The sequence below is a fragment of the Semicossyphus pulcher genome, unplaced genomic scaffold, assembly GCF_022749685.1.
Source record: "Semicossyphus pulcher isolate SPU_LCO1_2020_fin unplaced genomic scaffold, fSemPul1.0.p SCAF_10, whole genome shotgun sequence".
NCBI classification, from domain to species: domain Eukaryota; kingdom Metazoa; phylum Chordata; class Actinopteri; order Labriformes; family Labridae; genus Semicossyphus; species Semicossyphus pulcher.
The window spans coordinates 10,659,983-10,926,852 of NW_027211604.1; the positions used below are offsets into that span (position 1 = coordinate 10,659,983).

The window sequence follows — 266,870 nt, forward strand, 5'->3', positions numbered from 1 at the left end:
TCTGATTCTTCTCCGAGCAGAAGTTAGAACAATATCAGTCCATAACTTACTGTTTGTATTTTCTGCTGCCTCATATTTACTGCACATTTTCAGCTGACATGAGTTTCAAAATGACTTACGGCTTACTTAAAGATATAATCTCAAAGATCTCAGTTTCGTTCTCTTTGGCGGCACCTGTGGCGATAAACGGTAATTGCAGGAGCACACTTCGCAGATATCAGACAGTGTTGCATGTATGACGTCCACAATTGGCTATGGTTGTAACGGTTGTATCTTGATTTTCCTCGCTGACGGTCGTTTTCCTTTTTAGACTGTTTGCCTTCATCTGAGAGGATTTTCACTTATTTTTTAAGCTGTATCTGTAGTCCGGTGTTTCCGCTACACACATTTTGCAGTGGCGGCCCACTGCTGCAAGATTACAGCTGCCGCTGCTTCAGATTTCTATAACGTGTCCTGAAGTTGCAGTGAAACGACGGAGATGTCCGATTTGGTAACTATCGATCGATCGTTTTGATCGCTACGTCATTAATTACGTCCCTCGTGCACACACAGCTCACGTGCTGTTTTGAATTGCTAGACAAAATATTAAGCTTTTGTGACTTAATTAAACAGACTGCTGAGGAATCAGTCAACAAAGCAGACAGAGGGACAGACAGAAAGAGGGGGGCGGGGCCAGCAGCTGTGCAGAGGGCAGAGGTGCAGGTGTGTTGGGGGCAAAGTGATCAGATTACAGTAGTTTGTGAATTAAAACTTAATAAAGTGAAGAAAAGAGTACAATTAGAGTGTGGAAATCTGTGCTTCTCACAGAAATCATTGATATATGCGAGTAATTGCGATCAATTAATTAACACGCCCCGCGGCTGAAAAATATCCTAGCGGAAACACTGTAGCCATCCATCTTTTCTTTGTTTGTTCAGCCATAGCAGATTACTGTTTACTCGCAACACTTGCAGAGACCGGAAAAGCCGCCGCTTAGTTCCGCCTACCCTCTCTGGCAGACCAACCACTGCTGGGTGATGGAAAACGCGTCACTACCTGGGTGCCGATTGTGATTTTTCTCGTGAAAGTCGCCCAGTCCATACTTCTGCAAATGCAAAGGCTTTCATCAGCGGGCCATAGACTCAATCACCATTGTGTTACCTCATCCAGCGAGAGATAGTGACTTAAAGTCGAGGTGAAATGAAAAATGTCATTTTAATCCTTTTAGATCACATCCCCGGTAATATTGTGCATCTGTTTGACAATATAGGCCAAAAAAAATACAGAAAATCAATTTCTTCGATTCTTATATCAAAATCTGATCATTTTTTCTTCTGTTAAAACAAAATTTCACGCGTGTTTACGTAAGTTAGCACCAAACAATTTCAACCAATCAATCTGCAACATTTAGCCGCAGAGCACCAAGAACGCTCGGTCAGTTGGCTAGCTACTGCGCTGTGGAGAACGTCTGTCTACGCCCACTTCTCAACGATCAAATCAAATCCCTCTAATGATATGTCCCTCGTGCACGTCCTGTTTCATTCGGAAATACGTCACGATACGGAAGCTAGATACTCTCCAAATGCCGTTTCAGCTCGACTTGAACAGACATTTATTTAAATGAAAATCTTCGAGATTATGACTTTAAAGTTGATTTGGGCGAGCAGGCCAAACTTTCCCAACCAAGTATTGCCATCTTTTAAAGCCAGAGTGACTGTGAACCAACATGTTGCTGGGATTCCTTTAACGAAACCAAAACATACATTCATTAATTTCATGCAACCCTTTTTCCACGAGGCGTGGTGGAAACCTTTGTCCAGGTAATAGGTGGTAATCAGCTGTCGGACGTTCCGCCCTGGATGTTTGTAGGTTATTGTTCATGTCAACACGCACTGCAAGTCTGGGCATCTGCTTACATGTATTCAATCAAATTTTGTGCATCTTTGTTTCCTTTTTACATTGCCTGTATAATTTATTTCCCGTGTTTTTCCATCCATTAACTCACATGCTGGTACATGGGTACTGGAGGTCGATCAGGTGTTCACAGTCAAAACAGTCTTGCGTGCCAGAACATCCCCAGAAAAGGTGTGCGGTTTGCTTCACTTCTTGGTAAGTGTACTCCCTTAAAAGCTGAGATGAGTCACATCTGTGTGCAAAGTTGAGCAGAACTGTGTCTCCTGTTTTCTGTTTGTATGCAGTGTATCTATGATCTCAAATGTCTCCACACTGATGCCTTATTCTTACTTTACCTGCAGATCCTACTGTATGTCACCTTGCTGTTTTCATTGTTTGACTGTATGTGACCGAACAGGAAGTAATCAAGGCCGTCTGTGTTTGAGCAGAAGCATCATTGTGGTCGATGTCATGATAACTCCTTTTGATCTCAAAGCGATAGTCACAAGCCAATATGTACAATGTGGCTGTAATTATTCCTCTTGTTCATACTGGCTTTGAGGACTTCCAACAATGCAAGTTGATCCAAAGCTGATAAGAGGCTTCAGCAGTCGAAGCCAGACAAGTCCACTGGGTGACTCGTAAATTTACAGAGAGTTTAGTGTGAAATGTCCTCGCTGTGTTTCCAATGATTAACAGTGATTCTTTGTTGAACTTTGGCAGAGAGAAGTAACAGGGAATTAAAAGACTGTAACTTTGGAAGATCCCCACTTGATTTTGTTTAACTCAGACTGCAGACGACTAATGTTAGCCTTAGGAATCAAAGCGTGATCTCTGTCGGGCCACTATGGACAAGGGGAGTTATTATAATAACTGTCAGCTTATATGTGGGCATGTGAGATTTTTTTTGACATTGACTTGTGTCATCACCTGTGAACATTTGTTTTACATCACTACTACAGTTATTTATTAAGTAGTTATTCTGTGGTACGGATCCAACTTATAAAAGGCGTTTTTTGTTCGGTGTTTTATGAGGCCTGGGTGCAAGTTTTGAGTGTTTCTGATGAGGAACAATGAACATTATGTTTGAAGGTGATACTCCCTTTACGGCACACCTGCAACGATACTTTACAACCATTTAAAAAAATGCATTGTTTCTGCAGATTCTGTCTGTCTGTGCTTAATCCCCTGGAATTATTTCCCACAACAACATCTGCTTTGGGTCCATTGTCAATTCATCACTTGTCATCTCATCCAAAGAAAACAGTTAACAGCGAGTCATGTCTAAATACTACACTGCCAAGAAACGTGTGTAAATAAGCTTTCTTTTGTATTTTAAAAACAAGTCAAATGCATGCAAGAATACTGAACGGCTGAGGCTGAACCTCTGTACATATCATCTGTATATATACTCCAGGGATTTCTTAAAAAAACATGGACAATATAAAATAAAGTCAAATTCTTTGCATCTGAGTTTGTCTTGTTTCTACATGCACCCCAGGTCGTTACAGTACAGGGATCTGAAGCAGGAATACACCAGCTCCTTATATGCAAAACAGTGATAAGTGAGTATCCCAGACTTCTCTTCCTGAGAAGTCTTTTTAAATCATTGGGCAAGATGAAACAAAGTGTTGGAATGTACTAACTCTAGTTTATACTCCATACAGTCAGACAGAATGGACAAGAATAATAACCTGATTGCAAAACACGGTCAAAAAGTCAAAAGCACAGACATCATAAATTAGGTGATGGCATGGATTTATGTTCTTTTGAAAAGCACTGCATGTCATTTAACACCTGAAACACTCCCAGGCAGAGCCCCTTCCTGTACTGGTTCTCTGCTTCTTAAGCCTGAACTTCTCTTTGTTCTTCTGTCAAGCTTGACATTGTCCCCATGTCTGTGTTCATGTTCCTTCTCCTCGAGCCTGAGCCTGTCATGTCCCTCTCTCTAAATCTGCTGCCTATCTTTTTTGTAGTTTGTTAAGAAGATGAATGTTTACTGTGGTCGACTAATCGTGTTAAAAAAAAAATCAGTTTCTCAACAACTCAAGACTGCAGATAATCATGAAGCTCTGTAGGCCTACAGTCGATTTGGGATGTTATACTTTCAAAGCAGAGATTATTCTGTTGAGATGTTTAGACGAGTACATGATGCTGACTTGTCATTTGCACTGCGTTTGAGGCATTTGTTTTTTGACATTTTGTCATAAGGTTAGGACTATCTTATGCAGGACAGTCCCAATTCACATGGCGGCCATTTTTCTTGGATGTCACGCTTAAGGCAGGAAGCTCGAAAGCTCTTATCACAACTGAAAAGACAAAAGATAGTGAACATTTGAAGTGATACAAACCATATTTAAAAGGTAAAATAACATATTTGACCTTTTAGCTATCCTAACAGAACGGCTAATGTTAGCATGTAACCACTTCCTAGCTAACATTATCATTTAACAGTGCTAAACAATGATATTCGAAATGCGTGTTCCAGTGATCATAGTGTCACTGACCGCTAACGGTAGCTGTTGTTATTGGTAGCCACTAGCCTTATCAGATGCAGATCAATTGTAAAATATTGATCAGCCGTTCAGTTGTCATATTGGCTTCTCTAGGTTTATGTTTTCTGGAACATAGCAGTCAAACATCCTTCTGTTAACAGCTTTTGAGTTCCTCACTGTCAAGGTATTGGGTTGTACAAACAGATTGACATACCATGTGACCAATCAGAGAGATAACTAGACAGCTAGGCTGTGATGTACTGTACGTGAACAGGAAATGTTGTTGAAGACTCTCCGTGTATAGCACATGTTCCGAGGTTTTAAAAGGAATGAACAGCTCGTTTCTGAGTACATATAAGTTGTATCGGCCAGCAGTCTTATCTGACAGGGTGTCAGAAGTGTCCTGAGAGAGAGACCTGACGCAATGGTGAAGTTTAGCCCGCTGGAAAACTTCAACTTCGAGCGGCCTGGAGAAGTTGTGAAATGAAAACGGCGAGGTCCAGGTTAGCACCCTAATCTAGAAGGGGAGAAAGAGGATGATTATGAAACTGTGCTAGCTTAATGGATATTTCATCACAAAGAAAAATAACGATACACGAGAGAGCATGCTTTCACCAGCGAGTGCAAAAGCCAGAAGAGAAAGCTGAATCATTCATCAGAGCTCTCTTTGAACTGAGTGAGAACTGGGACTTCAGGGAACATAAAGGCGAGCACATAAGAGACAGAGTAGTAGTCGGATTCCGCAATAAGGAGCTATCGAGGCGGCTACAGCCGACCTCACCTTGGAAACGGCGGTGCAGACGTTAAGACAAGCCGAAGATGTCGCGCAGCAGAAAAGTCAGCAGTAGCAGAAGATGGTGCTCAACATGCAGGAGGTGACACATCGGCGACCATGGAAGAGAGGTGGGAGACAGCCTGTTGAAGAGAGAAACTGGAGACTCCAGGTGCAGCCTATGCGGGAAAGAGAAGCACAAGGCCCAAGCATTAGAGTCTGAATACGGAAAATGTGGGAAGAAGGGACATTGGGTGAGGAAACGTTTCTCTAAGTCAGAGAGGGAAGTCACAAACAGTAAGGACATCGAGGGAAGCTTTTATTTAGGAGCAAAAAATAAAGGAAACCAGGCCAGTGTAGAGCATTGGACAGAACAAATACATGTAGGATCCTCTCCAGTTAGCTTTAGAATAGATGCAGGAGCTGATGTCACTGTAATGAACCTAAAGACATTTAAAGCACTAAGACCTAAGAGAAAGCTAGTTAGATCTAACAAACCCCTAGACAGCCCGGGAGGATCACTGAGCATTGTGGGACAGTTCACTACACTTCAAGAAGTACATCTTCACCATATATGTAGCAAGAGGTCCTACAGTTAGCAACCTGTTAAGCAGAGAGACAGCGGTAGAGAGGGGGCTAGTAAAGAGGGGAGAGCAGGGTCAGGAAATCAATCTACCACTTCTTCTGAAAGTCCAGGCCGAGCTGCAGCGGATGGAAGAGCAGGGTGTGATAGAGAAGGTCACGCAACCCACAGATTGGTGCGCACCGATGGTACCCGGCATGAAGCCTCCCGGTGCAGTGAGAATATGCGTAGGACTACAAAAGCTTAATGAAAACATTAAAAGAGAGAGATATCAACTGCCAGCGACAGAGGATACGCTCACCAAGCTGTCAGCTTCCACAGTCTTCACGTCTCTGGATGCAGCATCCGGTTTTTGGCAGATTCCTCTACATGAAGACAGCAGCCTACTTACCACCGTCATCACACCTTTTGGGAGGTATTGTTTCAAACGCCTGCCCTTTGGGATAAATATTGCGCCTGAGATATTCCAGCACAAATTGAACGAACTGTTAGATGGACTAGAGGACGGACACCTGGAAAGCACATTAAAGAGAATGGAACAGGCCGGTCTCAAACTTAACAAGGAAAAGTGCGTGTTCAAACAGCCAGAGCTCTGGTTCTTAGGCCACATAGTGGATGCTAGTGGAGTGAGAGCAGATCCAGGCAAAGTGAATGCCATCAGCGAATTACAGGAGCCAGCAAATGTTCAGGACCAAAAGAGAGCACTGGGCATGATCAATTACATGAGTAAATATATACCAGGTAACCACATGGAAGTGGTCAACCTCAGCGAAAAGCCTTTCAGCGACTCAAAGAGGCCCTTATCACCTCACCAGTCTCGGCTCACTACGACCCACAAAGACAGACAGCTGTATCAGCAGATGCGAGCAGCTATGGGATAGGGGGCGTTCCTCTACAGCTGCACGATGAAAGCTGGAAGCCAGTCGCATATTGTCCCAGGAGACTGTCAGACGCGGAGACCAGGTATGCACAAATCGAAAAAGGAATTATTAGCAGGAGCGTGGAGCTGTGAGAGGTTCCAAAAGTACATGGTAGGCATGGACAAGGACAAAACTGGACATGATAAGGTCTGCTACACAGAGAGATGAGCAGCTACCGAGTGTAAGGAAGCTGATCAAAGAAGGATGGCCTAAACGAGTAAGTAGCATCACAAACAGTACAAAGGACTTACACAGTAAAAGCTTGGTTGTCAACATGTGAGGGTCTCATCACACTAGGCTGTCGCATTGTAATTCCACAGTCTATGAGACAGGAAATACTAGAGAGAATACATGAGGGACATCAAAGCCTGTCAAAGGAGACTGGTGTGGTGGCCGAAAAATAACAGCTGATATTAAACACTGTGTGGAAACGTGCCACTTCTGTCAGAGGAACAGACGGACACATCGAAAAGAGCCACTACAACCAACACCTCTGCCTGAACGACCGTGGAAAAAGATAGCCACAGACTTGTGTGAGTACAGCTTGATTTGCCAGAAGCGACAAAAGGAAACACAGAGACTATTACAGTGAGCTCAGAGCCAAATGGAACTGAAACACAACATCAGAGCTCTTGTTTGGGACAAAGTAAAAGTAACAGACTTATTAAAAGTCAGATTGTGACAAGGTTTGGAACAGTGTGTAACCCTGTATTAAGACTGGTGAGTGAGTTTGATGTAATGTTCTGTACAGTGTCTGAATAGAACAGAGTTAAAATACACAGTGTTATTGTTCATCCAGTAAAGAGAGAAAGCTGTTGGTAAGAAGACAGTTAAGTTATTGTTAATACGTTGGTGTTATGTTAAATGTGTTACAGTAAGTGCTGAGCTAACATTATTGTCCAGCATGTCACAAGTTAAACGAAAACAGTTATTATTTGTGAACATCCCTGTAATAATTTGAGGGGGCGATGTCAAGGTATTGGGTTATAGCATGTGACCAATCAGAGAGATAACTAGACAGCTAGGCTGTGACGTATTGTACACGAACAGGAAATGTTTTTGAAGACTCTCCGTGTATAGCATGTTTGTTTTAAAAGAAATAAACAGCTCGTTTCTGAGTACAAATAAGCTGCATCGGCCAGCAGTCTTGTCACGGTTTCAGTTAAACCAAAAGGTGAGGACCCAGAAGCAGACTTATATGGATTTAATTAAATAAAAGGCAAAAATGCACAAACAAAATCTAAACTCCAACAAAAGAAAAAAAAGGAAAATAAAAAGACAGAGCAAAAAACTTACAAACAAAACCGGGAAAAAGGTAATACAAGGGAACACGAGGAGCAACGAGGAAATCAGGGGAGGCACGAAGATAATCCAGAGTCAGGTCAGGGACATAGACTCACACACGATGGACGACAATGAACACGCAACGAGACAGGGGAGCACAAAGACTAAGTATACTTAGGCAGATAGGCTAATCAGACACAGCTGAGACAATCAAGGGGTGAAAACAATCAGGGCAGGGCACATAATCAAACACAAAGGCAGGAAGTGGACCAACACGAGAGACAAGGTGACAAAGTAAAACAGGAAATGATCTAATCAAAAAGAAACAAGTGAAATACTTCACTAAACAAGACTAAATACTGATAAGAACACAGAATAAGCTAAATACAAAACTAAACGATGAAAACTCATGACAAGGGACAAAGTGACAAGGTAAAACAGGAAATAATAACTGAACACCGAAATACAAGACAAAACCGGAACTAAACTAGACACTCATGACACGTCTCATTTGACACTCACACTCAACTAGACGTCAGAGAAAAATGGCTGCATCATTGTTTCTGTTTGTGACTGGCTGTAAGGATGAGTAAGGAAGTCTGGGTGGTGACGCATTATACCTTTCAGCGTAGTGACTATTATAACAGTCAACATCTGACGTAGGTACCCACGCCTCAAACTTTTAACATGCAATGTTCCCATGACAACAGAGAATATTATGAAAGACAAGGACCACAATGAACCGGAAGTAAACTGGAAAGACTTCTTTGGTTTGTTTGTTTTGTCTGTTTTTACTTTATTTGTATCACAGTATATACAAAGACAATACTCATATATATAGAAACAACTCTAAAGAAACAACAAAGATCACACCTCCTGTGAAAAAAAGCTTAAGCATTTAGTATTCAGATACTGATAAAAAATGTGAGCTTCTGTTATTTTTCACAGATTCACAATTTCAAGAAGCAGAAAAAAACCAAAACAAATAGGGGAGACCGGGGATGATAGTAACACTTTTTGTTTGAGCATCTGTAACTCAGCTGTTGTTTGTGCTAGATCTCTCAAACATTGATACACTGGTTCCAGTTTGTCTTCAACAAATAAAACTCACTCTACTACACAATCACAGATTATGTGAGTCAATGTCAAATACAAAGAGGTCCATTGTTACAACCCACCCCACTACTTGTGTGAGCTGTAACACTAGCTGGGGAAAGATGTAAGATAAGATAAGATCCAGACTATCCAATTTATGCAAGAACTTGCAGCCATTACAGAGCTAACTGTTTTAGCATATGGGTTTGAAGTTAGCATGAATGCTATGCATAAAATTAAACTAGAGACACTGCTACTTCAGGTTATGTAATTCATCCTATCGTATCTATAATACAATGAATGCTAGGCAAAAAATAACCTTTATAAAAAAATGTACTTTCTTGCCTGAAAATCAGTTTTTGGGTCGTAAAACCCACAAAGTTGCTCACATGCCACTCCTCCTGTTAGCTCAAAAAGGAAATGGGAATGTATGATATTGATGTCATCATTGCAGCTCTTTTTTGATTGCTCAAACTGAAGACAACTGACCCAGTGTTACAACACTCCCCGGTCTCCCCTAATTGACAAGTAAAAGAACCAATTAAACTGCATGTAAGAATCAATCGGTAAAAGTTGTATCATTAAATCAAAAACTAGAAGCTTGATATTTTGAGATATATTGTACTATATATTTATATTTATATCTTTACTATTTGTGGATTTAGGTGGGTCCATATTAACTTTAACATTAGTATACTATCCCCGTTTGACAAACCCATTATTTTAGCGAGTGCTATTTACATATGATATCATTTTAGTTAAGGTAGCCTCATCTTCGTTTATATGTTTCCAAATTGGATTTTATGCGGTATGTGGCCCAGAGTAATTTAAATTCGGCAAAGGCAAACATGACTGCCAAGTGTAAATAGCCTAGAGTTCAAAAATAAAAGATTGGCTACATCGTCTCTGCCCTCCTTATCGCCCCGTTCCTCAGCACACCGTGTGAACACTCGCATCACAACCTCTGCGGAAACGGGTTCATTAGCCTGCTCAGGTTCCAGCATACAAATGTCCCGGTCCTCCCACGCTGCGTCAGTCTCATAAACTCTGCTTGAACCTGCTGAACAACACGTCGCTCTGCCACAGTCTCGTAAGTACATGACAGCTTTACTTGGTATAATGATATATCATTTCATATTATGTCTGTGGTTTTTTACCATGGGAAAAGTCAGTCCGATAGTATTTTGCAGATGTTAGGATTGTAGGTTTAATTTTATACTTGTATTATTATCAAAATCATCATAATTTAACAGTAGAACTTTAATCGATCTTTAATGATACGTCTTAATTCTCCTCTGGCGTTTAACTTGTTTAAACTTGATTTGTGTTTTTTTCAGTCTCGGATTTTAGCGGGATGGCGACTAAATCCTGGTTGTCTTATCAAGCCACACTTCTGCTGCTGTTTATAACCTGGAGGGAGAACGTGCATTGTAATGCACTAACGGGTCAGTGCACTTTTGTTTAATGCGTTTGTTCACTTATTAGGTGTACGTGTATGCATATGCAGATGGTTATGAGGATGCCAGAGGATTTGGGCTTGTTTTCTATTTATTTATTTAATTTTAATTTAATTGTATTATTATTATTTTTTAATTATTATTTTTTTTTTTTTAATTGATTGTGAGTGCTGCTATCACCATATCTATAACATTTGTATTCGTATTTTTGTACAAAATTAATATGTTAAAATAATTAATTAACTTAAATGAGGCGGAAAAAAATAATATCAGTTGCACACCATTCTTCACAGTTTTATCCTTTAATTCTTTTAACGTTACTGCTTAATGTTACGTTTAACCACATTACATGAAATATCATACATTTAATGTAGCCCACAATGAGTAAACAGTTCAGCACAGATGGGGACTGGTTGCAAGTAAAGACATCTCCATGTGTAAGTGTTTTTTTAAATAGATACACACAGCAAACAGTTAACAAATACCCTGTCCTCTTGCAGTGGACCCTCCTGAGGAGATCGTGATAGTAGACCCAGGTCATCTTGGACATCTCGAGATTACATGGAGTCTGCCAGCCAACTTGATTAATCTGACAGAGTGTCCAAAGCTGTATCAGCTGGAGCATTTCAACACCTACAAGGGCAGCTGGAGTGTAAGTGCTTACTTTCTATTATTAAATGTTAAATGAAGGGAGTGAACTTGCCAAACCGACTGCTAAGAATCATTATTATGTCAAGTCAGATCATGTCAAGCGTATTTCAATCACAAATTCTCTGCTGCTTTACAGTCTGTACAGTTTAGCACACCCTCCTTCCTAGGCCATGCCTGGATCTCTCACATGCACGGTTTGAGGTCCAGGTTTAAAACCATTTTGTATCTTGACTGCACCTCTAAACTGTTTTTTTTTTGTGTTGCTACAAAAGCAAACAATATGTATAAAAATCAATTACAATGTTAAGGTTGGTCGCATTTACAGGATTGTATGTTGACCCCTGGAGTAATGACCCTTTTGTGCTCATATGAGTTGTCAAAAATGTCATTTAAAGGATCATTCAGTGCAGCAGGTTGGTTCAGCTGGATGGATTTATGATCTTTTCATGCTATCATTATTACCAGAAAATATGCTCATCGTTGTGAAGCCAAGACATGTGTGGCAAAGTATGAAAATCATCCACTGATTAAGTTTTATTTAGGTTCTGTAGAAACTGTACTAAATCTATTAATGGAAAAATCAATATATCATGATCGGTGGCTGCAGAATATTACATTATAAATACAGGTAATATAAACTTCAACCTGATTTGGTTCAGTAGCCATAACTTCATTCAGTCTAGGGAGCTATTAGTTCAAATATCATAGTAATACATCATGTGTTAATCTGAAGAGAACAATTCACACGGCTCCGATTTCAAGCAGCCTGAGGGCCTGTAGTTCCTTTGGAATATTCCAGAAAAATCCACACCTTACAAAAACTTTGGCACATTTTGGATTAGAGAGAAATATGCTCAAAATGTCTCCTTCACAGTCTCATAGACTTCTGCCATTTTTAATTATAGATGTTTAAAGTATGAAACAAGGCAGCTATCAAAGCCAGACCTTGACTTACTGAAAGTTAGTATCCCCAGTCGCTCTGCATATGTTGGCAGGATATGGACAGTGTCAGTTTCTCACTGTACCTGAACGCCTCAGGACATGATATTTCTGGGTTTACAGCTGAACCACACGTTTTGTATTAAACAAAACTGCCAAAACTAACTAAAACTAAGCTAAAGGAAACCTGTTGGACGGATCTAAATGATATGTTTGTGTTGTCTGGATTTGCAGGCTGTCAGGACACCTAGGAGGAAGTACAAGGCCCAGTTCGACCTGATGAAAGATGTAAGAGTGAGAGTGTACACCTTGCTGAATGGACCCTGCACCAATGGCACCCTGGTCAAGAGCACCAACTACACTGAACTGGTCCAGAAGCCTCCTGGCACAGGTTAGTCCTGCAGTGTTTTGCTGATGGTAGTAAGAACATCAAATAACAGTAGAATTGTCATCAACTGGTTTTATCTACCTTTCTACCTCTAGGTGTTGTGGGTACCGAAGTCCAACACTTTGGCTGTGTGTATCATAACATGAACTACGTGCAGTGCACGTGGGAAAGGAGCCCAAAGACGCCGGCCAACTCACAGCAACGTCTGTATTTCTGGTGAGTCAATCAAAGACCGTTTTTAGCCACACAAGCTGAAGTCAGCTAGTCCAAAGATGTAGTCCAGAGAAAGTATCTATTATATGGGTTCTCTTTGAAGTTTTATACAGACATTTCTGGTCCTTGGAAGACAGCAGGAGCTTAGTTTTGAAAGAGGTGCTTCAACAACTTCGGATTGATTGCCTGATAACTTTAGCGATTTCTTGACTCCCTGGGCGTCATAATTGACGACCAGCTAACCTTTAAGGTTCACATGGCCTCGATTGCTCAGTCGTGTCGATTTGCCCTGTACAACATCAGGAAGATCCGACCCTACCTATCAGAGCATGCAACACAACTGCTGGAACAGGCTCTCGTAATATCACGCATTGACTACTGCAGCTCCCGACTGGCAGGCCTTCATGCATGCACATTCAAACCTCTGCAGATGATCTAGAACGCAGCAGCGCGACCGGTCTTCAATCAACATAAAACGGCACACGTCACTCCACTGTTCATATCCCTCCACTGGCTCCCGCATTAAATTCAAAACCCTGTTGCTCGCTTACAAAACAGCGACAAAAACGGCTCCTGCCTACCTGAGCGCCCTCATCCAGGTCTACGCTCCCTCCCGCCCACTACGCTCCGCCAATGAAAGGCGCGTGATACTCCCATCACAACAGGGCCCTAAGTCACTAACTACACTCTTCTCCTCAGTAGTCCCCCGGTGGTGGAACGAGCTACCAGCTTAATGATATTGAAGCTATTGATGATGATGACATTGAGGAGGTTGTTGATGTTGATTAGGATATTCATGATGATGACTGTATTGACTTTGTTGAAAACAATTCCCCGTGCATGATATTGTAACTTTGTAACTTTGCAACTACCACCACGAGCAGGTCTCTCAGCCAAAATGCATCATTAGCTTGTTGCTTGAGGCAGAGTACCTCCCTAAACTTCAAAGTGACTCCCGATAAATCTCTAAGCTTACGTGTTATGGACTGCTCTGAAACACTTGGTTTCTTAGGATCACCTGCTGTAGCTGATGTCTGTATGTGCACAGAGATAAACCAACATGATTGAATGACACTAAGACATATGGGGTTGGACATATATCTCAGTGATGGGTGGTATCGGTTGCAATTATGCAAATCAGACGACCAGACAAGCTGTCTGGATGAATAGAAAACATCCATTTAAGCAGTGTGTAATCTCGTCTCCCTCCTCCCCAGGTACAAGGAACTTGAGCAGGCGGAGGAATGCCCAAAATATATAGTTTCCAGCGGATTCAGGATCGGCTGCAACTTCACAGGGACGTCTCTCCCTGATTTCACTGACATCACCTTCTGTGTAAACGGCTCCTCTCCTGAAGGGCCCCTAAAACCAACATATATCTCCCTGCAAATCCAAAACCACGGTATGTGCATGCTCGCTCAAACTAATAGAGGGTAAAGGTGTTGTTTTTGTGTTTTCTCAGTGAAAGCGTGCTGTTTGTTTTTCCTCTAACCTTCTGGTTACAGTCTATTATCCATTGTTTTCATGTACGTAGTGAAGCCTGAAACCACAGAGAAGATGCATCTGAAAACAGGTCCAGACACGCAGCTGGAGCTGCACTGGGACCGTCCTGTGGGCCGGATTCCTGAAAACTGCCTCGAATGGGAGGTGGAACACAATCAAGAGGGACCTGATGGAAAAATTGCAACGGTATGGATGACCCTATGTATAGCTTACCACTGCTTTTTTTTGTGCTTTGTAGATGCACGAGCCACCTGTAGAGAAAATAGCATTAGGGCCCGATCAGACAGAACGCGTTTTAGCAGCTGGGGGTGGCTTTTATGTAGTTGTTTTCAAAGAGAGGGAAGCTCTTCGCACGCTGCTTTTGTGTTGCTCTGTGCGCCTCGTGTTTTTGAGGAAACGCTCTGAGCGCCTCAAGTTGAAAAAACTTCAACTCAAAGCAGAAAAGGGCTTGACGTCATTGCCGTGGAGAGGCGGGCCTTCTATCAGTTTACAAAATAATGGTTTGTTTCATCTTATAATCTCCCATCTTATCGGTGGTTGCCTAAACAACAGTAAAAAAAAAAAAGCTCCAACAGAAAAGGCAGTGCGATGCGCCTTGCGTTTCACAGCCTGCAAACGCTGTCTGATCGGGGCCTTAGGCTGCTATGAGATTTACAAACAACAATACCTTCTTCTTAAAGATAATAATAATAATGTTTCTGTAGGAATGACTCTCCTTACCTAACCTGCTCATTATGCGTTATTTCCGTTATTCCCTCTGACGGGCTTTATCATGACTCCACCCGTCAAGGTACTGAGTGCAATTACAGTATTAGCCTTATTGTATGTCAACACCAAAATTATGCCTGTCAATTTGGTCAAAGAGACAAAACACTGCTGACATTTTAAACATCTTAAAGAGTGATACTGGAACTTGAAAAGGATCTCACACCTTCATCTTTAATAGGGGATAATTACATTAATTATACTTTAGAAAGCAACAAGTCATATTCAGGAGATGATTTGTCACGCAAACACCACATCACGTGCATACCAGAGCCGGCGTGTTAAATACCTTTAATATCACCCTCATTAAAGAAGTGATCATGTGGAAGAAAACTGAAAAAGAAGCATTTTCAGCCCTTTTTTACACATTTGCAACTTTGTGTGCAACATGGTGCTCGGCAGGTAGTGTAGACTTAACAGAACTGAAACATAAACTGGGTGGGGTAATGTATGCACGCTCATGCAACAAGAAGTAATATGTCGATTACTGCAGCTTTAAGCCTGTTCAGGCAGTGGCTAAAGAGTGCTAGGTCTCTATCTCTTACATTTATAATATACTAAATATTTCTGTTTGTTTTTATACAACAGGAGCAGATTTCTACCAAACAGATGAGTCTAACTCTGCCCTCCATCCGCATCAATGAGAGAAACTGCTTCAGGGTCCGGTCCAAGTTGCATAAATACTGTACAGACAACGGCTTTTGGAGTGAGTGGAGCCGTCGGACATGCTACCCAGGTAATGATGTTACAATGCATTTTAAAAAATAATAAAAATTAACAGCATGAGTCACAAGTCTGAGACACAAACTTAGAAGATTTTGTGAATGCGAATCAATCATGAGTACTCTCTCAGACATTGTCTTTGTTTGGATGTCATCATGAGATTTACCCTCATTCACCAAACCTGGTTTAATGTTGTGACGTGTCACAGACATAAAAACATTACAAGTTAGAGGTTTAACGATTCCATGGTTTAAATTCCTGCATCTTTGAAGGATCTATTAAATTTTTATTTCCAGTGCTTAAATTATTTACTTTTGACTAAGCTGTAAAGCGTTTCTTTGTTTAAAGGCACGTCAACTAGTCCTTAAAAGAAACGTTAACTTTGTGGATTAACAGCTGGAAGAGCCTAATGTTCTCATCAAATAGTAAGTTCATATTATTTTTATGTTTATTTTTATGTTTCCTCTGTATGACATCATTGTTATGTTAAATGCTCCATCTTCATGTCTAATGACACATTTGAGTTGTTTTTGCTTTGTATTATTTTTAAAGCGGATTTGTTAAATAAAGTAATAATAAATAAAGATTTGTTAAATACTGAGAGCCATAGAAAATATTGATATCCTAACATTGACATTTTATTAAAATCTAATTTGAATGTTTTATATATTTTAATATTTCATTTATGTCAATGTAGCCAAATGTGTCAGAATCACAAAATGACATCATGATCCTTCTTTAAATCCTAAAATTTTTGTTCTAATTGTTTCCTCTTGGTTCACAGCCTCAGATGACGCCATGGCCTGCCTCTGTTCAGAAAAGGATTATCTTTTATCCACACTTAAGTGGATGTTGGCAACATCCTAGACGAAGTGAAGATATGAAGATAATTGTCATTCGCTGGAAACTGATCAACCAAAAAAGTATTATTAGACTGATTAATTGGTCCATTATTAGTCTGATTATTATTATTATTATTATTCTGATCAACCAAAAAAGTATTATTAGACTGATTAATTGGTCCATTATTAACCCGCTTATCAGGGTCTCGGGGGGCTGGGGCCTGTCCCAGCTGTCAATGAACCCCTGGAGTGATCGCCAGTCGATCACAGGGCTGACACATAGAGACAGACAACCTTTCACACTCACACTCACACCCACACCTACAGGCAATTTAGAGTCATCTAACGAGCATGTCTTTGGACTGTGGGAGGAAGCCAGAGCACCTGGAGGGAGCCCACACAGGCACGGGGAGAACATGCAAGCTTTGCACAGACAGGCATCGAACCAGGAACCTTCTAAATGTGAGGCAACAGCGCTAACCACTGCACCACTGTGCCGCCCCTGAGTCCAAACAAATGAATGTATATAAAGACTATGGCTGACACCATCAAGTTGGGAAGCTGGCCACAGGGATTCTTCCTCTTCATTCTCACTGATTTGTGTGTGAAAAACGGGAAAATTGTGTGATTTCCTTTTCAGTTGTAACACTTTTTGTAAATTTATGTTATTTAAGGTATGTAGCTACTTTTCAATGTACTCACTTGTCAATTACGGCGTAGCTTTGTCTGGTCATGTAGGAGTGTGGGTTAAATTGCAGGGCTCTGAGCAAAATATGATGTTTGCACTGTACTTGATGGGTACTTGAACGCAACACAGCTATGAACATTTGCACAGAAACACGAAATGCACCGTTAACCTCATTCACCTCGTGTTGAAATCAGCTTCCACTTAAATCAACTTCTGTTTGCATGTCGATGCATTCTTTGTATCTTAAATGTGTTTAAGTGTTGAGTTATTAAGTATTGCCAAATCTCTTGCCAAATGTAACTTTTCAAACTACTTGTTATAATATATTATAGTGACCTAAAATATCGGTAGCTACGGGTTGTTATGTGATGCTCATTTGCATTAATGCATCAAAATGTTTCCAGTGAATAAACATTTTGATCAAACTCTTTGCTGGTTTGAGTCTCCTTCACTGCAAGATCAACCTTTATGCTGACGATACAACCTTGTATTTATCGGCTCTACAGAAAAGCAGGCCTTTGTTTAAGTTACAGTCTGCTTTGTCAGACCTTTAGACTTCTTTAAGCAATTAAAAACATGTTCTCCTTTAAAAATAAAGAAAGAATTTCACTCGAGCACAGGCTTTGATGGCCCTACTCAGTGGAAATCTAAAGGTATAATACAGCATTATATTAGGAACTTGGAAAACAAACCCCTACAAAACCCTGTGTTCAAATCTCGCTCGAACACGAGATTTTTTCTCTTTACAAAACAGAAAAAAAACATGCTATCCATTTTACTGTCTATACTAAATAATGCAAATATCACCCTTAAACCATCTTTAAACCACTGAATGCAATTACCCAGTTTCTTTCAATTCATTATATGTAAGACAGCGTTTCCCCCTTTTCATGTTATGTGAACAAATGAAATGGGAATGTGAAGAATATCTCAGTGATTGAGATATTTATCATACCTGTCTTTTAACTGAAAACCATTACGTTGGACCCTGTGATAGGTACTTTAAAGACTTTAATGTTCTTCCTGCTGGTATTTTAATGATGTTTCTGACTGTTTTATGAGTGTTTTTGTATTTGTGTGTGATTACTGCCTTCTTGTCTGAGAGTCACCTTCAGCTCAGCTATTAAATGACGTGTTACCACAATACAGCTTTAATAAACAAAGTATCACGCAAAGCCTTATGTGTAGCCAAAACATGTAGCTTTCTATGCCCATAGTCCCCTTAATGCAAGAGAACAATCACAGTCAGTAAAATGCTGAAACACTCTCATATGTCCAAATGTGGATGTTCTGCATTGTTTGAACTTTGTACTCACACTTGTTGAACTGTCTTTGTACAGTTCATCAATATGTTTTTTTTTTTGATTTATAAGTGATATGAAAATAATCTGTATTTAAACCTAACCTTGCGTGTGCACGTGTGTCTTATGTTTCAGAAAGGAAAGAGGTGACCCCTGAGCCAGAATTGGTTGCGCTACCCGTCTATGTGTGCATCGCTGTCGCCATCATTGCCGCACTGGTGCTGTCGCTGTGTGTGGGGGCAGCGCTCAAAGTGTGAGTAGATACATACTAACACACTAAGATTTTATTTATAAAGAAATAAGAAGGTAAACTTTCTCCAAACGGTCTGTTCACTGCAGGAGGAGGTCAAGAAAAGAGAAGAGGCCCGACTCTCTGCTCGCCGACCTATTTGCCAGAAATCCAGTCTTTTAGCGGCAGAAGAAAACCTGCATCGCTCTCATGGAGCAGCCCTGGCAGGTGTTTTATTGTAGCGCTCCACCTCCCTCACAGTTCAGGGTCTGTGACTGAAAATCACACAATGAAGCCCCCAAATTTACCACCTGATATTGTAACCAGTGCTGTACATTACTGAAGAAATTCCACACTAGGCTGAAGGTTACAGCAACTACAATGTTATATCATCCCAACATATCATACTACCTTTACCTTTTTTAATACATGTTTATACCAATGCTTGAATTTCTATGAACATTACATGAGATGAGATTTTAACTGGAAGTGTTTGAGAATTATCTTCTTTATGATTGTTCTTTGGTTGTTTAGCATTTGCTACAACAAACGCTAAATACATCTCTTGCCAGCAGACTCAGCTAGCATAGTCCATTTGATTTGGGAGACAATGTTACACTTTTGACTGTATTCTTTTTTGTATGTTTTACTTGTTTAATCGTTTACATTATTTGCCTCAACTCTTGCCGGTCAGCTCAGACAACAATGCTCTTATGATAACCTCTTAAACCATAAAGCATAAAGGGACAAAACATCTGTCTAGATTTTGTTTTACGTCTTCTCCACCTACAGAATTTATAACACTGAAATGAATGGAATTTTTTAATGATTTTTAATGGTTTTTAATGATAAGACACCTTGCCATGGAGGAGACAGAAAAACAAAGTTTGCCTTAATGCCTTTATGACATGAATTATTAAACCAAATGTAACCAAACCTCCCTTTGGCTTTTGTGCATTTAATTGTGTTAAATTGTAAACAGATGCTATCATTATTTTGTCGAGCTCTGAGCATGAGATAAAATATCTTTATTTAAATGAAAAATGTTCTGTGTCTCCCCGTGCATGCGTGGGCTCCCTCCGGGTACTCCGGCTTGCTCCCACAGTCCAAAGACATGCTCGCTAGGTTCATTGGTGACTCTAAAATTGCCTGTGAGTATGAGCGTGAAAGGTCATCTGTCTCTATGTGTCAGCCCTGTGATTGACAGGCGATCAGTCCAGGGTGTACCCCGCCTCTCGCCCAATGGTAATGGAATAACAATAATTGTTTTTAATCATCCTCACAAACATGAATTCACCTTACCTCACAGGTTAAACTTTTTCTCCATAAGAGATTAGGGGGTTTGATCCACTACACAGCTAACATTATCTATCACACATTGGCCTGAATGAGCCGTGCTTCATTTTAATATTTGAATAATGTGTTCAAATACTTTCCAGTTTATGTACTGATGTGCAGGCCGGGATGTTTTTCAGTGTAGAGGGGGACACTGCAGGGAAGTGAACTGAATGTGCTGAAGTCCTCGTCTGGTTGAAAGCCGTCTTTTCTCAGTGGTGCAAAAGCAAAAACATTGCTGACTTTTCATGGGAGCTTTCATCAGTTCAACAGACGAAAACATTTCTGGGTAATTTGCTTTTTGTAGACACTGAGGGTTCAGTAAACATATTTCATTCAACATGTGAACAACAACATCGAAACTGAAAAAGCCAGGGAAATAATAATGTGTCCTATTTCATATTCCATGTCATGGAACAAAGATAACATTCTGCTTTATTTCGCAATTAATGTTCCCATTGTCGTCTTATCAGATTTCTTGGAACATTAATCTCCTCAGAGTTTTCAAAGAATCCTCCTTTTTTCATTGAATCAGGAGCGAGTCAGAGGTGAACGCTCTGCTCAGCATTTAGGAAGAAACCAAAACCAAATGCAACATAATTCCTTTTTTCTGATATGACATCCTAGTAGCAGCACGAAATAGAAACAAATGTAGAAATAAGTGAGTGGAGAGTCAGGATGTTCTCTGAAGGGTCATGGGAACCTTAACTTTCTACCCCTGATTCACATAATCCCACCGTTTGTATTCCTAAACGTCCCTGTTTTATTTAATGCCTGGTACATGGCTCATTAACCGGGATGAATGATACAACATCCTGCTTCAGGTCCATAGTATTTTTGTGAGAGCTTATGGTGCCCTCTAGTGTCCAGACAATATAAAGCACACAGCGCATTGAAAAGAACACGTTGAATTTTCAGTGGATTCTTTCGGACGTACAGATTACATTTCAGTGTGAAATACATTTAAATTCAGCCACACTTTTTCATATTAATGCTAATTATTTAATGTTTGATCGGGATTTTCGTCCATTCACACCACATACTTGTCTGAGAAGGACCAAAGCTGAAGCCAATAAACTCTGAAGATTTAGTTCGCAGGTACACTATTGCGTCAACGCTTCAAATGCATCTCATCAAAACTGAGCAAATAAAGACTTTCCACTGCATTACATTTTCTTTCATGTTGGGAAAGTGACCATCTGGCTCCGGGCTGAGCGTGTTTTGGACTGTTTGATCCAACATTCATTTACATCCACAAGGTCAGCCCGGCAGCTGCATGCTTCCCACACCAGGTCGCCTTGCTCATACCGGACGCTCCACGTGCATCTGTGTGTCTCTTTTTAGACTTAATTTCACTTATTTGTAGCAAAACAAGGTAATAATTAGATAATCAATCAGTACAGAATGAATGAAAGACATGGCGTGCACACTTTTTGTTGCTTTTAGCTTCACTTTTGAATGTTTTTAGAGTTTGTTTATCTGTTTTTTAATGCCTTGTGTTTAACAATTTATCAGTGCTTCAGTGATGTGCATTAGGGGATCTTTTGTAGAGCTTTTTGCACGACAGTCTACTTCTGTTATGGAGTCATTCAAGTAGTTTGGCTTTCAAGCACAGTATCCAGTACAGTAACAGTATGTGGGTTATTGGAGAAGAAGTGGGTAACTTTTCCAGGTTAATATGTAATTTTGGTGGAGCCAGGCTGCACAGAGGATTGGTTGGAAGGTAATGTACAGCCCAGGTGTTACTGTTCACTCCATTTATCCGTCTGACTTGTCTGCAGAGGACTTCCACTGCTGAGCATCACAGGAGGAGATCAACAGGTTTGCATTCATAGTTTTCTTCCATTTTCAATACACCTGTGGCTAATCCTATGACTTCTTCTCCCACCAGGTAGTCAGAGCTCTTATTTGTCTCTGTCCCCCGGGTTCAGTAACTGGAATCTGTCCCTGCAGAGTGAAAGAGCGCAGGGCCTAGCTGGTTACTGCACCCAGGGGTCAGGCTACTCTGCAGAGGCAACGCTATGTTCACGACAAACTTTAATACACTGGTTGAGATTTAAAATCAAACGGGACTAAATGTGTGATGTGTCCTAACAGCTGCCGGGGTGTAAGATTTGTCCAGCTTTGGCTTTGTTTCCGCTACTGTAACACAACATTGAGCTGTGATCCTCTGCTGCTGTGTGTCATGTCCAAAGTATTCAGCGATGAGAGCATGTAGCAGCAGCTGCAGAGGCTTTAGTCACTATTATTCTGTTTTAAAATGTGTTTAATCAACATTTATTAATATTCAGTTCTTATGTTGCTGTTTCAGCTCAGTCTCATTGAAGTTCAGGAACTTTCTGCATCAGAATGATCTCATTCCCAGCCCTGCTTACAGGCACGTGTAGGTCTCTTAACCTAAAAGCAGATATTCAAATGTTTTTTTAGTGTCTGTGTTCCACCTCTTTATTTTCATGGCGTATAGAGGAAGAATCAAGATAAGTATTCTTATATAAATATGCCACTGCATGACTCACCCTTCAGCCGAGAGAAGACCCACATCTTCAGCTTCGGCTCCCGCAGCCTCTCAACACCTGATTACATCAACCAACCCTTTTATGACCAACCATTGGAGAAGACGTTAGAGGGGACAGTGCTGGTTTGGTCACATGCAAGAGTTGAATGCAGAGGCAAGAAAAACAGAATCGGATCAAAGAGATAGGTGTAACTGTTTTGCCATACAACATAAGCAAAGCCTTTGGTGAGACATTATAAGTGTGGGTGGAGTGCAAAAAATAAATACCTACTAGATTTGACCTTTGACCTTAGCATAACAAGAGCGTTCTTAATTTAAAATCCATTTCTGCCAAATAGTATCAAAGAAAACTTCCTCTGTGCAAAAGGTGCGATAAATTTGACTGGCCAGCCCACTAAGACCACCAACTATGATTGGCTTTCTGACAGGTCAGAGGCGGGACTTATGTTGGGACTGTTTTACAGCAAGCTACTCAAGGCTTTGTGACATTAAAAACCAGCACACTTACTTTTGTTGGTACTTTATTTGGTGAATTTTGGAGACACGTCTTTTTGAGTCATTAAAGAATTAAGCCTGAAAGATTTATGTGTTATTTTTTAATTAAAGCTTCTGTGAGGAACTTTTGGTTTGTGTTGATTTTGGTGCCCCCTGTGGACAAAGCCGTACCTCTAATCTCTTTGCTGATTTTGTCCTATACATGCTGAAGTGGTGGTTTTAAACGAACAATCTCATCCTGCTTTCTTTAACAGTCATATGTATCACTCACTTTAAATGTTTGCCCGGGAAAATGTAAACAAAGCCAGCGTGCAGTTAATCGCTTCGACTGACACCTACCCACCGCCAGCAGTTTCAGGCATTTAAAATAACTATAAAGAATAATCAATCTTGTCGCTGATGGTCTGATTTGCTTTTGTAGGTCTTATAGAGTCATCAGAATTAATTTCAGTTTGTTTCATAACCTGTGAAAAACTCCTCACAGGGGCTTTAAAATATCTATACATAGAATTGTTTCAACTGTGTGACACCTTAATGTGAGTGGTTGAAGAAGATCTGATTATTGGAGATAGGAATGGTAAAAAAAAAATGTGTGTGTGTGTGTGTGTGCACTACTTCATTCCACCCCTGCATAGGTCAGTGTCCCAGTTTGGCCTCCATTCATTACAGTCTGGCCACGCCCCTGTGGGTAAATACATTTGCATATTATGTGGGTTAGTGTACCTATATTACAAAATATTCTACTACAGCACGATTTTAAAGTCAATGTTCCACTTGTTCAAAGTGTAGAGTTTCCCTTCTGTTCCACCACTGATTAACTAAAGACAACATGCTCTACATGCATGAGTAAATAAAGTATAACATGAACATCTGCGCCGTGCTTCAGACACTGTGTGAAGTTTGTGCCCTCTCCTCCAGCCCGCCGTGTAACCACGTCACCTTTAACACGTATGTCACATTTCAAAGATTCCCCGGAGGTCACTGCTATTATAAGACAGCCACTTCACAAACACACTGCATTACAGCATTCACAGGAAGGAGCGAGGTATCAGGTTCTCATGACGCCACAGTATTTTGGGTCTCTTTCCCCCTTGGAGCTGTTGATTCGGGTGTGAACACTGTCCGCAGCTGGGGAGTTTTCACACTGCTGCAGCTGCTTCATTTGCAGACGTTCCCTTTGCAGAGCTTCTTTAACCAGCTGTTACATTTTAAACTCTGGAGTAAAGAAAGGGAGTCCAGGGGGCTTCCCAGCAGGCTGCTCAGGTGTGGAAGTGCCTTCTGTTTTACACCAAACAACAAGGGAAATAACAGAAGTCTTTTTCATCTTGCCTCTTATTAGCACACTTGGACAAACACATGAAGAAACTACCTTCTGTGACTTTATGTTCTGCATGTAATGCTCTTGTTTCATGTAAATGGTAGCTTTATGGATGCAGCCTGTGAGCACAAAGTAAAATGATCTTATATAATTTACAAATGATCTCACAGGAAGTCGCAGAACTTGTGATTCAAATTAAAGGTTCTCCTGTTGCTCTGACCAGTGACTCCTGTGTTCGCATGGAAACTAGCTCTAAGTTAGAAACCCTGTGATGTCTCTTTAAATATCCTGTGGTGGCTTCCTGTGAGGAGCCTGTGCACTGGATAATAAAAGTGTTTTACATTTTTGTAATTGCTGTTCGGTGCATAAAAAGAAGGGGGCACTGCTGATCTGCACGTCTTAAAGGGGACGTATTTTAGCTATGTATTCAATTTTCTATTATTCTAATGTGTTTTTGATTCACATTAGTAAAGTTTGTTTTGTTTAAAAAACTTGTATACATATTTCAATTAAATTATTTTTTGGAGTCTCTCCTTCATCCTGAGACGAACAAGCCGTTTTGCCATTCAAAGGTCAGACCTCAGCCATGATTGGCTGACAGCATTTAGAGTGACTGCGTAGCCCCGGCCACACTGCACTGTCACTCCAAAGTTGTAGAAAACATGGCTGCTGGGGCGCTGTTTAGCTCAGTCGGTAGAGCAGGCGCCCCATGTAAAGAGGCTACAGTCCTCATCGCACTGATCGCAGGCTCGACTCCCTGTCTGCCGATCATTTGGTGCATGTCATCCCCAACTCTCTACTCCCAGCATCTCCTGTCTAACTTCAGCTGTCCTATAAATAAAGCCAAAGGCCAAAAAAATAATCTTAAAAAAATAAAACATGGCCGCTCTAGGATCGGTTATTCGGCCTAATATTGAAGTCTTGATTGTTGAAATCTTGACAACAACTTGACTACGAGCTAGTGCAAGAAGGCAGCCTGAGGTGAACGATGGTGAATCACGATTGGTCGATTTCAGCGAAAGCAAGGTTCTACGTAGAAACCTGCAGCTGTTCAGAACGTCCCGTTTCAGAAGCGACCTTTTTAAAAATGTAAGTCTGGAAAAACAGAATTATGCAGTTTTCACTTTTTCACCATGAACAATAAACACCTAAACAAAAAAACAAATATGAGAATATGCATTTAAAAGCCCTTTTAAAATCATGTCAGAGGTCAGTTTGTTAAGCTCTGGAGTCATCAATAATCCACACTCCTTATACTCTCAAAACTACAATTGTTTATTTTGTATTTTCCTTCATGTAGAAATTCTTTTTACACATTTACATTTTTCATCTGAAAGAAACAGTTCGCAAACAAGCTATAAACACTCGAGAGCTCTAGCACTTATAGAAGCTGTCTAAGTGACGCTCCTACTGTCCTCCTAAGAGTTAGCTTTACTAGATATGTTCCAGCTAGAACGGAAAAGAGAGAGAAGTTCAGCTTTTAAATATAAAATGATGCCATAAATACATTAACAACAAGCTTTTCTTTGTGATATGCTACAAAAAGAATAAAAAAAGGAGATCCCTTTAAATGTTCAGTCACTGCACATTCAGGTCTGTGCTGGTAATCTACCGTCCTGTTTCTCTAACAATAGAGATCCACATCAACATGCAGTGGAAACGTCCAGCATGGGCGGCTCGTGTCCGTCCAGAAAGCTCTCTGCGCTTCAGCTTTGCCACCTCACCCCTGATACCGGCAGGGCTGAGGGACCCACTGGCTGCACGGGAAGGGGGATGCTGAGGGGCCCTGGCCTAAATTAGGCCTTCACAACCTGTCTAAAAATAACAGAGAGAGCAAGACAGCAAGAGAAAGAGAGAGAGACAGGGTCTGTGCGCACATACACATGGTCTGTGTGCAGGGAGGAGAAAAGTAGCACACCTCCTGTACGGGGATTCGTCTGCGTGTGTGCATGTGTATGTGTGTATTTTCCGTGGGCGGGGGCGGAGCAGCTCAGTACATTGCATCCTCGTACATGTCCGTCCGCAGGCAGAAGAGGATCCCTCCGCCCAGCATGAAGATGGTGGCGCCCCAGCCGAGCCCGTAGCCCCAGTTGAACTCGTGATAAGTCTGGAGAACCGTTCCGTCGATAAACTTGATCGGGTAGAGGACCAGAGCGCAGGCCTGCAGGACCACTACAACCAAAACAAGAAGAAACAAAACACAAATTAATTATGAAAAAAAATATAGCCTTTTAACTTGTTTTGCAGAAAATTGCAACATTAATAATCAATTCATTCTGTGATTTATTTTTGGGGCAAATTTGCTCAACATCCCCAGATTCCAGCTTTTAGTTGTAAAGATGTGCTGCTTTGTTTTTGTCGTCTTACATGACGGTAGACTAAATATTTAGGATTGGTTCTTGGACTTAAACAATGTGCAGACATCTTGTGATTTAGGAACTTGTGGTGGGCATGTTTCACAACTTTAATAACAATAATTTAAGAAAATAATCCGTAGATTCCATAAAAAAAAATGATCATGAGCTGCAGCCATACTTACCACTGCTACAACAATATTAACACTGATACAACTTCTAAAACCACCATAACTACAACATTTACAACTACCACCACCCTACTTACTAGACTACACCTGCTGTCACCACATCATATTAACGTTTAATGTACCATTCGGTCTGTAAGGTCTGCAGTCGTACTGCAGGTTCTACTTTTAAATATACGTTTTTTTGTTTATCTGAAGTATGTATTGTGTGTCGTCTAAACCTCTCACTAATATTTTGAGTAAATCTTTATTTTTTCGAATTAAAAAAGTATTTTCTTCTCTCCACCTTCTTTATTTCCTTTGACTGAAGTAATGCTTCTTTGTATCTAATCTTAATATCTAAAGCCTGTGACGTCAGAGTGTTTGCTCATGTAAAAACACTGGTAGCTAACACACCGCAGTAAGGGCAGAATTTGTCTGTGGCTGGTTATGAAAAGAGGCTGAGGGATAGGTAGGAAGGAGTTTCTCAGTGTCTGCACAGAGCACTGTGAGTCACTGAAGGTAACCAGACAAGGATTATATAAAGTGATCATATATACACGTTTTGCTCGACAAAGATCGTTCATGACAGGAATAACAATGACGTGTTATAAGGAGCAGGTGGATAAAAGTATGACAGGCGTACGTCATTTCCATCCTCTTCCATTGAGCCTCTCACTATTTACATTAAGCAGATAAAAGTAAATAGATAAATTAAGAACAAGATATTTTTCAGAATAATGTGTTTTGTATTTCTCCTCCAGAGTGAGCCCTCCCTATAAAGACTGAAACCATCTTTGTGTGACACACCTAGCTGTGGGTTTCTTGCTCAGTGGAAAGTGAGAACTCCTTTAAAGTTGCCTGTTTTTTCCTCTGACAGTGAAGTAAAACGCACATTTCAGCACCTGAATGGAAACATCATGCAGCTCCTTTTTTTAGCAAAAGGTGGAAAACTCTTCTAACAATCAGCATTATTCTTTTGACCATGACTTCTTTGTGATTCATATTTCCCTTTAAATCATTCAGCACCATGAAGTTCCCTCGGTAGTGGTGTTGGCACCACTGCGATCTTGTGCATGTGTGCGATCAAAGGCGTACTGTGGTCGACTCTCACACCAGCTACTTTACTTCCTTTCCATGCATGCGAGGTGACTCTTGGGGAAGGGACTCTGTATGACTCCGCCTTTCCTTCCTACAGGACGGAGCGGTGGGCGTGCAGGAGGATCGACGGCAGCCCAAGAATGTGGCCGCGTTGATGGAGCCCAGACCGAGCTCGCAACCCGCTGAGGTCATATTTCCGGACAGAAAATAAATACCACGCAGCCGCGGTGCTGCCAAGGGGCATTTAACAGTCGGGGCCCTGTGCTGCTGCTCTGCGAGCCTGAGAGGAGACCTTATTCTTGCAGGGCCCTTCAAGCAATTACACACAGGAAAGGATAACACTGCATTCCCACGCTTTTCTCTAAATGGTTAACAGTCAGAGGCAGAGCCACAGAGTCGGCTGAGCACACTGGTGCTTTGTGACAGATGTTTTCAGAGAGAGAAGCGGACAGAAATCCCTCACGTTCAAAGTTAGCTTAACATTTTTCTTCTGTTCTCTCCATCGGCTTGTTTAGTTGAATCTATGGAAAACATCTGAAGGAAAATATTAAACAGATTGTCTATTGTCTTACGCAGATGTTTACAGTAATATATGCTCTTTGGCATTTTTGGTATCAACAGAAACTTTTTTACGATAAACTTCATAATGTCTTTCCACACACCACGGGCTGAAAACAATGGACACACCAAAGGGAGTCTCAGATGCCTAATAAATAGTTTTGCATCATGGGTAAAAAACGTACTCCCTTTTTTTGCCTAAGAATGAGATGAGAAATTTGATACCATGTCTGTTAGCTAGAAGCCGATTAGCTTAGATTAGCTTAGAGACTGGAAACAGCTAGCCTAGCTCTGTCCAAATGTTTGTTTAATGAGTGTAAGTGTAAAGATGTCGAGCAGTGGTTTAACAGGAGGTGATGTGCCAGACATTTTCTTGGCACAGAGAAATAACTCGGGTTTTGTTTTGCAGTTGGACAAAGCTAGGCTAGCTATTTCCGACTGTGTCCAGTCTTCATGCTAAGCTATGCTAACTAGCTGCTGGCTGTGGCTTCATAATCAGACAAATAACCTCCATCCATCATCTTCAAATTATCCAGGGGCGGGTCTCAGTGGCAGCAGGCTAAGCAAGGTGACCCAGGCATCCCTCTCCCCAGCAACATGTTCCAGCTCCTCCTGGTGGATTCCGAGGCGTTCCCAGGCCAGACGGGATATATAATCCCTCCAGTGTGCTCCGGGTCTGCCCCGGGGTCTCCCCCCTGTCGGACATACCTGGAAAACCTCCAAAGGGAGGCGCCTAGGAGGCATCCTAATCAGATGCCCGAACCATCCACCTGATTCCTTTTGATGCGAAGGAGAAGCGGCTCTACTCCGAGCTCCCTCCGGATGTATGAGCTCCTTACCCTATCTCTAAGGCTGAGCCCGGGCACCCTGTGGAGGAAACTCATTTCAGCTGCTTGTATCTCATTCTTTTTTTCACTACCCTGACTATAGGTGAGGTTTGGAACGTAGATGGACTAGTAAATCGAAAGTAATCCCCCGTTTTCCAGCAGCGAACCATGGCCTCAGACTTGGAGCTGCTGACTCTCATCCCAACCACTTCACACTTGGACGCAAACCACCCCAGTGACTGCTGGAGGTCCCAGTTTGATGAAGCCATCAGTACCACAGATAAAGTCACACATGAAAATGTCTAACTTCATCCTCTAAGCTCAGTGTAAAGCTGCTTGTGGAGGAACTATATTTTTGATTCATGACAGGAAGTCCGTTTCTTACATAATACTATTTATTTTGGAAACTGGCTAAATGTGAACTGGGCACGAGTTAAGTAGTGGTAAGTGGTTACTGTTTCATCACAGTTGTGAAGGAAAGTATGAGTCAGTTAATGCAATGCCTGTCCAGTGTTTTGAACAATGTGCTTTTAATCATGTGTTTTACAGATAGATCCTCCCTCACCCGTGTCAAAATCCAGCTTCACCCAAAGGCCCTTCTCACAGAGCGTGCCAGAGACGTGCAGTCCAAGTATGAGGCAGTGCTGCTGGGTGAGGACCCTGTGGTTGCTTATTTTCCCTCAGTGACTTCACTTTGTTGGTAAGTCTGCAAATTCTGCGGCTGCTTTTTCTTGGCTCTCGACTCGGCAGCTCCTCAAACTCCACACCACAGAAAGAATGAGCTCAACCAGCGAGCCTCATGGAGCTGCTACTTTCATTCTGCACCCTTCTATTTAACATGAGCTCTGCAACAATAAAAACCCTGTCTATATGGAAATGGTTGTGGTTGCTGTAAAAGTATGCGTACTTTCTGTTTGTCTGCACGATGTGCTGGAACATTGTACAGGCAGAAAAGTACAAATGCTTTAAGAAGCAGTTGTAGAAGAATAGAAAACAGGGGGACAGACGTACCTGCAGTGAAGAGGAGCACAGCCACAGTGTGGTAATGCTGTCTGTGCGTCCTCCTGCACAGGGAGATCAGGGCCACCAGGAAGGCCACAAGAGTCGCCACAGCTCCGGACACCAGCAGCACCAGGGTGGCAATCTGCCAGTCTGCGGGACGACACACACACACGCAGGTTAGAGAGGAGCGTCCCGACAAAAGCTCGATTCACAGGACGGCTCTGTTGAATTGAAGCGCTGTGTTGACAAACACAAAACAAGAGCTAATCCCACAGAGAGAGGCAGAGCGGACGGCCTGCACCAGAGGACAGGCTCCGTCGGGAGTACATGAACCTGATCAGAGACTCGTCTGTCACAGAAATCAGATTGAATATGCAAAATGTGCCACAATTAAAAACTATTACATTAAGTGCATAGATCGAGAGTTGAGTTTGTATTTTAAACTTGAAAAACAGAAATTCACTTAACAGCTGATGACATGTAAATGACGAGGACAGCTGCATCCTTTAAAACGTTGTCAGATTTAATGGAGCTTATTTTGAAGGCGGAGTAAATCTTATTTGCAGCGCTTCAGTAAAAACTGCATTTATTCTCTCACAATCTCAAGCATATCTCATACTTCCTGTTTCCTGCTTTTATGTAGTTCTTGTGAATTCCAGCAGTAATTGGCTGTACGCTTTCAAATGCTTGTCTATCTGCAGAAAGTTCAATTTAATCGTGAGTTTCTTTTTGGTCTATTTTGGTGAAATTCTTGGAGCTAATTAATCCTTGCTGTGGGTTTTTTTGAGGTGCAAATATAACGTCTAAGTCAGCATGTTTCTAAAGTTTCTCCTCGTTGCTGCACACCCTTCCCCACGTGGGTTTAGCCACGGTGGTTTTTGAACAGAACATTTACTGTTTATTCTAAACAAACTCCAGTCGCTGCTGGTGGAAAAGTAGAAACCCATCACTTCGTCTGCGTCAGAGACCGACACAACACTAGCCTTTCTTGACTCTCTATTCAGTCAAGTATTTATGCAGAGCCTGAAACCACAAATGTATTCAGAAAGAACATTTTTCCTCTCCTTCCTGCATTGTGTTTTACCTCTTTGATGTCAGCGTCAGGAGAAAGCGTAAACTTAAAAGACTCGACTTAAAAAGGAGATTCTGCATGCGACGAAGCTAAAGAACCTTTCCTCTCTCTCTCTTTCTTTGAGCTATATATTCTTTTTACTTCAGCACGATAAAAAGGAATATTTCTTCCCAAAGACACATCTGAACTCGATTTCATTCAGCCTTCAGGAAATATTTCATTTCAAACATCTTTAGTCCATTATGTGGTCAGAATTCCAGCCTCATATAGATTCGCCCGACCGATCGCCGTGCAATTTACCCTGTCCTAAAATCGTCTTTTGCGAGATTACGTCACACTGAAAACTGATTAAAATTCAAGAATCAAATGAGAATATGTGCATAATAAATCTGCTTTGCCTTTGGGTGAACTGGCCCTTTAACCTCAACACGCCCCTCCTCTGTTGCTTTAATGAGCCCTGCAGACACTCAAAGCAACAAACCCGCCTCCCATTCACCCAACACATTCCTCAACATCAGAGAGCGGTCGGTAACACCACAGCAGCGTGGCCCTCTTCGCTTCTGTGCGTGTTTGTGTCTGTGATGGAGGCGCCAAAAGTCTCTATGGCCTGTTAGAATAAAAAAAACTAATCGAAATAGAAAATATTTCTCAGTTTTTATGGTTTATTATAAGCCTTTAACTGTTTCCCCCCCTTACTATTTTAACTGTCAATGACTGTATGATTAATTAAGACAATGTAAGCTAACCTACTGTAGCATCCACCTGTCAACTGCTCCTAAATCTGCTACATTAAAGGCCAATCTCCTCCCCCCTGGGTGTAAAAGGGGGTTGGAGGCGTACACACTCCTCTCATGTGGCTTCTCTGCCTGACTGAAGACAACCTGGTGGGTCCAGGCCTGCTGAGGTGGATGATGGGGAAGATGCTTAATGTGTCTCTTCAAACCCACTCAAAGCCTTCCGCTGGTTGGAGAGGGTTAACTCATTGTGTGCCAAAGGGATTATACCTCTCAGTGCAGCACGTGTTCAGTTTTTCCTGTTGTTTCTTATCCTATTGACTGAGAAATAATGCGTGCTGAAAGATGTCATAAATCGATATCAATATCCTGTCAAACCCTGCTGACTAAGCCGAGCATCATCACAATGGGACTCCACGTCACGGTTCTGGTATGAAGAGAGGAAATTTACCAGCAGCACAAGAGTCCCTGAATGCCTCAGCTGCTGCGCGAAGAGCAACAACAAGCCAAGTAAAACAAACTCTGCCTGGAGGATGATGGCTGTATGTCAGACTTCTAAGACCTGATGTTATTATATGAACATCCGTTATGTTTTATTTATGTTTTTATTAGATTTGTATTAGTTTCCTGTTGAAATACCTGCAATTATTGCAAATATTTTAAGTCAATATACAACAGGTATTTCTGTTCATTTACTTTCCCTTTCCTTTCAGTAGCCATCTAGGAACTGAAATAAAGTCTATTTTTATGAAAATAGGACCATTGACTCATTTTGTTCTTTGTTTCTTTTTCCTAGCTCTAAAAATGTACTAGTATTTATATATCAATTTTGGATGAGTGTAAATGAAATATACACAGTATTTGGAGATTAAAATAAATTAAACAATAAAAAAAGAAAGATGATGACCAAAGCTGCCAGCCCGTTCCTACTGTTCAACACACATTCCTCTTTGTTTATATCCAACATGATGAGCAGACTTTGTGCAGCACTAAAAATAAGAGGCAAAACATGTCCTGCTGACATTAGAGTTACAATGTATTATCACCTGTTTTCCCTTAAAAAGTACTTTATTCTCTAAACGGTGGAGCATATTTTTTCATTATCCACATTTCTTTACTGATTCTGGGGACACAAAGTTAAAAACAACAAAGAAAGCTGTGGAGAAAAAAAGCCAAAAGGTGAAAAACAAACAGTGATTCGTACCAGATGTGAGGGTGGAGAAGCAGCTCCACACAGCCTCCTCCTCTGCCGAGTGCCGAGCCGCGGACAGGGAGCAGGACTCCCACAGAGACAGGGAGAAATGCTCGGCGGTGACCCAGGCTGGACTGAGCAGAGCCACCACGTCCAAGCAGAGCGCGAGGAAGACGCAGAGCAGAGCGACGAGCTTGAAGGGCTGGAACACGTACACCTCGTTCACAGACATCTTTTCAGAACAAGATACACCGCGGCAGGTCAGAAACAGGCTGATAGAGAGCTAACTGAAGGTCCGTGCGCGTCCTCGCCCACCATAGCCTTCAATGCTCCCTGTGTGCCCACTCAGCTGGGAAAGTTTAACGGGACACATCCGGTTCGAGTGGCTTTTCAAAATAAGTGCATTTTTGTTGGGATAAGTGACAATGAATTCTGAAATTAGCTGGGGTATACGTTTGTCATTATTGCCTTTCTCCTCCGTAATACTATTTTCCAGTATCAGTGTTTTTTTAAACTTTTTTTTTGTATTTTAGAAGCCAAATTAATTCGATATTATTTTATTTCTGCTATGCTATCTTTGTTATTATGGTGATAATCTCAAAATGACACCATACTATTCTCAGACTATTATTTTTCATTGATTATATCGGTTAAAATTTAAGCATATATTTTTGTTTGAATGCCAAAAACAAGAACCAAAAGTACAGAGTTTAAATTAATGGGTATGAAAGTCGTTTAATTCTGTTGCAATCATAATTTTTGGGGGAAATATGTATAGGTTACTGCAAATATTCACATCAGAAATAGCAAGGATTTTTTTTAACTCAACCTCAATTTTATTTGTTAGCCATGATTTCAGTTTCACTAAAAAAGGATATGACTGAATTTCTAACTGTTAAAAGACAAGAAAACAACTGGAAATAAACAGATTCAACTAAAAACTATTTCCATATATGTAATTTAATATAATTGTTCTCTTATAAACAATAACTGGCTCAGTGGATAGAGGCACCCCTACTCAGCAAGTCCTCCACCTCTTTGCTTTTATTTTGAAAGCCAAGTTAGGAAACCTTGTTGTTTACGCTCTTTGGAGGCAGCAGCATCTTTTCAGAGGGTCAGCAAGTTAAACTTTGTAAAAAAAAGATCAAATTTCAATTCAACAAAGTTGTCCAAACACACACAGGTAAGCTAAAAGTCAGAACATGGAGATGCAGACAGGAGTAGTAAACAACAAGTAGAAGAAGGACCCTGTAATTATTCACAGAAATTAGTTTATATAAATGCACGTGTTTTTTCCCCTCCTGTATCTGACTCAAACGTGTCCAGAACATTTCTGCTGTGTTTTTGCAATAACTGGCACTTTAATGTGAGGACATTTTAAGAGAGGACTGATGCTCATTTAAGAAACAGACACATCCACATTTATATCTTTAAAAGACAAAAGAATAAGTAAAAAAAAACAATAACAACATACTCTGTGATGGAGATTAAGTCGTCCCATATTGTGTCAGAAAAAATCTGAACTATCCCTTTAGTGTGAGAAAAAAAAAAAGGGCTGGGTTTAATTTTGTAATGTGTTGATGGTCCAGCAGATGGCAGACATGTGACATTATCAATGCTAAAGTCCACAAAGCAGCACCACTACTCATCCTTTTTAGGCCTTCTTACCACGAACACACCATGGCTTGTGTGATTATTAGTGCTAGATGACATTTTATATGCAGCAGCAGTTACAGTGAGCGCATTTAAATGGACGTATCGACCACAAAAGACGTGAAAAATCCAGCTCCAGCTGAAAATTGCTTTGACACGATAAGAATAGAGCTGTTTATGAGCTTGTTGGTCTTTTCACTTAATCCTGCTTTGGCTTCTTCACACAGCCGGTGTGTAGGCCGAGCTCGCTGATATATTTACTCCTTTTGGGAAATAACGCTTTCATGCTGCGCACACATACTGTGAGTTTAATATCTCCGCAAAACAGACGCAGCATTTTAGAAACACCTTATAAGTCCTTATTAAAATGAAACGACATGTATACAGTCAGACTAGATTAGTTGTCTCAGCTTTATCAGGTCCATTTGTCTGGTGAAATATGTCCATCTTCTGGTGAACTTAATAACTGCAGGTCCAGCTAGTAAATTATAATATTAGTACAATTAGTAAGACTAGCAAAGTTCATGAAATTCGGGTAATCAGGGGGAAGTGAGATGATACAAATCTTCATCCTGTAACCATCTAAGTTCAGCCTTTATGTCTTTAATGATGCTTATAAAGTGGTTCTGTGACTTTTTCAACCAGTTGATGTTAAGTCCGTCTCATTTTTACTCCTGCAGTAACAAAAGAATAAAGACCGTTGATTCCACAGAAGGAAACAGGAGAAGATAACCTGTCTTTAGTATCAGGCTGAGCTAATAATGCCTCGATGCTTTTAATTACTCTCCCACTCCTTGATACCACAAAGATGACACATTTTATTCACAATGAATACATTTCCTCCAACGAGTGGAGATGATAAAATGTACAAAATCCAGTAACAAGATGTAAAAAGCATCTATAGGTAGAGATAAAGCAGTATTGTATTAAAGACGTGCCGGTCTGACCTGCTTCTTCACACTTGTTTGGTTGAGTGATTTATTGACCGACTGTCATGCAGCAGTCTCATTATAATAATGATGAGAGGCGACCAGTTCACTGCATGTGATCACTTTAAAGATGGCTGCCTTCTTCCTCCGTGCAAGTTGCATTTACTTACTATTACTCTAGTCTGGAGTGGCCTGCGTTTAATCTGTGTCTGACAGTGAAGCTTATGTTCCTGCAGTAACTTGTCTTCCTCTATCTTTTCAGTGTTTGGACATAAATACTACATATAAGTATAACAGTTAAACCCCTTAATTTCAGGCCACAAGATGCACTTTTCTCTTTCTTTATAGAAATCAAAATAGTAGGTAGTAACAGAAACTGGATTATTTGAAAATATAATAAATTATGACTAGAGAAAAGTGAATATTCTGAGCACACTAGCTGCTTGCCAAATAAAGTTTGCCCATAAACTGATTGGAGCACTTTGAATCCCTCCTCCGCTGCCTTCTTGCCCACTTGGGTTTAATTCCCCTCCTATCATTTGGAGCCTAGATTAGAGGTTTTCAGTGTATCTGACATAATGAGAGTTTCAGACTAATGCCACCCTTCTCAGTCCTAATGGAGCTGCCAAGCTGCCAGCAGGGCATCTGAGTGTGTGTGTGTGTGGGGGGGGGCTCTAGTATTAGGCGTATCCATGGACAGAGCCTTGCTCATTTCCTTTAAACGCCCCTCCTCCCCCGACAGAGCAGGCCGAGCGCTCTGTCATCCTCCTCCAAAAGCCCCTCATTAGAAAATCTGCCGCGCAGACAAAGCTACTTGAGACACACACACAATAGTGACTCCCCACATGGTGATTTTAAAGAGCATGAAGGGAATCCAGGTCATGTTTGACTTTTTTTGGATCCTCTTTCCCCAATTTTTTCACTTATCTGTTGAGCCGCCCACCTGCAAACCGTCTGTTAGCTTCATCCACCATGTTTTAATATTCAGGTACTATTCCGACAAGGAATAAGGATAACAGGAAGTAACAAAAAGGTAAAGAGAGTGAGTTCATGGTGGAAAGTATTAGAGGGTTACGGTATTTAATAAGTAAACACACATGAAGATGAGTCACTTCTGTGATTCAGCCTCATTTATAATCATGATGATGGTTATATTGTGTCTGAGGAAGAAAAAAAGCTTCTCTGGAAACTACTCATCACATGACGTCACCCTCTGTTGCTCGTGCTCGTCGTCCTGCAGTGTCTGCAGCTGATGAGGCTCAGAATAAGCCTCTCAGGCTTTTTCCGGCGGTGAATAGGCTTCCATGGAAACCGATGAGGCCTTGTTTAACGATGCTGTCATTACTACAGAGGTCAGTCCTGCTCGTCTCACTCTTTACCGTAACAACATGACACCAGCACGAGTCACGCTGTGGTCAGACTGTGTGAGCAGACTGACCTAATTTTAAAACACTACCTTTAAAAATCCTCCTGCACCAGGAATATTAACCCTCTCACACTCATTTATTCACCTGACTGATATGTAGAATTTTATTTGCCTAAAATACATCAGCCTGATTACAATGCTGCTGTTTAGCAGGTGTTATGTTTACCTTGTTTACCATCTTAGTGCACCATGCTGACGTGGCTTCATCCAACAGCCCAAAGACATGCTCGTTCGGTTCATTGGTGACTCTAAAACTGTCCGTAGGTGTGAGTGTGAGTGTGAAAGGTTGTCTGTTTCTATGTGTCAGCCCTGTGATTGACAGGCAATCAGTCCAGGGTTAACCCCGCCTCTTTTGCCTGATGAAAGCCTGCATATGCTCCAGCCCCCCCACGACCCTGCACAGGACAAGCGGTATAGATAATGGATGGATAATAGGAAAAGATGATATAAGACTTTACTGAGCCCTATCTTTACCAGCTGACAGTAAAATGATGTTTATATAATGCATTATCTATAATAACATGATGTAACATTATTCTGAAAGAGAATTTTTTTTTTTTTTTTTACATAAGTAAAAGATGAGAAAAAAGCTTCCTTCAATGAAAAAAGTGAAGTGAAAGGAACAACATCATCATAATTGATCCCAAGTGGGATGTTATTGTGTGTGTCAAAAAAAAACTAGAGGAAAAGTCAGGGTATCACCGAAATCATTCTGATTCATCCTCTGGGAGCCATGAATATCTGTTACAAATCTGTGCATTATCTATATTACCATTTTACCATACCACGATTACCATTATCCTGTTCAGGTTCGCGGGGGGCTGGAGCCTATCCCAGCTGTCATTGGGCGAAGGGCGGTGTACACCCTGGACTGGTCGCCAGTCAATCACAGGGCCGACACATAGAGACAGACAACTGTGGACTGTGGGAGGAAGTCGGAGACCCTGGAGGGAACCCACGCATGCACGAGGAGAACATGCAAACTCTGCACAGAAGGGCCCACCTTGCCCAAACTGGGGTATGAACCGGTGACCTTCTAGCTGTGAGGCAACAGCGCTAACCACTGCACCACCGTGCAGCCCCCATCCAATCAATACTTTGATATTTCAGTCTTAACCCTATAGTGATAATAAGACTGTTGGTCACTCGGTCCACTTCGGCCATGCTAGCTACATACAGTGATGGCCTTGCTACTGACGTCCTAGGACGTTGTTTGAAATCACCTGTTATTGTGATCTTTGACACACTGCAGAGTGAAACATTGATTTATGAATCAATTATTCATTCTTTCACTAACTTACACATGCCAGTTTAACCATCCACCCCATTAAGAAACAAGACAAAATGCTGTTATGATGTTCATCGTCTCTGGCCTGTGTATCACATTCAGCTCTTTACTGACCCTCCTTGTTTAACCCTACTAAGACATCACTAACGACACGTGGCAGCATATGTATCATCGTCCACTGAACATCACAGTTATCAGAGCACACAGGGATTTTCTCAAAGTCACCTTGAAACCTCCACCTGTCCACATGTTGTCATAACAGTCTCACTTTCTACTCTTCAGTGAGTCCTTCGACGTGTCCAGCACACAAGTGTGTCTCGGAGCAGCTGGGTCTGAAGAGTCTCCCTCAAGGTCATGTTGACAGTTAGTGCTGAGGGAGGTGACAGCACATCTCCTTCGTTTCCTGTGCTTTGATTCAGCAGCTTGCCAGGGGATTTAAAACGGATGCCTTTCCAGTTTAAAGTCTTTTCTCAAGACTTGTGCTGCTGCGGTGACTCTGCAAAATGCTGATGTGGGTTATAAGAAGGATGCTGATGGATTAATGTGGACTGCAGAGACGAAGGCTTTCTCGCTGCATCATCGTCACTGTCTCATTATGTCACGATTTCAGCTCGGAAACAACTCTTAGAGACAGTCGGAGTGCAGAAGATGATGAAGGTGTCGCATTTGACCTCTTGTATTGTGGGAGCAGATGTGTGTCTGTAAAAACGAACAAAGACTTTTAATTTGAAGGCACTTTGCTGCCATTCAGCACACTGGGACACTGAATAGTAAAATAAGGGTCTCATTTGGGCTCAATCATTTAATAATAGAATAACAGATGTATTTATGAGAGACCCAGTGTTTGCTTTATACGCTGCTTGGTTTCACAGTCTCTCTGCAGTCCCACTGTGTTCCTGGATGTCCACCTGTCTCCCAGCAGCTCGGCCACTCAGGGCCTGTCTGCCAGCTTGTGGACATCTGTTTACTTCCTTCTCCATCAGTCGTCATGGCTACACTACCCCCACACTACGGCCACCAAACCCCTCCCCTCTCCTCCCTTTGCTGGCAGGACTTCCCCACCCCTCTCTGGTGTTTCCCCCAGACACCAGCTGTGAACCACTTATGCTTATCCTGCAGTCCACCCCGTTCAGTCCTGTCAAACGGACGGCCAGCGCAGCACTCTCTCTGAATCTGTCACTGTACTTTGCTGTGTGGACAAACAACTTATTCAAATGTGCACTCTGGAAGTGACTGTGTTCATACAGCTTGATACAGATAAATTCAATAAGGGGAACTGCAGAAAATTCAGTTTTGAATACATGCATTTTATCTGTATATCATACTTTCACTTCTCATTTTTTGCTGTTTGTTATTGCCTATTTCTACGTTTGATTTGACATCAGTATATTAGGAAACTGAAAAAAGCTGTAGTAACATTCAGTTTGACCTGATACAAACTGTGGCTATAAAACTGTTGTTAAATTCAACCAAGGGTTTGGCATTAAAGCTTGTCATTTTCTGGAAGGCCTTATGACTAAGCTGCTTCACATGGACACATCAAGTCCCCACATTTGAGAAGCAGCTTTTCAATAACATCAAACTGTCTGTCTTTTTGGTGCTCTTAATTTGACAGGAATGACATACGAAAGCACATTGACCTCATTTCAATTTTATCATTCAGAGTAGGGGTGGGAATCGCAGGGTAATTCAGGATATGATCCGATACAATTCCATATCCTATACACGATACACAAAATAGGATACATGATACATGATACGATACACGAAACACGAAACACGAAACACGATACACAATACACGATACACGATACACGATACGCGAAATATGATCATGATACACGATACGATACGCGAAATATGATACATGATACACGATACACGAAATATGATACACGATACACGGTACACGAAATATGATACATGATACAAGATACGATACACGATACACGATACACGATACAATGCACGATATAATACACGAAACACAATACATGAAATATGCTACAGTACATGAAACGATACACAATGCACAATTCGTGATATGATACACAATACATGGCCCACGATAACGATAATATCACGATACAGCGATTCTGTAGTAATTTAAATATTGCAAGACAATCATATAATGATACATCACGATATCTGATTAACTTCTTTTTCGGGCAATTAATTTCTGTGTCATAAGTGCCACCTCGAGGAGTCATGAAGCAAAATGGTATGGAATCTGTTTAAAGCGTTATATTTGTAAATTCAAATATCGATTTTTGGTGCCAGCCTATCAATAATTGTATTGCCACAAGTCAGGACGATGATATATTACCATATCGATATTTTGTTCCACCTCTTATTCAGAGAATTAGAAGTGAAATCCTGTACTCCTTTAAAATAATGTCATAATAAAAGAAGTCCTAAACACCCTGAAAGGCATAAAATTACGTACATACAGTGTGTGTTCTATGAAACTGGAAATAGTTTGTAATTAAATGGGTGTATACTGTATCATATTTACTGCGAGGTTTCCATTTCCATTTCCCTCCAGGAAATAAAATATGAGAAGGCAATAAAATGGGGTTATCAGATGAACTGGGATGTCACATTTACTCTTGTTAGTGAGGGACATTAAACTCTGCAAGGCCGAACAGTGCACATTATTTTATCTCTAAAATAAAGTCAGACTGTTATAGAGAAAGGCCTCCAACTCTAACAAAGCGTTTCATGGCGATTTCATGGCCAAAAAAGGACTTATGTGACCAGATTTGGAAAGTCTCTGAGTACATGTTCAGTTTTGGCAAGAAACATCATGTGACACAGCACCCGACTGAGAGCCAAATATCCAAATCTGCTCCCCTCCCCATCTGCCCCCAGACTGATGAAGTACCTCCTGCATCGACGCTCTCTTCCCCGTCCCCTCTGACAGACTGCAGGCAGTGGGCAGCAGCTCCTCGGGGAGCTCGCTGAGGGAGGTGCGGAGCAGCCAGTGATCAGAGTGAATTAGAGTTATGCGTGACATGCAAAGGAGAGGCTCCAGAATGTGACAACAGCTGAGTTTTAAAGTGAAGCTTTTCCGCCTGAGGGGAGAGGAATAGATGACAAAGGGAGTGCAGCCTGCTGTGAATAGAGTCAACTCCTTTTGTTGCCTCTTATAAAACAGAGACCTGTTATCTGTTGGTCTTCTTATTTAAAGCAGTGGTCTACTTAGAAACGTCTCTGGCATCAAAACAGAACAACTGATTCATGAACATGTTTGCCACAACCCAGCCATTGTTAATACCCTCACACCTTCAACAGCTGAAATCCCTGCAACTAAAATAGGATAATAAACTGTCGAAGCTACAGTAGCCACAGTGGCGTCACTCACTGATTTGTGGACTTTTGTTTTGAAGCCTGGAGTTTGGCATTTCTGCCGTCTGTTGAGCCAGAAGTGATGGTGGAGCAGGCAAGGAGGGAGGGAGATGCTAGCGCTAACTTGGCTAATAAGATGCGGATTTAGCTGTGTCTCAAATCTGGGGCTGCCTCCTTCGAAGGACGTGTCTAAGGAGGATATTTATAGCCTGTGTAGACCGCTAGGGCCGAAATGAAAAGAGACAGTCTGGTCTACAGACGATTTCCTGTTTGCATAACCAGCTGCCTAGCAACAGGTAGCTAGTGGGCTAACTAGCTATCATAACTAGCGTCACGTAACATTAATGATAATTTGTTTCAAGGCCCCTTTTGTTTCTTTAACATTTGTATTGCTAGCTATTCGATTGAGCTGAAACCGCTTGAGAGTCCACCATCTCGTTTGAATTGCCGCACAATGAAACCCGGGATATGTTGGGATGTGGAGGATGCACCCGATGGATCCTTCGTGGCCCGTAAAAGGAGGACAAATTTGTCGGCTGCATCTGAAGGAGCTTTTGAAATGGGACAGCTATTGACGGGCTGCTGTGACGCAATCAGCCTTCAAATACGTCCTTTGAAGGGTGCAGCCCCTGAATAGGGACACAGCTTGTGATTCATGGGCCTATGTCTTAGCATACTAGTTTAAGCTAGCAAAAAGCAGGCTTAAAATCTAATTTACTAACCAAAGAAATGAACAGCCAAATCTTTAGATTGCCTTCATTGAGCTAAGCTAGAAATGTTTACGTTGCTGTGGTAGCTACTTGTCAATCAAAAGGTAGCCACGCCCTACAGCATATCTTGCTTATCATGTATTTAACTCTCTGGGACCATTATTTACCAAATGACCATCATGCTGTATTGGAGAAGACCTGAAACTAGCGACTGAGATCATAACATTTTTAAGAAAATGTTCCTTGAGGTCATAAATCAAGGAAGAAGTAGGCTCTTTCTCATCTGCTTCCATACAATCGTAGCTACTTCTTTCTGCAACCAGTGGAGTCGCCCCCTGCTGGCCATTCGAGAGAATGCAGGTTAAAGGCACTTCTGCATTGGTTTCACTTTCCTGACCTGGAGGCCCCCTCCTCTTTGGTTCGGGCACAGTGTTAACAAACATATCAGAGTTCAAAAGATGGATTGTTACGGGTTAAAAACACATCTTCAGCTTCTATTTGCCTTGAAGTCAGTGCTGTTCAAGCTCTGCACCAAGGATGAACTCTACAGAACCTTATACATTTGTGTGTGGCCTACTTTTGAGGCCCAGAAGTCATCACTGTTCGAGAATTTCACAACAATGGAGTTCATTTGTTTGCTGATGTTACATTTGTATTTCTTCTTGCCACAACTGCGCCTGTTGGGAGTATCATGTGACACCTCTGAAGCTGTACATCTCACCTTTCCCCTGATGTCGGACGCTGCCTGTGGACTCTCCACCAGCCTGACAGAGCTGTAGGTGAAATCGATACCGCACTACAGTAACTAACACAAGGCCTTTTTATTACAATCAGTCCCATAGCCACGAGGTTGAGCGTAGTTTACATCCCCAAGCTTGTAATTTAGGATGAAATAATGACCAGTGTGGGCTTTGTAGTGCTGGGTGTTTTGGTTTCTTCAGTATGAAAGTTTCCCCCTGTGTGAGAATGAGCCTGACAGACTCATCCACATGCAGTTATAGCACTTTGCTGCATGTCTCATATTAACTACACAAATGTTCATGCAAATAAAACACAAACATTAGTTCCCTTGGCCCTTGGGGATCGGTTGTCATTTCCATCACAGTATATCGTATGTTGCTATCCCTGTTATCATGACAGACAAACATGTAACATTATCTCTTGAAACATACACACGATACTTTGATGTACTATTACTTTGAAGCAGTGCGAGATATTGTCACAATACAGTGCAGGTGTTCTGTCGAAAGCAAAAGTAACAAAGTAGGCATCACAATCTCGACTTGAAGTCTTTGTTGACTTGCTATATAGACTTCTAGGACTGAAACACTTCATATGGTTCCATGTATATGACATACTCCTTTAAGAGGAGCAGAAAGGGAGGTCAGACACAAACACTGTGGCATTGAAGCTTTTATCTTCTGCCAACAAAGAGCTCCACCAGACCAAAGCACCAAACTGTGGTTTTTCTCAAAGAGAGTCACTTGATTGAACAGGACACACACGGAAAGGCACAATCTTTCAGTGTGATAAGACCAGGAGAGGAAATCTGAGGGAATCAAGGGAAGGAAATGTACTTTAACCTCTTGACCTTAGACTATACAGTTTAACTAATAGACGTAGCCACCATGAGCCTCCATTGGTTTGTAAACTGCTTTTTTAAAGCTGGATCAAAAGTAAACATAAGTGGACAAGAAGCTAATACAGAGTTATCAAAGCTAAACAGTTTATACTCAGGTAAAATTAGTTGGCTAGCTAGCTTAACCGTTGTTTTTCCCACTAAATGTGTATCGTTTTGTGATGGTTGTGACCATATGTCTTTATTAATCACAACAAGAGGAGAAGAGCTTCGCTTGACAATGTTTTTGTTAAGGCTGAACGACACGTTTCGGGGAACTTAAAATCAATTGGTCTCCTCTATGCTATTGCCGGTCATCTTGTCTGCAGGGAAAAGCCAACAACAATCCTGACTTCTATTCAGTGGGTCGGCTGTGGCTCAGCGGTAGAGTCGGTCGTCCTTCAAACGATTCAAACGTTCAAACGAACGGAGGTTCGATCCCCAGCTCCCTCAGGCTATATGTCGAAGTATCATTGGGCAAGACATTGAACATAAATGAATGTGGGCACTTTACATAGCAGCCTCTGCCATCAGTGTGTGAATGGGTGAATGTGACATGTAGTGTAAAAGCAGCTTTGAGTGGTCGCAAAGATTAGAAAAGCGCTATATAAGTACATTACCATTTACCATTCAGTGTCTGACACAAATGAATGAATGTAGCTGAGCTAACAAAACAGGTACAACAAGCACATCATACCTGCTAATTGCTGCTCAAATATCAATAAAATAATACAAGAATTTCAAAACAGCACAAAATTATTTGTTCGATATTGGCCTAAAAAAATCACCAAAAGGAAACATCACAAATTTTAGCTAATTTTAGTGACTGAAGTAGCTGTGTTAATGTTTAGCAGACAGCTAGCCACCTGTCAAGCAACCACGCCCCGAATCATACCTAACTTAAAGGCTAAATGTAACATAAATGTGTAAATTCTATAAAATTTGACCCCTTTACAGTTGTAATAAATAGAGAAGGCAGCTGTAGAGACCAAAACTGATTTCAGGAACAGGCTGTAAACATGTTTAAGTTAAGGGCATTTTAATATGCGGTCTAATGGGGATTGACTCGATTTTGGAGCTAGCCCCGAGTGGTCATTTGAGGAACTGCAGTTTTTGGCACTCAGGCTTTGGCTTAATCTCTGATTTCTCTGATAGACTCTTTAATCTTTTACCCATTACTGTTAATAATATCCTCCTTTGAGCTTTTACTCTCCATGTACACCTTTTGGTGGGGCTGATGTCAGCTCCACCCCAGCCCCACACTCACTGCTGGTACCCTCAGAATTTCCACATGCAGTGGGCGGGTCCGGTGCTCGTTGGCTTTAGGACCCAGTGGCTCCTCCAGCGAGGGAAGGCAGCGGCTCGGCTCTCAGACTGAAGCAGACAAAGGCGAGGGGAGAGACGGCGTGCCGCTATCCTGCAGCATCGACTCACACATTCACATACACTCCCCCTCACACACACTCCCTTCACTCCGCAAGCAGCGACGCAGGTGAGTCCGCTTCTGAGTGGGATTATCCACACACTTTACTGATTATAGGAGGAATTAAATTAGCGTGGATTTAATCTGGAGTTGCCAAGTAGAGATGACATTGTAGTTTTGATTGTGTGGAGGAAATAATTAGAGGTTTTCAGATTTGAGCAGGTGGATGGTGAGTAGGTGTGCGCACACCCAACACCCTTTTTCTTCCTAGAGAGAAACTTGCATTTTCTGCCGCTGCTCTCTGCCATGTGCTTACACTCATCCATCATAAATGAGGAGAGTGATCATGAAACTTTTCTCTCTTTTTGTGACTGTGATTTAAAATATATCCCTGCGTGGCATGGCTGATTTCTAGATGTAGATGAGCTTTGATGAAGATGACTGGTGGTGATAATGTGTTGCTGGTTTGTGTGTAGTCACCGGGCTGTTGTGTGGGTGGCTCAGGCAGGAGCACAGAACCAGCCAGAAATATCAATGATACTGAATAATGTTACTGCAGTGCTGCCTCATGCTCAGAGCAGGCTTTTATTTTGGAGAATTGAATGCATTTATCTGCGGTGGGGCTTTTATTCAGGCAGTGGTAAAAGTCTGCAGTGTATCAATGAACCGTAAAGAGGTGTAATCATGATGTGAAGCTGGATGTCATATTGTGTAACCATGAAAGGCTTTGATATTGTCCTGGCTTAGAGAAAAATCTTTGAGGGGATCTACTTTCTGGGGCCGGCTGCTCCTCCAGCAAGCCGCAGGAGCAGTGATGGTGATGTCACTCTGAAGGCAGGCCCCCTGTTTGAGACAATGGACTGTCCTAGTTGAAGCTCCACTGGGGAAGGGTCACTGTTAGCTCTGCCCATTAGTGCGGCAGATGGGCTTGAAACCTGGCCTTTGTCAGCTGAGGAGCACCCATCCCACTCAAGTCCCACCCCTATCAGTGTGTGTGTGCCTGTCATAAAACCCCAGTCAGCAGCACAGCTAGAGGTTAGCAGGGGATTGGAGGGCCTCGCCACATGGATGGGTGGCGGCAGCATGTTTCTTTCTATCTATTTAAATGGCATCTGTTTGTCAATGTGTTCCTCTTTACAGGAGTGTGTATGTGCAGCATGCAGAGCATTAAAGCAAGGGGGACAATAGCGGATTGCAAACTGTTAAAGACTCTGTGAGCAAATGAGCTTTATTAGTGTTTCATTCATTGGATTAACACGGATGCAGTAAGAAGGGGAAAGAGATTTCTTTTTGTTTAATGACCATTTGAAGTAGAGCTTTATGATATGTTCGAGATCAGTCTCACAATATGATAATCGTCGTATGTTCAAAGCTGGGGTTTCTTCTAACAGTTATTTGCAGTATATTCCTTATTAATCTTACAGTCCAAAATCTAAAGATAATCAAGTCTGCATTGATAAAAAACAGAAAAAAAGCAACAAATCATCCCATTGGAGGAGCTAGAAGAAGAAAAAGCTTCACATTTGTGCTGGAAATTTACTGGAAAGACCAAAACAGTCGCACATTAGTCTTCTGTCTATCAACTAATTGATTGATCCACTGATCGTTTCTGTTCTTTTGTTGTTTGAACCTCCAACAAAACTCTTCAGACACGGGAAACGAGAAGCCAATCACCTTAGTTTTGCTTCCAGAATTTTGCAAAATACTCGCACAATCCTGTAAACCTAATGACACAAGTAGATACATAATGGCATATAAGATAACTAGAAGCCCTTTCTCACTGAGTTTTTGAATTGCTAAAAAATGGTCCAATATTGACAATGTTTAAAAGACAGACAGAAGATGCCAACCATTGGGGTCAGGTCTTAAATGTCTTTTTAAATTGGAAAAGGTGACTTAAGCATCTTTAAAGACATTCAGAGATGAGATGCGTTCAAAGACCAGTGATCTCATACTGTCTGGTGCTGTAAGCTTATAACGACTTGTAAGAGTAACAAGTGACATGCATAACATCTTGAGTTCATTGACAGATAAAGATGCATTAAAAATAATAATGTTATTTTCTATAAGATAATGACGTGCAGCATGGTGTTAAACAGGACACAGATAGCTGTCTCTAATGTAGGTGTTTTCAGGGTGTGTATCAGTGTTCAGTTTGAAGGTAAGGTTCAATGAGTTTTTGTGGCGTCTGAGGGCTGATTGTGGTCATGAGGTGGGAGGTTAAGAGGAAGAGACCACTCTGGGGACGGAAATGCTGCTTTGGCCAGTATGTCCTCGTAGCATAAGTGCTTTATTGTTTTATTGGCCGGACAGATGCATCGTTTGCATAATTTCTAAGAAGCAGGAAGGACTGGATCTCCTGTAACATTCAAATCACGGCTATTTTGGAAGAAGAAACACGGAGAACCGGGGGTTAACGTTTTGCAATTTTAATCATGTTCCTATCACCCAACACTAGTCTGGTTTGTTCTGCTTCCTGAATCTGTCATGCAACAATGACATGAGTAAAGAAATAGACAAATTCTTCCTGTAATTGGATTAAAAACGCATCCTGACGTGAGTAATAAGAGCAGATCAGCCTGTCAGTGTCAACTCACTGACGCAGCATTGTTCCCAGTGTGTTATGGGAGGACTTGGGCATCACTTGATTATTTATATGTCCAAACCAACAGTCGACCTCTTACCGATAGTTGCATCAAAGGATCATTTCTGATCTGTTTCTTTAAAACTTTATGAGTGGGCCTTACGCCAGTCACTGATTCATCCGGGCAAGTGAGACTCACAGGTGTATGTAGGCGGAATACAGAGGACGAGTCAGAGACGTAGCACATGTGCACCATGCTAAATGCAGCCAAAGCAGATGAGACATCGAATTAAGATGTTACTCTAAGCAGAAATATCACTTTAATCTATGAATAGTTTGCTCATAAGCAGTAAAAGCCCAATGTGTGTTGGCTTAAAGGGTTGTAGGCAACAATAAATCCTTTGATGGAGCAGTTTCATAAATAACGGCCTTACAGTGTTATACATCGAATCATCACCACATTTAGTCAGTTCCTCCCTTTTGTATAATCCCTATGTTGCATGCGTAATTTAAATAATTTAATCCCTGCTTTATTTATCTTATTTGACATCAGAACTCTTTAGGAATTTTCCACCGCCTGGTGCTCCAACATGTCTTATCTGCAGAAGGTTGTAGGTCCAGTGGATAATCTATAAGGATGATTTTTAAAGTGTTGGCTTTAAGATATTTTATTTGATTGAGGCATCATGATAATAGTAGTACAGGTTTCCCAAGCTAAATCACGAACCCACATGTAAGCACACAGGCTGTTCTTTGAAGTGGTCAAGATGTGTTTGAGGAAGGACAACGAAAACCAGTTCTTTAGTCTCTCTAAAAATGATTAGTGGTTTCATTCATTGTTCTCTTCTATGCAGACGATACCATTACATCATTGTGGATTTACACAAGAAGGTTCCCATGTCCAAATCACAGGCGTTAGATGTCTCCTCTGCTTTTAAAATGACATTTAAGAGGGCCCAAGTACCCAAGCCCCAAGTCTGCATGCTTGTAACTAGCGGTGGAACAAAATATCGATACGGCAATATATCGTCGCCTCGACTCATGCAATACAATGATCAATAAAATTCTGTGTTCAACCCAATTTAAATGTTTCTTATGGAGACTTTGGAGTCGGGTTTAGATCACTGTGTTGCTGTTAAAGTCATACAGGAAGAAGAAGTGTGATTTCATTGGTGACTCAGCTAAAATGATCCTAACATACTCCAGATGAATCTGGGTCATCAGTCCAGATATACATTTGTTAATCTTTCCCTTTATTCACGGCTTTAAACAGATTGTAAAATGAAATGTTGTGCGACCATGATTGCAGCGTTTCATGTTGTGATAAATGACACGTTGTTTTCCCTCTGTTCCTAGACTCTCCGGAGCTGGTCACCACCACCACACATCTGTCACAACCATCACAGCTGTCCGTCATCATGGAGCTAGACTTTGGACATTTTGACGAGCGAGACAAGGCATCCCGTACCCCGCGGGGCGGGCGCATGAATGGACTTCCCAGCCCAACCCACAGCGCCCACTGCAGCTTCTACCGCACGCGCACTCTGCAGGCCCTCACCAACGAGAAGAAGGCCAAAAAGGTGCGCTTCTACCGCAACGGAGACCGCTACTTCAAGGGCATCGTGTACGCCGTGGCCAACGACCGGTTTCGCACCTTTGACTCGCTCCTGGCTGACCTCACACGCTCGCTGTCTGACCACATCAACCTGCCACAGGGTGTCCGCTTCATCTTCACCATCGATGGGGCACGCAAAATCTGCACTCTGGAGGAGCTGGAGGAAGGTAAGCCGATTTTAGAAGCAGGACGCACCAAGAACTTTTCTTTGTTCTCCTGTAGAGCTGCAGTAGAGACGTCAAGTGGGACATTAGAGGCAAAAATGTTACAGTGAAGTTTCTGTGATAGTTTCAGGTCAGTTTCTGTGCTGAGGAGATTTAAGGTTCAACATTTCCTCTTCTGAGATTACATGTCTTATCTTTCCGGTCTAGACTCTTGTAATCTCTTCATATGATGTCTCGACATCTAATCTGAAGGGTTACTTTGGGCAGGGTCCTCTTCTACCTCCTACCTCTCGACTACCTGCAGACTGTAAACATTAAATGTTACAGTTTTCTTATTTTACTTGACTTAAAGTTGTGTTTTCTCTCCAAGGCACAGATTCTTTGAACCCTCTTTGGGCTGGAGCAGGACTTCCATCTTGGTCTTAATGAGACTTGTCGGGGGTTTTAAGCTTTACACTCCCTCAAGGGTTCATACTGAGTTGTGTAGTCATCTTGCTGCAGCTCAGCAGGATATATAGTTCTTTAAGAGACAACATTTCGTCTAATTCTTTAAAGAGACGTACAGCCAGGATTTAGGATCTCGATCTGCATGGGTTGTACCAATGGGTGCCAATACCAATTAAAATGTTTTAATAAAATGATTCAACAGTTAAGTTTTTTTTTTCGTTGCTTCATATTTCACGCTGTATCTGATCAATTAGTCTCTCTGTCTGAGAGATGGAGTGGTAAAGCTGACGGGCAGCTCCGCGAGCAGCTGCCGTCAGGCCTGTTGTGTCTGCAGCCGTCCACATTTGGCATCAGAAGGTTGATCAGAAGTGATTTATGTGCTTACATATTCATGTTGAAGAAGTCGCCAAAGATGATTTGGAATCTTTTTTTGGTAAATGACTGAAATCTTTGCTTGGCACCAGACAGGAGGAGCCATATGTTGGCCTTCCTGAGGAAACTCTTATTCCAGTGAAACTTTTGCCAAGACGCAGCATTATAAAGAGTTTGCTCAAGAAGTGGACAGAAAGCAAGACGGTAAAAGTTTTGTAGCACTGAGGCTGACCTTGCTTCAGACCCAGTTAAAGTCCTGGTCCACTTTCTGTCAGATTTTGTGAGATTTCTCTGAAGAAGTGCGCCGAGTTGAAGAGGTTGAACTTTGGGGTGAAGCCGGAAGATAAACGGCAGCTTAGTTTTTTCCCAAAATGAGATCATCATCTTTGCTTCTTGAGCTGCTTAGGGAAGATAGGAGCGTGTGTGTGTGCGCCTCTTTATGCCGTCCCACACGTGTGTGTGTGTGTGTGTGTGTGTGTGTGTGTGTGTGCTGTAAAGATGGGGCAGCACAGTCAGCACTGTGGGTGGTGGGGGGCACTTCATTGTGCTTCCTCTTGCGGGATGTAATTAATTGCTCCATCTCCTCTGCACTGTGTAATCCTGTTGTGTGCCTTTGTCTTTGCAGTAATTTCTCCACATTTGGCCTAATTGTTGCCTTCTGGATTCCCCCCTTTTGTCAGAATTTCACTTTCCCTCCTTCCTCTCCCTCCTGCTGCATTTTGCCTTTAAATTATCTCCCTGCCTGAGCCCGAGCAGCACAATCTGCTGTAAAGAATGGAGGTCGATTATGACGATGAAAATGGAAGATTAATTTGAGAAATGGGAGGAAGATGAGCCAATTTAGGAAAAGTACATTTGTGACGAGGCTGTAGAATATTTTAATGCTGACGGATTTAAAAAATGGTTAAAGATGGTCCCTGTACGCTACGCTAAAGACTTCCATTAATGTCTAACACGGAAGACTGTCTGGCTCCATCTGGGAGGATGGTCGTTATAATGTACCGGTTAGTCAAACCAAGCTGAGGGATACAAGCTCTAAAATCCAAACACAATAAATCTTTAATAGGTGAAGATGTGCCTCGAGTGTATTTCACTTATTCTTAGTGTTTGCTGTAAAGCAGCAAATCTTGGACTGATCTGTCCTAATGGGAGAACCTTGATGTTTAAACTCTGTAGTGTATATTATTCAGTGCAGTGGGAGTGGATGCCTTTTGGTTTATGGAGATTCAAAACATCCAAAAGTGCATTTTCAAAGACTTAAAAGAAACGATCTGGTCACTCAAAGCTTTTTATTCTCAAAGCATCCACAAACAAACCGGACACCCTCGGCAGTGTGTGCTCTTTACTTAGTAAAATGGTTTGAGTTGTGACATTAGATCGATGTCAGAGGAAATCCAATATGAAGCGAGTTTGAGTTTCTGCAGGTTCAAATGTTTCTGAGTAAAAGCCTCTGGGACTCTCAGGTGTCAAAGCTGAGTGTTCTCTGACACACTAACCTAATTCCTCTTTGCCCTCACAGGGGAAAGCTACGTCTGTGCATCGGAGAACTTCTACAAGAAGGTCGACTACACAAAGAACGTCAACCCCAACTGGTCAGTGAACGTGAAGGCCTCAGCGAGCCAGAAGAACATGCAGTCCTTCGCAGCCAAGGCCGCCGGCGAGTCCAGGGAGACCAAGGACTTTGTTCGACCCAAGCTAGTGACGGTGATGCGCAGCGGCGTGAAGCCGCGCAAGGCCGTGCGCGTCCTGCTCAATAAGAAGACAGCACACTCCTTCGAGCAGGTGCTCACCGACATCACAGAGGCCATTAAACTGGAGAGTGGCGTGGTCAAGAGGATCTACACACTGGACGGCAAGCAGGTATGTTTGAGTTTAGACATTATTTAAATCTATAAAGTACTTAGCTGCTTTTAATGTCTTCATTTGTTTAATGGACGCGGCCGTCTGTTGTAGGACTGGAACTGGAATACAGGCAGACATTACAGTTTGTAAGCAGAGCGACACAATAGGGAAATTTGTGGTTAGGATTGAAGACAGTTAGTCATTCATCCTTCAACCCACATCCAGGCAGGTATCCGGATCAAAGCAAAGCAGGAAACTGAATTATTTGCTTAGAAATGCAAAAAAAACACGTGTCATTGTCCACCTGCAGCCTCAGTCACGATGACAGGTCCATGAGAACCTCCAGCATCCATGAGAACAACCTGCGTACACAATGACCTCCATTGTGTACCGTCTTTATCCGACGTTCAGACTCTCCTGTCTTGTGGTTCAGGTCATCAGTGTCCCGTCCAGCAGCCTTTGTTAGGAGGTTAGTTTTTAGGCCAGTGGCATGTCTGAGTTCATCTGTCAGTGAAAAGCTTGAAAGTCCTGGGATGGTCTGTCTTTATGGTTGAGGACAAAGGACCCAGCCCTGCATTGTTGTGTTTGATCATTTTGTCCCCATTGTTGCTCTATTTGGGCTGGTGCACACTGTTGGTGTGTTTAATGAATCCCTGAAAAGCCCTTTACATTAACGTGTGATTTTAATTAATATCAACTAGACTCTGAAGCACTGAACATCAGCACCAAGTCATCAGTTATTCTATCCATCAAGGCACTGGCACATCTGGATGAAATCCCATTTTGAGATGATATTTTTGTCACATTTTAAGGATGAAAATTCAGACATACAAGATACAGAATACTGAGCCGAGTGTCTTTAGTAACCTTGACTGTTCTCTGGGGTTCGGCGGAGAGAGCCTCTGGCTGTTGTAGCCAAACCGAATTCAGGGCACTGCGATCCCCACGAGAAGGAGAAACGTTCGGTTTCTACTGGTGGGCTGTGGGCAGTGGTACTTGCATTGACATCACACCTGTATTTTATATAGGTGGTTTGAAAAGGAGAGGTTATACAGCGTGTGCTGAATCAAAAATACAAAGTAAGTCTCCAGCAGCAAACTGTCGGTTGACATTAACGACAGACTGGCTATCACACTTATATCACATAATATTGAAACACACCTCTTTATAATGAGTTGGTTTACAGTGTGGCTAACTGAGACCATCATACTTAGCTTGTTAGTGGTGCAAACTAATGTTAAATTCAATCTGTAGAATATATATCATTCTCTCTCTCTGGCTTCTGTCAATTCTCTCCATCAGTATCAAAATACTCGATCTATCTCTTTCTCAAAATACTCGATCTAAATCCCGAGTCCAGCTGCAGCTAAAAGCTTTACATTGAAAAAGGCCCCAAAAAACACAAGCTCACATGTTTTACTTTTGAGTCTGTAAAGTTCAGATTATAAGATGATCCATTCGAATAACCAATTCCAATCTAATGTCATTAAAGAACGTTAATATTTTAAATATGTCAGTACCTCTAGTAAATGTTCACCATGGGGATTTATGAACTGTATAGTAATATGAGAAATAATATACTGCCAGAAATAATATCCTGTAAATAATATGTTGAATGTAATTAGGTCATATCTGTAAATTCAGCCAATACAAAAGTACATAATTTGGAGAGCGTTTCAAATTCTCCATATAAGGCACACATCATGTTTGAACTTAAAAGTCGCTCCCTGGGGAAGACGTTTGTTTTCTCAACACCCTGGTTGAGCTAAAAGGACGGATGTTTTATTCATGTTCATGCTTTATTGGAGACAGATTGAGGAATAACTACGGCAACCTTGCAGGGACAATCTCCTGGAAGGCTGCGGACAATCTGCGATATCCTTTCATAGTTACAGTTTGGATATGGACGAGGTGCCTTATCATAAATATCTTTCTGTGACCTTTGACTACAAAAACCATGATCAAATCTATCTTATCTACCTTTTGATCATGTCAGACTCTCACGCCTGTTCCTGCGTGCGTGGTTTAAATACCTTAGCTGCCCTCGCTGTTGTGCATCACAGTTTAATTAACGTAGGCGTGTACGTGGAGCGGGTGTGGAAGCATGTGTGGATACGAACATGGACATCTGTTCCTCAGTCCTCTCTTTGATATGCTTAAATGTTGGCTAATTCTCCTGTGGGGACTTTTTTCCCTGTATTATTCATTAAGGATGGACTGGGGGATCGCGGCCTGCCGAGCTCCTTTAGGTGTTGAGGTGTTTTATTTCCTCTGTATTAATAAGGGCTGAATCACGTGTGTTGGAGGAGGGGAGGAGCGCTGAGATGATGGATGGGGGAATTTGATTTTAATGCCGTCTCCCAGGGGTGCAGTCTGGCCGCCCCGGGTCTTAGACTGGCTCTTCTGCAGAAACACATGCTTGGATATTGTGATCTACTTATGGCTGTATCCTTTCATTTTATCCTTGTGGTTCGGTTTGCTTCCTTTTCTTTCCCCTTTTTCTGCTGAGAATCTTTTGCATTTTTAATGTCGCCTTCCCACAAAATGAATCTAATCCACCATATGGTCGCCTTCCCAATCACAGCATATTGATTACTTATTGTCATCACTGCAGATATAAATCAATTGTTCCATCATTAGTGTCTCTGGACGTGTGCCAGGGCCGTCCAGTTGCATTACGTACAGTGAGAAAAGGCTGCACACATGATTGCGGTGTCTTTGTGTGCAGAGGCTCGCTGCAGCTGCTCCGTGGTGGAGGTGATATGGTAGAAGCAATATTGATGCAGTGCCCGCCCCTCCCTGACTCTGCGCCGATCCTCCTCTTCCCATTTTCATTGCGATAGCTGCTGGGACTGGTTGCTATGGAGACCACATCCCAGGCACAAAGAGAGCCCAGCTGGTGTGGACCGGTCTGTCAGATACCACATCCTGTATGTAGTGGCTGTGAGAGTTTACTATCAATGCACGCCTTTGGGTTTAAAATCACATCATGTTTCATATTAATATATTGCATGTGTGCTTTTAAAGCCTCGGTTTTCAGATAAAAGCTGATTCAGGTTGTTGTTTTTCACACTGCTGCTGATCACTCCTGATTTTTCTTCTTTCTCCCGAGCTGTGCAGGCTCTAAAGACAGCCTGCCCTCCTCTCTTTGTCAGTGTTGTGAACAAAATCACTCCCATTTTCCCCTCAAATGCTGCTGCTTTTCACTTCAATCGGGAAGGGTGGGGCCAGCGGATTCAGGAGTCATTTTCCTTTCTAAGAGCAAATTAGGATCATTTTGTTTCCAGCCGATGGGTATTAATTATTCCCTGTGTGTTTAAAATAAAAAAAAATCTTGATTTGCTCCGACTGCTTGTAAAGACTACATTAAATCAAGAGTTTATTTAATTGCTGGCAGCCATTTTGTATTCATTCCTTTTTGTTCGAGGGTGTCTGCGCAGGAGAATGGTCCTGATTTGCATGAAAGATCTGCTGCTTGTTTGTCTGATTTGCACTTTTGGAAGGTTTTCCGTCTAATAGATGCCAAATCCAAATGTCATGTGTGAAATCTGCTGAAGGTGAGGTGCGATTTGTCCCTTTGACGAGTCTGCAGGATGTCTGCAGCCTCTTTAATGGATCTGAGCGCCTGTTACTCTGACCCGGGTTGGATTAGAGGTCGCCATTTTTTTTATCATTTGCCTACGAAGAGAGAGAAAATAAAGGAGCTGGATGCTTGAGGCACAAGGTCACAGTGTATTTGTCGGAGAACAAAAGACTCCAGTTTGCTTTAATAACTCGCTGAATAGGATATGGATACAGGCATAGGTTCAGGGCGTCTTAACGACTGAAATACGTCCATAATGGGGAAGAAAATCCTGCTTTTTGCTCGGTTATCAGCGCTCCTGCAGTCCGCCTGCTCTTTGCCACGCTGCAGAAGCAGTTGTCATGGCAATAAGCTCTGCCGTGATGGATTCAGTCTGTGACAATGGCTGTAATACGCTGAGTGTGCTCTTTACATCGGGTCTTACCTGCTTGCTCTCTGCTCCTCAGCCTTCAACACAGCTCACTGCAGACACACACACGCACACCCTCTCCGCTCACACACACACACTGTTAAACGGAGGCAGACAATCGGGCTGACAGAGGGGCGTGGTCCTCATGATGAAGCATCTCGAGGAAGCATGGATGTCTGGGCTTAAATCCCCTCACACACACACACATCCCCCCCCCCTCTGATTCTGCACCACATCAACAAGTGAGCATGACCTGCGGAGGAGGAAGAGGAGGAGGAAGCGCGATTTAATAAAGCAGGGCCACATCAGTCAGCCAAATGGAAAGCCTGCTTCCTCGGGGTCGGGGAGGGGCGGGGTTAAAACAACATCAGACACCAGCTGCTCCCCATGACTGTGCAGATATATCGCTGCCTAACTGGCTCATCTGTGCTGCAAATGCATCCGGAGCTCGGACAGTAGCACACAGAGACCAGAGCGGCGAGGTCAGAGAGAGGTCAGGGAGGCAACCTGTAACAGCAGTCATCATTATGACGTCTTTTTCCGTACAGTTTGATCCCTAATTTCATCGACTGAGAGATTCATCGACGCAGACATCCTGACACCCTCTCTGAGCTGTGACTGTTTTTCCTGCCTTTGTACTGTCTGTGAAAGCCTCAGTTAAAACGGACAAAATGGAGACTCTGTGTTTTCTGGAGGAATATTCCACTCGGTGCAGAGGCGCTGATATCGATCAGGTCTGTGTGCCTACAGTGAAGGAGACGGTGTAGGAGTTTCCCCATGGGCTGTGAAGCGAGGTCTTACACCGGCTCTTTTTCAGCCTTTTTATCTGTTTTATGCTTCACTTTTCCATCACTCAGCTCAGTCACTCTTAAGACGAGACAATCTAATAATAAATGAAAACTAATCTCCGATTTTTAATTGTCTTTTTTCCCTTAAGTTACATTACGTCATCCCTAGAATCCCCCGCTTACATTGACATAAACAGTTAAAGGAAATTGCTGCAGAGTGCACCCTTTGTCTTCGTTAGTCTGCAAGCAGTAATCAACCCTCATAAAGTGTCTGAGATAATCTCACAGCAGATTACTGTAATTGGTTATATTTGATTCCACTGACCGGCCGGTTGCTGACTCATTAGCGCCGACGGTAACCCTTTACAGAGACTCAAAACCGCAACTTCATCGACGAGCTTTACTCCTGCTCGGAGATCAATTAACATGGCTGCGCCGAGTCAGAGATGAGGCGGATAGTGCAGAATCATCAGTCGCTCATTCATTCATTCTAACTCTGACTGAGGAGCTGAAAGGACGAGCTGAAGACAAGCAGCTGCTTGCAGGAGACAAAGGATGCAGAGCTTTGCACGGAGACGTTTCCTGCTGCTTCACACAGAAGCTGTGGCAACCAACTGAATGATCAACCACTATTGATCTGAGATATTGATCTTATCTTTGAAGCATTAGCTTTAGTTATTTTAAACAGTTGCACCTCAAATGATGGATAGATTCATGTCTGACTGATTGATGTGTTACAGTAATGCTGAACGTTTGGTGCCTCAAATAACTTCTTACTTTGTGTTTCGATGAATAATTTCCATGAAATTTGAACTAATACATCTGAGTTATTTCCCAGACGTGTCCTTTTTTTGTCGAGTAAAGACTGAAATGAAACCAGTTCCATGAGAGAAACGTTATATTACATTAACTTGCACTCCCACTCTCCTCTCAGCAGGAAGTCCAGAATTACTTAACGCTCAATTTTCTATATTTACAACTCCGCTACCATGACCTAATGAAACGTCTGCAGCCCGTGGACAATTGGCCGGAGTCTGGCTGAAGTAACTCTGAATAATTCAGTTGTTGTAGTTGGTGGAGGCCTGCGTAGCTGCTGCTGGTGGTGTTGGTGGGTTTTTAGGGGGGTCATGTGGTCCTGACAGCTGGTGAGGCAGAGATTAGGGATGGGCTTGTTGGGACAGAGAGTGGTGGGCACCTGGAGTCTGGAAGGAGCCAGTTTTTCAGAAGGCCCCTCCCGGCTTTCTCAATTAAACACACATATAGGAAGCGTGACAGGGTTTTTTGGTCATCTGGAAGTTGAGTGTCTTGTTGCCAGGCAGATCTGGGTGACGCAGATGACTGCCCTTTGAAAGTGAGAGAGGATGCTTCTTAACCTATAACCAAATGTTCACAAGCCGGCTCACTGCGGCCTGTTTTCAAAGGGACTCTGACATTTTACATGTGGCGCCATCATATTCACAGCAGAGCGGTTTTCCTTACATGGGTCACAGCAACTTTCTTATCAAATTGAATCCTCCCTACGAGAGGAGAACAAATACCTGATGGTAAATAAGTAGATTAGACGGTTGCAGCTGCAGGTTTTTGGAGTGTCTGCAGGACATTTGACTCACAAACTACATGAATTATTTGTAGGCTTAATGCTGCAAAGAGGACTGGTGGAAGATCTGTACTGTGACTTTACAGATAATGTGGATCTTAAGTGACCCCTGTAGGGAATTGGATTAGTAAGGCTGCTTAAAAGGATTCAATGTTTTGGCTAAGAACTCCTAAGGAGGATGGGTGCTTTCTGAAACGGTCAAACCTCTTAGCCAAATAGAAGTAGTCGTTTTTTTTGGCTATAAAAGATGTACAGTTGGATACCTAACCTGCAATGCCATTCACTGTGTGAGGTACATTAATATTGCATCCCCTCTTAGGTAGATGAGTGGCAGACTGTCCGTCAAGACATAAACCAGCTCTGCCTTTCGGGAGCCTGCAGAGAGGACAGAGTCTTCCTTTCCAGTGGAGGCTGTGTTAGGCGAGATTAAAGTAGCAGTCTGTTGGATAAACACTTTATCCCTTTAATCAGCTCTGTTCGTAAAGCTATTAAAACATGGACTAGCCTTCACCCTCCCGCCCCATTCCAGTCCATTTTCCACCTCCTCTCCTTCACCCGCCGGCCTTATGGGAACCAGACCACTCCTAATGCCTCCATCTTATGATTAACTGTCAGGTGCCCTTGTTGCACACAACAGTTTAACCTAATGAAAGTAACATGTATCTAATCTCTCGATAATGGACACAGAAGAAAAAACTGAATTTGCAGCCTGTGAATTAGCCCCGGCTGAAAAACCAATTAGATTCTGCTCCCTGGAGTCCGAGCACCATCTCTCTGCCCGACCTGTATCCAGGGAATCTTGGGGGACGCAGAGAGGGTACAGCTGTTGGATGCCTCGCCAGCGAGTCACCACCACACACTTTTAGCTTGTCTAGCAGCACGGAGAACCAACATGGCAGCTGCTGGGGTGCGGTGGTCCCAAATTATCTGCAGCTCATAGTTTGGATGTGTATCACAAAGGAAACCATGATGCATCTTAGCTATCCTGGCTAGAGTCCCAACACAGAGTAATCTTTCAAGCCATGGACCTTTTGGAGAGCTTCTGAGGCAGTCAGGGTCTTCTGGTTTTCGCCCTGTGAATGAAGTCTAGACCTGAAGTGTCCTGAGATAGCTTCTGGCTCTATAGAAACAAAATCAACTCGTCTTTCTTGTGTCATTTGTTCTGTAGTTTAATCTGTTTATTGACTGGATCCAATAATTCAAGTGAGAAAGAAGAGATTTCAATTGGCGCTGACAGACAAACTGGAAATGAGGTTTAGATGCTATGTCACAAAACATCTCATCTGCACCAGGAAATTAGAAAAAACAACAAGGGGAAGCAGTGCTTTTAGTGTGAAAGGCTTTAATAGGCGTGCCTGAGCTGGTAACAAGGCCTGTATAATGGAGAGCAGAGGAGAAGGTGTGGCCCACAGACATCTGTCCACTGAAGCCATATTGTGTCAACAGCTGCTATAGAGTGAAAAGACCCTGGGGAAGGAAGTTGATTCACTTAAACATGTCAGTAAAGGTGTAACTTTATACTCTCTGTTTGGGCTTTTTGTGCCTTCTTGTGTGTTTGTTTTGTTGCATTCACCGACTGTAGCTAAAGGCATGTTAACATGACAAGTAAAACACAAAGGCGGCCATGAGCACCTCAAGCTGACTAAATCCTTTGGCTGGCTGACAAAAAAAATACCTTATTTTCTCTCAGTGAATTTTTCCAAATAAGCCCGTATGTTTAGAGAGGTAACTCCTTTTTAAAGATGAAATGTAATCATCAAATCTGTGCGCTTCCTTTGCACAGCTATTAGCACGCTTCATCATGCTCGTTTGCCTGATTACATTTATTAATTAGTCCTGAATCGGCATTTAAATTTTCCTTTACCAGAACATGAATATCAACGTCATAAATATCTCTAGGCAGTTGCATAGATGTGGGTTCTGTAAGTGCATTAAATGCACTGAAAAGTGATGTTGTAGCCATGCTAGCAGCTAGCTAAGGATGATAATCTAGATATGTCCGTCAATCCTTAACTTTGGTCCTGACTGAAGTATCTAAAAAGCTATAAGATGCATTACAGGGACATTTGTACAGTCATTCATGGTACCCACATGATGAATCATAACTTTAGTTTTCCCCTGACTTTTCCTGTAGCACCACTTTGAGCTCTGTCTTTGGGATTTTCAGTGAAATGTGTCGGCACGTTTTAGATGGATTACCATGAAATTTGGTGCACACATTCATCTTTGGGGATTTGCTGTAGACTAAATAGCCTAATCCTTTTACTATGTTTATTGTTAATTAGCAAATGTTACCATGCCAACACGCAAAACAAAAATGCAACTTTCGGACATTAAGCCTGTAAGCTAACTGATGTTAGCATCTAGCTCAAAGCACTGCTAACCCATACAGCCTAACAGAGCTGCTAGCTTATCTGGAGAGCAACGTGTTTCTGTGATACCCGTTGATAATTGATGATAGATTATTAAGGGCTCTATTTTTCTGTCCTCTTGTTCTCAGGTGACCTGCCTTCAAGATTTCTTTGGTGATGACGACGTCTTCATCGCTTGTGGACCGGAGAAATTCCGCTACGCCCAGGACGACTTCTCTCTGGATGATAACGGTGAGCCAGACACCATCAGTACAATTACACCCAACTAAATGTACATTTACTTTACTTACAGAGTATTATTTTGTCACACACGATGGTGAACACTTTATCAGCTATTTGAAATGTGTAATTGTACTGTACATTGTTAACACAGTTTAAGCTTTAATAATTAATGCAGCAGCCTAAAGACAGTAGAGCATAATGGCTGTGAAAGATGCATATAAAAGAAAACTATGCCCACAAATTTGCCAATATACATTAAGACATAGTTGACAGGGCTGTTGCACTTGTTATGTCTGCATTGTGTTTTTAAAAGGTCTAGTAAATTGTAGAAATGACAGCAGTTAGTGAAAGTATGCAAAATGTATGTTTTGCACTTCATTTAGTGAGAATTTGGCTTATGTACCTCTTGTGTATGCATATACCATGAGATTTAAATTAGGGCTGACGGTCAGTTATCCCAATATTCTCACTGCATTATAAAGACTTTCTTACTGTGAAATCCCTTCTGTTTATTAAACATATAAAGAGATATAAGAACAGGGATTTGAGCAAATTAATTTAAAAGTAAACATTTAACAAAATCATTTACATTCAGTTTAAGTTGACAGCCTTCTGCATACTGTCCCTTCTCTCCATCATTACAGTTGAGCACCTAAAATGTATCATGTGATGTCTGTACATACAATGAAAGAGCGAAAAACGATATACGTGAGAGGAAGGCCAAGAAAGAAAGAGTGGAAGAGAGGAGTCTGTTATCTTTAGCCGGCAGCAGGGATAGAAAAAGGTAGAGCAGAAGAAGGGCCATTAATCTGTCGGGTGACGGGTTTAGGCCAGCTGATCTGTTGGTGCTGATACTGCTGAGAAGTGGAGGAGAGAAAACGTGAAACCAGTCCTCTCGCAGAGCCTCTCTGCTCCCCACAGACCTGAGAACCCTATTTTTAACAACCCACTTCCACCTAATGCCCCCGCCTCCAATCTTTCTGTCTTTTAATGTGAGTGCGGCGCTGATACAGGCCTGATCTGTCATTATGTCCCCTTCATGCCTTCTCCAGTTTCATGTCAGATCTTCGGATGGAGATGCCCGTTCTTTTATAATGATCTGGGTTCTTTCTTTTCAACGTGCTCCCCCCGTGGAACCCAAAGTAAATTGTTTGATTCAGTCTGTAATAAGCTCGGGGCAATAAAAGTAAAATGGCATCCAGACATCAGGCCTCAGTGGAGCAGAGGAAGAGAGAGCCCTGTCTGCGATACATCGCTTTGACATTACAATATGATAATAGATTGTACACTCAGGATGATTTATAGCCAAATCGTCACCTTTTTTAAAGGCCTTTCCCCTACAAAGATGACTAGCTATCTTTGCTGTGTTTTTAAGGAGAACACAAGTCATATAATGTGTTTTGTCCGAACAGGAAATTAACTTTAAGTGTATTTGTCTCACTCGGTTACTTCTTTCAAGCTTGGTTTGGCAGAAATACTAAAATAGATTTAAATCCCTCGTGGTTATTTTCCACACTCCTTATGTTAAACACAAGACTCTGCAGACGGACGTGCAGACGCAGAGACGCGCACGCACGTACCTGCAGCTCTTGTTTATGCAGCGGCACTTCAGTGGAAGCGGAGAGGGAATCTGTGTGCAGAGACACTCAGGGCTATTCAGAGACCACTGAGTAGACTCGACAAGCTGCCAGTCTGCAGCTCTGTCAAAGGCACGGTGGCACACCTTGCAAACAATAGCGCGCGAATGTACGTCTGTATCCACCAGCGTGTGAAGGTTAAGAGAGAGAAGACAGACATGGTGCGATCCCAGGAGACGGAGGGAGGACAGATAGTATAATTAGCATCAAAAGTGGAAGAGAGGAGGGAGGGAGGGGGGAGGAGAGAGAGAGTCTGACAGTACAAACAGAGGGGAAGATGCAGAGGGAGGAGTAGCGATGTCTGGAGTCTGTCTACCCTGATTAATACAGTGACCCAGAATATAATGCAAACATTCCTATTATAAATATAACTGCACAGTGCTGTGCATTTACATGACTTCACAAACAACACGTATAACTCTGCAAAATAGACGATAAACCCAGGACTGTAAAAATGCAATTCAGCCTATTTACATTAAATGTAAAATTAAACATATATTTAATTTCTGAACTGATATCAACATACATTTAAAACCTTTGTTGAACATGTTTCAATGCAAACCCACTTTTTTCACAAGCAAATTTTCTCAAATATATATAATAATAATATATATATATAATATTTTTGTCTGAACACAAGCAGGGAAGGAAAGCCGGTTGAATTTAAAGAGAGGTAACATCTAATAAGTTACCCAGAAATCACTCTGATCAGACATTCAATGCCACATACCAGTACATGACAACGTTTTGTTGCCCACACCCATGAACATATTTCTTTGTTGTATTAACAATAATAATCACACATTAAAGTGAAGTCTGGCGCCCCACTAACCAGCTGTTGTCTTTCTGTAACAGGTTTAATATTGATCCGATTAACAAATCAAACTCCATCCATAAAATCCATAAGATGACACATCTGTGTACGGTTGGCAGTCATTGATCATCATGAGAACCTGTGTGCTCTCACAGTCTGGTGTGGTTATCTTGACATTAGAGACACAAGAGCGATCTTCTGCAGAGAGCAATCCGGCATCCATGTTGCATTTCATGCTCTGCTACTGTCGTCCAGCTTATTGCTGTTTTCTCATCATGCTCGTGCTGCTGGGTGTTTCCACACGTGGTTTGTTGTTAGAAACATAAAATATGAGGGCAAAGGGAGGAAACATAATGTCGTAAGTCAGTGTAAGCCGTTTACCATATCAGAAATGAGAAGTGAAGACAATGATTTGGCTCAAATCAGAGATGTTAATATAAGAAATGAACAGAAATTGGTTGTTTTCCATGATCAGAGCAGCAGATAGCAGAGTCAGGATCAATATTTAAAAGATTTTAATCCAAATTACTACAAAACAGAAACACACTTTATCACTTACCCCTGGTATTATCAACCCCTGTGAAATCTAAGTAGAGCTTTGCCTACTTCTATTGTATTACATTCATATCAACTTCACACTCATATTTTGGACTGAACATGAACGCACGCAGGTTGGAAAGTTCTGGAAGGTGCTGATGATTTGCTTGTGTTTCTCTCCACAGAGTGCAGGGTGATGAAGGGACCCAAACCTCAGCGTGGTATAAAGAGTCCCGGCCCCATCAGGCGCAGCAAGTCTCCTGCTGAATCGAGTGAGCCCACGTTTACCTCGCCTACACCGTGAAACACTTCCTGTTTAAAGTGCTGCAGGATCTGACCTCACCAACACAAACAGGCCATTTCTGTCACTGGAAAAAAATGTATTTAAATACAGCAAAAGATATGAGAGCAGGGCGGTGTCGTGACCTGCTTCTGATTCCAAAAAGATGTAGTGGGGCTGGTCTGTTGCTGACCTCGACCTTTGACCTTTACTGTGAAGGGATTGGTTAGCATAGACATTGATTTCTCCTCTAGGATCAATACTATAATAGAAGATGGCTTAAAATAAATACATATTATAACAAGCACTTTGTTTGACAAAAGAAAGGAGTTAAAATCAGTCCTAAAACTCACCATGACATCCTATAAAAACCCTCCAATACTTGTGTTTGTTTCGCTGCTTTGTTTTTCATACCAAATCGGTATAAAGTTGCAGATTCTTAAAAAAATCATGAATAAAACATGAAAAGTAAACAAAGCGAGCGTAAACAGCTCTGAGCTGTTTGTTTGACGATCAGGCTTTTTAACATTTAATAATATCCAGGAGGCTGCAGAGCATTATGGAGACACCGCTGCCTGCTTGTGATTAAATCTTTTATTTTAACAACAGAGTTTAACACTGGAAAACAGAACTGAACCTGATTCACACAATGCTGTCTGAGTTTATACGGCTGCAACAGAGCAGTTGGTGCCATGAAATCTGATCGGGTGTACGCGACAAAAACAAACTTCTTTCTTTCACGTAAACATGAGGGGAAAATGCTTAGAAATTATGTTTTAGATAATAGGTACGAATAAAAATCTGTCTGTTATTTCTCCCTCTAGTTATTGCTTTAAAACATGTTGCCATGTCTTTATACTGTAGTTTTCTTAAAGCCTGTTACAGCACGAGCAGGTGACAAAGTCTTCAAATCCCCCGTAGAATAGATGCAGACAGGTGAAGCTCTCAGAGGAAGCAGCAGGTAGTCCACACGTTATTTTCCACGCCGTAGGTGGTGACGGCGTCAGGGTCCCCAGCCCCGCAGGTTCCCTCTGTCCTTCAGTGGTCCTGAATATTTTATCGATCAGTAATGGGGGACGCCTGGCCTTTAACACAGCAGATGGTTGGCCAACACGCTGTGAAGGCAGTAAACTGTTGAGCATAAGGTGCGCCTGTCATACCTGAAACTCTGAGAGGTCAATGGGGTCATGACAGAGGGTTTGTATGTGACTTGGTTAAATTAACTGGGATTATTACATATAAATAATGCTGATGAGAGCTTTCAATCATGAATGTTTACCACAGTGTTTAGTAGTAGACGAGAAGATCTCTTTTTCTTTATTTGGTGGCAGCACGGGCGGAGGATTTTAGTATGTATGCTGCACTGCTTATTCTTAAAACCTATTGATATAAGTCTGTGCAAGGATGAAATAAATCTTTTGAGATGGACTTCACATAAATTAAAAACAGGGAAAATGACCATAGAAAGCACAAAATGTGAATCCATATTGGGCTTTTTTCAGTTTAAATCTTTCATGAAATTGTAGGTTCACCCGCAGAAAAGCTGCAGGATAGGAGAAAAAATGGGATTATTAGAGTTTACAGATTAAAGATTCAAGTTTATTTATAAAGCACATTTCAACAACGAGACAATTCAAAGTGCTTTACACAAGACGACAAAGGCAAAGAAACACATTATAAAAAACAAGACATTAAAAAGCAAAGTGAAGATAAAATATAAACAGCGAAACAGAAAAAAAAATATACAGCATATATTTTAAGATATAATACAACAGTACGTGCTTACTTCATCTGCGGGTTCCAAACATGAAAAGGTGTCCCCAGATCTCCCTTTTCTCCTGTCAGGGCTCCAAACCCTCGGAGGTGTTACAGTCACACAATTTCTGAGAGCTGTTTATTTGACCTTTTGGTTTTAATTCTATACCTTTTTTTTTTTTTAATCCAAATCGCTGAATGCAAAAGTCTTTCTCTCTAATTATAACTCGTCAGTTATCATTTTTCCTTAAGTATTTAGAATTCCCAGAATCCTCTTGGGTCCCAGACCCTGGAGTCTCAGACTCAGGGGAATAATAATTTGCTAGAGAACATGTTTACTTTTTAGTTAATGAAATAGTAGATGGCTAAAACACTCAATGATAATTATCTACCATTAACAACCATAAAGAACTACATGTTGCCATCTGTCTCTGAATGCTCCTCCTGTCTATGATTGGTTAACAGCTGGAGTGGAGGCCTCTTATTGGCCGACAGCTCGACAATAGATGAGCATATACCTTTAACCACAGACGTTCTCCAGCTTTTCTAAAATGTATGTTTTGCTGAGTCAGCTCACCAACACGTCCTGCAGCCTCTGGCCTCTAAAGAAACCACAACTCCTCTCAGGGTTCACTGGGTTTAATGAGTTGAATTCACAAAAATATTTGGCATGGTCTTTGGACAAAAACAACTCTGATCTTTAATTCAAAAGTCACCTTAGGAATGCCGATATTATACAGCGAGGATGAATAATCTCTCTGGTGTGGATAAAGAACCTGAGCAGTGTGTGAGAGAGTGAAAGAGTTCCTCTGCCTCTGCTGCAGCTGAATGTTTGCTCTCTAAATAAACCAGCTGCACTCTCTGTTCAGTATGTGTGGGGGGGGAGCTGCTCGTGTTTAGATCTACACATTTTTCGGATCCAGGATTGTGATTTGGGGTCTTTTTAAAGTGTTCAAACAGCTTGTTAAGTCTGTTTATCTGGCTGAGTGTTTAAATGAAGCCAGCGGCATAAAGCTGGTTAACAACGGCTCTTTATCCACGTCGTGTTTTCATCACTCATTGGCTCAAATTTACACTCACCATCTGGCTCATAGTCTTAAGATTTCTTTTCATCTCTTATAGACAAAAACTCTTTTAAAGCACTTTACGCACACAACTACATCACTTTGCTCTGCTCTTAGATATAAACACAATGTCCCACACACTGAGGGAAACCTAGCAACACGGCAGGACGCAGAGAGAGTGAATAAAATGTCAGCTAACAAACAGAAACCATCGGCGTCGCTCCGCTCTGCGGCCAAATGAGGCCACAGTTCAGGATGACTTTTCTGCAGAGCCAAAGAGACGCTCAGGCTTCTCTTACACACTTTCTAATCCACACTACTGTTTACCTCTTTTTCTCCTCTTACCCTCCTCCTCCATTATCCTTCCCTCTCTCCTCTCTCCTCTTAGCCAACGGGACGGGCTCCAGCAGCCAGCTCTCCACCCCGATTTCCAAGCATTCCCCCACCTCCACTCCCAACAGTCCAGGCCTCAACAACAAGCAGAAGGTACCCGGACCTCTCCCCCTCTCCTGACCTGTCATCTTTCAATCAATCGTTTAGTTATATAGCGTCAAATCACAACAAAAGTTATCTCATGACACTTATAGATCAGGTATTTAGAGCAGGTCTAGACCTCTACTCTTTGTTTTGTTATACACAAAGAACCAACATTTACCCTCCAATGAAGAAGCACTTGGCGACAGTAGCAAGTAAGAACTTCCTTTTAAGATGGGAAGATAAAGTTAGTTACATGCATCAATAGGACATCAATGAATACAGATTACATGAATATAGCCTATAGCAGCATAACAAGGGGCTGGCCCAAGCCAAGCCTGAGGCCGCCCTAACTATAAGCTTTATCACAAAGGAAAGTTTTAAGCAGGAGAGGGGCCTGATAATTGAAGGCTCTACCTCCCACACTGCCCTTAGAGACTTTAGGTACCACAAGCAGGCCTGCATCCTGGTAGCGCAGTGTTTCAAAGGGGTAATGGGCACTATGAGCTCTTTAAAGGGGGGGTATTATGCTACTTTCAAGCTTCATATTTCACTCTGTGATACCTGTGGAGTAGCTTAGCATAATTTACAGTAAATAAAAAAACTCTCTCACTGGTGCTCTGTGCAGGCCTTCACACAGCCTCTGCCTATAACTACTCAAATCAGCTCTGTCCCTTTAAGAAGCTCCGCCCCTACAAGCCCGCTGTCTTCTGATTGGCCAGCTCTCTGAAGCTCGCTGAGGCTGCACTTTGTGACGTCACAAAGTGCAGCATGTAGAAAAAAACTGTGTGAAACCTGGCGTTCACAGCAGCCTGCAGACTGAGCTGAGAAGCCTGGGGATTACTCCAACATACTTTGACCTACAGATTTTGATACTGAAAATATGATGGTGCCTATCTATCTATTGAGATCTATTGAGAAGGATTTTAAATTCTATTCTAGATTTTACAGGAAGCCAGTGCAGAGAGGCTAATACAGGACACATATGATCTCTTTTCCCAGTTCTTGTCAGCACACGTGCTGCAGCACCATCTGAGGAGTCTTTGGAGACTTTTAGAGCAGCCTGTTAATAGAGAATTGCAATAATCCAATCTCGAAGTAACAAATGATTGAACTAGTTTTCCTGCACGGTTTTGGGACAGGATGTGCTTGATTTCTGCAATGTGACATAGGTAGGAAAAAGGTTAATTTGGTGGCGCCGGTTTAGCGCCATGTACGAGGCAAAGTACTTGATGCATTGTCCACGGGTTCGAGTTCGACTCGTGATCCTTTGGTGCATGTCTACCCCGCTCTCTCTTCCCCATATTTCCATTCACTCTTCACTGTCCTATCTGATAAAGGTTAATTCTGCCCCTCTTGTCTACAAATCCATCATGTTTTGCTCCTAAATCTAACATCACATATGTGATTTTTGCCGCTCTGTGTCTGCAGGAACTCTACTTGCCCTTATCTCTGGATGACGATGATTCGATTGGGGAATCCATGTAGACCCTCCTTCTGCAGCCCGCCTCCCATTTGGCCTGAAACACAGAAGTTTTTATACGTCTGCTGCTTTCCACCTCCACTCACAGTGCCACCCGTCGTCGAGGAGAACCGCTCTTTGTCTCTTTTTTAAGGCCTTAGCCAGCAGGGCTATGACACCATTTGCTGCTTGAGAATAACACAAACCACTTTTTTAAAATCAGTTTCGACCACATCGCAACAGTCAGCTCACTAATGTTCAGACACATGTTTCTCAAAAGGGCACACAGCAGATCTCACGGTGCAAAAATCTCACCTCGGTCTCAAACATTTTTTTAAAGGATGCACGCCGACGTTAACGTTTCAGTCACAGAATTCCAAGCAGCAAATGGACATTTTTAGGGGTGTTAGTCAGATCTGACTCAACTTTTGTATCACTTGTATTCGTGGTGTTTCTCCATGTCCTTCGTCCTCCTGCCCCTTTGGTTAAAGGTGTGAAAGCTAATGGTTCCTTTTCAAAAGGAAATCTGCCGAGCCAGATAAAGTCCTTCTAACCCGCTGTAAATACTGTGTATAGCTATCCATCATAGCATCTCAGCCCGACGTCCATTAATGTGCTTCCATACCGTCCATACGATGTCTGTCTAACATTTGCTCTACATGAAACAGGGTTTGGTCAAAGTAGAGGAAGAACCAAAATGAAGTCCCATCACAGAGGGGGAGGATGAGTGGGATGCAGCTGAAGAGGATGATTGGTCAGAAGCAAAACGCCTCCGCAGTGAGAATTCACGATCCCAACTGAATATATACAGCTTATATATAAGAGATTATAAAACCAGCTATCAAAGGAAACTTTTAAAATAACTCTGGGGGCCTTGAAATCCTAATGTTGGCAATAATTGGAAACAAATCCTGTCCAATCAGGGACGAGGAAACAACTGTAAGAAAAAGCATCCCACATGCACCCTCAGTGAACCACTCATGTTGGTGCTTCCTCTATTTGGACCCTCTACATACAGTAGACAGTAGGCTACACATGGTGTACACCCTCTGTGTTTTAGATTATCACAAACTGCAGTGCATGATATTATGATGATGAAACTTTGGGCGTGTAAAAAGCTGATTGAAGGACCTAACGGTGCATAAGAACAAGTAAGTTAGTCGTAACTTACTTACTTGCATAAAAACAACCAAAGGATAAAAAAAACTATCAGGCCCGTTTTTTAAAAAGTGAATATACAGTTTTTATTGACCAAGTCTCAATAACTCCCCTTTAGGCCGTGTTTTATAGTGTGAAAATTAAAGATGAATAAATAAAGGTCTCAAAGCCAAAGTATGATTTTAGACCGAGAATAATAGAAAGGGATAAAAAAAGGTGTAATTTATTAGTTCTTAAAGTCTTAGGAGCACACCTGGAGATTTATGCATGTTACGTTCAACACATCAAACAACTTCAAAATGAAATCATGCTCATCTGAGGCCATTAGAGTTTATCAGGGCGGTAAACAGTAGTGGGATTTCTCCTCTATTTTGCATGGCTCAGCGTAGTTCTCAGATACAGGGGAGATGAAAACGCAATGGTTGTCTAAATCTATGTGTGGGTTTGAAATTTTTATAAAGTCTATTAATTTATATCAAGGGTACTCGTCTAGGATTTTTCTTCTAGTTTTAACTCGCTCACGTGAGCTCTGAACACTTTTCTCAAGCCTCTGTGTGCAACTCTCTACAGCCACATTTCTTTTTCTATCGTCACGAGTCGTGTAGTGTGTCCAAGAAATCTACTGCAAAAAAGGTTTTCTCAGATTTGTGCGGGAAATAAAGCCTGAGAATCACTAAATCGGACGTCAGTGAAGCACAAAGCAGGGAGCTACTTATTCACTTTACTCTCTGCTTGACCACTTTAATTTACTAATTTCTTTAACGAAAATGCTGCACGTGTAGCAACCTGTAGATGAAAATCTATGCATTCGAGTCTAAGATTAGTCTGTTTTCTGTAGGAACGGCCTTTATTTACCTAATTAGCAGAATGATAAATGAACTAAAACTGGAGTTAATCTGTTGTGGTGATAGTCTGAAAGTTGTGTGTCTTAGGAGTGATCTGGATAGGCCGTTTTCATGCTCAAGACAATAAAACCACCAAACTACCCGGTGCTGTAAACTCCACCTTTCTCCTGCAGGGAGTGCTGTAACACCAGCACAAACACAGCTAATAATATCAGCCAATCCAACAGCAGGGACACCTCTCTTTACCCTCCATTTTGTACAAAACCCCCATTTGTTGTCTCTCGGTTCCGTATAACCTCTCATGCTAATAATCTACTTGTTTCCTTGATTTTTCTACAGCTTCTTACAGCGTACGAATCATTAACAGAAACTGTTGGTTGTCTTGTGTTAACCGGCCCGCCGCCATGTAAGATGGATGGTGTGAATTCATCACCTACAGTGGTGCCTTTTTTTAAGATTACTGTCTTTTGATAAAAAAGAAACGGGGAATGGAAGGCTTGTTCTTTGTTAACAGCTGTTTGTAAAACATTTTTAACGTCTTGAATGAGGAGGCCTCCGACACGCTTTGTTTTGTAGAGTTACAGGACACTTAATCACGGTGTAAATACGCTCCCTCCTGTTCTCTCTCATATGTTTGCCTTTCTGATCGAATGAATGACTTTTTTTTTTTCTTTCTTGGGAATTTACAATGTCCTTTTTAGTGGTATTTTGCAATGTCACAGTGGCTTGTTTCAGTGCTTCATTCAATGTATTAACCGGTATCCTTTTGCAATTAAAACAGTTGTATTACACCTCTCTGGTCTGGAGTTTGTTCATCATTTTAGAGACATTATAGAGTCTACTTGTTTGTTTCAAATCTGGGTAAAAGAGGTTAAAAAAAGTGCACATTATAGATGTTTAACGGTCGATGCTTCTGTTGTGTTAAACATTTTTCGAGATATAAAAATACATACACAATTTGTCAGTTAAAAATAGTATTGTGTTCATTCAGAGACCACTACATAACAACCTTCAACACCATGGAAACAGGAAATCTGTCTCTCACATTTTCAGCAATGATCAAAATAAAAAAAGGTTGAGGTGGAAATATACCGTGCCATGCTCTTACATCTCAAAATTTAACAATAAGCTGATTCACATCATGTTTATCCATTTTAAGATGCTCCAACAGCCCAAATACTTACATGGAATATGGTATTTAATATGTCTTGAATGTTTTATTGGATCAGTGAAGCTTTATGTATACTAACAACTTCTTCAGTCAATGGTGGCATTAATGATTTGCAGTACTTGACTGCATCACATCCTACTTTTAGCAACATGTTGCCCACATGGTGCTAAAATTATTGTCAACATCACAAAAGCTGAGGACGGCTTGTTTGTTATTACTCCTACAGCCGCACAGTGATGCCCTGATATATGTAACATGTGGAATACTGTGGTCTACGGAAGCCCTAAGCGGACATGCATCCACACAAATTAAATGCCGGTTGGTTTTCTCAAGATCTTGACTTATTTATCTCATTATCTTAGGATAACAAAGTTGGTTTTCCTGTTATAACAGATTCATTTATCTTATTATCTTGAGATCTAGTGATAGCTGGACTAATTTTCCGGCGATGTAGAAAACAAAACAAAAGGTCAGTCACTGATATTACTGTCATGCTGCCATTGCCCACACTAATGAGGTAAGATAAGCCTATTTCTCTGTTTGTCTTGTGCTTTTGCAACTCTCGGGATACAAGTTGTGATCATCGAACGTTTCTGTGGAGCAGCATTGTTATTTTGAGACAAGATTAATAAGTCGAGATTTGAGAAAACAACCAGAAATGACTCGTTATCACAGGATAACAGAGAGAATAAACTGCATGGGTGCATGTCCACTTAGGGCTTCCATAGAGGCCACCAATAATGATTGCATGTATAAGGTGGTAATAAGGTCTTACTTCAGAACAAAATGTATGTCTTTGTTATTTACATGTAGTTCATTTCTTTAGTAATACAGTATCTCTGCTTTAGAGGTAGACCTCAGCAGTTATGCAACGTGTTAATGTAGATGTATAACAGCACTTAACATAACCATGACTGCACATATTCAATTAGTTCCTGTTTCTTCTCTCCAACTGCTTTAACACACAGGATCTGGCCTGCTGAAGTCCAGAGACTGAGTGTCATTCTCTGGCGGCCTCTGCTGCAGGGCTCAAGTATGGACACACATGCATGTCCTTTTAAAACCACACACACAAAGACAAAAATGTACCTTAATGAATGTCCTGCCATCTGCTGGCTATCATGTGTCCATACTATAATGTGACATTTCTCCCAGTGTCAACAAATGTGACGTATATACTTTCCCTGTGTGGCAGGTTGAGTGCTGCTCCACCTCCACTCAATCAATACCACCTGTGCCTGATTGCGCAGCGGTGCCACCTGTTATTAGTCGCGCTTTCGCGACTAAAGGGAATATTATTCCTGGTCCCTGCTCACAGCTGAGTTTTTGGTGTTAAGTTTCTTTTTGTTCATTATTATCGTGTTACTTTGTTTTCTTATAGATTCGTATTTGGTCTCTATCATTTAATTAGTTATTAGGTTTATTTATTTGTCTGTTGGGTGTGTGTGTGGTGTAGTATCATTCTGTTTTAGCTGTACAATCCATCTGCCTGAGTGTCCGTGCGGCGTAGCGTGCGGCAGACTCCCCCCGGTGGTGGTTCCCCTCTCACTTCCCTGAATTTGGTGTGGCACGTGGTGGTTAGTAGTGGGTCTATTTTGTTGGTTGCTTTGCTTTAGTCTGTCCGCCAAGCTAAGCCTTAGCCCTGTTCCTGCCATTTGTTTATGCTTTTGCCACAATTTACAGTGCTTTATTATTTTGACACTCAGGCCATGCATTTGTGACACCTATTCAATTATTTTAATTAATAAAACGTATTGTATGTGGAAGTCCGTCTCTCGTCCTCTTTAAACATATTGGTGTAACGAACCTGTGCTCTTCTAAAGTAAGAGTGGTTATTGTATTTCCTGGGGTGCAATTCCCCAGGTGGCGTTGCCTGGCTATTCTCGACTCTTCTCACTCCCTCCCTTCGGCCACACCTGCAATGAGTTGATTATATTCAAAGCGAGACAGTGAGCTAACAGTTGTAAGTCCTTAAGGAGTAGCTTTTCTCTATTAAAGAATTTCACACTTGTAAAACTGCAACAAAGCACAAATTGTATACTTAATTCATAAATAACAACCACAAACAATAAGGCACAATGTAAGGACCCAAATCTATGTAACTGAAAGTGCTGAGTCACACTGCTAGCTTACGGCTCTGCTAGCTACCAAATGGCTACTTGCAAATTTTTTTAAATTAACACAATTCAAGGAATCATATGCCTTTACCTCTAACATCAAAGTAGTTAAAACATGGTTCTTACGGACAAATAGTGTCCAAGTAAACAACGTCATAAGGTAATGCAGCAGGAGAAGCAGAAGCAGTCTGTCCTTTACCGCAGCCTGTCCTTTACCACACTTAATTAGCTCTGAGGGAAATTCACTCTTTAAATGCTAATGCTAATTTATAACCAGGAGGGGGCAGTATCAAAAAACTTAACAGTTTAAAATATACTTTACAAAGGACTCAACGGGGAAAGAGTTTCATCTTCACTAAGATAAACATTTGTATTCTAATAAAGTTGAGTTCTTGACTTTAACACTGAAAGAAAGACAAACATGAACATATCAGCCACTATCTCGCACTGTGCATGTACCGTAAAAGACTGTCAATGTTTAACAGGCACTCTGAGCACTGAATGTCTTTCTTTGTTCTGGGTCATGTGAGGTCATGAGCCTGTTTCTAACAACTTATGATCCTAAAATTACCAACAGTCATACCCAAAAGTCATTTCTCGGTAACACATTTTCAAAGCTTCCACAGAAGTGAGGATGCAGGATGTCACATGGTTTGGCTTTTGTTAGATCAGACTAAACAAGAAATTCTCCATCTTAAGCAGCTCATTTGTTTTTTCCCTCTGGTTTCAAATGCAGAAGCAGTCATTTAAGCTAGAATTAAACAATAAATCTCACTTAAAACATGGGACATTTGGTCTTGAAATGGTAGCTATGATGTAAAACTGTTAAATTCAGGCCCTTTTTAAATAATTGCTCACGTAAACAAGCAAGTGTTTAATCTAGGAATTCATTTTTGTCATTCTTGATGTCTGATACAGTGAAGCACAATCAATATTCCTGGACAATAGCTGACACTGTGCACTCTTTTTTTCTTCCTGTTATTTGTCGTGTGCCCGAGAATGTACCCTCAGTCCAAATATTCTTTCCTTTAACGGCTAATCCACATCTGCACGTCTGGACCACTTTCAGATCTCACATCTTGACGACGGTAACGTTTAAATTTCACGGCCCTCTGACTTTGAGAGAAAAATGTGAGATATTTATCTTTGGCCAGTCCTGCTGTAATCAAATCCAAACACAGTATCCATATATGTCATGCAAGTGTGTCTCTGGGGCGATGAGTGTTTTTACCAATATAACATGAGAGTAGTGTAATTATGATGCATAACAGCGTGGGACAGATCTCTATTGGGGCACAGGCAGAAAAGTATCAGCCAACAGCAAAATGAAAGGTCTAAATCTCTGCTAATAGACCCAAGAGACTTTAAAGGTCTGTACTTCCCACAAGAGTAAAGCATGGGACACAGTGTAGAACATAGTGAGACAAATAAAAGTGCAGTTTGTGGAAGGTGACACTACAGGGTTTGTCCTCAGGGGGGCACTAGAGGATGAGTTTGTATGGAGTTACAATCGCCGTGTTTCAGTATTCTTATGAAAGATAGTGTGTGTCATTATTTTATTTCTCTTGATGAAACCTTATTTAGACTCCAAAGGTAAATATATATTCATCCCCAAAGGAGCATCAGTGTAGTGTCAGAGAAATCTGCTCACCACATTTGGACATTTCTTGGGTCCAAGTAGATTTTTTTTTTATGTTGGTGATATGAAATGAAAGGTCAAAAGGTCACCACGAGGATTTATGCTCTGGGATCTTTTCATAGGAATTCCAAAAAATGTGGGCAGTAGATGATTTGTCTCTGAAACAACATCAGCTACTTTTAATACAATGTCCAAATATGAGTGTTCAGTATTAAGACAAAATAATGATAAAAATTAACCTTATCAACAAATTGTGAAAAACCGGTTATGTGCCAGCAGATAAATTATAAGAACTGGCAACACTTTATATTAAAGTTCACATATTCACTATTAATTAGTTGCTTATTAGCATGCATATTAATAGATATTGATTCTTAATTAGTCATTATAAAGCACTTAACACCTTTTTCTGCACGACCATATTCTACAACTACAAGGCCATTAACTAAGGGTTTTCCCTCAATAACCCCCTAATTACTGCTTATTAATAGCAAGTAAGGAAGTTGTTGTACATTAATTACCATCTTAACATGCTTTGCTCAGAAAGGGCCCTATAAGGTGGTAGTAACACAAGAATAGTCATTCTCCATTAAAACACTTGATAAATATCGTCTATTCTTGTGTAACAAAACACACAATTACAAGTGTTAATAGAGTCCAAATAACTCTAAATTAAGTCTTTCTACATTAGAATATGTTACCCATTCCAAAGTGAGATCTTGCTCATAACTAATTCACTAGTAGTTTGACACTTACTCACCCACACAGGTTCCCTATTCTAAAGTTGCCTCCCCCTCAAACTTAAATTTTTTTGTTATAGCACACGACTACTGTAACCAACAGACGTGATTGGTTACACCTTGAAAAATCATAGAGGTCTATTGAGATACACAGGTTCCGATCCCATTCAGTGGAAGAAGCACAAAGAAAATATCTATTAAAATATTTGTTCAAGGTTCTTCGAAGAAGAACAAATATTCCGCCTAAACTTGCTGTATACTTTACTGCTGTATATATATACCATATATCTATGTATTTATGTAGGAGATATTTCTACTTGTGCTGACTTTGTTCTTCTTCCTTACTTGCTGTTAATAAGCATTAATTAGGAGGTTATTAATACCCTTAGTTAATGGCCTAGTAGTTGTAGAATATGTTCATGCAGAATAAGTTGTTAATAAGTGTTTTATAATGACTAATTAAGGGTCAATATGCTAATAATATGCATGCTAATAAGCAACTTATTAATAGTGAATATGTGTACCTTAATATAAAGTGTTACCAAAGAATCTATGAAGACCTTTTAATTGAAACACAATTAATAATTCTTGATTTAATTTTGGATTAAAAGTCGATTCCAAATTAAAGAGCTGCTGGATCCCCCGTTCCTGTAATCTACATGTAAAGTACCCCTGGGCAAGATACTGAACTCCTAGCTGCTCCCGAGGCCTTCATCAGGATATAAATGTGACTCTATAAAATGATGATGGGCCTTGAAGATTAGAAAGGCGCAATATAAATGCGGTCCACCCACCATTTAACTAGAAGGAATCTTCTGAGAACATACATGTATCCTCTCACATGAAGCAGACTTTTTTTTTTTTTACTTTAGTGACCCCTGACCCTCTCGCTATAGTGCCTCCATCAGACCTACAAATACAGTCATTTATCAAGATCAGTTTTTACTGTGAACGTGACATCTTTAGGCCTTAAAGTGCTGCTTCTTTTTTCGATATTATTCTCTGTGTGACTTGATATTCATTTTCTCATGAACTTGTGACCACATCTGCAGCCCTGCATTGGTCCTCTCTAAAATCACTGCTAATCCAAATGATTTACTTTCAGATCAGGATTTTCTTCAGTTTCTTCTGCAGCCTGTCGTCTTAGCTCCTGTATGGATTTACTTATTCCTGTTGGCTCCCTAAAACATTCTTCATCAGCTTCCTCTTTTGCCCTCAGTTTTAAACCTGGAATTATCCAGACAAGAAGCGTCTGTGTGGGAGCAGTCACAGTGCTCCTTCAAAATAAAGCTCGGACCACTGAGAGGCTGCCAGATTGTCTTATTAGCACAGTTCACTTACAGCACACGGCTTAGTGGTTGTGTTTGTTCAATTTAACTGACCTCTGGCTAACTTTGACATGTTTCTTTTTTATTAGTGTGGAAAAACAAATCAACACAATTTAACAAACAATTTAATTAAACAATTTAACACAGATGGATGTCATAAAACCTCCAGCGCTTACATTGAGACAAATGTCACGTTTAATGGGAGTTTTCAGTCGTTATTTTGGACTAACAGACTCTGAATGGGACAAGTTTTTGCTTGTTGCACCTCTGAGTAGCTGAGTGGTGTTCTGTTTCAGTCTCCTCTCTCCTCCCAGCCTCTTTAATCCTCATATCAGCCTTTGCATAACACCTCCTGCTGCAGAGAGGAGCTCGTCAGACCAGTTTTACTCACTGTCTGTGTGCACGTGAACGCATCCTGGGAGCCCTCGCAGACAGGAGATCAAAACCAAGAAACAGGGTTTGGTTCTGACAGACGGCTGTATATATAACTGAACATGTGGGATTGATATGAGCAGGAGCCAAAGAGGACATTGAATGCATCGCCTTATCACAAGTGAGTGTTGCTTTTACCTTCTTTTACTTAAAGCTCACACTTAGTTTTTTTCAACATAACATTTATAGCCTTTTATTTGATGAATTAATATCAATAGCTTTTCAAAATAAGATGAAACTGATAAGATAGATTTTATTCAAACTAACTTGTTACAACAGCTTAAATAGTCAGAGAAAACAAGGGTTATAAAGTGATAAATACAAAATGCAAACACCAATACTAAGATAGTAATAACAACCATTATAATGTTACTATTACTAATAATACTGATAAACTATATACACTATATTATCTTGTATTTATAAGACATATTCAGTTTCATTCTTGGGAATCTTTAAACAGGTTTTGTCCTGCTAAAAAAACATGTGCTGGCTTGTGTTCTATAAATCAGGTCATTGAATGCATCACGCAGAGGTTTTCTCAGGTAGAAGTCTTTAACATGTGAATATTGAATCAGGGCAGCCTCCCAAAGGGAAATCTGCCATCTTATCTGATCGTATGTACATGGTCTTACTGTAAACAGCACTGAAACCACCATTGTGTACGGCGGAAATGTCTGCAATGTGAACTGAGCTCACCTTAACATATGCTAGAAAGATTAAAAGAACTATTACAGTAAATTAACTTGCTCCTTCTAAGAAACAAACAGATGTTACAGATGTTTATATAGTTGTGGTCCTCTAAAGAAGATGAAATAACCAACCAAAAATAACCTGCTGAGCACAGGAGCCAGGAACTCTCAGACAGATAACACACAAACACACACACACATGCGACCTTGTTTACTCCCAAGCCCCGGTCTCATAATGATTCATATTCCCAGAATGTGTTAGCTGTACATATTTCACTCCTTCTTGCGAACTTCAAATTCAAGAGTTAAACAATAGGTGGAGGTAATAAAATCCAGAACAAACGCAGGCCGGGCGTGGCACCTGCAGTGCACAAGCATAAGTAGGCTGCTTGTGTGTGTGTGTGTGTGTGTGGGAGGGGCGAGACAGACAGGTAACACACCTGAAACTTCCTTATTGTGGCGCAGGAAGGAGTGAGTGTCTGTCTGAGAGGTACGCTGTTTCTTCTTCTTTGCATTTCTTTCTCTTTTTAGTGTTTAAATGTAGTTGTTTTTCAAATGACTAAGCTACTTTTGAGCTGCTTTGTTTCCTCGCATATTATTTCTATCTGCCTGCCAGATCTGGTAAACAAGCTCCTCTCTCTCTCAACACTATACGTGTATCTGTAACTTAAGTTTACTTTCACTTGTTTACCACTACATTTTTACTAGATACTTGTGTTTTTTTTGGGCTTCTTGTGAGTGTAACCAACTTCCTCTCAAGTTAAGGCGTGTTGCTTCCAGTAAATTAAATTTGACTTGCTCTAGCCTTATTCTGGGCAAGAATCAAATATCAAGATTCATCCACAATAGTTATTTTGGCTCATTTTGTCCAAACGCGGTGCTGAGAGGTCGGAGGGCACCAAAGGATCGAGGGTTAGAATATCCTCATTCCCCCAGAGGATACAGCTGCATCACTTATTGAGCCATAAATACGTAATAACTTTATTAGAGGGAAAATCTGACCTTGAAAAATTAATTTATAGCAAATGTTAGCTGTTGAAAATTCCTTAAGAAATGTAACCTTCCAAATGTGGACTTAATATTAATCAAATAATACAGTATTCACAGCCTAATATTAGTCCAAATGAATATTTAAGCCTTTATAATGCTGTAAATGTTATCTTACCATAGAAGCATAGTCTAGAGGGACTCTGAGTCACAGACCAGTCATCTATGATCTGGGAATACTCGATTAACAGCATGTAGGCTTCCTCCAAAGAACCGCTCAGGGTCTGAGGTCAGAGGGAGATCCTGCCCACATAAAGCTCTAAGCACTATTTAAAGTCAGAAATCCTCTGCTGTCTGTCATCACTCTGCAGCTGTGAGAGTTCAGCGTCCGCACCATGTTCTCCTCCACCGTCCCGTACAAAAACCAGCACTACTCGGAGCTGAGGAGTGACTGTATCAGAGACAAGAAGCTGTTTGAGGACCCAGAGTTCCCGGCCACAAACGCATCGTTGTACTTCAGCAAACCGATCACTGGATATGTGGAGTGGAAACGGCCCGGGGTGAGTGGCACAGAGTCCAGCAGGGAAAGCAATTAGTGCTGCATGTGGACTTAGTTACATTTTACTGTGTAGAGCCACTTTAGTTTGTTTAAATAACTGCTTGATACATTCGTTCAAGAGTAGAAGACTGAATTGTAGTTGAAGCAAAATACTGTAAAGATCTATTTTAAATTCTTATGAAAAATGACACAAAGATAAAGGGAAGAAAAAAATGACTTACTATGGTGCAGATTTACTTAAAGACAAACTCAACTTTGATTGAGTTTTCTTAAATCATTTCTGTTGCAGGAGATAAGCAATGACCCCCATCTGTTTGTGGAGGGCATCAGCGCCCACGATCTGAACCAGGGACGTGTGGGAAACTGCTGGTTTGTTGCGGCCTGCTCCTGTCTGGCTCTGAAGCCAAACCTGTGGAAGAAGGTGAGCTGAAAGAGTGGGCCAAAAGGGGCTGACATATTTGATGGTCGTTAATAAAATAGCATTAAAATACATGTAATGTAGCTCTGACGAGTACAGAGGGTTAATACATGTAACCAGCTAAGGACAGAGTTGTAGTCAGGCAAAGAGGAATTTTCACCTGAGGGGTTCACTCATGATTAACAAGAGGACCAAATTCCTGTGGCAAAGTGACTTCAAAATGTGTTACTTCTGTAGTCAGATTGTCTTAGTATTTTCTACGCTACATTGTTGTGCTATTTCCATAAATGTACCATACTTTTTAGCCACAGCTCAAGGTGCTGTGAAAACTGAAATTAAAACAAGCAATTCAGGAAACTCTATCTCATTTCACAGAAGCTTAGGTTTCTAAATAGACCACATCAACTAATATTTTGTTGCAGGCTCATATGAATACTTAAAACAACCCCAAACACTGTAAAAGAGGAAACATTGACAATAATGGAAGAGGAATTAAAAATGTCAGCCACAAACCTCATGTTCAGCTTTGTGAGAAAATCTCAGTGCGTTTCCGTGTTCAGAGAAGGGGCTATAAAAGTGAGCCAGCGTAAGCGTTTGGAAGCAGTCCACTGTCACATATTTGGTCTTATCTTTTAAGAAGTTCCCTCTAAAAGTTCACAAAGTGCCTCATTAACACAGAAAAAAGTAGTGATAAAATATGATGAGCCTGGATAACATCAGGATTGCATCGACATTATTTACAGTACATTGGTTCCTACTACAAAACTCACTACTTCAACATAATAACTTATTACAGTCACACTGATATCTGCTGTTTGTGTGTGTTTCCAGGTCATTCCTGACCATAAGGATCAGGAGTGGGATCCCAAACACCCGGAGAGCTATGCTGGGATCTTCCACTTCCAGTTCTGGGTTTTTGGGGAGTGGATCGACGTGGTGGTGGACGACCGGCTGCCTACAATCAACGGAGAACTGATATACTGTCACTCGAAGGACAACAACGAGTACTGGAGCGCTCTGCTGGAGAAGGCCTACGCCAAGTATGTTAACAGGAACATAAATATAGTGCAAAAACCTTTATTTGCAATAAGCTAATAATGACAAAATACAGAAATAGCTAGTTAGCTATCTTGCGCATAAACTTTTAAGACTCTTTCCAACATGCACGCAATAGGCATGCTATAATATGGTCTAGCCTCGGTTCTCAGGTATACTATCCTTTCAGCACGGCATTGAATTTAGTGAATTTATCGAATTTATTTAAAAGTATTCACCTTAACAATTTATGATGTTGTTTATGGTATCATTGTATTTCTTAATCTTGTAACATCGGCTTTTATCTGAAGACGATCTTCATTTGAATAACTGTATGTCATTTATAGTCTTTTATTTGATGAATTAACATCAATAGCTTTTCAAAATAAGATGAGACAGATAAGATAGATTTTATTCAAACTAACTTGTTACAGCAGCTTAAAAAGTCAGAGAAAACAAGGGTTATAAAGTGATAAATACAAAATGCAAACACCAATATTAAGATAGTAATAACAACCACTATAATATTACTATTGCTAATAATACTGATAAACTATATACACTATATTATCTTGTATTTATAAGACATGTACACATTCTTTCTTGGGAATCTTTAAACAGGTTTTGTCCTGCTAAAAAACATGTGCTGACTTGTGTTCTATAAATCAGGTCATTGAAAGCATCACGCTGAGGTTTCTCAGGTAGAAGTCTTTAACGTGTGAATATTGAATCAGGGCAGCCTCTCAAAGGGAAATCTGCCATCTTATCTGATCATATGTAAATGGTCTAACCGTAAACAACGGAAATGTCTGCAATGTGAACTGAGCTCACCTTAATATATGCCAGGAAGATTAGAAGAAAGGTAACATTTTACTGTGTAGGGCCACTTTAGTTTGCTTGATACATTTGTTTGAGAGTAGAAGAGTGATTTGTAGTTGAAGTAAAACAATGTAAATATCTATTTTAAATTCTTATGAAAAATGACAAGAACTGAGATAAAGGGAAGAAACGGACAACTTTTCAGAGCTTTCGGGTGTAGCTAACGGTTAGCGATGAAGGGCTTTCGGCCAAGACATTATTTTTCGTGTGCTGCATTGTTTAGAGTCCGACTCGCAACTTGAGTGCGACAATGGAGTTGGATTTGAAATGTGTCGTCTAAGAACGGACTGCTAGCTGAACTTGCATGCAGATGTTTGTTTATAGAGATAAATAAGAAGCTAAATCGTTTTCAGATCACTGCCGGTGGGAGCTGCACGGACTGTTTTTACTGTATGCGACCAAAGCCTCCTTATATGTGATTGGTCAAGACTTCTTGGACTACACACGCACTAAAAACAGAAACCAGAATATAATACAATACCAAAATCTGGTCCTTCAGGTTTTACATTTTTATGAATCCTTAACCATTAAAGACAGGGACAGCCACCACCTTTTCTGTGTTATCATGATTAGTTCAGGAGATATGATGCACAGTTCATAATTTGGTTATTGCAGAAAGTATTCATCAAAGCCGCAACAAGGCGTTTGTGTGTTTACTCCATTTCTAAAAATATTCCGGGCTTCGCTTTCCCAGTGTAGCAAGTTTCGAACGTATGACCGGAAATGTGGCACATAACCACTGGACTGATTCATCTTCCTCTCTGACTGTGCATCTTCTAACTACGCCGTCTGTGTGCAGGCTTGCTGGCTGCTACCAGTCCCTGGAGGGGGGAAACACCGGAGATGCTGTTGTGGATTTCAGTGGAGCCGTGACTGAGTCCATCAGCCTGGAGAAGGATGCTTATTATAAGGAGCAGGAAAAACAAGACCATCTGTTTGAGGATCTACTAAAGGTCTACGAACGCGGAGGAATCATCAGCTGCTCCATTAAGGTCTGTGCTGCTCATAAGTGATTGTCTCTTTGTCCCTTTGTACTTCAGAGATGCTGGACATAACAGAATAACTTCTTCATGGTTTCTTCAGGCACAGCCTCATGAAATCGAATCAAGAATGGCCAACGGGCTGGTGAAAGGCCACGCGTACTCGGTGACCGCAGTGAAGAAGGTGCGTCTGGGTCACGGGCTGATCGCATACTTCAAGAACGAGACGATTCCTCTGATCCGCATGAGGAACCCCTGGGGCAAGACGGAGTGGAAAGGAGCCTGGAGCGATAGGTGAGAAGAGGTCAAAGGTCAAATCTTTTAAAGGTGAAGGTAAAGGTTTAAAGGTGATACTTCATGCATATTCTTTCAAAATAAAATACTCACTGTCTGTACATTTAGGATCAACTATAAAACGTTCATAGTTTGCAATAGGTTGCAATGGAATCCATTAAAGTAAAGGATACTGTATAGTGAGGTTATCGTCAGTGCTTATTACACAGCTTTTTACTTATGAAATCAATTATTTGACACTATTTATTGATTTGGAAATCATTTTATCAATTCAAAAATTATTATCTTTCCATTTCCCGTAAAAAAAATAGTCTGTTTCACTCACAGTGAGAGCTGCATCCATGGCAACAGTTAACTCTGTAGCCTTCTTAAAATGAGCAAACCGTGCTGTTATTACTCGCGTTAAAAGAAGTTTAATGTTTACTTCATGTTCACCTTCTTTAATTTTCATTTTCGTGTTTAGTTCATGTACCATCTTCAGTTTTGTAGATCTCTCTGTCTTAGCCTTCAGTTTTTGTGCCTTTATGTCTTTCTCTCAGCTGTTTTGTCTCTTTTCTTTTTCCCCTCTGTAAACAGTTTGATGTCAAATTAACCGGACTTCTTTCGGTGAATTGATATGATTACAATTAGTCCTCCGGATTGTGTGATTAGAGCCGCATCCCTAGCAGGGATGTTCTTCATAGCAACGGTCTGTTATTGAGAAATAGCAGACCTTGGTATGCCGTAACCATCAACCAGTCAGAATCAAGTATTTAGGGGCGCTGGTTTAGCTCAGTTGGTAGAGCAGGTGTCCCATATACGGAGGCTACAGTCCTCGATGCACTGATTGCAGGTTCGCCTCCCAGTCTGCCGATCATTTAGTGCATGTCTTCCCCCACTCTCTACTCCCCACATTACCTGTCTCACCTCAGCTGTCCTATCAAATACAGGCAAAAGCCCAAATATATAATCTTTAAAAAAAAGAATGAAGTATTTAACACAGCCGTGTAATAAGGCAAAATAACAACTTTTCAAACAAATAGCGTTATACACTTCCACCTACTGTCAGTCTGTATACCAAACTACTTTAATGGGTGCAAACCAGCATTCTTCTATTCACAAGCTCACAGGGTCCTGCATAATAGTAGAGATGGAGGTAATTTGTCATCTTTCTGGAGGAAAAATGACTACAAAAAGTTTCTTAAAAGTTTAAGCCCGTTTTGAAATCTAATGTAACTGCTGTAAATCTATTCTGACGATGAGCAAAATATTACACTTATCTAGGCTCTTTTTATTTAGTTAAAATGTGGAATTTGTTTCATTGTAACTTAAAAGGCGTTATTTGCATCTAATAGCTTTTCATATATGCATTAAATCTTCATTTGCTTTGCTTGCTGTGTGTCAGCTCTGAAGAATGGTCAAAGGTGGGTGACATGGAGAGAGGAAACCTCGGCATCACAGTCGAGGATGACGGAGAGTTCTGGTGAGAGACTAAGCTCCTCTACTTACAACAATTACAACACTATCTCCTCTATCAGAGTGTAAAAGTGCTGTTTCTCTTCACACCCGCCCGCAGGATGGCCTTCACAGACTGGTGCAAGTTCTTCACAGACACAGATGTTTGCCGTCTCATCAACACTTCGCTGATCAGCATCCATAAGACGTGGCACGAGGTCGTCCACTTTGGGAGCTGGACCAAAAACGCTGAGCCTCTGCTGAACCGCTGCGGAGGCTGTGCCAACCACAAGCCGACATTCCTGCAGAACCCACAGGTACTACAGCCTGAATGGACCCTCCTTCGACCCCCTAAATGTAAACACATACTCACTGTTTTCTTCTTCTCTTACAGTTCCTGTTTGATGTGACAAAGGAGGAGGATGAGGTTCTCATCTCCCTGCAGCAGAGAGACTTGAAGATCCACAGAATAGTCGGTCAAGGAGAAAATCTGAGCATCGGCTTCTGTGTCTTCAGGGTAAGACACAATGAAAGACGTCACCTCCTCTATCGAGCTAATCTACTGATTTACAACTGTGTGTTGCTCCAAACAGACTCATAAACCAGACCAGGGGTGAAAGACTTGTATTTTAAGTGTTTGTGAACCACTGCTGAAAGATTGTGGTGAGACTTCCAAGAGGAAATGGTTTTCGTCTGGGACTTAGTGGTCGGTCAAAGGTCAGTTTATTTTGAGGGAGAACAGGGTCAGTTCATCATATCCTGGCTCTCACTTTGGTCAAAGATTTTGGCTTCGTTTGACTCCTCATTTGTCGGGTGACTGGTTGTTGGGTGTTTGTGATGACAGGCCGATACGACTTGATAAGTTTATCAGAACCCAAACAGACCGTTTCAACAGAAGGCTAAATCATTAGTGATTGAACAAAAAAATAAAGCTCATACTTTAGTTGATTGTTTCAAGATGAAAACTGAGCAGAGTCCAACACGTTTAAACTTCCAGTAAGAGTCGGTTTCCTGTGTTCTGGTACAGATTTTCTGCAGCCGCTATAGAAATCTCACGGATTCTGGGCGAATTTGGTGGTTCCTGGATTTTGAACATGTTGTGCCATTACATTCCTTCCGAGTTACAACACACTGTTGAACCACAGTCTCTTTAAAATGCCTGTAGAGTTTCACATCAGAGATAATTACACCCTGCAATGCAAACCTTATTAAAGGAAATCAAAACGATGTGTTTTAGTCGAGTTCCTCGCTGATTGTTGAACTGTAAAGTCCTTTAAGCTGCTGTAAAACTCGACAAACCAGATCTTATCCGCTTCACTGGGAGTCGATTGTCACGTTATAAAGAGGCCTTGTAGCCTCTGTGGCAAAAGTGACATCACATTTCCCGTCAGAGGGCTGGCTAAGTTCAAACGCACACTACACGCTCTTATCATGCCGACACGAGTGCTGCCAAAGAGGTAATAAACGCTGCTGCCGTGAGGAGCACGGGATTAAAAAAAGCAGCTGTGAGCCTGAACCTGGATTTAACCCTCGTCATGTATGGTCATCATCCTGCTCGTCCATGTGACGGACTGCAGACACTGTGTCACCATTCTGTTTCTTTTTTATGTTGTTGCGCTCTAAGTTTTTCTGTCTGAGAAGCGGCTCAGAAGTAGAACGTGGAAATTCAGCCAAACAGTAAAGATAGTTTGCTCAAATTGCTGAATACGATCCCTTAAATCAACCAAAATACATTTAGAATATGTAGGCCTGAAGGTGGACATCTGAGGGCATCCCAGACACCCAGTGAAAACCTGGAGTTTTAGGAAATACAGTATGATGGCTTTCTTATTAAACTAGTAAAAAGTTTATTATGGTGCAAATTTTAGTGGTGTTTGTTTGTGACTGAGACACTGCTCATCTCACCTGTGCAAGACTAATAATAGTAATAAAAAGCCCCCTAAGTTAAGTTATATTCACTTCTCTGCCACCGGGAGGCAGAAGAATCTGTGGAAGAAGAAATTCTTAATCCTCTAGATACTGTTTCCATCCATCCTGTTCAGGGTCGCAGGAGGCTGGAGCCGATCCCAGCTGTCTTTTGGGGCGAGAGGCGGGGTACACCCTGGACTGATCCCCAGTCAATCACAGGGCTGACACACAGACACAGACAACCTTTCGTGCTCAAGTTCACACCTACGGGCAATTTAGGGTCACCAGTGAACCTAACGAGCATGACAGAGTAACCACGCATGCACGGGGAGAACATGCAAGCTCCACACAGAGAGGCCCCCCTTTGTCCGAACCGGGATTCGAAGTAGGAACCTTCTAGCTGTGAGGCGACAGCGCTAACCGCTGCGTGGTGGTGCAGCCCTAGATACTGTTTCAAACCTGAAAATGTAGTTTGAAATCTGCATATAACATCTGTATTTTATGTATAATAAGCAAATGCATTTTTTATTATGCACACATTACGATGACCTACATTTGGGGAGTGTTTATTTCAGACACCACGAGGCCTATAAAAGTGGCCTTTGTGTTAAATCATGAGATAAATCATCCTGGTTTGAGTCTTTATTTCGTGGTTATTCATCTTTCTGTTTAGATCTTACAGTATCAGACAGCTGCAGCTCATCTGCTGTGTCCTGATTTCTCACCACTGAATCCACCAACGTCTGTATCAACAAAGAGTGTTAAGAAACCTGGATGAAGGGTTTACTTGCTACAGTATCCTGGTTTATAATGGAGTGATGCTGGGATGACTTGTGCAAACACATTACCAGGATACTGCAAAACCCAATCCTGAACCTAATTTAAAGCCACTTACATTACATTACATAGATTTGTTCAGTGGTTATTAAATAAATACAGAGTAAAGTCTAAACGTTTTCCTTTTTCCAGGTGGAACTGAACAGGAAGTACCGCATGCACGACATCCTGACCCAGCAGAACGTGGCGACGTCCACTTACATCAACGCTCGCACAGTGTTCATGAGGTGCATGCTCCCGCAGGGCCGCTACGTCATCATCCCCACCACCTTCGCGCCTCAGACGCTGGGGGACTACATGATCCGAGTTTTCACCGACGTGGACTCAGGCTGCAGGTATGAAGGAAGGTGTGGTGTCAAACAGATGACAGTGTGCAGCAGACAGAGTGGCTGTGTTTCAGGTCCCAGACAGAAATTCACAAATGTTACAGTTACGAGGTCTTAAGAGACGCTGCAGTGAGAACACAGCTGTCTTTGACTGTTTGTTTCTAAAGGATGGACGATGTCCAAAGAAAGCACTCGAATGAGTCTTAAATTATGTTCATATTAAATTATAAAGTAACAATTCTCTCACTCTGCTTTTCTTGGACAAATAAATGTTTTGTGTCTGACTTTCTTTTTGGCTGACCGTAACATAGAACCAAATCATGTCTGCTCGCATAAAGGTCATCCAGGCCGGCTGGTCCATCAAGTGCTGTCTCTGTAAAGCTGAGACATGATGTCACTTCCTTAGGTTCCACTTAGCTGATAGGAAAATCTCTCCTCTGCTCTCATAGGGAGCTGACGGAGGATAAGCCGAGGGTGAGATGTTGGAGTTCATTCCTCGGATATCCACAAGTTGTGTCTCACATCTACGTCCACGGAGCCGAGGGGCTGCAGAACCAGGAGAGCCCGGGAGGTGAGAGGACGTGACACAACCCAGACAGCACACCAAATCTATTTTCAGAGTGATCAATCTGCAGTGCATACGACGTGTTTCCTGAGATCTTTACATGTTTTCATGCAGGCGCAGACCCGTATGTGATCATATCCTGTGAGGGCCGCTCCGTACAGTCCACCATCAAGAAGGACACCTTGGAGCCGGAGTTTGCAACCAGCGCTGTTTTCTACAGGAAGAAGCCCAGAAAGCCCATAACTGTGGAGGTAAGACGGCCTCTTGCTGACTGTTTTTAACCTGATACTCTGGTAGTTTAAAGTCCTGGGTAAACCATGCAGTGTTTTAAGGTGTGCAAAAACAGCCTCACTTTAACCTCAAAGACATTAGAGGGCGTAAGAGGAAGGATGTATGTCACACCCTAGTTAGTAACATAATTCAGAGATACTTTTTATATCTCCTAAGTAACTAGTTAATCTAACCTGACATTATTACATCAAATAAATTAGCCTCTGTGCTTTGACACATGTACCTCAAACTGCCGTGTCTTCCTCAGTTGTGGAACAGCAACGCAGTGAAGGATGAGTTCATGGGTCAGGTGGTGTTGGCGGGGTCGGTGAAGGACACCATCAACCCCCAGATGCTCCAGCTGAGGAAGAGAGGACGGCAGATGGCCGACGAGATGCCCGGGAACATCAGCCTGAGGATCGTCACCGCGACTCAGCTGACCGCCGTGTGACCTCATCAGTGACCTCATCAGGGTGGGAGGAGTCTTTTCAGAGCTGAACTATGAATGTGGTGGACAACAAACCTGACATCATCCAAGGACCAAAACCAGCTGGATGTTCATACTTTTTTACACTATTATTGCACATTGGTGAATTTCTTTGCATTATTTGTTGAGAGGGGAGCAGGGCACAAACGGACAGACTGAACGTCAGTTCTTTTTTAATCCTTTGAATCATTCGTATCACTTTTTTAATCATGTTTTGTATAACTTATAAAGTATTTTATGTCGACGTTTTACAAGTTGCTCATAAAGGTATCATTCCTTTTTAAAGATGCTACACTTGATACTGTGAGAGATATGGCAGAAATGTGTCATTCGAGTCTTAACATACACATCATTTTGTTTAGTCAGAGAGAGTTAGCGCTTCACATCATCACGTTTTATTCTCATGATTTTTAAAGAAATGCACAAAGAATAAAAAGACATTCAACCCATGAACGGCATCACCACACCTCCGGTTTTCTTCCTCTTTTTATTTCAGTCCAGTTCCCAAACTGCAATATTTTGTTTTTTTACACTCAAGACACAGCCATGCACAATTCAAAGTTCAAAAAGTCTATTGCTTCAACCACAATTAAAAATAGTTTATCCAAAACCTCATTTCCCCGCCGCTCGTTTGTCCTTTTTCAAAGATGGGGAAAGGCCTGCTGAGGTATGCCCGATGGATCAGCAGTTTTTTTTACAAAGCTAGACAATAATAAGAGTAATAATAATAATAATAATGATGATAATAATTTAAAAAGCAACATTTTTTGTCTTTGTTCCATTCTCTTGATACACATTAATAGAGGAATTTCACACCACGTGTACAGGTTTACACATTCAGAAGAGAGGAATGTACAGGAGCAACCACAGAAACAGGGGCACAGCAGCGGTGTGTCTCTTGTCCCGAAATTCACCTTTGTGCTCATAGTTCAGACCTGTACATGGGGCCAAAACGTCCTGGAGCTTCCTGACAGGCCACGCGCACCTACCTACACGCACACGTTCACACGCACACACACACACACACACATGTACTAACACTCAGAGTGCTGCATTCATCGGCTCTCTGTCCACATGAAGGAGTGTCCGAGAAAAGAGATCCAGGAGTGCGGAGACGGCGTGTGTGTGTTCTCTTTTTATCCAGGGTGCAAAACATTTATCGATACATACCATAAAGCAACCTGAATATTGTCATTTTAAGTTACATAATTCTGAAAAAAGGGTGTTTTCCCGTCATATTTACATACATACATACATATCCTAACAATCTTAACCTACTCTGAAGATGAGATACAGTGTATAGTTTGTTTTACATGCATGAATTCTGCTGCATCCTCTCGCTAACATCGCTCCTTCATCGTCTGTACATCTGCTGTACACGTGGAGGTACAGCAGGACTAAAGCAGCTACCCTGCACCTCAGAGTCAAGGTGGACAACACGAGTGAGGCATCTTCTAGTGCAGGTTGAGGTAGCCCCCTAACACACAAACGCACACGCACGCACACACAGAGGGATGCTACACGGGAAATGCCTGACGAAGCTACCAAATACAGACACAAAGAAGAGAACCTCTGTACAGAGCTGAAACGCTAACCAGGTATGAAAGGAATGCTAGCAAACAATATGAGCCTCTCCTACAGTTTTAGATCATCAGGTACAATCATAAAATGGCACTCAGTACTCGCTCGGATAACATTCCCCCTCTTGAATCTGCCACACGTTGAAGAATTCACTACAAAACGTAGAGATCACATGAAAAAGAGTCACGTAAGACACCAGAAAGAGACGGAAGGACACTGAAGCATGAGTGAGCAGCGTGGAGGAGAAGACAGGGAGGACGGACCACCACCTCATCAGACATTAAGGTGTTGTGTAGTCAGGTTATTGTGGGTCAATCCAAGCAGGTTACAGTCATGTGAGGCTTCAATACAAGATGATTCCAAAGTATCAATTTAGCATTTGATGCGTTTCAATTTGTCAAGGGGGGATGTTTTCTGTTTAAGGTGAAAGGTCACAGTGATGCACGGGGCCTCGTGACAATATGTGGCACCAGATCTCAAACCCACTGCAGGTAAAAAACAACAACTTGACCTTCTGTTCTCAACCTTTGGAAGAAAAAAGTTAATTTAAAGGTCTGAAATATTGATCCGCTGTGTGCCAGCACCTTAAAGAGGACAATCCATCAGCAGGAACAGATCATAAAATGGAACACTTCCAATTATGTAAAGTCGTACTCTGCGTTCGGATGTAATAAAAAGAAACATAACTTAGCTGTTAAATTGTTCCCAACATTCGGATTAATTTACAGTGACATTAAGTTTCATGAGAAAGCTGCACACATTGAGTATCTTTGGATAATCCTATTTGAGGGTCTTGTACACAATTAATGTGATAATCTATGAAAGCGAGCAGTTACGAAGGATCTGACGGGTTTGCAGATATGAGAGTGAAGCTGACACTATTATTGAGTCATTGTAATCATTCCTGCCACATGGAGGTGACTGTTCAGTTCAAAACGTTGATGTAAAGACTTTCCTCCTGACTAAGCATGGTTCATTATATATTTAAGATTAAAGAGGGGGTATTATGCTGTTGACATTTTAAGACATATATATAATGTTACAATGTTAGATGTCCAGACTAAACGTGTCAAATCTGTAGGTCAAAGTATGTTGGAGTAATCCCCAGGCTTCTCAGCTCAGTCTGCTGTGAACGCCAGGTTTCACACAGTTTTTTCTACACACTGCACTTTGTGATGTCAACAGGCTTCTGAGAGCTGGCCAATCAGAAGAAAGTGGGCTTGTAGGGGCGGGGTTTCTTAAAGGGACGGAGCTGACTGAGTCGTTTCAGGCAGAGGCCTGCACGGAGCACCAGTGTGAGGAAAATGAGTTTTTCTAACTGTAAAATATGCTAAGCTACTCCACAGGTATCACAGAGTGAAATATGAAGCTTGAAATTAGCATAATACCCCCTCTTTAAATATCTTCATGCATGATCTACAGTTGAGTCACATAATAGATACGGCATTACACTTCTGGTGACGTGTTTTAAGCAGGCAAACTGTGCAGCAACAGTGTTTCGGTATCTGAAAATCGCTAAATCATCTGCAGCTCACCTGAACTCCACTGACTCTGAAACAGAGCCTGTCTGACGGGATGAAATAGGAGCCCCGTATCTCTTCACTGATATGAAGCAGATTAATGAAAGATGTTTAAAGCTGGTATAGGTCATGTGAAATTACACCTGACTGTTTCCCCTGTAGCTGCACCCCTTCACACATTCACACACGCACGCACACACACCAAAATATGCCACCTTGAGACGTGACAATCTGCAGAGGAGTAGCGCAGTTTCTCCACAGAGCCAAAGTCATGCAGGCAAGAGTCCCTCTCTTACATCAGTGGGTGCAAGTGTGGCCTGATTGTGCTCCATGGAGGGACCAGAGGAAAGATAACCCACCCTGAAACCGGGCAGGGAAGGGAAGGAATCACAGCACAGGCTCTTCTTTGCTTCCTCCTCTTCGCTCCTGAAGCTCCTTCTTGAAAACGAGCACATTTTCTTCTGATTTCTCACCTTATTTTCGTGGTTTTCGGAGGGATTGCTGCCAAACTAGACACATGACGCAAAGAGATGTGCACCGTTTTGCACGCACGCACACACGCTTGCACACACACACACTTGTGATGGACTGCTCTACATGTACAGAGTGCTGGAGAAGTAAACAAGGAGGCAAAGTCTGTTCAGCAGCATGGGGCCCGAGAGGCTGCAAGGCCAGATGTCCGTCCTACATGTGAGGCCTGGGGGTCTTTTGTCCTTGTGCTGTCACTGTATGTCACACAAACATCCCCCGCCCTCCTTGTGCTGTCACTGTCGCGTCACCCACCGCGCATTCAACCAAGCCCCTGCCCCCACGAACGCACACATCCCAGGCAGGGCTCCAGCCTCAGGTGGGGACAGAGGGCACACCCTAGCGACTGCTGTTCTTTATGGCTTCCTTTGCAGCTACAATCAGAGGTGTCAGGCTGGAGAGAGGCTTGGCCAGCTTCAGGAAGGAATGCTGCAGAAGGAAAAAAAGAACAGTAAATGTAGATACAGAGCTCATACAAGGGTGTCTGCATATTTACTATTGGAAATAGGCCATTCGTTTTCCTAAGGGGACCTTGTCAAAGCTATTGACGTCTCATATAGACGCACAAGTTACCATTAATTTCTGCATCCCTGTCAATTTTAGATGCCCAGAGAAACTGTGTGTAGCAGTGTAGCAGAAAGACTGAGAAAGGGCTGCCATTGAAGGGGAAACAAATTGGCTAAACAACCCAGGATCCTTACTCAGGACACTGAGGTTAGGATGCATTCAGACCTGACAACATTGGTCCAGACTTTTGGACTCTACTCCGAAAGTCCGGTTCCTTTGGACAGCTGAGAACATGCATTCCAACTCTGCTGTGGAACAAACCACCAGACAATGGTCCGCCAGAACAAACGAATCACGGTCCGGTTTGATTCAAGTGAGAACATAATCGACTTAAAGTAGGACCTGATTAAGAAGTAAACCAAGCACTGAGCATTGTGGGTTGTTAACGGATGTTGACACTTGCAGAGACAGCCACGCAGCCAGGCAGCAAGATGATAAGACGACAGACGTCGGGGCACGACGAGGTGAGAGCTCTAATAGAAACATGGGCTGGCCAAACAATTTCACAAATGCTTGTGGAAACACACAAGAACACGGACGTATTCAAACTGTTCAGTGAAAAACTGAAGGAGAATGGAACTGATCGAGCTGTGGAACAATGTCGGTTAAGTAAAAAAAAATGCGACAACAAAAAATGAGTTTTCCCACGTGGAAATTTTGACCAATCAGAATGCAGTTTAACTTTTGCTCTGTTGGTAAAAGCTACCGTGTGAACACAAACCAAACTCGAGGCAAACACTGTCACAATTTGGTCTTTGATTCAGATCAAACTAACGGTCTTTAGGTGTCAAAGCACCCTTAGAGTAGTAGAGAGAGTAAAGTGAATCTAAAAGTAAACGTACCATTATAGGTGGAACTTTTATTTGCCTAAACCAAACTACACTTATTGTTTGACATTAACCACGTGTCTTACAATGGCATCTTTTTGAGACGCCATAGGGCTGTGACAAAGCCTCAGTATTTGACAACTCAGGATAAAAAGGTATTAGTTATCTCACTGTCTGGACGGTACATCACCCACATATCTGTAACCTATTTCTACATTTAAATGCACAAAATATTACACGTTGTCATCGTGTGATTTTACCTGGAGCAGCTCCTTGGCAGAGCCTCTGCGATCCACATCCATCTCCAGACAGCGGTTGAGGAAGTCTCTGAACACGGACGACAGCCTCTCTGGGTTCTGCAGCTCTGGAGTCCCATTTGTAGCTATCAGATACAGCGCCTGGGAACACAGACAGAGTCAAGTATCTGTTAAACCTTATTTAAGCCTCCAAGTATAATTTTCAATGCACACAATTTGAAGCATCAGACAGTTGGTAGAGCAGGTTTAGTCCTGAGGTCAAACAAGGATTAAACAGTCTGATAAAGTCTTGAGTCATGTGTTGCTGCACTTTGTGTCTTACCCTGAGGGGATTCTCGTTCAGGTAGGGCGGCTCTCCCTCCACCATCTCTATCGCCATGATTCCCAGAGACCAGATATCCACCTTTGGGCCGTAAGCCTTCCGAGTCACCACCTCCGGTGCCATCCAGTAGGGCGTTCCCACCATCGTGCTGCGCTTGTTCTGCTCTGGAGTGATCTGGGCACAGAAGCCGAAGTCGGCTGGAGAGGGAGACAGAGAGAGAGAGAGGTTCAGCTGTGTTATAGTCCATTTTTAATGCTTCTTTATCACATAAGACAAACTGTTTTTACTTTGCTTTACCTATATCTAATTTAGGTGTTCTTGTATTTAATGCAGCCTGAATTTTAACACTCAAAACACTCTTGAATTCTAGCACAACAAAGCCAAATTTAAATATTACTTACTGAGCTTGACGGATCCGTCCATACCCAAGAGGATGTTGTCACTTTTTATATCTCTGTGGATCACCTGGTTGGAGTGCAGGAAGTCCAGGGCTTGGAGACACTGAAGAGAGAGTAAAAAGGCTTTAAAACATATCTAATAGACTCCCACTCATACAAAGAAAAGCCTGAACTAAACACACATATATCTCTTGGCTGGGGAATGTGTAAAAATGATTGTTCAATAGTTTGCATGTATCAACCTGACAAAAGGGTCAGGTCCTCTCAGCAGAAGCAGTGGGCGGTGCTGCTGATGTCTAAACTTGGCTTCTTACCTCTCTGCAGACTGCAGCGATCTGGCCCTCGTCCATGCAGGTCTCAGTTACTACATCTGTCAACGAACCACCGGCCAAGTACTCCATCACCACCCAGAGCTCGTCTCCTACCAGGTAACTGAAAAATGGAGCAGAAAACTGGTTTACAATTTCTAAATGGAAAAACACAGAGACACGCATTTACAGTTTATGATGTATTGCGTCCTCGAGACACAGAGTCAGTTACAGCACACAGTCGGTGCTCAAGCATGGGACCGGCAGCTGTGAACAACAGCAGAGAGATCAAAGTAATTAAATCAGAGCCGAGTGGAGCAGATGCTAAACATTTGAAACTGAATAGTGTTGTAAAATTCTGCTGCACGTTTTTAACAATAGGGGGCAGTAATGTTCCTTTAGAGGACCGCTGCCTGCAGTTAAAAGGCCAAAGAAGGAAGAAGAAGGAGACGAGGAGGAAGAAAAAGGATCTGCAGCAGGCTCAGAGGATCCCTCAATGTCACTATGGTAACAGCATGAAGTGACCTTGAACTCTGAGTTGTGTCCACAAATCAGCTGCTGCAGGCAAATTAGCATCAGATACCTTCACTACGCTGCATCAGTGCACATGTGCTGGAACCTTTAACCATGTTAGAAGAACAAAGGATGGAAAAAGTGTTTTAAAAAAAATACAAAAGCTGTAATAAGTGTGTCTCTTCATGTCTTTTTAGGGTGGTGAGACTTTGTATAAATCTTGTATTTCTCAGATCATGCAAATGTCTGTACGAGTATATTAGATTATATGTAAAACATGACTCAAACTTTTACATTTATCAGTCTTCTTTTGCTCGTTCCAACCTCTCAACTGAGAGGACTCTGCTGCTTTAACTCTACTGCAAAACAGGAAATTTAATATCTTTGGGTTTTGGACAAAATAAGAAATGTTACCAGGAAATTGAAATGGCCTTAAAATTCATAAAAAAATAGGCCTTGACCTTTTTTTCCATTCAAATGTGACCCTTCTCTTATTCACTGACCTGTCCAGGTAGTTCACTATGTTGGAGTTCTTGTTTTCCCTCATCACCAGGATCTCATTGATGATCAGCTCTTTCTTGGGCTGCTGCTGCAGGTTCATCTGCTTGATGGCCACCTGAGAAAACAGAGCAGGAATGTGTTGTTGAGAGCACGAGCGAGCCCGCCGGCTCAGCAGGGGAGAAGGAAAAACATACAGCGTGTGAGTGTTGAACAATCAACGATAGGATCTGACTTACCTCTTGGCCGGTTGCTATGTCGATGGCAGTGTACACGGTGCCGGACGCTCTGGAGAAACACGAGATGAAATCACATTAAAGATACACACTTAAATTTATAATTCAATGCCTGTGTGGTGTTAAAACAGCATCAGTAATTTATTGAAATGTTTCCAGAGACTTATAGCGTACACCTCAGCAGAATCATTATTAAACCTTTATAAATTTGCCTCCTCGCTACAGGGAGCTGCTTATTATTTCTCAGACTTAAAGGGAAAACAGTATGATACACTTATTTCACTATAAGCCTGCTGAAGACCAATTTTAAGATGTCAGATGTTCTAGATAACATTCAAACCAAAGACACGTTGCCTTTTCATCGCTTGACTCAACCTAAGAAGAAAAACAAACTCTGTAGGAAGACACTCGACTCAAACCCTTTGCTCCGCTGGAAAGCAGAGACCATGGTCACATGTTCTCCACCTTATTTGGTGCTGGGATTTACGGATGTTTTAAAACGTTCATTTAAAATAACTTAAGTTGAATAAAGTCATAAAATAATAAAGTAAAACGGTTATATTAAGATGTGCTAATTTAACAACAGAAACTTGAAGCACAAGAAATTTATGGATTCCAATATCAGGTCAAAGGAATGGTATGCAGCCAATCCCTCCTTATTTGGAAGTGTAACTCCTGATACTAAAAACCTTCAGCTGTGAGTTTAAGCCTGCGGTTTTCCCTCTTTCTCTAGCTGTCAGCTTCACCTGTGTCCTGTCAGAGGCACAGAAGAATGGAGCACAGTTCCTGCTCCTAATAAGCAGACAGTTATCTCCTGTTTCTGATAGCAGCTTCCTGATCAAATATAGAAACAGTGAGCATGAACAGATAAGAACCCAACAGTTTTTATCTGTGTGGATGTGGAGTGAACGGGGAGAGTGAGAAAGGCAGCAGCCTTGAAAAAGTGAAAGACAAGAAGAGAGAGAGAGAGAGAGAGGGCCGAGCTAATCTGGCCCATGGCCATTTCAGGATACACTTCTCATTTCCTCTCTTCTTACTTTCTCCCAGTCATCCACCCTCACCCTCCCTGGTCACTCCAGCTTCCATCTCTCCTGCAGAGACTGACTGCTCCTGAAATCGCTCCATTTCAACAACAGTGACGACTGGTTCCTTATCACGGACGGACTTACCCTTGTCCTATTTTCTCGAAGCGCGTGTACTTCTTTTTGGGATCCCCCACGCTCACAATGCTCCCTGAGTCAGAGAGAAAACAGACAAATATATTAGAGATGATGGAGCTCGTGTAGGCGTGCACAGCCATGAAGGCCTCCACATAGACACACAGGGAAACATCACTGCAGAACCTTTTCTGCCTTTCTAGCTCAGAAGTGCCGGTTAGTGCCGCTACTCTAAGTGCATCTCTACTTGGCTGTGCAGGCGGGTCCTCTGAAGGCCACGATCAATAAAAAGAGCACTTCTTTGTCCAAGTTTGATTACATTAGCGCTCCCAGTTCTTCTGGAGGATTTTTCCAAATACACAGAATGATGAATTGGTAGAAAAATGTACAAAAACAGCCACTGGAAATATCCATCTTGTTTTCTGGAGCCGAGTGCAGCAGCTGGGTGTAACGTTATGTCCGGCCTAGAGCTCAAAGTTACAACAGACTTTAAATTAAGCCCTGTGCACCGGTTAGAGTTAAGCCCTGTTTGTGCTGCACCCGGGTGCATCTTTAACGCCTAGGATGGAGCAGGCGTAAGTTTAGAAAGTCAGACTTACATTCACGGTAAAGCAAGCCGTTAAAGTAACGGTCACAAGACGACAAAAAGAGAAAAAACACAATTGCAGCGCGTCTTGTTATATTACAAGATGATTAATAAAAGGGCATTAAAAACGAGAGAGTCATCCGCGATCGGGCCAAGCCACTGGAAAGTGAGCTGATCGAAATGTTTCATTTTGGCAGACAAGTCCGGTTTGAATTAGTTGAAGCGCTCTCCCCTCAGCTGCGGCAGAAACGCGGCGCTGTCCCCGCCCTGCTGGTGCTGACTGAGCTCAGATTTTATGCCAACGGAGACTTTCAAAACACCGTGGGGGACATGATAAATGTACATCGCCATGCTTATCACTATTGATTACAGCGGTGATCAATGTCCTTGTCGCTTGCTTTTGTTTTCTGTGTGTATGTTGTCCAGTTTTTCTGTTTTTGCATACAACTCTATGAGTTTCCTTCGTTCACAATTTTTCTTTACTTTTGTGTTGTTCATATCTTCTGAAGAGAATTTGAGGGGTTACAGAGTGGAGACGTGTGTTGCATTCACTGCTTTGCGAGTGTTCACGTGGACGCGCATCATAAGACCGGGCGCAGCTCCGACCGGTGTCGGTCAGAGTTGGTGCACTCGGTGTAAATTCGAATCAAGATGTCGGTTGTAGCTAAGTCGGACGTAAGAGATAAGATCTATTTTGTTACGCCCAGCTGGTGCACTCGGCTCCTGAAGCAACATATAGGGAATTATTCAACAGTTTCCATGTCCTTAGTTCTGCTTTAAGAAACGTGTGGATTTTAACCATATGAGGACTTAATACTTTTTGGATAAATAATATTATCTTAGTCTCCATATCCTCCAATTTGACAATTTTTAGGCAAATGAAGGCATAAGAAAAACTTCAGCAATAATTTAAGGAGATACAATTCACAGGAAATATAACTGAGCAGCCTAATACATAGTTAAACTACAAAAGAAATGGGGGCACTGAAAACGTAGCTCGTAATTCACATACTGAGTCTCTCCAGAATCTCCTCATCCGTCATTTTGGACTTCTTCCTCTGCCGGTCAGTGTTTCGATACATCGTGTTGGACGTGTTCTCCGGCTGGACCTGCGACTCTGGAGGGGTCAGGACTTCTTTCACAGGGGTGGGGGGCTTTGGTGGGTCCATGACGGAGCGTGTGTAGATCTGCCAGGAGAAACAGAGTCACAGACGTGCAGAAATGATTGCATTGGAAGCAGAATGATGTCACAAGGAGTGCGCGGTGTAAAACTCACAGATTTGGTGTGCTCGGGCCGAGGTGCAATGACAGGGGGCAGCTCGTCGTCATCATCCTCTTCTTCCTCCTCCTCCTCCTCTTCCTCTTCTTCCTCGTCCTCTTCTTCGGACACAGGCGGAGCGATCGGTGGCTCTGTCGATGACGTTTTGGCTCCCTGGAGGGTAGAAACGCACGTGAGCCTGGGTGCCTGCAGCAGCACGGAATGAAAAGAGTGTGCGGATGCTGATGTTTTTCTCAAATTAAAGGAAATCATTGTTATTTCTTTGTTAGCCCTGTAAACATCCTGCAAACCCAGAACCAGACATTTACAGGGTTGGAGTTCTGTTTTAAGTTTAAGCTTAAAAACTGAATAAATATACAAATTATGTCAGCCACAAAACAGATTTATGTTATTCAAACGCGGTGACACAAAATCGAGCTTGTTGGATCTACATACAGTTGATCTGTTGCGATACTGTACCCTGTACAACAGTACAACAAAAACAGGAATGAATGGGGTTAAAGTATCTGGAGCATTTCTGTTAACAGTGGAGGGAAGTGTTATGAGTCCAGCGAGAGCTAAAGAGACAAGCATTAAGAGAGAGAGGTGCCATTCAGTGCAGAATATCTGAGGGTTATAGCTAACAGACTGCTACACATTTAGCTGTGCTACAGGAGAGAACATGCGGCCTCATTGCAGTAATGTGCAATATGCTGAAGGACTTCCTCTGCATGTGGAAGATACCTCTCAACAAGTCTTATTAAAAAGCCTGAAGCATATTTATTATGCCTGATGCTCAGCCTTTATTCCCCCCATCCAAAACGCAGCTAGCCTTGGATCGTCTTCCTCTTTTGGAATGGAAACACTTCATCCATTTCCAGTCTCGTCATGCATAAATGAAGCAGTGCAGCTTAGTTCTAGTGATTAAAGGGAAAGGCTCTGGCTGAAGGAAAGTCCCGGTCCTTCGTTCAGACATACTGGGCCTCTGACCTGCTCCAAGAAAAGGGGGCTGGGCCAAGACTGCAGTGCAGAAATGAGGGTCTAACTACAAGCAGTGCCATGTGTTTTTAATCGCAGAGCCATGCGGTAATGTCTGCGATGGTGATGTGGATTGTATAGTAAGGAATATGAGCTCATACATGCAGTTAGACAATCATCAAAACCCTCAGTGGCATGCGCCCCTGCCCTGCCAGTTCAGAGAAAAAGATAAGAGGTGCTCTTTAGGAAGATACAAAATACATCTGGAAAATCAGAAATGATCCAATCATACCCCCCATGAGATTACTATACAGAGAGTGATGGCTCTTATTTTTGAAACTAGAAGATCAAATTTATCTTTAAAGCCAATGCAGAGAAACATCATGTGGAAAGTAATATGGAGGAGTTACCTTTTCAAATAATGCGCTGCAGGTTCTAAGGCTGACAGGAGGCCCAGATGACAGCAGCCGGTTCTGAATGTGAAGGTTGAAAATGGGAGGATTTACTCAGAAGAAACCCACACAGTGTTTAAGATTAATCGGAGTCGAGAGGAGAGGGGAGGGAGGGCAGGGGTACGCTACCGAGGGATGGACAACGGGTCCGTAAATGTCCTCCTAACGGCCAGCATGAGGAGAGGTCGGGACAGAGACAGATAGTGCCACATGAGGCAGGAACATCTGCACTTTGAGATCTCTCTACAGATTTGTTGTGTAAAACAATAACTTCCTCTTCTGTAAGGTTCTTAGCTTCATTTCAAACATATTAATGATGCAACCCATCAGACAACCAGAATTATGAGATTACACCTTAATTATTGTTCAGCATTGTCAGAGTACAACAGAAGCAAAGTTACATTCAGACAGACTCGTTTTCATGTTTGACTCTCTGTCTGAATTTGTAAGTTATTTTTGGTGAACTTGACAACACTAAGTTAAAGAATGACAGTTTTCAATGTCACCTTTCTTTAACTGGCAGGAAAAAAAATGTTATGAAACCAATAATGTGGTAAAGTCTGTTTTTGATACTTAAATATTATGAGTCCTCAGGTAGTAAAAATGGTGTCATTATTGGTAAAAGAGAACGGTCACACTGGCTCCATAACGTGAAAACAAAGTGGATTAATGGTATTTTTTCCTATAACTTTAAGCAATAATGACAATTAAAGACATAAATAAAGATTACAGCTTTCTTTACCACCTTTCTTGCAATTCCTGTTTGCAATTTCTATGAAAGCTGGGTGATGGGAAATAAACAGTTTCATTGTGGAAGCTTTAAGACTGTAAACCACTGACGGACTAAATGCATTACAGCTAATAATCAGTCAGTTAGTTCTAATAGCCCCATGGCTCCAACAAAAAATGATCTGACAAATGATCCTTTACTGCTACAGAACATAAACATCTAATGTCAACAACATAAATGTAATGACACTTTAAGTGCAGCATGATGTGAAGCTCTCGCTCTCTGATAAACAAATTGTGGATGCTGTGAGAGTAGTTTTATGAGGAGTGATCCATCCATCTGCACAGGTAGAACAGGAGAGTGAATTATCCAGGACTTCCTGTTTTGTAGTTCGAGTGTTTGTTTCCTGCCAGAAACATTAGTTTGGTTTATCTGCTGTCTGGTGGAGGTAATATATGTGACACTGAGGTCAATATTTAGCCTGTTAGTGCGGATATCAGGGACAGAAGGTAAGGTAAGATTTTCTTATCAAGTCCGAGAATCTAAACTCAATAATTACATTTTGCTCAGGCCAAGGCTGCATTAGGATGCGGCACAGTTCCCTAGCTCCATTATCGGCAGTTATACGGTTAAGGTGAGGAGCTTTATCGACCTGAGACACACACATGACCGGCTGCATGGGATGTTCACAGAGGGCAAGACCAGTGGAGTGTTATCTCTTTTCTGCCTGATAAAAATGGCTTCAAATATTTCTACTTCATCCTGATTGACAAGACAACAAAAACAAGTTGCAAAACAAGCACATCGCTAAAGTAAACAACACTGCAGGTGTGTCGGAGATTTCATTCATGTGGCAGAGCGCATCAGGTAGCTCAGGATGGGCTCTAAAAGTGTGCCTCTGCGGACGCACTAATGGCACTTTTCCGGTAGTTCTGCTCCTCTGAGACGGTCTGATATTACAGCTCAATGCTAGGATAAGTGTGAGGCATCGTAGCCAATAGCTGAGTCACCTCTGCAGGCTGTGGACCGCTGTGACAGTCCACGGCTGAGATGCTCTTTAATACCCTCACTGGGCCTGCACAACCTTTTAGACACACCGCCACAGCCGCCTGCCCTTCAGTGGCAAAGAGCTCTTTCAGGCAATAGCCCTGCATTAAGTGGGCCCGTTGTAGTTTGCCCGCGGGCAGCGAATCCCACTGAACAGACTTGGACTCCACTCCTTCAGCCCACTGAGCGTGTTCAGGCCGAGGCATTCAAAGCATAGATTACTCTGGTCAAAGCCAGGAATGAGGTCAGCACAGCGGGAGCCCTTCGAGATGCCGCTGAGCCTCCAGTGGAGCTCGTCTATGGCTGTTTCAAAATCTGGTTAAGTAGTGCAGATTGGAAAAATAAACAATGAGCAGCAGTGGCTCGCAGCAAGTCACCGTTTCTGTGCACGCTGATCGGCATGTATGGAAAATTCAGGACACATGTTTTGCCCATTAGAGGCAGAAGTCTGTGAGAAGTGAATCTACAGAGTCTGTCCCAGAATTTACCACAAAGAGTTAGACAGATTTACTGTGGTGTCGACGGAGAGGCAAAATGTCTCTGAGGTTTAAGACGATCAAATAAATCCACAGAATGTTGCAACTTACCTGTGATATCATTAGCTGTTAGATGGATATGAATTACATTTCCCTCCATATATATTACTAAGCTTTATGAGATGTTCCAAAGCAGTGAAATATGGCAGAGACAGTGTGCGGCTAAGAAGAAGAGACCGGGTGGATTTTTAGCGATAATAACCAGACAGTTAATAGATGTCAGGATGTCATTAAATGCATCATGTAAGTAGGTTTGATATGAAAGAACTCACCAGAGTGTTTGCTGCGATGTACCCATGTGCCGACTTGTCTGTAACAGAAACAAACATCATTATAGAGGGGGCAGATAGAAAATGAAGTGTTACATTGATGGAGTGTTTCTTACCTCCCGAGGTGAAGCTCATGTATTTCTGGTTGTTCACAGTCTCTTTGGAGTCGTAGAACTTTAAGACGTCCAGCACGGCCTGCGGGTTCTTCTTCTGCTCCAGCTTGGTGATGTTCGAGGTCTGAAGGAGCCGTGCCCACTGCTCCGGGATGCCCTGCGCCAACATATCGAGGTTAAATGTTAGAAGAGAGTAAAATGTGACATTTAAGCTACAATATTTAAGGTTTGTCTTGAGGACAGAGAGTGGGTTTTTAATAGGTTGTAAAATGTGCAATGTACGTTCACTGTGTGTGACGCTTAGCGTGAAGCCTCGACAGCAAGTCTAACCATCACTTATTCTTACATTTCATTCTCTGTGTATGGTAAAAACTAGAGATAGACCGATATGGTTTTTTCAGGGCCGATACCGATAGCGATTATTAGTAGTCAAGGAGGCCGATAACCGATATTTGAAGCCGATATTCATTTGCAGTAAAAGTGAAAATATTGGCGTAAAAATTTTGAATAATACAAACTCCAACAACTTAAATTTGTTTAAATGCCTTTAAGCATATGCATCAGAGCCAAAATAACCCGGTTTTAAATTGATCTCTTATCGGCCGTCGGGTTAAAAAAAATAAATAAAAGGCCGATGCCGAAATGTGTCAAAATGCCGAATATCGGCGCCGATAATCGACCCGGCCGATAATCGGTCTATCCCTAGTAAAAACCAATAACATATCATGAGTGAAGGAGCTTTAGAAATTCAGTAGACGGATTGTTTATAACCATGAGACAAACATCAAATAGCTGCTTCCCAGTTTCCAGTTCTAATGCTAAGCTAAGCTAAATGACTGCTGGCTGATGGTTCATTTAACAGACATAAATGAGAGCGGTACTGAGACTCCCATCTAACTCTCAGCAAGAAATGTATCTTCCAAGAAGTCTTACTATTTCTTTACATGGTTTGTATCGATTGATAAACATGAAACCTTCTAAGGCCCTGAATGTAATCCAACAGTGGGTTTCCTTCAGCTATCTTTGGAAGCGTGTGGACATTTTTACACTCAAAGCAGCGGTCTGTGTAAAAGATAATCCACTGTGTCCTGTGTGAAGGCCTCAGAGAAGAGACGATACTTGGAGGGAGATCAAGGTCCAAATCAACAGTAATTCACTGTATCCTCCCAGAGAAGCATGAAAGAAGGGAAATCAAAGCGGTTTGCTTTAAAACAGACTTAATGGCGCACTGCGTGTCACAGTCAGGCACACAGCTTATTAAACAGACAAGGAACTATTTGTTGCTGATGTCATGGGCTGAGGGATAATCATTTGGAAGTCAAATAGAGCAGAGCACATGCAGTATTTATTCCTGTAAGTGTAAAGCTGGTTTTAAAGGGGAATGATGTCTGCTAAGCTCTTATTTTAGGTCATAAAAAGTTCCCTCGCAGGCCCAAACAAACATAACAACACTTAATGTTATACACTGTTTTACAGTTTTATGCTATTCATGTTTTTATATACCAGATGGAATTAGCAGCATATTAACATCCCTTTATGTTGATGGATTCTTTATGGCATGATGTCTAAGCTTTGTCGTTAGCAGAGGACCACTTCAAAGAGAGATAATTACCACTAACAAGGTGTGAAAAGTATCAGTAACACTGTAACAATATAATGTAATGAATACAGTAACTACCCCTGCAAGTATATGGGGATAACATAACGTATTGGTCCATTGCATCTTTCTATATAACGTAATACAATCTAATGAATAATTAATCAATTATAAAAAGATGACGTTTAACACTTCATGAGCTTTTATTTTGAAAGGATCAATAGATCAGCTCAGTGTTAAAATGGTTGTATGTCTTCATAATATTCTACAGTACCCTTTATTAAGTACCTTATTATTGATGTTGGGAATGAAGAAAAAAAACAAGAAAAGAGCAGTTTGGGAACTTCTCTATAAACATTAAAAAAATTGGAGCGTATCCAGTTTTTAGAAGATCAAACAGAGAAAATAAAAGAAGAACTGTGCTGTGTGTAAGAATAAAAATAACCTGCAAACTGAAACTGCAGCTAAGAAACAACTAAAGGATTCTAGCGCAGGTTTCACCTCAGCGATTGTCATTCAAGTCGCTTGTGTTGCCAACTTTATGTGGAGGAAAAATGCATCATTAGTTGAGTCTGTCACCTCAGGGATTAGTGATTTTAGAAACGCCTGCCTATGTGGAGGATTTTAGAAGCACATCAGTCCCAGTTTATTGTCAGGGAAAGAGATACTCACTGTGAACTCTCCTGTTACAGCATCAAAGCCAACATGAATGGTGTGTTCAAAGTCTGAGGGCAGGGATATCTCAGGACGCTCCTTCTCCTTCTTCTTGTTTGCTACAGGAGACAAACAAAATCTAATTACGCTTCTGGTTTGTAGTATTTTTATACAAGGGAAACGAGTAAATGATGTCCTTCTGAGTGCGAGGGAAACATGTGGAGGAGGGTACTCACTCTTGTCTCCCCCGGGGAAGATGGAGCGCAGGCGGACTTTCTTGTTCTTCTCTTCGGGAGCCATTGGAAGCGGTTTAGAGGCGTGATTCAGTGATGAAGAGTCTCGGGAACTACTGTTCATTCTCAAGGGAGGGGCTGGTGGTTTCTCTTCAATATCGACACTATCAGACATCTTTAGTAGCACTCACAATGTCCTACGAGAGACAGGAAGAGAGGGATGGAAGAGGTCAGTGTTAAAAGGATTGTGTATGGATCAGTGAGGCCTCTCATGAAGGCTATACAAACTCTGTGGAGACAGAGAACAGAAAATCCTTGAATATGAGAGTTAGTCAGCTCCAATACGTGTGAAAAATATAACAAAGTCAGAGGCCAAACTGAGAGTTTGTTGTTTGGTGCTGGTTTAGCTCAGTGGTTAAATCAGCGCCCTAGATACAGAGGCTACAGGCCTTCACCGCGTCCTCCCCCCCATTTCTCTTCCCCTGTTTCCGACACTATCGACCGACTTGTCTCTCAAAAAAGGCGCCCAAAAAATAATCTTAAAAAAAGGTTTTAGTTAACATCAAGGTAAGCTGCGAGCAATAATAGTAGACCTTGTTGAGACAGATTGCTGGCAGCCGCCTGGCAACAGAAAACAGACATTATACAACAGCCTCTCTTTGATGACATGCAGATAAAATGCCACAGAATAGTGATAAATCAGAAGTTATCAGACGTGGATGTTGTAATTTCAGATCACTTATTTTCACAGTCCAAACCCATGTACATTAAACCAACAATGATATAATACAGAGAGAAGCAGCTTACATTCATATCTGAAAAGCAGGGACTGGTAATAAACAGCGGCCTCAGGATTGATTATTTAAATGTAGTTTTTGTTGATCGTCTAATCAATTAATTCTTTCAGGATTACAGCTGTGCCAAGAAAATGTATTCAATAAAAGTCTGCTAAGACTGCCATTAATTAGTTTGGTACCCAGAATGCTGATAACGTCGGTCTATAATTAGAGCGCCGATATGCAGAAGGAGGATTTCTTGTCTCTGTTGCAGCAGAACTGGAGTACTATGAATGTGACGAAGCTGTATCAAAACCTGACAGATCTAACGCTAACAGAAGACTCCTCGTTACTGTGTTAAAGTATTGTGTTTTCAGAGCGTCGGTCTGTTTTATCCTTGTGACATGAGGAGTCTTGTTACAGCTGCAGGTGAAGCAGATTCTCATTAAACTGTGAACATCTCTGCAAACACAAGCACTGCTGATTCAAAAATAAGCAACATCTGCAAGAAGGCGAGCGTGTGTGTGCGAACGGGGGCTTTGGTGAAGCGAGGTGCAGTCTGATGTCCAGTGGGTCTGCTCAGCTGTGAAAACGGTAACCAGGAGTTGATTCTAAGAGAAACTGGCAAGAGTAAACGCTCCCATCACTCACCCTCTCATCTCCCATCTACCCATTTCCATCTTACGCTCCTTCACTGCCTCGCCCCGAGGCCAAGCCCATCATGTGATGTGCTGCTCCACCGTCCCAGAAAAGCGGGCCATCCAGGCTTAGTGGCCCCCTTAGTGGAGACCTACATTAGCAAACAAAGACCACTCGCTCGCTGCCTCTGACAAATTACACATGTGCCTTCAGTGTGGCCTTTACCACTTTATGTAACCATCTCCTTCACGAGATAAAATCTGTCTGGTAACACCCTGCTCTTTGTTAACTTTCTAAAAGAACTGATTGTGAATGAAGAACTTAGATTAGTGAAAAAAATGTATTATATTTTTAGATGAAAAGGAGGCATGATTCAATCAGATATATCTGTTACAGAAGACCTCGTTTGCTGCTTCGAATTACATTAATAGATGTGAGAAAAGATGTAGCTTGAGTGTTATGCAGATTTTTGTCTGACAAAGGCACCACAATACATTACTACTACATTACTACATTAGGGTTATTTAATTAGAGTCCCCTCCCTTGAAGCAAGTTTAATATACACCTGATAAAGTCCTTCCTACCTCTGGATAAGCACAGGTTCATGTACACACTGAACACTTCTAATCCAGCATGTCTCCTTAAAAGCACAACTGTTTCTCATACTGTTTTTCTCCCCTTGGATAACATTAACCAATATGCACCGATGTGAAATAAGGCTGACTAAAATTTGTCGGTTGATAAAAACTGCTAAATATTTGCCAATACTTTTATGTACAAAATTCTTGTGGATCATTGATCTAAGATGAAAGACTACCAGCAGAGTCTTGATGTTTTCTAATAAGCCGGACAGTTTTTTCTGTCCTCTCAGCTGGTGATGTGATGAGAATTAGACATTTTGGTTTCACTTGGCAAACGAATGTAACGGAGAAACTGCACTGTGATCCTTTCAATTAGACAAATAATCACTGCAGGGAATTATTTGGCAGATAGCTGCCCATACTCTGCTGGCCTTCATATCAGAGCTCGTTATAGATGAATATTCATGTCTTATCCGAGCGGAGACGCAACAAATGGTGAAGAGAGATTATGAGCAAGAGGGCGGCATCAACGGTGAATGCTGGAACATGATAAAAATAAAGATAGGTCGAGATTACATCAGTTGTATCCATGTAGAAGCACTGAGCAGCTCTTTCCTGAAACAGGTCCCTCCTGACAGAGTGGTTAACTAAACAAATAACATTTACATGCTGATCCAGTTTGGCTTCAGGGCATTCGTTGTTTGTGAATAACCAGGACACTACAGAGAAACACTTCCTCATCTTCATGTACCAGCACATTTCTAAGATTAAATTCCTGGTGTATTTCTAGAATCTTGTAAGATATAGTAGTGGTGGGGTTAACTCTAGTCTGCTGGCAGTTTGTGTGCAGGGTGAGTCCAGGCTGCAGCAGCAAACAGGTTCTCTTAGGTTGGAGGTTAGGCGTGTCACTATCAACAAAACCCGGTAAAACTCTGTTTACTCTGCTGTTTACAATAGAATGTCACAATGTTGACATGCTACAGCAGCAGCAGCAGCAGCAGCGAGTTACTGACAGCATGGCTCATCCTAACACCTGAGAGGAAAACGCTACCAGGGTAGCTAACATGTGCTGGACTGCTACTCAGTGACAGACTATGTGAGCTTCTCAACATTTTAACAAGAGACTGACAAACACTACATGAGGAAGTACACTACATGAGGAAATGCTTATCAGTAAAGCAAACATATTTTAATACCAGATATGTACACAATTAAACTTTTTTAACCTTTATTAGCTTTGCCACTGAGACAAGCTAGCTAACAGATAGCTACCATAGAATACCATGTGAACAAACACTACTGAAATGGAAGCTTTACATTTGTGCCACTTCACACACTGATATAATTAAAGGGTGGTCAGGACTATTAGCAACACGGCTAAATATTTTAGCATCAGTGCTCAGTGAGTAAAAATAATGCCTAAAGAGATATAATTTGAAATGCCAGATATGGATCCTAAATGATACCATAGGTAGGCCGACACAGTGAAACCGTTTGAACATTTTTGAGCTTTAATTGCCACTTAGACAAGCTAGCTAACATCTGCTGTGTTGCCACTGCGCAGCGTATGATAGAAAACAATGTGAACTTCACAACATCGTCAACAACACTAACAAACACAACTGAAACAGAAGCTTTACATCTGTGCCACTTTCACACAATGAGCCTGAATTTAGCTTAAGGGTTGTCAGGTATGTTAGCAACATGGCTAAAAAGGGTTAGCATCAGAGCTACCAAACCAAAAATGACATTTTATACATGCTGGAAAAGAATAAATGCTTTTAAAGATTTAATTTAAAATGCTAGACATGGCTCTATGATATGTACACGATGAAATTATTTGGACCTTTATTAGCTTTGCCACTAAGACAAGCTAGCTAACATCTGCTGGACTGGTACTCAACAGTATATGATAATTAAAAAAAACAATGTGAATGTTGCAACATTTTCAACAAGAAACACTAAACGAAAACTTTTGAAACGGTAAATTTTGTGCCACTTCACACACTGAACCTGTATATATATTTATATAAATATTTTAGCAACATGGCTACGTGAGGAATTACTGCACACAACAGATTAAGAAAGACTTGAGATTTCCCTTTTGAACATGCAGATGGATGCAAATTTTTTTACACAATTGAAATAATTTGAAGCTTCATTAGCTTTGCCGCTAAGACAAGCTAGCTAACAACTGTTGGACTGGTACTCCACAGCATCTTTAAGAAAACGACGTGAACATCATTTTCAACAAAAAAAACAGTAAAAAGAACTTATTTATTTAGTGATAAATACATTTGTTGAACCCAATTAAGCTTTTCAATCAAATCTTACAATATTGTGCATAATCTCTTACAAACTGTATATCCACCTTAGAGTGTTTTCTATAACAGTCACAAAGAGGCTGCTCTGCCTGCTGAGATTAATGCAGCTGTGACTGATGCCTCTGTTAATCCATTAACATAATCTTATGAACATGTTTTGCTAGCGACAGTATGTTACAGATTTTATGCAGAGAGTAGATTCACTAACATGCGCTCATGGCACAAAGCAAGACCCGACAACAGCAACTGGGATGTAATCAATCAGGTCACTATCTGGTCTGCAGACACGGAGGAAAAAATCAATGGCTGCAACATTGAATAATAAAGAGGTGATGGGAGGTTTTGAACCCTTAAGCATAAAATAGATATTTTCTGTTTAAAGGGTTATCTTCATCGATACTCATGTCCTTCCTGGGAGCACGCAAAACAGGATGCACTTACATAAAACAGTGAAGGTATGGCGCATGCTCATAAATATGGTAATTTCAGTACACAAGTGCCACTGGAGAGCACTGTGGATGAATTATGTAGCTGAAAAACTCCTCAGCGTCTGACTGTTGTCATTTCTATATCAGGCAGAGAGTCTGTGCCACCAGCTGAGGTATAAAAGGGGAAACTACAAGATACCAAATGATTATTTTATCACAAATCTCTAACTCTCTGATCCTCCCTGCTGCGCGGCTATTTGGCTGATCACCTGACTGCTGCAGCAGCTCTGCTCGAGCGGTCAGACGGCTAAGGATGGCAGATTCATGGAGGCCCAGACATTACTGAGTCTTCACTCGCATAAAACACTGACCTATTTACTGTGCAGACTGACAGGGAGGCAAGCAGTCAGGGAGCTCTCTGTCCCTGAAACAAGCAGCTCCTATTTCTGAAACACACATAGGCCGGTCTCTAAACATAATAAATCACCACTCTTGCCTTTCGCCTGATACTGAATATATCCTTTTATGAGGCTAAGATACACCAGCAGACGAGGAGAAAGAGATTTTTAACAGAGCAATTTCTGTCAAAATGTTAGCAGCTAAATATACAGCTGTACCACGGATCCACAATTTACTAATTTGTCAAAATGACAACAACCGAACTTCATTCTGCTTGGCTGGCTTTGGTAGGATGTGACAATTTGACAGTGATATATGAAACTCACAGAAGCACCACACACACCAGCCCAGATACTCAGATATTACAGGGGACGTTTTCACATTTCTCTCCCATAAAATATTAATCTGGCCATGAAGAGCAGGCGTTTTCCCTGCTCTTTCAAACATTAATGCTGAATTTGAATGGCTAACACAGGAAGAGGCTCTAATCTTGAGCCCATGGCGGCCCAGTAATGGCCGCAGTGTGGGGGAGGGCTCCATAAGCCCGGCTCTTCGTGCCCCTGATTAGGACACGCTCTCTGTTTGAGTTGGCTTTAGCTTTGGCTGCGCTTCTTTGAAGGATGCTGATTACTTGGATGGGATGGACAGCTAGAGGACGTTCAAAGGATAAGGAGGAAGGAGGGGACGCTTCAGAGCCGCAGTTTACCATTGTTATCTCCTTTATCTTAGTGCTATCAATACTGTACTTCCACCGGCAGCTGGAGAGTCTTATAGACCCTCAGCAAGAAAAGTTGGACTATTCTAATATTAGTAAAGAAAAGAAGGACAGGGCCAGCTCACCTGACAGCCTTTATGTAACGCACACACACACCAACACAGAGAAAACATAAAGACAGACAGACATTAAAGCACAGGAGGCCGACGACACACAGATGTGAACATTTTGCTGCTTGTCTCTCACATGGTTGGCCTCTCAAGGTCAGAATAAAACACACAGAGCAGAAGCCGGGCCTGCCCCCTTTTACTCCCAAATGATGGTTGGGGGAGCATGAGGAGGAGTGCAGAGGGACACGAGGAGAATTTATGCTCCTAAGATCAAAACCTCATGTGGTCAAAACATCTTCAAGGAGGACGTTTGATTTATTTAGTTTTAGTTTTGAACAACAAGATGTAATGTGAGAAAGGTTTGACAGCTGACGGCTATTATGTTGTTATATAGACAGTTTGTAGCATTTTCCTGAAGACTTCATGAGATTTAGAGTCTGGGGTCACTGAGAATGGGTTCACATATGTTCCAGAGATCACTTCCAGTTTCAGACCTGGAATAGCCTCTGTCTTCACCTAACCTAAACCGAACTGTAGCTGTAATGTGCAGATTTTCAGACAGGAAGAATTTTTCAAATGTTGCCATTGGATCACAAAAAAAAAATGGAATTGAATCCAGATTTTCACAGAAACTTCCAATTTCCACACTGTTGTCTGGCAACACGGTTTTGGCTATGATTTTTAAAGGAGCACTTTGACTTTTCATGAAATCAATGATTCGCTTTCTTGTACAGTGATACATCTGTCATATCAGTAAGGTAAATATAAATGTGCATGAGGACTGGAAATAGCTTATTCACTGCAGAACATGTTATTTTCATGAAGCCCATGTGACTTAATCTGTGAGCAATAACCAGGAAATAAGTGAAGCCGACACAGAAAACATACATCGAACCTGCATTTTCTAAATCATCAAAGCTGCACACATCAATTCTCGTGCTATAAAAATTTATAGCTTTTTTTTCTTTTCTCTGACAAGTCTACACTTCTCTGGTTTGGTCCCTCTCCTGCAAAACTCAGTGGCTCTGCTTTGCATACAGCTGCCAGCGTTTGGTTTGACTCAGCTACCTCTTTCGTATTATTATAACAGGTGACAGGTGAGACAGGAGTGTGTAAGGTAATTCTCAACTGCAGGAGCTAAAGTTAAATCTTGTTGAGTTCACTGTGAGTACAAATGTTCCTGTTTCATATGGTGCTTAAACAGGATCTTGTTAATGGCTGCACTACATCTTCATTTATATTGATTAAGATGTGACATTTCAGAAACTGCAAAATTGTATTGTAATAGTGTTTGCAATTAAATATGTCAAGATCAAACCACTTCCTCCATCATCTTCAGTATTTTCAGCTGACACACTCACGCCTCGGGAGAACGCCAGGAAAATGGTGTGTTGGTATAAAAGGTTTAGACCCGTTCATAACATGCTAACTAGAGCATGATTACACAATATCAAAGGCAGAGCACTCTGCATGTGCTGTCACACTGACCTATTACATCCCTCTGTGATTCACATACAGGATCCTGTCAATATCATTTTGGCTAAGACGGAAAATGACAACAAACACTTGGATTTCTTAAAGCAAAAAAAAGGCGTTATGATGTTTTATTTTACACATTAAAGTGCATAAACATCTCTAATCAGTAACCAGTGATCTATTAATAGCCACCAGCCAGATGTCTGCGTCTGACTGTGGCACTTTTTAAATAGATTACCTAGAAGACTCATCTTTTGTTCCTATGACGTATTCATATATCTAACCTTACATGCTTATTATTTATGACTGTTTTATGTGACTGACGCAGAAAGAGCATTAAAAAGACACCACATGACAGCACCTACATGAAATGCAAACATCATAAACACATCCTAAACGCATCATCTGGGGGAACTAAAAAGGATTTGGAGAGCGAATTTGAAGAAAGTGCCAAAATTCCATGTAGATTACACAAAAATGACACGGCAAAGAAAGTGGGTCATCCAGCAGTTACAAAACTGGATTTTTCTGCTGTGGATGGAAAGATGAAAGAAGAACTGAGGCCCGAAACCTGAACTAAATCCAACACATATCTCAGGCTGAGCGGTTTGAGTTGACGTGTTTTCACCAGCCAAGATTAGACATTATTTTCTGATTCAATCCTCATTTAATCCAAATACGATTACTGCACTAAGTCTTACCTTTTGTTTGGCTGTTAAAACTCTCCATTAATCTTGTGTGATGCTAATCAGACACAACGCTAATGAGATTTAAAAGCATAATGATAAAAAAAAAACTCAAAATATTCTGTGGTTCTACCCCATAAAACCTCCCTGGTTGACTTTCTGAACAGGTTGTGGGATAACGCTCGTCGTATTTAACACAAAGCAGACCCATTTACTCACCACAGCCTCCAACCCAGCACGACTCTCACTTTAACCAGGCATGATCCTCTCCCGACTCCCCTGCTGGGGCAGCTTGAGCGCTCGCTCCGTCATTTAATATTTAGTTTGGGTGAACTCCCTACCCCCAGCGCGGACACACGCACACATACTTCAACATCACCCATCTGAAGGCTGTCATGTGACTTTTCTCATCTTCTACAGACTTTTGTCTCAAGATCTCGATAGTTTCTTAGGGTATCTTTTTCATTTGATGTTTTTAATAATAACATGCTAGCTGCAACATGTAATTGAAAGCATGAAATAAACCTATTGAACAGTCCCACCTGACACAACCTCAGTGCTCCGTGTGCTGACAGTTTGAGCTGCTCTCTCTGGATGAGTAACCGGTAGAATAAAAGTGCTTTAAAAAGAAGCAGTTTATTCTGCCGGGTAGAAAAAATGGATTACCAGTTGTATAAACGTGCTTAAAAATATGGTACCTGAGTCTGTCAAGTGCTATTAAAATCTTGCTAAAATTATCTACCTCGTATATCTGAGCTCATTTCCACTGCTGGTTGTCTGTTTGGAGAGATTATTCCGTCCTGACAGAACGCACTTCATTTATTCAAAGCACATTTATTTTGATAGGCATTTCCTGCCTGACAGAGACGACTCCTCGTACTCGTACACTATGATAGCTTTTCTAATCGACCTGACAGAATAAGATGTCTTATTTTCAATTACGTTTGATAGTCCATCTTGAAAAGTGTTTTTGCATTCATGTTCTATTCTTCTATCTTGTGTTATTTCAGCTATTGTAATACTGAATTGGCTCACATTCATGTCACAAATAAAGACCCTAGATGGATGCGCAGGTTTGTTGTTGGCTTGGTCAAGAGGTTTATGACACCAAGTGAACAGCTTAAAAACACTATTCATGGTCTTATTTTGAAAGGAGGTGTTGGAAACAGCGGGAGAATCAGAGAGAAGATCTTGCAGTTGTACGTTATTCTCCTTGAACCACCAAGCTACAGGGATCCAAAAAACCTTGAATACTTATATTCCAAGTAAACCTCAGAGTTACACCCATGTTAAGGGCTTCAATCCATGAATAAAATACATAAAAATAAAAGACAATAAATCAGTTTTCAGACTGACAACTAAGAGATACAGCTGGTTCCCTGTAGGCGACCTGAGTGCCCTTCACCCTGACACATCCTCTGCCGACCCTCTCTGGAAGCATGTCTTAGTTTGAAATATTACACTGTGGAATTTTAATTTCGCATTTTACCTTGAACTTAAAAAGCTGCATGAGGACATGTCAGCAATGAGACAGGCTTACCATGTTTGGTTTTATGTGATCAAACGCAAAAGGCGTCATACTGAGAATTACTATGAACTACATTTTACTTTGACCTGTCAACATCCATCAAATCAGAGTTTAGATTTATAGAGACCACAGACTTAGTTACCAAAAGGTTTGGCCCACATTAAATTATGTAAAAGTTATGTGGTGGTTTTTATAGTTGTGACATTGAGCGTGGCCTTGTTGATGCTACTCAAAGACTGACTGAAGAAGAGAGCCTCTTTCCTTCATGTCTGAGCTGATGTCATGTAGGTCGTGTTTAAACGCCTTACTGTATGAGCACATTTTAACAAACCAAAGCATGTTCATTCTAAAATGAGTCTTCTTAGGTGCCTTTTTGCCTGACACTTCTTCTGCTGTAAGATCATTTCTTTGGATGTGCCAAAGATGCATTGAAAAGCATTTTTAAGGGGGTTAAATCGAGCTATACTTTGGCTTCCTGTTTCAAAAGAGAGGTTTTGACTAACATTACGTTTGTTCATACGTAAGGCTGCTCATCTCCTACTGGTGGTGGTGTTTTTTGCATTAGTGTGGCATGGGTGGGCATGCTAGAGTGCCAGCTGGAGGCAGAGAGTGGAGTGGAGTCCCTCCTGCAATGCCAGCTGGTGCACCTGCTCTGAGTCAAGCTGAAAGGGTTAAAAATGCACATATTGTAAGTAAACATGGGTAGAGTGAAAACAGTTTGTATGCAGGTTCTGCTTTAGTTGTACATTGAGTTAAAGTCCTTCATGTATGGGAAAATTAAGTGTCTCTAACATATATCTGCCCTCGTCAAGCTTTGCGTCTTCGCTACACTCAGCCATGCATTATATTTAGATAACCTCTCCCTTGCCAAAAACTTCTGCTGCATAAAGAAAAACTACCATGAGAGTAATATTTGTGTCAGCAAGTGAAAGTAAAAGAGGCAGTGTGCCACACGCAGCAGTCGCACCTTCGCGCGGCTGAGAAAAGAAAGTGAATTCCTCGTGTTTTACGAGGAGGCAGAGAAACAGTGTGACAACTCTGCTCTGCTGATCCTCACTTCAAGGGTGTTGTTTGTCACAGATGAATACTTCTTTTCTACCTGGAGTTAAAAAATCTTGTGGCATTACTTAAGCTCCAAAACTGTGGCTGATTTTTATTCAGTAATTTAACTGTATTACTGTTTATGTGTAGGCCTCTTACTCTCTTCTTACTAACAGAAGACACAGTCACTTTTTGAACCACATCTCAGGTTATCTACACTCTTCTCACTCTCTAAAACTCTTCCCACTTGATGGCCTCCAACTCTCCCCCCTTCATCTTCAAGTTCAGACGCCCCTCTCCTCTCTCTGCAACCCCCTGACCCGGTGAAACTCGTTAATCTCTTAAACCACCCGAACCTCCTTTCTCCTCCTCTGCAACATTTCATCCCTTTATTCTCCACAGCCTCTCTCCATCTGGGACGTCTCCTCCCATTGCATCATCTAACTGTAATCTTCGGTCCTCCCAAGACATCTCTCTGACTATCTCAGAGCCACATTTGCAATTTGTTTGATGCATCAGAAACAGTATAAGTCACAGAGGGACAATGTGTGTCACAGAGAGACACATGAACACACGCGCAGACATGCAACCCTATTCTAAGTAGCAACAGACATCAAGTAGGGAGATTACGGAGGGAGCTGTGTCAATGTGTCAGTGTGTGAGTGTTTCCTCTGTCTCTCTCTCCCTGTCTCCCTCCATCCATCTCTCTCACTTACTCCCCCCTCCCCTTTCTGAGACAAAATGGCCAGATGGCTTCCAATCCTACATGCTAATCCACAACACACAGACTGTAGCTCTCACACACCTTCCTCCAAGACTATACTGCTCTGCTTTACACCACTATGCCCTTAAAAACACACACACCCCTCATGAGGCCTCTGCACATGTATAAACTGTCACCCACAGAGAGTCCTGAATGATAAATACACTGAACAATAGCAGCATAACTCATCCAGACTAAGTCCTCAACAGATGGAGGCCTGCTTGTATGTGCTGTGTGTCCCACTATCAGATTTCAGGCAGTCCAGTTAGCAGGCTGCGCGCCAACATGAGGTTCAGTGTCTCCTGCTTTTGTGAGCCGAGGTGAGGTAAGAGAAGCTGTGTGTGTTGGGTTACACAGGCCAGTGGAAAACATGGGGAAGCCCAGAACCGCACAATGTGAGCCACGGAGACAAAAAGGCAGACATGCTGAAACAATAAAGATTTCACTTTGTGTCAGAGCGCTAAGAAAGTTCTTAGATTAAAACGATTATTATCTCAAATACAGCATACAAGCAGTAGTAAATGCTTGTATGGGGCTGCTTCGTTTTGCTCATGCACGTCTTTACAGATGCTTTTATTACAATACAATAAAATAGAATGCCTTTATTGCCATTGCACGTTGTATAACAACTTTGCCACTACCTTATTTATTACTTAACAAACATACATAAAAGAACAAGAAACTTAGTATTTTGAATGGCACCAATTGGCTAACAGATAAAGTGGTCCTAGAAAGCTCCCAAAAAGCACCTTTTTCAGTGTTGAGCTAAATATTTGCCTGACAAATAAAGCAAGAACAAAATAAATTCGTATTTTAGCAAAATGTCACATTTCTGTCACATGAAGCAGAACCCTCATTTATCAAAATAGAATACTTCAAAGACTCTAAAGACGTTTTTAACCTGGTAAACATCTCCATGTGGTGTTTTTCATGTGCTACAAGACATATCAGGGACAACATGAGCAGTCATCTCCATGGCTGGGCCTTAAACTGCAGTGTACCAAGGACAGGCTGAACAACACCTTTTCAGATTGGCAGGTTTGAGACGTCACAAACCTAAGGAGCCAATCCTGTTAATGGACGGGATGATATCATTATGTGCAACCTACGGCAACCACTTCTGCGAGGCGCGAGCCAGCTCTAACCGCCATCATAATTTTAGCAAACTCACTACTGATTACTAACGTTAACGTTACTACTGCTAACTACTACATTTCAAGCTAGCTAAGTTTCAACAAGTTGCCACTAAACGATGGCAGAGACGTGTTTTCGGCTGTAATTTTACGAAAGGAGAAATATCGGACATGGTGGGCGGGCCCATGTAGATTGTGGAATTTTTAATGAGGGAGAAGGAGGAGATGTCTTGGGAGGATTTTTACAAGGTAATTAATCATATTTTTGCAAAAAAACACAATTTATCATTTCAAGCAGAGCATTTTATATGTCTTAAAACATGAGACTGGAGCTGCTAAAAATACTGTTAATAACAGTCTCAATTTTGCATCTCTTTTCTGGTTGTCTTTAATTTAATACCTCAAAGTAATTTATTTTATAATTTATATGCAATTTTTTGGATTTTTAAGAAGATAAAATTGTTGATACTGACCCCCCAAAAATACTATTACTACTGATGATTTAGGGCCTGTGTTCACTAACAGCGTTTTTTTCTCAATTTCAGAGTGCTTCTGACTGGCGCGAACTGTTGCTAGGTTACAAAAGTTGTCTGGCCGCACTTCCGCTTCCCTTGGTAGTGACGTTAAGTCTGTTTTAAATTGCTCTGTATGCTGAAAATTTGCTTAGAAAACATAAAAATGATTTGTTCCATGTTCCAGAAAAGCATCGTTAAGGGCCTGTGTCCACTAACAGCATTTTTTGCTCTGGCAGCGCCTTCCACCTCAATTTCTGAGCGCCTCTCACCAGTGCTTACTGTTGCTAGGATACGAAAGTTGTCTCCCGCCAATTCCGCTTCCCTTGGTAAGCCTGTTTTAAATTGCTCTGTTTGCTTAATATGTGCTTTTATTACAGGAATTTTAACAAAGTAAACATGAATACAATGCAAAGGAATCGTGTCCTAGCAGCTCTACACCTGGAAATTGTACCCTCGAAAAAACGAAAGGATTAGCTTCTCCTCGTTTAACTGCAACATTCTGAAAATATTTTCAGCTCACTGCAACATTCTGAGGATCTTTTCAGGATGTTCGTACGGCCTCAACTATCAGAACGTGATTTATAAAACGTTCCTGAAATGTGATTTGAATATTCTCACAGCAACTTTCGTAACACCTTTTTCAGAGAACGTTCTCCTACTATTAAAAGGAACATTCTGGGAACCAAATAAAAACCTGCGCAAAACATTACCAGAACATCGCACGTAATATTCTCAGAACAAAACATTCAAGCTGGGTCTTGAGTTTGATTAGTCAGTGAGGGAGAAGTGACATTGGCAAGCGTGCTGTGTTCCAAAAGTTGAACTATTTTCAACTGAAAACGCTGAACCTCATTGGTTTTTTATAGAGAACAGGTGCTGCCAGCGCAAAAGAAACGCCGTTAGTGGACACAGGCCTTAAGTGTATTATTTTTTCTAGATGCTCAATGTAAATCTATCTGGTTCTCGGCGTTCACAGAAAAAGTAATGACAGTTTTGTTCTGCTAGTTGATGACAAGGGTCAGTTGTGAAAAGCGGAGCCTCAATAAGCTTCAGTTTTGCCTGCACATTTCATGTTTACACTATAAACTGTAAACTTAAGGGCGCAGCTTCACTTTATTTTTAGTAATACAGATCACATGTGTGCAGTATATCAGACCAGTCTCTGAGCTTTCTTCTTTGCACATATAAAATTTTCATGAGGTGCATGTAACCTTCAGAGACAAAGGCCTGCATGAATACTTGTATCTGATAGTGAGCAGCTCCATTCAGACACGCAGTAAACATATAGAGCTATTAATTGTCCATTTGCCTGTAACAGACGTGTGGAGATAAAGGTGTGGTAAATATATAATGCTAAGATGCAGAGCGGAAAGGCCAATTATCCAGCGATGGTTTCACGGCTCAGTGGAACAGCAGGATGTATAAACACTTCTGCTGTAATGGTGTATCACAGCATCTCTGTCTGGTTGTGTCTCTGCCTATTTGATTGTGACATTAGATTACTTTTATAGGCTTGTTGTCGTTCCTGCAAAGTCCATTGGTGTGTAATGTCACAAAGATAACTACTTACAAAAAGAATAATAGTTCCAGCTAAAAAAATACAACATAGCAATTGACACAGTACAAGGTGGAAGGAAGAAAGCAGTGCGGTCATGCTGATAGATGTCTGAACAGATGAACAGAGGGCATGTATCACGTCTATATCAATAAAACAGGCCAATGTTTGAAGGGAGTATCACCTTCAGTATCCCATCCCCCAATTCCCCTCTACGATCATCTCACCCTCCCTCCATCACTGACATGACTCCCTAACATCCCTCTCTCTCACACGACAGCCAGACAACAGGTCTCCCATCAGGCCTTGCTCCTCGCAGACCTGAGGATGACTGCGCTTCCTGGGAGAGGGATTATTTCTCCCTCCTCTACATCAGCCCCTGACACCACAATCTAAAAGCAGCAGAGGTGATGGAGAGTCAGCGGATCCTTCCATCTTCCTCCTCCAGCAGCAGCAGCAGCAGCGATGGCTGTGGGAGAATCCGAGGCAGAATAGCTCGGCTTTCACAGCACCGGCCCCCACCCCCACTCCCGATCCCAAATGAAGTCAGGTGACCAGATGTTGTATATCTCCCTGTCACTACAGCCGCCATGAAGCTGCTACACACATCCATGTTAAAGCCGGGAGACTTAGGCACGTCTCGGCTCTGCTCTGCTTTGCGTTTGAAGTCAGAAAAGGAAATAAAAGCCATTTCCTTGTCAAATCCTCCCTAGAAAGACACTAAGAGAGGCAGTGCAGAGATAACAAAAGAGCATCCATCAGCATATTAAGCATCCATCACCCCCACCATCCATCCACAGCATATACAGCTCTGATATACCCGGCAGCCTCGGGTCTACAGACCCAAAATAGCTTTGCTTCTTTTTTGTTCCACTGCAGCTGCTGCATTTCTCCAGCGCGCGCATACACACACACACACACACACACACACACACATACACACTCAAGGCCCCGCACAAACGCCACCATTGATTCTAACACCTCCCCATCAATAAAGATGCTATTTGTGAGGCACAGGGGAGCGCACACAGAGATGATGTGATGCAGAGGGGGGGTGTATGATCATACAATACGTGATGCAGGCATCCATTTCCATCTCGCCCTCACGGACAGAGTGCTGATGAAACAGCTGCCTCCTTAGCAGGGCAGAATGCAGAGTGGAGGAGGAAGAAGAAGGAAAAAGAAGGCTACAAAGCAAACCCCTACATACACAGCCTCCCCCTCCTCCTCTTCTCCTCTCCTCCCTCCGATGCCTCCCCCCCCTCTCCACATCCCATATTGCACACACAGACAGAGGGAATTACCTGAAATATGTCTTCACATTCTCTTGCTGAGTGTTTCTCCTTTGAGCCCCGTGCTCGGGTGGATTCATCGTCAGCCGTACAGTCCTAATGACAGTTTAAAGGCAGGATTGCCATTCTCTTGTCAGACCAGTTCCTGACCCTAAAAGCAAGCTTGTTCGGCAGGCTGGATGCTTCACTGGCTGCTCACTGTTCCCTAGCCCATGATGTCATCCGCCCTGCTCCGCTCATTGGCTGAGAGGCTGAATATTAATGCAGGCAGCAGGTCTGGGGGAGGAGGCAGCCGACGGGCAGACGCTGTTGGTTTTCTGTTTGACAGACCAAACCTGCTCAGTGGGAAGACAAGGAGGGAGGGATTATGTGTCCAGCTCCAGAGGCTTTAATGTTGCTTTCATATAATGCAGGTGGTCTATGTTGTTAACCCCTGAAGGCTACTAGGAGGCTGTTAAAACCAGACACAAACATTTAAGAGGGACTGGCTTTTATGTGCAACATTTGTTCTAGAAAAACAGAGTTTGATGCACTAAAATAGTTATAGTTACACAGTGTAAAGAAAGAATACAGCACGCAACCAACTAAAGGAGAACTATAATAATAATTTGACACAACTAATCACATACTATATCAAAAACTGTATCTCTCACTCTTTATCACACATACACCCTTATTTTTGATATCTATTAGTGATAAATGGACAAACACACCCTTGTTATGTGTAGGAGGGAGAATTCTTTGACTTTTAATGATCATATTTTGAAATACCAAACCTTTGTTAAAGCTCTTATCTCTTTGCAGATTTTGTCCTGTACATGCGTAAGTGGTGTTTTTTAACAAAAAATCATATGTACGACTCATTTTAAATGTTTGTCCTGGAAAATGTAAATAAAGGCAGCGTGCAGTTAATCACTGTCTGACACCTACTCACAACCAGCAGTTTCAGGCATTAAAAATAACTATATAGAAATAATCAGTCTTGTCGCTGATGGTCTGATTTGCTATTGTAGGTCATATAGAGTCATCAGAATTAATTTCACATTACTCCTCACAGTGGCTTTAATTGACTCTAGGTGTAAAGTTTCCTTTTTAACCATTAAAACAACAAACAGAGATGTGACTAGTTTAAGACGTGTAGACAGGCTTCAAATTCAGGATAAATAATAATAATACATTTTTCATTATAAAGTTGTACTGGCTCTGATTACTGAAATATTGATATGAAAGTAGATTCACTGTTACTATAAGGTTATCTATTACATCATGGATCAGGATCATGGTTTTAGTAACTATATAAATATATATAAAGCATGCTTAATCTTTACAACTCTGTTTTTGGTCATAGTGTAAATTCAGTACGTTAATTGGCAAACAGATTAGAAAGGACACCTACGCTTTCATAGGAGTGCTTCTTTTTTTATTTTGTATTAGCGCTGAACAATTCAACGAAATTTTAGCGAAATTACAACAATATGGTCTGCGATTCAAATTGTAAAAGGGGCAATATTTGTCAAAGTTACAATTTAGTCAAAATACCCTTTTAATTTAAATACTGTGCTGCAGAGATGTTCTGGCTTACACATCATACACAGACGTATCAAATGTCTTCGGTTGGTACAGATCCCCGACAGCAGTGTGACCATAATCATTTTAATGTTTTTCAATGAAAATGAGAATAAGGATGGAAAAATGATCATTCACTGTAATATCGCAAATCATATCCAAACAGCAATATAAGTTAAAATATTTTCAAAATCATTCAGCCCTAATTTCTATCAGTGCAGGTTTGCACATGTGAAATGACACCAGTATGTAAAAATAAAGCTTTTCCTGGCTGCTAAGATTTCTCTGCCAAACTCCTCCAGATTTCCTTTTTCTCCGGGTTCATGAGCAGGCGGAGACGACAACCAAAATCTCCACTGCATTTGCCCTAATTTGCCTATGATGTCATCTTTTTCCTCTATCTCACCTGCGATTGGCTGACTGGCACAGCATCTGCTCAGTCTCATGGCTAGTGCTTCTCGCTCAAGGTGGAGGCCTATCTGAGCTCTGTGAATCATGGCTGGTTGTCCTGACAACCCCTCTTCTGCCGATTCCTCGTCGGGGAGCAATATGGCCGTTCAGTGACAGCGTTCACTCAAATGGAGAAGCTGATGATTACAGGGAGACAGTGGGCATTATGGGACTTTAGTCACATCAGGAGGTGCTTCATGTGAGGTTTTTAGTCAATTGTAATTATATCTTCTGAGACACTCTAGAAAACGGAGCTGTGAATCATTCAGATTATAGATTACAATAACTGTAGTTGTAGTTCAGCAATCACATGAGACTTTCTGACGTCTTGGGGAGCTTAAATATATTAAAAATCAAGAAATTTGTCTTTCATCAGACAGTACATGTTTTTCTCCAGCTCTGCAGGCAACAAATGTTGGCACGACCTGATCAAACTCAACAAAGACTGAAAGGCAAAAATGCAAATGCAAACATTTGAGAGCAGAGAAGCTCTGACTGAGGATCACTGTACACCTACGCACAGGCAGCGAGGCACATTTAATACAGAGAAGTGTCACACGCGCCTGGATCAGAGGCGACACAACTGGCATGACAAAAAACTATATTTGGATTTGATGTTTCTGGAATTTTACACAAAAATGTGTTGTTGTTGCTCCAATCTAATCCTCCAATGAGGAAATTCTTATGACTGTCCTTCCATGTGACACTAATGAGTAGTCATCATCATCCCAGTGGGGCTGCCCCAGCTCACATCTGGCTGAGGGAGAGGAAACACACCACACAGGTCAGCTGTCCATCACAACTCTAACATGTGGATTAACACCCACCTTCAAACATATGACCATTTCAGGGTCACCATTAACATAACCCACAAGTCTCTGGATTAAACAGAAACAAACAAGGAAACAAAATCCAGTAAGAGGAAGTCACCAAGGAGAGGTCACAATGAGCCACCAGGCTGCCAAAACAGGAACCAGAGCTGATCAAGTCTTTTGTTTTTCTTGAATATCCAGGTTTTTTGTTTCTTGTATCAAAGCAACCACAGCTTTGTGCTTTTTGCCAACTGTGTCGCCATCCACTGTGAATGTCATGGTATAATAAGCTTTCTTTCACAGTTATAAAAGGCTGTTAGTTCTCTAACTGGAGCCCATCTGGTGCTTTGAGCACTTCACGTCAGCCTCCAACGGCCAATCAACAGGGGCGGCCCTAATATTTATGTAGCCCTGGCCTGAATCTGCCCCCCCTCCAAGAATTAACACACGCAGACAACACCTTCTCTATGTGACTGCACTGTAGCAGGCCCCACATGCTTCAGTGTTTTACTTTCTTTTTGCCAACATTTTATAGAATTAAGCAGATTAACAGGTGAAATTCAAAAAGGATTATTTGTTTCACCTGGATTAACGTGCTGTGTCTGATCCGTGAGAAGAGCAGGTGTTTTATTCTCAGAAAGAAAAACAATGTTCCAAAAGGTCGCAGACTTCCTGTGTGTCCTTTTCAATCCCTGTGTGTTGTTGTCGTGTCCTTTAAAAAGAAGTGACCCCCTACCTGGCCCCTTTGGTAAGAACGCATACAATCTTTCAATTAGAAACCAGCATTAGACAACATCTCAACTCTCATTTACACACAATATCCATCTCATTATCCTCCTCTTTATTCCGCACTCATAAACTTGGCCGAGTAATACTGAATAATTTCCCACAGCTTGGTAGTGAAGCTCAGAACAGGAGCTGACAGGAACCTGCAGCTGCAGTGAAGAGCAGTGCGCGTGATTTACTAGTATCCATAGGCTGCTGTCAGTGATCAGGTTTATATAATGAATCCTATAAATATCCTCTGAGGCACAGCACATCTCTGAGGTGACATTTTGTAATAAGCTCTGTCTGAATTTACTAGTGTTGTGGGCAGAGTCAGGGAAATTGCTTTCAATAAATATACTATAACCTACATACCTGCATTCTGACTTCTATTCTGGTCATAAACATAGTCATGTAGGTTCTTAAAAAAACAGAGTTGTAATCTTGTAACACATGAGTCTACTGTCTCCAGACTGTAATATAAGACATGTACAAGGTTTCTTTTTCCCTGAAATGTTTAGGTAACACTGACATTTCTATTTTATAACATGTTAAAAAGATTTCTGTCGAGATACAAACATATTAAATCTATTGTCATTCATAACACGAGGGTTATGTGAAGGGAAGGAAGGGAGACCTGCACTATTTGAGTGAGTTTACACAGTTCCCATTTACTGTAACGTCACAATGAGGTTTCAAAATGCTGATAATAAAAGGATAATGTTCTATCGCTGGGTTCTAGGTTTTTAAGTCATATAAACATAAGGAATTGACGTTTTTATTTTACCGCTTCAAGATTGATAGGCTACTTAAAAGAAAAGAAAAATTGGGAACGATCTAGAGGGTCATGAGGCCATAATTCAAGGCTAAACAACATATTTGATAACCCGTTAGCTTCTGTCAGACAGCAGCTAACGTGAACATTCATCGCTTGCTAGCTGGCTTAACCACTTCATAGTGTTACAGGATACGAAAGGCATAAAATCCTAGCATAAAAGACAAAATACCTCAAAAACAAATTAGATTTCCATCAGCTTCAGCTGTAATGTACTTGTTTTAGGTTCTTATCATCTTAATTCAGCATTCTAGCATGGTAAGGGCCTGTGTCCACTTACGCCCTTTTTGCGCCCACACCCTCAAATTCAGAGCGTTTCTCAACTCTCTCTCTCTACTGTTGCTAGGTTACGCAAGTTGTCTGGTGGCAATTCCATTGGTAGTAATGTTGTCTGTTTTAAATCGCTCTGTATGCTTATTTGCTTTTATTCAAGAAAATGTTACAAAGAAAACATAAAAACTAAGGAAAGCAGTCGTGTCCTGGCATCAGCAGCAGCTCTACACCTGGGAATTGTACCCTCGCTAAAACGAGAGGATTAGCTTCACCTCCACCATTGTTGTTGCCTAAGTTGATATCTGCTCCATCTTGATTTTGATTTCTTGGTGAGGTAAAAGTAACAATGATGAGTGTGGCAGTGTTGCAAAAGGGCGCTGAGCGCTGAATTCCATTAGTTTTGTCTAGAAAATCGGCGATGCCAGCGCAAAAAAAACGCTGCTAATGGACACAGGCCCTAACTTAGATCATGACAACCTGCTAGAATCAAAATTTTAGCATGCTAATGTTAGCATCAAGCACAAAGCACTACTTTTGAGCCCCACAGAGCTTTAAACCTTTAGTTGTGTTCGTATCAATGTTATATATTTAAGTATAATGGTATCAAAGATCTGAGAACCTTTTATTGTGTTTTTGGTTTGTGAAAAAAACATTAACCATCTGGGAAAAAGGAAATATGAATCAACACTTCTCTTTTAACTGCTAGAATCCCTTTTGTTTACCAACACAGCGAGGCCAACCATAAATTCCACCAACAGAAAAATGAATGTTTGAAATATGAATGCTGAGTTTCATCGCTGCTTGTGTGTACTAGTATTTCCTGACTTCTTTATCAGTCCAAAAAGACGGTATTATTCTGAGAAACGGAGGAAAGAAACTTGAGATGATAGGTTCTTTGGTCTAGAATCAAATAATCACAGCGCTGGTCAATCATGACTGTATAAACCATATTAAATTATGGTTTGCATGATCTTATTATGGTGGAGCTCGCTGAGTCTTGGGAGCAGAGGCAGGGGGAAGCTTCACAGAGGCCTCGCAGGAAATGATGATATATGAGATGAGATGAAGTGTGGAGGTGAGTCCTACTGAGCTAAACTTCTCTTTCTGCATAGAGTCAATAAAATCTCTCACCTGTGCCTGAAAATATTAGTCATAGTAACAGGTATGCGATTTTCTTTTTAGGCAATGTGCAGTTTAGGAAAGCAAGCGGTCATGATAGCCCAATAGTTGAACTGCTCATCCCTGCTAACGGTGGTTATCTGAAGGAGTTTAATTAGACTCTCTGGATTAAAAAAAAGCAGGTTTGAAATGATTTCTTTGCACTGCAGCCTTTAAAAATACTTTAACTTCTATTGTGTAGTGGAAATATGCAATGATAAGAGCAGAAATATTTACAAAAACAAGCATTTTTAAATGAAGTATTTTTTCAGTATAGACAAAAAAATCTAAACCGAAAGATTTTAGATTCCAAACCAAATTCAGACACGTTGCATTAATGTTTTAAAGCTGTTTTAATGGATAAAACTATAAGAATATGTGGCCCAAATAATCCCCTGACACAAAGCATACATACAGCTTTGAGTATTTGTCTAAGTGTGCAGATGTCAGAGGATACACAGAGAAAAGATGGCTGGTATGAACCGTGTGTTTAACGCTCCTCATTTTACCACATCAGATTAACTTCTGTAAGCCCTCCACTGGTAACTTGGCATGTCAAAGATAACAGGTCACGCTCATCCATGCTTCAGCTACACTCACAAACAGGAAAAATACTTTTTATGTGCTTTGGCTCAGCAGAGATTCCCCCCCAAAGGAGAATAATCGAGGTCAGTAGGCCTCCATCCTGCTCATTATGGGTAACCTGTCGATGGGTTACCCAGAACCCTGAAGGGGCTCGTTAAGTCTATTCCAAATTTAAAGTAAAAAATGCTCAACAGGAGTGTAAGCGCTGACAGCGGAGTGCAGTAATTACAGATTACAGCACGGTTTAGTGTTGTGCACTTAACACCTTGGCTGTTTTGCCCAGATTTTAAATGTAGGCTGTGTTACATGTTTCCCCCTGCTTACTGAAAGAGGATGCTGAGGCTAAGAGGGAGCGTTTCCTCTGACTGGTGCTGCCATATGTTTGGGATCATGGATGCTGCTGCCATGAAACTGTTAATCTGTGGTTACCCATGATGATATTGGTGTGTGTTGCGTGTGGTGGGGGGTCTTATTGACATTTTGCAGTATTATAGTCTGCTGTATCTGATGGCTGCGAGGCTGAACTGAGAACCGTTTGAGCCAGTAAATCTTATTCATGATGGCTTGTGGGAATGAAATATGATGATAAACAAACCTATTTTATTTGCATTAAGGGTGCTATCACATCCTGGAAGCAACTCATTCATTTCCCATTGAAATATATCTATAAACACATCTGCAGAGGGAAAGATTCAGTCTAAACTGCAACATTTACAAATGTATTACACAGCAGATTTATGGTGATAATATCTGCTGTACTACAATAAATGTGATGCATACTGTTGTTACATTTCTGGTTAGCATTTTGACCATTGCAACGCAATATTTCCCACTGGATGACCTCTGGATTGAACAGTCTGCTAAATCTGTTCTTAAGAGGGATCAGAGATTTTTTTTATGATGACATTTGTCGTTTCTAAAAAATACAAATCCATCTTGCACTTAGATTATGTTGGACTTTAAAATGAGGCACAGACTGTTTGATGTTAAAAGGATGTGGAACAAAGTTCATAGGGCGTGGCAAAATATGCAAATATGTCAGGTTTAAGCCACGCTCATTAAATATTCATCTCTTAATTCATTTAGCAAACAGCTGAGTGTGACAAAAACGACCTGCATTACAGCCACTTTAACGTCAGTGACAATGTGTAAGGCATGTTCCTGCTTTGTTTCTTCCACATTTTCTGATTCTTTCATTAAGTTTACATCCATTGTCAATAATATCCTGAGGTTTGATACGATTGTGTGCATATGATCGTGTGTAATAAGACTATGTGATGAGCTAGTTGCGATGATATATTCAGTTAAAATTAGGGACACGCTTAACAGTTAATAACCGGTTAACCGACAAGATTAAAATGTACTTTTTGGATTGGATAAAAGTCTTCTTCAGAAAGAACAGCCAGAGAGCGACAACGAGCTCTCCATCATGCACGCTCATTCTCATGCACGCTCTCCCTAATACTCGCAGAAACACACACACGCACGTGAGCATACAGCCGTGTGATCCAGCAACAACAAGTAAATAAACATTTACAGCCGACCTTTCTTTGATGGTCAGCACACAGAACTTAAATAAACATGAGATCCTGTCCGATTCCTAACGACGGCGTGTCTGGAGTTTTAAATCATTAATGAGTTACGTGGCTGTGGCTCATGCCTGAATGTTAAGTTTCGTTTCTGCTCAAAGACCGTCCATACGTTAGCAACAGGCTGTGGAAACTTAAAATAAAATGACCAGGCCTACACCTCTCCTTATTATGTAGGAGACAGTTTGTCTTCTAGTTTTGGTGAGGAAATAGCAACATGTCGACATGCTGTGGGGTTAGTCTGGTGCGTACTCTGTTGACTGTGAGACCCGACGCAGAGAATACCTGCTCAGACAGAACTGTGATGTACCAGGAGCAGGGATATTCATTTTGCTCTCCTCTCAGTGCCACGACCACAAAACATGCGCTACCCAAATATATACAGTATGTATATATTTTATGGTCATATTGGTCGTATTAACCGGTAAAAATTCATAACGGTCGGTTAACGGTTAACCGGTTAAAGTGCACATCCTTAGTTAGGATACATCTGAAAAACTGTCTATCAACAGAGGTGTGTCATTCAGTGCAGTCGTGTAAAATCTGAGATAATTTTGTGTGGACATCGGCTCTGATGCTGCTGAGAAGATGCTCAGGGAGACACCTCTGAATTTAAAACAGGTGTGGGGGTGGAATCTGAGCGGCCTCCGGGGATCAGAGAGAGGGGTTTGTGTGGGGGTGTATAAAGGTCAGTTTTTACTCTGTTGTTATACAAGGACTACAGAGGATACACCAGGTCAGTGGTCAGTGGTAATGGAGGCATTAGCACATACAACAAAATGTAGCAAAAACCAACAACTTCTGATGGAATTTTCTTCCTGGAAAATTAAGTTTGCATCGCTTTTTTTCATTGTATCATGTCAGTATGCAACAGTTGCATAAAACACACTTTGCACACTGCCTTCCTTCATGGCAGAGTTTCCATATTCACTTCACCTTGGCTGACACGTCCGTGTTGCTGCACCCTGCTCCAGCTCTGCTCACTTGCCTGTCCTCAATCAAGCCTTGTGTCAATATTAATCAGTGCATGGCGGCCCCGCACAGACGCACCTATCAGCTCTCAGAGGGCAACACGGAACAAAAAAAAGTCCTATCCATGACAACGCTGGTCTGAACAAGCCCCTCCCACTGACAGCTGGCTCATTGTGTGCTGTGCCTCTGAAGCGGCCTTGTTTCCCTTTGCTTGGACAGTTCAATAACTAATCTAGATGCAGCCAGAAGCATGTAAAGCTTTGAAAATGAGGAGGGCAGGCCCGATGGAAAGTCATAATCTGCTTGTCTGCGTTCTGTCGGGTAACTGGGAGGTTGTCAGTTCACATGAGGATTTAAAGGTGGGGCGGAAACAGTGTGCACACCTTGAGTTGGAGTATGGCTGATATTTCCTTATTTGATTTACAGCTAGTCTGTTTGTCCTAAAAGATGATTTTCCTTACCTTTCTTTTCAGTCATTAAACATCTAAGGAACCCTGTTTGATCCAGCCAACAGCTCTGCTAAAAGAGAGCGAGCGAATTTAAGACCTATTTTATACTAATTCTACCATGAATATCTACCAGATTATATGTGCATAAACTTTCAATTCCCGCAGAACAATTTGCTTTGTAATCAATTTAACATCAGTGTTAACGCAGCACATTTGCATTACTCGTCCCAAGATTGCAAGTGACATTTTGATCTGTCGTTTAATTTACCCCCCACAATAAAGACGCAGAGAAAGGGCAACTCTAGTTTTGTCCCCATCCTTTAGTTCATTCATCCATCTGTCACATCTCTGACACCCATTCTGACAGCTCAGTGGGGATGATGCATGTCAATAAAGCTGAACTAAGCTCCAATAACACATTGAGCCCACTCCCTTTAGAGGAAAAACATCACACTTTAGGATCTGTGACTCTGAAAAATATTCAATGCCATTTAATTGTACATAACAGTAGATTTTAGTCTTATTACACACCTGTTTTTATTATTTATGGGCTTTTACAATTTCTTATTTTGTGATGTGCAATTTAATTTAAGTTCATTCGTAATTTTATTTTGTTTGAATCCTTACTGTGTAAAGTCTGTTCATGAATTTGTCCCCCTGTCATTAGATTTAACCAAACTTGGATGAATAATGCATCTCCTTCAGAGCACAACAAATCAGTTGGAAGATCATTTGTAATCAATCACAACTTCTCTGATATAATCTAGTTTTAAAAAAGATCCCTAAAGAGCATGCTGACCTCTAGAGTCGTCCCTCAGCCGACGGTTACTCCCAATGACATCACTGAGCAGCAGAACAAACGGCGGATCCCCCTGATGTTTCTGCACACAGGGCACGCGAGCAGGCCCCCTCCCTCTGTCACATGTAGGCTAATGAACAGCAGGCTCGTGCTCTCGATGGAGGAGCCTTTTGGGCCACAAGAACCACGTCTATCCACCACTTTCTGCTTGGACACACACGAACAATGGGGCACGTCTGGAGAGCTTGGGGCCCAAACTCAGAGGAAGGGCAGATGGTGCCCGGGATCGAGGGCCGCACCCACATTAACATGAGAAAGGAGAGGGACAGAGGCGGGGGAACAGGTACCCTCTCTGCTCTTTTCCTCTCTATAGAGATTAAAGAGGGGTGACTCATTTACCCAACAGAGTCTGAGGCTCTGATTTGGAGCCCAATTAAGAGCATGCTGTCAACTGAACAGCAGAGGATGTCAAACATGAGGATCTTTTATAAAAAGTCTTATTTACAGTTACAAGAGAATTTGTCTCTTTTAAGTGTAAGGGTTCCACTTCATCACTTATTTAGCAAACATAGTGCCATATTTGCTTTCAAGAGTAACTGACTTACTGCAATCTTTTTTTAGTTTAACATATGGGAATATACTGTATATTGTATGTTGTTATAGTGTGGAACTTCTAAGACAGACTGTAACTCAACTTTAGGTTTTCCAGACTGTTCCTGGACTAAATCCTTTCCTCAGTTCAGTTGTCATGCATCCCCCCATAATTTGGATAAAGCTGCTGAGCCAAATATTCCAGCCACAGTATCAATAAAGAAACTGTGTTAAATGTTCTTACAGATTCCATCAGCTTTGCAAAACAAAAGCTTGCCAGATTCCTTGAGGGCTGGCAGTGTTTTCCTTTCTTGCCACTGGAGGCATCTTTTACCTAAAAACACAAACAGTCCTGTTGCCACAGCTGCAGACTCTACAGAGCGGGAGCTTCTCTCTGGGCGGACTGAGGCCGCTCTGTTGTTCTGACTCGTTTATCAAACCAACCACAATGTGAGTGTTTCTCTAGCCATACTATTAAATCCTCTCTTTTTCCCCCCCAAAACATACCAACTTATTGGGTAAGCTGAACTGCAACATTTTAGGTTTCAATTTGCAGATGATAGTAAATTCAGTTTGATTGCCAACAGAGTGTGCTCCAAAAAACTGGTTACAAGAATGAGGCAGAGAGTGAGGGAACTGAAACACGACTAATGTGCATTACAGTAGGTGTTCATGCAGCCTCTGGTGTACAGAATACTGTTTTAATCATATCTTGTCTCCCCCTAGTGGCAACTACGAGGATAGCACGCATCTATAGTACATCCTAAAATCTGACCACCTTCAGCAGAATATCTGTTCCACATTGACTCAGCAATGCATAGAAAAAATGAATGGCGGAGAAGTCCTTGTCCTTGTCCTCCTCTCTTGCTCATGTGCATGTAACTTTTAAAGAAAGTGTAGGCATGCAATTATATATCATGAGCTGAACTGTGTGGCTAAAATGTGTGCAATAGAAGGGAATTTAGAAGACTTATCAGATGTTCTTTTTTAAATCAAATACTTTATACCTCACAAAGTATTTTCTACAGATCATTATATTCTATATTCAGTTGTTTCAATATAAGGTGATAAGCGCTGTTGCTGATATAACTGAACAACAGTTCAACTACTCTCCGACGACAAAACCCTGATGTCATATGTTTGAGACAGAACATTAAGGGTATAAAGTATGGCATGTTGGAGTTGTGTGATGTGTTCCCTTCTAATAAATGTTGTTGAAGTTCAAGCATGAACTTCACGTCACATCAAGATGGAATCATCTTCCCCAATCCATCAGGGGCTGGTTTCACAAAGATGTTTTAGACCAGTCTATAGTATATAGTGTTTTACTGTTACAATTTTTTTCCATTTCAGGTTTTTTGTTGTTGTTGTTTTTGTTGTTGTTGTTGTTGTTACACTCTTTGCTGTATTTTCCAAGTAAAATGCCCTTATAACCTCCAATAGGCAAACATCTTCTGCTGTGGTTAACTGACTTGAGCTGAACTTGAACTCGGTGTGACATTTTTTTGTTTTGAAAAAAGTCTTAATTTCCCCAGAATTCAATGCATCATAGTCCTGCTTAAGATCAAGAACCAACTGCTTTGTGAAACGGATGAATTTAGATGTCTATCTAAAGTTTTTACTATTGTTTATATCTGAGCCATAGTCAAAGTCTATCTTCGTGAAACCGGCCCCAGATCTGCAGAATCTTTGGACGGTTTCAAGAAGTTGCTAGAAAACTAATTTATACAGACAAGCCTTCTTGTAGCTCTCCATCCCTGCCCTGTTTGTTTTCTTTTTGCCTATTCATTTTTTGCCTTGATTAACTTTTGCCTTTTGATTTTGTTTGTATGTATACTTTGTGACCTGGTGTTTTAAAAATTGCTTTATAAATAAAGCTTGAATTACTTACTTATTAAATATCATATGGAAAACTTGTTGCCTGTTTATAAGTGGAGCTTTAACAGTTCTTCATGTAAAACTTCTTTCTGATACTTAACTGACTTAGAAAATGGTCAGCAAAGTGTTTCTCAAAAATTTGCTGCATCGATACAAATACAAAAATTAACTGTAAAGCTAGACTTTGAGATTAAATATATCTTAATTTGATATGAATTCAATGACTAAGTACATCTTAAACTTTTTAATCCTCATTTAGTTTCACCCTAAAATCGTAAAACAATATGACTGGTGTTTTTACAAGAACACACAGTTGAATAAACATAACTCTGCAAAAGCACCTAACTTGAGTGAGATGACAGGTGGGTCAAATAAAAAGTCAGATGGCTATGCTCATTAATGTCCAGGACCTCAAGTCACTGAAACACATCATGCCCGTCGAGTAGCATCACTTCTTTGACAATTTGCCACATTAAGAGGCATCACTCAAGAACCCAGCAAAGAAGAGCTGGAGGGAGAAGTGAGGAGCACATGCCTCCTCAGCATTATGTTTAGTTAGTGTGTTAGTTATGCTTTATTGTTGACAGAGTTTAAGGTTTAAAATTGCTAAAGTCACAAAGGCATGTTCAAAAATGTGTCATTTATTCCTCTTAAGTTACATAATTGACAGACGTTATTAGTATGTCATTAGTCATCTATCTAAGCACATATAAGCCTCTGTCACAAAGGTTGCAATTACAGCAAGTTTAACTGGACCCAGGAGAGACGCCTGTTATCGCTCAATCACCGAATGGAAAGAACACACAGGAGTTAAAGACATTAACCTTCAGGCTTTTTACTGCTTTGTCTTCATTTAGTTTGATAAATACAAACAAATCTATTAAAGGTGCAATTTCTGCTTTTTTCCACTCATGTCAACACCTATTCAAAAATGTTATCATTCTGTTTAAAATCAATGAGGTTTGAAATAAGGTAAATATATAAGTCATCTACAGAAATTATTTGGTCCTGCATTAAGCAAATGGCTGCTTGGCTACAAAGTATATTCAACCTGACGGTTAAACATCTGCCTTTATCAAACCCTGTCATCGACAACAATTCTTTGGTAAATGACTAAGATTATGTGGAGAAGGAAGTGACAAGAGCTGGCCCTGCTACCTCAGCAAACGTTTCTCTTAGTTCACACTGAAAACTGTAATTTCTGGCTAACTCTAGACACTGGTCAGGAAGCAATGACAGGGTGAACACGCTTACCTTGTGGAGTGTGGCCTTGAAGTTGACTGTGAGGGTGTCATCAAAACCCAATCACCATCGACTGGTGTGTGGACTGTGGCCATCTCTGTGATGCAGTGGTGATTTAGTGAGCAACCTTACCATGGGCTTGAAGTTGTGTTTCCATTGAATACCTCCATATCACGTAGGTCACTGCTCCATCTGTGCATGAGAGAAGACAAAAGTGCAAAGACAAAGATGATGAAGATTTAGCCTCCCCTATATAACTGCTACTGCTGCTCAAAATGCAGTATCATAAATAAAATTATAGTCCTTAGTAATTTCTGAACATGGCTTTTGTTTCTGAACACTGTAAATTACAGTGGTTGTGGATTTTCTTGGCAAAATGTTCTTGGTTTTCAACTCGAAAATTTCAAAATATTACATCAGTTGCCTGTATGTAATGAAAATATGTGGCCTATTTGGTAAGGTTTGAGATAGGCTGCAGTGCAATGTGGTAATAAGAAATGTCTACATCATTTATGTCTTGTATTCATTCATATACCCTGTAATGAAAACATGAATGTTATGTTGAACCAATAGATATTTAGAGTAATAGGCCTAACTAATTAATGAACACACTATAGGCCTAAACCAAGAATGGATGATGTTTTTGTGCTGGAACCATTTGTAAATAAACCGATTCATCAATTGTAATTAACTGTCAACAAATTCTGATTTGAATTGCACGATTAACCGTCATATATCGTGTTTCAAAGTGTGAGTATTTGCAGCTTTTTTCTCTGTTTTATATGACTGTAACTTTTGGACTGTTGTTCAGACAGAAACATATTCACTATCTTCTTACCGAACAACCCGACTAAACAATTCATTACATCAAAAACCGATAAATTAATCGAGTACAAAATATTTGGTAGTTGCAGCTTTGGTGATAACCAGCATGGTGAGGCTCATTATAATATACCAGAGAAGGAGTTCTTCTCCTCCCAGTCACAGATCTCCGCCCCAGTCATCTCCGGCTGCTGCTACTGCTGCTCGGAGCCCGGATGCGCCGCCATGCCGACTCTTCCAGCGAATGGAATAATTTATTCACCAACCTGCCTGACACTGGGCTACAGGAGTTGACTGAAGAAGTCGAGGAGACAGTTTCGAGGGTGGAGGAGCTTTTAGCGCGGACAGAGTCGCACGGAATACCCACGCTGTGTTTACGTGTGTGTTTGCGTCGCTTGCCACCGTTGTGTTGATGTAGGGACACTTGTGTGCTAGCTAGGCTAACGTTAGCTCGAGTGTGGAGAGTGCGCGGTGGTGACAGTCCGGCCGGAGGCGGGGAGAGCTGAGAGGTGAGACTGTTACTTTGATGGTGACTACACTGTTGACTGTACGCGAATAGGTGCCCGTCTGGTACGTCGTATTACTTTCATAAATGTGACTCGCGGTTTCAGGGGGGCTCAGGCAGCTGCATATCGAGGTGGGTGCTTGACTGTTTGTCTAATAACGCTGTTTTGACCGGAGCTGAACGTTGAGTCGACGTATGGCCCGCGATACAGCAGCTAGGAGCTAGCCTGCTAACTAGATAACTGTCCAACACAGGGACCCCTAAACTTTTCAGGTCAGTAACCCCTGAGTGTTGACGCTTCAGAGGTCAGATCCCCAATCTGGTAAGGGACTCTTAATCTGAAACGGAGACTTTTGTATTATTTTATATCTGGAAATGGTTTAGGAAAGTAAATGCTTCATCAATGGTACATCCTCCAATGTAAATACAAAGTGTTAACCTGTCACGTGATCTTCAACTGACCCTCCTTTGGGGTAAACCTCGGAGGTCCCTGGCCTAAAGTTTGAGAATCCAACAAGCATAACCGAGTAGTTTTACAGCTCGATAGGGTTGATATGCGAGACTTTACTTTGCTGTTCAGAGTGCAATTATTGGGGATGTAAATCACGTGTTTCATCACGATATTATATCGATTGTGTAGACATCATACAATTATTCCTGATATTACACTGGATAATGATATGATTTTCTTTCAATTAAATACAGTAGGCTTGGATCAAGAAGACTTGAATTTAGTGGGTCCATTTATCACCATTGGTTATATTTATATTAGCTCACAAAAAAATATGATTTGACAATTTTAATACCAAATTCCTTTATATATTTTAATGAAAAACACTTATTTTAAAGAAAGAGAGAAAAATATAAAATATAATAAATATGTATGTGTTGGATGTCTGATTTATGGTCAACCAATACATATTGTATTGATGATTTTGCATTGTGTACATGTATTGATCCTCATTGATGGGTCTTTACGCCAGTTGTGATTGGAGCAATAGGGAGAAATCTTATTTTATGTTGCTATCTTTATTTATTTTTTAAAGATTCACATTATCTTTATCTTACAAAGTTTTTCATTTGACCAATATCTTTTGTTTTTCAGACCTATAAAATTTTCCATGCCTTCATCAGCTCTGCAAACCAAAAGAGATGTCTGTTGATGAGGATACTGTAAAAACGGGCAGTCCACAGGCCAGCTCGACGTCACCTCTGCAGCTGTCAGAATGCACTGGAGGTTACAGTAATATATCTGTAATGGTGGAGGGGACTGCAGCCACCCCTGACTTTGCAGCGGCTTGTCCAGTCCTGGGCACTGCAGCCTCACCAAATCACACCAGCACGACTGACGCGCTCACTCTCTCAGACAACGCTGGACAGAGAGCCAGAGGGAACGAGAATAACTTCAATCGCAGGAACAGCTTTCATCATTCCAAACAACAGCAACAGACAAAGCTAACAAAGCGCCGCAACACAGCCACCTCTAGCTTCAAGCATCCGACATCTGGCAAGAGGAGACGGAGGGCCAACTCTGAGAGTGACTCTGTCCTGCCGAGCAACTTCCTCCTGGGGGGGAACATTTTTGACCCACTGAATCTCAACAGCCTACTGGACGAGGAGGTCAACAAAGCGCTGAACGCAGAGACGCCCAAATCGTCCCCTTTGCCAGCAAAGAGCCGCGACCCGGTGGAGATCCTCATCCCCAGAGACATCACAGATCCACTCAACCTGAACAGTGGGATAGCAGACAGCAGTTTTTTGGTGTCCCCCTTCAAGAGCGGTGGCAGGAAGAGACACCGCAACAGACACCATGGAGGAGGAGGAGGTGGGGGTGGTGGTGGGATTTCAGCCACACAGCTCAACCTCTCAGAATCAGGAAAGAGCGAGTTCAAAGCTGGCACCTCTGCACCGCTTCCAGGTATGTTAGCAGCCTCATGTTCTGCACTAGAAATCTCCAAAGAGTCCAACAGTTTCTCCAGTGTCACAGGGGACTCCCATGAGCACTCAGCTGACAACTCAGGCAGCTGCAAAGAGGAGATAACATCGGTTTCTCTGGAGGATTCCACTTCCTCCGTATCGGGGGGACCAAACCAGCACACAAGCAGACGCAAACGTAGGCGCAACTCTGGCAAAACAGAGCCCCCTGTGACTCATTCTACTCCGATAGGAAAGTCATGGCCTGGAGACAGGAGTTGTGGTACAGGGGGACAGAGAAATTCTCAGTCCTTCCAAACACCAAGGTGTGGTGGTCCCAAAACGGGGCCAGGAGGTCGCCCACACCAGCAGCAACACAACCAGGGAAATCAGCAGCATCAGAAGAAGAAGTTCCAGTATGGGAACTACAACAAGTATTATGGTTACCGCAACCCAGGCGCAAGCGAGGACCCACGGGTACGCGTCCTCCGTCCAGAATGGTTTGAAGGCAAAGACGTTCTGGATTTGGGGTGCAACTCAGGCCACCTTACTCTCTATATTGCCAAAATGCTAAGACCTGCCCGCATATTGGGTCTGGATATTGACAGTGGTCTGGTACATGCAGCCCGGAAGAACATCAGACATTATCTGTCTGAACTGCAGACCCAAGAGGCCAGGCGAGCAGTGCAGGGCACCAAGCAGGAGGAGAGGAATGGAAATGAGAGCTACACAGGAACAGACAAGAAGCACAATGAAGCCGAGAGGGGGGATGAAAACGGGAGAGCAGTGAAAGGAGAAAGTGGCCCTGCAGAGGCTGCAAATGACAATGACTTCTGTCACACAGATGAGGCAGAGACCCAGAGGCAGGACAGCAAAACAGAGGAAATGGAGCAAGGAGATTGTGATTCACCTCCCGCTGATCATTCTCTGAGCTGCTCTTTTCCCGTTTCCCTGCGGATCTCCAGGGGGCCCATCGCTGCACCTCCACTAACGGAATCATCCTCCACACGGCCCGGGGAGTTCCCCTCAAATGTGTCCTTTGTCAAGGTAAGACAGCATCCTCTGTTTGGTCGCAGTATGGATGAGATCACTCTGTTATTGCATTATGGAGGACGAGATTAAATCAGTATTTCACAACGTGGAACCTCCTGTGTTGTCTAGATCTTATATATTCATTAAGACAGCGTCATGTGAAGAAACTGGCCCTTATCCATTGTGAAACATTCTAACTACAAACTGGTACTAGGACAGAGGCTGCATGTTCGGGGAAACACACTGAGGTCTGACTGACTTCAAAAGAGGACTTGATATAAATTGTGCGCCCACTTATTCTCCCTGGAACCTCATTCGATAATTGTCTTGGCTCTAAATTAGGGATTTTCACAGAACAGTCATTTTCTGACATAGTGTTCAGGTTGCTCCTTCAAGCTTATCTGGAAGTTAAGAATGATGATGAATAGAAACTTTGAATCACACTTTTGCGTATATCAGAAAGGGTCGCCTAATCTCAAAGAATTTGCCAGATGAACCTCGCAGTGTGTGTTTAATTTTTTGCTTAAAGATATTCCTGATCCACTGTGTATGAGATCTTTAAGTTTCACTAGGATCAGACTGCAAGCAAGCAGCGTTCAGGAAGCCAAGAAGTCACGCTCGGCCTTGTTCTGAGTATACACATCAGAGGGTACTCCAATAACGGCTATAATAGGACAGGGGGCTATTGTTACTTCAGGGACCTCTGAAAGAAACACAGAAGTCCAATAAAGTGACAGCTTAGGGAAGTTACAAAATAAGAATATGGGGGCATTTTAAACACAAAGTTAACTTTGTAATCTGGTTTTAAAATAATTAATTCCATATTTATCTGTCCGAGTCTTCCAGATTTCTTTATAAAAAGTCTTCTGCTTTAACAACATAGTCGATCTTTAGAACCATGTGTTTATGATTGGAAAGAATTGTGTGCATATGATTGAATTATTGTTTTATTGTTTAACAAAAGCTACCCTGGTCCCACCCTCTTATGAGTTGTGAAAATCTATAAAGTAATCATGTTGGCCAGCTTATTTTATGGTTCCTCTCATAAGGAAGCTTCTGCACCAGTGTAATCTTGTGAGTGATTATCTTCTGTTGTTCAAACTGTGATTGTCGAGGGGATTTCCACTTGTTTTCCACATTAATGTCTTTGTGTTGGATGCCAGTCAGAGGCTCGCTATTCTCTGAAGCTGCATGCGAGTTTTGAAACTGAAAGCTGGAAGAAGCAAAGAGGAGGCGGTTTGTCCTTTTCGCCAGACTGATGTTGTGTATGGAAGCATTTCTAATGGCATCAGTGCCACCCGAGGGCTAGGACATGCCAAATATTACAACGGGACTTTCATGAAGAGATTTTTTTTCTTAATTTTCTACCAAGACCTCGGGCTTTACAAGCTTTGTGTGGGCAGCTGCATGAATTGGTTGGATGCAGAAACCAAAGTGTTTCTGAATGAAATCGATAACCGCCTCCTCCCTGCTATGAGCATTAGAGCTAATGGCAGAGCAGCGCGGAGCTTATCCTGTAAATGAGTGAAAAGCCTCAAGACGAGCGCCTGAGCCCCCTCAGCCTGCACAATACAAGATGGATTTAAGGGGGAAATGTCAGGCTGCCTTTAATTTGTTTGACAAATGTAGCCTGGAATCAAGTTAGGGTGGGGATATTTGTTGGGGAGCATATTTTTTAACTGCTTACTTAATACATTTTCATCAAAAAAGTCAGAAATGAAGAGGAAAATAATTCTCGCTTTTTTTTGTGATAGACCAAATCTCTACTCCGTTCAAATCTATATCTATATCTATATATATCTATAATGTATGTCAGTCCAGGCTTGGTTCTCCCTACTATACATACCTTGCAGTTATAATAAAAAATGTATTTTTCTGTAATATGTGGAATTGGCATAGTGGCACAGTGTTAGCATTTAACACCCTAAAGCTAACACTAGGGGTTCTCATTCTAACTTGAAACTTACCTGCTATACAAGTCATGATTTGTAGATCAATCTGTCAATCTTATCTGCACATCACTGAACTCTGCTGTAAAACAGACCAAAAACCAAAGCAAATACTTTTATTTGAACACAATTTTTCTTACCGCACCCCCCCTCTCCTTTAGGCCAATTACGTTCTGGAAAGCGATCATCTCCTTTTGACTCAGCGGCCGGAGTACGACGTTATCCTGTGCCTGAGCGTCAGCAAGTGGGTTCACCTGAACTGGGGAGACAGCGGCCTCAAGCGGCTCTTCAAGAGGGTCTACAGACATCTCCGTCCTGGAGGCCTGTTCATCCTGGAGCCACAGCCCTGGGAGTCGTATGTGAGGAGGAAGAAGCTGACGGTAAGACAGCGATGTAACAGGAGCGTAGTGGTGCAAACATGCCAGGTGCTAGCATAGTGGTTTTAAAGCTTGGTTTTATAGGTGAAATATAACCAATGTCTGTTTCCCCTCTCGCTTGACAGGATAATATTAACAAAAACTATCACGGCATCCGCCTCAAGCCTGAGCAGTTTCCATCATACCTTACAGCTGAAGTGGGCTTCACCAGTTTTGAGTACCTCGGGGCCCCCAAGTGTTCAATAAGAGGTAATTCACTTATTTGTCAGAACAGATTTTTGCATTTCATATTACTCTGCAGCTTGATCAACTTATCTTTTTTTATCACAACAGGTTTTCAGAGGCCAATCTACTTGTTTCACAAATGACCGCTCCTGCCTTGAAGATCATTGAATGTGAGTAGCCTGAACCAACACCAGACACACAAGCCAGCCAGCTGCCCTGGACTGCAAGGAAACATCAGACTCCGTGAGAGTTACTCCAGCTACTCAGACGCTGAAGGTGAAATTCAGACACAGGAACGGGACCAAAAGTGGAATTAATTTTGTAAAGATGAGCTGAATCCTCGCTGACTACAAACTCTTAAGCAGAACGATGAAGTGAACTCAGACGGGACTCCATAACCTGGAGCCAAACATCCCAGTCTGACCGGACTGTGGAAGAGGGGCTCATCTGATCTATCATCTCCTTGGACTATCCTAGTACTAGTGACGCGCCAGTTTGATGCACGGCCATAACACGTGTTTGAATATCTTTGACTTCATATCTTTGTTCTGTGGCACCATATCACCAAACATAATGCATATTAGGGTTGGGAGATAGGACAGACTTTTCCAATTGACCTCCACAGTAGCTCCATGTGACCTTCATTTGGATACATCTGCAAAGCTGCGTTAAACCAGTGGATTACAAAGCCATTATCAGATCACACTAACATGATTAAAAAGCCACACAGGAGTGCAGGTAATGTTTTATGGAGTGGGTGAAGCTCCATGTTGCTGGCTCCACTGCAACTTTTGGTGGCAAAGAAATTGAGTTCTAATTGTTGAATATTTTCATCATGGTTGAAGCCTTGAAACCTGTTGCGGCGGACAAATACAGGCTCATATTTGGTGAATTTAAAACAGCCAAATAAATTTCATCAGCCATAGTTTTTATTGCTAACAGCTGCTGTTTTTGTCCCGTCTCCCAACCCTGATGTTTAGTCAATATTTTGCAAAATAGGCCAAAGAGCTGAATGAACTAACATCTCTTACAGAGCTGGGAAAATTTAGAAGCTTACATTTTGAATTGGACAGAATGAAAAGCTGTTAAAGTGCTCAAACTATAGACTCTATGAAGTGATGAAGAAAATGATGCACAATGACAGAGTTGCAGTCAAAACGGCCAAAACAACAAATATCCAGTGGTTTTCAAGTGTTGCCTCTTTTCTAGTACCTTAAAATCTTTCATTATGAATGATGATGCGGTCATCAAATATTCAGTTCTGTCCTTATAACAAAGAGACGGTACTAAGTTTTAGCACACCTACTACCACTGTGACGAGTACTTTTTATTGGAACTCAACATTACATCAGTCAAACAATTGAATCCCCCGGTGCGGGTTGAAACATCACATTTTTAAATCGAGCTTTGGCCATTTTGAATGTAAACTATAACCTGTCAGGCCTTGAGTTTAAGCCATTTACGAAGCAACATCACCTAATGAGTTCCTCTCTAAGCCTTTGATGCTCCATCCTAATGGTAGGGGGCACATTTGAGCTGTGGTGACACCCAGGTGTTGGTTCAGCTCTAAATATTTCAGCACAGAGACCACAAGGACTATTATTCAAGGTAGATCTTTAGCATGCAGTTATTTTTATTCTAATGACAGTTAAGCCATAGCCCTACCTAATAGGTAGTTTACACTGTCCTTCATGAGAGTCTAATTGAGCATAACATTTAAGACAGAGGGCCTATTATCGCAGCCTTCAGTGTTGTGTAAATCCCAACCATCTAAGCTGATCATCTCCCGTGGACAGGCAATTAATTCAGTCAGCTTCATTATCATTTGCTAGCTCCTCAATTAGACTAAACTTCTGCAAGACTGAACAAAAGAAATTGTCACTAAAATAAAAAAGAAAGTAACCACACAACTCTTTATCAAATTTAATTACTGACATGCTGTTTGTATGTAAGCGCTGCCATAATAAAAGCAAAACTTTTGGAAGATATGCCATCATCATCTCAGTCTTTAGCTGATTGAGGACGTTTATGAGTTACAGGCACTCGGTCTTTGTGATTGTATCTTTATTGGTGTGCACTGACACCGCTCATCTACATTTCATTCTAATTGGCTGAGACAGAAAATCTTCCCTTTTTTCTGACTGGTTCAGTGACATCATTTAGCAAACTAGGTTAAGATATGACAAGGAAGATGACTGATATTGTGTTTCTATTTTAGTAAATGATCAATGTAAATAAGTTTGCAAATTTTCTTTTACTGTTGTCGATATTAAGTTCATAACTGCTTTTGTCATTTTTCCAGTGGATTTTTTTCGTCTTGTTTTCAAATGTTTGTTGCCAAGTTGTGATTAAGTCACAGGTCAGATTTTTTGTCCTAAAACGGGCCGCTAATCCAGCTCTGTAACAAGAAATGAATATGTACATTTCAAATCTCTGATGTGTTTGTTTGTTCTGTCCTGGCAGGCACATGGATTGTTAGATTGGCTCTTTATTTTTTTATAAACTGTTTGAAAGGAGTGTTGTTGTCAAGGCACTCTCATTTCACTTCCTTCAATATGTCACAGACATTTTAAAATTGGAAATAGAAACATTTTAAAATACTTTTTTCCATCAAACTTTTTTATAACAAGTTATGGAACACCGATTAACCGACAAAATTAAGCATCAGGTTACGATTTTAATTGCGAGTCTCACAAACCACACTTCTCTCCTAAGCTAAGACAATCTGATTCTCAGGCTTCATGGGCAAGTACAGTACAAGGGCATTTTGCTTTGCATTATTTTCAGATGTTTTCCTGCTTGCAGGTTACGTAATGACAAATTTATTTAAGAAACAAAATGTTTAAAACTAATTTGTACTTTGCCACCGATGTTAAAGATGCACCTTACTGTCTCTGGCGATATCTTTTAACTCAACAGGCCATGTATCCAAGCTGAAGTATTTCTTTACTTTGCTGGAGATGTGAAATTGCATGTTGTCATATACAGTGCTGTATAAACCTATTGTACTTTCCTTGGGGATTTGCATTAAGTTGTGCAAAGTGTAATATCCATATTTATCACATTGAATGACCTGAGAGATAGGGAGTAAGAGGAATGTCAGAAATATTACAATTTCCAAATTATGAAATGTATTTTGTAGTAGTATAAAATACAATTTTGTGCAATATTTGCTCTTCAAAATTGTAATAATGCCCCTTTTCTCAAAAAATTATCTGATTAAAAATAAATTTTAAAAGTAGGATTGTAAAAAGTTTTTTACAAAAGCTGAGTGTAGCTTGAAATGTGAAAGCTTTCGGGTCATGTTTTTTTTACGTTGCAAAGAAAAAAAAATACAACTTAAATGGCAGTGAAAGCACACCCCATTTTACATTTTTGAATTTTGCATCATCAATGTTTAATCCATTTTGAGATGTAGGTACGGGGAATTTTAGCATTTGGTTTTCTGGGGTTTGGCCGGCGTTTGCTGTTCTAATTTATCAGATGCAGATAATGTTGTAATCCTGCTTTGTGCCGCAATCCTCTAAGTACCACACAAAATAAGTTTCACATTCAAATCAGTACTTACATGTTCTAAATTTCCATCAATATTTACAGTAAAATGAAGCCGGAACCCTATTATAATATCAGAGAAACTACGGTACGGTATCACAGCAACCAGTTTTAGTTGTTTCTATTTTTTAAGTTTTTCAAAGATGAAAGTACAGTACTTAAAATTGTTCTAAAACTGTAGTGAAATAGCTTAAACTGAATGAAATACATTTCCTTGTGGCACAACAAATGCACAAACTCAAGGACTGTATGATCAGCTCTTCCTGTTGAATTTGCACTGATATGACTAGAGGGAATCAAACTAGTTTTAGTACTTCTTTTACAGATAAAGTTCTTGTTTTACATGTACCTTAACTTTTTAGAACCGGTTTCTGGAAAAAACTTGGCATAAAAATACACCCTCTGTTAGGGAACCTTTTAATTTTCATGCCTCTGAACAACAAAATATATCTGAATGTTTCTCAGTGTTTATCATTTTCATTGATTAAAAATGGTTCCCGATGTGGTGATTCGGTATTTGCTTATACTGCACCTTGTAAGGTTATTTAACTGAAATTAAATTTTTGGTTGGAGGTAGGTAAAGCCTATTGTAGTTCATAATATTGTACAGGTATAATGACAATCAATAAGTACTGATTGATTTTCCTTTTCTTTTTTTTTTAACTTATTTGCTGTTGTTCTGGTTGAATATTGATTGATTAATTTAAAATGATTTTTTTAGCCAAGGAAACATAGAAATATTCATTCACAAAACATATTCACATGGAGTCAGACCTTTATCTGTGATATTCCATATTGACTTTAGGGGCATACAGTTTCAACCTTAAACTTTCTCTTCAAATCTCCTCAAACCAACAGCAAGTAGTGTTGGTGCCTTAAGGTGACTGCACACTGCCCAGACAATGCCAAACGCACCCAACATTCTAAAGTTGGCAGTTGCTGGTTGCAGTCTTTAGAATGTACCGGAAACCAACTGCCAGCTCCACACTGCCCAGACACGAGCTGACAGGACAGACTTTTGTTGCCTACTTTTTCTTATTTAAGTTTTTGCTTTATTTTACATGGACGAAGGTTGTGCGTACTGATGTTCCGCACGCAAGTATAGGCTAGTTCTCAAGGGAACACTCTCGGTATGTTGCAGTTTGTTGGGAAAAAGCGCACATTGGTCCGACTTTCCACGACTCCACTTAACCCAACTGTATGTCAAACTCGAACAAGTCCATCCGACAAACACAGACTGTCGGTGCACACTGACCGGACAGTTGGTGTTGGTTGGAGTTGGTTGGCGTTTGTCTGGGCAGTGTTAACCTAAGCAAAATGTGACCATTTCTACATGTCGATAACGCACTTGGTCCGGTTTAAGCAGCAACACTTCAGGGTTAAGTTTAGGTATCAAAACTACTTTATTAGGACTAGAAAATATCATGGTTTGGTTTTAAATATCAAGTCAACGATAATATACAGAAACAAACAGTGCTATTCAGGTTGAATGTCCTGTGCTTGACCTACTGGCTCTCCTAGCCCCTTTAGGTGGTGGGGCAACGATAAGAACATCTCCCTACCACTCCCTTTAGTTGACCCTAAGATCCTTAGCTGTCCCGCTTTGTATCCTTCCAAGCCAAAGCCTTGCTCTGCCTCCTCAGCCAGTTTCTTGTGTGTCTTCTTCTACTTAGATCCAGTAACTCTGAGAGATTTCAAGAAATGTTGTGTGCACTTTCCATAAAGTCTCAGCCACAGACTTTCATGGGGTAGGTAGATGCCTTCCACCTACCTCTGTGCATGATGCAGACAGTTCACTGTAGTTCTACATCCTTTCATAGGCTGCGTTCCTCCTATAAGACATTGAGTTTAGTGCTGATCACCATCCTGGCAGAGGTAGATCACTACAAATATTGTATTAATCTCTAGTGGAAACCTCAACAGTTGGTCCAGTTCAACCCTCATCTTGCACACACGTCCAGATGGCAGGACACACCACCCCTTTTGGCTGTTGTTCTGCGCCTCAGCTTCTTGCATGGTGAAGTGTATCCTCAGTTGAGTAAATGACTGGCTAATCTTATTAATTTTGAGTCTACATGCCTCCAACTGCCTATGCCAGCTTAAGCAGAACCTGGTCGTGGTGTTATCTGTATGTGTCAGACCTGATTTACAGGCTGTTAAAATGTGCTACAAGCTGGGATTCATGGAATCACAGAGTAGGTAGTTCACTTTTGAGCCATACCAGAGATGTACGCTTCTGGGACTTGGGAGTGTGTCCCATATGGACCTTATTATGAAGCTCATCCTCACTTGGAGGATCTTCCACATGTCGGCCCCTCATTATGGCCCTGTTGGTGACTGCTTTCCAGTTTGTCCACCTCCCCTGTTACAGTTGGCTTACGGCTGTGATCTTGTAAGTCTCATCCTCTTTTCTGGTTACTTCTGAGACTTCCAACTCTTTTCTTTCCTTTTTAGACCACATCTTGGGAGCTGTCCCTACACAAGCCTGGCCCTGCCTGGCTACAACCACTCAACTATCTCCTGGTGCTTCAGCTGGCTGACAGCCTGGTCGATCCTTCAGACCCCAAACCTTCCCCTGCCAGTAGCCCAGGTTGATCAATTTTAGTGGTAGGTTTAGAGTATTTTTTCCAAGCAGGGCGGCATTTGGCAGGCACAGTGGAAGACCTTGTCATTTGCAGATGTAATATTGGCTTCTGAGTCCATCCTCAGTACTGATTTTGCAGCAAATCAATTGACAAGATGGACTGGTAGCACCAGACATGAATTGGTGACTTAGGTCTGTCTTCAGGCCTTCAGAGAGCTGCCTCATGCAAATGGCATAGGTTTGTTTTAGAGATCAGCAGTGTAAACATTTCCAAGACTTTCGCTGCCTGCTCTACCGGCAGGATCATCTCCCCATTGACACTGAAGGAGATGGGGTTATTCCTGGCTCCTTTCTGGATTGATAGGCTCGGAGACGTGGCTGGTTTGATTTCCATCCTAGCAGAGATGAGGAGCTCCCCCAGTCTTTTCCATAGCCTGTTTTTTTTGTATTGCATTGGCATTGGCATTGTCCATGTAGCTTCCTTTAACTGGTAGCTGCTGACTTTACTGGGATTTCACTCCTCAGACCATCTGTCTTCACCTGATCAAGATAATCTTGAAGGCTGCTGTCAATAGGATTGGAAAGATGATATAACCCATTGCTATGCCTTTTTTGAGCTGCCGGGAACCAGTTGTGGCTTCTTGACTTATGTAGCAGACATAGAAGTATCTGAAGTAGGTAGATACCAAGTACCAAAACGTTGATGGCAAATGTGATGAGCTGGTGTAGAGCAGATCCAGAGGCATTTGCAATGGCAACTGGGTAACTCCTCTAAATTATTGATGTTATGGGAATATTCGCCTTTGGAATAAAGTTGGTTAAGGCTCTACAAGTTGTTGTCAGACAGAGGGATGTTCTTGTTGCTGTCGCTGAGTTGGTCTTTGATGCGGTTCTCCAACTCCTGCACAGTGGTCACAACTGACTTCTCCAGTAGATCTGGGTGGTTACGGAAGTAGTTTGCTCATGCAATATCTTTCCTTCCTACCTTACGCTTGTAAAGTTGCTCTGCTCCCCTAAGGATTGCAATTCTTGATTTTAGCCAGCCCCTGAGAGCCCCCAGACTTCCTTCTCCTGCTCTTCAGCTTTACGCCTTGCTTTCCAGAGAAATCTTCTTTCCTTCAACAACCGCTGGATTTATTTCTCTCACCTTCTGTTCTGCCTGGGGTTGTTCTTCTTCCAGGGCATTTCTCCAAACATCTCCTTCCCTTTTTCGTAGATGATGTTGCCAAAGAGGTTGTGTTTAGTGGCTGTGCTGCCTGCCTGGGAATTCTGGAGAATTGGGTGTATGCTCAACTCAAAGCATCTCCATGGTTCCTTGTTTCTGGCTTGGGCCACCTGACTTTGGCCTGGTTTCTCATTGGTGTTCCCTCTCTTGAGGGTTCACTGCTTGCAGGCTCCATGTGCTGCTGCTGTTGGTGGTCCACTTCCTGCCAAGAAAGCTGGAGGGGGTCCTTTCTTTCTCCATCTGCAAAAGTGGGCTCAGCAGCGCTGTGGTCCTCAACCTGCTCTGAGCTCTACCTGTCTCACCTGCTGATGCATCACAAGACTGCAACTGGTTTCTCGCCCGGCAGTTTGCTCTCCCTTGGTTGATTCATGGACCCTGATAGGTTGTTATTGGACTTCCACAGTCGCACTTCCTAAGGATCTTTTGCTTGTCAGTCATTTCCATTCCAGTCAGTTCTTTGACTGTCCTGGTTGGTCCATCTTTTTTCCCATCACCAGGATGTTTTCTCGATATTGTGCTTGTAGTTAGTTTGGTGTTTCCGTATGGAAAGAGTAACTAGCCTTGTTCACCCCAGATACAGACTTTCCTGCTGTCTGTAAGTCTTCCCTGACAGCCAACCAGTCTTTCCTGGATACCATTGCTTTGCTTACGGTAGTCACTGGGGTCCCAGATGAACTAAGATGGCAGTACAGGTATTTCCACCTGGGACCTTGGTGTCTGTTGCACCTTTGTTATCTGTTGCAGCTTCGCTGATGCCAAGGCGATCCGTTTAATCCCAGAACACAAAAATCTGGACAGTACAAGTACATACAAAAAAAAAAAAGCAATTTGATTTTGCCTCTGAGGAAAACAAAAGCTAAACTAACTACTAAAGATCATCTTGATTAAAGAAATCAATTTCATTTAGGTTCAATGTATTATGTATCATTCTACCAAAAACATGTTCACAGTTATGTTACAGTAAAGACACAATTGAAATAAGATAAGTCACTCAGACTTGAGGACTTGCAAAAGACCAACTATAACCGGATCCCATATTGATTTGGCTCTTACTTGGGCTCTGAGGTTAAAGGTCATAGTTTCAGAGTATTTCCATGTGATTTAGTTGTTTTTAACTCGTGAAAACACTCAACATCTTCAAACCCTAATATATTTTCAGTAGAACTAGCATACATGTTAGAAATCCATCCATCCTGTTATAAATTTCTCTTTTAAGCTGTTGCTGTCAGCTTTGTGAAGACAGACAGCCCCATGTAAACAGGTTTGTGGGGAGGTTACCCCTTTGTAGTTGGGTCACGCTGCGCTGTCTGAATAGTACAAAGATTCAACCCAGATGACAATGCAGAGCACAATGCAGGGGCTCGTGTTTACAAATAGCATCCATGCCTTTAACACCTACTAGCCTGGGTTGGTCATCAACCATCTTCAGGTCATGGCTCACTGGTACAACATTCAGTAATCACATGGACAATTTAGTGTTTGAATCACAAAGTAAGTTTGCTATTCAATGTCAGTATTTGATAATTATTTATGACTTTGTCCTGTAATGGTGTTTGCTCAAACTGAGGTGTATATTTGTGTTCAGCTAATGCTAATGTTGCATCCTATGAAAAATAATAAAACCACAAAGCAAGTTCCCCAACAAAGACATTTGACCTTACAGTCAGAGATAGGCAGACAATATGACAATGAATTTGCTTTGCAATCGTGACTGCTGGGATGTGACGCGTCTGTCTGTTCCAGACAGTGTTGTCCAGACAGACAGACAGAATGGCGAGATGACATAAACACGGACAAGAGGCATAACACTTCATTCACAAAAGCTCTATTCCATCACAGCTATTTGGGTTAGTCACTTGACCATCATTGTCTCCTGTTAGTACAGCACTGAGCGAAAGCATGCCACAATCAACTCAAACTGCTTTCTATGCTGATATTTCCATAAGGTCAGGCTGTGTGTAGAAGTGTTAACACTGTGTTTGAGATCTTTTTCAGATTACACATTATATTTGTGATTGCATGAAGCTGATTGGGATGATTATCCTGATTGAACAGCAACAAACCAAACAATAGTACATTTGTTTTAATGCATTTATTGGCAACACTGCATTACAGGGACTAGAGCTAACTGTTCACAATGGATTTGCTGTTAAATGTGAGATAGAGGATTGATTACACAAAGTTTCAAGCAACAATATCAGAACCACGAGAAACAGGGTGCAGCTGCAGACATAAAAGCTGCTGATAGAAGAAGTTCACTTCAAAAGCACTCATTGTCAGATCCAGCAGCATCTCCAAGAGGGTTGAATGAGAGTAAAGCCATCAAAATGGTTTATCCAGAAGAATGCTGCATCAGTTACCAGGATCCTGTACTGAAGGTGTCAGCCCACATGCCGTGACATCCTGCAGGCACCATAGGAAGGCAGGTGCTAAGAACGCGTAGCACAGCACCTGAAAATGAGCACAATGCAACTTCAGATAGTCTTACAATATTATCTTCTTCAGAATACATGCTCAATAATTGTTGTCTTTGTGGTTAACATTTAACAACAAATACCACAAAATTATGCAAAAGCCTAAGTTTTGATGTTTGCAGACCTACCTGTATCTTCTAGGGCACCCGTGATGACCAACAATGTACTCCTGAGCATAGCAGAACCGTCTGCAGAGTCCTCTATACCCACAAGTCCAGTACTGCATTTCTGGATCATTGCCTGTAGATAATAATAAAAGAATCAGACATAAGTATGTCAAAATAAATTTAATTTGTTGACCTTTTTATAAAGTATATTCACAGTAAATCATTTCATCTTAAAAAGAACAATGTCAAATTCTGATTTCATAGTTGTTATTGTTTAAGTTATCTGAGCCACACAAACAGGCACAGCTTGAGTGCAGTATATTTTGAGCATTTGCCAAATCATGATTTGCCTGATTTGATCTCACACGATAAGTAAATGTGTGTATCCATTATTTGCTTACCCTCCCCGACTGCGAGCATCAGGAGAAGCACAAGGAGAACCAAGCTCAGTCCCTTCATGTTTGTGTACCAATAAGCTTTCAGACACTGTTGTGGACAGGCTGATGCTGCATTTATACAGCATTTCCACCATGGGGGAGGAGTCCGTCGTGCTCTGTCCAAATCACAATAACAAAGTATGGCTGAATGATGGCAGCCTGAGAGCTGAAGGTCAGAGCTATCAGCTTTCAGCTTGGTCAACAGCTGCAGCTTCTTGAGAATTGCCAAATATTTGGGGGAATTTTACAAAGAATCACACTGTTATTGTCTGTGTTCAATTAGCAAAGCAATACTTTATTAACAATAAACCTGCTCTAGAGATATAGCAAAAGGTCTACACAGTAAACCAACACAGGAATCTAAATAATAAAGGGACAGGTTTACTTACATACACCCCTATGGTTGGACACAGACGTAAACATAGACCACAAAAGGACTCCTTCAAAACAAAAAACCCCTTCAAAAGTGTTAAAGAACAGATGAAGTACTAACTTCTCTGTTTGTTTTAAATACAGTACGCAGTATAATTCTATCTGTCCTGCTGTGTTTTCAGGGCTGCCCTGTGTTCTATCACTGCACTGCCAACATCTGAATATGGCAGTAGTTCATGTGTTATTGCTGATGCTGTGAAACTACAATCAAACGGCACAAAACATGCTGCTCCTGTGACACAGATGGGGGATTGTTAACCAAACAATAACAACACAGGGCAGGGACACATATACTTGTATAGCATGCCCCCTAGTGCTTATAGAGAGATGTTTGCTTTGTTCTCTTACATACAGAAACAAATCCTGACACAATCTGAGATTTATCAGTTTAAAGACTTTTTTCAAGTCTAATATTTTTGCCACCATTGGTCCTGGAAAAGCAGCATAGCAGCTGCAAAACAAGACACAGGTCTTCTAACAACTCGCCAAAATTAAAAGCGTTCTTCTAAAGAAGAGGAGCAAAAATAAATAAATAAGAACGTTTTTTAATTATTTTTTTTATTAATTCTTTATTTTTTAGACTAAAATAGACCTACTGTAGATAATACAGGGTAGTAGTACAAGTTTCTCGCGCACAAGGTGGCGATAGAGGTTTTAATCGCCGGTTTATCAAAACAGCGAAGAAAACATCTGGTCATCTGCGCATGCGCAGCCCGTACAGCTGCAGACAACAACAACAGACTGATCTAGCTGCCCTTTCATTTCAAGATGGCGGACCTCCTGGGTTCAATCTTAAACTCGATGGAAAAGCCTCCAACCGTCGGCGACCAGGAAAGCCGACGAAAGGCTCGAGGTACATAATGAGTTGTGTAAATAACGACCTATTTAGTGTCCCTTTGAAACTGTGGAAATGGATTTAATAGACTAGTACGTAAGAATTTAAAGGACAGGCGAAGGAGTATTTCAGGTGCTGCCATTGGCCAATGGAGCTTTCATGCAGCGTTAAGCTCTGTTGGCCCGCGTTTTGCACCGCCTCTACGAAACATGCAGACCCTCATGTCCCGCAAAACACCGCAGTTACTGGTCTACAGATGTGGGCAACGATTCTTGTTCAAGCAATCCAAATGAAGCAATCTGTTGAATATTGCTCGTCAAAATGGCGATAATGTGCTGACTTAATCTTGGTATCGGATTTGTGTGAATGAATTTAGACTGAGACCGTGATGAAACAGAATCACTTACAATTGGCGCTGCATTTACTTTAACATAAACCTGCTTAACCCCCTGTGAACAACCAGCACGTTGATACCTGCGTCTGGCGTGTCTGGGATGTTACTTCTGACAATGATAGTACTCAGCCTTTAAGTTATCAATTCCTTTTTCTTTTTTTATATATATAAGATGTGGCTCCCTGTTCTCTCTGCCAATGAATCCACAGCTTAGACTTCCAGAAACAATTGTCTTTGATATAAGCTCAAACAATGGCTATTTTAGTTATTCACAGTATCAAAGTGAATAATATTAATATAATCTGGTCATAATTTATAGCTTTATTTATTTCTAGATTACAGATGACATACTTTAGTGATGAACCCCTTTTTGCATTTATAGGTTACTGAATGCTTCCTTCAAGACTTTCAGTCTTTAGAACAGCAGCATATTTTCCATTAGGTTCTTTTATTAAAAATTGGAATATGTAATATTCCCTGTTTTTAGATGTAACCTGAAAGTACCTCATAAGTAAAATTGTTCTGGCGAAGCTCGGTGGAGTATTGCCACAAATAAACAACTCCCTCCACTTTACAATTGTTGTGAAGACAGAACCGCAAAACAGTGTTGTTAACTGTTATGAGTATGCCCACCTATAAAACATGAGAGGCTGTTTGCCTGTGAACACATGCAACAAATAATAGGATTAATGTGGCCCTGTTCCCCAGCCCTGAATGATCTGGAAATGTGGTTTTGGCATTACAGGAAGTCTGTCTCTTGATTAGCCTTTTTTCGTGCCTTCGGTTTACAAAACCCTTTGAAGCAGTTGTAGCTGTAAGACTTTAAGTATCTTTGTTTACGATGTAAAAAGACAAAAGCAAACCCCATGAACTATAACTTTTGTCCTTTTAAGAGCAAGCAGCACGACTCAAGAAGATGGAGGAACTTGAGAAACGAAAGAAAGCCGAGTTCAGGAAAAAGGTGAAAGCTTAAATGTCACATTTAATACACATTGAATATACACTCAAGGTTCACTTTATTATGTACATCTGCATAACCTGATGCAATCCAATCAAACTGTTCTGGCATAAGTTCGACATTAAAAAAGGTTTATAATGTTCAAGTTCACATGGGTGGATGTGTATAAATTCACTTACATGTTTATTACTGAGTTCCACCTAGTAAAAGTAAGTAACAAAAGTAACAACCACCTTTATGACCTCATTGCAAAAACGTATATTTTAATATAACACTGTTTGCATGACTTCATCACTGTGTCTCCCTGCCTCTCTCTTCTAGATGGAGAAAGAGGTGTCAGATTTTATTCAAGACAGCGCCCAACAGAAACGAAAATATAATCCTATGGGGAAGATTGAAAGGAGCATACTGTAAGTAGGCATCAAGTAGTTAAGCTAAGCCCCTTTAGGCAATAAACATGACATATTTTGCCATTTGCTCATGTTTGCCTTCCCTTTCCGCCTCTCTCATAGGCATGATGTCGCAGAGGTGGCTGGTCTGACTTCTTTCTCTTTCGGGGAGGACGAGGAAAGCCGTTATGTCATGCTTTTCAAGAAGGTCTGAATGTGTAACGTTTACCAATTCATACAAGTGTTGGATATAAGAATGATGAAAAGAAATGTCATTAATGTCAAACTTGTGCCCTGGCAGGAGTTTGCCCCGTCAGATGAAGAGCTGGAAGCTTACCGCAAAGGAGAGGAGTGGGATCCCAAGCTGGCAGAGCAACGGCGCAGACTAAAAGTAAGAAGCCTTGTTCAGGCATGCATCTCTTTAATCTGAGGGCTACTTTACATTTATTTTTATTTGAAACACATTTAAAACACATTCAAATTAGAGCCTACCATCTGTTTTCGCCATGTTGAGTTTGCAATTCTGCCAGCTATTTTTGAGGTAGTTGAGCTGAGTAGTTTTAACGTTTCATAGTCCTTTTTTGAATGCCTTCATGTTAACATATTAGCTGTAGCTGCACAAATTAAACATGCAAAGAGAGAGAGAGAGAGTGAGAGAAAGCTAAGTCCTCTGACATAACTTTATTAGATCATTTATCTGAGTCTTTATCTGTTATATACACAGAAAGAAGAAACTATTTAATAAACCATTAAACATGCATAAAGAGTGTATTTTAAGCTGTAGTGGAGATTGGCCTACTTAAATCCCCGTCATGATGTGTGTGCTTTTAAATATCCAATCTATTTATAACAGCTTAATATTCAGACATATTTTTTATATACATTTCTTTAGATTTCAAAATAAATGCGATGTCTAAGAGTTGAAAGAAACAGAAATGACACTCAACACTCAGACAGGGAGGCCATTTTTTGTGCCTTTTATGCCTTTATTTATAGACAGCACAGGGGACAGTGTTAGAAACAGGGGAAGAGAGAGTGGGGATCACAGGCGGCAAAGGGCCGAGGGTGGGAGTGGAACCTGGGGCTGCTGCATCGAGGACGGTAGCCTCTGTATATGGCACGCGGTTTAAACTCTAAACTAAACCAGCACTCAGGGAGGACGATTTTGATGAGTGTTCAGGATTTTGTCTTGACCTTCTTGACCTACTTTCTTTGATAGATGTTGATGAGAAGCAGCAATATCTTAATGTTACTTTTTAATTTAAATAGCAAAGTATGTCCTAAGCTTGATGAGATCTACCCCTTTGTTAGGAGTGTATTTTTCTTGAATTTCCATCACAGTCAGTGACTTTTTCTTTCCTCTTCACTACAGGAACAGGCTGCATTGGAAGAAACAGCATCCAGTCAGACAAAGAAGTCCGAGGCATGCCCCAACTCCAACTACAGAGACAAGTACAGTCACCTGATCGGCACCTCGGCTGCAAAAGATGCAGCGCACACACTAGAGGCCAACAGTGCCTATGGCTGCGGTGAGTATATGCTGTTGCATTGACCTTGCTTGTAGAAAGGTTGCTTTGCCTCCATAATGCGCTCACTTTATTCACTTATTTTGTTTGTATTTCTCTCCCGCAGTGCCGGTGGCAAACAAGAGGGACACCCGCTCCATAGAGGAAGCCATGAATGAAATCAGAGCGAAGAAACGGCAGAAGCAGGAGGACGACACAGGAGCACACAGCAGCTCCTGAGTCTCCTCCTTTTTATCTCTCGGTCTACTGTTGTGCGTGTGAGTGTGTGTGGGTGCATAAGTATGTCTGTGTGAATTGTCTTAAGTCATCCTAATAATGCAATACCCTATACTTCATACATTTAAAAGTATAACTTATAAGACAAACGTTGAATTTAGTATGAATGCTCCTCTGACTTAAGCTGTGTTGAGATCATGTTCAGTGGAGGATGCTCAGGTGTGTCTGATCCCTGAGGTGGATCATTATACATGTGTAACAATTTCTCATGATGTTCAGTCAAATATTAAGCCTCTCACACACATGATTAGACAGTAGGAAAAACTTCAAATTTTTAAAGGACATTTTTGGCAGTTTGATGCAGATTTATAGTTCTTGGTGACGTTTTAGTAATTCAAATATTAGCCATCTTGAGCTTTGGATTCATTTTGGATGCAAGATTTTAGGCACAAGCAGGGCTGAAAGTCCCACATGTCAGATGCCGTGTTTTTTAAAAGGGATCAGGAATGCCGTCTATTGACCAGCTTTTGGTTTAATGTGTTGATTTTGAAGTCTCCACTTGTTTCAGGATTTTATAAAGCTGGGAGCATGCCACTTCCTCCTTTGCAAGAGGAAAATCCTGTTATGTGGGTTCTAGGAATGATTGTTTGACTGTGTGTCAAGTGTTACTCCAAACTAAATGTGTTATTATTATTATTATGAAGCCATTTGCTGGCTTAATTGGCATCATGGTAGGGAGCAGATGCAGACTCATGGTAGGGACATTTGTGACCTCCCTTTTGTTTGTCATATCTTCAGTAAGTATCTAGGCATCTTGGTGTCTATTTTAACATGGTTGCACTGTTTTATCCCCAATGTGTGTTCATAAAAGGAGATCTGTCTAAATAAAACCCTAATTTCCGAACAACCCAGTCTTTGCATTTAATTTTGTTTAGTTGTAAAATTGGTTTTAAACTGGTTATAACTGGTTTAAGACCGGTTGTGTTGCGTTAGGGGGCAAGAAACTTGACATGACTCAAAACACCCTACAATCCTATTTAATTCCATACATCACAAAATACTGCCTCTAAATGAGGCATAGAGTTGAACTTACTGTACATTTTCATTAAGTCATATATCAATCCAAATCCTTGTTTGTATACATATCTGACAAGTAATGTTTTCTGATGAGGGGACAAAAATATATGCTTTCATTTCAGTGGTGCAATGCAGCCAAGTACTTCAGTTGAGTACTATCATTTTAGGCTACATTTCATTAGACCTCGCTACGTGTAGAGGCTAAGCCAATGCTTTAAGCCACTGAGGCGCTTTCTCTTTACCATGACGGATGAATGAACGTCCACTTGCTTCTTAGTTACGATGCACATAAGTCCATTTATTTCACATTTCATTCACTAAATTACACATTTTCACACGACACATCAGCACGGAGCATAACGTGATGCAGCACAGCGGTCAAAAACTGTTTCTCCTGTTCCGGTTGGAAACACCTGACGAGACACAAAGGTTCCACGGCTATATAGGCTGACCCGCCAATTACATTCAGTCCATAACACAAACCAATTTACATCAAATCTGCTCATACACTACGTTTCTGCCGTAAATACAGTCCTGTTTATTAAACTATATTTCTCTAATAGAGACGGTAAAGTGCTTATAAAATATGATGCATTGTTATGGTTTAGAAAAGTGCAATATACACATTAAAACCCACCTTTATGGACAGGCAACACAAATACACATATAAAGGTAGTAACTCTAAAATCTTCTGGACTTCTGTGTAGTTATAATTTTGAATGTAGGACTTTCTATCAAGTATTTTTGTAGTGTGAAATTCCTACTCGTAGTAACAGATGGCAGTACTTCCTCCACCTCTCTTGTTTAGTCAGGCCATATCTAATAATCTATTTTAGGATCATGTGTTCACTCCGCTGCCATCCTCGTCTGTGAGCCTGCACTACCCTTCGTGTCCTGACAGAGGCGCCAGACATCACCCAAGAAAAAATGTAGGCTTTTTTTTTTTTATCCTTGTTTCACACTGTCCTGCAGTTTCTGTCTCGCAGAAACACATTTTTATTGCGCGTTGCAGACTCAGTCACGCACATGTAAAACATGAAGTCCATGTTTTTGTTCTTTGTCATCATTTGGTTTGCAGATGCGGAGCTAAAACCCCGGAAAGGTAAGAGCTCACCCTGCTGATGCTTATTCTGTCCTGATCAAACATGAGGGGCTTGGAATAAGGGAAGGCATGAAAGTTTGATGAAAAGAAGGAAAGTTTTGTCGGAGTTAGCCAGCTGATATTTTAAGTTCAATTTCATCTGGTACTCTGAACTTAACTTTGGTGTTTTGTGGTAAACTTTATTTACCTCTGTAACAGAAGCTAAAAGTATTAAATCATGACTTTTGTCTCTAGTTTTTACGGGCTTAAATAAGATCAGAGACATTATTAGTGTGCTATTTTTGTCCCTGTAGTTTGCATTAGCTTGAGCTGATGACAAAATGTTAAGTGCTAGGCCTTGGGTTGTATTAAAATATGTGTTTTTCACGTTTGCTTAATCTGCGTCATATGCGCCCCTCAGTAGCTCATCCTCCTCACTTTTTTGACACACAGGGTCCGGGCTGGTTTGTACTTTTAAAGACAAGATATACAGCCCGGGAGACAGCTGGCATCCATATCTGGAGCCATTTGGAATTATGTTCTGCATGCGCTGCGTCTGCACAGAGGTGAGTTAACCAACGTTATCACTTCAACAAAGTATTAAAGGATTATTACACTAAAACTGGTCAACTTGAGCTCTTAGTTACAGAAATAGTGCTTTGGATGTGAAGGTGGTTCTGCTCTCTCTTAGACAGGCCATGTGAAATGTAACACCATCAAGTGTCCTGCTCTGCCGTGTGAAAACCCAGTAGCTGAGCCTCAGCAGTGTTGTCCAAGATGCACAGGTACACAGTCCTATAAAAAAAACACCCTCTCAGCGCTGAGTTTCAGAGAGAAATGCTGCCCGTTGTGACTTTATGTCCTGTGTGGTCCTCCTCAGATGAGCCCAGGATCCCTGCAGGGCTGAGGGCCTCTGTGAAGTCCTGCAGGTATAACGAGACGATTTATCAGCCAGGAGAGTCCTTCACCAAACATGACCTCTTCCCATCCAGGCAAAGCAATCAGTGTGTCATGTGCACATGCTCTGTAAGTTACATCGAATTTACTACATCACTTTTTAGTCAGACTAGGATAGAGATATTTCTAACAGTAATAAAAAAAACTTCTAATAATCAAAAAATTGTTGAGCTTGTACACAAGTAACAAAGGTAATATGTTGCATGTTTTTAAAGAGTATCTCACCACCTTTACCTGCTAATGCTGGACAGTGAAACTGGAAGCACATCTTTCCATTACTACTGTCTGTTCATATTGCAGCTGGTGCAAAAACATCTTGCATTGGTTTGACTGTTGGCATTGCTCAGTTGTGATCAGCACTAGAGAATGGGTCTCAGATTGATTTTACAAAACAAAAGGCAGATTGTGGAAAGGAGAACAAGTGAAGGCCAAATTGAAATCAGCCCAGAGTTTAAAAGACAACAAGATGTAAGAAGTTAATTTTATGAGTTGTTAATTGGTGTTCGTTAGCAAATGTTTCCAAGGTGACATCGCGCAGCGTACACTTCATGAAATTAATCCCAGTACTTGTTTTAGAGCAGTGAAAATCATGTTTGTTTATTGCATATTACATTACATTTTTAGTTAATGGTAACGTTCTCACTGCATTGTCTGCCCAGGCTTTGATATCAGTGTAACATGCTCACAGCTCTGTTTACTAAGATGATTATATCAAAGAAGGCAGTGGGATCATGATTTACTGCACTTTTTTTTATGCATTACGCTGCAATCAAGAGTTTTTAAAACAGGCATTGAGATGTCCTGAGGCTGCTCACGTTTAAGAGCTGGTCGTCTGTTTATTTGTAGAGTTGCCGGTTTAAGTCTCCTTTGTGCAAAACACTTAATAGCTTTCGATTATCAGGACAGCAGCTCAATCACCACTTAGTGTTTCTATGAGTGGAAAAAGACCATGAGATTTGTATTTTCAAGAACATTCGATCTCATAAGACACTGTGATTATTTTGTTCGGACTTGGTTTCTAATATTCAGAGCGTTATAAGTGCACCTCTATAGAAATATGTGAACAGGTCTAGAGAGGCCTGCTGGAGCCTTGGAGCACTAAAGTCTTCAGTAGCACATTTTAACACATTTTTCCTCCCTTTCTTTTCTCAGAATGGAAACATCTTCTGCGCTCTGAAAACATGCCAACCAATCACCTGCTCCTCGCCAGTGTCAGTCCCAGATACCTGCTGTTTGGTGTGTAAAGGTAGTTAAAAATTACTTTACTTTATCAACCTGCAATATGCTTCAATGTCATGCATATCTTTATTCTGTAATGCACAAGATAAGACAAAACATCTACAACAAATCTATAAAAGTCAATATTTGATCTTTTCTCTTCTTCTTCTCTTTCTCTGTAGATCACGGCACCAGTGGATCCTCATCAACGGAGGATGGAAACCAGCAGCTGAACAGAGGCGTTGTACGTTCTCTCTGATTTATAATGAAATAGATAAATATCTTACACGCTGGTTTCATTTGAAAGTCTTAAAAAATATATTTTAATGTAGCAGAAGATAGCAGGGCGAGGTTATCATTTGAGCTGCTGCACTTTAATTGCAAAACTTGGGTCTCACAGACCAGTGTCGGCTCTGATGAAGAGTCCTTGAACGTGACACTCAGGTCATTACAGGCTTCAGGGAGCTGCTCTGTAGCTGACAGTGACCTCTGACCTCCCGGTGCAAGAAGACAGAAAATCTATTATTTTCATTAAGGATCACAGGACAGATTTATCATTTGCATCACATTATTCTGTGAAACATCCGTCATTAAAGATCGACCTACCCTTTAGCCTGATAATAAGACAGAAGCACAGTGTTTTAGAGTGCTACAAATATCTAAATGTGGGCAGTGATTCAGAGCAAGCCTAAAAACTTTATGATTTAGGGCTAAATTCGATGCTCCTTCAGAAAAGAAAGTAAAACAATAGATGAAAGATAAATGTGTTTTATGTCTGTATTTACAAAGAGGCATTCAGTGGACCAGTGTTCAGGAGAGCAGACCAGGGCGCGGTCTGACCGTGCCACTCCATCCAGGGTCAGGACTTCTCCCAGAGGCCTGAGCCTCAGTAAACTCAACCTCAAAGGGGCTTCAGAGACGACAGTGAAGATTCTGTTGCAGAGGAAACACCAAAGAGGTGAGACTTTGTCAAAACAGAAAGATCCCGTACAGGTATTTAATTTTATAGACACGTTCCTCACAACTTTTAGAATGGTTCCCATATGTAGCGCATCGCTCAGATGTTTTCCATTTCTCACAGCTTGTTTATACAACGGCAAGACGTACTCTCATGGAGACATGTGGCACCCAGTTTTGGGGAAGGTCCTGGAATGCATCCTGTGCTCTTGTACCGATGGCCTCCAGGACTGCAAACGCATCACGTGTCCCAGCCAGTATCCATGCCAACATCCTATGAAATCAGCAGGAAAGTGCTGCAAGACATGTCCAGGTAGTCAAGCATGGCTCATAACACACTGAACTGTTTATTATGACATGATGGTGATTGCCTGTAAACATCATCCACACAACGTCTCTCTGTTTCATCTCTCCAGAGAGTAAAGCTGAGAGTAACCAGACGCAGTGTTACCTGGGATATAAAAACAACCTCCTGGTGTATAAAGTAGAATCGTCTTTGATAGTTGACTCACCCAACACTGTGAGGATCATTGTTGTTGAACGACAGAGTACAGCTGAGGTGGAAGTGCAAGTCTGGAACACTGTAGAAGGTATCGTAACTAGAGACAGGAACGACATTAAAGGAAATATTTTTTGTTGGGAGTTAAATTAAAAGATCCATGTTTGTCTATTTGATATGAAGCTACAGCCAGCAGCCAGTTAGCATGGCTAGCATAAAGACAGAACGCAAATGCAAACAGCTAGCTTCGATATAGCATTGCACATTACCACCTATAAATCCATCACTTTTACACTTCTACACATTTTGTATTATAACAAGAGGTCAATTAGTCAACCTACTGGCAAAGTTGTCACAGAAATAACTCTGAGTGTTGGGGGATGAGCACGATGTGAGCTTAAAGCTAACATGCAAGCGTGTCTATATGACACCTCTAAACGTTAGCAAGAAAGCAAAGAGGCATTTTTTTCCTGTATGACTAATAAACAATATTAATGTACAAATGTATGACTCTAACCTGAGTTCTTTATTTATGCAGGTGCTCTTCAATTAATGGATATTGGTGACGTTCAAAGAAAAGATATTGTGGACCATCCAGAGAATTACACATTACTCACAACACTTGATGAAGGTTAGTGTCATGATGCCTCTCCATGGAAACCTCCATTTAATATGACCACTTTAATTTTGGTGACAGCTTAATATTAAGTTTGTTTGTTTTTTCAGATACGTGGAGAAAATTCAAAGAGGAGGGGGGAAATCTGAGCCAAGCTTCTCAGACCACGATCTGTGAGGACGGCATCCGGGAGATGGTGACTTTCCTCAATCCCAAGCAGATAGATGACGTGTGCTCACCTTAGTTCTTCCTTCATATCAAATTCCCAGGAACTACATGGTTAGTATTACAGTACAGTCTTACACCATACATGTTGCACTCTGGGCATCCATTCTTCTTAAACAAACCTTTTGCTTAAAACAATATGAATTTTTACGATCTTTGGAACATGTTGGAAAAGGGGTCATAATGTGAAGAGATTTTAAAGGATGTCGTGTGATCAACATATTTATTGTAAATACAAATAGAGGTTTTGTCACATTATTTAAAGTGTATTGGTATAATTTTTCTGTATATATGTGACTGTATGAATGTTTTTGCATGACGTAACAATAGACAAAGCATTTGAGTTCAGTATGTTCGTGTTTACACAGTAATGTCAGAACTTTTTTAGTGAGAAAAAAAGCTTCCTATTCTCTCTGATGTCACATATAGACTCTCAGTTTCTAGGATTTGCTTTGTTATTGTAGCTTAATGACATTTTTATAAATCCACACAGCAGAAATATTTTATTTTTACCTGCTCACAGTTGATGTAGCTCGATGCACTTTGTACCTCTGCTCACAGTTTTTACCCATAAAGTTCTCTCATTGTTTTACACCAGTTTATACTTTTGTCTGGTTTGTTTTTAGCTGTAACTTTCATCTTTAAAAACAAAGCAAGGAAGATAGTGTGAATATGGACTTGAGACAGGCTTGCGATGCGACCCAGAGCTCACAGTTGTATTTGAAGGCGATCTGCTGATTCATTTATAGTCTGCGTGTCGGCCACAGCAGAGCCGTCCTAACGCTGTCGCCGCCCGAAGGCTTCCAATAAATAAAACTCCGGAAGGCCGGATCAACTGTTTTCCCGCTGGAGATGAAATGTTATCAGGAGCAAGGAAATCAAAAGCAGAAGTTTGGACTCCCTTTGTTCCCCCCAAAACCCTCACACACACACACACACACACACACACACACACACATTTCCCAACACCAGTGTTTTTATATAAACAGCATATTATTGATATCAATGTCACTGTGGTACTGACTGACGTCTCTATGTTGAGTCTCTCCTCTAAAGAGTTTTTGTGACTCGCCAGAAATCCTATATTGCAAAAAACCTCTCTAAAGCTTCAGTCCTATATCTACTAGCAAAACTGTGCTCGCCTCCTGATCTCTGCCATAAAGTTAAACCCGCTTGAGCTGGGACGCTGCAACAAGTTGCCTGCAACTCCAGTTAACTGACTCATTATGTAAAGTGTTGGCTGGATGAAGTATTAGCAATGTCTAAACACGAATGTCTTGTCAAAAACAATCTTTAGGTAGCTGGAAAAACTGGTGACATAATTTGGAGATCCTGTGCAGAGATCGGCGGGTGGAGCCGCTGTAGCCACTTCCGCTAACCAAAACATACACCAAGAAAACCCAGCAAGGATCCCGCACGCTGGCTAGTTAACAGCAGAACAGCTTCTTGTGTTGGTCTGAAGCAGACGTTCACAGAAATGTAAACTTCAATGACTGTAGTGATTGTTTTAGTTACGTCCCCTCTTGCCGATCCTCCTCTACTCTGCTAATCTAGAACAGATCGGCTGCAGGAGCCGTTTTTGTCCACAGAGCTGTCAATCATCGTTTTGACAGCATCAAATTAAACAGCACTAATTAAAAGTAAACTTGTCAGAAAACACTTGGACGTAAATCAGCATGATAATAACTAACTATAATGACAGAAACCATGTTTGAGCAAAATGTATTTGGCGTGAGTTTTGATTTTATAGTTTGACTCATGTCCCAGCTGTTAACATGGAGGAGGCGGGCTTTATGACCTATACTGCAGCCATTCAGCATTGGTCTTTCATTTCGTCCATGTTTTTTATAGTCTATGGTTCAAACAATCACATTTACAGATAATTGTTACCTTGTTCTGCAGTTATAAAATCCCTGTGGACCTTTTTAGTGTCTTTAAGCTTATTGCTTTTGGAATTTGACTCAACTTCCACAGACCTTTCATTGTTTTCAGCTACTCAAAAAACACAGCGCACACTACCTGCTAGGCACAAGATAGCAGACAGACAATGTAAACAACTAGCTAGCTAAGGTCCAGATATATAGTTCAGGAGTTGGTGGAGACCAAAAACAGAGCAAAAAAGACGTTATAATTGACCAGGTGGCCAGAAACTAAACTCCAAATGAGTGATGTTGTTAGCTACTGTTAGCTAAAAGCTCAAGTCAAATGTGGTTATAACGTGAGGATTAGGTTGCACCTTTTGTTGACTGCTTTTAAATGGACTAAAAAAAACAGTTGCCGATTTTATGTCATGCACCATTTTGGTTGGTGTTGTAGCAGGGATTCAGTCAGTGTGTGGACTTGTGCTGTTAGATCCAGAGGTAGGCCAAGAAACTGAAGGCATCAGTTCTTCTAAACCACGTAGTTAAGGAAGTGAAAAATACTTAATGTTATACAGGTCCCACCAAAAACAAATAAAACTTTAAAATAACACTTAACTTTAGTCCGTGTCATGGAAATAAATGGCCCGTTAGAACCCATGTAAGCAGGATCTGTGAGAGCAGCCTTCTTGCTCAGCAGCACTGTGTGCAGTCTGTCCGCAAGCCTGTTTGATCAACAGGTGTCAAATTATCACTGCGGTTCCCATGACTCAGTCAGCGTGCAACTGCAGATTTGGTAGACTGAGTGGGCGCTTCAGAATAATATTGCTCTCCTCCTCTGTGAACTCCCCGACGTGCTCTCTCTGTCCCCTCCCCTCCCACAATGACTCATTGTGTTTCTTTCACACTTTGCTCCAGACAGCTCTGTCTGAATCTCACTGAAGGCATGAAACAATATTTTGAAACAGACGCACTTCCCTTCTCGGCCTTCATTACTCTCTCAAAGAGGCCGTCATAATTTAGTGTAAACTGTTGGACCTGGCAGTGTCCAACAGACGCTCTCTTAGAGGCTGTTCCAGTCAGCAGGGTGAGAAAGGGCTGTTCTACTTTACGACTGCCAACATAAATTAGTAATTAACATTTTCACGTCGTCTTTTTCCCATGCAGATCCTCTATTGATGAGTATTACATGTGAAGGCTTTAAACAAGTTTCATCCAGCCAACATGCCGAATCTGGCACTGCATATTTTGACCACTAATTTTCTGATGAAATCCTATCAGTCCTCATTTTGTGGATGTTTGAATTCGTCTCACGGGCCAATTCTGCTATGCATGCTTAGTCTTGGCTCTGGCAATTGTAACAGCTGGGGGCAGTCAGTGGGTATAAATCATGCAGTTGGTCAGCTCTCTGTGTATGTGTACTCCACCCTGCTGCCAATGTTACCCAGATTAAGCAAGAAGTGAAGAAAATGTGCGACTCGGGGTCAGGACTCGGCCCGGGATTGGAGCCACTGCTGAGCCATTATTTTGATATTAAGAAATCTCACTTCCTGTTATGAATCATGTATCAGTTTCTTTATGAGGCAGTCAGAACTCACAAAAATAAACAGATTTTCTTTTTCTGGTTCTGCAACAATCATCCGCTTTTTTAAAAACTTAAAATAAAACATCTCGTCGTCTGCTGCAGCACGACGTTCCTCCATGATGCATACTGTGTTTGTGAGGAACTGAAGCATTGCAACTCAATCAGGCAGCCTTTTGATTCAAAGCGAGCCAAATTGTGTTGAGTTAATTAAGTCTGATGGATGTGTTTGCTTTCATAGCTGATTAAGGTGCTCAGCAGAACCCCGGAGTTTATACTTCATCAAAATACTTCCGAAATCTATCAAGGGCTCTGTTTTTTACACCCTCACCCTCTCATTAATTAAGTTGGCCCTGATCATTTTAGCTGATGTTTGGAGTCCGGCCAGGAAAACACGGACAATACCGGGATGCATGTCATGAACACTTTGGACTTCATCCCCTCATCCTGAGCGGCTCGGTTTAAAGGTCAGACTTTTAAACACGTGCTTGTAATGACTGTAAACTATTCGGGCCACAGCGAGATCTTTTGTTGCACCGAATCAAGAAGATCAACAACAACTTTATGGTTATGGTCTGTAATTAATAACGGCCTCTTCTCTGATGGCAGCCAGAGAACCCGAAGCCGTTCCAGGGTTACATGATGTAGTGTGTTACAGTTCAATCGTCCATCAAAAGAAGATAATGAATAGGTCCAGTCTGCAGTGAACTCATTTTGCGCTTGAATAATGAGGAGTGTTGATGAGGTATTCGGGCCTATTGTTTCTGAGCCAAATATGGTGTCTGAGTCTCCACAGGGTTATTCTCCAAGCTTAACTGTTGGCCCTCAGTTTGAGAGTCAAACCAGGCTTACCCAAACATTTCCCAGGCCTGATTGTAGCCATGAACGCTCCAGATGTGCTGAAATATACGAACAAAAAACCACGCAACATGTATAAACAAACATGTTTCTTGCCTCAGACACAGAACATGGATCCTTCTCCACCATGTCTTTTGTTATTTTTGCATTTGGACAGAATATCTGGCTGTCCTGCCAGTTTCTGTTATATCACCAAGAGCATGGATGAAAATGTGTTTTCAGTTAATACCTCACCTCATCAGTTCTTCATGGTGAGAGCAAAAGAGGTTACAGAGGAGAAGCTTAACCGAGCATTATCGCCGGTCTGTTTATTCTGTGTTGACGTTAATGTGACTGATGAAGAGGTAAATAAAAAGAGACATTAATTTATTTCATTGGCTTCACTCTCCAACATAAAGCAGAGCTCCCTTTGTGCTTCATATGACGAACCTTCTGGAATAACTCTAAATTATTAGACAACAAATTACAGACACATGTGGATTTGTGATTATTCAGTCTTGAAGTAATTTGTCACATTAGAAAAACTTTTTTATTTATTTAGCATGCGTGCCTCCATCAGGGTCACTTCAGGTACGTCACCAGTACTGGCAGGCCTGATAGCAGCGTGTTTTAATTAAAAAACTATACCCTATCCAAAGCATAACCGTTGGCTAGCAGTTGTAACTCCTCCAGTAAGCACAAGGCATAACTTTTCTTGATATCTATTGAAGAAATTGTCACTGTAAAACTGCAACAAAGCACAAAATGCATACAATTAGAGAAAAAAACTAATAATAATGATAATAGCACCTAAGTACAACCACAATTTACATAACTGAAACTGCTGAGTCGTACTGCTAGCTGCTAGCTTGCAGCTCTGCCAGCTATCAGTTAGCGAATTTAACATGTTCTTAAGCAGACAAAACTCAACCAATTATATTCTGCCTCCTTCTCTAACATTAAAGAAGTCAAAAACATTGTACAAATAATGTCCAGGGCAATACTGTGGAAAGATCATTTTGCAGCAAGAGAAGCAGTAGCAGTCTAGGGTTATCTTGGCTTGTGCTTCGAGAATCCAAATTTAAAAGAAAGCCTGCGTTACAGTTTTGTACCCGGGTGTGGAGTTTGAGTAATCTTTGGAATAGAGGGTATGCACGTGACGTTACTGTATACGGAAGTCACTGCAGTAACACCCACTGAGTGGCAGAAAGACTACTGAGTAGCATTGGGTGTTCAGTTTAAACAGCACGAAAACACATCTACGATGGGAAAGAGCTGTTGTGCGATTGACTGTCAAATAGATTGAACAAGAAATTGGATACATCTTTCTACAGACTGCCAAAAGTTAAAGAAAAGAGAAGTAAATGGATCAATGAAGTACAAGCTATGTCATCGCGCATTCTCACTCCTGACATAACTGCAAACATCAACACTGCTGCATGCAACCATGTCTCTCCAAGTCCTGCCATGCATGTACGATGGGCTGTCAAAACTGTCCCTGTCTTCTCTGCAGCTATCAAAGGTTTCAACGGGGGCTCATTCATTCTCTGCCTGTGTTTTACCTGCACAAATATAACATGAACATTAGTGCCTGGCAGTGTTAGCTACGAACAAAGCAGCTAGCTTAGCTAGCTAACCTAACATTTTTACAAATAAAAGGTGTCACACAATTAAAAATGTTTGTACAAACCTTTCTACATACAACCAGAATATCCATCGGTGTCCTCGTCACTTTAAATTCGCCAACAAATCCCACCTTGAAGTACAACCAAGCGTCAAGGCTTTTATATACCTTCAGACTTTGTTTTGTGTATTTCCTTGGCATAGAAATAAGCTACATATATGTCAGGAAACCAATTTCTGGCTACATGGCAATGTCCATAGACCACTGGTTCTTTGGTAAGTCATGGGGATTACTGTCGAGTCCAACTGCCTTTAATTTAGGCAGATAATCTGGTGTTCCTGTACTGAAGGCAGCCATGTTGCAGGATCTTTTGCCACTCAGTGCCGCTGAGGGGGCGTGGTCCGGTGGAAACATCAGTGCATACGGTCTATTGTTGGAGGTTCTAATGAAAGTCGCTATCATGTTGCATTATGGGAAGTGTAGGATCCTGTGGTTTTTCTGTTTTTCTTCATCAACGATATCTTAGCCTCTTGTGCTTTGGTTTCTTTTTTATAGTATGTTTTCTATGAGTCCTTAACTTTTTGGAACATTAATAAAACTTCATTGGTGTACCTCTTTAACTATTTGTACTTCATGATGATTTTTTTAAGTTAGTGTTCATGTTCTTTCTTCAAGTCAAATTCAAATTATATTGTTTATAAGAAATGATCCTGGGTCAGACCGTCCTCTAAGCTTTTATTTGTATCTATAAAAAAGCAACTCATCTTCTCACAGTGACTATGTTTGATAACGTACAGAGCACCTGATCAGACTCGAAGGGACACCTGGAGGTGCTTTAATGAAAACACTCCCTCCTGATGAAGACTTTCAGCAAAGTTGTGACCAGGATTATTCCAAACACCTGCATTAAAAGGGTAATGATAGGCCGGACAGGACTTTATTTAATGTGCATGCATGATGAATTGTGTCACCAAATAAGATATAGGTTGATAATATTGGTAGATACTTGGTTATAATTGGTAAATAAAAAGGTAAATCTTTCAGGCATGCAGTTTTTAGTGGGTTTGTAATAGTGTTGAATTTATCACAAAATAACTTGTTACATAAGCTAAAAGCTAATCGTCCCAACATGTTCATACAAACCTAGGACATCGGACATCTTGTAAACATGTACCTGTGGGGAAATGGATTCTGTTATGTGACTTACGAGTGTTATGAGTCTGTGATGAGGTCTACTGCTTGCCTGCAATATTTCTGCCTTCACTGTGGAGGATTATCTCTTGCACAATAGCGCATCTCATTTTTCTTACGACAAAACAAAACTCCAGCATGAAAACACTCCACTTGTGTAATCGTTGATCGAAACCTTACCGTTCTCATCGTTATACTTTTAAATGACATTGTTACAGCTTTCAGCTCAGGCTAAAATAAACTCGTGCCAGGACTCACTGGCTGAAGAACAAACCCCATCATGACTTTGACAGCAACAACAAATCCTCACAGGACCTTTGTTTGAGCTGCGTCCAGCCTGGGCAGAGCTGTAAGAGAATTGTGGAAAGGAAAATGAAATTCTGAGATTTACAACAATTTTAATAGAATCCAATCACGGTGAGCAGATAGATTTGGGACAGAGATGAGCTCTGCTGATTGGAGCTCCAGTGGACTGGAAAATAGTGTTTGTGCAGCGTGTCAGGTCTCTGCCATTTGGCTCCGTGTCCTCATTACCATCAAATATGCTGCTATGGATGAAAAGACCCTCAGACTGCAGGACAGCTGTTTATCTGCTATAGGTCAGATAGATATTGATCGTTTGACATATGCAGAATAATTTAGCAGATCAAACAAACTCAGTTAACCACACAGTAATATATATGGAAACTACTTTGGGTGTTTTAATTTAACATTTTTAGATGCTGCCTACAGATGTGTTTGTGTCACTTTTTTAATACATATAAAATAAAGTCAGAACAAAGAAATACATAAATAATAGTTTGGATAATAAATCATTTTAACAGTTAAAAAGAAACACAATGGAAATGTAAATCATTTTCATATAATTATATACAATAGTAACAATATGGTGTCTGCTTTGCACATATCCCGTACATACATTATTTACCATGTAATCCATACAGAAGCAGGGAAACATCCCCACATGAAAGTGATCATGTACAACCTGATGAAATATGTCCAGAGCAGCGATTGATTTATTCCACCTGTGCTCAGAGCACATTCCTCGTCTGAGAGCTGCTCAGAGAGAAATAATTGAAATCGTATGAAGGAGAAGAGCGTGAAATCAAACAGGGAGTGAACAACACAAACAGAACATGACCAGAGATGAAAACGCTTCCACTATAAGCTCGAAGGACTGTCGAATATGATGCATCAACCTGTGGGGAAGATATAAATGACGTGTTTAAAAGAAGCTGTTTAGGCTCCAGCTACAGTGAGCTGCAAAGTTAACATTCTCAGAGTGTATTTCTGCAAAATAGGGTTTAACATTACTTTTAATTTAGGTAACCATAGGGCCGACGAAAGACATGGGTCAGAAACAGGCAGGGTTGGCAACAGGAAATCAGTCTGGGACAGAGTGCTGGAAAGACTTGCATTGCAGAGGAACAGTCTGGCTCAGACCAGTGGGTGAGTGAAGCTTAAATACTGTGGTCCGCAGGTGTAGGTGGTTGAACTGATTGCAGTGGAGCAGAGCAGGCGGCGTGTGATTGGCTGAGGCATGAGTGAGTGAGCAGGGGTGCATTCAAGGTGACATGCTGTGTTTCCAAATCCAAACTGTGACACCGGACCCTTTTCGGTGTCCATTTTTGAGGTTGGTTTTTGACGTCCGTTCTTGACCTCGGTTTTTAACTTCTGTTCTTGACCTAGGTTTTTGATGTCAGGTCCGGACTTATTTCAACGTCTGTTTTTTAGGCCGATTTTAGGTCTGAGTCATGGACTTATTGTCTTTCTTCACTGATCAGAAACTTTAATGAGTGAATGAAGGCAGTCAGAGCAGCACCTATAAAGTGGCATTGCCGTATAGGACACTTTAGCATAGGGAGGTCATACAAAGCATGTCCTGTTAAACACTTTTTCCTCACTGATTACCACTGCCTGTAGCATGATACTAGACTAAAAGATAATACTACAAGTACAGGGTGGGACGTTCAAGGTCATGCTGCAACTTCTTATTGGACTGAAACAATATAAATACAACATTTGAGAAATCCCAGTTAACTGTTTATTGCAACAGCTGAACTCTTGTGGCAAACACTCATACAAACTGTGCCTGTATGCAATATTGTTTACGGTCATAGCAGTGGTGGTGCAGCTGCTCCATCATCAATCATAGTGTCTCAATCTCTGCTACAGTGATAATCACACTGACTCATGGGAACAGACAGAACACAGATGCCACCCAGTTACAACTACGGAAAGATACATTATAATAAACTCTGTGGCTCTCCTCATGCAGGGAACGGACGCCTGAACCCAACAAAGTTTAAAGACTAACATTTGAAACCAAAGCGACGTCCAAAGATACACTTGGAAATACAGCTTATTGCCATAGCTAATGTCAAAAAGAATGAAAACAGAGCTCACTGTGATTGCCAATTTAATTTAGCAATATCACATGAGAGGGAGGGATGTTTCAGTACATCTCGACTTTGAGTGTGATATTGCTTTTATACAACAGTTGCACAAGCGGCAAGTTGCTCCACCGACTCAGCTAGTTCCACAACTTAACTGAAGCTGGGCTGTTGCCAAACATTCTCCTGCTACTGTGTTTGTCTAAAGTTATCAAAGATCAGCGACTTTGTATGATGAGCAAAGTCGCCTGTATGTTTTAATTTATCATGCAAACAGTGAAAAAAGAGTCTGTTGTGTGATTCAGAGTGTCATGGAGACCTCAGTCTCCTTTGCCAGTCTGTAAAGAAACCACCTGAAAAAAATGTTGAATAATGTCTTTCATGAACTTATTTTTTCTGTTTAAACAAAAGAAAAGTGAATATTTACTTCTTCTATAATATGTATGTTTTGGTCAGACCTGTTATGAAGGTAAATTTGAGTATTTTGTTTAAACATGATTTAGTCTCGTTGAACAACAGGTGAGGGGTGATTGATTCCACCTGAAGCAACTTGGCACTGATTACAGAGCTTCAGCCTGATTGATACAAGGAGGCAGGTAACAGGGTATAAAAGGTGAGGGGCAACAGCAGATGGGTTGGTCTGTATTTGTAAGGCTGTGAGGAGAGCCAGGTTTCCTGTTATGATTGTTTTTATTGTTTTCTTTTGTGTAGCCGGCCTGAATGATGATACACACAGTCCCAGTGATGTTGCTCTCTATATCAGTACTCATGGAATGTCTCTTGTCCAATCAGATTACTTGGTCAGAACTAACTGTTGAATAAAAATAAATAATTATCCCGTGATCTCGAAGAAACAAAAGTTGTTTTCTCCTGATAATTTATCTTTTTTTTGCCCTTTTTTATTGCCATAAGGAGATTAATTACCACGAGAAACACGCTACATTTTTTCATAGTAACAAAATATATAAATTCGGTTCTCGAGATAACAGAATGAAACATGAATTGCAACCTCAGCCACTCTTTCATTCCTTAGCACATGTTGGCTCTGAGGCATTACAAGATTTACTCACCACAGCTTTTATTTATGCAGCGTGTTGTCATCAATTCCACTCACACCAATTGTATGCCAACAACAACAACAACAAGGTGTTATTCATGGCGAGAAGAAAAATCGCAGCTTAACTGAGCACTTGATTGTTAATTAGAGTTCACAGGTGGCAGTGTGTCTCTGTTTCTCTCACACTCGATGCTGGCTACTTGCTCCATTGTTCTCTTATGGACCATCTTGTACTTTGTCTTCATCTCCCTCAGCAGAGACTGAGCCTCCTTGTAGTCCTGCTTGGTAACACTGGATCTATTTATGGCGCTGCCTGAACAGAAAACAAAGCGTTGCAATACAGAGGTCATTAGAGGTAAAGGTGGGAGAGATGTTTTATATAAGAAGTGTGCGTACTTAATGGGACTGCTCTTATTGATGAAGTCTCTTTGAGTGCTTTGATCATTTCATCAACCCTCTCAGTCGGCTGCTTCGTCAGCCTCACAGGTGGAAGCTTCTTTATCTGCATACAGAAAAGTAGTTTTAAAGTCATAAGAACTTCTTCACTTGCGAGACATACTGCATTCTTTATGGTTATTTTGAGTGCAAATCATTTTTGACACAAATCAGCGAACCCTTTTCTCTCTCTCTCTGTACGCTGTCTGGATGCTATTAAGCTTTGGTTTGGCGTCTCTGTAAACATTGAGACTCTTCAGCGTGTGTTCCAGCATCCGAACAGCTGTTTGGATTCCTGCGGAAAGAAGAAAAAACTTTAATAACCCTCATCATAATGGGGTGATTGTATAGCCAAACTTTTATTGAAGAGCTTGAGGAAAATGTGCAAACACGAAATAGCTGCAGGTGAAACTACCAGTCCCTACCAACGGACTCCACCACATCAGGGTTCGGTTTTTCATCCATTAACATTTCATAGCACGGGAATTCTTTGGGAACGGTAACCGCCTTGGATTTGTTTCTCGTCTCTGCAGCTTCTTTGTCATCAGGTTGAAGATCAAACCCAAATTTGGGAACATCTGCAGCCTGTATGTGAAGCAAAGAGTGACAATTGTGCACTGTTTATTTCTGAAAAGCATGAATAAACCCAAAGGTTACAGAGTACCTGAGTTACAAAGAAGTGGTCTGTCTTAACAGTAGTCTCCCTTTTCTCAAGTGCCTCGTTCAGCACACGCTTCTTGGACACCTTTGGGATTCTTTCTTCCACCTGAAAAGCAAAATTTTCATTAAGGAAAATCTGGAAGGTCATAATCAGACAATGTTAAGAATTCCAAACATATCCAACCTTCCATTTTGGATCAGTAAACACCTTCAATGGCAGCTTCACAGCTTCTTGCATCTTCTTGCGCTTTATCGTTATCCCCAGTCTCTCATGCAGGTAATACGTGAGTATGGGAGGGTCTCCTGTGCTCAAACGAAGACATGAAGGTTATTCCAGGATTTAAAATTCAGAGCTGTATTTTTTTTTGGCCTCTTGCGGGAGAAAAGAGAAGGATTACCACTCCTCTGTGTGGTCAGAGGGTTGGAGTGAATATCGATTTCTCGAAGCGCTGGGAAAAGAGCGGCAGCCATCAGAGCTTCTTCCTCAGCAATCTGATGAGGAGACGCTGATGAGACACGTTAGCTCGTTTTTCAGAGGGGCCCGTGGCTGATTTATTTATACGAGTTATTCAACACACCTTGTTGTCGGCTAAATTGAGGAACTGAAGCGCTGGCAGAGGCAAACAGGAGCCTCTGCAGTATTCCTCGTCAAAAATCTAACAGATACAGGACGCACACAAGTTTTACATGAAGATTTGAATATGAGCATCTCAAGCATCAACTGTTTGTGAATTACCTGCGAGATTCTCCTGAAGTGTTCATCGGTGTTAGGATTTGGCTCAGCATGGGCTGGATTAAGGGGATAAAAATGACTAAATCAATATATTTCTGAGGCTGCAGACATCTACATCATTAAATCCACACTTACCAGGTCCCTCCTCATCGCCTCGCTCTTCAACAGAACAGCCCATCAGTTGTAAACATGGTATTTCAGAAATGCGGTTCCCCTGCAGGTTTAAATACTTGAGCCTATAATTGAAAAAAAAGGCTTAAAGGGGAAATCATTTAGCTCTGCAATCATCGTCATCATCATCGTTATTCTGATGTGTTTTTGAATCACGTTGCTAAAGTTTGTTTCTTTTTAAAAACTTAAAAACTTCCTCCTGAAATGAACAAGCCATTTTGCCATTTAAAGGTCAGACCTTAGCCGCGATTGGCTGACAGCATTTGGAGTGACTGCGTAGCCCCTTCCCCATGTGGGGGAGCAGCCACACTGCACTGTCACTCCAAAGTTGTAGAAAACATGGCTGCTCTAGGATCGGTTATTCGGCCTAACATGTACAAGCATCACCAGGAGGTATCAGAACAGTAAGTTGAAATCTTGACAACGACTTGACTACAAGCTAGTGCAAGAAGGCGGCCTGAGGTGAATGATGGTGAATGACGATCGGTCGATTTCAGCAAAAGCAGGGTTCTACTTAGAAACCTGCAGCTGTTCTGAACAGCCCATTTCAGAGGCGACCTTTTTTAAAAAGGTGATTCCGGGAAAACACGGAATAATGCAGTTTTCACTTTTTCATCGTGAACAATAAACATGTGAAACCCATTCAAAACATGAGAATATGCATTTAAAAGATAAGGCCCCTTTAATGAATGTTTCCACTGCTTCTTTCTGTTTGCTTAAGTCGTGCTTTGTTTTATAAAGAAAACTTCACATCACCTCTTTAGGTTTGTGAGACTGTTGAAGACCGCAGAGGACAGCTGGTTATCGTCCAGCATGAGGACTTCAAGAGATTCAAACTGCGTGTCTTCTCCTGGAGGAGGCCTGAGGGAAAACAGACAATTCAGCAGAATCATAAATGATAAATACTGGATGTGTTTCATAATTCACTTAAATACATAAAGACAGTACTATACAATATGTATGCACTTACATTTCTGCTTTATATACCTGGCTGCAGAGCAGGTGTATAGTCTTTACATTAACTTCCCCAGTATCGAGTGTGAATTTAAACGTTTGTGCTCCCCCTGTTGGTCAATTTGGGAAATGTTTCGTATGTGTCTTGATGTGCCTTTCTCTGTTGTTACATGAAGAAAATCATCCCACAATACAGATTTAAGATTCTGATCAACATGATTGAGTCACGATGAAGACATCTTTAAAGATGACAATCAAACTATAAAACATTTGCAGCTTTTGGTTAAAGGTCTTTGCTCACACGGCCTTTGATTCTGACCAGGAGCCTTAAAGGCACGCTAATACTTGGATATTGGATAAATCTGCAGTAATAATGTCAGAGGCAGACTGGAGGCAGCATCAGACTGTAGAGAATGAATTTGCATTTTGCTGCAGAAAACATGTAATTAAAAGGATTAGCTGTCTCTCATTCTGCCGGCTTCTCTGTGACTCATATCAAAGTTTTTTGTAAAAGCTGTCATGTGGAAAGTCGGCTTCGGTCTCACTGGAAAAAACAGCCATTAAACCAAACAAGGCTTGATAGAACTGACCTGGGAATAAAAGCGGGACCACAATCACTGTTTTTCTCCCAGAACATATGAGCAAATATTGTTAGAAGAGAAGTACAGAGATATTGCTGCTTCACTGACAATAACATACTTACAGCTGAGTTGCGTCAGTGTTGGAAGAACCCAGATTAGGAGGAAGATGATGAATCTGGTTTGCAGTCAGATGAAGGACTTTTAGACGAGGAAGCCGACCGATGGAAAGGATAGCGTCAGCTGACAGACTGTTGTAGGATAAATCCAAAACCTGTGAGGATTCAAATGAATCATTCAGATAAACATGACCACACGTCTCTGTTAAAACATCAAACAGGTCCATAAAAGATGTGATGTCGGCATCATTAGAGACACACAACTTAAATTGGCAGCATGTGGTTTATTTTGTTTGTTGATGATTAATATCAAAGCTTCTCCATCATGTGGAAGAAGCTGGAATAATGAAAGGCTTTCAAGTTCTTTTTATCAACAAAAAGGTTTCTCTCTCTTCTGAAACATACAATATTAAAAATAGTACTTACATTTGTGTTTTTTTATAGTAAGTCAAAGCAAATCATCTTACCTCGAGCAGAGGGAAATCAGCAGCATGAGTCGTCATGTTGCAGAGCCCGTTCAACGACAGATTGAGTTCTTTTAAAGACCCGAAACGGCTGAAAGACTCTGTAGCAAAAGGCAATCTTTAAAAGTCAAGATCCTAAAATCTTATTGAATAAAATATGCATGATATATGTGAATAATCACCTAAAGAGAGAGAGTTAATCGATGCATCGATGTAAGCTACATTGACAAACTCCTCGAGGTCGTCTTGTTTGACCTGCACACAGAACAGATAACATGTTTAATCAGTTGAACCCAGAAAAACAAACAGTCTTGACAACAAATGTGAAAGCGATTCTTACTGAATTCAGTTTCCGCTCGCTGACGTCGACAGAGCAGAGCTCACACGGCTTATCAACACAGTGTAACTGGAGCTAAGACAGAAAACTGTGATTGTTTAGCGTCACAAACAGACAACTGGTGTTCCTATACTTTGTCAAATGAGCACATCAGTAGACTTCAGGGCCTTACCAGAAAAAGTCCATCTAATGTTCTACTATGAGGAGCATCAGTGCCCCTCTTGTTCTCAGATTTTCTACAAGTTCCTTTGATTCTTCTGTGCAGGTTCCTGTAGTTCTGCTCCTGTGCCTTTCTGTAAGCCACCAGCCAGTGACCAGCACCTACAAGGATGCAGATACACCAATGGAAACAGTCAATAAGGGCTGCAACTAGCACTTATTTTCATTATAAACAATCTGCCAAATATTTTTTAGTCACCGTTTTGTTCTTGAAAATAGAAAAAAAAAGTTCATCATATCTTCCTATAGCTCATATCACTTTTTTGTTGAACCAACAGTACATAACACAAAGATATTTAATTTAGATTGTGATATATATTAGAGACAAGGTAGGCAGGGATGTGTACAGATACCAGTATCAGCCTCAGATACTGCCTGTAATGCAATGGCTATCAGCGAGTATACAAGTCAATGCACCGACCCAGTACCCTCACAAATAACCCCCCTAACTTAACTGGTTTGAGGTAAAATCAAATAACCATAGTGCGGTGCTAGCAGAGAGTGCTTTTCCACCAAAAATTTTGTGTATTTCTTTATCACACTAGTATTGGTGGGATACTCGGTATCGGCCAGGTATAACACCTTAATGTTTGTTACGATTGGTGGAGACAGATATGGTAAATAAATGTTAATCAGACTTTTGTTAGTGCGCACACTACTTTATGCCACCCTTGCATAAGTCGGTGCCCTTTTTCGGCCCCCCAGTCAAAAAACTCTGGACACGCCTCTGCCCGTTTGGAGAGCCTGAACCAGACAAATTGGCATTTTTGCTTCACTAATATCTCAAACAAATAACTACCTCCAAAAGTTCCTCAGTGTAATGTGGATGGATTGCTGTCAAAAAGCCCTTTTACTTAAAGTTGTATGTAAGGAAAATGATTAATTGCAGCCCCTTAAGAAAACTGTAATATAAGTCCCTAAAAACTATAATGGCTCTTAACCCACCTTCTTTTCTTCGATGGAGTAAAGTCCGGGCTGGGAAACAGTTGGCGGCATAATTCTGTCCGTCATCTAATTTATAAGCTGCTGCAGTCATCTTGTTTGCTTGTGTGATCCATTTATCATGAAACAGCTCTTTATTCAAGGGTTAACTACGCTTTTCACGAACCGAAGTGACACTATTTGCAACACTGTATTTGATCGTGAGCAATGACTGTTATACAGTCTATGGTCGTGAGCAACACTGTAGTGCTCAGTAACCTAGCAACAACATGTAAAACGATAGTTGCCTTCCTGTCCAGCAGAGGGCAGCAAAGACGTAAACGATTCTTTACAGGCAAAGGCGGAAGAAACAGTGAGTTTAGCTAGTCAAAGATTAAATTCAACGATAAGATAATAGTCCGCCTTGCCAGCAAGTGTTACTTTAAGATATTTAACAAATATTGGTATGAGGGTACAGCATTTTTTCACCGTATATAACAAAATGTATCCACTCACTAAGCAAGACGAATTTAAATTTGACCGGTGGTCGTTAAAACCGATTGCTAGCTAGCTTCTAGTCGGATTTGACCGCATTGCGCATGCGTGATACTGGTATCGTATATGTTTTTTCTTTTATGCCCTAACCTTTACTAACTTCATTATCAGTCATTAAGACAGAATATAATTAAATATCTTCGCTTAAATGGAATCTATGGAGTCTTTGCTGTGATGGGTAGTTGAACCCGAGGTTTTATTTAGTCAGAACGCTTCTAAGCGAACCCGGAAACGAGTGTGAGTGTCCCTCTCGTGTCAGTGAAATCGTCTTTTCTTATGAACCCATAGCATCAGTGTCGTGAACATCAGAGGTTCCTGGTGTGGCGTGAAATTAGACGGTATCATGTCGTTGACGGAAAGATCAAGGGTTACAAATGTAAAGAGTGACAAGTGAAGGTAAGTGTTTTGTTATGCATGCACAGTATGCGTTAGATGCTATGTGTCACCATGCACGTCTATGTGTGTCTATGTGGGTCTATGTGGAGCTGCTGGAGTGTGAACTCTTCCTGATAATCTGTGGTTTTAAGATAAGAAGCTAAGACTTGTTGTGTATTCTGAATATTATGTATTCACAGGAACTGTGATCCATCATGGGAAACACACCATCAAAGAGTGGCAGTGGAGAGGAGCCGGTCAAAACAACTTTGTTTGAAAAGGAGCCAAGTGGTATAACATACAGGATTCCTGCTTTAATTTATCTGAGGCACTGTCACACCTTCCTCGCCTTTGCAGAGAAAAGATCCTCCGCCTGTGACCATGATGCCAAAATTCTTGTTATGAGAAGAGGAACGTTGAAAGAAGATGAATCTGTCCAGGTTATTATTCACACAGACTAATCATCAAAGTAGCCTTTAATACTGATTGTCTGTGCACATCTTTTTAATTGTTGTCTTTTGTTGTGTTGTTCCAGTGGTCCTCCAGTCAGGAGCTGTCAACAGCATGTCTACCAGACTATCGTACTATGAATCCCTGCCCTGTTTATGAGAAAAACAGCAAAACCCTGTTCTTATTTTTTATCTGTATCTGGGGGAACACCACAGAGGCCAGGCAGATCATCACAGGTAAGAACAAGACGCGTCTCTGCTGCATTAGCAGCAGTGATGATGGGCAAACCTGGACACAAGCAAGAGACTTAACAGAAAGTGTGATCGGGGAAGCTATCCATAAGTGGGCCACATTCGCTGTGGGTCCAGGCCATGGTGTTCAGCTGGAGAACGGCAGATTGATCATCCCTGCGTACGCCTATTATGTCCCTTACAGATGCTGTTCCTTTCCCATTCCTTTCACAGTCTACCCACGTGCTTTGTCTATATATAGTGCAGACTTTGGTCAGACATGGCATGTAGGAAAGATGCTTCGAAAAAGGTCTTGTGAATGTGAAATGGCCGAGATCATAGACCATGAGGGCAGGAGTCACCTTTACTGTAATGCTCGTCACACTGGAGGGCACAGGTGTGAGGCCCTGAGTGAAAACAGCGGTGTGTATTTCGACAAACCTCACATGGCTCGAGAGCTCGTTGAACCACCTTCAGGCTGTCAGGGCAGCGTCATCGGCTTCCCTGCTCCTGAATTCGTCCCCAACGATGACGCTGAAAGCAAAGCTTGTGGCACGTCGCTCTTGTCTCCAGACACACAAACCTGGCTCCTCTTCATCCACCCGACCAACAAGTCCAGCAGAAGGGACATGGGCGTGTATTTGAACCGATCCCCCCTGCACTCGTCAGGGTGGGACCGGCCCCGGATCATCCACAGGGGACCCAGCGGCTACTCAGACCTGGCTTACAACGGAGACAAGGATCAGTTTTCGTGCCTGTTGGAGTGCGGGAAAGAGAGTGAACTTGAGCAGATTGCGTTCATGTCGTTTACGCTTAATGATGTCATGCAGACGGGAAGTAAGAAAGACAAGAAGATGCGTTGAATTGTGGTTGCTTAATTTCTGTATTAGCGGAAGCTCTTTAACATCTCCTGCAACCTAAAAATCCAAGCAAAAGCCGCTAAATATGCCGTGCAGTAACATCTGTCTGTGTTTACTGTTGTTCTACATTCTGGAGATGATAATGCATGCATGAGTCGTGTGTTTTGTTGTCTCCTCGTTTACATGAAGAAGTAATTGAAGTCTTAATAGTATTAATATGCAAGCAGCTGTAAAAGGAAGGAACTATTTTTAAAAGGTTAAAGGGTGAATTAAAGCATGCCGTGTCGGACTGTCATCTTTAAAAAAGGCTTTGTGTGTGTGTAGCATGATGACAAGTACTTCAAACCCATTTCTGCATTTAATGAAACTGTCAGTATTTTCTGAGCAGTGGAGAGAATTTGCCTACCTCCTTTTTATTTTCATACGAAGATCATAGCAGGCCTTGTAACGTAGAGCATAGAGTTTGCTCCATGCTCACTCTCTCCTTTACATTTAGTATAACTCTGATTCACAAATGCCTTCAACTCCACTGTTTAGACTCAAGCTGTGCCACAGACTCTTCTGTCGGTGCCACGAAGTGGGCAACCAAACCGCACAGAAAAGAAAAACATCAACTTTTTACTCACCACATCCAGCTAATCGATGAAGAGACCAACCAAACTGTACCACATCTGAGTTTGAGAGAGATACTTTCTTCAAGCTACATCTGTCCAGAGCATATGTGCTGCATACAGATTTTTTAACATTCCTTTTCAAAAGCAATATTTCTCTTCTTTACTTCTTTATTTTCTGTTCTCACTGCATTAAGCATGCTATTTTCTAACAGGCTTTTCCCCCTGGCATTATTAATCAAGTGCTCATTATGACCAGGTAGGAGCGGCTGGCTTTTGGTTATCAAATGAAAGCATGAAACAGCATGTAACGACAGATAAAGACTCACTATTTATAATGCCACTAGAAATTTGTACCGACTACTGAGTGACTTAGACATCATTCTTTGCCTAATGTTGTGAGGCAAAAGGCCTTGAGGTGGTTCTATATTCATTGTGTTTTTGTTGACTGTTGTGGAAAGTGACAAAACCTGCATGAAACATGTATTTTAGTAGAAAATAAAAGTAACCTGTGATCACCGGACTCATCTCTTGTGCACATTTTTATCATGTAAATACAGTGACTGTTGCTTTAAAGAGCTAAGACGAGTGAAATAGTGATCATCTGTCAAACAGCGTTAAGAGAGGAACTAATGGATAGGTGTTAGGTGTGGTTTTAAAAGCATCTATAAATAAACACTTCATGGGAGTTTTTCATTCCCTTAGCAGCCCAAGGAGGCTTAAGGCATGTTGAAATGATGTGAAGAGCTCTTGTTGTAAAGCGACCTGTGGGGAGTTTGGGGTGATTCAGCAGATGTGCAGAAAGCAGGGATGAATTAAGGACAGGGAGGAGAGTTTTTAGTGAAGAACAGAAAGCAGGGTTTTCTGTATATTCAAAGTTTTTTAAATACAGTGACGTTACTAATGTTACAGCAGTGCTAGTATTTGATTTATGTAATTGAATATAAGAAGTAGTAGAAGTATTTGGACAAATGAATTAATAACAAAATGATTTATCTAATACAATCTTACCGCTGTAAGTGGCAACAGCACACTTAAACTGAGCACTACAATAATGATGCACCTTAGTAAATGCTTAAACAATGAGGGGTATGTCATTTTACAAACCTTAACCAGTCATGTGTTTGTCTGCCCCCCTTTTGGATCTAAAACCATTTTCAGCTGGCCACTGCAGTACGATAAGGCATGTTATTATCTTACATAGATGTATGGTGCTGGTTGTTTTTGTTTACCTGCCCAGGGTCAACAGATGCAAATTTGCTGCTAGCTAACGCAGGTGCAATTACTTGTTATAGGGTGCTGCTGTCTGAAATAAAGAAGTGAAACACCGTGTGAATCGTGAATCGTGCTTCTTCTCAGCACCCCAAATAAGAGGAATTGTAGCTTCTTATAATGATGATTATATTGTATTCAAATGTCTCACTTCAGACCACAAATGACTCATCTCATGCTAACATGCATTTCTGCTCTGTTGAATAATTACAGTTGTAAGGGAATTTCAGTTGACATCTGTGCCCTTGGGTTCACAGCAGCAGCTACAGGCTACTTGGGACGTCAGTGCCTGGTCACTAATATAATAATCACTGAACTGGTTCATAAGCAACAACTGGGCTTCAGGGTGGTTTACGAGATGCAGAGGCTCGTGAGTCTACAATGTCCTCATCTGCTGACCAGATTCTTCCTTGTTTCTGTTTAACATCACCTTGTTTAACCAGTTTCTTCACAGGAAGGATGAATCATGTGGTGAAACCTGTTTTTTCAAGGCCGTGTTGGCGGTGACACATCCAACGTTTTCTAGCACATATGATAATTTTTATTACAGGGTTGCTTGCTGAAACACACACATATGTTTCAGCTATCACTCTGATGACATTCGTGAGTCCAGTAACAGTGCGGAGCTGCTTTCAGTGTGGGCGTCACAGATGTTTTCTGTTTGTGGTAAGCATGTGTGCTTTCCCAGCAGGCTCTGCTCTTATAGCAGCACACACTCAGAGCTGGACACACGACTCTTCTTGTACCATCCATTTGAATCACCCTCGGGCCCACAGGCGGAGAGCTGCCAGACATTTGTGAGGATGACGAGAGAACACTGAGTGTGGTCCGAGTTGGTTTTGGACATTTTTAGGCAGCGAAATGATAAGAGACTCGGTATCCCTTCCTTTTTAAATTTAAAAGAATAGTTGGCATCTGAAGATTGTCTCTTTTATCTGCCTTGATTGTTATGTGCTCATTGTAAAGCAGCCATTTTGTCAACTACACATAAGCGAAACAATCACTTTCTGATTTAGTAAATGAAGTCAGTAGGTACCAAACTTAAAATTACACCCTACTTTAACATGCTTATGTGCAAATTAGGTATCTTGGTAAGCTTTGTATCTTGATAGGCAATTATATATTCTATGTATTGTTGATTTATAATTCAAAAATGCCATTAATTAAATGTTAATTCCCTTAAGCAACCAAATATTTAGCAGGTTTGGGCCTTTGTTCCACATATAATGAGTGTGCCTTCAAAACAAAGCCGTTTGTCACAAATGCCACCATTAGCAAAATGCAAGACAGCAAAAATTTCTGTAAACAAATTTTCGCCAGAATTAGAAACTCTCAGGACAAGGAAGTGAATCTAAATATGCATGAGCACAAACAGTTCACAGTCTGACATTTCAGAGGAAGCTCTGCTGGAATAGACTGAAGAGCCTGGTTGATAGTCAAGCTTTTGATGGCTAAACCAAGAAGGAAAGACATATTTCAATCATCTAAGTACAGACACCACAGACAAAATCATAGCATTATGTCCATGCTCAGTAACTGTTGCTGCCATTGTCTATATTTTAAGAAAGCCTTTTTAATCTAAAACACCAGGAGGCAAGTCTGTAACTGCAGCAGTGACACAAAGGCACATTACCAGCCTCAGTGTGTGCAGAATTGGAGCAATCAAATGTGTTCAGAGTTCAAGGTAGATTCAGCGTTTGATAAGCTTTTAAAGTATGCATTATGGTGTGGGTGTTATCTTCTGGTTTAATTACTTATTGGCAGGTTTTTCAGGGACTGTTCAACCACAATAAAAAAGGCTGTAGTTTAAGGAGCTCCTGCTGCTTGTTTTGTTTTATATTTGCACCGAAATGTTGAATGAAAACTCTTAGTAGTGGATTTAAGGGATTATAGTTCTGTAAATCTGTTAGTTAATAAGTCATGAAGTGAGTGTGACCAGCATATTGTTGAGTGAAATGTACATAAGAAGCTGAAAACCATCATGGGAGCACACAGTTAGCTACAATGGAGATTATAATATCAGAACACGGGGCATTGTGGGTAATTAGCCCTTACTGTTTATATGAGGCTTATAAATTAATATTCCTGTAGATAAACACAAATAGATGGTTTATTCAAAGTATTAACAGGGGAAATACGTGGGAGGTAAGCTAATGTGGAAGTTTAGCTAACACAGAAGTTTAGCAAACAGAAGTTTAGCTAACATAGAAGTTTAGCTAACGTGGCGGTTTAGCTAACATAGAAGTTTAGCTAACAGAAGTTTAGCTAACGTGGAAGTTTAGCTAATGTGGCAGGTTAGCTTACACGACATGTTAGTTAACTTTAGCTAACATTGCTTCTATGATTAGCCTGTAAATTCAGGTTACGTATGAATTGTAAATACAGACGCTTATCTATCTCAGACTGGTGTGTGTGCGCATAAAGATCATGTGGACATCCTTTTGTCTGAATCCCAATGTAAATGTTAGCACAACAGCTCTTTATGTAACAGGTTTAAACATAAAAAAAAGATACTGTTAAACAGATTTTGTGCTTAGTCCCTCTGGGTTAGATACTGTAGATTTGAGCAACAGACATGATACATTCAGTTTGAGGAGTCTCTTTCTCTCTTTTGGTTTCTCTTTGTTGCAAGACAGTAAAATATAAGTTATGCAGGCAAAGTTACATTTTCAAGGTTTGATTGAAGTTTCTATGTACACTGGAAGCTACACTCGGTCGAACTGTACATCATCACAGAGTCACAAAGAGGAGCAACGTCTCAGCTGCTCCTTCAGGAGTTCTTCCATAGTTTAAATTTTAACCCTCATCACTGCCAGACAAATATAAGCATATGTACAGTACCATGTAACCTTGTACCCACTAAAACGACTTCATGTATCAAAATACACCCCTCTCTGGAGATTAGTGCTATTTTCATGGGAAATCACAAACGGAACAAATCCCCCCTAAACATTACAAAGTATTAAAATCAATACAAAACTAAAGGGAAAAGACATGAAAATGCACAGTGTAAAATGAGTTGTGCATGTGTGCAAGAATCACAGGAACAAATGATACACAGAGAGAGGAAACTCCCAGAGAAATGAGCAGAGAAGCTATATTTTTAGGCTTCCACAAAAAAAAGTTACATTTGCTAAATCTTACCCCAAGTGACCTGTGGCAAGAGTAATATCACATTAGATAAACTCAGACTAAATCATTTATGTCCTATCATTTAAAACTACTAGTTCACCACAGTGTGTCCAAATCTTTGTGTCAGATGCTCAGTGACTTCTCCGCATAGTCCGACTGCCTCAAGGCTCTGATTTAGGAACAATGATGCTCATCACGAGAATGGCATCGTTGAAGATCATTCAACGAACATCTTTTGATACAGTTTAGGACAATACAAAGATTATAGTACGTCAGACGGACACACAGCCGTGTCTTCAGACTGCAGAGAGTCTTTAAAGCAACAGTGCCCACCAGCACAGATCCTGGATCAAGATGCCAGAGTAAAAAAATGGCTTACAAGGGCACTGCAAATCTACATAAGCCATAAAAGCCATGCCACATTTACACCCTGGTAGGGCTATTCTCTCTTAAAGGGACATGCGCACAGTTTACAAACAGAGGAGGCGAAAAGACTGCTGAGAAAGCAGCAGGGTTGGGAAAGTTACTTTCAAAATCTTACCCACTACTAAGTCCCGATTGCCAATTTTACATTGCCGCATAATGCACTTTAATTTGAAAGCCAATTGTATCTTTGTTACTTTTGCAATACGATCCATTAATATGAATGTAGATCAAGTAATGTGTAGTAAAAACAATCCTTATTTCAGGACTTGTAAAAATATGTGTGCGTGTTTTTTAAAAGCATGTGATCTGTTCTTTTTTTTTTTCAGGGCCAGATTAAGTCAGATCACTTTAACAACTTCACAAGTAATCCATTGTTCCCAACCCTGTAAAGCAGTGAGCGTGGCAGACCAGTCACATGCACACTATGGGAAATGTTCGGCTAGACACATGAGTACTAACCTTTGGCTCTCTGGCTGCTGGGTACTAAACATCATACAGAATAACAGGCAGCTGCGGGGGGAGGAGACTCACATGTCCAATGAAAGCACCGTTCACGCTGTAAAGTTTTAGCACAGAGGTGTTTTTTTTTTTTGATTAATTAAAGTCAAATCTGCTTTAAAACAGTTAAATATCTTTCAGCCTCTCTGTGGAAGTCAGAGACCTGTTGCTCCAACCACCTCTGTAGGAATAATAAAGTCTGTGAACAATCGGCAGTGAGCAATATATGACCTGTTTTTTTTTTCACACAATTGAGAGATCTTCTTTTTTTCATACATGATACAATGTACTGCGCAAAATGGATCTGCGCACATACTGGAAGCATAATGTTGCTGAGGACATGCAAGTTGTTGAGTATACAGCAGAGCAAAAAGCGATGTTTCCCAATGTCTTTGTCTTCCTCGTCTTCTTGAAACATCATCTGTCACTCAGATTTGCATCTTCAAGCGCGCAACTCTTTCTTGGAGTGTGGTTTATTTCCCAGCAGGGCGTCAATCTCAGTGATGGTTTGAGGGGTCATTTGAGATAAAATCTGCAAGGAGGAAGGGTGATCAGTTTATTATGTGATCTATTATTTTTAGTCAGTTTTGACACTTTGTATAGCACCGAAAGTAGCATATGTCTTTGTTCTAACATCTTTAGCTAACAGTATGTTTGCAGAAAAAGGTTAATAATGTACCCGGAGGGCACCCAGGTTCTCCAGTAGCTGGTCCGTATTAGAAACACCCAGAAGTACTGAGCTGACTCCCTCACTGCGCAGACACCAGGCTGCAACAAAGGAAAGAAAAGCAGGTAAATTCATGCTCACTTAAAACTAAAATATATCAAGTAACCAAAGGATAGTGCCCAAATAATAACTTTTGCTGTTTTCTTTTGCAGAAAAATATCACATGCCACTCTTTTAATATCAAGCCCAAATTTACATGTATCCTCATGAAATATTTGAGCTACAATGCTGACCCGAGATCAGTTCAGATCGATCAATTTTCAGATACATTTTAGCATTTTCACTATTATTATATAGCTGATTTAATAAAGGGTGTTTACATTTTTTCCCAGACGAGCGCCTTGTTTTTCCTTTCTTTTCAATAGTTTTGTGACTTTAAAGATCCAACAAAATAATCTAAAATTTGAAAAATATCTTCCACCTGGACCTCCAGTCACATAACAATAAAACAAACAAAGAGCAGGTGTGTGTGTGTATTGTGTTATAAGCTTGGGTTGTACCTATGGCTAACTGTGCAGCAGTGCAGCCCAGTCTGTCGGCCAGTAGATGGAGCTCCTTGATTTTTGCGAGCTGCCTGCGGCCCTCCTCGCTGTTAACTCGCTCTTTCAGCCACTGGTATCCCTTCAGCAGGAGGAAAAAGGAGAAAAGCATTGATACAGCACTGAATCACACTGCAATACCCCGCTGAGCGGAGAGAGAATTACACTGAGGCTGATTTTCAGGGAGAGAAATCCCACAGGAAGGCTGCTTAAATCAAACTGACCTTCATTGCGGCTCTGGAGCACTCTGGTACGCCATCACTGTACTTCCCTGTGATTAATCCACAGGCGAGAGGAGACCAGGTCATCGCTCCGACACCTGGTGGAGTGAAAGAAGGGCACACGTTTCAATAAAATGAAATTAATCTTCAATTAAAAATGTGTTAAGTTAATTAGAGCCGTGAGACTGAGGATGTCTGACCGATCTTGTGGTAGAGCTCAGGAAGCTGCACCTCCACTTTGTCCCTCTGGAAATAGTGATACTCTGCCTGCTCACACACAGGTGGGATCAGGTTGAACTGGCGTGCCACTGAGTAAGCCTCCTGGTGCCACACAGACAGAAACAAAATGTGTTATGGATCAGCATTTATGACAGCATTATATATAAGAGTGGGACTTGTGAATGTAACATGGACATTTACCATGATTTCCATGGCGCTCCAGCGTGAGGTTCCCCAGTACATAGCCATACCCTGGTTTATTACAAACGTCATGGCTCGTACAATCTCTGCAAGTCACAGTAAATAACATCAGATTTAACTTGTTTTATCAGAATTTTTTATGCACACATAAAACACATTTAGTATATGCACAAATCCAAAGAGCTATAGCTTACTGCCATGACTAAAACATGATATTTGCATAAAGATATCGAATAGATATTTTTACTGACCTTCCATCGGACTGTTGACATCATTTCTGTTAGCAAAAACGATGTCCACGTATTCTAGCTGCAGTCTTGATAAAGATCCTCTTAAACCTGTCATAAAAGAAGGTCAATGATGAATCACCAACACATCATTTTGTTCATACTTGATACGTTGTAACATACAAGAAACAAGAGCTATGCTAGCAGCTCTTTGGGACTGTGCCGATGCACTGTGCTGAATGCTAACGTCAGCATGCTAGCAAGCTAACAATGACAATGCTCACATGCTGATGATTAACAGCTACAATGTTTACCATATAACTTAGTGTGTTACCATGCGAGTACAGTTGAAGCTAGCAGTTATCAGGTATTCAGTCAAAAAGAAGAGTTTTGGACAAGTTGTTGACCTGATGATGCCGCTAGATGTAGAGTAAGGGATCAACAAAGTCTCAAACATCATCGAGAGTCATGCCTGCCTGTACAAAGCATCATTGTGATACATCTAATTCCTGATATATAACCAAACAGCCAAACAGCTAGCATAGCTTAAAATACTCTAGTAGTCCCAGGATACTATTTTCACCACACTATTATCCTTCAAATATGCACATTAGCTTTTTTTCCCTATCTCAAATGTTCAATGAATGTTTACTTTGGCTGTTATGCTCCTTGAAACCTATGCCAATAAATGTGTGGGCAAGAACGTTTTAGAACTTTAGTCATTGATATCTCATCCTTGGCTACAGATTTTTACCATTCAACCTGCATTTAAAGTGTACATCTCCTTTACTGTTCTGCATTTTGAACCTTGAAGATAGCTCTTAGTAATCTCTAAAAATTCTACTGAACATGAGACACTGGGAACATAGAACTGACTCACTAAAAACAAGTTCAGTCAGACAACTCACGTTGTTTTAGTTTGAAATGTTTATTGCAGCAGAACATAGCTTGTTTGGCGTCTAGGCTCCGATCTCATCACTCCTCGCTGATTTATTTTACATGCAGAAATTGAGGAGTGATGAGATAATATCTAAAACCCCCTATTCGGAGCCTACAGGTGGATGCTGGGGTGGTGGTGGGACTGAAAGTAGGAGCACAGTACTGGTGCAGGCAGTGATGGCAATGACAGAGCAGAGGGAGAGACAAGAAAATCTTGCAGCTTAAATAGACCGCCAGTTGGGAGGAAGTGTTTGTCAGGTGATGTGGAAGTGACGTATATCAATTATTAAATCAGTGCACCTCGAGTTGTCTGCCTGAACTAGCTCGCAGGCGTCGCCCCATTTATTGCTGTACTTTTACTACATGAGGAGAAACAGCATCTGTGCTCCATAATGTAGATTTTGCTTAGTTTTTGTTGGGGAAAAATTGAGTTTTGGGTTATTGTCTCCCGTGAGCTAACTTCCCAAACTTTGAAAATGTTAATATAAGGTCCAAATAGGAGCTCTGTCCCTGGACATAAAGCTAACTCATTAGGCAATGTTCGCCCAAAATCATAAGCCTGACACTGACGGTCAAACAGCACTTTTAACTCCTGGGTACATGGGCATCTCAAGGCCATACTTCTTACAAAACAAACACAGAAGATGAGAGTATACAAGGCCAACAGGATTATTCTTGTGAGGGAACAGATTACTATAAGTGGCTGGAAGAACAATCATCGTGAGATGTCTGTGTTTGAAGCTTTATCTCTCCGTTCCCTCGTCTGACCCCTTGTGCTTCTGTCTTTCTTTGACGCAGACAGACTTCATTTAGCTGCATCTGATGAAACTCCACCCAAACATTTTACCTTATCTGACTTCACTCCAGTCTTCACCTTCGATATTATCATGTATCTCCTCTCCTACTGACACGTGCGTACAATCATTAACTACAGTGAAGGAAGAGACGTGGTTTCTCTTTGCCGTTATGAAACAGTAATTTATATGACTTTAAGGCATGTAGATGTATTGACTGTGACATGCGACTTGGCTTTAACTTTTAGTTAGAGTTAGAGTCTTTCATCATCAAACTATTCGCCACAACTCCACACTCCCAATGCACTCTGGGAAGCATGAGCACCATATACTGACTCAAGTAAGACAGACATTTGAACTTTGACCTCTAAACATATGATCAGGAAATAAGTGGATTTTATCTGGTAATAATATAAAACTCTGAACTGACATATTTCAGCGCGATCTCCAAACTCATCAAACATGGCAGCTTGGTCAGTGGCCCAAAGCGTCTCAATATGACCCTGTAGGTACACCTGTATGTGATAGCTGTATGCTGTCCTCTGCCTTGAAGGCAGTTGTCGTAGTGTAAGGAGTGCTAAGGTCAAAGGTCAAACAACCATGGGACTTTTATCCACAACCAGGGTTTCAATTCCCTGTGTGACACAAATAATCAATGTTGACTTCTTTTTAGAATTGAATTAAGTCACGTAATGTAAATAAGTTATTTAAAATACAATATCTTGGTACACTAAACACGCTGAGTTAGTAACCCTAACCATGATCATTTTCTAAATAGGTTTTAGTCATAAAATGTGAAATGTTTGATACAAAGCTTTATTCTGAAATGGACCGTGGAGCCCTGCACATGCCAAACTGACACCACGGTGGTACCTATGTTGTGATATTTGAAGTGTAGAGACGCTGATACGGACGCTTACTGATTATGTTTTACTTTCTGATACTCTCTGATATTCGAGCTGTAGGCTTACATGTACTGATCTGTTAAACTCAAGTTTCACGCTCCGGACCTAACCCTGAACCTTCTTATCTAGTAATGAAGCTTCACGAAGGAGTCCCATACTTTACCTTTAAAAAATAAGATAATACTCTACCTTCAATGATGTGCTTTCTGGAGAGTCCTCTCTCTGTCTCTGCTCTGTGGAGGGATGAAAATACACATTATTGATGTTTTATGTGACAACAAGATGAATGAATAAAACCTTTGAGAGTTATACTTACTGGCCGCCCCAGTATATCTTTGTTGTGATGACAAAACTTGAACGCCTGGCAAGGACACAAGGAGGTTAGGAGCATAAGGGGACGTCTTATAATTTCTACTCCTATTACTCACACAGTACCTAAGTATGACAGTGACAGTTCCTTTCTCTGTGCCTGCAATCTTTAGTGTATTAAATAGATGTTTGGATTAGTTTTTGAAACCCATAAATTATCTCCATATTTTTCAGCAGATTAAAATATCTCAAGGATTCCCCTCATGCTTTGTGATCTGGGAGTTTATTTTCACATGGTATCATTTTTATCCTTTTATAGTCTTTCTGAGGCTAAAGCTCCTCGTTTGTCTAAAAAGTATGAATTTCCCTTGAGGAATGTTAATGTTGCTCCTGTTCCAACTGTAACAAAAACATGGGCAAATGCAGTGCATTTAAGAAAAGCGCGGTATGATCAGGAATCATTAATAGAGTTACAATATTACCTCCATCCTTTCTTCTTGATTATGTTTCCTAGAGTAATTTCCGCTCTGTGGAGAAACCCAACATTCATCGTTATCGGTTGATGTTAATCATACAGGAAATGTATAGACTTTACATACTTTACTTTTCTGATTGAAGTGTGGATATAAACTTATTCTACAAGAAGTAAAACAAAAGTTTGGATCTGACCTTCCAGAGGCGTACACCTCTGCCGTGTCAAACAGGTTCACTCCATTCTCGTACGCGATGGCCATCAGGTTCTCTGCCATCTGTGGGAAGACAGAGATGGAGACTGAGAGAGGCAGGCGATGGATAAATTCCAATTACCGAGAGGTCAACCGTGAAGGGCACTATGCAGGGAGGATAATGCAGCAGATATAATATCTCACCTAGCTAACATAGTTTCTACATGTAAGCTCTGAGAGATTTTGAAATGTCTATAATTGAGAGCAGTGAGATATGTGCTCACAGTGCAGCATGTTTTTACAAAAGTAACACGAGTGAGCATGCTGAGGAATCGTACAAACAGAGAGAAAACAGAACCCTCACCTCATCGGAGATCTGTGATCCAAATGTCACCCAGGTGCCTGAACGAGAGCAGAGACACAGAGGTTTGTTTTATTTTGAAGGGTTCAAACAGAGATGAATATTTTCCTGCCTTCAAACCAACTCACCTAACCCGAGGCAGGAAACACGGAGGCCCGACTTCCCCAGGTTCCTGTGAGGAATGAAAGAGAGACAGAAGCTCAGAATAAACAACAGAAAAAGACGATATGATGTGTGAGTATTTAAGATACATTTGCAGATACTATCCAACTGTAGGTGAGATCCCATCTTACTGTATGTTGATGTGTTGATGAAATTAATCCCACGTGATGAGACAACATGGTTACCTTTTCTACTTAGTTCTTTTACTGAAGTGCTGCATTCAAAGTACTGTGGTACTTTTCTTTTTGCTATTTTAATGCAATTTAATACTTTTACTACATGTAAGAAGCAAATATTGTTATTTTTAATTCACTACATGAGTCACCTAAAAGCTCTGGTCCCTAGATACTAGATTTTAAAGGGGGGGTATGATGCTAATTTCAAGCTTCATATTTCACTCTGTGATACCTGTGGAGTAGCTTAGCATCATTTATGGTTTAAAAAATGTGCTAATTTTTCTCACACTGGTGCTCTGTGCAGGCCCTCATACAGCCTCTGCCTGAAACGACTCAGACAGCTCTGTCTCTTTAAGAAACCCCGCCCCCTACAAGCCTGTTTTCTTCTGATTGGCCAGCTCTCTGAAGCCTGCTGAGGGGCAGAACTCAGTGTTTGAGGCACGCCTCCTACCCTGTGGCTGTGGTACAGAGTTCTCGGCGAAGAGTATACTTCACTGTTTTGATTTGAAATGAATGTCTGCTGCTTTGTTCTTTTGGAAAGTAAACACAAATGTCCGCCATTCACAGCCAAAAAAACACTTCCTCTAACACATTCAGAACCAACTTGACGAGCAACCATCGAGCAGAGTGGTGGAGTGAAAACATTTTCGAGGCATCACAAAGTGAAGCGTCTGAAGAGGTCTGTCTGAAACCCGGCGTTCACAGCAGCCTGCGGACTGAGACTTTTTTAGCTGGGGATTACTCCAACATACTTTTACCTATAGATTTGAAACTTCACCGACGTTTAGTCTGGACATCCAAAATTGTAACATTATATACGTCTTAAAATATGAAACAGCATAATAACCCCTTTTTAAAGATAAATTATACCATTATCTTTCAAAATAAGATACATTATTATTGATAAAAGTACCATATAAAATACTTAAATTGGGCTGCACCTTGACCAGCTGCAACTATCAAATGTTAATGTAATATACTCCATAGTAGCAAGTCTGTTTTTGATAAAAGAACATTTGCTGAAAATACTTTGATATAATTGTATTTTTAAGTAAACATTGTGGTAGTGCAGACAGATTCAATCTTACACAGCCTAGGGATATATGAAGACAAAACAAATATATTAAATTACTATAAAGTAGGATGTATAAACTGAAGTATAACACAAGATAAAAACACTAAATGTTAATGAACTTGATTCCTCTATGTTCCTCGACGTGAACACTTCCTGCTGCTGAGTGAAACTCTTTCTCGCCTGTGGTTAAATTACCGCCCGTGCTAATTATTTCTGAACAATCAACCTTTTCTCCTCCTTTGTTCACAGTTCAGTGTGTTACAGTGGGTCAGTGAAACAGCTGGAGGGAACACCGCTCGGCTCAGATGCAGTCCACGCCAAAGCCTCTTTGGTCTGCGTGGTAGAAGGCCCCAAATGTTCCATAAGCTAAAGAGAAGTCCATTACCCAACATGCCACATCTGATTATCCACGCAGCTGAATTTTGACGGACGAGCGGGGAGAGGCAGAGAGCGGCATTTCTGACCACGGGAGCATGTACAGCTGAGAATGATGTGGGCTTCATGCTCGCTCCCCCTCATTCTAATTAGCCGGGGAGCCAGCTGGAGAGGAGCAGAGGAGCTGCAGTGCTGCTCGCTTCTCGCCGTCTTTTCATCTCCTCGCCTCTCCCCTCTCTGCCTGCCTGTCTGCCTGCGTCCGCCACAAATAGCCAAATGCAGAAAGACAGACTGTCAGAGCATTTAGACTCAGTCCACCGAGTCCTGCTTTTATTTTCCCCGGTCTATTTTTAATGCCTGACCCGAGCTATTTTTAGAATCTTGCATATGTAAGCGTTTGTGTCCCACTGTGTGAGCGTTTTTTTCTGTGTGTGTGTGTAGGAGGGGGCGTCAGTGTTCATGTGAACGCTGCATGTGGGTGTGAAACGCATATTGTTTGTGTCATTTCTTTTATCCCTGTCAAAATAGCACACAGGTGGAGGGTCAGGAATGCTACACAGAGTGGGGTTTGATGTGTATGATTCCTTGTATGGTTATCTGGCTCTCCCGTTCGCAGTTTGTCGACCAATCACAGCTCTGCCTGCTCAGTCTTTGAACACTGGGAGTAAATGGGAATGAGGCACATGGGAGAAAACACACCTCAGAGACATTATTCTAAACCTTTTGTTGTCTTTAACTGGCATTTGTATGTGACAGCCATCAAATTATGCCTTCAGTTAGTGTTAAAACTAACATTTTTGTCTAACAACGTTTGATGAGGTTCGAACAACAACAGAAAATAGTCCCTGCTGGTTGAAACAGCTTCAGGTTCACTACAAAGAGACAGGCTTGAAATTCATAAAAAATAGCAGCACCTGCAAGAAAACGTCTGTACCTGCATGCTGAAGGGAAATATAACTGACTTATTCATGCCTCAGATTGCAGTCCTATACTCTACCCTTATTATAATTTTAAAGCCATATTATCTTAAGCATACAGTATTCATATCTGCAGTTGTTCAGGAGAGGTTTCCGTGGAATTAATTAAATTTTACAGTCGGTTTTACCTCTTTATCATTCTGTACCAAAAGCCTATAATATACCCTAAGGCTATCTTTCACTGGTTTATATTAAATGTGAATTAATGGCGTTAATAAAGCCTGAATCCAGCTGTGTTCGCCACCTCATGAGGACACCTTCGTACCACACTTTTCCTTTTCAAATCGCACTAAAAACAGAGAGGTAATGCGTGACATCTCAACATGAGTCAGCATGAGGAGAATGTCAAGCAGCATCCACAACACACACACACACTCACACTCTTTCCATTTCATGTGTTTAAATTCAATATGCTTTTTAAAGATGGAGCAGAAGAGCGGGAGCAGACATGTTTGGTTAACACTGTGTATCTGCACGTCATTACAGGAGCTAATGAGGGAGCAGTGTGCATTAGTGGCTGAATGTATTGATTCATGTGCAACATAAACTACAGTTATTTGTGTGTGAGTGTGTGTATGTGTGTGTCTGGGGAATGGAGGATTGTATTGTTTGTGTATGTGACAACTGGCCGCCCCCTCCCTGCTCTCAACTCGCTCTCTGCAGTGCTGCAGTCTGCTAAATTACTATCAGTGAGTCTGGAGAGACACATGCTCTCTCTTTCCTCTCACTATCTCCTTCACGACGGCATCTCCCACACACACTCACACTAACACAAACATGCATGTGCACAGACGCTAGGCCTATATTTTCTTCAGTGGATATAGTGGATGTTATAAGAAAACAGACTAATCTATATGCTGTGCAAGCCTCAGCGAGGCCGCTCGATGTTATCACGTGAATATTCACGCTTGATGTGAATTTCACCCCGACACAGGCACAGATCTACATGCGCTCATGCATGAATGCACTCATGAGCGAGGCACAGCAACACACTGAAACACAGATGCTTCTCTGTAGCGATTTCATAACTACTGCCTGTGTTTCCTTCTCTGTTTTTTTTTTCTCTCGCCATAAATCACAAACTCCAAACAGGGTGATTACAGCGACCCGGCTGTTCCCCCGCTTTATTAATGGAGGAGAGAGAGGGGGGCAACACAGGTGCTCTGTCACGGTGTAGTCAGCATTTTAACCTGTGCTGACATTTACAGTTAGTGTTCACCTGAGACAGGAGGAAGACGCTCTGTGCAGATGGTTCGGTGCAAATGATGGAGGTTTTTTTCTGCAGTTGTCATAAAATGCCACACACATGCTGAGCAGGCTGTTCTCCAGAGGGAAGCACACCTCAATATTAATAACACCCGCGTCAGTGCATATGTGTGTGTGTGTGTGTGTGTGTGTGTGTGTGTGCTTATACAGTTATTTTCTGAGCACAAACTGTGGGAAGATTGGGGACTGTCTGTTCTCCTTTAACACTGCTGTATCCACTGTTTCAGGGTTTTAAAGGGTCATTTCACTCAAATTACATTTTCTCACCCATTTAAATGTTGCTGCCTCGTCCTCAGCACAACTTTTTTGTGGCTCAAAGCAGTGACAAATAACGTCTATGCTAACATCTCTTTTCTATAATTACTATCCTTGTTACTCTGGATTATCCTTGACCTGTTCACAGCATAAAAAGGGACTATTTCTTGAGTAAAAAAGTAGTCCCGGTGAAGATAATCAAACACCACACAACCTGGACAAATGAAAGAAAACACTCTGTGATGCTAGATGCAACTATAAGTGTTAAAACCCTCTTATTACTCTGAGGGACAGGAAACCAGCGTAACTCTGACAGCGCTCTGATTCTGGCTTCAGCTATTATTAATGAATTAGGCTAAACAACAGACTTTTCCTGTGATGTGATGTTTCTTAATAACGTTACATTAAATCGGTTAGGAAAGTAGGTCCGTCCTAATTATAAAATACACATGCTGAGAGCGGAGCAAATGGAGAGAGAAAAAAAAGCACAGACAAAGACTGTCTCTCTCTCTCACACAGACACACAAACGCCGCTGCTCTGATCTAATGTTGCGTATCGACTGCTAACACTTTATTAGCGCTCGTGACTCTCCCATTAACTGGAATTGCATGTGAGGAAGTGGCACTAAAGAGCAGAGAGATTACACCAGTTTATATCAATGTTATGAACTTTGTGTGTGTGTGTGTGTTTCTGGTCTGAGCATGAAGCGACATATAAAGCACTTTGATTATTGTGTCTTTAAGAGGAACTGGCACCGTGACTTGAAGGTGAAACAGTACAAAAAATGTCAAAAAAACGTTTGCAAAAGGAGATTATTAATGAAATTCAATGTTTCAAAAGGTCACTTCATAGTTGCCTGCAGATCGAAGCCGGTATGAAGCCGATAATTGGAATGATAAATCAGTTTTCTGCCTTTTAACTACAGACTAAATTTAAAATGATTAAATGCAGTCATCTACTTTAACAGACGTTCAAGACAGCTTGTACTTTTTGAAGCTAAAATTTAAAGGAGAAATTCACCCGTGGAAAAATCCACTGTCAGTCAAAGCTGGTGTTCTCTGTAATCGATAGAAGCAATAATATTTGAAATTGGCGCCATAGCTGTGGAGAAACTTTTTCGCCCATTCTACATACCTACAACACCCAGTGTGCATTGGGTCCCTCCATCTGAAAGGAACGGCGAGACACGCTGGAGTGAAATACTGCCGTTTCGCTGCAGGCAAAGGCTCAGAGCGGTACATAATCTGAAATACGACGAGAATATACCGACAGATTGTCTAAAAAAAATCTTCAGGTCTGCAGTCTACATTTCAAACCTGGCAATTCTGAACGAGACATGACATCGGAGGCGGGCATCCTAGATTGAGGAAGTGTAGTTTAGCAAGCTCCAGGGCTCATTTGAGAAGCGGATAGCGTCCTCCAAAGGCACAGAGCCAAATTGCATTTTTTTTGCTACCATAATAGCATGAAAGGACTGAAGTTGAAAATCTGCAAACTGGTCCTTTAAAGTGTTTTTCCAACAACAAAAGACAAACTTTAAATAATAAGATCTTAACATTAGATCGTACATTAAAAACTTTTTGAGACTTTTCCAGGACCACGTAGAGACTCTCTCTCACTAGCCTGTGTCTCCTCTCTTACATAAGGCCACGCAGTGATGACTTTGTGCCTGCCTGAAGACAACATCGGACTTTGACTTTGACTAGACGGCCCGTTCAGAGGTCGTAACGTGGATTGTCTGGCCCTGATTATGACGCTCGCAGCTCAGAACAAACTGCTGATTACTGCGGCCACCGATTCCATCCACACACAAATATTGACCAATGTCAGCATGATTAAATATGCTGACGCAGCAGTCAAGCTACATTTAGGAAAGATAAAGTTGTCTGCTTCATGTACAGGTATAGGTCTCCAACATGCAGCTGCACAAATAACACTTAAATTATTGTACTTATCAATGATTAACAGTTGAAATAAACAGCAGGGTTTTTGCAGTTTAGCAGCCAAAAACAGTTTGAATATATTATTGCTTCCAGCCAGACTGAAATCAAGCAGCTAAAATGCAGTGTGACTCTGCCTTAAACTTGTTGCAGGCCCTCAAAGTGATGTCACTGATTCGTTCAGTCGACTGGAAACTGAAAAAAACAGAGAGAGAAGAGCTGAAAGTCAAGGTTGTTTCTCCTCGTCCCGGCTACACAAACCATTTGTTTCCAGTGGTTATTAATCACGATGACAATAAGAGGTCAAATTAGTTAATTATCACATAATTATTATTCATGATGACTCCACTCTGTGAAGTCCCTTTTTTTTATCACTGTTACAAATTAAATACACATGGTGTCCATAGGGTTTTGTGAATGTGGGAATAGTCTGATTGCTCATTTTTCCACTGTGTTTTACAGTTTTACACAAGAGGCAACAATAAGAGCAAATTACAGGATCCTTTAATAAACGGAGGCTGTGAAGTCATTGTGACCTCAGCGTCTATAAAAGGGTAACTGCAAAGACGGGAATATGAGAGTAATAAGACTGGGCCCTGATCACTGTCTCAAAGCAATAAATGACCCCAATATATCTGTTCAACTTGACACATTCATGGGTACAAATGACTCGATCATTACTCCATCAGCTGCGGAGAGTTCAGCCTTTAACACACTGATGGACACTGCACATAGAGATATAACAGCTGAATTTGAGTCTCATTATTACCTGTTATTATTTAAGCTGAATTTTTATTATTTCAGCTCTCACTGGACATTTCTGTTTGTTATTTGTGTCTATTTTTACTCGTCTCTGTTGTAAAAATGTGACTGTGTTTGTATTTGTGTCATCGCCCGGGAACCAGATGAATCAGCAACTCAGGTTTGATTTGATTTGGCAGACGCCTCTGGTCCCCCTCCAGTTCATACAGATTTTCATCCGGCTTGAAGCAGGTCAGGGCAATCACAACAGTAATACGGAGGGAATTTAAACGCTCTTGTAGCATTTTGAAAAACAACCAAGATGGCTGCCGCTGACGTGTAACAATTTGACCCAGTTATTATTCAATTAAGTGGAGAGTAGTTCACGTAACCTACAAAAGTGTTCGCTGGGAAATCAAATAATTTCATACTGTATGGCAATACTGTATAAACTGTAGTAACTAGCCTAGCAGCCTACTGCTAGCTACGTCACAGGGTTTTTTTCCCTGTTCTGATTGGTTGTATTATCAAAAGGTGTGCGCTTGTCGATAACACCCTTTGAAAGTCAAAAATAAAGTGACCCCAGACTTGTTAATGGTTTGACAATGCTAGGCTAGCTGTTTCAACTAGCTACATCATCAAAAGTCACATTAGCATAAGAGTCCTACGAGTGAAAGAGTTTACATATTAGCTTGAAAATTGTAGTTGGGCAAAATAATCTCTACTCAAAGCCGACCAACAAACTTTTTCCAGATCTTTCTACCATATCACAGAAAACGAGGAAGCTAAATGTGCAGATGAAGACCATGACATGACAAGCTAGGAATTGGACATTGAATCAATAAAGCTGAAAAGACGGTAGGTAGCAGTTTAACTTCTGTCTGTTAGCTTAGCTCAGTTACAGGACTGGAGATTTTGCTTTTCCTCTACTAGAGAAGACCCGCTGTACTTCAGGCCATTGAACTGTTAGAGGATGATGGACATTAAAGTTAGATCAGAAGATCAATACCACTCTCATGTCTGTCCATTAAGTATGAAGCTCCCGCCTGTAGCCAGTTAGCTTAGGGAGGCAGCTAGCCAGGCTCTATCCAGTTACTATTAGAAGGCTCACTTACAAACATGCTGTCCCTCTGTGTTTAATCCTTAAACTCAAGTGTAATAGCAAAAGATTGTCGTTTTATTAGTTTAAGTGCTCAACAATTTCTTTGCCAGGCAGTCGTTTCATGGAGCCTTTTTTGTCACAGCTGAGCCTGTCCTCCGTTTCAGATCTTAGCGCTTAGCTAGGCTAGATGGCAGCTTGTTGTAGCTTCATACTTTGCATACAGACATGAGAGTGGTATCGATTTTCTCATCTAACTCTCTGTAACAAAGCCAATAAGCAGTTTCCAAAATGTTGAAGTATAACTTTGAAAGTTTATGAGCTAAATTAACTTCACTGACCAAAATGTTCAATATAGAAACAGCAGAATGACAATTATGTATCGTCATCCCGGGACCCCTTCCTGTCATTTGTGCCAACATTAAACCTACAACAGAATTTTTCTTGAACAATGTTTTAAATGTAGTTAAAAAGTGTTCTTTAACAATAGCCCCTTTCCCACTGGTCAAAAAACCTGCTAACATCCGGCATTTGTGCTTAGTGGGAAAGGTTAATCGGCATTCAGACCTGGGTCAAATGACTCTGCAGTAGACCCGGTTAATTATCGCCTCGGCTCCAATCGGCAATGATGGGAACACAAAACCCGGGTCGACACGTTAATCTTCGCCCCCTTTCCGGCACGATGCTATGACGCGCATTGAAGTTCCACTGTCACGTAAATACAGGAGAAAAAAAATTGTTCAAACATTGTTCCAAATTTGTCGGTACCGAGTTTGATACACATACTGAATGAGTAATAGATTCAATAAAGACCTAACCACCGTAAAGAGACCGAGAGGAATACTCCACTGGCAATGGGAAAAGAGGCAATCAGCATTTATTAGCGGGTCTTCCCGGGTCTGAAGAACCTGCGTCAACGCACTCATTTTGGTGGGAAAGCGGTAAATGTTTGACTCTCTTTCCTCACCGTCCTGGAGTGAACAATGATCTTTTGCTCTGTCTCTCACTCATGCATTAATTAGTTGAGTCCAGCTGCCCACAATGACACAATGAGCCCCGGGGCCACTAGATTATAAAAGTCCATGAGCAATGTCAAACAGCGGCAGATAAATCTCAATGTAAATACACCTGACCGCTCACCCAGAGGGCTGTTGGTAAAAAGACAGAGCCAGGTTACAGACCGTAGAGACAACAGTTTCAGATTTATTGCATTCACACACTTATATAAACCGATCCCACTGTATGGAGGTTAAACTTAATATGTTAAAGTTTATAACATTTTGTTCCTTTTTATTTTATAACGTTATCTCTAGAGACATAAATAGCAGTAAACACAGTTCGTGACAAAAGCTGTTTCTCTGTTGTTTACAGAGGTTACATTGGTCACCTTTTCATCACCTTATCTCTTATCTAACACACTGTACACACACACACACACACATGCGTTTGAAGTTTAACAACAGAGAACGCTGCAGTGCACTGCAACAGAGTTCACTGTAGTATTTCAGACACATTTAGTCAGAAACTCAGAACAAAGACGGGAGATAAAGCGAGACAGAGAGTCAAGCAGAGAGAGTTGAGGCGGGGGGTGACAGCAGGGGCTGATGGGAGTGATAACAGGCAGCAGGTGTATTCATCTATGACCTGCTGGTGATTGATGAATCCTTAGGTTAATGAGATAGCAGGAGGGATTAGAAAACATGCAGTCAAACAGAGGGAACGGTGGTAATTATACGTCTCTGTGGAAAAAGTGGAATTCGGATGAGATACACTCAAACTTCTGCTCTATGACTTTCATTCAGCTCTCTGCACAGAGACTCATTCATACGGCGTGCGGACGTGTTTTATGTCCTGTTTCTGTTTCCTGACGGGCTGAATGTGACAACAGTGTAAAATGGAGAATGTGCGACCTCAGAGCAGCCACCAGCAGACTCCGAGGCCGGCCCGGCGCCGGTGATAGCGGTGCTGTTTGGTGGCGGTTTGAGCGGCCTTCCATTGCAGAAGGGACTGATAAGCGACAGCAGTGCGCGCTGATTAGGAAATAAGACAGACAAAAACGAAAGGCAATGCCTGGGGTGTTGCTCCTGGCAACTGGAGCTGGCCATATGCTGTATAGACGTATTGTGCCGCTACACTTCCTGTGAGCGACACTTTTCCACAGACAGCAACCAGAGTAATCCCCCCAATCACAAGTATGCATGTGATTCTAAAGGAAGGAAAAGAAGCCGCAGAAGTATCTAGGTTTCATCTTGTGCCCCATTCCCTTTTTAAACATCCCATTAAATGAAAACTAAATTGACTGGGGAGAATGGCTGCAATTCAATCAACCTGATTACCAGGAAAACAGGTCATTAAAACTCCCCTCCTAGTTATTGAATTTTACAGTCTTAATGAAGGAAAGAGGGGGTATGAGGTTATGGCCCTATAGATTCTGGATGGTGTCGTGTGCTCTCGCATGCACACATTTATATAACTGCATTATTGTTCCACTGCTCCGAGAAGCCCTCTGTGAGCGCAGGCTGCATCAAGCTGAAGCTCAAATCCATCAAGGTGAGCTGAAATCTCCACAATAAAACACGAACGACTTTCTTCTCTTGCTCTTTATCCGCTCTGGTTTTTTATTCCCGACATTATGACTCAGACCGGGTGTGTGCAACAATGTTTTTCTGTGCATTAGACACTCCACTGCACCGCTATATTATGAACATTAAATGCCTTTAAAGCCGCAAAGAAAAGCTGGGAGTCCTGGGGTGATTTTAGGTAAGCTGTTATTGGAGGCAGGCTTTTTATTAATCTGTGGTGGAGAGCAAGAGGCCAGGCTGAAATCTGCATAAAACACATAAGCCTATGGCGAGGGCTCCTATATGCACACAGTCTGTTGTGCTTTGATAACATGATGGCTGTTTGGTATGGATTATATAAGCATTTTTACAGCAGCGTTTTTTAAGAGTAAATGTCATGTGTTTTATAATGTCAGTAAAATCTCTGCCGTGTGAGCACTCACTGAGCTGCTTTACATCTTTGATGGACATGCAGGCAGCCGGTTTGACAGGGGTGGGTCCACGCTGTTTGACTGGGGGGCCGATCCTGGGCACTGATTTATGCAGCTTCTAACATTAATGTGTCATGCAGATGACACACAACATAGTGGCAATATGTAAATCTTTCACTCTGACAAAAGAAAATGTGCTGCATCAAAAGGCAACAAGAGCTACCTGCTGCAAAACAGCCCAATAAGTTTGAGCATATGTCCCGCCCATAGTCTGTATAAAAAGATGGACGACATGACAGCTCCCTAAAAGTGAAAACATCTTTATCGCCCCCTGCTGACTGGCTGCAGTATAGGTCATAAAGCCCGCCTCCTCCATGTTAACAGATGGGACATGAGTCAAACTATAAAATCAAAATACACAATAAAGTAAATGTTTCTCAAACATGGTTTCTGTCATTATAGTTAGTTCTTATCATGCTGATTAACGTCCAAGTGTTAATTTTTCTGACAATTTTAATTAGTTATTTGATGCTGTAAAAAAGATGATTGACAGCTCTGTTGACAAATACGGCTCCTGCAGCCGATCTGTTTAAGATTAGCAGAGTAGAGCAGGAACGGCAAGAGGAGATGTAACTAAAACAATCACTTCAGTCATTGAAGTTTACATATCTATGAACATCTGCTTCAGACCAACACAAGAAGCTGTTCTGCTGTTAAATACGCAGGCGTGCAATGAGAGCAGAGAGTCATTGGTCCCGCCTCTAAAAGGGAAGGTAGCCAATCACTGACACAATTTTTTTTCCTTTCCGATACATAGAGTTAAATATGAGCCGATACCGAGAACCCCTCTGATACAGCTTTGATTAATATTATACTCTCTGCTAGCACTGCACAGTTTATTCTTGGGGGGCTAATTTGTTTGGGTACTGGATTGGTGCATTTAGTTCCTGATGCCATATTTTAGGCTGTATTGGAGGTGGATGCTGATACTGATCCTGGTACATCACTTCTAATTATAGTTTAGAAATAAGGGGTGGCACCTGTGGTGGCAAAAAAGATCTGGGGGGGGGCCATGCCACCCCAAGCCAGCGGGTAGATACGCCCCTGCTGCGCAATATGCTACAGAATGGTGACAATTCATCCTAACCTTAAATTCACCTCAGAGATGAACAGAAGTAGAATCAACACCTAGCAGGTGGGGCTGCATGATGGGCCTATCGCACCCCCTCTGGCCTAATCTCAGGCGCAGGATTTACCCCTCATGCATGTATGATAATCCAGCACCTGTGAGGTAATCTGGAGGTCAGAAGGCTGTTGTAATCATCTGAAATGAATAACATCCCTCCACCCCATGAAGCTCCAGCTCCTGCTCTGCATCCTCACCTGTACTTCATGCTGGTGTGCCGCCCGATGGCCTCCTTCATGTGGGCGTGACCCTGCGGGGCCTGCCGAGACCCGGACCCATCCCTCGTCTTGACCGATCCTTGGGAGACGTAATTGCCATTACTCCCTTGTCCACTTCCTCCTCCTCTTTCACTTCCTCCTCCGCCTCCGCCTCCTCCACTACCACCTCCTCCTCCACCTCCTCCCCCTACTCCTCCACTGCTCCCCCCAGGAGGTGGAGCGGTGCGAAGGCCACAGAGCCGGTCCTCACTGCGACTCTTGAGGTTGTGCTCGGTGCAGGCGAAGGACACCTGCATCCTGACCCTGGTTTCCTGTGTCTCTTATTTTGTAGGAGGGTGGGGAACTTTGTTGTTCAGGGAGTCACACAAGGGCAGTGATGTCTGCAAACTGTTGGAGCTGCTGTGGCGAGGCAGTGCTGCTCATACACAGGTTTCAGACAGGGCAGGTCAGAGATTTTGGCTGATGGTTGGAGGGAGCAGGCAGGAGTCCAGCCTCTAACATGACACACACAGAGCTACCGTCTGCTCCGGCTCCTGTCTGGTGATGCAAACCTGGCAAAGGGCTGGTAGAGTTTTCACACTCACAAGATGCATCAGGGCTGCCCTCCAAAAACCATCAGGAAGCTTGTAATGCTCACAGCAGTCCTCAGACGGGTTTTGGGGATGTGGCAGGTCTTGGGAAACCTCAGTAGTGCAACAATAGATGGTTCCTCCCTGGAGATTGCTGGCCTCTTCCACATACATGCACAGGCTCGTATGGCTTACGTGTGGTGGTAAAGCACTTGATATCTCGCTGTCTTCTCTTCAGCTGAGGAGGTTGGTGGTGTCTGCCTGGAGCCGAGGAGCTCCGGAGTGTGCCGCAGCAATGACACAATCACAGCTACAGGCATCCTCGCACCCAGCGTCGAAATAAGAAGGCATTTTCCCCTTTTGGTTCGTCGCAACAACAGGCTGAAATACTCGATTTTACATTGCCTAGGCGAGGGTAAACACACGAGATGATGCGAATTCACACAGTCAAACCCCGCCGATGCATCGTCGCCCAGCAGCCTCGCGCAGCATCAGTTGGATGCAAGAGAAGAAGAAGAAGAAGAAGAAGGAGAAGAAGAAGAAGCAGCAACAAATTTAAGCGCAAAAACAGCGAGGATTCAGCGCGTGAAGGGGTTCACACATACCGGCAGCAGCTGCGCGGCTCTCCCGTTATTCCACCAAATCTCACGGTGCACGGATTTGAAAAAAATGCCGGCATCCTGGCCCCAAAACGAGCTGCAGGGAGCGGACGTTTCAAACGCTCGATGCCGGCTCTCCTCTCTCCCTCATCATCATTTTATCTTCTCCTCTTTTTTTTTTCCCCACAGGCTCTAAAAAATGTTCACGACACACAAGCAATGTGGGGGTTTCAAGATGCTCTCTCTCTCTCTCTCTCTCTCTCTCTCTCTCTCTCTCGGGTGTGAGCTCTACATTTTTCATCACACGGGTGTACACACATCTCATCACATCGTCACATTATGTCATGGAGCTTACACACACACACACTGTATGGATTATACATTTAAAGAGAAATCTATACGCAGCACATTTTTCCCCACACATAACATTCCATATTTATACTCCTTTAATTTCACTTCTCTATATGCAGTGGTTTCCTGTCCACCACACCCATGCTTCCATGTCAGTCCTTTCTCTCTTACTCGTCTATGTTTCTGTAAATGTCCCATCACCAACATTATGCACAACACAGTGTCATCATCAGCTCACAACAAAGAGCACATACTCCTCTTGCAAGTCACATCACATCACATCCTGACATAGCAGCACAGCGCGGCGTATCATATCACAATGCATCACATCACATCCTGTTCAAAGGGACCTGATGTGTCATTTGGTGGCCAATGATAATAGTTCCTGCGAGGCTGTGTTTACAGTCTAAACTCGGCTGCCGCATCCTGACAGGAAACTGTCAATCCACAAAGTTTCAGCCCACAAGGAGCAGGTGCTAAATATCTCACCTGTGCAAACAATGCACACACACTTTCATCACCTCTGTTAATGTGTTCTCAGTTGAAGTAATCTGCAGTCCTAAGATGATCCCACAGCAGACGCATGGAGTTAGCAGTTAGCTTAAAGCAGTGCATGTTGGGACGGGGGAAGTTTCCAGACGTACAGTCACGTTAAAGCAAAGCGAGCGCCCACCTGGAAACAATGAAGCTGCAGCCACAACATTTCCAAGAATCACTTTTACACGCATTAAATTGAGTGACTACCGAGAAATCTACATAATCACTAAGTCTTCGTCCACGCAGGCTTAACCTCCACCTTCACTCCAAACAGTCATTACTTCAAACAGCCTGAAACACACGGGGCAAACTGCGCTACGACTGATTACACAGCCTGCTCCATCCTGAAGCTCTGTATCAGCAGGGAGCAAGAACTTCTCTTTTGATGCGTCTTTTCATTTTAGTGCAAACAAGAAGGCTGTATGGAGTCTCATGGAGGAAGGAGAGACAGTAAAGCCCGTCTTATAGAGAAGTATTATACAACAGGTTGTATAATAGGAGCGTCCTTGGAAAGGGAGATAGTGTACACAACTCTGCCGTCAGACTCTGCACCAAAGCTCAGTGTAAAATAAGTCTTTTTAAGTGTGATCATCTTAAGAATGCCAGATGTCCAACCTAAACATGAAGCTAATTTGCATGATGGCGTTTCTGTCGTCCTGGCCTGAATCTATCTGCAACACTCACCGACAGAGTGCAGGAATATGTTATTTGATTGGGGGGTTTTCTGCAGTTGAATGGGGTCACTAAGTGGTTTAAGGTGACTCTGCCTTCTGCTGCGTCCTGTTATGATATCATGATGAAACCGTTTGCTGTGGGCGGCTGTGGCTCAGTGGGAGAGTCGCTCGTCTCTCAGTCAGAAGTTTGGGGTTTGATCCCTGACTGCTACAGTCCACATGTCGAAGTGTCCTTGGGCACTGAACCCCAAACTGCTCCCAAAAGGCATCGCCATGAATGTACATTCTGATAGGAGATTGGTACTTAGGCCTTTGCCATCAGTGTGTGACATGTGGTGTAAAAGTGCTTCTGAAGACTAGAAAAAGTGCTGTTTCAGTTGTTTTAAGAGTCTGAAAATGACGCGTACGGTTTCATCACTGTGGCCTGATCTCACCCAGCTACTTTTTCCATTGAAGAACTAAAAACATTTCCTGTAACAACTAGAAAAAACAACATTGTTGAACATGTCACATAAAGTTAGTTCAAAACAGCTTTAATGTTGTCCCGTAAAGGGGAAAACACACACACATCTCCCACAGTGACACATTGTTATTTTTCTGCAGAGACGCTCACAGCTGGTTTCGACTTCCCCGCTCTGACGCAGACATAAAGAAAGCTGAAGACTGCTTGTGGTCTTCCTCTTTATGAAATGTGCATGTTTAGCAAAGCTGAAGGCCTTTGTCTTCACTGTCACCGGAGCATCACTTCAGACGTCGTGTTTTTCTTGTGGTTTTGGCTCATCTTGAAATGATTGAGCTCTGCGTCCCAAAGAGGACGGTCAGAGGACAGTTTGTGAGGCTTTTAGTGGGATTGCTTTTTTTTTTTACCTTAATCCCTTAAAAAGTCAGAATGCATCCAAATAATATAAAAACTTCAAGCTTAATTTTACTCAGTGATGGGATTATGCACTCAGGCCTCATAATCTATAAGAGAAAATTAAAGTATTTGTCTCACTTTGCTGTGCTCTGAGGAGCTCTCGTTTACTTCAGACATACGCTGAAAGTTTGTCGGATGGATTTGGGATTAACTGACGCATGTTTTCGGTGATCAAATGTCACCAGTTCTTGCGACTGAAACTCTTTGAAAGGCAGATTTTCAGGTCTTGATTCAAAGGCCTGAAGAGTCTCCTCTCCAGGAGGACACTGCCACCTAGAGGCAGCATATGCGGATGTAAAGAGTTTGTCTGGGGTGTATTATGTCATGACATGCTGTTTATTAAAGAACAGCGGGTTTAGCTTCATATAGGCTCAAAAGTCTTCAAAAGTCATTGATGTTCTTAAATGCACACAAACATTACGCTGCATACATCTCTTCTCTGCTCGTGTTGTATTATAAGCTGTATTTCTGGTTTCATTGCAACATTTTCCAGAGAAAATAGATCCGCCGCCGCCTTTCATCCCAAAATAGCCAAACGGAGCTCTTTAAAGCGAGAGACACGCATCACACGTCATTAACCCCAAACTCCCGCTGACCCTGTCAGACTGCCTCTGTGAGCAGAGTTACACCATGTTTGATGCACAGGTCTCGGTGTATGTCACCGCGTCTGACACCGACATGAGTGATCCTGAACAACCAGCTGTTTCCAGTCTAGACACATTTATTCCGAGCTGCTTTGAAATCTCATCAAACGCAGGATGCTTCTTTCTAGGTCACTGCTGGGAGAAAAATCTGCAAATATAAGTGATTTTTTTCCCCCCTAGAATAAAGTATTTACTCGATTGCACTTCAATCGCACTCCTGTCAAATATTTCACGACACTCGCACATTAGTAACATATTAGATGAATATGAATCCTGTTATTTAAAAGAATCAGGCACAGACGGCTGAGTGATGCTCCGACAGTCTCTGTCTCACACTCTCTGAATCCTTCCTCTTATCAAATCTGTCAGAACATATCTAGCTGCTCTAAAATAATTATATTTAATTTGCAACACAGTTATGTACTTTTAATCTCTTAATATGCAGGTTTAAACATAATAAAGTGATAAAAAATGAATCAGCACTACTTACTTTAAAGCTGTTTCACATGCACCCAAATTAATCTTCTTTTCTTAGTAAAAATTTGATGTAATTTCACTCAATCTTTCCGCCTCCTTACTTGTATGTCATCGCAGAGCGCTCAGCCTCGCACTCGGCCAGCGAGAGGCCACACTCTCTCAGGTAGAGCTCCAGCCGCCGTCGCTCCACCAGCCTGTGCGCCGCCTCCAGGATCTGGGAAGCCAGGGCCTCCGACTCGTTCCTCTGGTCCGGGCTCTTGCTGGTCCGGGAGGCCCCTCCGGCTTTGGCCACAATGCTCCCCGAGGAGGAGGACGCCTTGGGCTTCTTGCTGATGCCATAGAGGTCCTCCACTGAGTATTTCCCCCCTTTACCTCCTCCAGTTCCTCCCCGGCTGGCAAACATTGTCGTCTGGAATCAGGTGCTGGAATCAGGTGCTTGCAGACTGATGAATCGTGAAATCGTCCTCCTCTTTTTGCTCGGTTTTGCCTGCTGGATCTACTTTGGGCTAAAAAGCTGCTTCTGAGTTAGACTCAAAACAACAAGGCTGAGCTATTTTGATAGAGATTTACAAAGATTTGAAACATCCGGCCAGAGGATGGCAGACTTCAAACTGCTGGAAACAAGAACTTAAAGCTTGTGTAAAATATCAAAAAGTCTTGATTGCTCCTTTGTGGAGCCGAAATCCAAAATAACACAGAAGCAGTCCCAACATGTCAGCAGCAGCACCCAGTCACAAACAGTGACTGGTGCGGATGTGAGGTGCCTCTTTGAGTAAAAACGGACGGCAAAAGCAATCAGCATCTTTCTCTCTTTATCTCCCACAGGAGGGATTTGTGTTGAAGCCACACCAGCTGACATTTGTTCAGATTAAGAGAGCGCCCGGATGAAGTATGTGTACTTCTGTGGCCGCTGAATAATCTGAACCAGAGGAGGTTCAGCTTTGTGACCTTTGCGTCAGATAGAGAAGCGATGATTTCTTTTCACCTACATGCACAGTTATGAGTTGATCTGCGGGAGTAAAGTCGTCCTTTCTAACAGTCCCTCTGCCTTCCAGCTCCTGTTGGCTCGAACAAAGGGAGTGTGGCATCCGACCAAAGCCTGGCACCGGCTCCAGGCCAGCTTTTATTGTCGGGGTCTGGGTTAATGTGAAGCCAAACCCCCTGTGCCTTATTTTGACACGAACAATAAAGGATCACAAAATGTGTGAACCGCTTTCCACCAGAGGGGAGAGTAAAATCTCTTGGCACTGATGTGCGGTTCATTAACAGAGAATAGGACATCATCTGTGTAGGCGATTTAAAGGAAATAAAAACAGATCAAATTGAAATAGAAATATAGAAGGATGCTGATGCTGCTGATGGCGAGGATTACTTATCTTCTCAGCCATACATGCAAAGAAATCCACCTTCTAATCTCCTACATGCATTGCCGATAAATCCCAGTTTATAGACTGGAAGCAGAAATGTATTTCTCCCTCCCACTATGAAACATCTGCAGTGTTTTCATTTCAAACGGAAGCAATCAGATAAGTCGTGATTTATGTTTAAAAGTTGGTGAAATGTTTCCTCAAACCGGACATGTTCTATGAAAGGTCAAAGGTCGAATCCACCGGATTTAACCATTAGTGACTTATGGGATGAATGGCGGTGCATCGGTAAACAAAGTTCATTGACTGCTGGAGAATCCATTCATGCGTCCGCTCCTCCTGGATCTTCATCCAGCTGCCGCGGCCTTCGTCCTGACGTGGCTGCAGTGGCTTTCAGAAGCTCATGTGGGATTAATCTGCTGTAATCGCTCTCTAGATTGACCACAGTCACTCAGGCAGCTGCTGGAGGTCACGCCTGATCTTCAGTGTACATTACAGCCCCGAGTGTTTCCAGGACACACAGAGCGCGTGGCGGCCTCCAGCAGGGCTAAGTGGAGGGATTATTATGCTGTGCGGTAGGTGGAAAAGTATATGTTTGTGTGCAGATCTTGTGTAACTGTCAGATATCTGGGCTGGAGCAGTGGAGTTTGTTTTTAGTCAAGTGTTGCATAACCGTGCAGAGATAGATTTAGCCGCTCTGACAGTATAGTAACTCAGAAGTATAGAGCGAAAAACAATGATGGAGTCAAGCTATTTTTTGCCACCTTGTACATACTGTACGGAGCTGTGAGGGTGGCGAGCTCAACTGTTTGTCAGAGAAGAGTTTGGTGCAGATTTCTTCCCAATACGTGGCAGAAAAACACCGTTTTTTATCTGAAATACAGCCACAACTGTTCAGGATTATTTGCCCTGCTTCACTGCTACAAACTAAAAGCACCGTCATACACTGCTGCACCAAAGATTCATGTTAATGACACGGTCCATGAATGTCAGGGATTGTATTAAGTGAATGAAACAACACAAATACAATGTTCGTCCACGCCCTTTTACTGTAGAGGAACTATTTTCTGATCAGACATCTCTCTCAGCAGGACGATCACACACACTATGTGATCTAACACATCACTGCTTTTGGGGCAGTTGCTTAAATGAATAACGCTGTTCTTTTTGGATGAACAGTCTCAAATTATTAAGGTTTGCACGGGGGCTGAACTTCTTTTTTTTTGACTATTTGAAAAGCAGTGTTCTCCCAAGCAGTATTAATAATTTATTTTAACCTTCCCCTTGACTGCAGCACCCTGCAGACAATGTCTCACAATGATTTAATACAGCAGAATAAGTATTCTTTTTGTGCATTAATGGGCAATATGTTTATGAAGTAATATTTTTCTGACAGCCAACAGATTGAATCATATTACTTTTTTCTGTTTAAATGCTGAATTAAATAAAGTTATGAGGTGTTAAAAATTGATGTGCTCTATGGAGAGGTAAAATTCAGTCACTAAAGAGCTTCCCTCTCACTCCTGATAAATGAAGACTCAACCTCTAACCATTAACACGTACAAATAGTTGTATTAAGTGCAGTTCTTTGCCTTTATTGATATTATTATATATTTATTTGTTTTCCTACTACACTAATGACTTTTTTATTGTCTCTACGCTGCACTATGTTTAATTCAATACTGTAAGCTTTTTGCACTCACTAATATCCTGCACATTTGTACAGTTTTTAATCACACCTTTTCTACATATATATTATATTTTTGTTGTTATTGCCTTATTTTTTTATCGTGTTCTATTCAAGTCTTTTACTTATTTTTTATTCTGGTTCTGTTATAATTATTTTGCACCAAAACAAATTTCTCATATGTGTAAACCTACTTGGCAATAAACCCCGAGTCTAATATACCTGTTGTTGGGGTGAAATTATTTTTTTGTATTGTGTTTTTATTGTTTCTATCACGTAGGGAATTATGAAAATAATACGCAATGAATCGTGTTTGTTGTCATCCCTCTGCCTCCTCTCAGACCTCCACCTGTGGTCGGCCAAGTGAAACATGACTCTGCTTTTCCTTCAGGAGGCAGCACCCTGTCTTTACCGCCAGGGGGCGACAGAGGAGCGCTGCAGACCAGCGCTGCAACTGATTAGTCCATTAGTCCAATCAAAGTTATCGCGTGGGAATCATAAAAATCTCAACTGAAATCCGTTTGAGACTAAAAAAACTTGTGATGTGTAAACGCGACAGACATGGTCACTAGTAGTTAAAATGCTTACTACCCTAACCTGCCATTAAAACTAAAGATTAAAACACCTTTATAAAATACATTTAGAAACAGCTAGAGCGAACTTAACAACATGCCTGATTTGACATAACTTGTAAACACTACAGACGAGACCTCAAGACTCACTTCCGGTCACATGCTGCTGTCTCTGCCCTATTATTATCATTATTATTATTCTATTCATATGATTTATTATCTCATGTGTCTCTGTTTGAATCTTTCAGTAGAGACACGCTGAGGCAGCGGCGCAGGAAGGCACCGTTTTGTAGGTTTTGGGGGCACACAAGGGAAAACAATCAGGCAGTAAATCCCGCGTGACATGGGTTTATCGATCCAGACAGCAGGCTTTCTACTGGTGAAGTTGTTGTTCTTGTGTCTCGGATTAAAATATGCCGAGACAGTGCACACACAGCCCAACACGAGCCTTGTAGTTCATGTTTCAAGAATCCATCAACACGTATGAAAAAGACCTGAAAACATGCATGACGAGAGACGTGAGAAATATGTTTTCTCACAGTGAGACAAAAACATGTCAGACTACAGCTTCTAAACGCTAGAGGGCGCTCATAACATATTCTAAATCAGTCAATGCCTTTTTAGGGTAAAATCTTCTATTCTGGGTATGTTATGTATTTTAAGAGGAGTGGGTGGTGTTCATTGCTGTTGCACATCAACTATGTTGCATTAAAGAGGATGCCCAAGGTTGAATGTAGTTACTTTATATTGTAATCTGATTACATTTAATACTACACACACACACACACTCATGCACACACACTCTGTAAACCTGCTTGTATTACATCCAGATGCTGGTGGTGAAATCACAACCACATGCTCCTTCCTCACATTTCTATGTGGGCTCCGCACATACTGAACAAAGGTGCAGCGACTAAGAGAGAAACCCACAGACTCTCTCTCTCGAACACACACACGCTCCTGCCTGGCCTGCAGACTGTCACAATGTTAGAGGCCCAGAGAACACGGTTTGTTCATGGGGTCAGTATAAACGTGAGTGGTCATGTTTTCATAGTGAATTCAACAGATGTGATGGATGTCATCTATTCAAACCAGGCTGGAACAGAGGGTGTAGGTTTGGAGGGTTGGGGTTAATCTGTGGGCCTGCTGTGTGAGGAGCTGCATTCATACAGCCCCCCAAAAAATGGCCTGATTTATGTTCAGACTTTACATTTCGGTATCTCGCATGTGTACCATTGTTTACTTGAATATTCAGTGTTTATTGCTCGGTTACTTGGTAAACATCGATGAAAATAGCTAATTCGGATTATCGGTTGCCAAACTATAATTTAAACGTAGAACAAGAAGTTTAAACATCCAGTGAAGGTAAACAGCTATGACCACAATACAAATATAACGAGCAGACTTCACTGTAATCATGACAAACAGAACAAACAGACAAAGCCGGGGGATTTACTGCCGCACAAAAAGAAACCCTTAGATGTTATTTTGAAATTCCTCCAAATCCGGAAAGTTCTACAAATGCCTGGTGGAAAGAAAAGGCTGTGTTTCTTATTCACTTTGAGAAGAGCTGTCGCATTTTTGAGCTGATAGTACAGATTTATACTGGCAGGGTTCAGAGGTGTGGACGAGTCAGGTTGAGTTAGCACATGGAGGTGAGGCCCGTGTGAGAGGTTAAGCACAGCTCCAGAGAGTAAAGTCATCAATCTGAGTTCAATAAGCCGAGTTCAAACAGGAAATCAATCACGCTGATCAGAACCATCTTTACCAGGAGATGCCATTTCTGATCTGAGCAATCTGATAGTTCCCCATTCTTTTAATTCCCCCCTATTGAGTTTCAGAATAAGAGCTGATTCACACAGAGAGGATAAGAAGCAGGGCAGGTCACACTTCTTTCATTTCCTCACAGAAGGCAACAAGCACATCTGAGCGCAGTGGAAAACAAAAGGGCACCACAGGGATGAGGGACGGCTGCTGTGTGTGTGCTGAAAGCTGAGACGGAGCAGGGACCTGCAAACACCTTTAGTGGGGCCGTTCGCTCGTCGTGAAGGTGTTCATATTCACATTCCTCATCACTCTAACACCTCCATCCAACACATGATCTGTTCTTTGAAGCCTGCCGAAGGAGAGGTGGATACCAGCTGGGAGAAATGGAGTCATAATATGTATAGGAAAACTATTCGGCTTTATGAAAAATCAATCTTTACAAGCAAACAGATGCACAAAGAAGCACACTGGACATGGATCTATAGCTATAGCTGCGGGCAAACATATTCCTAATGCAGGAAATTCTTGTACATTGAGATTATATCCGATGGTGACAGCCTGGAAGGAGATAATATAACAATATTTGAATACTCTGAAAATAAATAATAACAATAAAGACACTGAGGGGACAGCAGGGGCCTGTAATCTGAAGGTTTACTCTGATTAACTGGATTAAGAGCATGATGAAAAGAACAAAACTAATCCCACGTCAGACTGTACTGCAGCATGAATGTATAATTAAATTCTTGCAACTTTATTTGACCAGGTGTGTCAGCTAAGAACAAACCCTTATTTACAGCGATGGCCCGCACAAGCTGCAGCAAAGTCAACAGATCTGCTGTCGAACAGCGGGGAGCGACAACTTTCCCACTGATCACATTTAATACGAAACAGAGTGAGAGCGCTCTGCAGAGCAATGTGCCGCCCGTCTTTCTCCACAATCACGCTGCGTACACAGGTGAGAAATAATCTAGGCTGGCTGCCTGGCGGATTTTCTCAGAAATATTGGGCCATTTCGATCAAATTGTCTGCAAGTCATCTCAGGGAGGAAATCAGGCAGCTGAAGTGGAGGGAGAGAGGCAGAGGAATGACAATCTCAAATCTGAGTCTTCATCTTCAGGCTTCTGCTGGTGAAGAGAATCAAAGTGGTCCTGCAGATCTGAAAAGAAAACTGAAGCAAAATCACTCTGTGGTCTAAGAAGGGATATAGTTTTACATAAAAGGGAAACTCCACCAGATGTCACATGAAGTTCAGTTAGCCTTCCACAGGTAAAACCATTAAGGTGGTATTGACCTTGTTCTTGCTATCATAACGTCGCACTGCTGTGTTCCACATTAGTCATGCGGATTAACAATCAAGTGTCAGTGAAAACGTGGAGGAGAATCTGGTCATATTTTAAGAAAAAACAACATATTGGATTAGCTACGGTCGCAGAACTGCTAACGTTAGCATCCACCTCCTTACTACATAACATTACAGTTAGCTAGGAAGAGGCCGAAAGCTAATAACACTGTTATAGTTAGTTTAGTTTTTAGTTTTATAGTTTTACCCAGTAAAGTAGAAAAGGCTTAAATTGCTAGCTAACATAATGTTAGCTTGGCACAAACTACTAGTTAACGTACTTATTAGCCAACATAATGTTAGCTAACTTATAGTTATCCAGGAAATGCTTTATGCTAGTATTAGCTGTTGTCTTAAGGAGGCTAATGGGTTATCAAGTATGTTGTTTTACTTTGAAATATGGCCAGATTTCCCTGAGATTTTTACTATGAATTATCTGCTCAGTTGTCCATTTTTGAGGAGCTGGGGAAATGATGATTGTCAGGCACCCTTAAATTTACAAGACTTACAGTTTTTGCGCTTTCTACCAGGAGTGTGACGTCAAAGGAAAATGGCAGCCATGTGAATTTGGTAAATGCTTGAAACAAACATTATTTAAAAATGTTAAAGGAAAAGATATAATTTGTTTTTTTAAATATATTAAATGGAGAAATAGAGCATTTCATTGGTGTATTAGTTCATTAGAAGACAGGAGACATTGAGCAACAGCCTACGTCTCAAAATGAACCTTTTATGTGTGCCCTTGTAAAAATGTAAAAGTAGTATAGATCGTCATATGCTACAATGGAAAAGTAAATTAGTTCCAGCAGTTCTCAATGGTCACACTAAATTCAAGTTAAAAAAGTCGTCCGTCATTAAAGAGTGTGATATAATGATTGTTCAAATGCGGGTATAACGGCGCACCCTTTGGACAGGTCTAACATAATGTTGCACTTGTTTATACAAAAAATAAGAAACAGTTTAAAGAGAGAGAGAGCTTAAAAGATAAGTTCAAAACTTGTACACTTTATCAGCTCTGTACACCTGGCAAAATGTAGAAAGCTTTATCAGATGCAGCACCCAAATACTCCTGTGTCTGAAAGGTGTGGAGGAGCGGGGATCAGGTGCTGTGCGGCCTTCAGAAAAGAACTTCAGTTTGAGCAGGCTGACAACTTATTCTGTTGGAATCAAATGAAGTGGATATTTAGAAACCAAGGATTTAGTTATGAAGAGCTACTGAGTTGCATTGTGGGAGTAGTAGGACACAGTGGTTTTGGAGCTCGGCCCATTGTAGGTATAGTTACGATTTTTCAGCCCTGGCTGTTTCGAATTGTGTCCTTCATTTTCGAATCCGTCTCTTGGGAGTCTCCTAACTTTATAAAATAAAAGTACATTTGTTGAGTGTTTCTTTAACACGGCACATTTGATGCAGGATCACACTTTGATTTTCTGTGCTGTTTACCTTTTCAGACAGAGTGAAACCATTTCAGATTGCCTCTTATCCCTCTCTCTCACTCACTCCCTGCCCCCCTTTGCTTTCAAACACACATGTACCTGTCCCACTGGTTAACCCCCACCCACCACCACTATCCATCCACCCACACACACACACACACACACACACACACACAAAATCCACACTTGAATGCACACAGGAATGCGAGGGGAATGACACAATCCACCCAGTGCTAAAACCTGGTCGGCCTGGTCTAATGAATGGCCATTCAGTCGCACAGACAAAGCTTGGGCTAGATTTGTACTATACGTTGGGGTCAAAGGTCACGCAAAGCACTGACAGAAGTAGAAACCAGAGATGAATGCCCGACTCTCTCTTTCAAACACTGAATCACCACCGCAGAGATTCATACACACCAAAACACACAGTGGGATTAAAAAGAAAACATGCGTACGAGAACAGTTACTCATCGTTTTTTATCTCCACTACTATTAAACTACATTAGCGCGTCTGTTCTTGTGGGCCAGACGAGAGCAGTAGAACAAGAAGAGTGAGTCAGTAACACAGAGATAATCAAAGTGCATTAATCAATGAACCTAAACACTTCTTGAAGCCCTCGCAGCCTCGCCTGGTTATGGTAGCTTTTGGCGATAGCAGGAGAAAGAAAAAGAAAACTGGTGTGTGAGTTTAAGCTTATGCCGCGCTATAAGCTGCTCTCAGCCCGAGGCACGGGAGAAGAAAAGAACATCTCTTCATGATTAAAAGGGCCGAGGACCAGGAAGGGAAACATAGGAGAGGACAAGCTTCGAGCCCTCGGGGGTAAAGGCTCTCTGGAGAAACAGAAGGCAGGAGGAAAGGCTTCAAGAAAGCAAAGCTGGGAAATGGAGAGGGGAGTGAGACTCTCTCCCTCGCCGCCTCCTGTTTCCCCCTCATTATAAAAAAAGAGGCGACGTGTTAGATGAGAAGCATGTTTGCAACAAGAGCCATAAAGAAGACAGAAAAACATTACCCATTAGGTATTGTGCTTCCCCTTTTCTGCTATGATCACAGACAGTTCAGGCGGGGTATTATCTAACCAAAGACGAAAACAAGATCCAAGAACTATTTATTTACTTCACATCCTTGAGCATTGAAATATATCTCAGAAGGGGATAGAATAAAGGTGCAAGCAAATCCAGAGACAAAGGAGGAGCTGCTCTGTTGTTTGCTGTTTTGCTTTGAATTTAGGCCAGAAGTCACAGGGATCGCTGGGACTGAACAGCGTGTCATTCACCTCATTCACACAGCAGCCATTTCCATCTGACATCACACTCAGGGTGTTCCTGGTTTGCAAATTGAAAAAGTGTTCTGACAAAGTATTCATTATTGAAGTGCTTCTCGATTAAAAAGTGACTGAGAAGAAAATGTATATTGCAAATTCAGGGGAACATCGAGCCACATTTCAGGTAAACAACATAATTAGCATAAATAGCATTAGCATAAGACTTAACATAAGCTATGTCCCAATTCAGGGGCTGCAGCCTTCGAAGTTCGGATTTGAAGGCCGATTGCATCACAGCGGAGCATTGAAGGCTGTCCCAATTCGAAGGCTCCTTCAGATGCCTCTTTCCGGGCCATGAAGGATTCATCGGGTGCATCCTTCTGGACTCTTAAGCTGCCGGAAGAATAAACTTTTAAACGTAAAAGTTTTTGGTTTCAACCCAACCAAATAGCTAGCGTTACACATGTTTACAAAAACGAAAGGGCCCTTGAAACAAATTATCTTTAAAATAAGAGGTTAAGTTACATGACGTCAGTTATGCTGGCTAGTTAGCTACCTGTTGCTAGGCGACAGGAGTGGCTACAGAAAATGCTCATTTCAGGTCGGCTTTAACGGTCTACGCAGGCTATGAATAGAGCATCCTCCTTGGACCGCCTCCTTCTAAGGCTGCAGCTCCTGGATTGGGACACAGCTATAGTGGACAGCCCATTAGCTACAGTTAAACAAGAGCTAATGCTAGCATTAAACATTTCGTAGGTAACATTTACTGTTTGATTGTGTTTCATTCAATTCTTAGCTAATGTAATGTTAGCTAGCTAAGGGTAGTGTTAGCTAGAAACTGGTTAATGCTAACATTAGTTGTTGTGACTTAGCTGTAGGCCTATCTAATGGGTTGTCAAATACATTGTTTCACCATGAAATATGTCCCGATGTGCCTCTAGACTTACTCTCTAAGTTGTTGATTAATTATTATCACTGAAATGATGAAGAATTGTCTGTTTTCTACATTTACGTTAAACCTGGAACACAGCGGCAGGATATTAGAGCATTTTAAGCTTCCAACCCTGAGAATGAAATGAGAGTAAATTGGCCGCCTTATGACTATGATGAATTGGACCAGAGGTAAATTATGTGGATTTTCAACTTCATTAAAAGGCATATAGAAATGTCCATGCTTAATTTAGCAGTCTCCATAGTTCACAAAAAATTAACTTTAACGACACTGAATATTCAGGCCATCAGACATGAAACATAAGTAAGCGAATAAGCTGAAAAATGAGTCCTCGATGGTAAACACTGGTGTGCATCTTTATTATGAATACTGAGTACAGATTAGCCTACACACAGGACAGTAATCAAAACATACTTTATCTATTCATTTTTTCAAACTCGATAATGTTAAGATCTTCAATATGAAGACCCGTAAATCCTTAAAGGAATCTCTCAGACTCTTGCATGACAATACCAGCGGTTTTGATTTAGGCCTATCATATACTTATGTGCTTTTAGAGTATCACAGTTGCTTCAATCATCCCGTCTTTTCATTAGCACAACCGCTAAAGCTCACTGTGCAGCCTTTAGAACCACATTATTTTGGTAAGCATCAACTACACTCATCACATCGCACTTGAGTGTGTGTGAATTTACACTTCAAACCTCCTGGAATATTAGAAAACATCAAAAAGAAGAATTTCTTTCATAAAAGTGCACCAAGAGAGAAAACCATTTAGAAAAAGTGACATATTTTGTATTCAACAAAGTAGTCTGAGTGTGTTTTAGATGTTTAAGCTTCATTTTCTTGATGCACTGCAGCTCTGTGAGCTACCTGGGGAAAATTATACATGACCTAAATGTCAAAAAGGCTGGTATTATCCTTGAAGTGATGCAGAGTCTTTGAGAAATACTTTGACATTTTGAACCTCAGCCTGTTATTCCTCTTCAACAAGCACTTGTAATATTGTGTCTGAGGGGGTACTCTGCTAATCAAACAGCAGCTCAACGCTATTATTAGCATTCCACCTTGAAACCTATGGATACAACCAACCAAAAGCTAGCCTGTAAGCTAGTAGACGTTTATCGTTTCCCAGGCTAAATGCTAAGAAACCTTTTTGTGTGGCTTAGGCACAAAAGGAGAAACACGTAGCTGACCCCACCAGCAGCGTATGATGAAAGAAAATAATATACTAAATCAAACGTGAGGGGGAGGGTGATCTGCTAATCAAACAGTAGCTCAACGCTATTATTAGCATTCCACTCTGAAACCAATGGATACCATCTACTGGCTCCAAGCTAGCCTGTTAGCTAGCAGAACTGTTTTTCATGTTTAACGTTAAAAAACATTTTTTTTATCATCGTAGCAAAAGCAGAAACATAATATCGACAACACAGACACAATGTGATTAAAGAAAATAAGACACTGAATCTAAAAGGTTGGGGGCGCTGCTCTGTGGTTAGATAGCATGTTAGCTAGTACATGCGAAATGTTAACCATGCTAAACGTTACAAAACCACTTCATGTATTATTGTGGTAAAAATGTATCAACTGCTTAAACAAAATAAGACTGAGCCTAAAAATGTAGGGGGCACTGCTACGCTAAACAAACATCAGTTATTAGCATTCTACCATGAGAGAAATACTATTGGCTACACACGCTAGCTTGTTATCTGCTATTTTTGCTTAGCTTTGGGGCAAAGCCAGAAGTGTTTGGTAGACTACAAAAATCAAAAATATTTTCCCCAACTTAAAATGTAAGAGGGGCATCTGTGCTAATTAAACAGCAGCTGCACAGAGTTGTTAGCATTCCAACCAGAAAACAATGGACACTGCTCGCTGCTAGCTAGAGTATTAGCCAGGCTGGTATCTGTGTATTGTTTTTGGTAGATGTTAAGAATGTTAATTTTTTTTTGTGTAGCTTTGAGACAAAAACAGAAGCACTTTTGCCGACAGCATATGTTGAAGAGAAATAATATACTCAACTTTAAAATGTCAAAGTAGCCCTTTAAGGTTCATTTCAACCGTCAGACAAAAGTCACTCATAAAGATTTCTGCTTTATAAAAATGGCATCAAAGTCCACAAAGATCTGAATGGCACTGGAAGATGAAGAATACAGAGTAAGAGTTAAAAATGTATCAGTTATATCAAGAAAAACAAGTTTGAGGCCAGATTGCGTCCTTAGGAAATTTGTAGAAAGAAACCCAATTCTACAGTGTTCTCTGGTCTCTGAGTCCACTTGGTCCTTGTTCAGTCCGACTGTAATGAAACCGAGCTGCCAGTAGAATCACAGGCAGGAGAAATAACCAAACACACTCCAAGAGAAACACATGGAGCTACTGAAGATTACAATTCACTTTGAAATGACAAAAGTGCTGATATGTCTCTGCGTCTCTCTTCTCCTCACATGTGGAGCTGGAAGAGGAGAGCCAAACTGGGAAGATAAGTCGAGCACGGCACTCTCCAGTGCCTGCATTACACATCACACCTGATTAAAGAGGAGGTAATGTTGAATTCAAATAAAAAAGAGGAAGTAAAATCCAACAGTGAAAATGTCTTGATGCGATCGGTGTCTCTGTAGTGATGTGATCCAGATGGAACTAAATGCAAGACACCCAGGGTGAAAGCAGTTCTCATTCATAATTACAACAATATAAAAACGGAGATCCTTGGATTGGCACCGGCTTTTCTTTTTCTCTACTTTGGTGAGGTGACTTTTTTTTTTTTGATACAACAAACCAGTTAACTGCCAGTTTTGAATAATACGATACTACAGAAACGTTGTAAACTCTGGCTCCTCGTGGTTCAGCACATTAATCGGGTCCTAACCTTGTGGAAGATATAAAAACACTGACCACAAAGTGTAAAAACGAGTCAGTCTGCTTCATCTCCTGGTCACTGCGGGTGCGAAGACTCGCCCGTCTCTGGCCGACTCTCTCGCCTCGATTGGAAAATCATCTTCAGTCTTTTATTTTTCAATTTTTTTTTACTGGTCATTTATAAATTCTGCCAATCTCTCTTTGAGTCCTTGGGTCGCAGAAGAGGATCCAGAGTGCTCTCAGTAAACAGCTGCAGCTGCGTGCTGGTGTTCACGTCCAGGTTAGGAGACAGGTGAGCTAGAAGGTCACGGTTGCAGTGCTCTTGTTCCGAAAGGTCATCGTCTGGATGCTGGAAAGGATTTTCCTCTGATGTCCGGCTAACGTCACTCCCATGTGCAGCAGATCCCTGAATGCAAATGAACAAAAATCTATAATTAGACAGGAAATAATCAAGAAAGATATAGAAAATAACATTTCAGTCAATGCATATTTGCCCTCCAGGCTTCTGTATAATCTTTAACTGAAATAGAAAATGCACTACAGGAAATTGTGGTCATAACTTTTTAAGGAATCATTTAATTAGTTTGCAGCTGCCACAACTAAAAGCTTTGAGAGTTGCTCCCTGACCTTGTAGCCATTCAGAGTGAATTGAAAACTAAAAATCAGTTTCAATCAGAAAAGATCAGATAAGAGAGGAACTGACTGTGTGGTGATCTGTGCCAGCTGGTCCACTGAGTTGAAGTTGGCCTGCAGGAAGCTGTCTTCATAGCGCTCCATCTTGATGGCCCTCAGCCATTCCCCCACTGAAGCGCACGACGAGAGGGCTAAAGGTGCTCGCTGGTCCAGCAGGGGGTAGGACGGCCTGGGGGACAGAGTAGGGAAACAAAGGCACAACTTTACCCACGCAGTCACCAAAACAACAGTGAGGAGCTTATACATATCCTGCAGCAACATTCCAGTCGACAAGCTGAGGTATAATCTGAGGCTGAGTGACTGACAGGGACAAACAATGGGATTTGTCAGGGGTGGAGTGTCCTCTGCTGTATGCGTCCAGCTGACAGGCAGAATGTGGAGGAAGGGAAATGGACACAGCAAGTGGCTGACAGGTCACAGCAGGACGCTTAGGTAGTACATAAGATTGGGCAGTAGGAGGTTGATGCCTGTCCTCTGAAGATTAGACTCCAAACTGACTAATAGAGGCATTAAGAAAGGACTGACATTCTTCCTCTTTACAGTTCATTCTCCAGCTGCATACTTTCTGTCACTGTGACCCTATTTGGGCAGGATTTCTGTCAATCACACAAACACATCGGCATTCTCACCCTCCTGCCTCTTGAGCCACTATTTTCAGCGATGCGGGGTTGCGGATCAGTTTGTCCAGAGCGCTGACGAGATCGGCGAAGCGAGGACGAGCTGAGCGGTCCTTCTGCCAGCAGTCCAGCATCAGCTGGTGAAGGTGGGTGGGGCAGTCAGGGGGTGGGGGCAGCCTGTAGTCCTGCTCGATGGCATTGATTACCTGATGATAATAAACCAAAGCATTAATAAAAAGTTATTTAAAACATTTAAGAGCTGTTGAGGGTTCAAACAGGAAAAACAGGAACTATAATGTTTGGCAATCTCATCATTTAGCTACGATTCAAACACTAATTCCCTCAAAAGTTCCAGAGTTAAACTCACATCCTGGTTGCTCATGTCCCAGTACGGTCGCTCTCCGAAAGACATGACCTCCCACATGACGATGCCATAGCTCCACACATCTGAGGCCGAGGTAAACTTTCTGAAGGCTATCGCCTCTGGTGCTGTCCAGCGGATTGGGATCTTACCTCCCTGCAAAGAAAAGCAAAACTGTCAGCTCTGCAAAACTTGACATGAGCAGGGTCAGGCGGTCCTCTGACAGCGAAGATAAAGGTGGCAAAAATATGATCTTTTACATCTGTTATATAATATTTCAATAAATATACAGCTTGGTAAACCCAACCCCAAAGTAAAGCATGCTGATGTACTGTAGATAAATGTTATGGGCATTATCAGTAGAGAATCGTGGTCTCACCAGAGAGCTGGTGTAGGTCGGGTCAGAGGAATTCTCCTGCAGGAAACGTGACAAGCCGAAGTCGGACACCTTGCACACCAGGTTGCTGTTGATCAGGATGTTGCGGGCAGCCAGGTCTCTGTGGACGTAGCTCATCTCTGCCAGGTACTTCATGCCCGAGGCGATGCCGCGCAGCATTCCCACCAGCTGGATGGGCGTGAACTGGCTGTCGTTCAGCTGCGGAGGAGAGAGACGGCTCAGTTGGAGAATGAATGAAGTGGCAGTCTGTTTAAATGAGCGAGTGTGCGTTTCTTTGTGCCACACTCACCCGGAGAAAAGAGTCCAGAGCTCCGTTCTCCATAAACTCTGTGAGGATCATGACTGGACAGCTGGCGGTGATGATGCCCTCCAGGTGGATGATGTTTGGGTGCTGGAACTGGCCCATGATGGAGGCTTCAGACAGGAAGTCCCGTCTCTGCTTGTCAGTGTAGCCTCCCTTTAGAGTCTTAATTGCTACATAGTTTTCTTTTTTCCCCGGGACCCTCAGCCGTCCTCGACACACCTCTCCGAACTCTCCTGCAGCGCCAGACACATAAAAACACATTAGGGCTGTTTCCTTTGACAGGTGTGCACATTAAGAGGACATCAGTGGCTTTTTGAAAACCTAAAGCTTGCTCGCAGCTAGTTGTGCCCTTTGTTTTCAATGCAGGCTGCAAATATTTATCAGTTAATTGTTTTATTTTCACCCTATTATTGATTTTTGTCTATTAAGAAAACAGACAATGTTTTCAAATGTCACGAAATCAATTCAACTTTTGAATTAGATAAACTTTTAATTGTGTTATTTTGAAAAAAACACACACTCAGGCTGTGAGTCCAAAGGAGGGCCGATCAGTACAAATATAAACATTTGTAAATGATGGGAAAAAGAATATGGGTGGGGCTTACCAGCGCCGATAACCTCCTCAATCTTGACAAAGGAAACATCAATTTCCTTGGCAAATTCTCTCACTGCCTCGTTAGGGTCCTCGTAGGTGAAGGGGTCGATATAGACCTTGACCCCTGCCGGAGAAATACAAACAGAGTCGTGGGAAAGGAAAATGTTAGAGCACTACGGGCAGGGTCACATTAGAAATGATTATCGTGATGTAAACGAGCTGTAAATCACAGCTGAGCTTCAGTCCGTGTGTCTCGTATCTGTTACCTTGGCCGATGAGGTACTGGTTGTTTTTGTCGCCCAGCTCTGGATCCTTTACTCGGCTGTGTCTGCTGCAGGTGGAGAGATCGGGATAAAGAACATGAGATAAGGACGGCAGCGCGTCTATCTGAAAAATGGATGTTATCGGCTCGATTTAATGCAAATCAGCGGTGTTACAACGCGACTGTTTAGCTGCAATAACAGCACAATAAGAAAGATGCCTCTCTGGCTTGTTGTTAGAGATTCTATCTGTAGAAGTCTCTGTGTTGTGGATGAACAGGGCACGCCAGGTCGGTCCTGACAATTATTTGGAAGCACTCAACTCCGCCAGATGTATTTATTTTATAGAACTAAATATATTTATTTATCTTTTTCTCTTGATTTCTTTTAGAAAGCACGATGAGAAGTGATCCTGCTCGTTAAGTGTAATTCAGAGGAAGACTCAAGGGAAGGAGTAAGGTTAGGGGTTAAGAATAATGTGTATTTGCCGGTCAATACTTTGTGTTGTTATTCTGTGTTCTTCACTGTCATTATCATATTAATGTGGCTGTATGTATTGTTTCTGACAGGGAATTACCTAATGATACACACCAGCAAACCTTTGCAAAACAAAACATGGATTCTTTTCTGACTAAAATACATACTCTAAAAACAGCCAAAATGAAAAAAAAAATTACGTATATCTAATAAAAAAATTCTACATTTTCTATTTAAAAATAATTCTATGTTGCACACACTCATATAAAAATATGATAATCAATTGATCCCCAGCGGGAATACTCTGACCTCCCATGGAGCAAATACAGCAGAGGTCGACTCACACACAGGCCCTCTAGCCGACAGATAAACAGAGCTTAAAGACGATCTCTGTTCCAAACACATCACCAACATTTTATTTTTGCTCAGACACAAAAAACTCCGCCTCTTGTTTGCTCTAAACAATCCCCAGTGATCTCGAACACACAAAGAAGCGCGATGGCTCGTGGTAACGTCGAATACCTGAGCCAACCTCAGTGCTGCTGCTCTTTGACACAAGCCGCTCCATTATAATTCTGCTGGCGCAAACTCATCCCTGCAAGACCGTAACAACCCTGTAGCTACTGGATCCCTGCCTTCCTCCATTTCTCTCCCTCTCCCACCTCATAAGCCTAAAATAGCAATAATGCACCACCCTCGGTTAGTGGCAGATCTGGGCCTCAGCCGCTGGTTTTGTGTGTGTGTGTGCATGTGTGTGACTGAGTGTGTGTGTGTCACAAGGTCACAGCTATTGTTCTCCTGTCCTGTGGAAACAGGGCTGGGACGCCTGCATCCTGTCTCTCCCTGCCCTCTACCTCTATCGCCATTTCTCTCAACCTGTCTCTCTCTCTCACACACACACACACACACACAAAAACACACACACTCTCGCTCTGCCTCTGATGGCATCCAACAGTATTTACTCAAACAATGAAGCCTAAGGAAAACGTTCTAATGAGCAGGAGAACTTTTAGCTGTGTAAGCAAAAGGCATCATGAGCGTCGCTTTGTGTCTGAGCTGCCTCACACAGAAATAAAGGTGTAGATAACAGAGTGCAAATCCACGGTTGATAAGATACGAGTGTATAAACAAAAGAACAAAGTGGTGCAAAGCTGTAAAATTGGGGTCACGGTTGTTATTGCTTTTCGATTTCCCCCTTTTTGCTGTTTCCTGTTATTCTGTCAGCCTCCTTCCCTTCCAAATCTATCTTTTATCTCTGCCTCTCCCTCCCTCTCCTCTCCTCTCCCCTGGTTCTCACCGTATGCAGTAGGCGGCCACAAAGACGAAACTGACAAGCAGCAGCATCCCGACAGCGATAAGGATGCCGGGTACCAAGAACTGGGAGGCAGCGTCTTGTCCTGAGAGAGGAGAAGGAGAACAAAAGAGGCGAAGGAAAAAGAGACAGACATACAGAGTTGGAGTAATGTAATGACAGAAATCATGACAGAAGGTTTACACTGGTAGTAAAGGAAAGTGAGAAGGAAAGAAAGAGCATGACAGGAATTTATAATGTTAAAAAGGCTCGATACAAGGACGCTAACTTAAAACAAGGACACGGGTAATAAATTCATAACAAAAGAATGTGAAAACCTCCCCGATGGAAAAGAAGAAAATGTGTGAGAGAAAGCAAACAGGGCTCTTTCCTACCATCAGGAAGCGTGTGGAAGACGGCTGTAGGACTGAAGCTGCCATATCCGGCCATGGTGCGCACCCGCACCTGCACCTCGTACTGACTGGCCCTGCGGAGGTCCGTCAGCACGGCCTGGTTTCTGTTGCTCTCTGAGTAGCGGCACGGAACTTCACTTCTTCCATCCTACAGGATGAAAACACGAGTTAGCTGCACTGGAAACCCAAAAGGACTCCTATAGAATAATCTATATAATTAAAGAATCATAAACGTATAATTGGATATCAAATTAGGGAACATTAAAACATAATTACACAGCCTTATATTTTTATTCCTCTAACCTTTATTTTGACAGCTAATCTCACTGAGACAAGAGGCCTATTCTCGAGTAAGACCTGGTCAACGATTACATATATTTTGTATTTATTTTGTTCTAAGAAAAGCATCATGTGTCTGTCAATCAAATACACTCCCCTGTGTACCACAAAGTACTTCGAGAGTTGTCACAACACTGAACAGACAGCCTTCTCTCAGAAATCAGATGGTTTTAAAATTGATGGTTGTTAAAAAGTACTCCTGTTTAAATCTTCTATCCTGAATTCGTAATCCTGTGGCACAGTGGTACTGAGAAAAAAGAGTCAGGACACCTGAAAGCATGCGACCTTTAAGCCAGTTGACAGTTGAGAGATATTGTAAGGTAGCCCTCACCTTCTCACAGTAGCGTATCTGGTACTGCAGGATGGTGTAGTGAGGCTCAGCGGGGACTGACCAGTGCAGAGTCAGACTGCTCTCTGTGGAGTCACTCTTCCGAATCACAGACACCAGCGACGGCACTGCACAGATGGCAGAAGAATTATAAATACCACAGCAAGTCTCGACTATTTATACCTTTCTACCTCTCTCTGCACCTCTTACCGTCATGACTGGTGGTGATGTTGACACTTTCACTGGCAGGGTCCTTGCCGGTGAGCTGAGAGACCCCGTTGAGTGTCTGGATTGTGAAGGCGTATGTGGTGTGAGGCAGCAGGCCCCACACCTCCAACCTCCGACCCAGAAGGCCTTGCTGCGCGGGCCGGTAGCTGACACTGTCTCCGCAGGGGAGGCACGGCCCCTTGGGGGACCTGCAGACCGTGCACCTGACGGCGTAGCTCAGGTCCGTCCTGCCGCCGTTGTCCAGAGGCTCGTTCCACTCCAGGCTGAGGGTGGTGTCGTTGATCTGGGTGACGATGCTACGGGGGGCCGAGGGAGGTCCTACAGAGACAAAAAAAGAAACTTGGGCTGTTATAACTCTTGTTTTTAAAGGGGGGGTACTGTGCTAACTTCAAGCTTCATATTCCACTCTGTGATACCTGTGGACTAGCTTAGCATAATTTACACTTAAAAAAACTCTGCTCTGTCCCTTTAAGAAACCCCGCCCCTACAAGCCCACTTTCTTCTGATTGGCCAGCTCTCTGAAGCCTGACGTGACGTCACACAGTGCAGCGTGTAGAAAAAACTGTGTGAAACCTGGCGTTCACAGCAGCCTGCAGACTGAGCTGAGAAGCCTGGGGATTACTCCAACATACTTTGACCTACAGATTTGAAACTCCACCCACGTTTAGTCTGGACACCCAAGATTGTAACATTATATACATGTCTTAAAATGTGAAACAGCATAATACCCCCTCTTTAAGGATTAAACAAACAGGATGTAGCATGACCATTAGCCTTACAGGTGAAGGAGGATAGCTCTGCGATGAGCCAGGCTAACGGTTTCCCCTTGTTTCTAGTCCTAATGCTAAGCTAATATAGCTGTAGCTTTATATTTACCCGGCAGACTAAAGAGAGCTAAGAAAGAAAAACCTCTTCTATTCCTTTAAATGTTTCTTTCCCTGGTCGTAACAGCAGCATTAGTCAGGCCTAGGTGGTGCAATTTTAGAACTTGTTAGCCTGACTCAGCAGAGTCATTATACAACATTACACATGATATAGCTTCCATTTTTTCTCTTGACTGAATACCTTTAGAAAGCACCAGCACTCATCCCCCGAATACTGTCACATTATTCGGTCAAAACTGTCATCAGCTTTTAATATGTAGGCGTCACTTAGCCCTGCTGCAATCAGAGTGTGTAAAATTTCTCTATTAAATCAAATTATAATCTCTGCTGTGTCATTTTACTGCTGCTTTACCTTTCCATGACCCACACAGACCATTTGTTTACGCTTTACATACCCGCTGAAGTTCTCTGATTCAGTCTGCACATGCAGTCACGAAGCAGAACAATGATCCTGCAGTGGCTCTGCATCCCAGCAGGAGCATATGTGTTGCAGAGTCTAACTGGTGCAATTACATTTGTCTAAAACTAGATGATAATGATCACCGTCTGAAGAAGATAGCTATCGCCTCAAGCCAAGCATAACTAAACAGCAATAGCACTCAGCCACTGTGAATGAGTTTCTGTTCCTGCCAAGGAGACAGAGCTTTGTCGCGGAGCCTGCAGCTAACTTAAGTGCTAATAGTGTTCTCATTGGAAACCCAAGTGGGGCAACATCAAGAGAGACAATCTGGGTGCGAATGAAGTCTGAATTCAACATGTGAAAATGGGGATTTTTTTAGAGGCGATACATTTTACGACTTTACAATCAGAAAGCACTTTATTAAAATAACTAAGGCTGTCACAGAAATGTAAAACACTTATTTTCAGGGCGAAAGGTCCAAATGATTTACTGATGGCTCGGCTGGGTTGTAATTTGGCAGTCAAATTGAAAATATACGTGACGTGCAGGATTCCACAGGCAATCCGGGACAATAACAGAACAAATAATAGGAAAAGTCTAATTATGAGATTAATAATTAAGATTAAGCTTTTGTAATTAAGCTTATCGGTGGATGTAAAGTCTAGTCGGCTTTGGTATCACACCTGTACAGAACGGGAACTGTCGGCATCCTGAAGCAGTTTCACATTGTTTCCCGTCCTCTTTATGGTCATCCCAAAAGAGTGCACCTAATTAAAAAAGTCCCTCCCATTCACACCAGCGACATGCGGCTCAATTGAAATTCCTGAATCCGCATAGAGGTGTCACTTGAGACCATCAATGCCTACTCCACTTTTGAGTGAAGGCCCTACCCCCCCCAACAACCTGTCACAAAAGACATGCATCTCAATGCCCGACAGCGGGACAAAGGACACAGAGCAGATTAGAGGAGTTTGGCTAAATGACCCCGGAGGAAAAGAGAAACAGCACCACAGACGTTAAAAACAAAGTGTGTTAGGGAAGGGAAGGAGTGAAAACAATCATTGGATGCGTTAGCTGTTTGGCTAAACTGTATTTGCATGTGTTTTTCTGTATACTTACTCGTGCATGGGGAGTCGGCAGCATCTGTTTCTGCACGCAGGTACCCAGAGCGACACGCACACACGGATGCCCCCCTGTTGGTGGCGTGGCTGAATTCAGGACAGCCTGTGCACTGTCCCTCTGCGCCCGACTTGAACTGACCCACAGGACAGGCTGAGGAGGACAGGAAGGACAAATATTATGATTCAGACCATGACACTTAATCTGCAGCCCTACAGTGTCCCCGACGGTGCAGGGGTCAAACCGTCAAATAAGGTTCTGTGTTTTTGTTCAGGGTGCTTCGGTGGCAGATGGTTGCGGATTGACAGACAGAGCGATGTAACGAGGGCCATAAAGTGAACACAATCACGGTAATGAATGCGATAGTAACAGTCACTTTAGTGAATAAGCCAGGCTGTCACTGACATGCTGCTTATCATTTAACAAACTTCACCATATGTTAATGTGAGAGGCCAGTCTGACACTTTACAGACACTATTATAAAAAACATATACTGAGTATGATAATAGTCATTAGCTACATCCCGAGTCTGAACCCATTCTCCTGCTGTACTCTGCGCAGCACACATGACCGTGTAACGAGCTGTCATCTCGTAACGCCACATACAGTCACAGTGTTTACAATACGTGTTGGCAGTGTAGCTCCAGCTGCTGAGTGAGAGGAATCAAACAATAAACTGTCACACCAGGCGGAGCATTGTTACGGGAGACTTGTTTTGCAGGTCGACACACTCAGGCCTTTCCCACACGGGCGTTTTTTGCCTGCTGGAATTTCCCTCCTGCACGTAATGTATTGGTGCGTGCTGCTGCATATCATCACCTGTTGAAGGTTGGTATAATGTGCTAACCAGGGTGATTTGAGCTCCTGCTTCCCCCAAACGACCTTTATTGATTTAAATCTTCTTCTACTGGTCTATAAAAAAAGATTTTTTAATGAATTTTAAGCACTTGCAGCACATATGCAAATTTGAGCAATTATTTCTGGAGTTTGTCCACAGCAGCAAACATTCTGGGGATACTCAGGTTGTCATCATGAACCCTTCCTTATTATATAACATGGCTCGAGCTCATGGAACATATACCCCTCCTATGTAGCAGTATGTATAGCGCTGCCAGACTTCAAAAGACGGTGTTTACATATTGTAATCAAGCTCATCTGTGACACTGAATCATCTTGACAGCGTTCATAAGTTTTACATTAAAGGCTCGTGTTTGACCCAGAAAATGTATGTCCTGTCTATAGGAGATAAAGGCATTACAGCAAAATTAATCCAATTGTAAACCTGGACGCCGATTTCATTTTCTGGAATGACCGGCCTTCCAAGGAAAATTAACTGTTCAATCTTGCTATAAAGGCAATTTCCCTTTATGGTCTGGGGAGTTTTTCTTCCTCACAGCTCTCCTCAGCGACAGAACGCCGCAAATGCCAACCTCGCTCCACCAGAAGCAAAATGTCGGAAATGAAATTTTTGTTATGAAAAATCATTATACCTCCCACGGAGATCAAACTGAATCCTACCTTCAAACCGAGACAGATGCAAGCACACATTTACTGAGAAAACATTTCTTCTTATGTGCCTTTGTTTTTTAGTGCTCGACATTTGTCTGTGCTGCTGTGATGCAGCGCTGGTGCGCGCGTGTGTGTGTGTGTGTGAGAGAGATTGTGCGCGTTGGGGGTGTTCATGCACGAGGCTTGTTAATTGGACTCATTAGACGGAGCTGCTGCACGGCTCCTGAGAGAATCCTCCTGCTGCTTCCTTCTTTTTTTGTCTGCTCTGCTTTGATGTTCTCAAAGTGATATGATCTTTACCTCGAGCGTTCCCCTCCGCTCGCTCCCTTCACCTCCCCGGTCCTCTTGTGCTCGTTCTATCTCGGCTGAACCACGAGTTGTCGCAGCAGCAAGCCTTTGACCCTGCTCTTCCTCTCTGAGATAAGTGCTGCTCCACCTGACCTCTCTCTTATTTCTCACCGTGTGTCAGAGCTGTTCCCCTGCCTCATTAACTTCCTCTGCCTCTCACTTCCTCTCCACAGCTTCGACCCTCACCCCACCCTCATCTTACCATTGTTTTCTTGTTTAGTCTGCCTGCTCTGCTGCCTCTGTGGGTGTAGTCTATAAACATATTTGCACATGTGTCCTAATTTCCTTACCTGCGCATCTCGTGTGTCCTTCGGCAGACTCAAATCCCTTTTTGCAGGCGCAGGAGGTCGTCGGCTGGCCCACCCACTGACCGTCTTCGCCACAGAAGAGCTTGGGCGGCCGGGGCCGAGGCCCCTGCTGGTCGGCGTTCTCCACGCACACACCCTGCGCCTCCTGCACCAGAGTGCGGGGAACGGTCTCAGGGAAGGAGGAGAGGGCGCTGACCAGCGGAGGACACTTCTTGAAGAAGACCCTGACGGACAGCAGAGCCATGGAGACGCCCTGAGCCTGGAAAGCCAAGTAGAAGCCTCTCTTAGTGAGAGGGCCGAGTCGTAAGGTCTTCACGTTGAACTTCCTCTCCCCATTCATCCTCAGGAGAAAGTCTGCAGCCACCGTGTCCACCTAGGGCAGGAAGAAAGAGAAAAGATCTTATGTAAGGGCCAGATTCCAGCACACAGGATGCACTTTTCAATAGGACCAGCCTGGCTGGTTTTAGCCCATTAACTAGACATCACATATGCTTCATATTAGTGAACATTTTCCAAAGCATACCAATGTGATTTTTAGACTGATTTACTACCTACCTAGCAGCCATTGTTTCCCATTTCTTACAGTACGCTTTTGAACCTCAACTTGCAGGGATTTGAAATGTGCTTGGGAGACAGGCGATTCATCACAGTGAACATTTCATCACTTTTATTTCCCTGTCAAAGTTACATTATTAAGTGGTAATGAAGCCGAGGAGCAGGCACTATTTTGAAACCGACGGTGTGTTCAAGGACGCTGCAACATCTGAGGTTTGATGACGGCGTGCAGAAAAGCGCTGAGCTCATAAGCTGTGCGTGTGGGAAATGAAACCCAGAGGATAAACTAAAAGTTAACGCACAAGTTGTGAAACAGATAGAATGCACAGATAAGCAGAGTTTCCTAAACAGCGTTTCTCCCATGTGACGACAACATAACTTTAGCATAAACTAAAAGACGAGATCAGATGTCTACTGCAATAAATATAAAACTGAAGCAGCATTATTGTCTCTGCAGGCCGAGTGTGTCACTGTAGATATGAAATGCAAGCCAGCTGTATAACATTATCTAAGCAGTATCACATGAGAGGTTGGGATGTCAGACTGAATATCATCACGGCTGTGATTCGGTCGAAGGCACGAGGCAGCAGGAGGCTTTTATACAACAGTTACACAAGCAGCAAGAAGTAGTAAAAAGTTATAATCCACAACAGATTCATTTTTGCTCCATCAACTGAAACTGGACTGTTGTTGCCAAGCAACCCAAACATTCTCCTGCACTCTGTGTCTACAGGTGACCACAGAGCAGCTACACTCTCTATCATGTACACTTATCTGTCGGTTTTAATTTATCATCAACCAGTGAAATAAGAGTCTGCTGTGTGATTCTGAGGTACCAGCCTGATCAGTGTAGATGTTAATTAACAGTATTCAGAACACCTGGCTGAGGCGGAGTGATACACAGAGTGAAAAGTCTCAGTGATGTTGTTCTCTACTGTATATCAGCACTCATGGAATGCTTCTTGTCCAATCAGATTGCTTGGTCAGAACTAACTGTTGTATAAACATACAAGAATAAAAATCATTGATGAAATGTTGTCAAGAGATCAAACAGGCTGTCCTGCCTTAAATAATATATTGTAAAGTCAAAGTTTTCAATGATTACTGGGCTTTTTTTCTTGATACATATTGTCAATTTATAGCTGCTCTTTCATTAAGTCAGGGGACTAAAGCTAAAGCAGTTAGCCGTTCAACAGTAAATCATCTGCGACTATCATTGGCTTTATTTTATTTGGATAAATCATTCATCATCTTTCAAGCAGTGACGACAAACATTTCCAACTTCTCCCATGTCAATCAAATTTCAATCAATCAAATTGTGTTTGTATAGCGCCAAATCATAACCAAAGTTATCTCGAGACACTTTACAAAAAGAGCAGGTCTAGACAGTACTCTATTTAGAGAGAGGCCCAACATGAATCACCACGAGTGATGAATCACCCTTGGTTGACGCACGTGAGTATTTGTCATATCTAACAGTTAAATGAATATCTCTCGGTTCTGGACGGTTAATGAGACACAACAAACACAGAACAAAAGGCATCACTGTGAACAACATGCATATTTTCCCTTTCACATTTTATAAACCAAATCGTTAATTGGTCAATTGAGAAAATAACACCCAGATTTTTCTACAGTGATATAAAATGCTCGTTGCTCCTGGCAAATAATCCTGTTCCCAGGTGGGATAAAAAAAGTAGTCCGGAGTGCCTCTTTAATGCAGAAGTTCTGCAAGATACTGTTTCCTCAAACAACCACAGAGAGCATAAAAAGTATCAATAATACTCAAACCTCATTACGATAAACATTTAGGACTAATGAGAGTGGGCGCACCTTGATGTACGGGTTTTCCATCCAGGGCGGGTAGCTGTACGTGGCCTCGTCCGACTCCGCCTCGTAGTAGTAGAGGTTAAAGGTCTCCTTACAGCTGCGGTGGTGGGTGCTCCTGGACGAACACTCCATCATGGTGAAGCTTAGCTCCACGTACACCTGAGACGCTCCTCGCCGCTGGATGAAGCCGCTGCGCAGCCAGTGGCTGGTCGAGCTGTTGGTCTGCAGGATCTGATAGGTCCTCACTATGTTGCTCTCCTCGTCTAAGCCGCTCACCTCCTCCCACTGAGAGCAGAGAGGAGAACAAAAGGTTAGAAAGATATCTGGCCAAGAAAGACTTTCACCGGGGTCTTTCTGTAATTTCTCACATTAAAAGTCCCATTCGTTATAATAGTACTGCAGTTTTTGTTGGCTCAGTGCTGTTCTGCACCTGTCAGAGACCCGGGGGACAGATGTGGCCTGCAGTGGATTGTGATCCAGACCAAATCTAAATCTGGGTTGTTAAATCATTCCTCCTGCTGAGCTGCAGCCAAGCTAGTGGGACTACAAGTCTCGCTTGTCAAGCAGAGTACACAGTAACCCAGACAGACACCGCTCTCATCCTTCAACACACTTTCAGACTGAAATACAAGAATACAGAGGGGATATCACAAATATGTATGAAGTGGAAAACCCTACAAAGAAATCTACATTTGTTGGGGAGCCAAAAGCAACAGAAAAATGCTTTAATGTTTGACTTCTGAGTCAACAGCAAACATGTTCACCATCACCATGTTCCCAAGAGCGGGAAACAAGCAGCAAATTTACATACTCAGGGCAGAATTTAGCAGATTTGCTGAACTTGAGGCTCAGAAATTCAGTTATGTAAATATGTAAATCTTTAAAAATCCATTTGCAGATGATGTGTTGAGTGAGGCAGAATGCTGGTCTGAATGAATTACAGTGCAGCCGAGCACTGAGAGCCAGGTTTGCAGCTCTGAGGGGAGAGTTTCCCTTTTAATCCTTAAAAACATAAATACTATAGTATAGAATTTGGCAGCACATATTCCTGTGAGCAAAATGTTTTCTGTGGGGAGGATTGACAAAACATCCCGCAGGGCTCATCTGGGTTTGACAAAAATCACTGAAAGAAATTGTTTAAAATGTGTTTGAAAGCAGAGAGATAAGGGCGTGTGCGGACGTATATTCTCATACGTTTGAGAGACATGAAGTCACACGCGATTTACTTCAACATACATTGAAAATGTGTCGAATTCATAGACGGATAACCACATGGGCTCAGTGGACACATGCCCACCCAGGGCCCTGAGCCAATGGGGGCCCTAAGAATGAATATCTTGTGTAAAGTATTTTTGTTTGGAAAATGAATGTTACTTTGAAATTGTTGTTTGAATGTTTTTTTTAACTTAGCGATTAAATCCATAGACGTAATGACGTAGGTTGCGAGGTACATTAACTTTCTATTTCATGGTCAAAATAACATTTTGAAATGGAGAAACGTTGGCTCAGCGCGTCGGCAAACACCAACTAAGGAAAGAGGGAACACATGCTAAAGATGCTTCAAATATCCTTGATTTCAACATTTTTTAACAAAAAGTAAGTGGAAGCTGATTGTGATACTTTTAGCTGGGGGGGGGCGGTGCTACATCGCTGCGTCCTGGGGACCTGGATGCTATTTAGGGTGTGAATCTTTCAATATCTGACAATTCGATTCGATTTCGAGGCCTTTCTTAAGGTCATCAATTGATCCGAAGACAAAAGACATTTTTTAATAACTTCATCTGTAACATTTTAAGAAAAACAAGTTATTACAAAATAAAAATTACATTAACGTAAATAAGGCCACTTATATTTATCAGAAAGTTTCCATTTAAAATAATATTTTGACACAAATAACCCTGTAAAACTCCAATCACACGATAATGCTCAGCAGCTCTTTGAGACAGCGATAGTCAGCTTGTGTGTGAGCTATTCTGTGGCCGTTGGTTGGCTGCCCCATACATTACCGACACAGAGAGCTAGCTAACGTTAGCAGCGCTACTGACTAGCCAGGACCGACACACTTCAGCATACTCCAGCCGGAAATGCTGCACGGCAAACAATGCATGCAGCGGGTTTGTTGAACAAAATCGGTTTTTGGAAGTTTGAAATCGATTCAGAATTGTAGAAATTAAGAATTGCAATTCTGACATGACATGATCCTAATGCTAATGCAGCCCTGGTCGTTGGTTGCCCCCTGCTATTGTGCGACCAAATTTTTGTGCATGGTGAGGGTACATTTGTATAGGGCTCGTGGTGAGTTTGTGCCCAGGGCCTGTGGTCATGATAATCTGTCCCTGGTCGTATTATATAACATCTCTTCAACACTTGAAATGTAACCAAGCGCACATTCGATGTTACTGATTGAATGAGTCATTACATCATTAATGTTGTTTAGGATTTATGTGAGGCCAATTATGCATTATTCATCGAGATTCAACATCAACGACTTGATTTTGGTGGCCATGTTAGACGTGTTTGAAGAAAGTAAATGACACAGATATGCTCTGTTTAATGCAGACACAGACATTCAGCCGGTGTATGTTTAGAATAAATAAATAGTTTGTAGAATAAAATGGTTTCTCTTGAGATTTAAAATCTTTATTTGGTCTCTTTTTGACACTGTACAGCCAGAATTTACATGTGACAGTGCTGGAAGTTGCTACAAATGCCTTCTATGAGCGTTTAAAGCTAAAAATAAAGAAGCATATATGAAGCTTTTCATGTGTGTAAGTTTTGAAGCAGACAGCTCTTGGCGTTTCCCCACTGCTGCCTGTCACTTACGACTAACATCACTGTTTTATACTCTTTAGGTTACTGTTATAAGACGCTATCCAGCCTTATTTTTGACATGCAACGCTTCTGATAAACAGCTTCAGTTGATAAAAGCTGTGCATACGATTCAGTCTGTCGGCCTGTTTTTCTTTGCATCCTAATCAAAGCCCGGACAGTTTGTTGAGTATTCTTTGTCCGGTTTCTTGCCAGCATCACTGAAACCATTTTCCATCCGAGACAAAAGCGAGTGGAGCAGTTTTTGGTCGCTGACTCTGCTGGCAGAAATACCAAAGCAACCATCACTCAGCTGATCAAATTACAAATATGTCTTTTTCTGGCAGCCAGTGTTCAAACTGTGGGCAGCCAGTGGCTTCAGCTCCAAGGTTGATTGGATAAATCAAAGCATCTGCTTTCAATACACTTTGAACTCCACATTTACTCTGGTGTTCCCTTTATTCTGTCAGTTACCTGCCATATAAGGAGCTCTTTAATAGCCAAAGTAACAAAGGGAACAGCTGGAAGCCAAATACCCCGGTTACCAGGCGGTGTGTGTGTGTGTTAGTTATACAGATAACACGGCGGAGCTGGAGCCGGGGTCACTTACCTCGGGCTTGGCGTTTGAGTAGATGGTCCATTTGAGATCAGACGTCTCGGTCTTGGTGTTCATCAGGACCTCTGTGAAAGAGATATAATGTTTGAGTCACATTTACATTCAGGAGGAACACATAAATTAATTTAAGATAACAGTGAACTCAACTCCCAAGCACACAGCCAAGTATCAGCTGTGGCTTACACTGGGATTAGGGGAGGAGATGGAGTTTCACCAGTCAATTACATCCACAGAAACATTCCCACTACTCCTTAAATTGTCTTTCCTCTCATGTTTGTTTTTATTCCCCCCGTGGCCCTGGCGTTCCCAGCGACGCACCGCGCCTGTGGTCGCACTAAACCTGGTGAAACGCTGTGCAGGGACGAGCAGTTTGAACAAAGAGAATCGACCAGACGTACATCGAAACAGACACACTCACACGCTTATGAAGATTTAAGCCCTCCTAGTCACGATCTGTGATTACAATAGAATTGATTTTTTGTAATCTTTTGAAAGGCAGGCTGCCAGCTCGCAAACAATCTCAAGTGTTTCGCTATGATTCAGTATCCTAATAAAATCTGCACGAGTGCAGCGAAGTGCACGAAACTTGAAGCGGAGTTGGGTTAGGGTGAGGGGACTTCCTTTCCTCCCAGCTGTCTGTGCAGATTGTCTCTGCTGAGTTGTGACTACTGTTTGCTCTGCTGGGATGAGCTTTGTGTCACAGACCTGCTTTTAGAGCCCCTGCGTGTTCCCCGCAGAGGCTCATCTCAAGGTTGAGGCGCTTTGGTTTTACCAATAAACAGGATTTAATGCCGTGATCAAGGAGAGCACCTGCATGAGAACGGATGCTGCAGGAAATGTGGGTTTCAGAGAGTTTATCAGTGGGGTTATTAAGATGCTTTGTTGAATTAAGCTCCCAATATAAGACTCAACAGTAAACTCTGGCATCCCCATAACCCCTCTAATACACACTTCACCTACACACACACTCACACACACTCACAGCCACACATCTGCCTCTGCAGTAAAGAAAAACTTTCCCAGGTTTCTTTGACGGCTCTATTTCTCAGTTTTGCTTTAGCTTGACATTTATGAATTTTAAGTGTTTTTTTCATCACATTTCACTGATTTAAGTAATAATTCTTCATAAAAAAATGTATTTGAAACAGATTCTAAAATAAAATTTAAATGTTAAGACAAAATCCATTAAAAAATGATCTGAATCCAGGATAATCCAAAGCTTTTTCAGCGGTTTAAAATGTGCTGTTTCTACCTCCTACTTTCTTCAACATGTTCGATTGTTGTCCAAAACATCTGCTCCGAGTTTATGCCTGTCAAAATCAAGTCTACTTTCATACACATATAAAATGATTCCATCTGTATTTATGCAAACGTGGACATTAATCGGCCCTGCATCAGACTTCTTATACTGGCTGAATGATTGCTTTTCCATTTTCTCATGTTCTCTGAACTCTGGTTTAAAGGGGTTTTCTGCATCTTCCAAATGTCCCTTTGACAGAATGCAGTCAGATACCTGAACTAGAAATGTGTGTTTACATTTGTCTTTAACTTCAACTTCATGGACCCCTAGTTGAAAGGCGTCGTAAGTACGAACTTATGAATAATATAAACGACGTAAAGAATAATAGAAACATAATCCTTAGTTGTGATCCACTAGATGTTTAATCTGTTAAGACTCTGCCGTCAGTCTCTGTTGTCTTATTGTGCTGGGGTCAGGGTCAGTGGACCCTATGCAGTGTAACGAGGAGGGGACTCTACACAAACATAGCAACAAGGTGCCAGATCGTACGCACGCATCCTGGAGGAAGCTGCTGCTCGCATGGAGCTGCTGTGCCGGGAAGGAGGGGCTACAAACACAAATATTACTCATTCACTTTCCTTTAATTTACATGAATGTATTTTTAAGTTTCTAAACTATATTTAATATATTTTTTCACCCCACCCCCAGTTTGATTACTATCGTTTCAATCTGATCAATCATGCCATCAAACTCATGACGTTGCCTCCTCCCAGTGTAATCCTGATATCTGTTTCAAAGCCATCGGTTGTGTAACTGTAACTGATTGTAGTCGGCTCCCAGTGCAGCACTGTGTAAGAGAGGCACGTTATGAAGATATACAGGCTGTCAGGGACTCCTCCTGCTCTATGAATATATCTTACACAACACTGTTCAGCACAAACACTTGTAGTATTTTACAAAAATAACCAAAACGCCCACAGTTACTAATCTCTGTGATCCTGTGTAAAGAGAGAGGCAATCACATCCACCACTTACCAACCCACATCCCAATAAAATACACACGAAGGCTCAAAGAAAACTCTGACGTGACGCAGGATCTCACTCGCGCTGCCTACTGAGATGAAATGTTAGCTTTAGTCGTCCAGAGACAGACGCCAACGTTCAGCACTAATGAATGATAAGCTGCTGGTTGAAGATGCTGCTGACGAGTGCGGTCCCTTCAACATGGCCTGTGAAATGTGTCCTCTAATAGCCGCTCTGTTAGATTAAAAAGCATGTTTTACAGCAACACTGGATCATTTGAATCCAAAATAATTAACAGTGAAAGAACAAGTGCTTCAAGAGGAAGACATCTGGTGTCATCTGCAAATATCCAACTCTTTGTATCCTCGTTTTTTCCCGTAATGGATTTCAATGATCACTCAATCAGGCTCCTGCTAATTTAATGCGTTTCCTCAGAGAACAACCCACACGCACAAACACAGAAGCGCACACACGCAAAGTACAGCCGCTTCTCAATCCCGCTCTCACAAATGATTTTAATCCAGTGTCACTTTGTCTGGGTGACCCGTCTCCTGCTCAGCATACAAAAACTGTGACTTGACATGAGTAATTCTCAGGGTTGCATATGCGGCAGCTTCGTCTTTGTATCACACTGAGAGGTAAATGTGACTTTAAATCCCTCTGTATTACCTGACTCTGTCTTTTTACAAACTCCAAGTAAAGAAATCTGCACATACATGCTACCAAACCGCAGAAGCCCACCGGCGTTATGACAACAATCTGAGGCGATAAAGAGCGAGAGAGAAGAAGAGCAGAGAGGTGGAGGAGGAGGATAATTGGATGACAAAGTTCAGCCCGGTGCTTTCCCCGCTTTTAGCCTACCGCGAGTTCACTCCAGCGTAATTTTAAAACACCCCTTTTTAACACTAAGGCTGTAGTTTGGAGGCCGACCTGTCTCCACCTTTCATATGCACACCTGCCTCTGCTTCATATGGAAAAGAAACACACACTCACTCTCACACCCGGCGGCATGGTAATCACTGTTTATCTCTGCTCTATCATTAAGCTTTATGAGACAGGATGCGTGAGTGTTTCTGTGAGATGGCGAGTGTTTCTATTATGTGCATGCACGGCCTTGCCTTTCACTGAGGTACATTCAGCCCTGTTAGAGGAAGCCGCAGTTTCCCTCCACATTCTTACAGCAGCGGCGGCGGTGGCGGCGGCAGAGGCCACCCACCGCCGGAAAATTGCCCCCAGTGCTAGAAAAATGTAGGAACAATGAAAAGTCGTCATCAAGCCATATTTAAAACCCAAAACAAACAATTGTACAGTAATTACACTGCAGACGTCAACGTTAGGAGACACTGGAGGAGCTGATACTGAGGCTGGCAGGAAGACAAGACTCGGCATTGGAATAACTTTTTTTAGAATACTGTTTAAAAATATCGACATAAAGAAGAAAGGTGGGCACATAACACATTTTCTAAAGACACACCTAGAGTTGGGACGATTGTATATTGGGATTATATATGGGAAAAATAGATCTTTAGTTCTCAGGATAAATACTGCTGTACTCAATATCTCTGTGTTATCCTTGTTTATTACATGACTGTAATAAATACTTGATTCTGATTGGTTAATTACGGCATTCTGAGGTCTGTTATTTCTCGATAATAGACCGTTGTTATGAAGAACAGACCGTTGCTAGGGATTCGGCTTTAATCAGACCGTCAAGAAGACTAACTGTAATCATATCAATCCGCCAAAAGAAGTCCAGTAAATTTGACGTTGGACTGTTTAAAGAGGGAAAAAAGAAAGGATTAGAAACAGCGGAGAGGAAGTCATAAAGGTTAAAAGACGTAAAACTGAAGGCTACGACAGAGAGATCTGCAAAACTGAAGACGACACATTCAACATTAAATGGAAGTTAGCTCATTTTAATATGAGTAAAAACAACTAGGTTAGCTCATTTTAATGTGAGTAATAACAGCTCGGTTAGCTCATTTTAATGTGAGCAATAACAACTAGGTTAGCTCATTTTAATTTGAGTAATAACAGCTCGGTTAGCTCATTTTAATTTGAGGAATAACAGCTCGGTTAGCTCATTTTAATTTGAGTAATAACAACTATGTTAGCTCATTTTAATTTGAGTAATAACAACTATGTTAGCTCATTTTAATTTGAGTAATAACAACTAGGTTAGCTCATTTTAATTTGAGTAATAACAACTAGGTTAGCTCATTTTAATTTGAGTAATAACAACTAGGTTAGCTCATTTTAATTTGAGTAATTTGAGTAATAACAGCTAGGTTAGCTCATTTTAATGTGAGTAATAACAGCTCGATAGTATAGTATAGTGAGCAGGTTGTTATGGCATCAGTAACAACCTGCTCATTATACATTATCCCTTACATATATCTTTGGTGTGTATTTTTCTAGTTTTTGTTCATTTTCAATTTTTTGTATGTATTCCTATTAGCCTATGTAAGTTTAGTTTCAGAAAATAATATAGACATTATAAGTATTTTTTCCAAGGAGGGATCTTAAGGGAAGGTCTGAAGTAAGCTGGCGGAGACATCAGTAACAGTCATGGTGTAGTTTAAACTTTAATCGTTAAACCAGGTTGGAAAAACAGACAAGGAGAAGGTGTACTGTTTTCTGTTTAAAAGGCAGACAACAATAGAGGGTGTTGTACGCGGTTTTCTTTGAAATGTAAAACTTGACCCTGTATTTTTCACTTAAAGTAGAGGGAGAGGGGGAGGGGGCTTAACAGAAAACATTACACCCTCATTTTCTATACAGCCGTCTTCAGGCTTTATACAACTGACCTCAAACACGAGAGCAGGAGCCATTTACGCCGAATCCCGTTTCGCAACATTTCCATTTTGTGGTCATCTCTTTCCCGCGTGCCCTTTCCCTCCCTATTTTCCACTTTCTCTGTGGCTCCCCAGTTTGATAGGGAAATTACAGGCCTGTGCACATTTGCCCTGCTTCAGCTACAATTAGCCGTCATTTTAATTAAAGAAACAGAGTGCCAATTACCCTCACACACCTATAGAAATGGAGACAGAGGGAAAGAACAGGCGTAATGAAAAAGAGGAAAGAAATACTCGAAGGTTTGGGATTTCCAGATGAAAAATGAATAAAAAGAGTTTGGGCTTATCGGTGATGACATGTAATACACTGCTTCTTTTTTCATGAGGATATTTAATCAATACAAGATGGTTTAATAAATCATGACCTGCTGAGCACAGGAACCACATCTGCTTGCATAATATTTCTATAGTGGTTTGGGACTTAAATCTGCTACAGTTCAGGCTCCGAATGAACGTTTTTCCTGTTTTGTGAAGTAGTGAAATCATTTCTTGATAGCAGAGTTATCGTCCTCAAGGTAGAACTCAAAACCTCGCGTGTATCAGGGGATACTGCTCGCACATGTTTCAAATTTGGCAAAGCCGGTGCCCTGAAAACAGACGTGCTTGTGGGATGAAATTTGAAGCCTTCATGTTTCATATTCACGTTAAAGGAATAGCAGAGAAAATACACTGCAAGAGTTGAAGGAGAGTATCAATAACACTCGTACATCTGTACACGGTTAGCTTAGCTTAGCGCAAAGACTGTAAACAGTGGGAAACAGCTAGCCTGGGTCTGCCCAAAAGTTAAAATAAAACATGTTCGGACTTGTTTTTCCATACAGGTTAAAAGAGTTTGTTACTTTCAAAGAAAGCAAAGCTAGCCGTTTCCCAGTCTTTCGGCTAAGCTAAGCTAAACTAGCTAGCCGCTTTGGAAAAAGCTTCATGGGTGTCACATTTGAGTATTTGCCAAAATGTTTAATGAACTTTCCTTTACAAAATCTTTCATTCTGTTCACTCTCTCTTCATACTATAATAAAATGTTGTTTCAAAGTGAGGCTGTCATGTATACAAATAACTACAGGTAAAGCTAACGGAGTAGTTTGTATAAACATTAGTTTGATGGATTAAAGCTGCTAGGAAAAAAAGTCAGCGATGTTTGTTTTGTTTTTATCCAACTAAGTCCTTCTTAAAGGATTATGGGTTCATTATATGCTAGAAGTGGTTGTTTTCCTGGTGTTATTATAAAGAATATTGTTGGTTAATCTTTAAATGCTAATTTTCGAGGTCCTCCACACACAGGTTATCTAACAAAGTGCCCGAGAAGAATGTAAATGAAAAGAAACAGTGATTTTCCTTCAGCGCTCCAGCCTTGTTTTTCAGAGTGTAGGTTATTGTGTGCACGTGAACATGACATCTTACTGCATGAGTGTGTGTGAACCGTGTTTGTGTGTCTTTGACAGAGTTGTGTCTAGGGAGATTAGACCTCGGCTTCCCGTGGTTCTTGTTCCCTTCCTGTCTCCTGGTTGTGGTGGGGGCCGGGCCGCTGACACGCACGTCTTTCACACGCACGCTGAGCCAGCTCGACACTGTTTAACTGCTCCACCACTGTATGACAAAAGCCTCCTGCGGCACGCGCGGACGAGCTCAGCGACTTACAGCACAGAGAGGTGAGATGAAAGGAGCGGAGAAAAGGTGTTAATGTTTGACACTTTTTTTTGTTTCTCTTGCCTTCTTGTGTCTGATGGGACGCATATCAATACGTGTTGTGTTTGGTTTGTGTCCCAGGACAGGACGTGACCCAGTTAGAGAGGAAGCTTCAGACTGGACAGAAACCAGAGATGCTTCCAGAGAGGATCAACACCGCTGCGAGGGAAAACTGAGCCAGGATTTAGTGCAGGTCTGAGATGTGTGACCTCTGAATGGTTTGGCTTAAGTTTACCTGGTCGTCAGAGGTTCACCAGACAGAACCATAACATCAATCACTGCCGGTGTTTTCCCCGGTCAGGCTCCGAGTTCACACGTCGGTCAGACCACTTTCCTGCTTTAGCTGAGAAGAGATTTACAACAACACTGACAACTTTATTGATTTCTTGTTTTGGTTTTTAGCTGAACATATGTTCTCATCTCTTGGCAGACCACCGTTTAAATCTTGTCTAATTGTTGCTTAGTGTTAAATATAAATCCACCTATTTATTTCTTCTTCTAGTTTCTTAAATAGTCAGCATTTGCTGCTTTTCTTTGTCATACATGATGGTACATGAATAGTCTTTAGATCTTGGTCTATGTGGTCATTTCATCAAATTTGGGTAGTGATGCAGATACAAGCGGCCGAAATGAGTAGGGTAAGGAGCTCAGACATCCAGAGGGAGCTCTGAGAAGAGCCGTTACCCCTTCACATCGGAAGGAGCCAGGTGAGGTGGTTTGAGCATCTGATTAACCTGTGGAGGCTCTCCTGGCACGTCCAACTAGGACGAGACCCCGGGGCAGACCCAGAACCCGCTGGAGGGATTATATATTACACCTGGCCTGGGAACGCCTCGGGATCCCCCAGGAGGAGCTGGAATATGTTGCTTCGAACAGGGACGGCTAAGCTATCTTGCTCAGCTCGCTGCCACCGCGAACAGACCCCGGATAAGCGGAGGAAAATGGGTGGTTGGAAATATAAGCAGCTTGGAGACATCTGGGAAATTATGATCATCATTTTTTTTTTTTTTTTTTTACATTTTATAGACTAAACAATAACTAGAAATACTTGGCAGATTAAATTCATATTCAAAACAATCCCCAGCTGCAGCTCGTATTAAAACAGAAGTAAGGATTTAAGAGAAAGCTTCTCTCTGGTGTTGGAGCACAAAACAAATGTTTACTCAAACAGGTCGCAGCGCCCAAAGGTGCATCTATGATTCATCGGCATTCCCTTTTAATTTAATTGCGGTTAAGAGGAAGCAAAAACTGCTGCATTATTCAAGTCACATAAGTTCAAAGGGAATATTTACTTAATCGCAGTGGTATAAAAAGTGTGGAGCCTCATATAAAATGAGAGGTTAAGGTTAAGAGGAAGTGAGACACTGACTCGACTCTGTGGCTTTCTCCATCGCCGCCTACGAGTAATGAGATTTGACCTGCGTGTTAACGGCTCAACAGCACTTGAGCATCTTGGACTCAAACTGCTTTTTTCCTCAGATTACAAAAAAAAAATCACATAGCTGCCAAAGGCCAAAGATAGTCCCAAAGAGACTGTAAAAAAAAGACATAATCCGCCGAGTGGTGACATCTATGATTCTTCTGTAGTGTTATTACTGCACGTTTGCTGCTGGACTTCAGTGCACAAGAGGAATTGACTCATATTGGCAGAGAGAAGCGAAAGCAATAGATTCAAACAGTAAAAATATTCTTCTTCTCACTGCTTAAATTATTAATCACTCTGAATTCCATGTAGACACTTTTAAGAACTGCCAGCTTTAAGCACTTAATTTCAGCATTATCTGTCGTACAGTGTGATTGATTAAATGGTCTTTCTTTACAGCAGATTTCAGCTCCTTCGGTATATTGATCTGCCACTGAGCGAATTCACCTCCCGCCACGTCCAATTATGGGCACCACTTTGTGGAGCCCTCGTCAAAAATAACACGACTCTGTGAAGAAGTGAAAGGCTGCTGGAGAACATTGTTGCAGGCTGCGGCAGCTCCCTGGTGGCTTCCTGATACAGACGAGGAGGAATGAGTTAGAAAGGGGGAGTTAATCAGATCGTTAGATTTTAGGGGTTTACTGCAATATTGTATAGCTCCGCACTTTCACAAAGCATGCTGCCATTCATAAAGAACGATAACAAGATACAACTCTTGACAGATGATGTCCAAATTAGAGAGAAGACAAACCAGTGGTGTGTGATGTCAGGGTTAACAATCCCATTCATCACTGCAGCTGGAACATGGAGACTCACTTTATAATGAAACTCCAAGAATAGAGCTTCAACTAACATGTATTTCGTTGCAGCAGATATCTTTCCGAATAATCGATAAGTTGTGATGCTAAAACAGCAGGAAGAAATGTGAATATTCCTGCTACAATTTCCCCACGCCTTTAATTAGAGCCCTTTTTACATTGGACCACGCAACGCCAGCGTACAGCCGCCCCAGTCTGTGTTTCTAAATAGCGCCTAAAGGTGCGCAACGCGTAAACAAACACACACGACGCCCTGCCCGTTCTGCAGTTTACACAGACGCCGTTTTGCCGCTGCTACTACCTGGCGGAATGACTTCACCCCACCGCTCCGCCTCTGTGCGTTCTACGTTGAAGACGGAACATAACAGAGGTGTAATAATCCCGCCTTGAACTGGCAGTGTAAAAAGGGCTCATCTCTGTTCTTTAATCTAAAGAAGAAACCCAATGATCTAAAACCCCGTGACATACAGTTTACTGTTATGTATGACAAAAAGAAAGAGGTAGATGTAGTCTGTCGGGACTTGGCTTGGGAACCAGAGGGTGGCTGGTTCAAGTCCCGGTACGGACCAAGTATGGCAAATTTGGGGCTGGTAACTTCCTTTCCAGAGCAAGGCACCGAATCCCCCAACTTCTCAGGGCACACGTCCATGTGCAGCCCCCTCACTCTGACATCTCTCCATTAATGCATGTCTATAAGGTCCTGTTTGTGCATGTCTGTATTCCAGGCCTTTGTGTGTGTGTGTGGCATGTTTGTAAAAAAGAAGTGAGAAAATTGAATTTCTCCTTCGGGACTAATAAAGTATAAAAAAGAAAAGCAGAAAAAGAAAATTATCCAAAGCTCACAATAGAGAAACTTGAAGCAGCAGAATGTTGGATTTTGTTTAATTAACAAACATAAAAACACACTCCGATGAGGAGGAACTCGTTTTTGTGAGCATGTCTCACTTCTCTGACCTCCTCCAGCTTAAAAAAAAAATCGGTATTATATTTATTTTCAGTGTCCTTGATTCTGCAGAATTGAAAGGCAGATGATTCTTGTGCTGCATATTTCTTTGTAACACTTTGGGCTTTTAAAAAGACACTTTCTGTGACGACGGTTTTTACAGGCCTGCTTTTGGTAAAATGCTGTAAAGGGTCCGTACAAGCGCAGAGTAGAGACGGAAATGTGTGAAATATTAAAGTCACTCTCATCTACGTCCAAAAGATGTTTGCATTATGATACTCACTGATTTATCATCAGGGTGACGTGCTGCTTAACCAAAGAGCCAGCAGTCTTGATCCTGTGAGTCCCAGTTGGCAAACCACATTTCAACTGCAGCAGACAAATGTCACACTTTGTCGGTGTTACGTAACAGAAAAATGTAAAGATCGTCTTTGGAGGAAAATGACACCTAACTAAGACTGAAAGCTGCCAGTACATGAAGCAAGTCTGAAAACTCTATGCAGACACTTCCCTGCTGCGTACCTGGGAGCGATCACACCTCATCCTCCTCAGCCCTTCACAAACCAGCTAGCCTTCAGTTGCTATCTCCTTTATAGACGGCTCGGAGGCAGCTGATCATCTGTGAGAGCCCAGCTGAGCTATGTGTCATCAAAAGCAAAACAAAAAAACCCCAGCACCATGGGAAAGCGCAGGCGATGTGCTTGTTTTCAAACACTTTCTCAATCCTTTAAGAGGATCTCCATGCTCTTGTGTCGAGGCCTGAGGTGAGGGTCGCTCACACACACTGGCCCTCCTGCAGGGAGGACACTTTGGAGAAAATCTGGGATGATCTTCCTTAGCGGCAGGAGACTGTGGCACCCCCGTGTTTGCTGTCTCTTCTGATAATTAGACCAGATAGTTTAACTACACAGTTATTATCAACATGTTTGTGTCTTTGGATCAAGAACAGAAAGGACTTGGATCTCCTCCAAAAACTTCAAATGTGTGCTTTCCCCGACAGAGCTGGAATGATGTATTATCCTTTAGAGAAGCAGCAGCAAATATAACACCAGTGGTTAGAGTGGAGGAAAAAAAGCATATAAAAATGAACCTTTATAAAGTAATATATGACAGGTGACCTATCTTATTTCAAATCTGGCTCGATTAAAAACCCACAAAGCTCCGTCTACTGCTGAGAAGCATCTAACGAACTCTCCATGAGCCCCAAAAATGTCGACTGCTGCACTTAAAACAGAGTTTTTATCAAAGCCTTTACTGAAGCTGAATCTACAATTCATTTTGGGGGGAGAAAAAAAAAATCTTGCAGAAGGGAACACACACACACACACGCACACACACGCACACGCACACACAGAGCTTTCAGTGACTAATCTGCTGTGGGAGGTGGACAGCTTGAAGCTAACAGTGCAGACTCCAGCTAAATAAACCATCTAAGGATTGACACATCTAAGTAGAGATACAAGAAAACAGACTCTCTGCGAGAAGTTTCTCTTTCATTCTGACACATCGCGCCTTTTCATATTCAAACAACAACAGACACGCTGAGAGCTAATTCTATTCATCAGTCTGCGCGTCGCTCCTACGAGCCTGCAGACTTGCTGTTTGTGCGGCGGTGACCGACATATTTTGAATAAAGACAGACTCATCTTTTTAATGTGAGGCCACTGGTTTGATTATTCAAGCACAAAGAGCCTCGCTTTCCCTCCTCGGCCAGACACATTAGGATTTTAGCAAGAGGCAAATTCGGTAGTTTTAGTTTTAAATCACAAATTAATTGCACACAGTTCAGTGCAGCAGCCAGTTATTGAAGCAATGCTGAGCTGCAAGTATATGAGGGATAGGATGTTTTTGTGTGCAGCAGCACTCCTTCAAAATAAGATAACAAGCTGCCAAAAAAAAGGTGTTGAATGCGTCTTTAACTGAGCTGACCCTCTCCTTTTTGGAGCATGACTCCCTCTTAAAGCTCTTAGCTGCGTGCAAGCTGTAGGAGGGCAGCTAGCGCACAGGAATGTCTCTGTTATTCCTTACATAGCAGAGCCCACATGGTTCATGCGGTATATGAAAGCAGGCCCTGGGAGACATGCCGGAGCTGTGTGTGTGCAGGGCGGCGCGAGCACGAAGGTGGAAGCGAAATGTGCACGCTTTCTCCAGTCGTCAAACCAAGTGAATTGCGTTTTAACTTAAAAACTGGCATATCAAGCACAAGATGTAGGTCAACCAACCCGTGACGCAGGGAGGAATATATCCCAGACTCAAATCGAATCAAGTCTACTGATGGTGCACGCTTCAAGCTGGGAAATTTTTTTCATCAAGGTTGCTTTTTTTAATCAGTTCTTGCTCACCCAGCCTCAGTCAGACGCCTCGGCAGCCTCACGTCGCCTGCTCGCCTTCGAGATTTCCTTCTATTTGAGTGTGACGGCAAAAGCGCCGCGCGGCGTGAGACGACAATGGCGTGTTAAAACGCTTCACAAAAGGTTTCTTTTCGATACGCCTCAAAAAATAGTGATTAGAATGTGAGATAAGAGGAAAGATGGACCTGAGATAAACAACTCCTTCCCTGTTGTTGTCTCCTAATTGAAGGCCTTTTAATCCCCTTGTTATAATCACATATTCAGCCCAGCACATATCTGGCCCCAGGTGTGCATGATTACAGAATGCAAATAGGCAATATACCTACTTTGCTCATTATGCAGTGTGCAGACGTGCACATGCTTGCACCTTCCCTGCCCTCCCTGCACCCGCTCTTTTTCTATTTCGTCGACTCACGCCGGTCTCCCCGTCTCTCCTTGACTCACTTCAAAGAGAACCCCCCCATCCCTCTAAAAGTGCCATTCTCCTTGGTGCTTATGGCTGATAGGCTGTGGCCTCATTCCCTCTCTGCTGCAGCCTGTCCCCATTGTGTCCCACTCTCAGAGAGAGAGAGGCGTGTGGGTGGAGGACAGACCGGCTCTCCAAAGTGAATGCCTGACATGGATGTATGGGCTGGCGCTGTATCCTCTCACCGAGCTAAACTATCATCCACCTGCAATTCCCTGCTGCCATATGCATCCTTCTCTGCGAGGGAGAGAGAGAGAGAGCGAGGGAGAGAGAGAGAGAGACACGGCCTGAGAGTACTTGTGGCACTCGGATGCCTGTTTAACTCTTGAGGAAGCTAATCATCGGATTGAGGTGCCGAGGATGATGGGCTACAGGCTTTCAGAGAGGGAGGGGGGGGGGTTGCTTTAAATGCAAATCCCTTTCTTATAAAAATCGGTTCCGTTTAAAAGGATTTCTGGGAAACGATCCACATTTCCACGGCAGGGGAGACAGTCAGCAAGAGAAAAACAGCAGAGCAGCAGTCAAACATCAAGGAGACAGAGGACGTGGAAAGAGTAGCAAAAGAAAAGGCTACATGACTGTGAAAGAAGGGATTGAGGCTCAAGGAAGGCCTCTCAGATAAAAACATCCTCTGTGCGTTTGAAACACTTAGCGAGTTTTAGTTTAGATTGAGCAGCATTATGTTATTAATCAGGCCGGTTGTGCCGGGGAGGAGTCAGGAGGTTCAGAGAATAAACAGACGACAGGCTGCGTATGAACAGAGAGAATCACCCTCCTTTTTTAAACCATTTAGAGGGCCGATGTCAATCTGTAACTAAACAGTCTATCAGCAGAGGACATAAATACCAGCACAGACTGTTTTATTTAATACCAGATGATGAAGGCTGTTGCGTTTTCTTCAGCAGGCTGGATATGAGCAGCTGATGAGTGCTGCAGTATCGCTGTAAGGCAAGATACAGATGTGCGTTGGCATCAGAGCTGATCGATTATGTGTCAACTGTTACATTAATCGACAACTATTTTGATAATCCATTCATCTTATTGAGATTAAAACTGTCAAAATTCTTTCATTAAGGCGTCTTCAATAAGAATGAAGGTTTTCTCTTCCTCTACGAGAGTCGAGTCTTTGGGTTGTGGGTAAACAAGACGTTTGAGAAAGATATCTAAGGCTTTACGAAGCAGTGTAAGACATTTTCTTTTCCCATTTCCTGACATTTTACAGACCCAAAAACTCATCTTTAATCAACGTATAATCAACAGATTAACTGGAAATTTAAATAATTGTTGGTTGCGGTTTAAATTGGCTTACCTCTCTGCTACAACGCAACCACCGCTACTTAAAAGCATCGCACACAACCGACGCCTCTGGGAAAATTTAAACATCTTTTTCTGCCCACTCACATTAGACCGAGACGCTACACCCGCATTTATTTTTCCCCACATCAAATATGAATAAAGGTATACTGTTTTTAATTTACAATATGTTAATAATCATGTACCTCTAATGGATGTGATGTTTTTTCACTCCCATATCTCATTATTCCCACTTGGCCCCGGGCAAATCCACTCTGTGAAGCTCAGAGGCTGCACGTGTGTCAAACAAAAGCTGTTCGCGTCACCTCTCGTGTATATGGTTGCTTTGGATCGGCAGAGAGCGACGTGTGTGTGTGTGTGTGTGTGAAGTTTGCGAGAGACGGGATGACACTTCACCCCTCTTTCCATCAGCCCGGAGCTAAAAAAGTGCTGTCGGTGTTTTTCACCCCCCGACATGATGGGGCTTCTGCTAAACAAATTACACATGCAGCTGCACTCTGTTGCTGCACACTATGTAAAAGGATGATTTGTAAAGAGGTAACAGCTGCCGTGATGTACCTTACTGCAGAAAATTTACATCCCATTCCCAGCTTTTATATGGAAGGATTTACAGCGCTGTAAAAACTATAAGCTTAAGTAGAAGGCTTCAAGCCAAAAAATAAACTCTTCTTGTAAAGAGACTCTGTCTTTACTTGACAGCAACATTCAGCAGATAATCCCACTCCAATCTCAGTATCAGACATTTCTCCAACAACAAGTGGACAAAATCATGTAGTAAGAGTCTTATGGAGCATTTCAATACGCTCATCTCTATCTACGTGCTATAATCATGTATATGGAGCTCACGTACTTCACATACCACCACCTGTTACCTTGAAGCAGACAGATCCCAATGTTTGCATTACAATGACATTTTTTTTCAATAATGGCTGTGCATTAAAACCATGGTAATGTTTTACTCAATATTAATAGATCTAACTGACTATAACACAGCAGGAATAAACTTGGCAACTCTCAGTTGCTGTGCAGATTTTCGCTTGCCCAACAGACATTAAACATTTCCATCCAGCTACTCTATTAAGTTGCAAGTAACCTTTTAGCTGTGTGTCATTTTAAACTATATAATATAACCAGGTTAAGAGTTTTAGTCATCAAATGTCTGGCATTATGAGAGAAACACTCACATTTAGCGGCAGCTCGGTTAGCAGCCCCCTGAAGCCCCACCAAAGACCATTTAAAAAACACTGATTTTTAACTTGAAACTGCTTAAATCGGCTTTTTAGCTGTTTAAATCCCATTGTCTGTTTGTTTTGGAGAAGAGGAGACGTCTGCAGATAATTTGGCTCAATGGAAACTGAAAGAATCCCAAACTATAAACAGTAGCTCAGCTTGCAGTCCCTTCTGACATCCCGCATCCGATAAAGAGCCACTGATTGAAACATGTCATTATCTGGATACTCTTCATACCAGCAGCATGTTGTGAAATATAGGAAAGCATTGTGATCATATTTTTTTGTCGTATTGCCAAGCTCTCGTTGAAATTCGTGCTAAATTTGGATGGAATCTTGATCTACAAACCTGTTACACCTCAGATGCTCACACCGGTGATTCAGCAGCGCTAGCTCTCAAAAATGCCTCCAAGCCATGGAAATTAGATGGAACAGAGTAGAATATGTCATCCAGCTGGGTGGAAAATGGTCCTAAGAGTCTAGATGAGTGCAGACAGTTTTGAATCATGATAACTGTGGACCTGAATGGGCGTGCAGGACTGCAGTGCTTTTGTCACTGGCTGCATCTTGCCATTGGTAAGAGAGAGAAACTGTATGTGCAGGGAATAACGAGAGGCAGAGAGAAAAATAAGATGGGTACGTCATAGGTTGCGCCTGTTTGTGGGAGGTTAAGGATCATTTATAAAGTCAAATATGTTTTAAAATCGTAGTAGGGCTACATTAGTGAGTTAGTTTGAGGCCTTGTTTATACCAGTGTGTGCACAGTGTGTACATTATACAGCAAAGCAAGGCAGAGAAGGAGTGTTAGTTTCCTCTGTGTGTGTGACCATGTGAGCGCATCCTCTTCACTAATTTCCACCAAAGCCTGCTATTAATTTCCAGCCAAAGTAATTATCTGATCAAAAGCTCAGTGTTTTAATCTTCTTGAAGACAGAAGGAGGAGAGATCCACGCGCTATACGAGCGAGGGGTGAGCGTAAGTGAGTCGTTTATCCTTTAGTTGGAAAAGGAGGAGAGATTTGGCAACCGTGAGCTTCATCTACCCTCCCATCAGTTCATTACAGAACTCCCTGCTCGCTGCAGAACAAGGGGAAGGATGATCAGGGATGTGCTGGCAGAGAAGCGGGCCATTACCCAAGACACAGCAACCAGACATCTTGTTCACACTTGGCAAGACTCGCATGTTCTGGAATCAGTCTAGAAGGCGCCACGACCACTACGTGTCTGTCCTCCGCCCAGCCAGTGCTGCACCTGTTTGGAACCTGCAGCTTGTAAACATCAGCGAGGGGGAAACGGAGCCAAGTCGACTGACATTATTCTTAATTTGTTAAAAATGGGCCGTGTTTGATTAGCCTGCCACCAAAAGACCTGCTGTGCATCGCTTCTCACACATACATCTGAGGTTAAACATTGCGTCTGTCCTTAGAAAGAAACTGGAGCCCGACCGATATTTCTGTTGGCAGATATTATCGGGCCGATATGGGCTTTTTACAGATGTCTTATTGGCATATAGGTTTTCACTGACACACCAATTTAAAATTAGTTTTACAGAACATATATAGCAGAAAACAGGGGATGGGTTGATTTAGTAATGGTGTCATCTCAAAGCACGTGCAAAAGGTCTATTTGCATTCAGCTTAAGAATGTAAGATATCGTCCACCATATCGGTAATAGGTTAATTATTCCACTCTAAATGCAGTAAGTGTATCTCGGGTTGTTCCGATACCATTACTGGCATCAGCAACGAAACAACTCCGAAATTGACTAAAATGTGTTATTGGGAATTGTGAGTATGCCGGTCAATACACCGATCTGATATCATAACCAGTTATTTAGCCTAAATATAAAATGATATTTATATCATATATATATATATATAAATATATATATTATATATTTTTTAATTGCACTAGTATCGGAGGGTTACTCGGTGGCAGTCAGTACTCAGGTCTGGGTATTAGTATCGGTATCAGTATCGGTATCAGTGTCGGTATCAGTAAGAAAAAATTCTATTAGGGAATATCTATCTGTATGGTTTCAAAAATCTCATATCAGTCAGGCTCTAAGTGTGGAGAACAAAAACTCAGTCAGAAGCCAAAAGTCGGGCAGAAGCTACAGCTCTCTAATGGCCTGATCTCTGGCCGCCAGAAAACTCCTTGTGTGTGTGGGAAAATCCCAAAGTTCTCTCCTGAAATACAAAGTCAACAATGTTTTCCCGCAAGAATCCAGACTCTCTGTAGCTGTGGTAATTTAACATCTTCTTTTGATCGCTGTGTATGCACAAGCGGTAAATCCAAGCTTCAAAAACACCCTTCAGAGAGCCATGGGTGCTATCACACACTGTGCGCTACATCCATAGCGTGTTTGTACAGTCTATAGTGGAGGCCATACTGTAAGCACCAAGAAAGGGCATTTATAGCAGCGGATATGGCGTCCAGCCTGTAACCAGAAGCAGTTGACAGATTCATGTTCCTGCCACAGAATATGTGAAGTCATGCATGTTCATGGTGTTCCTGTTTACAGCAAGTATTGATTGGAATGACCAGACTTGGGAGAAGTTTCATTGTTAAGGAGCTTATTGTTTTCATGGCACATTTATTTTCTTGGTCATTTCTTTGGGAATAAGCCAGAGAAGTGCCTGTTTTGTCTGATGTAAATGTAAGTATATGATGTCCACTGTTCTTATTATTTGACACTAACCACAAAGAGAAAACGACATAAGCCTGAAACAGAATTCCAACAAGGAAAAGCAGGATAAAGAGGGCTCTTCACAGGAACACACCAGCACGCAGCCTACACAGCAGAAATGTACTTTTAAAAACCCTGCGGTTCAGCAGCTCTTACAGAAACCCAGTAGTGATCTTTTGATCCTCAGTAAAACACAGGCCTATTATTTCTAAAGATATTTTTTTATCAAAGGTTTTGCACAAAGTTGTCTCAGCAGCATTCTCAACACAACTCAAATCAATTCGAAGCTCACTGTACGGTGCCGAGACGTCCCCATTAACGTCACAAAACGACAGACAGTGGCAGGAGAGGAGAAATAAATAAACACCCAGCGTTATTGGAGTTGATTCGGCTCTGTCAATGTGTCTCGCCGAGTCTTCCACCCCTGCATTAAGCAAAATACCCAGACACTGGCCCTGTTGTTATGCTGATGATGCCGAGCTGTTCTCGCCTGTAAAACCAGACAATTTGAAACATCATCTTCTTAAACGTTGTGACAGCTAATTTCAAGGCTCTCCTAATTTGTCCCTCCAGGGTTCACAAAGCTGAAACAGGACAACGTGCCCATTAATGTCAAGTCTGCTGTCAGGAACTGATAGGAATTATTATGATCGAGACAACGTGCTGGATGCAAAGTTTTCTCCTCAAAGCTTAAATGTTTCATGTAGATCCTTAAATCAAACCACAGAAAAACACAGCGGCCCTTTATCGGCCTCAAAGCCCCCTTATGATTTATTGACTGTTAAGGTGAGCTGGAGGTCCCTAGGGTGCAGCTTGGGAACCTATTGATGACATGAAATTGAAAACTAATAGTGACTAGATCATGGAAATTGTCTTCTTGAAGATATATCAAGAGGGCAAAACCAATGTATTTTGGCAAGACTGTAGAGATAGCTTTTTCAAAATAAGATGCCAGAAGTCAGAAATCACAATTCCTTAAACACACTAATTGTAATATTGCTATGGGAATAATGATACACCGTGTAATACACGGTATTTCTAAATAATGAGGCTACAGACATAACCTGCCATTATATTTCTATTATTAATCCCTGAAATAAATATGATGTTCTTGTGTAATCATTGCATAGCATGCACATTTAAATGGTCTTGTGGTTTTACTGCACTTCCTTTAGGTAAGGAGGCCAGGATGTAATACTAATTAGACATCTCACTCATCCGTGTAACCACAGAAAACAAGTCCAGGCAGCATTTTAGAGAAAAAAACCCCGGACTCACCTTCCTCTGCAGAAGCCCACTCCAGGAAGATGCACCCCAGCAGGACAATGCTCCAGTATGTCAGCTCCATAGTGTTGGTGCTAAAAATGATAAAAAAGTAAACCGACTTCTATGTTGCCTTGAATTAAAAATCAATTGGCACTGGCAGCTCGGCTGTGCACTCCCTGACCGCAAACCAGTCCGCATTTAAAGTGGACTTCAGTTTAGAGAGCCTCACACTGTGGTCAAATCACTGCAGTAGAAAAATACACTTTGAGTAAGTGCGGTTAACAGTCGATTTTGACGATAAAAGACGTCTCACCGGGCGTGTACAGCTCCTTAAATAGCTAGTGTTGTTACGACAGATTGGAAAGTTCTCCTAATTGTGCAACTTTGTGTTGTGGTGAAAGTCTGGCCATAAAAACAACAGTCAGAAGAAAACCACAGTGTTGCAGCTCCTCTCAAACATCAGTCCTTTGCCAGCACGGGAGCTGCATGGTTTAAACTTGTTGTATCCTCGGTGTTAATAAGCTCTTTGTGCCTCACACGACTTCTCCAAAATGATCCCCCTCAGCGCGATGACCGAGCAGACTGAATCCGGAACCAGGGCTCCTCACTGCTTGTCTGTTAGTGGCAATGATACATCTCATTATCAGTCGGTTCATGCCTTCTTCCACATCTTCTCCTTATGTTCGGCAAACATTCCGCCAAAGTGTGTTTTCTTTTCTTTTTTCCTCTTAAAGCTCCAGACTATTTGGGTGCCTGAGGGGGAGAAAAAATCCACGAAAGGTGGTGGGGATGTTACGCGACACGTCTAGCCTGGCCTGAATAAACAGGGAAAATAAGGGAAAAACTGAGGGAAAATTCTAGTCACTTCATTAGTTAAAAAGAGAGTACGCAGAGTGGATATCAAAAGTTGTGCGCTTAAGTAGCTCGTATGGCTGACTACTGTAAGCTGGTCACCGAGGACTTCATCACCGCATCAAACCCAGAGTCGACTGGCAACAGCAAGCTCCGCCCACTCTCGTTTCCATAACGGAAGAGTCAAGAGCGCGAGGTAAGATACAAGATATCCAGAGAGCGCCTTCAAAATAAAACTCTTATCGAAAAACATTTTGAAAAATTTTAACATTAAAAATGATTACATATTTTTTTGTTTTGTTTTGTTTTGTTTTGTTTTGTTTTGTTTTCTCAAAGTGGCCCTTTTGATGTTTTGGCTATAAACCAAGCGGAAAGGCCTGATAGCAACACTTTAAAAAGGGATATGATAAGATAAACTTTTTTGATCCCATATCTAAAATAAAGTGCCATAGCAGTATGAGCAAACAGAAGTACAAAAACAGATGTATATCATAGAAGTAGTATTATAGTAGCTATAGTAAAAAAAATCGAACCATCTGTTAAACTTCATACTTGAATACACACCTACCTCAATTTCAGCCACAACTCTGCTTGGCGTGTAAAGTGATCTAGATGAACATTTTGTCAAACACATGTGTTCTGGCTTCCCACGGCACAGTTCCACTGGCACATCTGCTTCTAAAATTCTCCACACATAAACTTTCTATAACATCAGTAAGGTGTGTCCACATTCTGGTAAGCCCATGCGCCAGCATGACAGTAAACATTTGGTGCCATTCCCCTTTAATTATCCAGGCTTTTTTTTGTTTTCCTAACCACTACAAATTCAGGCTGTGTCTAACCCAAATGGGGCCGTCTTGTTTCTTTCCACAGGAGAAAAGCTAAGATTAAACCAGAGTTGAAAGTTTTATGCTTTTATTTTGACACCAGATTCAACCGACTTCCGTTGTTATTTGGACTATTTCTGAGTGTCTTGACTCGAAAACAACAATTAAGTCCGTTCTATCTACAAGTACTGGCATGTTGTTTTAGTAACTGTCCTCTAGAAGAAACCTGCAGGTGTAGCAGGTGGTACAATCAGCCTTCAATGTTCCAAACTTGGCCCAATCCAAGAATAGTTTGCAGGGAAAGCCAGCACATTGAATATTCTGTTTTTCTGGCAGGAATTAAATAACATGTAGGCCTAATGGCTCCCCAGAAAGGGAATGTCAGAGCCACAGCGCAGCTCTGCTTGAGGATACAGGCAGTCAAGGATGCCTTAGCAGGGCTGATAACTTGTGGCACTGGGAGTCTGAGCACATAGAGTAGACCTTTGTGGTTCCCAGTTGAGGTCAAAGAAGCTGAAGTCTGCAAAATGCAGATAGACCAACTTAGCAAGTCTCCTGGCTCTTTGTAATCCCCCTGCCTTATTGCCTTCGGCAGATAAGAGTTTATGGTTTCTTTCAGTCTGATGAAAAAAGTATAGATTTTGCATTATTAGCATTGCTAGCATTAGAAGCTATCATGCATATGTTTGGCCTCACTGGCCATTTTTAAACTTGTGTGTTATGACATCTCTAAATATGCATATTTTTCTGCAACTAACCATCTCAACACAGCATATTTTAATGATACCCATAATATTACGGATTCATTACATCAGTGTTGCAGCATGGCCCATTTCTGTATTTAATTAATGAGTGTTTTCCTCAAGGGGAGCTGGATAGAATCACTTTTTGAAGAAGATCTGGGAGCGACAGCAGCATAAATAAGAGAAAATGCTAATTTTGAGTTTAAATGACAAAATGTAAATAAGATATTAGCAATTCAAGCCCACTAATAAGGGCAGAGCAATGTTTAATTTTTGGCGAGGCAAGGCCGCTGTTTCTTGTTGTTCAACTTGTGTCGTCGAATAGTTGGGTGAAACTCTGAGTTACATTCCTTCATTATTCTTCTTATTAATTATCACCACAGGCTAACACACAAGGCACAATGCTGTATCTCCCAGCACTGTGGAACAAGGACCCTGAAATGTTTAAACATGAAACTATGATGAGATCTACAGCGATTGTTCTTATGTTGCTGCTTAACTCATCATCCACTGCTCATGTCAGTATTAACTGTGGAAGTTGTACTGCATGTAAAAAAGTTAAAGTAATCTAAGTAAGCTTGTTTTGTTTGTAACATACCTGCTCCACTTCGGTTTTCCTCTTGTATTTGTGCTCTCCACTTTAAATACTGTGTGGCCACAAACTGTAAGTAACCACAATAAGACATTTCTACAATTATGCTGTCGCCCAGCGTGTTGTTTACTTCTGTGACGACCGTTTTTTTCTTTCCCTTTCTGTCCCTTTGTTCATT

The 266,870-nt window shown here is 41.7% G+C and overlaps 13 protein-coding genes across 17 annotated transcripts; 7 read left to right on the plus strand and 6 right to left on the minus strand.

Annotated features, from left to right (window-relative positions):
- Positions 1-10,024: 10,024 nt before the first annotated feature.
- Positions 10,025-19,678, plus strand: il13ra2 (interleukin 13 receptor, alpha 2). Of its 3 annotated transcripts, none has more exons than XR_011308430.1 (10): positions 10,025-10,111; positions 10,359-10,466; positions 10,979-11,130; positions 12,303-12,459; positions 12,552-12,672; positions 13,887-14,071; positions 14,204-14,358; positions 15,526-15,673; positions 16,009-16,085; positions 16,445-17,598. XR_011308430.1 is itself a non-coding variant. In XM_069665162.1 (10 exons), exons 2-10 carry the CDS (start codon positions 10,376-10,378, stop codon positions 18,901-18,903), a joined length of 1,200 nt encoding a protein of 399 aa, XP_069521263.1. In that variant the 5' UTR covers positions 10,025-10,111; positions 10,359-10,375; the 3' UTR covers positions 18,904-19,678. The 3 variants fall into 3 exon arrangements, 2 of the variants coding, with proteins under 2 accessions (XP_069521263.1, XP_069521264.1); XM_069665162.1 differs by lacking the exons at positions 16,009-16,085; positions 16,445-17,598 and adding exons at positions 18,627-18,744; positions 18,831-19,678; XM_069665163.1 differs by lacking the exons at positions 10,025-10,111; positions 16,009-16,085; positions 16,445-17,598 and adding exons at positions 10,148-10,222; positions 18,627-18,744; positions 18,831-19,678.
- A 5,956-nt stretch (positions 19,679-25,634) lies between these two features.
- On the minus strand, positions 25,635-33,691 carry LOC138603452 (transmembrane protein 47-like). Its single transcript, XM_069675242.1, has 3 exons — positions 33,403-33,691; positions 30,402-30,542; positions 25,635-26,555 (listed from the first exon to the last, which is right to left on the minus strand). The coding sequence occupies exons 1-3, from the start codon at positions 33,620-33,622 to the stop codon at positions 26,374-26,376; spliced, it is 543 nt and encodes a 180-aa protein (XP_069531343.1). The 5' UTR covers positions 33,623-33,691; the 3' UTR covers positions 25,635-26,373.
- A 12,062-nt stretch (positions 33,692-45,753) lies between these two features.
- Positions 45,754-72,597, plus strand: LOC138599342 (neuronal migration protein doublecortin-like). The gene is made up of 7 exons (XM_069670964.1): positions 45,754-45,854; positions 49,726-50,151; positions 52,487-52,827; positions 61,687-61,789; positions 64,954-65,040; positions 68,256-68,353; positions 69,773-72,597. The coding sequence occupies exons 2-7, from the start codon at positions 49,788-49,790 to the stop codon at positions 69,827-69,829; spliced, it is 1,050 nt and encodes a 349-aa protein (XP_069527065.1). The 5' UTR covers positions 45,754-45,854; positions 49,726-49,787; the 3' UTR covers positions 69,830-72,597.
- Positions 72,598-79,193: 6,596 nt separating this feature from the next.
- LOC138600263 (calpain-5-like) lies at positions 79,194-91,370 on the plus strand. Of its 2 annotated transcripts, none has more exons than XM_069671702.1 (13): positions 79,194-79,354; positions 81,284-81,472; positions 81,761-81,892; positions 82,721-82,929; positions 84,603-84,795; positions 84,887-85,077; positions 86,462-86,539; positions 86,633-86,828; positions 86,906-87,028; positions 89,389-89,591; positions 90,032-90,153; positions 90,262-90,398; positions 90,686-91,370. In XM_069671702.1, the coding sequence occupies exons 2-13, from the start codon at positions 81,308-81,310 to the stop codon at positions 90,866-90,868; spliced, it is 1,932 nt and encodes a 643-aa protein (XP_069527803.1). In that variant the 5' UTR covers positions 79,194-79,354; positions 81,284-81,307; the 3' UTR covers positions 90,869-91,370. The 2 variants fall into 2 exon arrangements, with proteins under 2 accessions (XP_069527803.1, XP_069527804.1); XM_069671703.1 differs by lacking the exon at positions 79,194-79,354 and adding an exon at positions 80,372-80,415.
- Positions 91,371-93,807: 2,437 nt separating this feature from the next.
- On the minus strand, positions 93,808-124,193 carry LOC138595101 (serine/threonine-protein kinase PAK 3). 2 transcript variants are annotated; one of them, XM_069666427.1, is made up of 16 exons: positions 124,043-124,193; positions 108,073-108,266; positions 107,855-107,955; positions 105,589-105,742; positions 105,476-105,513; positions 102,849-102,911; positions 101,479-101,634; positions 101,215-101,389; positions 99,629-99,692; positions 98,463-98,511; positions 98,229-98,341; positions 97,219-97,336; positions 96,908-97,007; positions 96,507-96,703; positions 96,188-96,325; positions 93,808-94,962 (listed from the first exon to the last, which is right to left on the minus strand). In XM_069666427.1, exons 2-16 carry the CDS (start codon positions 108,242-108,244, stop codon positions 94,873-94,875), a joined length of 1,728 nt encoding a protein of 575 aa, XP_069522528.1. In that variant the 5' UTR covers positions 108,245-108,266; positions 124,043-124,193; the 3' UTR covers positions 93,808-94,872. The 2 variants fall into 2 exon arrangements, with proteins under 2 accessions (XP_069522528.1, XP_069522535.1); XM_069666434.1 differs by lacking the exon at positions 102,849-102,911.
- A 14,933-nt stretch (positions 124,194-139,126) lies between these two features.
- Positions 139,127-148,819, plus strand: mepcea (methylphosphate capping enzyme a). Its single transcript, XM_069677900.1, has 5 exons — positions 139,127-139,325; positions 140,427-142,282; positions 144,378-144,596; positions 144,719-144,842; positions 144,927-148,819. Exons 2-5 carry the CDS (start codon positions 140,474-140,476, stop codon positions 144,959-144,961), a joined length of 2,187 nt encoding a protein of 728 aa, XP_069534001.1. The 5' UTR covers positions 139,127-139,325; positions 140,427-140,473; the 3' UTR covers positions 144,962-148,819.
- Positions 148,820-154,293: 5,474 nt separating this feature from the next.
- Positions 154,294-155,229, minus strand: defbl2 (defensin, beta-like 2). The gene is made up of 3 exons (XM_069675254.1): positions 155,162-155,229; positions 154,782-154,893; positions 154,294-154,630 (listed from the first exon to the last, which is right to left on the minus strand). Exons 1-3 carry the CDS (start codon positions 155,217-155,219, stop codon positions 154,609-154,611), a joined length of 192 nt encoding a protein of 63 aa, XP_069531355.1. The 5' UTR covers positions 155,220-155,229; the 3' UTR covers positions 154,294-154,608.
- Positions 155,230-156,376: 1,147 nt separating this feature from the next.
- Positions 156,377-160,854, plus strand: spag7 (sperm associated antigen 7). The gene is made up of 7 exons (XM_069673607.1): positions 156,377-156,482; positions 157,752-157,819; positions 158,138-158,226; positions 158,329-158,413; positions 158,507-158,596; positions 159,578-159,734; positions 159,838-160,854. The coding sequence occupies exons 1-7, from the start codon at positions 156,398-156,400 to the stop codon at positions 159,948-159,950; spliced, it is 687 nt and encodes a 228-aa protein (XP_069529708.1). The 5' UTR covers positions 156,377-156,397; the 3' UTR covers positions 159,951-160,854.
- Positions 160,855-162,035: 1,181 nt separating this feature from the next.
- On the plus strand, positions 162,036-167,174 carry chrdl2 (chordin-like 2). The gene is made up of 11 exons (XM_069673668.1): positions 162,036-162,126; positions 162,559-162,671; positions 162,797-162,890; positions 162,986-163,131; positions 164,215-164,308; positions 164,463-164,524; positions 165,070-165,238; positions 165,362-165,550; positions 165,654-165,827; positions 166,275-166,367; positions 166,463-167,174. Exons 1-11 carry the CDS (start codon positions 162,060-162,062, stop codon positions 166,594-166,596), a joined length of 1,335 nt encoding a protein of 444 aa, XP_069529769.1. The 5' UTR covers positions 162,036-162,059; the 3' UTR covers positions 166,597-167,174.
- A 9,440-nt stretch (positions 167,175-176,614) lies between these two features.
- On the minus strand, positions 176,615-182,826 carry xrra1 (X-ray radiation resistance associated 1). The gene is made up of 17 exons (XM_069671771.1): positions 182,736-182,826; positions 181,744-181,892; positions 181,575-181,646; positions 181,417-181,489; positions 181,238-181,335; positions 180,777-180,925; positions 179,876-179,980; positions 179,084-179,184; positions 178,934-179,004; positions 178,794-178,862; positions 178,614-178,707; positions 178,400-178,518; positions 178,220-178,321; positions 177,981-178,140; positions 177,735-177,850; positions 177,517-177,622; positions 176,615-177,433 (listed from the first exon to the last, which is right to left on the minus strand). The coding sequence occupies exons 1-17, from the start codon at positions 182,824-182,826 to the stop codon at positions 177,261-177,263; spliced, it is 1,848 nt and encodes a 615-aa protein (XP_069527872.1). The 3' UTR covers positions 176,615-177,260.
- A 741-nt stretch (positions 182,827-183,567) lies between these two features.
- Positions 183,568-186,309, plus strand: neu3.1 (sialidase 3 (membrane sialidase), tandem duplicate 1). Its single transcript, XM_069665606.1, has 3 exons — positions 183,568-183,662; positions 183,842-184,081; positions 184,177-186,309. The coding sequence occupies exons 2-3, from the start codon at positions 183,857-183,859 to the stop codon at positions 185,182-185,184; spliced, it is 1,233 nt and encodes a 410-aa protein (XP_069521707.1). The 5' UTR covers positions 183,568-183,662; positions 183,842-183,856; the 3' UTR covers positions 185,185-186,309.
- Positions 186,310-189,647: 3,338 nt separating this feature from the next.
- Positions 189,648-210,813, minus strand: LOC138594486 (voltage-gated potassium channel subunit beta-2-like). Its single transcript, XM_069665592.1, has 14 exons — positions 209,670-210,813; positions 197,356-197,399; positions 197,231-197,268; positions 196,871-196,950; positions 196,684-196,728; positions 196,209-196,253; positions 196,082-196,125; positions 193,279-193,365; positions 193,028-193,113; positions 192,808-192,928; positions 192,611-192,705; positions 192,348-192,468; positions 191,800-191,888; positions 189,648-191,652 (listed from the first exon to the last, which is right to left on the minus strand). Exons 1-14 carry the CDS (start codon positions 209,984-209,986, stop codon positions 191,563-191,565), a joined length of 1,302 nt encoding a protein of 433 aa, XP_069521693.1. The 5' UTR covers positions 209,987-210,813; the 3' UTR covers positions 189,648-191,562.
- Positions 210,814-225,176: 14,363 nt separating this feature from the next.
- Positions 225,177-264,585, minus strand: LOC138594296 (ephrin type-B receptor 4a-like). The gene is made up of 17 exons (XM_069665362.1): positions 263,691-264,585; positions 244,374-244,444; positions 240,959-241,240; positions 238,553-238,943; positions 236,406-236,558; positions 233,985-234,320; positions 233,778-233,902; positions 233,090-233,255; positions 232,701-232,800; positions 230,933-230,997; positions 230,677-230,790; positions 230,057-230,304; positions 229,750-229,965; positions 229,377-229,526; positions 229,022-229,215; positions 228,403-228,561; positions 225,177-228,105 (listed from the first exon to the last, which is right to left on the minus strand). The coding sequence occupies exons 1-17, from the start codon at positions 263,758-263,760 to the stop codon at positions 227,997-227,999; spliced, it is 2,949 nt and encodes a 982-aa protein (XP_069521463.1). The 5' UTR covers positions 263,761-264,585; the 3' UTR covers positions 225,177-227,996.
- Between the last annotated feature and the right edge of the window lie 2,285 nt (positions 264,586-266,870).

Excerpts from the sequence above, each read along its gene's own strand:
- il13ra2 (XM_069665162.1), top strand. The coding sequence starts at position 10,376 with ATGGCGACTAAATCCTGGTTGTCTTATCAAGCCACACTTCTGCTGCTG. Across the intron at positions 14,072-14,203 it reads CCTGCAAATCCAAAACCACG|TGAAGCCTGAAACCACAGAG; the intron begins GTATGTGCATGC and ends TCATGTACGTAG. Across the intron at positions 18,745-18,830 it reads GTGGGGGCAGCGCTCAAAGT|GAGGAGGTCAAGAAAAGAGA; the intron begins GTGAGTAGATAC and ends TGTTCACTGCAG.
- LOC138603452 (XM_069675242.1), bottom strand. The coding sequence starts at position 33,622 with ATGTCTGTGAACGAGGTGTACGTGTTCCAGCCCTTCAAGCTCGTCGCT. Across the intron at positions 30,543-33,402 it reads CTTCTCCACCCTCACATCTG|ACTGGCAGATTGCCACCCTG; the intron begins GTACGAATCACT and ends GTCGTCCCGCAG. Across the intron at positions 26,556-30,401 it reads TGTGCTCCTCTTCACTGCAG|TGGTCCTGCAGGCCTGCGCT; the intron begins GTACGTCTGTCC and ends TTTTGGTTGTAG.
- LOC138599342 (XM_069670964.1), top strand. The coding sequence starts at position 49,788 with ATGGAGCTAGACTTTGGACATTTTGACGAGCGAGACAAGGCATCCCGT. Across the intron at positions 65,041-68,255 it reads CAAGTCTCCTGCTGAATCGA|CCAACGGGACGGGCTCCAGC; the intron begins GTGAGCCCACGT and ends CTCTCCTCTTAG. Across the intron at positions 68,354-69,772 it reads GCCTCAACAACAAGCAGAAG|GAACTCTACTTGCCCTTATC; the intron begins GTACCCGGACCT and ends CTGTGTCTGCAG.
- LOC138600263 (XM_069671702.1), top strand. The coding sequence starts at position 81,308 with ATGTTCTCCTCCACCGTCCCGTACAAAAACCAGCACTACTCGGAGCTG. Across the intron at positions 86,540-86,632 it reads GAGGATGACGGAGAGTTCTG|GATGGCCTTCACAGACTGGT; the intron begins GTGAGAGACTAA and ends ACCCGCCCGCAG. Across the intron at positions 86,829-86,905 it reads CATTCCTGCAGAACCCACAG|TTCCTGTTTGATGTGACAAA; the intron begins GTACTACAGCCT and ends CTTCTCTTACAG.
- LOC138595101 (XM_069666427.1), bottom strand. The coding sequence starts at position 108,244 with ATGTCTGATAGTGTCGATATTGAAGAGAAACCACCAGCCCCTCCCTTG. Across the intron at positions 98,512-99,628 it reads TTCGAGAAAATAGGACAAGG|AGCGTCCGGCACCGTGTACA; the intron begins GTAAGTCCGTCC and ends GTGTTTCTCCAG. Across the intron at positions 94,963-96,187 it reads CTGCCAAGGAGCTGCTCCAG|CATTCCTTCCTGAAGCTGGC; the intron begins GTAAAATCACAC and ends TTCCTTCTGCAG.
- mepcea (XM_069677900.1), top strand. The coding sequence starts at position 140,474 with ATGTCTGTTGATGAGGATACTGTAAAAACGGGCAGTCCACAGGCCAGC. Across the intron at positions 142,283-144,377 it reads CAAATGTGTCCTTTGTCAAG|GCCAATTACGTTCTGGAAAG; the intron begins GTAAGACAGCAT and ends CCTCTCCTTTAG. Across the intron at positions 144,597-144,718 it reads TGAGGAGGAAGAAGCTGACG|GATAATATTAACAAAAACTA; the intron begins GTAAGACAGCGA and ends CTCGCTTGACAG.
- defbl2 (XM_069675254.1), bottom strand. The coding sequence starts at position 155,219 with ATGAAGGGACTGAGCTTGGTTCTCCTTGTGCTTCTCCTGATGCTCGCA. Across the intron at positions 154,894-155,161 it reads GATGCTCGCAGTCGGGGAGG|GCAATGATCCAGAAATGCAG; the intron begins GTAAGCAAATAA and ends TATTATCTACAG. Across the intron at positions 154,631-154,781 it reads GGGTGCCCTAGAAGATACAG|GTGCTGTGCTACGCGTTCTT; the intron begins GTAGGTCTGCAA and ends GCTCATTTTCAG.
- spag7 (XM_069673607.1), top strand. The coding sequence starts at position 156,398 with ATGGCGGACCTCCTGGGTTCAATCTTAAACTCGATGGAAAAGCCTCCA. Across the intron at positions 157,820-158,137 it reads AAGCCGAGTTCAGGAAAAAG|ATGGAGAAAGAGGTGTCAGA; the intron begins GTGAAAGCTTAA and ends TCTCTCTTCTAG. Across the intron at positions 158,227-158,328 it reads AAGATTGAAAGGAGCATACT|GCATGATGTCGCAGAGGTGG; the intron begins GTAAGTAGGCAT and ends CCTCTCTCATAG.
- chrdl2 (XM_069673668.1), top strand. The coding sequence starts at position 162,060 with ATGAAGTCCATGTTTTTGTTCTTTGTCATCATTTGGTTTGCAGATGCG. Across the intron at positions 162,891-162,985 it reads GTGTTGTCCAAGATGCACAG|ATGAGCCCAGGATCCCTGCA; the intron begins GTACACAGTCCT and ends GGTCCTCCTCAG. Across the intron at positions 164,525-165,069 it reads AGCAGCTGAACAGAGGCGTT|AGGCATTCAGTGGACCAGTG; the intron begins GTACGTTCTCTC and ends GTATTTACAAAG.
- xrra1 (XM_069671771.1), bottom strand. The coding sequence starts at position 182,826 with ATGACTGCAGCAGCTTATAAATTAGATGACGGACAGAATTATGCCGCC. Across the intron at positions 178,863-178,933 it reads AGGTAATTCACAAACAGTTG|GAGGAATACTGCAGAGGCTC; the intron begins ATGCTTGAGATG and ends TAGATTTTTGAC. Across the intron at positions 177,434-177,516 it reads AATAAGAGCAGTCCCATTAA|GCAGCGCCATAAATAGATCC; the intron begins GTACGCACACTT and ends TTTTCTGTTCAG.
- neu3.1 (XM_069665606.1), top strand. The coding sequence starts at position 183,857 with ATGGGAAACACACCATCAAAGAGTGGCAGTGGAGAGGAGCCGGTCAAA. Across the intron at positions 184,082-184,176 it reads AAGAAGATGAATCTGTCCAG|TGGTCCTCCAGTCAGGAGCT; the intron begins GTTATTATTCAC and ends GTGTTGTTCCAG.
- LOC138594486 (XM_069665592.1), bottom strand. The coding sequence starts at position 209,986 with ATGCAGGTGTCCTTCGCCTGCACCGAGCACAACCTCAAGAGTCGCAGT. Across the intron at positions 197,269-197,355 it reads TGTTTCCTGCCTCGGGTTAG|GCACCTGGGTGACATTTGGA; the intron begins GTGAGTTGGTTT and ends GCTCTCGTTCAG. Across the intron at positions 192,706-192,807 it reads TGAGCTCTACCACAAGATCG|GTGTCGGAGCGATGACCTGG; the intron begins GTCAGACATCCT and ends TCACTCCACCAG.
- LOC138594296 (XM_069665362.1), bottom strand. The coding sequence starts at position 263,760 with ATGGAGCTGACATACTGGAGCATTGTCCTGCTGGGGTGCATCTTCCTG. Across the intron at positions 230,998-232,700 it reads GTGGCCGCCTACTGCATACG|CAGACACAGCCGAGTAAAGG; the intron begins GTGAGAACCAGG and ends CTCCACCTGCAG. Across the intron at positions 228,562-229,021 it reads GTGGCTCAAGAGGCAGGAGG|GCCGTCCTACCCCCTGCTGG; the intron begins GTGAGAATGCCG and ends TCTGTCCCCCAG.